At 41.7% G+C, this 288,358-nt stretch overlaps 8 protein-coding genes and 1 long non-coding RNA gene across 12 annotated transcripts; 5 read left to right on the forward strand and 4 right to left on the reverse strand.

Moving 5' to 3' along the window:
* Nucleotides 1–23,394: 23,394 nt before the first annotated feature.
* On the reverse strand, nt 23,395–73,140 carry rai14 (retinoic acid induced 14). 2 transcript variants are annotated; one of them, XM_015940906.3, is made up of 21 exons: nt 72,909–73,140; nt 71,739–71,816; nt 47,022–47,152; nt 45,535–45,623; nt 39,121–39,185; nt 38,207–38,264; nt 37,953–38,023; nt 31,454–31,560; nt 31,167–31,351; nt 30,749–30,774; nt 30,043–30,129; nt 29,699–29,788; nt 29,419–29,553; nt 28,786–28,881; nt 27,825–28,493; nt 27,300–27,751; nt 27,040–27,208; nt 26,797–26,964; nt 26,534–26,692; nt 26,366–26,431; nt 23,395–24,163 (listed from the first exon to the last, which is right to left on the reverse strand). In XM_015940906.3, the coding sequence occupies exons 2-21, from the start codon at nt 71,772–71,774 to the stop codon at nt 24,077–24,079; spliced, it is 2,946 nt and encodes a 981-aa protein (XP_015796392.3). In that variant the 5' UTR covers nt 71,775–71,816; nt 72,909–73,140; the 3' UTR covers nt 23,395–24,076. The 2 variants fall into 2 exon arrangements, with proteins under 2 accessions (XP_015796392.3, XP_070408400.1); XM_070552299.1 differs by lacking the exon at nt 30,043–30,129.
* A 12,527-nt stretch (nt 73,141–85,667) lies between these two features.
* On the forward strand, nt 85,668–100,696 carry scarb2c (scavenger receptor class B, member 2c). Its single transcript, XM_015940918.3, has 11 exons — nt 85,668–85,906; nt 86,790–86,947; nt 89,833–89,977; nt 90,699–90,982; nt 91,171–91,290; nt 92,362–92,540; nt 92,668–92,786; nt 96,946–97,019; nt 99,352–99,403; nt 99,998–100,150; nt 100,507–100,696. The coding sequence occupies exons 1-11, from the start codon at nt 85,784–85,786 to the stop codon at nt 100,543–100,545; spliced, it is 1,446 nt and encodes a 481-aa protein (XP_015796404.1). The 5' UTR covers nt 85,668–85,783; the 3' UTR covers nt 100,546–100,696.
* Nucleotides 100,697–104,570: 3,874 nt separating this feature from the next.
* On the forward strand, nt 104,571–105,256 carry LOC107372719 (liver-expressed antimicrobial peptide 2). The gene is made up of 3 exons (XM_015940924.3): nt 104,571–104,719; nt 104,804–104,943; nt 105,093–105,256. The coding sequence occupies exons 1-3, from the start codon at nt 104,657–104,659 to the stop codon at nt 105,112–105,114; spliced, it is 225 nt and encodes a 74-aa protein (XP_015796410.1). The 5' UTR covers nt 104,571–104,656; the 3' UTR covers nt 105,115–105,256.
* A 3,401-nt stretch (nt 105,257–108,657) lies between these two features.
* Nucleotides 108,658–125,675, forward strand: LOC107372729 (AP-4 complex accessory subunit RUSC2). Of its 2 annotated transcripts, none has more exons than XM_015940932.3 (10): nt 108,658–108,873; nt 115,873–117,183; nt 117,557–117,752; nt 117,860–118,720; nt 123,171–123,247; nt 123,393–123,567; nt 123,874–123,979; nt 124,054–124,100; nt 124,596–125,202; nt 125,291–125,675. In XM_015940932.3, the coding sequence occupies exons 2-10, from the start codon at nt 115,915–115,917 to the stop codon at nt 125,400–125,402; spliced, it is 3,450 nt and encodes a 1,149-aa protein (XP_015796418.3). In that variant the 5' UTR covers nt 108,658–108,873; nt 115,873–115,914; the 3' UTR covers nt 125,403–125,675. The 2 variants fall into 2 exon arrangements, with proteins under 2 accessions (XP_015796418.3, XP_070408862.1); XM_070552761.1 differs by lacking the exon at nt 108,658–108,873 and adding an exon at nt 113,952–115,468.
* Nucleotides 125,676–133,829: 8,154 nt separating this feature from the next.
* si:dkey-106l3.7 (uncharacterized) lies at nt 133,830–140,395 on the forward strand. The gene is made up of 6 exons (XM_015940942.3): nt 133,830–134,537; nt 136,916–137,068; nt 137,168–137,336; nt 137,438–137,520; nt 137,597–137,694; nt 137,938–140,395. Exons 1-6 carry the CDS (start codon nt 133,956–133,958, stop codon nt 138,011–138,013), a joined length of 1,161 nt encoding a protein of 386 aa, XP_015796428.3. The 5' UTR covers nt 133,830–133,955; the 3' UTR covers nt 138,014–140,395.
* Nucleotides 140,396–142,902: 2,507 nt separating this feature from the next.
* Nucleotides 142,903–154,956, reverse strand: rnf208 (ring finger protein 208). 2 transcript variants are annotated; one of them, XM_054744272.2, is made up of 3 exons: nt 154,330–154,956; nt 152,675–152,761; nt 142,903–145,004 (listed from the first exon to the last, which is right to left on the reverse strand). In XM_054744272.2, the coding sequence occupies exon 3, from the start codon at nt 144,006–144,008 to the stop codon at nt 143,235–143,237; it is 774 nt and encodes a 257-aa protein (XP_054600247.1). In that variant the 5' UTR covers nt 144,009–145,004; nt 152,675–152,761; nt 154,330–154,956; the 3' UTR covers nt 142,903–143,234. The 2 variants fall into 2 exon arrangements, with proteins under 2 accessions (XP_054600247.1, XP_015796437.1); XM_015940951.3 differs by lacking the exon at nt 152,675–152,761.
* Nucleotides 154,957–163,791: 8,835 nt separating this feature from the next.
* Nucleotides 163,792–199,140, forward strand: LOC129164394 (uncharacterized). Its single transcript, XR_008563979.2, has 5 exons — nt 163,792–164,044; nt 165,364–165,549; nt 177,482–177,557; nt 193,768–193,839; nt 197,184–199,140. It is a non-coding gene; the product is annotated as an uncharacterized lncRNA (long non-coding RNA).
* slc5a1 (solute carrier family 5 member 1) lies at nt 170,313–182,152 on the reverse strand. The gene is made up of 15 exons (XM_015940960.3): nt 181,786–182,152; nt 181,353–181,424; nt 179,342–179,446; nt 179,154–179,213; nt 178,940–179,044; nt 178,753–178,858; nt 178,231–178,311; nt 177,919–178,127; nt 175,174–175,309; nt 174,387–174,494; nt 174,153–174,303; nt 173,906–174,074; nt 172,721–172,936; nt 172,113–172,215; nt 170,313–172,010 (listed from the first exon to the last, which is right to left on the reverse strand). The coding sequence occupies exons 1-15, from the start codon at nt 181,921–181,923 to the stop codon at nt 171,796–171,798; spliced, it is 1,974 nt and encodes a 657-aa protein (XP_015796446.1). The 5' UTR covers nt 181,924–182,152; the 3' UTR covers nt 170,313–171,795.
* Nucleotides 199,141–211,929: 12,789 nt separating the features above from the next.
* Nucleotides 211,930–263,601, reverse strand: gnaz (guanine nucleotide binding protein (G protein), alpha z polypeptide). The gene is made up of 3 exons (XM_015940970.3): nt 263,233–263,601; nt 238,878–240,178; nt 211,930–214,741 (listed from the first exon to the last, which is right to left on the reverse strand). The coding sequence occupies exons 2-3, from the start codon at nt 239,598–239,600 to the stop codon at nt 214,397–214,399; spliced, it is 1,068 nt and encodes a 355-aa protein (XP_015796456.1). The 5' UTR covers nt 239,601–240,178; nt 263,233–263,601; the 3' UTR covers nt 211,930–214,396.
* Between the last annotated feature and the right edge of the window lie 24,757 nt (nt 263,602–288,358).

The following is a 288,358-nucleotide window of genomic DNA, read 5'->3' on the forward strand; positions in this document are numbered from 1 at the left end:
AGCTAGTCCCGCTGACAACATACTTTGTTAAAAACGCATCCCGAGTCATGACTCACATTACTTTATTCTAAAAATAAATTAAAGTATTGTAATGAGGAGCTGCATTGCCTAAATTGGCTATTGTCTATTCATGCGAATTAAAACATGCTTAGTGAGTTTGAGTATTAGGGAGAGAACTTAGAGACTCGGGCAGGCTGAACTGCCTCACTTCTTGCTGATTGCTTGCTCACATAAAACAGATAAAAAAAATAGCTAAATCATACGAATGCACTTGAGGTTTTAAGGTAGAAAAGAAGCAAATTAAGATACTTGAAAAGTGTGATTTATTCATTGTGTATTCAGGAATGTGCTTAGTTTTTACTTGTCTGAGCAGAACCTCCCTGAACCGTCTACAGGTGGTTCAGAATGCCTGTGCTCAGCTTCTGACCAAGTCCTCCAAACACACCCACATCACCCCGCTTCTCCTCCAGCTTCACTGGCTGCCAGTCAACTCCAGGGTTCATTTCAAGATCCTGGTTCTGGTCTATAGGGCCTTACATGGAGAAGCCCCATCTTACATTGGTGGTCTTCTCAGTCCCTACACCCCCAGCAGGTCCCTGAGGTCCTGTGACCAAAGCCTACTGGTTGTGCAGCACCAGGCTAAAGACCAAAAGTGACTGATCATTTGCTGCTGTGGCCCCCAGACTCTGGAACTCTCTCCCCCTGAGCCTGAGATCAGTGGACTCAGTGGTCTCCTTTAAAAAGCAGCTGAAGACTCACTTGTTCAAGCTGGTTTTGGTGTGAACTTCATCACCACCCTCTCCTTATTCTGCTCTTTCTACTTATTCCGCCTTTCCCACGATCCACTGATTTCCCTTTTTCCCTATTCATTTTCTCTCTCTTTTCCTTACATCTTTATTCACAATTTTATTTTTTTTATTTTAAACTTTTTTTTATCATAAAAGAATTGTTTTAATTTTTTTGTTTTTGTGAAGTGCCTCGAGATTTTAATCTTGAGAGGCCCTATATGAAATACCATTTTATTTCTTTCTTCTTCCTAGTTTAATCCCAGCGTGGAAAACATTAGATGCACAGCTTGAATTGCCAGGTTTATTCAGTATGTCTAAATAACCTAGCCTAGAAATCTAGACAAACCGTAGCAGTAGAGTTTGCTCTGCAAGTTGGCCACGCTCCATTTTAGCCTCAGAAGGTTTGCAATTGGCCCAAACAGTTTTGTCTTGCCAATCACAGCTTTCAATGTTTGTTGGGCGGGCTTAGAGCAGCGATGGAGAAAAACCACAAAAATGGCGTCAGCTCAGGAAAGGTGCTTGTTTGAAATTGCTTTGGCTTCAACTTTGGATGATTTTGACTTGGGCTTTTCTTTGAATCATGAGCAGATAGATGTACTTAAAGAGCAAGTCACCCCAAATCAATTTTCTTTTGCTGATAAACTTAATAAATGTGTGTCTAATTGTGCGGTAGACACGTGTGGTCAATAATTTGGCACTTTTGTCAGTGTTGTGCCATCTTCAGGTAAAAAGTCTGCACTGCATTCGAATTTAAATCTGCCATTGCAAGGCAAGGCAAGCCAGCTTTATTTATAGCACATTTCAAACACAGAGGCAATTCAATGTGCTTTACAATTATCAGGACATGATATGAAAACAACATAAAAACACAAATTAAAATATACATAGATAGACTTACAGTTTAGAGCTAAAGGAGAAGACTCAGTTACAGTGCAGATTGCAGTGAAGATAACACATGATAAGAAACAATTCATTTAAAGGCTGATGAGTTCACTAGGGTTTTTACTTTTGTTTTAAACAACACTAGGGCTGGGGCAGATCTGAGGTCATGGGCAAGCTGACGCCAATTGTGAGCAGCATAGTAACTAAATGCATCTCCACCATTTTGGAGGTTCTACCAGCTGATTGTTTCCAAGGGATCTCAGAGCCTTATTGAGTGTGTATGCAGGAATGAGATCAGACATATATTTTGGTCCCATGCCATTGAGTGATTTATAAATGATAAATGACCCGCACTTGTATAGTGCCTCTCAGTGTAAGGACTCCAAAGCAAACACACAGCAAAATTTACAGTGTACACACAAATATTTACAATAACAGACAACTTTATATCATTTGATCTGATCTGTTGGGACTTAGAAAAAAATGGAGCTGACATACCTGGAGCTTCTGCTGTGTTTCTGAGCAGACCGGTGTCCATTACAAACCTCACAATGATGAATCATCTGATCTTTAGAGCCACTGTGGTTGTTGTGTGAACCAGGATTTAAAGGTAAATTTTACTAACATTTTTAATACATTTGTGGTGGTCTCTTATTAGAAATTAATGCCTTTAAGTTGTTCTCTGATGCGTCTATTTGAGGATGGAGAAATTAGCAGGAGGAAAGCGTATCCTCAGACTAGAGGATTTGGAGTCTTGTGTCCTGATGTTTGGACATCTTGCCTCTGATTGGCTAACAGCAATATAACTCTACCACTGACTTTGCTTGCTATGTTGATATTTAATCTCCACAATAAACACAAGGCTGGCAGAGTTCTGTGTGGTGGAGTTGCTAAAGCTAACGGTTAGCTTCTACTAGCCAAGAAGTTCTCTGTTGTTTCCTGGACGCTAAACCAACAACAGCCTTTCCCGTCGTGAGTCAAGGTGGTTGAGTCCATGAATGCTAAGTGACAATGTGACGTTGATCTGTCAAGATTTTAAATTCCTAGAATTTCACCAACTATTTCCTATGAGAAGCTGATGCAGGAGATAGATGTCGGAGACTATTTTCATGTTCATCCTGCTTGTTAAAGCAGTCTCTCCGACTGCTTTGAGCATGTACATGACACAAGAATTTCCCTCGGGATAAATAAAGTTGTTCTTATCTTATCTTATCTTAAACGCAGAGTGGTTTCTCATTTTTGAAAACGAGTAAAAGATGTTTTTTCTGTGAACCTGCTCTTTAAATGAAGGAAATACAAGTTGGCCTGTATAGGTCTTTGTTGATCAAGCCTGTAATCAGAGTTTGTAATTGGACATTAACAGGAGAGACACGAGGCTAAGCCCTCTGTGTATTGACTCAGATCCATATGCAAACACAGACATACTGTTTGCTTATAATAAACTTCCTCAGAAGCAATGGCAGCTCAGCACTGAGCTATTTAAGACCAGCAAGCCTTTGAGGAGAAAGGGGTTTTCCTTCCTGAAATCTCTCCTTCCCTTCATCCATTTTCTTTCGGTCATTAATATTATGATATTGTCCCATATTTCGGGGCGGCCTGCACAAAGCATGTGTTTCCAGTTAGGCTCATCAGAACCTGATGTGGGGAGGCCAGAGTGAAAAAGAGTGACTGCAGGCAGCCTGGTGTAGGAAGGTAAAAGGAACTAATTCACAAGCTGTCTCAAGACACACATATGCATTCATGTGATTTATTTCTTACTTCACATATATTAGAAAGTTTAACATTAAAACAATAAATTTATGGCTCCTCTACAGAATTGTCTTGTGTTAGTTTCACAACAAACTATAGCTGCTTTGGGGTGAAAGTTGCTTTAAATGGGAAACATATAACTTAATCAGGTACCTTGTTCTGCCAACTGTTGTTATCCACCTCCAGACTGAATTCCTGCAATCATTCTGTGCTAAATACGATGCAGAAATAAACATCTCCAGGCTCTGGATTTATAGTCAAAACACATCAAGGATGCCATTCCCTCATTTATTACAGAAGAAAACATGCTTGATCTGAGTTGCAGGACAGCAAATCTGGTTTAAAACTATCAATAGTTGCCTTGTTGACTGATATTTTCTGTAATCTAATTATTGTATAGCCTGTGTGCACTAGTTGAAGTTTGATTTGGACAGTTTTCATGGTCAATCACAGTAACATTGCAGGTTTTCCATGCTTTTTAACCTTTTCATGGCAATCTGTGTTGCAGTTTTCCAAAGTTGTTGCTTGAAACAAAGAAAACGTTAGAAGCACGTCCATGAAGTGGTAAGAGATTATCAATTAATTTACCTTTGTCATCTGCTGTCATTGCACCATCAAATCTACATTTCAAGAAACAGAGTAGAACGAAACAAGAGTAAAATCTGATAAATGTGATTTAATTTTCCTGCAAAGCCTGAAGCAACAATCAGAACAAGGAAGAGCTCCATCGCGTTTTTTAAATTATTTTCATCGCATAAGATTTGAGTCATTAAATGCTTGTTTTCCCACAGGAAGTGTTCCACATCCTATCCAAGTGGTTCTTTGTAGATGGTTGTTCTGGTTGCAAATGACTAATAATTCATTGCAATTGTGCTTTTACTCTGAAGATTTCATAGTTGTTTGGATGCAGACCACCAGTGGTGGAAGATGAATTAGCAAACCATTGAAGATTCAACTTTTAATGTATGCAGCAACCCTCAAGGACCATCAAGTAGCATAACACGAAAAAACTGGAAAAAGAAATTGGAAATCAAGTGACAAGAGTTCATGTCTAAATGAGTGTTGCAACTGCAACTCAGAACCAGAAGTGACAAAGACGTGAAAAACCTAGAAACAAACTAGAAACAATTAGATTATGGCACTAAAACATGTTACTGTGTTCCAACAGTAAATTCAACCCGGATTTGTTTTATTGGGAATTAACACATCAGCATTTGATTCCAGTTCTGAGATTAAAGCAGGATTGAAACATTTGTTGGGACAATAGTGACCTCTGATTTTTGGAAACCAAAGATAGAATGCCCAAAGCCTGGATCACACATGGCATTAACACCGATTTTTGACCAGCTCCTCCCATTCCCCTGCTGACAATCTTAATGTTGCACATGATTATTGTAACAGTTTTTAAGATATCTTATCAGATAATCTTACCTTGTGTGGTAGGTTATGAGCGCTCTGGTCTGCTTGGAAGGAAATCGGGACCGCTCCAGTCTTCAGTCCAGGCTTTCAAACATGTTGTCTTGGTCAGATTTTCAGGGATAAATGGACGTGCTGTCTGTTGAATGTGACATCTAGCCAAGCAGAAAACAAGGTGATGGAGGATTGCTGAACACGCCACTTCTGTCACTTTTTTTTTACTTTGAAGTCAGTTTTTAGCTCACGAGATTTTCCAGCTGAGCAGAGAAAGTCCATGAGTGGAATTGGGTTGTATATAGTGTGTAGTATTTGCTGAGTTGCTGTACACTACACACTGTATGACTAAAACTGGTTTATCAGTGATTTTGCATCTCCACATGTGGTCTCATGCATTGAACATTGGTGAACAATTTAAAAATCCTGCCATGTGAACCAGGTTTATGGTAAATGGCCTGTATTTGTTATAGTGTCTTCGAGAGTCCTGGAGACCAGAGAATGCTGCTTTTGTGTCCTTGTGCAAGACACTTAATCTTGCTTGCTGGTGGTGGTCAGAGGGACTGGTGGCGCCAGTGTTCGGCAGGCCTCACCTCTGTCAGTGCACCCCAGGGCAGCTGTGGCTACATTGTAGCACATCCCCACCAGTGTGTGAATGGGTGAATGACTGAAGCACCTTGGGGGGTTGTAGAACCCTAAGCAGGGGCTATACAATCACAGACCTTTTTTTTTTTTTTACAGGCGCCGCAGGTCTCTTCAACCACCACCAGCAGACAAGGAAGTTCAAGTGTCCTGCCTAAGAACACAATGATTGACACAAATGGAGCCTGGGTTTGAACCTGCAACTCACCAGTTACAAGGTGAACCACTGACCTCTGAGCCACAATTCAGGTTAGGATTAAAGAGGAAATCATTTAAGTAAGGAGTGATATGAAGTACCTTGGGATCATCCTAGACAAACACTTAAAATTTGACAGTCAGGTTAAGCACGTCTGTAATACGGTTAATACAAATTTAAACTGCTTCCGTTTTATCAGAAGGAACCTGTCACACCAAACTGCTAAACTGTACATGCATGCACTGATTTTTCCCCACTTATCAAATTGCATTACATCATGGTCACAGGTTTCATCCACCACTCTAAAACCTATAGTATTAATATACAAGCAAGCAATAAAAATTATGGACCAGAAACCATTGAAATGGCATCATTGTCTCATTTTAAGGAAACATAATCTTCTCACTTTTGAAAATGTTATTAATTTTAGCACTCTAAGATTCTTTTTCAATTGTCTAAATGATAACTTGTCTAAACTGTTCTCTACTGTGGCCATCAGACGTCAGAGCTCTCATAGAGCGATCACTCGAGCCTCCACCTGCGGTGATTGTCTCGTCCCGCGGTGCAAGACTTCTATTGGAGTCCCACAGGCCAAAAAGACCTGATAGGACTCTTTTTTCAGCTTGACAGCATTCCTAACCGCCGGTGTCCACCAGCGGGTTCGGGGGTTGCCACCACGACAGGCACCGACGATCCTGCGACCACAGCTCCGGTCGGCCGCCTCAACAATGGAGGCACAGAACAAGGTCCATTCAGACTCAATGTCCCCCGCCTCCCCCGGAACATTTTGGAAGTTCTGTCGGAGGTGGGAATTGAAGCTCCTTCTGACAGGAGACTCTGCCAGACGTTCCCAGCAGACCCTTGCAATACGTTTGGGCTTGCCTGGTCTGACCGGCATCCTCCCCCACCATCTGAGCCAACTCACCACCAAGTAGTGGTCAGTTGACAGCTCCCCCCCTCTCTTCACCCGAGTGTCCAAGACATGTGGCCGCAGGTCAGATGAAACAACATCAAAGTCGATCATCGAGCTGCGGCCTAAGGTATCCTGGTGCCAAGAGCATATATGGACACCTTTATGTCTGAACATGGTGTTCATTATGGACAATCCATGACTGGCACAGATGTCCAATAACAAAACACCACTCGAATTCAGATCAGGGGGTCGTTCCTCCAAACCACACCTCTCCAGGTCTCTCTGTTGTTGCCCACGTGAGCGTTAAAGCGTTAAAGTCCCCCAGCAGAACGAGGGAGTCACTGGAAGGAGCGCTGTCCAGCACCCCCTCCAAGGTCTCCAAAAAGGGTGAGTAGTCTGAACTGTAGTTTGGTGCATAAGCACAGACCACAGTCAGAACCCGTCCCCCATATGTAGGCGGAGGGAGGCTACCCTCTCATTCACTGGGGTAAACCCCAACGTACAGGCACCAAGATGGGGGCAACTAGTATGCCCCCCCCTGCTCGACGCCTCTCAGTGGTAGAAAGTTAAACCCCTCTCAAGGAAACTGGTTCCAGAGCCAGAGCCATGCGTTGAGGTGAGTCCGACTATATATTTTATTTTGTTTTGTTTTGTTTTATTTTACCAGAAGAATTGACTGAGAACTCATTCTCATTTACAACTGCAATCTGGCCAAGAGGCAGCAGCAACAGACACATAGTTAGTTTTACACCAAAGAAAAACAGGCAAGATAAAAACATACAAGATAAAAATAAGAAATAACTGTTAGACATAAAGTCAAAGGACTGTTCTCATATGTACAAACAATCAAAACAGTCTTTAAGTAATCAGAAGTACATTGATCAGAAAATATTGATTGCAATGAATAATTGAAGGTAGATAATGGAATGTAGATAGTGAGCTCATTCCAGTCGTTGGGAGCATCAAACTGGAATGAGGAGCGGCCAAAGGAAGTGTGAACTTTGGGAATAACCATAGAGATTAAGTTACTGGAATGTAATTTGTGTTGATTGTTAGATGAGTAACAACAGAAGGTATGTTGGTGTTATACCGATGATTGTTTTGTACATGAACTGATACCAATGTAACAACCTGTAGGAGTGGAGTGATGGCCAGTTAACGAGTGAGTACAGATCACAATGATGAGTAGTGAAAGAGTCACCAGTGACAAAATGGATTGCTGAGTGATAAATGGCATCTAGTTTATGAAGAAGTTTTTAGAAGCAGTTCTATAAAGAATGTCACTGTAATCTAAGATGGGAAGGATTGTCATTTTGACCAAAGATTGCTTTGCAGAATGAATAAAGGATGACCTTTTGTGGTACAGAAGCCTAATTCTTGACTTGACTTTAGAAAGTAATGAATTAACGTGAATGTCAAATGAAAGTGTGCTGCCAAGCTAGTTACCCAAATATTTATAATTATTATTTTGAGATATACTTTGAGACCTTCAACCATAATTGTACAGATAAATGATAAATGACCCGCACTTGTATAGCGCCTCTCAGAGTAAGGACTCCAAAGTGCTTTACACTACAGTGTATCATTCATCCATTCACACACACATTCACACACTGATACACACAGGAAACCCCCAAAACAGACTATGGCACACAGAGTTTTGAGCAAATATTAAGCCTTTTCCTGAAACTTTCTTCTTTAAACTTTAAATTACTGACATTGTTACTCTGATTTGACCTAACTTTCATCCATACCCTCTTGATTGGAACATGATTAAGGAAAGTGATGCTCAAATAATATGTTGTTATTATTATAGCCTTTCAATTACTTTCTTTTGGTATCAATCCATTGGTTTCAGAAAATGACTATTAAATATTTTCCATCAAAGAACAGCATTGCGGTGGAGCTAAAAACTTGTTTTTCACCAGCAAGCAAACAGAATTGTGTCTGAAAATAGCTCAGCTGTGCAGTAATTAAGTAACATGCTTTGAAAAGTTTGTGTTTTCTTTTTTGCGTATATTGTGTATGCACATGTTTGTGTGTTTTTGCATCCCTCCTTTGTGCATGTTCTCACACACGCGGATGTTTGTGTGTTACAGCAGGCCGCAGGCGAGGTTACATCTTGCAGCAATTAAACTGCATGCGTCTCCTACGCCCCCTCCCTTCGTCTACTGCAAGCTCTTATTTCAAGGCCCGCCTGCATTAGACAAACTGCAAACATTTGATGGCTTGGTGGCTGAACACAGCAACAACATCTTGCGCTCATCTGTTAATTACTCAGCAATAAAATGTGGTTGCATCGGGATGCAATGTGAACATGTTTACCGTGTTGACAAGCCAGAAAGATTCGCAGCCAAAGAAGAAAACTGAAGGAAAGTTTGAAGATGTGCTACAGTGATAGGTATCGTAAGGTTAATTTCTTAATGCATCAGTCATGTTTTATGTCAGACCTCCCAATGACATACATTTGTAAACACCCCAGTGGGCTCAGTTGTCTGCCAAAGAAAGATCAGTGGGAATCTTCCCTGATGAGAACATGACTGAAACATGTAAGTGGTTATCAGGGATGAGATTAACTAACACGGCAAAACCATCAAGTTTTGAAAGGAGCCTAAATGGCAAAAGTCAATTATCCTTAACATAGCTGAGAGGCACTTCACATAACTAAATGTCACAAATGTTTTTCAGTAAAATCACCAGATAATCAACAAGGAATCTGTTGCAGATTAGAGCACTGTTTACAGAAACTGCTCACCTACCACCAAGAACTGAGCAAGCTTGATGTTGTTAATGTTTTGCTGTAGAAAGTAATGTGTTCCACTCTGATATTAGACAATAGCTGCTTTTGGTTCTGTAAATAAACCTGTAGGTTCATTGTCTCAGTGTTTCCTGAGGTTAAAGGCGTGAATCGCTGAAAAAATGAACACTTTTTAATGATTAGTCCTGATTGTAATCAGTTACTGTGAGTTTTTCACACAGACTGTACATGAAAATAGTCTCCTACACCTATCTGCTGTATTAGCTTCTGATAGAAAATAAATGGTGAAAATCTAGGATTCGAAAAACCTGACAGATTTACGTCACACTTAACATTAATGGACTCACCCATCTTGACTCACAACGAGGAAGGCTGTTGCTGGTTTAGCCTCCAAGAATCAGCAGACGTCCAAACTAGTAGAAGCTAACCATTAGCATTGTTACATCTCCAGAAATGAGAGAAACCATGCACCCATCTGACAAACAAATTTTACTGTGCCAGTGCAACCAGCTTATTGGCTGCTTCGAATGTCCATGCCCACGCCCCTCTGTCACCATTGCTCTGGCTTTGTGTAGCCTGTCAAGATCATGAGTGGTTGCACCTGTGGGTGCAGCACAAAAATGCTGTTTGGTGCAACTCCAAAGAGTTGAGACTGATCAGAGAGATCTACTTGATAGCCTCTGCCTGTGTGGCAGTTGGTGAGGCCATTGGGAGGCAGCAGTGCAGGGGTTCTGCTGTCCTCCAGGCCTCATTTTGATTTCAACCCCTTCGATTAGATGAGTTTTAACTTTTATAGTTTTAACTCTGAGTGATCCAGAGGGATCGTTTTAAAGGTTAACTTGGCCATACGATTTTATTGACTTTGGTTTTAAACACCTTCTGTTGGGTAATACTTTTAACTGAAGTTTTAACCAGATGTTTGGTAATTGGTCTTTTAATGTTAGCCTTTTTGAGAGTTTTTTTTTTTTGTTTGGCATTATTTTAACAATGCTTGCCATCTGTTTGCACGCTTGTTTTGAAACCTTTTTGACAATTAAACCCATTTTTAAACCCACTATCATGTTTCTTACCACCTCCTTCACATTTTAACACCTCCTGTCAGGGATGTAACAAGCATTAGCAACACCACCACACAGAAAAACACCCCCAGGCTTGAGTTATTTGTAGAGATCCACGTCAGTGGTAGAATCAGGTTGCTGTTATCCAATCTGAGGAAAGATGTCCAAAATATACAAATATCAGGAAATAAGATTTCAAAACCCGCCGAGTTCTGTCACTCTCTGCAGCAGCAGCCTTGTTGGTGCTGGTCCAAGCATTTCTGGGCCTTTGTGTCCCCAGTATGGCGTGCAAGGCATTCATTCCTACAGAGACCTGAAAATGTATTGATTAAACAAGTGAACCACACCTTTAAGTCCTTACTTGAGCCAGATAATTTTATGGAAAAAAGTAAACTTTAACTATTTGCTTTTTATCTAAAATGTCTGGGTATTACAAAAGAAAACAGAGAGTTTGTTGACTTATTTGTTTCTGGATTCTGTTGAGGACATGTGTAAAAGGAGGATGTTGGTGAAGCTGACCTCCATCTTGGAAAACCCCTCCCCCCACTGTATTCCACTGTGGACAGCCCTTTTAGCGGCAGATTGAGACATCCAAAAATGTAAAACAGATTCTTACCGCAGGTCACTCATTCCCACTGCAGTAAACCGTAGAACTCCACAGTTTAACTGGTACTGGCATTATCCTTTTACACAACAACATCAGTGCTATATTCAGTATGTGTTCAATACCTGGATGCATATTTATGTCCGTGTCCTTAATGCACTGGAAACACATTTTTCTATTTTTATTCATTATCTTAAAAGAACACTTGGCAGTTTTGGCTTGCTTTTAGCACCCCCTAATGTCTGTTTAGTAGAACCAAAAGTGAAACTTACCTCCCCGCTGTGCGTTCGATTTTTAACACCTTAATCTAATGGCTGAAATGTCTTCATTAGTGTCTACAGGATCAGTTCATCACTAAATGAAACAAATCAGCTGTGTTCATGATCTAAAACATGCAGGAAACGTGCTGGAAGCAGACTGCAGTGCCTGGCATGACAGCTCAACTTTTTCTAAGTGTAACAGGTGACGGCCCACAAGTCTGAAGTTGCAAGTGCGATATTCTGGCCATAGAGGACGTGGGGGTCTGAGTGGCATTTTATTAACTCTGTAAAGGGTAATTTTACCACATATTCACTCAAGAAAATTATTTTAAAATATTAAAAAATGCATTGTATCCCTTTAATAGCCTACTGCCTTTGTGTATTTACCTGTATTATTTTTTCCTCTTCTCTTAGTTTATGTGCTGCCTTAGCGAGTGAATTCCCCCGCTGTGGGATCAATACATCTATTCTATTTTATCACAGGCTTGGGGCAGGTTTTGCAAAGAAGTCGATTAATTCATGAGACCACATCTCAGTCTTGAGTGACACTGTCTAGCTCATGGGGGATCTCAAGGCATTCCCAAGCCACAGAGAATATTTGTTTCCTTCAGCGAGTTCTTGGGTGGAAGCTCATTGCAGCCTCTTGTAGCTATGATCTTGTTCTTTCAGACACAATCTAAACATCATGAACATAAATGAGAGTAAGTCAACAGCTTTGCCTTTCAGCTCCTGCTTCATCTCAACAGACCGGAGCCATGCCCTGATTTCTGCAGACAAAACTATCTATTGGTCCATCCAAGACTCAAAGATACTCCTCTACTTGTCTCAGAAACTCACTCCCAACCTGGAGGGATCATTCCACCTTGTTACAGCGGAGATTCATCAAGTCTGAGCAGCTGACTCATCCCACTTGCTCCACACGGTCAAGGGATCGGGTTGGGGTTAGGGCGAAGGACCGATCTTGTCTCATTGCTTTTCCAGTAAATATTTTTCTAACACAAACACCAGCTGATAAAGCGGCCATTCATTTGTACACAAACTGTTACTGCCTACAACTCACACATATCTGATTAAAAACAGCAGAGACATGCTTAGAGTCTTAGACATCTAGCAATGTGACAAACATTCTTGGACCATGTTGGTGAAGATGGTGGCAGACATTCAAATGCAATAGACAAATAATGCAGGGATAGGATTACATCAATTCAAAGACAGCAGGAGTCCTAAGTGGTTCCCAAAAGAGTTCAAGATCAGATTTCCTGAAAGGCAGCCAAAAATATTCTGAAACACTTCATCAGCTCAACAGCTGTGACTTCTACACACGTAGTAGGTACAAGTTGTGGTTCTTGAGCAGCACATAAAAAACAACACAAGGCCTATGACGCACATTAGCAAGAGGCAAGTCAACCATGTTTACAAAGCACACAAACCCTGATTAGATGAGTTACACGGCTTAAACAAATAGCAAAAATACAAAGTAAATATAGAAATATTGTGTATTTTAAATGAAAAGAGAGCTTTGTCCCTGCTCTTCTCACACACTCCTGGCAGCAGATCCAAGTTTACATGCGTTGCTTCTGAAGAGTGTGTCACTGACTGATTAGTCATTCGCCCAGGGGTCTTCAACATTGACACTTGTTCTTCTCTGCTGACCTGCTGCTGCAGCTTCTCTTCGGGTTTTTTCCCCTCATACAGTGATGGGTGGAGCAACACTGATGCATAGGTACATGAATCTAGCTCAGGGGTGTAAAAAATGCGGCCCTCGGGCCGGATCCGGCCCGCAAGCAGGTTAAATCCGGCCCGCGAGATGGCTGTGTAAACTTTATTTTCATACTTTACAATGTAGAGTGAAAATAAACTTATCTTTGTGAGCAAGTTTTCTCTGTAATGAGTATAAATAAAACAAAGCTGTGCTCAAGGCTCACACAAGAACTTGAATTACATCCTGAAGTTGGCTTCCACTCAGGATGTGACTTCTGATATTGATGTGCTGGTGAAAGCTAAAAGATGTAAAGTAAAATTAGTCAAATATACTTTAAGTGCTGCATGAAACTGATCTAGACATGTGATCTGTAAGCTCTTTGAATCACTAAGGAATGTGTTTTTTATTTATTGATTATTTTATTTTTTCCAAATTTTCAAGTACACTTCAGGTGTTGTACTATTTTGGATACACTGTCCTCAGGCTCCAGCCTTGTTTTATATTGATTGTATTAAAACAAAGAAAACAATCTGAAGTTGTTTTTAATTTACCGGTCCAGCCCACTTGGGACTAGATTTCCCTCAATGTGGCTCCTGAGCTAAAATGAGTTTGACACCTCTGATCTAGCGGATAGAGCAAGACCCCGTGTCGGTGGGTGTATCGTTTAAGAAGTAGTCACGTGACCGATTTGGCTGCTGTTTTGCCTGTAACTGAAGCGCCAAACTGTGTTTGAATGGAGGAGCATCTCCATGTAAATGGTAAATGGCCTGTATTTGATATAGCGCCTTTTAGAGTCCTGAAACCCCTCAAGGTGCTTTACAACACAATCAGTCATTCACCCATTCACACACACATTCACACCCTGGTTGGGATGAGCTACATTGCACTGACAGAGGCGAGGCTGCTGAGCACTGGCGCCACCGGTCCCTCCGACCACCACCAGCAGGCAACATGGGTTAAGTGTCTTTTCCAAGGACACAGCGACAGACTGAGCGGGGCTCGAACCTGCAACCTTCCGATTACAGGGCGAGCACTTAACTCCTGTGTCACCGTCGCCCCATCTGTCAATGGTGTGTGTTTCCATCCATCCATCCATCCATTCATTTTCTTCCCCTTATCTGGAGTCGGGTCGTGGGGGCAACATCCAGACTTCCTTGTCTCCAGCCAATTGGGCCAGCTCTTCCAGGGGAGTCCCAATGAGTTCCCTGGCCAGGTGAAAGACATAGTCCCTCCAGCATGTTCTGGGTCTCTCTTTAGTTCTCCTCCCGGTTGGGCGCGCCTGGAAAACCTCTACAGGAAGGTGTCCAGGAGGCATCCAAATCAGGTGCCCGAGCCACCTCAACTGGCTCCTGTTGATGTGGAGGAGCAGCGGATCTACTTTGAACCCCTCCCGGATGAGCTTCTCACCCTATCTCCAAGGGAGAGTCCAGACACCCTGCGGAGAAAACCCAGTTTCACTACGTGTATCCACGATATCATTCTTTCGGTCATTACCCAAACTCGTGACCATAGGTGAGGGTAGGAATGTGGATCGACTGGTAAATCGAGAGCTTCATCTTCTGGCTCAGCTCTCTTTTCCACCTTTTTCTGACTCAAGTCTCGGATTTAGAGGAGCTGATTCTCATCTCAGCTGCTTCACAGTCAGCTATGAACCTCTCCAGCGAGAGCCGGAGACCACATTCTAATGAAGCCAACAGGACCACTGCAAAAAGCATCTGCAAAAAGCAGAGACCTGATCCTCAGGCCACCAAAATGGATCTGCTCAATACTTTGGCTGTGTCTAGAAATACTGTCCATAAAAGTCATGAACAGAATTGGTGACAAAGGGCAGCCTTGGCAGAGTCCAACTTTCACTGGATATGAGCTCAACTTACTGCCGGCAATGCGGAGCAAGCTTGGACCCAGTCATACAGGAGCCTAACAGCTCGTATCAAAGGGTCTGGTACCCCATACCCCTGGAGTACCTCCCACAGGGCTCCCCGAGGGATGCGGTCGAACGCCTTTTCCAAATCCACAAAACACATGTAGACTGGTTGGGTGAACTCCCATGCACCCTCTAGGACCCCCCTAAGCGTATAGAGCTGGTCCGGTGTTCCACGGCCAGGATGAAAACCACATTTCTCCTCTTGAATCTGAGGTTCGACAATCCGATGGACCCTAATGCAATATTGTGGATATTTTGTTTTAAAATACATAACGGCACAGATATTGTGGAAAAAAAGTGGTCTTTCTCAGCAAAGCTTCTAAAACCGCTCTTTTTTCTACATCTTAACCTCTGGCGTAACCAAAGGCAGTTATAAGCTAGGCGCTGTCTCAGCTCAGTGTGGAGAGTGGGTCGTTTTAGGGTAGAGAGGTCATGTTATCGAGTCAGTGTGTGTTTACTAGTTTTGGATTGTGTTCACTTTAATAAACTATTGTTTGTGAAGGCTGTACCAACTCCAGCCTGTCTGGACATTGAGTCCACGAGTTTCCAGATAAGAGAAACAACGCCTCTATCTCCATGGCTGAAGGCGTTTTGCGTAGCTGAAACGACGAACTTCTGTAACCCACATCGGTCGGTACTGGGATAGGGAGGTCTGCGCTTGGCTCCAGAGACCCGTGGTGAGGTTTTAAAAAATAAATACAGATTTCTGGAACTCAGATCACCATCAGAACCAGGTCAGAACCAACCACCAGAAGAGACGCAAGGTTCAGTGGACCAGCAGAGCTGGTTTCTGGGTGGAACTGGATAAGAACCGCCACCTGGACCACCAGGAGAGGATGTGCAGTTTTTAAAAGTACAAGTGAGGCAGTCTAGCTGGTGTCTAGGTCGGATCCAGCTCACAGAAGCCCGCATGAGCTCATTAACCAGATGACAGGCGTCTCTCTCCCTCTCTCTAAGCGCTAAACTACGTTACGTGAACGGATATTAATGAGTATGAGACAGCTGACAGACGCTCATTAGTTTATTATTGTCAAGTATTAATACTATATTAACTGACTGATACTATTTTAATTGTCTGGTACATGATAGTAATCTGTACAATATTGTGATGTTAGCACACGAGTTTAAGCTAACATCGTTAACCCACAAGACACCTGCTGCTTCTCCTCACATCGCAGCACAATCTCTCTGCTTTGGCCGATCGTTTCTCCCTCTGGTTTGTCTCTGCTCTCTGGGGCATGCAGCAAACTCATAACAATGGTTTTGGTCCATCACAAGTAGAGTAATAAACATTTAAAGTTTCCTCTGTGTCAGATCCAGCATTAGAATCCATATTTTTCACTAGATTAAGCTAACAGGACTCCCTCAGCTGAAGTCACTTGGTTTGGCCAAAAAAATAAATAAATAAAAGCTTTTTTTCTCACTAAAATGACTCTAAAAGCCTAAATAATTTATGTTTGTATAAAGAATGTTTGAAACAAGTGTCTATTATGTTTCTTTAAACATGGGTTCATGGGATATTCTAATGCAATTTGCTCTTTAAGGAACTTGGGGCGGATCTCATCCACCCAAGGAGCCTTGCCAGCATCCTCTGCTGTCCGTGGACAAAAGGAAGCGATGCCACCAACACCGGCCACAGTCAGGTTACGAATGCCTGCACTGCAGCCTTAATTTACAGTAGATGTAGCAACCTAGAAAGAGATAACAGGGACATTCTAGAAATCTAGAGAGAGTAGCTGAAGCTAAATGGTTTTGCATTGCATATTCACATATGTAGGATGGTTTGCCAGGCTATAATTATCTATCAGTTGAGCCTCGCACTTACAATACAAGGCTGCCACGCATCTGACCCTCGTCAGACGCTCTCACGCCACACCTTAAGTATTTCATGCTGATTAATTAAACCCCCTCTGCTCAGTGAACAGGGTGCAACGGTCAGTGAACTTAATGTTTTTATTTTATTCTTTGTTTTATGATATAAATCTTTGAATGTGTTCTTGTTTTAAATTCCTCTTTGGTGGGCTTTTTTGTGTAGAATGCTTTATAAATTGGTATGGTATGGTATGGTATGGTATGGTATGGTATGGTATAGTATGGTATGGTATGGTATGAGACATTTGGAAGGAAGACCATTTTGACACTTTCAATCCTCAAACTTAGAGATTTCATTGCTGTCTAGGATCCTCAACAAATGTGGGCCTTTCCTAGATTAGGACACCCCACCCCCACCCACAGGCCTAAGGGCAGGTCGTGTGGGAAAGCAAGATTGACAGGAAGCTGTCGGGTAAGGGCAAAGTGTGTTTCCTGCATGCATGTGTGTGTGTGTGTGTGTGTGTGTGTGTGTGTGTGTGTGTGTGTGTGCGTGCGTGCGTGCGTGCGTGCGTGCGTGCGTGCGTGTGTGTGTGTGTGTGTGTGTGTGTGTGTGTGTGTGTGTGTGTGCGAAGCAGGCAAACAGCAAGGCAAGGCCAGGAAATGGGGTGGTTGTGCCAGTAGTTAGAGGAAACAGAGCAGCAGATAAATTACTCCAAATCAAGCGGACAGGGCTATGAGAGGCTAAGCGGAGTGGACAATGCTGGAGTGTTGACATGGGTTACGTGGTGCCCAACCAAACAGGAAAACAAACGACACATGTGATCAATTTTATAACTACAAAAGCATTTGAAATTCAGATTGTGAGTGGCTTCGGAAGGTGATTAAAAAAATGCAGTTACTGGGCAAATGTGAAGAAAAAAACATAGTATTGGATGCCAAAATAAAGAAATAAAACTATATCTTCCTATTGTAATGGTTTTGTTGTGTTGATTATGATGCAAAAATCTGTAAAAATACATATTGGCAGGATTAATTTAAAAATATGACAAACTGGATCCTACACTTTATTGTCTTGGGTATAAAACACAGATTGCCTGATTGTAGATGCCACTCCTCTGCTGGTTAATGCTACCACCTTGTGGTCATGTAGTACCCGTGCAGTTTGTTGGCAGTAAAACACAAACCTAAAAGGATGTGCTCATTTTTGGTTTTTGGTTGTTGTTTTTGACCAATCAATGTCTCTTGAAGGTCACTCAAAAACGTTGGATCGAAACAGTTTGTATCACTTAAGAAATATCTCCAAACTGCAAAGGTTAATGTTAAAACATGAACTTGAAATGGTTATCCAAGCCTTTATCTCCTCCCGTCTAGATTACTGTAACACACTTTTCACATGTTTTAAGAAAAAAAGCCCTTGACCGCCTTCAGTTGGTTCAGAACTCTGCAGCGAGGCTCCTAACTGGAGCAAACAGAAGGGCACACATCACTCCTATTCTAATGTCTCTGCACTGGTTACCCATTAACTTTAGAGTTCATTTTAGAATCCTGACTATAACTTTCAATGCTCTACATGATCAAGCTCCTCCTTATATTACTGAAATGTTAAAGCCTTATGCTCCAACTCGAGCCCTCAGGTCCACCCACCAGATCTTTCTAGTAGTTCCAGAGACTAAATATAAAAGTCGAGGTGATCGCTCCTACCAGATTGTTGCACCCCGACTTTGGAATTATCTTTCTTTATCCCTATGTATTATTAACAGTATGGACACTTTTAAAAAACAGCTTAAAACCCTTGTATTTAAAGCTGCTTTAAACTAAATCTCTTATTTTATTTTTTATTTCTAATTTGTAATCATCTTTCGTGTTATATGGTATTTTATAATTTGATGACTGTTGTTCTGATTTTAATTTATTTCTGTTTTAAGCTCATTATGACTTTATTCAATTGAATTCAATTCAAAAATTATTAATCCCAGAGGGAAATTAGAGTATCAGTACACACAATTCAGAGATCAAACATACATACATAGACACATGACAAGAATTGGTGACTGTGGTCATTCGCAACCCGAGTTGCGCTACCGTAATAGATCAAAAGGGTTTATATGAGGATAGAGTCAGGGGGAGGGAAAAAAGGCACTTCAGAGTTACCCTCAATAGAGAGGGTAGCTTTGCTATGCAAAAAACACCTCAGACAGATATGCACACAGACTTCAGACATTACACAACACAAGTGTCCACTAGGTGGGGAGGTAGGGTTGGGACTCTCCTCACTTCAGTGTGTGCAGCCGCATGGAGTAGCGCTCATCAACTCCGTTTGGACAGGGGAGGGAGATAATGGGTTAGAGGGCACATTGACTCCTAGATACGGTTCCACGGCCTTCACCGGTCACAGTCCCGCCCAGGCTGGGATAGGGAGAAAGAGTTTCCATAGCGACGGCAGCATTCCACATTTCTTCTGAGGGGAATTTACACTTCAGCCTCACAGGCTCCAAGGGCACCAGATTCAGATAAGAATTGTTTGGGGACAGACAGGGATAATTTCCTCTCTGCCTTAGTGTTCTGTTGGTCTTCAACCCCTCTAGATCCAATAATGGTGTAATTAATCTATCCCAATCCGTGCTGATCCGTCAACTCGCTCCTTGATGGAATCCACCTTTCGTGCCAGAGCCTGAATCTCAGCCAAAGTTCCAAGCTTACGACTCATTTCTACAATTATATGAGTTTGTGTGTTCACAGCACGATGCATCCCATCCCTGAGCTCCGGGATTGAGCCAATATTCCTCGAAAGCTCGTTAATTTTCCAGTAAGCCATGTAACCGCTCAGGCCAAACAGCAGGAATCCCGACACCAAAACGGCAAATATCCAAACATCTTCAGAATCCTCTACAAACAGTTGAGAGAGGCAGATCAGGTTCCACTGTTTCCAGGAGTCCATGATATATCCAGCTGGCTCTGTCCCAGAGGGGCATCCAGGAGCCCCTTCTCCCGTTCTCTTTGTTGAAAAAATTGTATCAATCCATTGAGAGACCAACTAACCAGATCCATTTTTAATAATTTCCAGTTTCTAGAAAAAATGCAGAAAGCGCCGTGCACACAAAGACATGACTAAGAGCCTTGGGATGAGGAGGGAGGGAGAGGGGGGAAAAAAAGCATCTGTACTCTCCAAGAGCCGGAAGAATCCGGATGCTTTGTTTTGTTTTGATCTATGTGAAGCACATCGTGATTCTATGTCTGTGATGAGTGCTATATAAATATAATTTACTCACTTACTTATCATAATTGTCATTTTATGATTGTTCTGGTAGAGTTATGAAATTCCAGCCAGAGATAAACAGGTTAAAAATTTCCTAAACCATTTTCCGCTGCAAGTAAATTAGTAATGGCCCGTTCCGATATTGATATCACATATCAGCCCAAAAACACTGTTTTTTGTTTGTTTGTTTATTAAGATCTCCATTAGCCACTGTTAAAACAGTTGCTATTCCAAAAACCCTGTATCAGGCTATATCCGACTGCATCAAAAATCTCTGATATTAGTAGTGCATTCCGCTTTAAATTCCATTCCAGCAATTTTTTATCCATAATATAATTTTATCTATCAGCGCCCAGATCCAGCATGCAAAGTCCACGTGATCAGAACAGTGTGTGCTAACTAATTAGCAAGAAACAATGTCAGCCATGTGGCTGTATTTTTCGTTAAAGTCCGAAAAAGACGGTTTGAATCAGTGCAGCACTTGTCATGCACAAGTTTCCGTGGTGGAACAGAACCGGGGAAGATAACTACGTCCAACCTCATCGTGCATTTGAAGCAGGATCACAACATAGCACGAGGATTTTCAGTGTGTGAAATTGAAACTTTAGACACTCAACTTGTAGCAGTTGGTCAGTGAACAATATTGTGGGTTTTTTTCTCCTTATGTCCCTAAACTCAGCTGTTCACATTCATGCAACCAATGGTTAATAAAAAATTAGTCGGTTTTTAATACTTATTGTTGTTTACTTTTGTTTTCTATTTGAGTAATATGACTTGATCAAGCCTTTTAAACATTCCACACTATGAAATAGGTAAAAGAATGTTTGATTTGTGCTGATATATCGGATTGATATCGGTCAATACTGAAGGCTGCAATATCGGTATCATATCAGAAGTGAAAAAAGTTGTATTGAGATATCCCTAAAGTAATTACATACTTCTAAATGAAGTAAAATTTTACTGAGTAAATTTTTGTAAAAATAGCATTTGCTTGAACCGCTGTGGCATTTTACAGATTAGAGTTGTTTCAATACAGCAGACTTTGTAATTGACCCTATTGTTACTAGTTATTAGCTCATGTTTCCTACTCCAGCAAACCAGACTTAAAGAACCACATCGCCTCTTTACCTGGTTGAGTTCTGCAGAAGTCTGTTAATCACGCTTGATGAATATAACATCTATGAGTTTCCAGTCAGGTTTCAGTAGAGCTCATTCCACTGAAACAGCTCTTCCTAGGGTCTTTAATGACCTTCTGATACAAAGTAATGCAGCGGACTGTTCTGTTCTGGTCCTGACTGCAGCCTTTGACACTGTTGACCATCACCTGCTACTGGAGAGATAGGCTGAGAGACTGGGTAGGCCTATCAGGATCAGCTCTGGAGTGGTTCTCCACTTATCTGTCTGAGCATTCCTTGTCTGTGGCCATCTCCAAGTTTCAGTCCTCCACCATCTTCCTCACTGGAAACAGCAGTAGCTCAGGAGGTAGAGCGGGTTGTCCAGTAATCGGAAGGCTACAGGTTCGATCTTGGCTCCGACCAGAGAATGCTGCTGTCGTGTCCTTGGGCAAGATACTTAACCCATGTTGCCTGCTGGTGGTGGTCGGAGGAACCAGTGGTGTCAGTACTCGGCAGCCTCACCTCCGTCAGTGCGCCCCAGGGCAACTGTAGCTATATCGTAGCTCATCCCCACCTGTGTGTGAATGACTGATTGTGTTGTGAAGCATCTTGGAGGGTTGTAGAACCCTAAGAAGGCATTATACAAATACAGGTCATTTATCATTAACCCGCGGTGCCACACAGGGTTCTGTGCTGGGGCCCCTACTCTTCCTCCTCTATCTGCTCTCTCTTCAACACAGCCTGAGCTGCTCTAAAGGAATCTTACCATCTTTATGCAGATGACATCCAACTGTACATCTCCTTAAGCCCCTTGAGATGTCTAAGCTGCAGCTACACTCCTGTTTAGACTATTAAAACCTGGATGGCTGGGAACTTTCTACAGCTAAATGAAGATAAGACTGAGATCCTCATCTGTGTCCCAGACAAGCTGGTTCCCAAAATCAGAGACTCTCTTGGCCAACTTTCTTTTCACACCAAACCCCACCTTTTGTTGTTAACATATTATATGAACGGTTCGTTAATGCTGCTAACTACAAGCACACTGATAAACATTGGTTTGCCATTATTACCTCCTTGAATGACCTGTTTATCCATCTGCTTTTTGAGCTTTACATCACATTAAAGATCGAGTAATCAAAAACATTTCTTTAGTGTACACTCGTTTATATATTTATATAATAAATGTTTAATCTTACTGATATGTTCCATTTATTATCTCCTTGTTAATAATCAGGATGGGTCAAACATTCAAAAATACATTGGACTTTGATTCTGGTTGGTAATTTATGGTAGACTGTCCCTGTTATGTTTTAAATAATACACTGTCCTTAGTGTCAGTTGGTTTAATTTCACCATAATTTTATGGTGTGATTACCAAGAAGGAAATACGAAACACACAGATGATGGTACAGTATTTTGAAATTTTTATAAATTGGGCAAAATACAGTTGGCAACATTTGCTTGTCTCTACAAAACTGTCAGTAAAGAAACAACAAAGAGAAAAGCTGTTTCTCAGGTTTCCCTTTCACGGTACAAAACACTTCAGTCGAGGCTTGGAAAGGACGTTTATGATGTTACCTGAGTGAATCCCTCAGACACAAATACATTTATTCAGCCTCATATCCAACCGTTTTAGTGTGTGTGTGTGTGTGTTACGGATCCAAGTATGGCGCTAAGGCAAAAGGAGTGCAGAGTGGAAGCTTCCAGAAGACACTTACAAAAGGACTAAGTTTAAAACGGATTCTAAAATATGTACGGGTGTTTGAACAACATACAGTGTAAATGTGTTCCTACAGAGGAGCACTGCTTGAAACGTTAGTGTTACAGAAACACAAACCAGATAAAAAAGAAAAGGTTTGTAGTAAATAAGTTACTGAGATGGTACGAAGTCTGATATTAAATCAGTTTACAGGCATGTGGCAGGAGAACTCACATCAGACAACGATCCCCATGCTGTTCAAGTACAAAGATGCAAACAAAAGACAAAACTGTTGGTGAAAACCTAACAAAATAAAGACACAAATAATCAGCACATACTGTTAGGCATTCGTCTCAACAGAAATGTTTTCCTTTTTTAAACCTAACTACAGTAAATTATTAAATTCAGTCTCTAATTTTGGGAGTAACAAGAAAAATTATAGAGCTTTGTCACACAAAAGGCTCCTCGGCTAATGAACATCGTCATTAGGTTACAGTAACCTAGAAAACATTTCATTTTTACTTAACAAAAGGAAGTGCTACGACAAAGTATTTAGGTTGTATTCAATCAAAGGGACACAAACCGGCCATGACAAGTTCACATTCAAATTAACACTGATGTTTTTAACATGGCTAATAACAGCACGAATCCAGCATGTTTGTATGGCATCACACACACAGATGTTACTAAAATAGATGTTTCTGTGCATAGTGTAAATTTGGCTGTGAACGCACAGAGTAAGCTGGTTTCTGCATTTATTTGGCTGCACACTGAGATGTAGTTTCACTAAAACATCTTTAACCATAACATCAGTAATATTTCTGCCCCGTTTACAACTGGTGTGGACATTAGATCTGTATCTGAACATCTGATTTGTTCCTTTTTACACTTAAACTTGCAGCTGAAATGTCCTTTTAGTGTTTGGATGGAGCTAGAGATTGATTCAAACTCAGGGTGGCTCGTTTTTCTACTAACATGTCATCTTTGTTGAGGGCAGAAATGTGAATTATTGTTTTTCTGAGCTGATATTACATTCAGTGAAATGTGAAAAGGAAGATGTTGAGTTAGATGAACATGTAGTTCGTATGAGAGCTGTTGAACTAATTTCCCAGACAAGTTAGTGTTAGGGGTACAGAATTCATTATGACACCAGGTGTGTTTGGGGTAGAAGAGTTTAAAGGTTCAAAAGGACCTCAGCAAAGGCAATAAAATAAGCCAATTCCTTACAAAGAAATACTCTGGGTTTAAACCACAGGCACAGTGTGTCTCCAGTGAGTGTGGGGTTTGTGGGGTTGCTCCGGTTGTGTCTCAGCAGGCCTCCCTGGCTTGGCTTGGCACCTTGCACATTTTCAGAATCTGCTTCAGGGCTTTCTGGACATCCTCGTCCATCTGACCCTGAATATGCACACCAAGAGTTTCAGTTATTTAACAAATCTAAGGTAAAATATTGGATAGACTTGTGCAAAAGTGACAACATTAAGGGGAACATATTATGCTAATTTAATTTTTGCAAATTTTTGTGCTGCCACATAGGTCTCTATTACCTCTATAAACACTCAAAATGTTTAAACAAATAATCCATCTGTTTTCTCACATGCAGTTTCCTTTATTGGAAGGAGGGCCAGTATTAGAGGCAGGCCTCAATTTCTATTTGCGCAAAATGAACTAATGGTTCGCTGGAGTTTTGACAATTAAAATTGCGCCCACATTTTCAAAGTTAAACACATTTCTTTTAACAACGGTAGTTTCTGCTTCAGCCCTCTCCCCCCTCCCCCTGCGCAGCGGCCGCAAACTCACTGATGCGCCTGCAGCCTCTCGGAGTTGCTGCTGCTCTAAACATTAAAATAATTATTTCATTTTCTGTTCCTCACTTCTGATTACCTTCAATGGTGTCTGTTTGTTGCAACCACCAGGTACAAAAACTAACTTGTTTTTATTTGACTATTTTTCTGTCCTGTCTCTGTTTATTATCTTCCTGCATCTCCTCTCAATCCTAAAGAAAAACTGCTACCTGGGTTCATATATATTCACCTTATGAGTTACCTTTGAACTGCAGTTCTAAAAGATCTACCGACCGCAAAACCAGCGGAGTGCTCGCTGGCCGCATCAGTGATAGGTGCGTCAGAGGACAAGGTGATGCGCCCCGCTCCACAGCAGCGAAACGCATCAGGCGCAAATAAAGGACAGAAAACATTAAAGGAAATGAGAGGACATGAACGATTGCGTGTTAAATTAGTTTTTGAGGTGGCGTCACCTGATTTGATAATGTTACTGTGGCCGTGCTCAGGATGCAGATGTCTGGAGCGCGTCAACAATCAGAGCTTTGCATGCGCAAGCTGGTTAAGATTAGGATGGGGGTGAGGGGAATGTTAAATTGCAAGAGGGCTAACGTCACAATTTGGTTAAATGTCCGTTTTACGGCGGGTGTCAGTACCGACGCTCTGGCACAGCGCGTTGCCTCCCGACGCGCAGGAGCTCGTCACCTGCTGACAGCAGGCTGCTGTCTTTTCCGAGGACTGCATCTTGCCGGTCATTATCACGTGACAGCGACTAGTCGATGACAGGCATAAAAAGTCACTATAGAGCAGTGAAGTCGACTAGTGACTAGTTCATACAACCCCGCTACTGCTCCCCAGAGTGTTCTGCAGCATAATCAGCACGTTCTCTTTGAACTTGACATCAAATTTTCGCCTCCTCTTCGTCTCCGCACGGTTAAAGTTACCCTCGCGGTCTATCACTGGCAAATCAAAAGTGAGACGGATGACACAACCGCCCCCCGTACTTGCTTGTTACCACATTCCACCCGGCCACAATAAGAGACCGACCATTATTCACCTCCGCCGACTCCGACACCGGCCAAAATATGACACCCGGCAGTTAATTAAATACAGGCTAATATTAGAGGATTTACGGTAACTCAGAAGAATAAACAAAACACAGATGGATAAAGACACAAAAGACTGGACTGAAGTAGAACTCTCAGCAACAATCTAAATCTTTTGGTGTGAACCACCTCGAGGCAGACCATTTCTGCTGCGGGACTCGAGATCCACAGGCATTACATGGTAGAATTAGCCAGCAAACTTCTTCTGATGGAGCTGTCAACGAGTCAGCAGCATGAAGCTATGCTAACACTACTAACAACTATACGGTTGCCTTCATTCCTACAAAATTTACATCAGAGATATTTTTTTTTCTGTTGCCTGCTGCCTGTCCAGGATGTCCGGATATTTGGACATCCTGCCTCTGACTGGATAACAACCACTGACTCTGGTTGCTTTGCAAAATTGATGTTTTATCTCCACTAATTCTGCTGTGTTGTAGAGATGCTAATGCTAAAGGTTAGCCTCTGCTAGTTGAATCATTCTCTCCTGGATGTTAAACCAAAAACAGCCTTCCCAGTCTCGAGCCAAGATGGGTCAGTCCATGACTGTTAAATGTCTAAGCGATGTGCATTTGATTGGTTTATCCCATCCAAGCATCTATCAGAAGCTAATGCAGGAGACGGGGGTAGAAGATTATTTTCACATTCCCAAAAATAACAAGTAAAAAATTGTTTCTCAGTGAAGTTGGTCTTTAATTATATTTTGGATTTACCTGAACAGCATAGAGGAGGTGCATCCTGTAGACAGACACTGTTTCATCATGCTGCTTCTTTGATTCCTACAAACACAAAACTCACAGTTTAGGTCTCAGTAAAACCAAACCGAAAGCAACAACATTATAAATTACAGTATAATCTTTAATCTCAACATTAAATCTTACAGCTAGCTGGTACTGTAACTGTTTGACTTGCTGCTGCAGCGTCTCCAGCTGCTGGCTCTGCTGTTGTCTCTTAGAGGGGGAGCAGGAGCTGCAGGAGAGCTGCGACAGGCTGTTCAGGGCATCCTTTAGCTTTCCTACTTCCCGAGACAAGTCATCTATCTGAACGCAGAAAAGAAAGAATTACAGAAGTCCATAAAAACTACCAGCATCATGTGTTTTCTATGTGAAAGCAGCACCAGAGTGATGATGGTGGTTCTACTGACCCTCTTGTTCTTCTCTCTCTCAGAGTTAACGTGATTCTCCACCAGCTGTTTGAGCTGGCACACAGCATCCTGGGACTCAGCCAGTTTGGAGTTCAGCGTCTGGTTCTCCTTCTCCTTCGTCATCAGCAGCTCCTGCAGGGCTTCCCGCTCTGCACGATTATCCCTTGCCTAACACATGAGGATAAGTGAGCCATGACAGGAAAACCTTTTAAAGTGTGGATATCTTGTTTCTGTTTTTCCAACCTTCTGCCACGCATCAGCCGCCTCCAGAGCCATCTCGTCCTGCTTCCTCAGAGCGCCCTGAAGGAGCTGCGTGAGGTGGTTCACTTCTCCCTCCAGCTGCTCCCGCATGTTCTCATGCTCCAGATGGGAGACAGAGTCCTCTGAAGTTACGTCTTTCTCAGAAGTCAGGCTTTTATTGCAAATATGAGAGAAAAAAAAAAGAAATATCTCCTAAAATCAATCTTCCTTGTGATGTTTCTGCTGCCAGTTTGCCTCCTCACCTCTTTTGAAGAGCTTCCACCTGCATGGTTTTTTGGTGCAGCTGCTGTCTCACGGCTTCTAACTCACTCTCCAGCTCCTGGATGGCATTCCCCAGAGACGACACCACCTGTGTGTGATCAGTCAGGGTCACAGAGCTCTGAGTCTGAGCTTCGACCTCCTCCTTCAGGTGTTTAACGTCCTCTTGTGCAGCCGCGTACTTCTTCTCCATCTCATCTAGCAGCATCTGCAGCTCCTCCGCTCTGCTGTTCAGGTCCTGCTTCTCTGAAGAGGTAGACGAAGCCTCAGCCAGCAGCTTCTGGGTGGCATTCAGCTGACTCTTGGTCTCACTGTAGGTGTGTGACAGTTCCAGTAAACGCTGCTGCTGCCCAGCAATGACCTCGTTAAGCTCCGTCTTCATCTCCTCAAAGTCTCTGGCAGCAGATTCAACAGGCACCGTGCCCTTCAGAGCCTCCTAAACATCAGAATGTTACACATTACAGGATGACCAAACTACATGACAGTCACACGGACACTAACTTTGTTACCTGCAACATCCTGATCTCCTCTTGTGCCTCCTTGTACAGCTCATCTATCTGTGCTGCCCTCAGTTCCTTCTCCTCCTCCATCCGTCTGCTCTCCTCCATTCTCCTCAGCGCCTCCTCCAGCTGTCTGACTTGTTGAGCTGCTTCATTTTTCTCTGACTCCAGCTGGATGAGCTGAGTTTTCAGCTGTTTTACCTCAAGGTCCAGTGCAGAAGGTGACTGCTTCTCCGTCAGCTCAGCTTCTCCTCCTCCCATCTGCACCTTCAGATCATCCACCTCCTCCAAAGCCTGATGGTATCTCTCCTGAGTGTCTGTCAGCTTGGCCTGCAGCTCAGCTAAACTCTCCATCAACTCTCTCTCTTTGACATTTCCATCCTCGGGTTTCACCTGAGCCTGGAGCAACTGGTTTTCCTTCCTGGTTTCAAGCAGTTTTATCTGGAGGCTTTCTAGAGCTTGTTTCAACAGCCGGATCTCCTCGTTGCTCCTTCCTCCACTCTCCTCTTCCTGGGGTTTAACAGAAACGTCCCCTGGATGGTCTCCCCCTTCCAGTTGGATTGTAGAGGAGGACTGAGGATCAAAATCATCCTGGGTGGAGTGGAAGGAGTTGTTGGAGGCCATGCTGTTTGGACGACTGACCTCCTTTAGCTCATTTCTTTGTTGAGACGAATGTTTCTGTAAGATCAGAGTGAATCTAGAGTTTATGGATGAGCTTTGAAAACTACAATTCAGCTTATATTAAAGTAAATATCATCAGGACATTTCTATTCTTATATTAATCTGTCTCTGGGTATTTTGGATGTAATAGTACCTCATACATTAACTGAAATTGTAGTTTTATTCCAAATAAAACAACATTCTTGTGTGGCTTTAAACGAGACATTTTTGATTTTAATTAGTCTCTACCGTGCATAGGACCGAGTTGCTCGTGGTTTCCCCTGAACACGACACCACAGCGCAAACCTACCTTGAGTTTGTTTGTGAGTTCTTGTTTCTCCAAAGTAAGAGCCGCAATTTTGGCTTGCAGGGCCGAAACCAGAGCTGCAGACGTTGTTTGCTCGACCTGCCAACAGACGTGCACACACACACACACACACACACACACACACACACACACATACATTCACATGCCACAGGGAGACATAAAGGCAGCATTAAGGACCACTAGCTACACGACAAGTCACGACACGTTGCAAGCTCAGGTTAGACTTCCTTTGAGAATGTTGTGAGACTTCAGGATTAATCTCTGAGGAAAAAGCTGATTCATAAATACGCGCACAAATAAACCAAGACTGGTCCTTTAAATGTTTCATTTTGTTGTAAATAATATTTTTGCCATTATTATAAACGGTGTCTTGAAATGTTGGACCGTTATAAAAATGCTTTCTGATAACTAAAACAAACTAAAGATGAAGTCTCCTGAAGACTAGCAATGACCTGTTTAGATGTCTGAACAAATCTAACATACATGAAATAATGAACCCACTCTGTTTATTAATCCTCCCACTGTCACCTAAGCTCTTATCTAGTCAACACACCTGGTTTAAAACCTGCTCACGCGTGAAACAAACAAGTCACCTTCCTGTTGATTTGGTGTTACCTTGATATCCAGCTCAGGACTAGTCACCGTCTCCACCGTCTGCTTCAGGTCTTCGATTGTGTCCAGCAGCATGTTCCTCTCCTCGTGGAGCTTCTCCACCTCTTCTTTCAGGGCTGATCCAGTGAAGTCATCCTCCTTAGATATGAGGGGAGGAGACAAAAGAGAAGGGTGGCGGGAATAAGGAATAACAAGCAGACGGGATAGATTATAGAGGCTGAAGGCAGGAATTTACCTAATCTAATGAAAACACACACAAGGGTGATGGCTAGTGAGGTTTTACCGTATAGTTGAATCTCTTGGGAGTATCTCCTTTGCTGGATGCAGGAGTGCTGGTAGATGTAACAACAGAGGGGGAAGATGGTCCAGAACTCTTAAAGGAGTAGAAAAGAACATATTTTAGCAGCACTTAACTTAGGTTATCATTTATTCACAGTAAATAAGCTGTGCAGAAATGTCATTTATGAAAATTATATGCATTCTAAAACTGCACACAAGTTATGGTTAAAAACAGAGAAACACTGTCAGTCTGTCACAAAGTTTTGAATACTTTTGTACATAAATACTGCAAACATGCATTTATATTAATACTGAGTGGTGAATTGATACAAGCACACACACGTTTACCTGCAGTGGGCTAATAGGAGGTGGAGGTGCTTTTCGTTTTTTGGGAGTTGTGATCCGCTCATCACTTAGCTTAGCTACTTGATCATGCTAAAGAGTCAGCAACAGAAAAAAGAAAGGGAAGGTAACAAAAAGAGAAAAGAGAAGTGGGATCAGTGCCGTTAGTAAAAGAAGAGTCGATCAGTGAGTGATACAGTAAGATTTTTTTATAGCAACTAGGAGGCTTATATCAAGAATGGAGACATTCGTTTTTCATTCATAAGAAAACGTAGAATAACAAACTGTTTGCAAACAGCTGACTGACTACATTTGTTAGGGTTAGCTGCTTTTGACTCATAAGATGATTATGATTTAATGAACCAGAAAAGAAATAAAAGTGATATTTATTATTTCAAATCATGAGAATTTGTAAAATATTACGGTTTTATAATAATTATACTTGTACCATTGTCATAATTCTATTATGAGTTCTGACCATATTTGTGTCATTCTCAAAGTTTGGGCCAGAACTGTGTTTATAGCTTTTAACTGTTCAACCTTTTTCACAGAAAAAGATCTTATTGTTAGCCTCTTGTTCTCATTACAAACTAAAATAGAAAATAAACTTTAATCCATGGTTTGTCCATTGGTTTGTCTGTGTGCCTGTAGAGATTTTAGTAGCTTTAGTACTTTACTGTGTAGGGCTAGAGAAAACAACAGGGAGTCTTACCGGAGGACTTTTAGGAGATTTAGTATCTGTAAAGGAGACAGTAATACGTTAGACAATAGAAAACATGAAAAAAGAGCAGCCATTAAAATAAAAGAAAAAAGTACATGTAGTAACCAAAATGCAACAACAGAGGGCAGTGTTGGTGCATACTGAAACCAAACTTGTGTGACTCTCTGGTTTTTGCTGGAAAAACTTTAAGTGGAATTTAGCCGGACTTAAAAGCATAATTTATCCAGTTGTAAATATGTTTAGTTTTAGATAAGGGCAGCATCAAGACTGCATACTCTTTTAGTGACCCGACAAGTATATCTTCTGTTGTGTAAACTTTCATAAATGTCCCCAAAATACACATGAGCTAACAAAGAGTGGGTTGACATGTCTTTATATCGTCTTCTGTATGATATTTTACAACTTTTACCTAAATGCAGATGCCTGTCCAGAGCAGCCAACAGGGCAGGTTTTGCTTCAGAGTTTGCTGATAGTTGGACAAAGTGAAACACATCGTTTCCTTCTGAATCTACAGCAAACACGTCTGCTCCTCGCTGAACCAGAACTTCCACCACCGACACGGAGCTGGACTCGGTGGCAAGCATCAAGGCTGTCCTACAAAACACAAAGACTCGTGTGTTTATGCATTTCATTAATCGCTGCGAGACCTCTGGAGACGTGCTGCATGAGGAATTTAACATGTTGGTATGTTTTTACCTGCCAGTGTTGCCAGAAGTGTTGATTTCAGCTCCACAGTCGAGCAAATTGCTGCAGACTTCATTGTGACCATGTCTGGCTGACAACATCAAGGGAGTAATGCCATCCTGTTGGACAAAGACAATAAATACGTTGACTAACATATATTTTACAGAATTACACAAATGCACACAAACATCTACGTCTACATTTTATCAAATAAACACCAGGATGTGGGTTTCCATGTAGTATTTCACCTATCTGTGTGGTGAGAAAAATCACAGGTTTGTGTAAAGAGATCATAAAAAGCTGGTTTTGTTCTGATTTGAGATTACTCGATGTTTTTAAGTCCAGTCAGACACACTGAAGCAGATTTCTCTTGAAAATTAATAAATTATACTTTAATCACAAGTAACCGAACTCACTAAATGAACATTTTCAACATATATAAGCAAATGCAATTGGAAACTGTGCATTAAAAAGTAGTCATATGATCAAAATATGCAGACTTCTTTGTTGTGCTTGTTTTAATCACATAAATTAATGCCTCATGAGGTCATTTAGGTGGCTTTCAGAAAATAAATCCTGAGATTAGGAATATGTTAAAAAGATCTACTGTATGAAATTAATACAACACTGCACTTACTCCTTTGCAAATGAGGTTCATAATTTGCCACTGCATCAAATCCAGTAAAATAATGAAACAAATCAAAATTAAATTTCTAAAACTCTTTTACAAACAAAGCAATTGGTTAAATAATTTTTGTGTGATAAAAACTATAAGAAAAACAGTCTAAACTGACGTGTTCTTTATAACCACGCTGAGCTCCAAATGTCAGAAAACAGGAACATAAGGAAGTTGTAATTCGTTTTATAAAATGACATACAAGTAAAAGAAACTCCCCAAATGGAGTAACTGCAGCTTTCGGATGTAGGCTCGGTGGAATTTATTGCAGTTATCAGAGTTGGCAACCTTCTGCAGTATTTCATGAAATGTAGCACATTTTTCCCCGGGACCGACTGATTCTAACCTCTGCCATGACACTTAATATAAACATGGCTGTGACTCAAGTCCAGCTGAAATATCTGATTGGCTCAAGCTTCTGGAAGACAACATCTGCTGATATTAAAAAGAAGTTAAGAACTAAGCATAATTTAGATTAATGACTGAGCTATGGTGTAAAAACCAGAATTAAGTCAGAAATTTTAATTCCACGGAACATTTACTTAAAGAAGACATATCAATCAATCAACCAATCAATCAATCAATCAATCAATCAAATTTATTTATGAAGCGCTTTTCATACAGATGCAGCTCAAAACGCTTTACAATATTAAAAACAAGATTATCCACCTGTAAGTTAAAATCACCGGCTAAAATTATTTGGTCATAAGAGTTGTGTAAATTTGATTAAAAACTCTGAAAATTCTTCTATAAAAGATGTGCTATTTTTGGGAGGTCTATATACTGTGACACATAGAACTTGAGGAGTCCCAAAAACAGCTGCATTGGATTCAAAAGCGCTAAAATTATAAAATGAAACAGGTTTGGCGGTAAGTGTTGCTGAGAATATAAAGGCAGTACCGCCTCCCTTTTTGCTGCTCCTTGTAGAATACGTAAAATGAAAATTTGGTGGGGAAACCTCTGTGAGAACAACAGGGGCATCTGCACTCAGCCAGGTCTCTGTTAAAAACAAACCGTCCAGGTTGTGATCTAAAATCAAATCATTAATAATAAAAGTTTTATTCAGCAGAGAGCGGACATTCAAAAGTGCCATATTAATGGTAACTGGAGAGGGAGTGACAGTATGATTGTGTGAAAAGTGGAACTATTGGTAAGTGTTTAAGATTACTATAGTTGCATTTGTTTGGTTAATGGTGATTAGGCTGCTCTCTGCTGATAATGACAGGAATTAGTGAGCTGGTGTGAGGTCCAAGTCCAATATGTGAATTACTGTTAAAATCATAGCTGGGGTCATAGGAGCAGGGACCAGCTGGACATCCCAATTGAGTGGGAGGACGGGGTGGAGAGGGCGGGGGCAGCAGGGCATGGCGTGGTGGATAGTGGGGGTTGTGGACATGCTAAACTCATTGCCAGGGTACGGGTACCCTGTCTATTTAGATGGAGCCCATCTGCCCCATACAGATGCCTCCTGCCCCAAAAAATGTTAAAATTATCTATAAAACCAAAGTTGTGCATCACAGTGGCAGAGGAGAGCCAAGTGTTCAAAGATAAAAGTGTACTAAAACGACCTATTCCTCTGCCAAAGGTGGGAGTGGGGCCAGAGATATAAACAGACACATGTGAGTTTTTTAAAAAGTTAAAAAGGTGGATAAAATCACGCTTCAGAAGCTCAGATTGTTGCTTGTGGATGTCATTGGTGCCAGCGTGGATAAAAACCTTACTCACATGTGGATGGAGAGCAATGAGACTGGGGATTTTGCAGCAACATCCATTACTGTTGCTCCAGGGAAGGACAGAGTGAGCGCTCCTCTCATCCGCACATTCCTGATGATTGAATCCCCGATGATGAGCGTGGCGGGTGTGTCAGCGTGCTGATCGCTGTTGCCGGAAGTTCGGGCACGGTGAGGTCCAGGTAGAGGAGCATCTTCAGAGCTGCTGCGACATGTTGTCAGCACAGCAGACGCGTTCCTTGGGTCCGGGGTGAAATGAAGAACTCCTCGACAGGTTCGGGCTGTGATCTGGGGTTTGGCTGGAAGGCTGGAGGAGCTTGACTGCTGCTTCATCAAGGGTTGAGAGGGCTCGAAAGGTGATCCTGCAAAGCGGTGGGGTCCGGGAGCTGTCAGAGGGGGGAAGTCTGGATCCACGGCTCTAAACCTGTTGGTCAGTGGCAGGCGGGAGGGAGGAGAGCGGTGGCAAGCGTGCCATGCTCCCCTACCGCGGCTGGGCGCAACTGTGGACCAGGCACCCCGCATGACTGGAGTGGAGCTGGACGGGGCTTTAGGCTTCTCCCCCTGCTGAAACCAGCGACCGTCCTCTGCAGCAGGGGAGGCATGGGCATTCTGATCCCCAAGTCCAGTCAGCGACCCTATGGTGGATGGTCCGAAAACAGGCTCGAGCTGACCGCACCCACACATTCCCCGTTAAGACGATTGACATATATACTGGACAATTCATGTCCATAGGCTCGAATTATAAGTTTTTGTGCCCTAATGGAGGTTCCCACCACTGCCATTTTGACCGTGTCACAGGTCCCATCATGCCCAGACAATCCAAAAATGGGAAAAGAGGTGGAGCTAAGGGTGGGGGCTGTTACGTTTGGAACAAATGAACCAGTACGTTTGGAACAAATGAGTAGCTACTAGCTAACTTGGCTAACTCAAGAAGCTAAGAAGGGCTCCTTGGACCGGGGTATCCCACCCGCGCGGCAGACTGGCTCCCGTGCAAGGCTGTAGTCATGCTGATCGCCTGTGGAGATCTAATATGGGCTGGGACTGTTAAATTACAAGCGGCGCCTCAGACCGCTGCGATCGTAACCGGGCGCCGTGGCCTTTTACATCAGCTCTTGCTCCACCGTCAGATAAGCGAGACACTAGCTACAAGCTAACCCAAGGCTAACTGAGTTTTTCCTGGCTTTTTCAGCAAGAGAAACACAGTATAGCTTCTCCAAAGTAAAGGCACCACCGTCCTGCTTACTAACGAAATCATAACTAGCTACATACCGTAACTAATGGAATATTTCTGGGTGTTTTTAACGAGAAAAATGCAGTTGAGCATTTCAAAAGTGAAGCAGCATCAACTAAAAGAGCTGTGGTGTTTCTGTGGTCTCCCTCAGAGATCCAGCATGACTACAGCCTCGCTTCAGAGTTGGCCCGGATGCCCCAGGAAACGGGAACAGGTAGCCGCCATGCTATTCTGAGGCAGGAGACAGTAGAAGCTGAGCACCCGCTCAAGTTTCTTACGCAGCCCCACTAACATGTTTGACCAAGCAGTTAAATGACACAGCATTTCCTCCCATTCAATCAGCAAATTATAGTATAGAAATATAATTTTACTTAGTGATTAAAAAAATATATAAAAATACTGCTTGGATGGTCTGTTAGTAACCACAGCTTGGCCTGTTGTCCAAATAATTCCATGATTAACATCCAAACACAAACACATAGACAAAACTAAGACTGCTATTAGCAGAGAAGCTCCAATAAATGGGAGGGGCTTGGAGTAGAGTCGCAGGTGTGCCGTTTTGCAGATGAGAGGTGGTTCTATTCTAATGTCCCTGTTTGTGACATCACAAACAGGGACATTTTAACTGCTTGTCACAGGCACATAAATCTCAAAACCAAACACTGACAAAAAGAATGGATGGAATTTTTTTCATGTTTGGAGTGTTTATAGAGGCAGTAGAGACCCACATGCAAAAGGGGAGTTTTGCATAACATATCCTCTTAAAATTTCAAAACAATATGTTATAAAATATTTAGAGAGCCCCATCCAAAGTGTGCTAGCATAGCTGGGTGTTTTGTATTACAAGGTTGATGTTGTTCCCACAGAGTGAACAGAACTGTGTTCTGGGTTCCTCTGAGCTATGCTAAAGACGTTAACAGCCCATATTTTTGCTCAGTTTGTGTTTCTGCTGCTCTGGAAACTGAAAGGCAAAAATCATTTTTGTCCTTTTCTGGGCAATAGATTAAGTGTGAGTTTGTGTGATTACACAGGTGTATTGCTTGGCTTGCATGTGTAACCAAAGTTGTGTCCAGAACTTGTACTCACCCTGTCGACAAACTGTCCACATTTGGACATTGGCGGGAAAACATGGGTAATGTGAAGCGAAGAAAACGAGAAGCAACTGTTAAAGTACTGTTTCAGTCTCAGAGGCCTGTCAGTCAAAATACCACCGCAATGCTTCAGTTTAACATTTAAACTTTTTATGCAATATTATGCATAGAATTAAAGTAAGAGACATAATCCTAGAAGAAAGTGGCTTTAAATCTTCTGCCTGCAGTTGAAAAAAAGTATATTTTCAATGATCTTCTGCTAGTGGAATGAAGGTGTAGTTGACTTAATTCACATATTATTAAACATGAAATAATAAAGAGCAAGCCACCCTCTACCAGTTTAACACTTGGCAAAAGTAGCAGAGTTTAGTGCTCACCCCATACTCGGGAGGTTGCAAGTTTGAGCCCCATCTGTTGTGTCCTTATGCAATACACTTAACCCACCTTGCCTACTGGTGGTGGTCGGAGCCAGTACTCAGCAGCCTGGCCTCGCCTCTGTCAGCGCGCCCCAGAGCAGCTGTGGCTGCACTGTAGTTTTGCACCACCAGCATGTAAATGTATATGTGTGTCAGAGATTTTTTATAAATACAATATGTCTAACCTGACAGATGTTCCTCTGTTTCTTTTGAGTTTTTACTGTGTGTTTATTTAGGTCAGATATGGATCTGCTGTGGGTAGATGATGCAGCCATGATGTGCGCCCAAGGCTAACAAGCTGGCATGTTCAGGTCAGTATTAAACCTTCATGTTCCAGACGAATGGCTCAAATTCTGCATCCAATAACAAAACACAGAGCAGCTAAAACCTCACACACACACATTTGCACTTGATTACAACTGGGAAAGTGAATGATTCAGTAAAGAGTAAGTGAGTAAGTAAGTGAAAGAGACATGGTGATTCCTCTTGCTTTTTTGCAGAAAACAGCTGTAAACTTGTCTTTTTGACATCAGGTAACCAACAGTCAAATATCTGAAGTTAAGTTTTAAAAGTCGCTACTTATAGTTTATCCAATTTAGAACCAAATAACCTAATATTAACTAAATGTAGATAAAGATCTGGAGAAGTCAGCAATGAGAATTCACTCTGAAAATCCTAAAAGTCAGTTGCACAAAGTTGCAGCATTTACTGTGCATATTTCAAAAACAAAAATAAACAGCTTGTTCCTTGCTCTAAATCAGGCTAAAAAGACTTTTTACTGCCAGTAAATGAACATATTTCCAGGAAATTATTGTTGCGTGAGAGTATTATTTTTGTCTGACTGCAGCAGGCAAGAACCAACATAATCCTAAATTACAAATAAACTGTAACCCTCTTAATTTCTTTCCTCTTTCTCAAATTTTCAAACACAAACACAGACATTTTCATGCTTACAACACATCCCGGCTGGGTAAAAACCACAGGCATGGTCTGTCACTGCAATGGAGACCACATGTCTGGAGCTTGAGTTCCCACAGATCTCTGACCTTTTACCTTACACATGCACAGAAATCAATCTTCAAACGGATGACAAAAGAGAGGAAATGTCGTGTCATCAAACTCTTTTAGACTGCAGAAATGTGCAGCAGATAATTTAAAATTATAAAGGCTATGTTTTCATGTCATTACAACTTTTAAAAAAGGAGCACAAGAAAGATGCTCACAATGAGAATCACAAGAGAATCTGCAGATTTCTCTGTCTCCACTGGAAATACTGCTGCTGCTGAGGAAATGTAATTTGGTGGAGCATATTTGTGGTCTTCACCCCTCCACCAAACCAGAAGGAGGATAAGAGTAAAAGTACATACTGTATCTTTTAGGTTGATGGGACTTTTGACTTCACACAGCAGTTGGACAATCTGGACGTTCCCAACAGCAGCTGAGAATAAAGAAATGATAATTATAATCCTTTAATTCCAGATATAAAAGACGATTTTATTGGAATAAAACTGGAGCTTAAACTTAATCTTGCTAGAACATTTTCCCACGTCCTTCTGAAAGCAGGCTGGCTCTATATAAAATCCTTCTGTGTAATTAACTCTGGGGCTGCAGAGACACTCACCAGCATGATGCAGAGCAGTTCTCCCCAAGCTGTCCATGGTGTCAACGGGACACTTGTTCTGCAAATTGAAGAAAAAAATGACTTTACTAGATAAAATCCATGTTCTCTGAGTTTATGTTCAACAAAAAGTAACTTGTGTAGTTCTTTTAACTAATTTCTTCAATGGAAGTGTCCACATTTTAGGTTTATATATTCCAATTAGCAGTTTTTTTCTTTGTTCAACTTTTATTATGTTTCATAAGTTTGTCTTGATTACAGAAGATACTTTGTAACAAACATTTTCCATCACATGTTTTCATGATAATTCTAATAACATGATAAGGACCTCCAAATTGTGATTTTTTTCTGATTATAATCAGTCATTCAGAGTTTTTCATGCGGGCTGAACATGAAAACAGTCTCCTACACCTATCTTCAGGAGCATCCTAACTTTTGATTTACACTAGTGAACACTGCAAATGTTATGAATAAACGAGTAAACCACACCTTTTAAAGTGCAATACTCTTTATGTGCAGCAGTGAGATTAGTGAGGTTTGCATTGCTGAATAACTGCAAATTATCATGCGGTGGGTTAGGTGAGCAGAACCGAGGAGGAAGAGTGGAGCACTTGTGTGTTTGTGTGTGCGCATGTGCGTCTTTCTTCCTGCTAAATTCTGCTGATCAGCCCAGTGAAACTGTCTGGTTTAAGACAAGAGAAAACAATCTGTTCACACTGCAGGATTCATATGATGTGTGTAGAACTTTCACACACTGTGTGTTTGAGTTCAGCCAAAAAAACAGTATCCAACCAAAACGCTGCTGCTAGATGAATTTGTACCAAAACATGTTCTTGCATGATTGGACACATATGAGTTCATCTGTAGCCACAATGTGATGCAAACGACAATTATTGTTTAACTCTCCTTCAGCTTACCTGAATGAGCTTCCTGCAGCATTCCACATGGTTGTTTTTGGCAGCCAGGTGTAAAGGAGAAAAACCTTAACAAAGATGAAAGAAATTGCTCTAAAGTGTCCAAAGGAAAGCATCAAAGCACCTTTTAAGTTGTCTTCCTGAAAATTTGATCCAAATTGTTGCAACAAGTACAACACCGTTTGTTGCTCCCAACCCGACCAGAGTCATTTTATTATGAGCATCTGCCAATTAGGGTTGTCACGGTGTGAAAATTTAGCCTCATGGTTATTATGACCAAAATTATCACCGTTATCGGTATTATCGCGGTATTTTTTTTAAACGTGTTACATTTTCAGACAACTAAATAAACCCTGTATATCAGGAAAATATTGTCCTCAGTTTGTGTAAAAATTTTGCCTAAAATTTGTTATTTTGTAATTATGTTATTTGTTTACATTTTTCCCCGTTAGTCTTTAATATACCAATATTTGCCCATAACTTCTTATTTTTTGTCTGTTTGATGTCATCATTTTTAAAATATTAGATCAGATTAGGGCTGCACGATTATGGCAAAAATTAAATGATGATGATGATGGTGGTGGTGGTGGTGGTAGTGATAATGATGATTGTGATGATGATGATTATGGTGGTGGTGATGATGATGATGAGGATAATGATGATGATGATAGTGATAATGTTGATTGTGATGATGATGTTGGTGATAGTGATGATGATGGTGGTGATTGTGATGGTGGTGATAATGATGATGGTGATGATGATGTTGGTGACTGTGATGATGATGTTGGTGATTGTGATGACGATTCAATTCAAAAATACTTTATTAATCCCAGAGGGAAATTGATTGCTGTAGTAGCTCAGAATAATAATAATAATCAAGTCATCAAAGAGTTATTGTATATTACAATGGCTGTTGGCAGGAAGGATCTCCAGTAGTGGTCAGTGTTGCAGCAAAACTGAAGAAGCCTCTGACTGAAGACACTCTTCCGTTGTCAGACAGTCTTGTGAAGAGAATGCTCAGGGTTGTCCATAATTTTCTTGATTCTCTGGAGAATCCTTCTTTGCATTATCTCCTCCAGTGGTTCCACAGTCATCCCCAAAACAAAACCAGCCTTTTTTATTAGGCTGTTGAGCCTTTTCAGGTCCCTGCTTCTGATGCTACAAGCCCAACAGACATTGGCTGAAGAGATTACACTCTCAACAATAGACTTGTAGAAGATCTGCAGCATCTTGCTACAGACATTGAAGGACCTAAGCGTCCTCAAGAAGTGCAGTCTGCTGTGTCCCTTCTTGTAAACGGCTTCGCTGTTCTTTCTCCAGTCCAGTCTGTTGTCCAGGTGAACTCCAAGGTATTTGTATTCCTCAACCACTTCCACTTCTCCCATAATGGAAACAGTGTTTGACTCTACCCTGTTTCTTCTGAAGTCTAAAATCATCTCCTTTGTTTTGTTCATGTACAAAGTCAGATGATTGTTTCCACACCATGCTACAAAGCGCTCCACCAGCTCTCTGTACTCAGCTTCCTGTCCATCTCTGATACACCTGACAACTGCAGAGTCATCTGAGTATTTCTGTAGATGACAGGTCTCTGATTTGTACTGGAAGTCTGAGGTGTACAGGGTGAAAAGGAATGGTGAGAGTACAGTTCCCTGTGGTGCTCCAATGTTACTGATCACCTGGTTTGATGTGCAGTTCTTCAGCCTCACAAACTGTGGTCTGTTTGTCAGGTAGTCTTTAATCCAGGCGATAGTTGAGGCCCCCACCTGTGTCTTCTGGAGTTTCTGGCAAAGTACATCAGGCTGGATTGTGTTAAATGCACTGGAGAAATCAAAGAACATGACCCTCACAGTGCTGCCTGCTTTGTCCAGATGACAGTGGATTGGTTGAAGCAGCTGGACGATGGCATCTTCAACTCCAACTCCATGGCGATAAGCAAACTGCAGCGGGTCCTGATATGTCCTAGTTTGCTTATTCAGGTGGACCAACAGGAGTCTCTCCAGGACCTCCATGATGTGGGATGTCAGGGCAACCGGTTTGTAGTCGTCACTGACTGATGGGCGAGTTTTCTTTGGAACTGGAACAAGGCAGGATGTCTTCCACAGGACTGGAACCTTCTCCTGGGCCAGGCTGAGGTTGAAGAGGTGCTGCAGAATCCCTCAGAGCTTCTCTGCACAGGCCTTCAGTACTATGGGGCTGACACCATCTGGATCTGCAGCCTTGTTCCTGTTCAGTCTCTTCAGCTGCCTCTTCACCTGACTTCTAGAGACAGATAGGTGGGAGGAGGAGGTAAATGGGGCAGCAGCATCTCCTGACTTGGTTGAAGACAGATTTATAGAACCAGATGAGTCCATGACTGTGTTAGAGGACAAAAGAGCTGGCGTGTGACAGGAAAATGTTGGATCAGAGGAGGATGGGATGTCTGATTGGCTGGGGACAGGTGAGGAGGATGCTGGGTTTGTTCCTGAACTGAACCTATTGAAGAACTTGTTCAGTTCATTGGCTGTGTCCAGGCTGCCATCTGTGCAATCCTTCCTCTTCTTGAAGCCTGTGATCTTCTTCATCCCTGACCAGACATCTCTGATATTGTTCCTCTGTAGTTTGTTCTCCAGCTTCTTCCTGTATGCCTCCTTGCTGTCTCTGATCTTGATCTTCAGTTGCTTCTGTATACTCCTCAATAATTCCCTGTCTCCCTCCTTGAAGGCTCTTTTTTTCTCATTTAGCAGATTCTTCAGTTCACTGGTGATCCAGGGTTTGTATGCTCACTGTTCTGGTGGGTATGATGTTGTCCACACAGAAGTTTATATAGTCAGTGACACATCCAGTCATGGCATTGATGTCCTCTTCATATCCTTGGCAGTAGGGCAGCACAATATATTGAAAAATTATCGTCATCAGGATAACAAGACGTGCGATAGGCCCATTGCAAAGCACGTCAAAAACGGTGATAAATGCTTGGTTCAAACATTTCTATCCGTGTCATAAATCAACTTTTTGTAAACCAGCTCTGTTTTTTACGCGGATGTATTATTTGACCAATCATATGTAGCCCTTTTGATATGCGGCCAATCAGATGGGTCCGTTCATGTAATACGCCCGCCCCCTACATAGACCCTTAGGATGGAAAGCAACACCCGAACTGAGTTAGCGGTGCCGTTCCCTTGTTCGTCATGCTGGCTCAGAGCAACAAATGCACTTTGTGCTGAGGTTTCTGGAATCAGCCCTGCTTTCAAACGTGAACGTAAGTCCGCTCTGTGTTGTTAATCATTTTTACCGAGCTGACTAAGACACGCGCCGGTGAACCAACCCACCTTCATGTCGCTAGTGTTCCACCGGGTGGTGATGTTAGCCCCAGGCTCCGGTTAGCTTCCAGCTAAAAAGCTACAGCACTCTCTTCCCAGTCCCACCCTGCTAAAGAGGGCCTGGAAAAGTTCCCCCACACATCAAAGTGATTTTTCATTTATGAGCGTTTATAACCTTGTTAATCAGGATAGTTGATTTGCTGCTGCACATAAACTGTCAGTCAGAAGCTCTGCTAGCCGGTTATCTTAGAGGAGCTAGTTCAATTTGTTAGCTTGTTATCAGAATCATAGTTGCAGTTTCATCATCTGAGCTGCTTTTTAAGATCTAGGTAAACTTGTTCAATTTGGGGTTAAAACCAAACGTTTTCACATATTTTCCATGTAGTTTTTTGCCAGTTCCTCTTCTGAAAGGTGGACAATTGTTTTTCTCTTTCCCTCAGAAAATCTTAATATTCTCCTAGTTTGGCCCAGCACAGTTCACTTCCCATTTACAGACATAGCCTTATATCATAACCACATAAGTGGAGAAAATGCTCAGTAGCAATGAGAGAATTTGCTGTTGCATTTAAGTGATGTTAACTATTATTTAACATTTAAACTTATTTTCTGATTATTTATTTATTTATTCAAAAACCCTGGTAAGGGATGTTTTTCTGTATTTGGAGCATCAGAAAAAGTTTTATGGTGGTGGTGATGTTTTAAAGTCACTGAGAAACTGCATGCATGCAGTTTCTTGTTTTGCTGCTAATACAGTAGCAGGTGCAGCTGCATATTTTTTCAATAAAAATGTTATGTTGTAATGGAATTCATGCATTAGTTTTTGTTTGCTTTGAACCCAGAGCAGCCATCACACGCCAGACGACATCAATACTGCATACTTTAGTATTTGTTCATTTATCGCAAGTAATATCGATATCGCAATATTAAGCACTGTTATAGAATATCACAGGTTTTCCTAATATCGTGCAGCCCTACTTGGCAGAGAGTCATCCAATCTGTGGTCTCAAAACAACCCTGCAGGGCTTCTTTGGCATCCTGTGACCATTTTCTCACAGTTCTTCTTGTCACAGGTTGCCTCTGAACAAGTGGTTTGTATTCTGAGCAGAGAAAAACAAGATTGTATCTGATTCTCCCAGAGGAGGTCGTGTTTTGGGCATGTATGCATTCTTTAAATTTGCATAACACAAATCCAATGTCTTGTTTTCTCTTGTGGAGCAGCTGACAAACTGTTGAAATGTTTGAAGTGTAGCAGAGAGCGAGGCATGATGTCAAGAATGATGTCAGCTGGCTACCTGAATATACTGAATGACCAGGTTATTCCATCTTCCCTGATGGCACGGGCATATTCCAAGATGACAATGCCAGGATTCATCAGGCTCAGATAGTGAAAGAGTGGTTCAGAGAGCATGAGACATCACTTTCACACATGGATTGGCCACCACAGAGTCCAAACCTTAACCCCATTGAGAATCTTTGGAATGTGCTGGAGAAGGCTTTGTGCAGCGGTCAAACTCCACCATCATCAATGCAAGATCTTGGTGAAACATTAATGCAACACTGGATGGAAATAAACCTTGTGGTGTTGCAGAAACTTTTTGAAACAATGCCACAGCGAATGTGTTTTCTCGCGATAGGGCAGGCATGCCACAGCTGGCAGGTTTCGCTCTTCACTGTAGAGCTACCTATACTGTATGTCTACCTCAGATCAACTGAAAATCATGTGATCAGGCCTTATTTCCAATCATTTGATCGGATTGGAGCATCATTACAATTTTTAATAATTTTGCAGAATAGGGTTGTCACGGTAACCGGTGTAGCGTAAACCCCGGTAAAAAAGTTGACAATAATAACTGTCTTGTTTTTTAAAAATATATATTATCTTGGTGGGTTACCGTGGCTGCGGTGTAGGCGTGATGACCCTTACCAGCCACCGTATCATCTGCTGAAGTTGTCTGCGGCACATGCGCACTTTGTTGTTTACGACCAAAACTTTCTTGCAGCTAAAGCTGAGATAATGGCCAAAGGAGGAGACGGCTGCGCGCAGGACATTTATTATCCTTCAAAGAAGACAAAGTGGGAAGTATGGGTATTTTTTGGATATTTGAAGAATGCCGAGGGACAGTTGATAGAAGACGGCTATCCTGTTTGCAGCACGTGCAGAAAAAGTGTCTGTGAAAGGCAGCAACGCTTCAAATCTCATGACACATCTGTGTGACCATCACCCACAACTCTACAGTCAACGCAAGGCAAGCTAACGTTAGCGTTTTAGCTAAAATGCGTGATCCGAGGATTTGGGTTGAGGGAGAATGTAACGAGTCGCTATATAAAGCAGCCGCAGCACCTGCTACCTGCATATAAACCATGTTGCGGACACCCCCATGTTGAAATGACGCTATGCATTACGGGGCTCCCAGGGGCAGATAAGAGTTGGTCTCTCTCTGAGAATAATTATGAATTTAACAATGATTATTGCCTGATGACATTTTCCCAAACCTGCAAAGCTCACTGGAAGGACACAAACCGAGGACAATATTTTCCTGATATAGGGATTATTACACAAGTAAGGGTAAAAAAAGTATCTGATTAGAAGGCTACTTGAGTACTGAGTATCATCTGATCTAATATTTTTAAAATGATTACATCAAACAAACAAAAAATAAGAAGTTATGAGCAAATATTGGTATTTTAAAGACTAAAGGGGAAAAATGTAAACGAATAAACAACATAATTACAAAATAACACATTTTAGGCAAAAGTTAGACACAAAATGAGGACAATATGTTCCTGATATAGGCCCTACAGGGTTTATTTTGAAAATGTAACACTTTTAAAAAAATACCGTGATAATACCGAAAACCGAGATAATTTTGGTCACAATAACTGTGAGGTTAAATTTTCACACCGTGACAATCCCATTGCAGAATAGAACAGATCAAACTTTTGTGATACACTCAAGGACCAGCGTACATTAAAGATCAGTATAAACAATATTAAAAAATCTGTCTAAATTACAAATAAAAAAGTACCATAAAAAATGATTACACAGATTTCTGCACACACACAAAAATCACCATAAATCTCTTTTATTCTATCACAGCAGAATCACTGAAGGACATACCAGCAGCATCGGTGACTGACAGGTCAGCTCCATGGGACAAAATCACAGCCAGACACTCCGTTTGGCCACGAGCAGCTGCAACATGAAGACTGGACACAAAATTAAAAGACGTCAGAGATGTTAATGTCAGCAGATACAGTACCCTAACAAATATCTGTACTCATTTATACCTAGAAGCACTTTCAAATCAGCTGTGTGGCGAATACATTTAACTTCTGTGTCACCAACATCTACTTGGCAGCTTCAACCATAGTGTCCACATGAAGTATAGGTGTTAGGGAAGTGGTTATTAGTGAAAATACTGAACTAAAACTGTTCTTGGTCATCAGGTGGAACTTCTGTCAGTTTTACGGCAGTTTGACTCTAAAGGAAAAATGTCAAAGTCATTAAAATACAGGATTACAATATTGTTATTCTGTTTTCTTGTCAACTTTCATTTTCCACATTAATCCTACACACATCAGGCATTAATAATCTGTCTAATCTGAACTGTGCTCATCTATCTGTGCCTGTATGCAGAGGGAAATCAACACAACCCAAGTCCACCTCTGAGACCTGAATGAAAAGAATAAAGCTGTACATACGCTCTTCCTCCTCTTAAGAGTGTGCATGTATGTGTCAACACACAACTACACACAGGATGAAAAACTACATCAAGATGCCTTTGAGTCACGTATTATCACCATGGAGATTTAGTTGACTCCTCTATTGAGCATTCTGAAAAGATGTGGTTTTTGATTCCAGATCCCGACACTCATCAGGAACTACAGACTTATAAACATGCACCTGCCTGTGTGTGTCTGTGCTCCATTTGCACAGACAGAAAAGGTCAAATGATTAGTACATAGTGGTGAAATAAAAAAAGGCTATTTGTTACAGCTTTTGAGAATCTGCATGCTTGCTTCTTACTCTATCTGATCCTGTGTTTGGATTCGAGCTGCTCTGCTTGAACTGCTGAGCACTCGGAGGTCAATAAGGGGTGTTGTGAGCATGATAAAGAGAGGGGTGAAACATTAACGCTGAGGCTCGGTGTTATTGACAGTCTCAGCAGGAGAGTGAACAAGCTCAACTGCCTGTGCAAGAATGAGATCTCAAAACACTGAACGTCATCAAGGCTGCACAAGCCGTTACAAAATGTGACCCTCAGAGATTTGACTAAAAACAGACTTATTTTTAGAACAGTCATTCATTTTTAACGTTGTGGAGACTGAAAGCACTTTCTAAAGACCTGAGGCCATAGGCCTGCTAAAGCATGGAAGACCTTAAAAGAGGTCAAATCAAAACAAAGATGGTTTATTTCACCAAAATCCATTTGTTACATAAGTTACTTACAAAATGTGAATGTCTTTCTTTCCTTGATTTAATCATCAGTCTTAAAGAATACTATTACTATAACGTTTGTGCTATTATTCTGATTCAGAATACCACAAAGAACACAAAGATACAACATCAACAAAACGTCTGATGATGACAAAAGCAATGCTTACGCTGATTTGCCCTCGCTGTCCAGCTTCACAGCATTGGCACCTTTCTTACTGAGAAGGGACACCACTTTGTCCAACTCGCCGTGCTCCACTGATGCCAGCAGGCGCTCGTCATTCTTGTTCCACTCATTGACCTAAAGAAAAAACGAAGACAATTAAACATAAGGAGAACCAAATAAGAAAACACTACTGCTTATTAGAAAATGTTCTCATTTTCATGGAAACACTTTAAATGAGTCCAGACTGGAAATACAGCAATGAAAAAGAAGATGTAGATGCTATCAAAGTTAGAAATGAGGACACTGATGATTTTTTTTTTCATTAAATAATTCACAGCAGTCGCAGCCTGCCAGACACTGAGGTTTCACCCTCGATCCTCCTCTCCAGAGGCTGTGCCGACCGCTCCATCAGTCAGAAATCTTTCTGCTTGTTATTTAAAGATACTTTTCACTAATTTTTTTAAATAAATCTGCTGTGGTCTCTAGTATAAATTAATTGCTTGTGAGTCGTTTCTGTAGAAAAAAAACTCTGGAGCTCCTGTTTCAGGGAGTAGAAGGGGGTGGGTGTGTGAGTGTGTGTGTGGATGTGTGGGTGGGGGGTGGGGGTGGGGGGTTAGGATTATGAATCTTACTCATTAAAATCCATTAAAGGTAAATGTCTTGCCTCTGATTGGCTAACAGCAATGTGACTCTTGCTGCTTTTGCTCACTATTGTTTTTTGGGTAAAAAATGCTAAGTTGAGGTTTTACCTCTACAAATGACACAAGCGTGAAGGAGTTCAGCCATGTTGTGTAGTTGGTAATGTGCTTAGCTTCCACTAGCCGAGGTGCACCCTGCTCTTTCGGCCACATAATGAACACGGGCTTTTGTGATTGCAATAAGACTGCAAATGCTATTTTCTCAGCGATGTAGGAGAGCCTAGTTTTTCTGACCTGATCATTTTCTTGTTTATTTTCTCTTTACGACTAATGTGGGAAATATGGTTTGAAGAAAATATTCATGTTCAGAATGCATGTGAAACTCAGAGTGAATTATCGTACCTTAAAAGGAAGAAGGAGAAGAAGAACACGATTTTTTATAGCGCCTCTCAAGATAAAAATCACAAGGCACTTCACAAAAACAAAAATTAAGGCATAAAAAGATTTCAAAAAGGAGAAAAGAAAAAATATGTAAGGAAAGGGAGAGAGAAAATGAACAGGAAAGAGGGGGATCAGAGGATCCCGGGAAAGGTGGAACAAGAGCAGAACAAGGAGAGGGTGATGATGGTCACACCAGAATCAGCTAGAACAGGTGAGTCTTCAACTGCTTTTTAAAGGAGACCACTGAGTCCTCTGATCTCAGGCTCAGGAGGAGAGAGTTCCAGAGTCTGGGGTCACAGCAGCAAAAGATCTGTCACCTTTGGTCTTTAGCCTGGTGCTGCACAACCAGTAGGCTTTGATCACTGGACCTCAGGGCCCTGCTGGGGGTGTAGGGACTGAGAAGATCACCAATGTAATATGGTGCTCATCCATGTAAGGCCCTAAACTCCACAACCAGGGTCTTGAAATGAGTGTTTGGAGGACTTGGTCAGAAGCCGAACTCCACAACCAGGGTCTTGAAATGAGTGTTTGGAGGACTTGGTCAGAAGCCGAGCACAGGCATTCTGAACCACCTGTAGACGGTTCAGGGAGGTTCTGCTCAGACACGTGAAAAGAGAGTTGCAGTAGTCTAAGCGTGAGGAGATGAAGGTGTGGATAACTGTCTCAAGTTCAGAGCGGGACAGAATGGGACTCAGCTTTGCAATGTTCCTGAGATGGAAGAAGGAAGAGCGAACAAGAGAACTGACATGAGAATCCAGGGTGAGAGCTGGGTCAAAGGTCACACCAAGATTCCTGACAGAGGGTTTGGTGTGAGAAGCAAGCTGACCAAGAGAGTCTCTGACTTTGGGAACCAGCTTATCTGGGGCACAGATGAGGACCTCAGTCTTAACAAGTATTACGTGTTTTCTCAGTTAACAAGACCTTTAACTATAATATACAAGATGTCTGCATTCCAGCTTCATGGTTCCTTCCAATCTGGTCTAATCTCATATTTTACCATCTCCAGACCATCATGCTATGCATGACAATTACAACAATGTTTTCTAATAATTTATCAACTTTAAGAAATTATTACCTTAGATTAGCAGCCATTTGTGCAAAGGACAGAAAATCACTGACGATAGGTTGCTAATTGATTTCAGTTGTTGGTGAATTGATAAAATTGTTTGTGAACTAAATTGTTTGTGAACTACATTAAAGTGCATTTATCTAATGAAAACAAAAAAATAAGTGCTAGTGATTCCAAGTTTTGAGCTGTATTTACTCGAAGATGAATTTCAGACTTACTGATCTTTTTGGAAAATATCCAAAAGTTTGAGTTTTATTAAAGTATGTTGTAGCTTATAATAACTGTTAATAATTATTATTGATTATATTATGATTTGTTATAACTAATGTGCATTATTATTATTGTTATTAGCAGGTCTGACTTTGCAGTCAAAATGCCCAAGATGCCCCAAACATGAGTAATGATTCTCAAAGGGGAGCAAATATGTTTCGCTCTGCTACAGCTTGCACAAAGCATTTGTTATCATGATTAAGTGCACAGGCAGGCACACACAAACACCAACTAAATGAGCACCCGTTTGCATCAGTGATAGAGAGATCAGCTATTGGAAAGCCTCGGACATGATCTCATTCAGGTTATATTCTGATTCACAACAGCTACGAGATACAACAGAGCAAGAATTAAGAACAGAAACCACTATAAACTAGGACCTGGCATGGAAAAATGAATTTCCTCCAGCAGAACATGGCTTATTAAAGACAAAGTACAAAGAGGAGGACTGAACTCTTAGCCCCCATGGACTTGGCAAAAACAGCTCATCAGTCAGCTCTCCCTGCAATCAGCTATGAGTATCGGTTTGCAGTGCAGAGTGAGGTTTGACCTGATAGCCTACTGACAGACAGTACACGTTAGGAGAAGCATTGATTCCTCTAATAGATGGGATGAAAACTTGGAAGCTATTTTAGAAAGAGCAATATGCCAGCGCAGCACTGCAAGGTGTAAATAGCTTCTAAGGCAAACACCCAAATGCAACCACTGCAATACATTTTGTATAGCTGGTGGAAAAATGCAGGGCTATAAAAAAAAAACCTTAATGACTTAAACAGTCATGATGACCCCCGAACTCTGCAGCATAACACACAAGGTCATCGACTAGTGAGTGAGTTAAAAATAATAAAAACAATGTTTAAGCTCCATTTTCAAAAAACACTTCCCATAAGATGTCCCAATTTTTTCTTGTTGACAAAAATAAGTTTTTTCATTTTTTTCTTATTAATAAAAATATCTTGATTTCTTTTGCAGAAAGTCATGAGTTGTTGAGCCACTGTAAAGGGCTCTGAGCTAATTGATCTCTAAAAGTAGCAACGCTCAAGATTTCTTTAGAGAAAACAAATAAAACAACAAATAAACATCAAAGGTTCTTTGTTTACATTTTTAACAAGTTTAATTGAAAAATTGGAAGCGTTTGTTTAACGGAAACCAGCACCCCGCTTATCTTGCTTTGTGAATATCAGGAAGGGCAGAACCAGCTGGCTTAATTGAGTGGCTTTATGATACGGAAATAACAGCTAAATAAACTTGTTCCTATAAACGACAGACTCGGTACCCAGAGTGGGTCAGGTGGTGATGTGGCACCAGGTGTTTAAATTCTACCTAATATTAAAACAGACCTTATTGGTCTTTATACAGAAATAATAACTCATTTGATGTTGCACCAGATTTTGCAAACAGGTTTGATTAAGTTTATTTTTCTTTTATTTTTTATAATCCATTCCTTAAAAAGTAATCATGTGGCTGTCTTCAAACATTTTAGTTCAATGTATCTAATTCCTTCTTGGACTTCAGCTTTCCAAATGTCTTTAATTGAGAAAAAACACATTTTACATTTGTGTTTCTCTATGCGTTTGCCTCAAAAAAATTGAGAAAGAAAGTGAGAAGAGTTTATCTACCTTGTTTTGTATTCATAAAAAACATGATTAAATACAAAGACGCTCAATAAGTAAAGTAAGTTTAAAGTGTAAGAAGTTTATATTTAAAGCAATACACTCTATAAAGCAGATGTGTTGGAAAAATGTGTGTTTTATGAGGACATAAAAACTACTTTTAAATAAGTGCTAAACTGAATTTACTGCCAGAGAATAACCTCAAATGAACTTAAAGGTTCAAATCTACTGGTAACAAAACAACTTTAACAGGCAACAATGCACTGAACTCCAAACACTGCAGAGAATGAATGGATGAAACCAGAGCAGTCAGAATATTTATGAATGAAAGCTGTACTAATAACATGTGTGGCCTAAAGGTTTTATATTTGCCTCATTCTTAAAGCTGTGTTGTATAAATCTGCTTCTGCAGAAATATGTTCATGCAGTTGTTTGCTGTCAGATTGCTTCTAGGCCCGTATTACAATCCTCTAAACCTTTAGTGCAGTGAGGCAGCAATTATATATATATAAATATATATATATATATATATATATTTTTACTTTTAATGAAGTGATTTGTAATGCCGAGTTTGAAGTTCACGTTTACATTATAAAAAATAGTCGTAAGCAAGAGCTGCAAACGGAAAATAATTAATGACCCAAAACCAAAATAAAAGCCCCGTGCTGGCATTGACAAAATATCAGTTCAAACAATAATGCACACCCTAGTATGACCATGTGACAGGCCTGTGATTTTAATAAGCTAAAGAAATACTGAAGGGCAGTCAGGACAGAGCAACATGACATCAATACTAGACTACATTGTAGGAGACAAGTTTAAGTGGAGCGGAATGCACTGCTCCAGTTACGGCCCCATAAGTTGTGTCATCACAGGAAGACTGTGTTACGATCCAGGCTGTCTAGTGGGCCTGGGGTAACAAGGAGGACACATGCTCGGGTTTTTTAAAGTTTAACAAATTTATTTACACCAAGGAAAAAATAAACACAACTGGACTAAACGGCAGCAACTAAAAAAGTAAAATAAAATGAACTCTACTTAGCCAATACACCTACAAATCAGGGAACCCCATGCACACACAAGAACATTAATGTTCATATCAGGGAAACCCCTGCACATAAAAGACACAAACTGGCTAGAAGAGATTAAAACAAAAGCACGGCGAGGAGCCAACAGGACAGAGACCACATGTCCAGCCTGTTGCTCCCTGATGATGAGGGCTGGGTGCCTTTTGTGCAGTGAGTCCTCATTCAACTGCTGATTGTCATTGCCACCAGCTGGAACTTCAGGGTGGGGCCGGACAGGTGTGGGAAAAGCCAGGTGCTGCAAAACAGCTCCTCTCACACGAGGGATAAAACAGCGGAGTCAGAAATGAAATAAAAGCATAAATGGCACCAGCCATAACAACTGATGGAGCAATCCTGTGCTAGTACAAAAGGTGAAAAAAGAGATTAAATAAAGACTCAATAAATGTTTGGAACGGTATAATGAGTGGAGAGAGATGATTTCTTTTGGAAATGGGGTCCCAATAATAGAGGTCGAACCGGGACTGCATATGTACCAAAAATAATTCTTCATTGGTATAATAGTATCACAAATAATCATTACAAAATAATCCATATAGAGATGCACCAGTTATGGTTTTGAGGGTCAATAGTAATTTCTCATTCTTGCTCCAAACGGTTGACTGAATCCAATTTAACACTAAGAACTAATATAGGAAAACGTCACTCAAAGGTTTGAAGCTAACATTTGGATGCTAACAGGAATTATAAGCGATGCATCTGAAAGGAAATTTGGAAGGTTTTCCGCCGCCTATTTTGTTGTGAACACAAGACTTGTTATGGATCAACTATTTTATTGAAATACTTTTTCTGTATGTGGGTAGGTACTAAGACCATCCTTGTTGGAGATCTGTTCTATTCTGTCAATGATATGAGGCTTCGAATGGTGAGTTAGACTTTTAGAATTTCTGAGAGGTTTGTCAAATGCAATTACTGCGTCTAAAGCTATAGTTGCATCCTTGATTACGTACAATATGTCATTGAAATCACAAGAATCCTACTTTTAATGATATGTAGTAGGTCTTTGCACATAGAGTACAGTATTTTCCGGACTTTAAGTCGCACTTTTTTTCATATTATGGCTGGTCCTGCGACTTACACTCCGGAGCGACTTATATACCAAATTATGTATACCGCGCTGCTGTGGAATGGCTCGGGACCAGGAATAAGCTCCTCTGCCCCGCCATCACCTGCTGGAGACCGTGGCGCGCTGCCAGCGCTCCTCTGCCCCGCCATCACCTGCTGGAGCCTGTGGTGAGCTGCTGCGGGCCGGGCGGCTCCGACTCAAGAATGAGCTCCCCAGTCCCGCTGGGAGGGTTTGAAACACCGCCATCCTCTGCTGGAGACCGTGGTGCGCTGCTGCGCCCTGGTTGTTTATTCTGTTATTGTTACCGGTACTTGTCTTGCAATGTGAAATACTTGGTCTCAGATTTTGTAAGAAAAATAATAAAATTTCCCCCCAAAATGCGACTTATAGTCCAGAGCGACTTATATATGTTTTTTTCTTCTTCATTATACATTTTATGGCTGGTGCGACTTATACTCCAGAGCGACTTATACTCCGGAAAATACGGTATGTGTTGAAAAAATATGCTGATCTAACGTGGAAGTTTACAATGTCCATTCTGCAAGACTAATCCATAGGCATTAAAAAAATATTGCTCGTAAAAAAAAAGATCAACAGAGGGCTTGGCAAATCACTGACGATCGAATAATTTGTCCAATCAGCCAATCCTTAGTTGGTTCTACCTTTATAAATGCTCCAAAAGTGAAATAAAAATGTCCATCCTACTTCTTTCAGTGTTTGGTTTTAGGTATTATGTCCCTAAAACAAGGCATTTCAAAAGGTGCCCATTTGTGATGTCACAAACAGAGAACTTGGAGTAGAACCATCTCTCATGTGCAAGAGAGAGTTGCTACTGGAGGAGCAAGGAGCTCTGTTCCAAAGCCCTCCTGGATATTGGAATTCCTCAGCTTACAGCAGTCTGAGCGGGATGGGTGGGTGTGGCCAGCTCTAGCTGGCTTTCTTAAAGCGACAGAGCACTGGAACTGTTAATTCTAGAATGTACTGAAACAGTCAGAGCGTGTGTGAAAGGGATTCTGTGCAAAGAACTTCATTAACATTTTGTATCGACCATCAAAGTATTATAACTTGACAAAATTCTTAATATGTCTCCTTTAAATTTATGAATGGAAAAAATATATAGTACATCAGTGGCTAATAGTGAGCAGTAAACTGCACAAAAGTGAACATATGTATATTTTTTATTATGAATTCCAGTAAAAATAAAAAGCTGGTGGAGTTTGACTTTAAGAATATTGAAAACACCTACCAAAGTGGAGTTCAGGCGATCCATTATTTCATTTTTACATCATAGTAAAATAAGTAAACAGAGACCTTGGACCTGTGATGCAGAGATAATAACTGAGCTCTGCTGTGAGTGGACAGCCAGGAAGTGAATTTCCCTTCCTCTCTTGTCAGTTCTGTTTCCTCTTGCTTCATCTGCCTCTCTGTTTTTCTTCCAGTGTGTCGCTCTCCTACTCTGTCGTGAGTGTGTTTACATTAAAATCGGGGTGTGTGTTCCCTCTCCTTCTATAGCCTGACACTCATTAGTTCACAGAAAGAGTGAGCTGATAACACAAAGTGTTTCCTGTTTGTCCAGGCCTGAGGCTAACTGCAAGGACAAGCGAGTCAGGAGCTGCAAGAACTTACAAAAAATGTATGGGATTAGATTTGTGCCAAAAGGATCAAGAAAAAACACTTTAGAGATCAAACAAATTTTAAGACATTGAGAGAAAAAAAAATATCGTTTCAAAAGAAAAACTTACGATCTGAATCAGCTTCTTAAAATCATCAAGAAAAACACTTTGACGATCAAACAAAAATTAAGAAATTGACAGAACAAAAATATTGACTAAAGGGAAAAAATTGTTTGCCTCTATGTGTTTTTGTTATCAATTTCCTTTGTTTCATTCTTGCTGCTCAGAGTTTTGCTCACACTACCAGATTTGCACTTACACTACCTGGCTTTCTTCTTTACAAACCATGAGTTTTTGGTTGCAATTCTGACACAACCCTCTTGGGTGGGTGGGACTTCTGACAAGTTCTCTCCCATAGGACAGTGGTTTCTCTTGAGTGAAATTTCAGTGACCCGGAAGTGATGTAGCCTCCAAGACTTTTTTATTTTTCCCACCTCAGTTAACAACTTGCATTTTGAGCCCCAAACACGTTATTTCTGCTGTCTGTAGTGTCTACTGTGGATCTAAAGTGAGTATTGATAATATATTTGATCTTTTCTTAAGCACTCTTAGTTAATCTGTAAGTTAAGCCACTTTTTAAGGTGGTTTTAACCAGATGTTAGCTCACTAGCTAGCTGCTAAGCTAGCATCCAGGACAATGGTCTATAGAGCTCCGGACATCATGTGACTCTTAGAGAGTAGACACCATGTTGGCAGGCAACAAAGGTACACAAAATGAACGGGATTGGCTTGGATTTTACTCTGTCGGAGTTTACTTCACACTTTAAAACCAAATAAATCGTTTTATATAGTCAAATTAAATAGACTAAACATCTCCGACCCTTACCATGCCCCTAGGATACTTTTTAAAAATGCCAGAAGTTGTCAGAGCGGACCTGGCCAGGGAACGCCTTGGGATGTCGCCGGAGGAGCTAGCCCAAGTGGCTGGGGCGAGGGAAGTCTGGGCCTCTCGACATAGGCTACTGCCCCCACGACCCGACTCCGGATAAGCGGATGAAAATGGATGGACAAATAACAGATTTACATGTAAGATGTTTAAATAGAGTGCTGTGCTGTTTGAATGTATAAACCGAACGCCAAGAGAAATCACTAGTCTGATATTTTTCTGTGAATAAATAAATATGTCAGGCAGGAGCGTCTCAGGATCTGTCTGAGATCTGTCTCGGTGAGACAGATAATAGCAATCCAAAGTGCTTTTTATGTGTGATCTGACAATTGACCAACCACTGCTTAAAAATTAAATACAGCTTAGCCAGTTAATTGCTGTGATCATAAGACACGTAAATGGCAGCACGCAGAAATCACGAGGCAACGTTTTACATGATGTTTACTTGTTGCTATGAGTAATAAGACAGAAAAAACCACGCCAAAATAAGCTTAGGGAGCCCACTAAGAATCATAAAAAAAGCATTTAAAATAAATAACATATACAGTTGAGAAAACATACCTGATATGAAGTGGTCATAAGCGAAAACCTTTACTCTCGGGATCCCAGAGTTTCATTTTAGCCCGGTCACTAGTGTGTTTTATTACAATGATCCAACGTTTGCGGCGTTCCGGATCTTGGGGAATCCTGTAGATGGCTCATCCCTTATGTCGTCCGTGTCTGTTCTGGCATCCTGGGGCACAACAGGAATCTACCATATTTCCCGTTTGATTGAGTTTTCTGACAATAACAAACAGCCCAGCTGCGGGCTTCTGCCTGCCAAGATGGCGCCGTTTCGATTTGAACTGTTGCATGCCGGGAGAAGTGACGTCAACTCCCGGAGCTCTATTGCTGCAGAGAGGCGTGGTAAAGTCTCATCTTAACACATTCATTACTGGTTTCATGGAATTACATATAACTGCAGTTTATGTTAATAAGTTTGCTAATTTTTCAGGAATCTGTGGAACATCAGAGACTTAGCAGCTACTGGAGCTAACCTGTGTACAGCTAACTTGCTACAGAGTAAGCAGCAGAAAGCTGAGCTAACAGGCTGTCAATGGGTGCTGTTTGCAGTGGAACTGCAGGATTTTTATGGTATAACTCAGACAGAATCTACAAGAGCTATTGTGGGACGGCATTTAAACTACTTTTACATACAGATACATGTATTTTTTATTCAATGTTACTTGAATGGGCTAAACAAGTTAATACTTCTGCCAACTCCTTTTTCAGTCAAATGAATGGTTTATATAATGTAACTCAGACTGAATAATTATATAAGTGATAGCTCATCTATAAAGAAACAGCAGGGGTTAAATACTCAGGAAAAGGCTGACTGAGTTAATAAGGTATTATTTATCAAGCTAATCTAGTCTTTGGCCTACTAAAAGACCATGTGATGGCAATCTAATATCAGGTAGACAAGAGCACAATATCCTAAAATGAACATGAACACACAACAGTTCACTCCAGCCCAAATCACACACTAACCTACATTTGGCTTCTGTGTGAATGAAAATCTTCAGTCTCTGGGATTTATCTAGAATGTGAAGTAGGTTAGGCAGGAGGCAAACAACAAGATTTACCTCCAAGGGGGAATAATATCTATCCTGCTTACAACTCAAAGAGTGGTACAGATGGGCAAAATAGCACAGATGAATGTATACTGAATGCCAAAAGAGAAGAGAAGAGAAGAGAAGAGAAGAGAAGAGAAGAGAAGAGAAGAGAAGAGAAGAGAAGAGAAGAGAAGAGAAGAGAAGAGAAGAGAAGAGAAGAGAAGAGAGTGATTGACGGATGTACAGCATCCCCATGTTTTGGTCAGTACTGGCTGTTAACTTCAAACACCTTTTCTGCAGCGATGCCAATGATCAAATGTCCTTAAACAATACATCCTTTCTCTCAGGCCACAGCTGAAACTGCTTACTGCTTTTTAGGGTGCGCGCGCGCACACACACACACACACACACCACAACAACAGTTTAGTCTCTGAAACTCTGAAAGCAGGAATAAAAGACTAAGTCTGCTGAAAAGCTAAACAAAGACCAGATGGTTCCTCTTATGATGACAAACACTGCCATCTATTTCACAATACTGGACAATGGGAGCCTCACAATTAGATAATGACATTTACATTGTGGGAATGCTTTCCCATTTTGCATCCATGATTAATAATGACTGTATTCTTACCTGCATTAATCCCAACAGTTAAGTTGCCTTGAATGATGAGTAAAATCTTACCAAGGTGTAAGTAAAAATTTTAGATTTAACAGATTTTTTTTCTAACACTGTAATATATATGGTGGAATATAAAAATGTCTAAAATGAATGCAGCCAAACTAAATATATTGTTTTGTTCATTCCACAGATTTTTCCTCCTGGTCAGACAACAGACCTCCCCGTGCAACTCAGCCACTAATAATCAAATGTACCAAACTAACGACTGTTACTTTAGCCACAAACCACTAGAATCAAGCTGATACAAAAGGAAAATAATCTTTCCACTATGTTTCAATGCTCTAAGATTTTTTTCAACTCAGACACCAGCTCTGATCAATTTTAACTCAACGTTCTACTTTTTTTACGTTGTGTGCAGCTCCTTGGTTACTTCCTATTAACACCAACGGAGAATGCTTTTAACTGTACCAAAGGATTATTTTTTAAATAAATAATATAACACAATTCCCAAAAACATACATGTTGGATACTAACTTGTCTTTATCAGTTTGAGTGAGTGTGTGCATAGTTGTTTGTCTCATTTGACTTTGTGTGGCCTTGTGATGAAGCAGCGACCTCTACAATCAACATTTAGGATGCATCAAATAACACTACTCTAGTATCAGTGCTGCTGCCTTCTTTTATTTCATAAAGTAAGACTAATCATATTTGATGGTAATTTGTTTTCAAACATTGGGAATAAATACAGGTAAAACCATGAAGAGAAAAACAAAGATGGCGTCATCTATCATCTGTCTCTTGAAAACCATTTGTATTGACTTTTTTATAAACTTAACCGGCCCAAGTCCATTAATAGGTTGCCACTTCCTTAATACATAAAAATGGCTTGTAAATACTTTTTCCAGCTTGAACTGTTCTGTTAACTTTGATGTACTTGCATTTCAAAAAAGCTAAAGGACATCCCAGTCCCAGTATGAGACCACTGAGGCTGCAAGAAGACCTCCAGTAAAAAAAAGCTCTGATGCAAACTTCCTCTAGATACAAATAGTCTTTCCTGCTCCATAAATACACACCAGTGGGGGTGGAAAGAAAGCCACTTCATTAAGCTTGGAAGCTGCTCGTAAAGTCCTTAAAGAGCAGAGGAAATGTAGCATCACTTAAGAGAAGATAAGGCAGGCTCTTTAAGCACTCGTACAGTTAGACAAAGAAGTACCGAGTTCAAATAAAAACTAAACATTACAGTCAAATTAGTCATTATCTGGAGTCTAAGCAAAACATTTGGAGGAAAAAGTATTTGGATGGTTAAACAATTCCCAAGTTCTTTCCAGAATCCCGTGTGTCTCCATTATGAGATGGATCGTTGTGTTGATTTGAGTTCTCAATAAACTAGGATTCAATCTGTGTAATGAAAAGTTTTTTTTAATTAAAAGTGATGTCGGGAGATCCGGTCTTGGGGAGGGAGCTGGGTCTGTGACGGTGGCTGCAGCGTAATTATCTGTCTCTTTTATTTAGCGACACGGAGAAGTTAAAAGGAGAGAGAAATAGAAGTTTTTGTTCCACTTTATTCTTTTGTTTCATGATGATAAACTAATGTTAAATTCAAATTAAAGAGAAAAAGGGAGGAAGCTTTGGTTTATTTGAAGTTACAGGAGGAATTGTTTCCTATCTGCATATCCAGAGTAGGGCTGGGGGTAAACGATTATTTTTAAAACGATTATTCTGACGATTATTTTATTGAATAGTCGACTATTCTAATGACTATTTAGAAAATTAATCTAATGATTATTTTTCTATTGCACAGTTAACAAAAACCAGAAAATCTCAAATAAATTCCTCAAAAAAATTGATAAATTCTTACTGTAAGAGAATAAACACTACAGGCCTTCCATTTTGTATAACACTGCGTTTATTGTGTTGGTTGGTTATGTTCTGGTGACGTGTAGAACTTGGGAGTGCAGGCTGCTGCCTGAGAGGTGGTAGAAGATGGAGTGTCTCCATGCTGCTTTGTTTTGGTCACTTATGTGCGTGAGGCGAGTGGTCTTACGGGTTAAACCAAACTCAGGTGATATTTTACACTAAACCGAAAACCCACAACACTCTAAATGTAATAAAAGGGAGATCTACACCACAAAAAAGATCAACTCTAAACCAAAACGTAACAGCTTATCCCAACGCAAGAAGCTGTTAGCGAAGATGCTAACAGTAGCTTTACCAACGTTAAGTTGAAGTTACCAAGTTTAAATAAACCAAAAACACCCAGCAGCAAACAGACCAGCACGGAGGAGAGACTGCTACCACCAAAACAGCTCTCCTCATGTCTGAAAGAAGCTCCTTAATGAAGGGAGAAGCGCTCCCGGTGATTTTCTACATCTGCGATAGACACGAAGCAGCGCATCTGACCCCGGAAGTTGTTGTCCGTTGCCGGGAGACGAAGGGGCAAAACAGGAAAATAATCTAGTAGAGGACGGACGTTGTTCCGGGTCTTCGGTATTTGGCGGAGATGTTAGTGAAGGCGGAGAAGAGGGCGAACTAGAGGAAAAACGGGCAGATTCCTCCTCTATTTACAAACTCCTGGGGATGCAACAAGTGGGCGCGGTGCGTCGACTTCCGGATCTGACGTCGACAAATTTTTAGAATCGAGCCGTCGACTTCGTCGAGGCTTCGCTACAGCCCTAATCCAGAGACAGCATGGACATGAGGCTTACATGGTGAGGGTCCCACAGGACAGGTTATTGCAGTCACACATCCGAGCTAGAGGGGGACAGGTGTTGACCTTTATATTGCAAGCTATGTGCATTACAGCCAGTGATCTAAGCAGCAGGGGACCCCCCCCCCCCCCCCCCCCGCAAATTTAAATGATGATTTTTACATCAGTAATGACTGTGTGTACAGTCTCTCATACGGATCTGGAAACAGCCTGAACCTACTGCATGAAGCAAGGGTGATAATTGTGCTTTGGGCTGCTGTACTAACTCCTGTCGACGATTGATGACACAGACAAACACCCCTCCTCCACCTCCTCTTCCAGATTAATGCAGAGCTGACCCAGAGGTTTTACTGTCTCTGTACTTGTTCACCGTTCCCAGCCAGAATAAACCCTGCATGCCTAACCAAGTCTGGCTCATCCAAATCAAATACAGCCAAGAGGGGATGCTTCAGGCTATAGTTCAATTAAAAGAAACACATCTATAACTCGAGTCCTCCTGCAGCATTAGGAGGTATTTTTGCCATTCTTCCATGTTTCATCTTTTGTGGAAAAAGCTGTGTAACATTTTTCTCTGATAATGAGCAAGCCTAAGGATGCTGAGAAACTTTACATTTTAGTATTTTTAACCAGAGTACAAGGCTGTTTTTTACAGAAATGTTTTCAGATGATCAGCATGTGATGTTCTCTGCTGTTCTGCTCTAGTTAGCACAGCAGACACATTTCAGAACTCCTGATAAGGAGGACTCCATTCTTCACGATGTTACAGCTAAACTAACACCCTATACATTTTAAAAGGTGTCAGAAATTCATCAGACTGTGAAAACAGAGTTTAGACTTTAATGTCTAGTAGCTCTGATTAATTCCAGCTCTAAAACAGTTGTGTGGCATGAGCCGAGACAGCATAATCCACACATTGATTAGACGCAGAGGGTGATAAGTGGGTGGGTGTGTGGGTGTGCTGTCTAGCTACATGGATGTGTGTGTGTTTGTAAGCCTCGAGTAATCCTGCTAAGTGTAGACGCTGAGGAAGCAGGTTAAAGCAATGTGAGAGCTGGTTGAGTGTTTATTTCTAGGACAGCGACCAAACAAACAAATGCTGATTCTGTCCATTTTGATTCTACATTTAAAATAGCCCACCCAATAAAGAATTTATGAATAGCCTGACAATAAAAAGCATGTGAAGTCAACGATGGGTGCTATGCTGCTGAAACGGGGGACCTGATATAATTTATATAGCTGTCCAAAGATTTTGAAAATGACTCAATGATAAATTGACAGTTTTTATGATAACAGTTTGTATAAACTCAAGAAGAGTAATCAGGTTCATTCAAATTAATTACAAAGTTCCCCTTTGACATGAAATGATCTCAACTCCTCCTCACATATTACATTTCCACTAAATTTGTGAGAAAGTTTTCAGGGCCCCAAAGAAAGTCCAACAAGCACCAGGATGGTCTCCTTAAGGAATGGCAGCAGGCATGTATGAGTGCTTCTACATGCATAGTGAGGAAAAGACCTTTGGAGGACTGGCTGGTTTCAAGAAGGGCGACAAAGAATCCTCTTCTCTCCAAGAGAAACATCAGGGACACAATTGCAAAAAAATGTATAAGAATCAAAATGCTAAAGATTGGGGTAAAGGTATTTCCCACCAATGTGGTGCAGTTGGGAAAAGAAGAAGAGGAAAAAGTAAAGGGCCTGTATTTCTATAGCACCTTCTTGGGGTTCTACAACCCCCCAAGGTGCTTCACTACACAATCAGCCATTCACCCATTCACACACACATTCACACACTGGTGGTGATGAGCTACAATGTAAACACAGCTGCCCTGGGGTGCACTGACAAAGGCAAGGCCTGCTGAGCACTGGCACCACCGGTCCCTACGACCACCAGCAGCAGGCAAGGTGAGTTAAGTGTCTTGCCCAAGGACACAACAGCAGCATTCTCTGGTGGGAACTGGGATTGAACCTGCAACCTTCACCCGCTTTACTCAAGAGTGTTCCCATTAGTCCTGTGCCAAGCCAAAAGCAAAGCATCCTGAAACCATTCATCAAGGCAAGGAAGTAGACTCACTGACAGTTTAGCTTTGGAACATAGCTTTAAATAATGGTGTCACAGTTAGTAGCATTGTTGCCTCACAGCAAGAAGGTGTAGCGTCCAGAAAGGGTCAGCCATGTATGTAGTGTTAGTCTATGTATGCATTTATTTTGGGTGCTTTTTAAGCTCAACAAAAGTCATACAAATCCTGGCTTTTGCTTTTCTGTGTGGAGTTAGCATGTTCACCCTATGCATGGTTGGGTTTTCTCCAGGTTCTCCGGTTTTCTCACAGACAAAAACATTAATCTTAGGTTAAAACTGTAAGTCACTTGAATAAAATGCATCAGCTAAATGAATAAACATAAATATCCTTCAGAAGCAACTTCTCCAAACTGTCCAACAACAGTGATAGGTGGTATAGAGTCAGACAATGTCTATTTTATCTTTATTGCGTGGACAGAATCGTTACCCAAGGGTGCTCAATCCTGGTCCTTGAGGACTGGTATCCTCCATGTTTTAGTTGTTTCCCTTCTTTAATACACCCGGTTTCAATCAGCAGGTTATTAACAAACTTCTGCATAGCTTAATGAGCTGCTGAACCAGTGCAGTGTTTCAACCACTGCATCAAGTGTGCTGGAGCAGAGAAACATCACCGGAACATTGTTACCATGAGGCAACGGTGATAAACAGGTTTCTTGGGAAATAAAACATGAAAATGTAGTCAATCCCTATCAGGCAGGTGGTCAAACAAACAAACAATTATTCACATATTCAAACTAACTTTAAATATTTTCATACAAGAATGGTCTGCCATCAATCAGGAAACGAGGCAGAAGATGATTGACAGAATGCCAGGGTCAATTATAATAATTTTGAAAACAAAAGACCATCAATAAAAAATAGTGACCCTCTGCATAAAACTTCAAGTAATTTATAATAAAAACCCAATAGAAATTCTGCAATGTTTGATTTAACCAACTCAGAAAACTTCTGCAAATCTTATCTTACACCTTTACTTCACTAAAAAAAAAAAGCAGCAACGGTTGACTTAAATGTAAATACAAGATTATTACACAATATGGAGAATAGTTTAACATCGTCCAGAACATGGCAAGAATGTGTGTGAGATGCTTTATGGCAATTTGCCAAACTCATTACCATAAACCTGATTACACTCCTAAACACCGCTCCGTCTCTAGCACACTCGGATAGGGACACAGACACACACTCTGTTACAGACACAAAATCTAGCAGATACACACACAAGCTACACACCACAAAGAATTCCTCTAATTTGCTTTGTCCTTGCATAACTACACACCTGCTCACAGCTTCTGATAAAATCAGCCTCCCTGGAATGTGCAGAATTTCAGTGGGCTAACTTAATCTGGAAGAAGTCAACCCGCAGCACATTTGATGTGTGTTGCGTAAATGCTACACTCGTCACGGTTGTTAAATAGATGTAATTAATCACCTATTAGCTGCCATCTCACCTAACCTCTTGTGCCAGATCACTATTTAATGTTAAACTTGGCAAAGCATGAGCACCTAAGCTGAAGCACAAACTGCATAGCCTTACCGAGGATTCACTGTCCAGGATTTCAGAAAGCTAATTTACCTAGCCTGGTGACAAGAACTATGCAGAGCACATGGAGTTCACATTGAAGTTAGCTTTTTTTAAGGTGCACATTTAAAGTATTTTCCTTAAAATCCTGTCTAATGAGAGTCAGATCTCTTGAATCATTGTATACTAATTACTTCATGTTCAGTAATGATTTTATATGCATTGTCGGTGTTCAGCACTTTGGGCGGTCTTGATTGGTGGCAGTAAAGGACTTTACAAATAAATAAATGGCTTGTATTTGATATAGCGCCTTCTAGAGTCATGGGACATCATGTATCAACCGTACTTACGCACAGATCTGTGCATAAGTACTAATTTACGCATTGTGTAGTATTCATCATTTTGTACACATGCGTAGAAATGTTCCTAAAACATAAGAAAACATCAGACCATGCGTAGGAAAAGCATCTTGAGGTAGAATGGGGAAACCGCTACACCGAAGGTCTCAGTCATCCACAAATGTTCCTCATCCACAAATTATTTTACCCATTAAATAAATATTTCGGTGGAAAAACGGCCTTGTCACATAACTGGTGCTAAAACACCCAACGGGAATCAGACATTCTAGAATGGATTTCGTGTTTTTTGTAATCACAATTTGTATTCTTCCTATATTTATGTTTTAATTGTTTTTAATTAATTAATTAATATTATTTAAATGTTTATTATATGACATTTTTGTTCTTGTGAAATGCCTCGTGATTTTGCTTGAAATACACATGATAAAAGAATGTTTCTATATTATTATCAAGGATTTGTCAGAGCATGCTCTCTGAAGTAAACGTGTTTCCATGAGCGCACTAACAGGGGATCCGTCTGGAGTTATGCTAGGATTTGAGACCGATTGTGGAGTGACAAACCGCACAAATCTGATTCCAGTCCATTTTTAATTTTAAATTACAACTACGAGAACCCCCCAACATCTCCTCTGCTCCCCGATCATACACGCGTCGTCAAGGTAACCAGACTGAATGACGGTTCAGAAGAGGCTGCACTCTCAGACATTTCCAAATAAAACTAACTTCAAACAGAACGACTCCTTAAATGTAAAATGAAAATAAGAGCACGATTTATCAGATTAAAGTTTTTATTTATTCCTGACGGGAATCTCTTCTTTAACAATAATAATAATAATAATAATAATAATAATTTTAAAAATCGAACTTATAGCGCTTTTTAGGACACTCAAAGACTCATGCACTCTCACATTCACACACTGCTAGTGATGGTAAGCTACTTTGTAGCCACAGCCGCCCTGGGGCGGTCTGACAGAGGCGAGGCTGTCATTTGGCGCTATCGGCCCCTCTGACCACCACCAACACAGGGAAGTTGGGTGAGGCGTCTTGCTCAAGGACACATCAGCAGAATACCTCTGGCAGGAGCTGGAATCGAACCCATGACCCTCCGATCATGAGGCAACCCCGCTCTACCTACTCTTCTCTGTCGCGACCACATAACCTAACTTGTTTGGTTCTTTTGTTCTTCGGCAGCCTGATCTCACAACAAAATAAACTTTTTTTTTCCTGTGTAGAAGGCAGAGAATCCCCTCATCTGCTGAGGACATAGCGTGACCAAATATAGTAAATTGAGGGTGTTTCTGTATGTAAATGACTGAGAACAGACACGAGCACCTGGGTACACACAGGTGGGATTTATCAACAGACGAGTGCGGAGGAGCATGCGTACGAGAGGCCACCACATTTCATAAATCAGGGTTTTGACCGTTCATACGAACATTCAAAATTTCGTTCATAGGAACAAATTTAGGAATTATACTACGAACGTTGGATGAAGGAGGCCCCTGGAACCCCCCAAGGCACTTTACAAAACAATCAGTCATTCACACACACATTCACATAGTGATGGTGATGAGCTACACTGACAGACAAGTCTGCCATACACAGGTGTGTTGGAGCAGGAAAACAGCCAAAACATTTTTTTTGTCAGGTTTTGGCCCTCCAGGACCAGAAATGAATGGCTCTTATCTAGGATATCTGTGTAAGAGCTATCAAATACTTTTTTTTTTATTTCCAATGTATTTTGGTTTAAAGGATTAAATATGTAAGAAGCATCACATATATTTTTAGAAATATATTTATTACAAGGGAGACCCAGCACACGTTGGTAGGTCTATGTCTCTTGGCTGGCCAGGGAACACCTTGGGAGTCCCCCGAAAGAGCTGGCCCAAGTAGCTGAGGAGAGGGAAGTTTGGGCGTCCTGGCTTAGGCTGCGGCCCTCACAACCCGACTCGGATAAGCGGCTGAAAATGGATGAATGGATGGATGGCATTTATTACATGTGGTATAGTTTTAGAAAACATTTCAATCTTCCAGCAGTAGTTAATGAAATTGGCTGTGAAAATATCAGCTTGGAAGCCAGAAAATCATGGTTAACCGTTTGTTAACCATGATTTTTTTTTCTATTACAATCATACTTCAATCTAGACATGAAATATTTTTTAAAAACAACCACTTAAACAGAAGACAGCCAGCTAAAAACTGATGGCTTATTTTTGAGAATTTTTTATCATGAGCTGAAGTATCTTATTGTAAGTCTACTGTTGATTTGGGCTCGGCAATATGGAACAAAAGCTTATAAAAAATACTACTACTAATAATAATAATAATGATCTATATAAATTATTATTGAAAAAAATAAAAAAGGTAGAAAATATATTTCATGTGCAGCCCTGAACATTTTATACCAATACTTAATGACAAAACAAGTTGTGTTACCAGACCTGGTTTTTATCGGATTTCTGCAAACTTTGAAAACCACCATTGTTTGTTTCGTTTGTTTGTTTTTGTCAGACTTGTAAGAATGAAAACATTGCCACACTGGTGAAGTACTGTAACATTTCTTTGGGAAAATGTCTTCCACCTCTCCTAGCTGCAACATCTTATTTAATTCACATTGCTGTCGTTTAGGTTTGGCGGGGGGAGGGGGCTTGGTGACCGAGCGTGCTTCGGTCTGTGTTTCTGATTGGTTTGGTGTAAGTAATTACTCTAGTATGAAGCTTCCAGATAGGCTTTAATGGAAAAAGGAAACTTAACTGGAGTTTTTATTGATCCATTGTTTTTCTGTCGCACCACATGTCTATTGATCGATAAATATCATTACTGAATTATTGTCCTGCCCTACCACTGATATTTAAATTCCATTGTGGTCTCCATATTTTACATAAAATTACATCATGATACTTTAATAAAAGACAGTGTTATCAAAGAGCTCTTAGCCATCCATTTCACTTAAAAAAAAACAACACATCATGTTCTCTACCACAGGCTCATGTCTCTCTTGGACCTTCTGCTGTAGAGGTGTTCAAGTGAAACTTTGGCTGACTGATGCACTCAGTTCAATAAAGTGGAGGAGGATAAGTAAAGTGGAACACTTCATTAGAAACTCAACCCAGCCACAGATTCCAGTGCCAGTTATCTGACTGGAAATGTTTTTACTTCACCAAAAAGGTATTTACAATGGCACAGGGTTACTGTTATTTTGTTAGGGAAAAAAATGAAGGGCTGCTTTTTGGGGGGAGAACATTCCTCAGTAATCTGTCACTGACACACACAACCTAAAATAGAACCCAGGAGATGTTTTCTTTCTATTTAGGTTGTTCTGGAGCTCTATAAAAAGCCATGGAATGACTATTAGCTATAACATGCTACTCTTTTTATTTTTACTTTATGCATTAATTTGAATCGCTCAGAACTGTACTAAATTGACTACTCATCACTTGTGCTGGTCAATAGTACACACACATGATTGAATATAAGATTATAACAAGGAAGAAACGTGTAATCTAAATCTATTGCCCACCTCAAAAAAGTAATATGGTGGGCTATAATGTTTTGGCCTGTATCTGTGTGAGTTGGTTTGTAGTGTTAGCAAAATACCACAGGAAACACTGGATGGACTTAATTAAACTCTCAGGAAAGGAATTATTTGATGTGATAAAGGTTTGGAGTCAACCACATCTAATGGACCTTAAACATGCAAATGGCTATAACTCAGTCAGTTTCACTGTAAATGGCTGCTGTCCAGTCGATTATGCTCTTTTATTTGACACAAGAGATGGCATTGGCATCCCACTTCGGCTTGGATGGTGACAGTGAGAGTGTCGTGTACATTTCTGTGAGATTTATACTGATCGAAATGGTGTTGTTTTTTTGTGGATAAATTATTAAATAACTTATTGGAATATTGTGAAGTGTAACTAAAGCAGCTGTTCTTGCATGTTTTTACTATTAGTCTATGAACCCAATGTGCAAAAGCCCGTTTTTACCTCGTGAAGTGGCCATGTTAATGACTTGTCTGCACCCTGTGGCAAGCGGAGCAAGGTATGCATAAGTCACAATATACTGCGATACATTCAAGTCAGATGTAATTATCGATTTCTTTTTTACTGAATTTATTGCAGAAATATTCAATAAACAGTCTAAACTTATAATTAACATGTTTAACATGAGGTATCTGAACCAGAATAGAGGGATTTACATTTCAATGGTGGAAACAAAACTAATTGCACACTGCTGCTAACTAGCGGTCGGCGTTTGAATTGCACCAACAGAAAAGAAAATACATGAATGTTAGCATGTGAATTCTTTCAAAAATTAGATACATGCCTTTTGAATATTGATGTAATATCACAGGAAAAAATATCACAATATATTGCCATATCGATATTTTTGATACACAGCTTTGGAATATCGATATAATATCGCTGACATAATTTTTGCGATATATTCCTATATTGATCTTTTCTTACATCCCTATTCACAGCTATTGAAAATGATCTCATAATTTGGCTAAAACGGCTCTAGCTCTATCGTTTCTCAACATATGATGACTTAAACTGACATGGACAGCAGCAGCCACTGAATGCTAGGCTTTACAGCTCCCCCTTCAAAGTGTGACAGTATGAGTGGGAGTTCTGCAAAGACATGTATGATGTGGCATCAGTAGTGTTCCTAAGCAACATCCACATGCACAGCTCTTCCCTTTCTTCTCTAACGCCGCCTACGACGGGTTATTTTGGTGAGGACAGGGAATTTGCTGCTACTCAAACCATGTCTCACTGCTCCTGTACAACACGTTTTGACAAGACATCTTATCATAAAGGTGAGATATCAATCGGTTTTATTCACAAATAAAGAAGTATTTCACCTGGCAGCTCTGGACAAAATATTTACTTGAACAATGGATGCCATTGTACTCCCCCACAAAGCTGACTGGATTTGCAACACTTTACTAATTTTAGGCAGATGTGGAGTGAGTCCTCCTATAAGTTCTACACATGGATCTGCTCAGATTTGTAATCCACCAGTAGATATCTAGTCCTAACAAAAACCTAGGCCTTGGTTATAATTTGCAATGCGTCGTGGGTGTAATGGAATGAAAGCAGGGGCGTACTCCACCTTATTCCTCCTCTGTGAGCCCGTCTCACCCACTCTCAGCAGAACATGCTATTTAACCAGAGCTAACCACACACTCCTAATCTCCTGGAAAGTGTCAACATAAACCAAATGTCTCATTTACTTGGCATTCTTCACTCCTTTTGCTGACTCCTCTTTGCTTCTGCCACACACACACACACACACACACACACACACACACACACACACACACACACACACACACCACCACCTAAAAAACTTGTCTCATTTATCACGCTGTCTGTCAGACTTTTCCTGTCTGCCGTTTGGCTCTGTGTCATTAGGGGTCACCGTGACAACGGATGAGTCAGACGCAGTGGAGACGCCTCACTTCCTGTGAGTGTAGAACATCTCCGACTGAAGCCAAATGAATGACTGTAGGGCTGGGGGTAAACGATTATTTTTAAAACGATTATTCTGACGATTATTTTATCGAATAGTCGACTATTCTAATGACTATTTAGAAAATTAATCTAATGATTATTTTTCTATTGCACAATTAACAAAAACCAGAAAATCTCAAATAAATTCCTCAAAAAAATTGATAAATTCTTACTGTAAGAGAATAAACACTACAGGCCTTCCATTTTGTATAACACTGCGTTTATTGTGTTGGTTTTCTGGTGAAGTGTAGAACTTGGGAGTGCAGGCTGCTGCCTGAGAAGTGGTAGAAGATGGAGTGTCTCCATGCTGCTTTGTTTTGGTCACTTATGTGCGTGAGGCGAGTGGTCTTACATTTTAAACTAAACCGAAAACCCACAACACTCTAAATGTAATAAAAGGGAGATCTACACCACAAAAAAGATGAACTCTAAACCAAAACGTAACAGCTTATCCCAACGCAAGAAGCTGTTAGCGAAGATGCTAACAGTAGCTTTACCAACGTTAAGTTCAAGTTACCAAGTTTAAATAAACCAAAAACACCCAGCAGCAAACAGACCAGCACGGAGGAGAGACTGCTACCACCAAAACAGCTCTCCTCATGTCTGAAAGAAGCTCCTTAATGAAGGGAGAAGCGCTCCCGGTGATTTTCTACATCTGCGATAGAGACGGAGCAGCGCACATCTGACCCCGGAAGTTGTTGTCCGTTGCCGGGAGACGAAGGGGCAAAACAGGAAAATAATCTAGTAGTGGACGGACGTTGTTCCGGGTCTTCGGTATTTGGCGGAGATGTTAGTGAAGGCAGAGAAGAGGGCGAACTAGAGGAAAAACAGGCAGATTCCTCCTCTATTTACAAACTCCTGGGGATGCAACAAGTGGGCGCGGTGCGTCGACTTCCGGATCTGACGTCGACAAATTTTTAGAATCGAGCCGTCGACTTCGTCGAGGCTTCGCTACAGCCCTAACCATCATGGAGAAATTCCTCCCTAAAGACTGACTCACAATCCACAGGATCAGGAGAGGTGCACCGCCAAAGTATCAGGGAATATTTGTCGGTTTAATGAAAATCATTTTAAAAAAATATGGCTGTAACACCATAAATCCTTTTAAGAAGTCACTCGAGTTTCCATGATTTCTCTTTTGTATATAGGTCTGTTTCGTATCACTTACAGCATGAATCATTGCTTTGTGATGCCAAAGCAGCATTTTTAGGTCCTAACATTCTGGTGATGTGCTCTGAAGGAGCTGCGATGCAAAATCAACATTTTTATATGTTTAGAAAAGCTCTAAATGGAGCCCTAAAGAGATAGCACAGACAAAATCAATAAACACTTTATTCCATTTTGCAACCTATTTGGTTTTACTTAAACATACACCAACAACTCAACGGCCATTACTGACAATAAAGGTGAGAGAAGCTGCTAAAAGTCATTCACAACTTCTCAGGGCACACAGACACACACACACACACACACACACACACACACACACACACACACACACACACACACACACACACACACACACACACACACAGAGCGAGAGAGAGCTTACATAGTCATGAACATGTGTTTGAGTGCTTACATCAGTTTTCCTAAACTTGGCTTTAAGGCTCTTCATGTTCAGTCTGATCCATGCAGTCAGTCGATTGCTCTGCTGAGGCTGTAAAGAACAAAACGCAGATGTTTAAACAAAGCCTCAATAATGTTTGCACCCATTTCAGATGTGATTCTGAAGATTTCTGACATGCTGAGTGTTTTGGGATTTTTGACGCACACTGGTTATTGCGATACGAGTTATAAATCTGGGTTTTGTCAGCCGTGAGTTAAGCTGTCAGGAGTTTTACAGCCAAAGTAAATCAAAGTTGTTTTAAAAAAAACTAGAAATGTATTAAATGTTTCATTGAGGATATGTTCGGTAGGTAGAAACGAGTGTGACACATCTGTTTGAAGCTCTTTACCGTTTAACGTTTGATCTGAGTTAATAAGTAATGGTAAATATAGATCTCACTAATTAAATCTATGCAACACCCATGTCTGCTAATGGTGCATGGTTTTGTTTCCCCTACAAGGATGTTGTAAATCACAAGAGATCTGTTGGGAATGTCTGGTTACTACATTTTGGCAACACCTCAAGGCAACCTTTTGGAGTTTGGATTGGCAATCTTACTTTAATCTAATTTGCAGAATACTGTGCATAATGTTTCTACTGAAAGCCAAGTGTAGGACATTTGACTCGTAAATACTTTTGCAGACAGAAAGCATGAGTTGGAGGGAGTTAGGTGGGTTAAGTGTAGCCTACCAAAGGTGTGTGGATACTAGAAACGTGTTTTGATTAATCTGGACACTATTTGGACTGATATCCATTTGCCTACCGAGCTCACTGATTGACACCAGAATCTGAAGCATCACTGTTTACGAAAACATGAAGGTAGCAGAGGTGCTGCTGCAGACACCAGCTGCTCTTCTGCAACATAAATAAAACACAGATTTGTAAAACTGTTATCAAGTCAGACCCAAGCTAATCCGTTATCACATCTGTGTTATTTAGGAGGAAACACGCGGCTTTTTGAGTAAAGCTTTCAGGAAACCCGCTTTAGAATGAAAACCGAATATGAATGAACCTTCGTACTGCATCTGATGGAAAAGCGTAGCTTCTCCTGAACGGAGCCGAGCTTGTGCCTCTGGGACTCATTTACTGTTTAAAGTGATTTTTTAAAAGAAGATAACGGTTCATATAATCAAAACTACTTACCCTGCTGTGTTTTGTGGACTCACAGGACTGCTGGACACATGAAAGACACAACGGCTTTCTTCTTCTTCTTTGAGACAAAAACAGAAATTAGCCGCCGAGAACAACGAGCCGCAGCGAGGCTAGTAGCCCGAAGAGGGAGAAAACAACCCGACGATTCTCACTGGCTCCACTCGGCCCACATACATTAAAAGTTGAGCCGTTCATGGACTCCTGCTGCTCTCGCGCTCGGGACTCAACTCCGCGAGCCTGCTGCTGCCCGGTTTAGGAAAGTGACGTCACGCTCCCTGTGCTCTCGTGACCGCGGAGAGCGAGCCCGCTTCTGAGCTCCATTAGCTCTGTGAAGCTGACCCCCGTCAGCTTCAAAAGTGCAGGCAAATAGCCTGCTCGGTTAGCGCTTCGTTTGTGTTGATTTGTGCAGGTGAAACTGACGTTTGTGCTGCTATGGTTTCTGAGATATTAAACTTTATTTTATAGGTCATTCAGAGCCCCCCCCCCCACACACACACACACACACACACACACACTCCAAACTGCTCCAAAATGGACCACAATAGTCCACTTTTTTAGTGCTTTGTTTGTGCTGATTTGTGCAGGTGAAACTGACGTTTGTGCTGCTATGGTTTCTGAGATATTACACATTTTAATTTAGTATGATGACATCAAATTCCCAAAGTGCTCCAAAATGGACCATATTAGTCTATTTTTTTAGTGCTTCGTTTGTGCTGATTTTTGCAGGTGAAATTGACGTTTGTGCTGCTATGGTTTCTGAGATATTACACATTTTAATTTAGTATGATGACATCAAATTCCCAAAGTGCTCCAAAATGGACCATATTAGTCTATTTTTTTAGTGCTTCGTTTGTGCTGATTTTTGCAGGTGAAATTGACGTTTGTGCTGCTATGGTTTCTGAGACATATGCTTGACAAAGTTTTTTCAAATACCATGTGTGCCTTTTATTTGTAAAAGAGTTCAATAAAGTTTTGCAAGAAAACCTGTCTCATTTATGTTTTTTAAATAAAGATGGGAGACAAGATAGGGTGTGGCAGTACCCCCCACCCCCACCCCCCTCAAAGGGCGGATTCCAGATGCCCACAGGAACATGGAGCAGGGCGGGAGGAGGGGGACCCGGAGGGAGGGCCGAGAGGGGCCGAGGGCCCGATGAAGAGGAGGCAGGGACCAGTAGAGTCCGGGGGCCTGCGCCTGGGGCAGAGGAGGCGACGACGACGGGCTCTTGGGGGCCTGCGTCTGGGACAGAGGAGGAGACGAGGATGGACTCTTGGGGACCCCCGCCTGATGAGGGCAGGACTGGTGGTGACCGGAGGCAGAGACGCCCTTGACTTCTGGACTGGAGGCAGCGTCGTCGGCCTCTGGGCTGGAGATGGCGGAGACGTTGGACTGGAGGGAGCGTCGACCTCTGGAGTGGACGAGGCGTCGACCTCTGGAGTGGATGAGGCGTCGACCACAGGACTGGAAGAGGCGTCGACCTCCATCGACTTCTGGTCCGTCGACTGCTGGACCGTCGACTTCTGGTCCGGGGGCGTCGACTTCTGGTCCGGGGGCGTCAACTTCTGGTCCGGGGGCGTCAACTTCTGGTCCGGGGGCGTCAACTTCTGGTCCGGGGGCGTCAACTTCTGGTCCGGGGGCGTCAACTTCTGGTCTGGACCGTCGGCTTCTGGTCCGGGGACGTCGACTTCTGAATCGTCGACTTCTGGTCCGGGGGCGTCGGCTTCTGGTCTGTCGACTTCTGGTCCGGGGGAGTCGGCTTCAGGTCCAGGGGCGTCGACTTCTGGACCGTCGACTTCTAGTCTGGGGGCGTCGGCTTCTGGTCTGTCGACTTCTGGTCTGGGGGTGTCGGCTTCTGGTCCAGGGGCGTCGACTTCTGGACCGTCGACTTCTGGTCTGGGGGTGTCGGCTTCTGGTCCAGGGGCGTCGACTTCTGGACCGTCGGCTTCTGGTCCGAGGGCGTCGACTTCTGGTCTGTCGGCTTCTGGTCAGGGGGCGTCGACTTTTGGTCCAGGGGCGTCGACTTCTGGACCGTCGGCTTCTGGTCCGGGGGCGTCGACTTCTGGTCTGTCGGCTTCTGGTCCGGGGGCGTCTGCTTCTGGTCCAGGGGCGTCGGCTTCTGGTCCGGGGACGTCGGCTTCTGGTCCGGGGACGTCGGCTTCTGGACCGTTGACTTCTGGACCGTTGACTTCTGGTCCGGGGGCGTCGGCCTCTGGTCCGTCGACTTCTGGACCGTCGACTTCTGGACCGTCGACTTCTGGACCGTCGACTTCTGGACCGTCGACTTCTGGACCGTCGACTTCTGGACCATCGACTTCTGGACCGTCGACTTCTGGACCGTCGACTTCTGGACCGTCGACTTCTTGAGTGGAGGAGGAGTTGCTGCAGACGGGACCGCTTGGACAGGCTGGACCGGATGCCGTGCGACCCCCTCGACCACCGCTGGAACAGGATGTGACTGGACTGGTGGTGCTGGAAACTGGGAGAGGAGGGAGGATAGAGTGTCCAGTTGGAGCTCCTGGAGACTGAGGCTCTGATGGAGTTGGGCCAGCTCAGCTCGGAGACCGGCGAGCTCTGCTGGGTGGACTGCAGGCTTGCTCCTCTGGCTCTGAAACGAGGGAGTTGCTGGCTGGACTGAAACCCTCTCCTGGTATTCGGGGAAGACAGGTTGTCCAGGTGGGACTCCTTGAGGCTGACGAGCTGACGGATCCGACCAAGCTCCGCCAGCAGATCTGCGAGCTCTGTCAGCTGGGCTGTGGGCGTGGTTCCTCTGCCTGCAGATGACGGAGGCGCGGATTGGTCTGACTGGGGGCGGGTCCAAGCAGGTGCGCAGAGCTGGGGCAGCGGCAAGCTCGTGGCTCCGTCCTGGGACACAGGATTGCGGTGGAGCCCGGCTTCCTTCCCCACGCCGTGGGCCAGCTCCGGGGGAGCACACAGCCAATCTGGTTCCCATGAAGCTGGAGCGATCCGGAATCGTCTCCCGGTCCAACCTCTCATCTGGCTCCAGAAGGGTGGAGAGGAACGCTGCGGTTGAAGCCCGGTGACGGCGTCTGCGGCGAGGCAAAGGCGAAGCCGGAGGAGGAGAAGAAGCCGGCCGGTGGTCCAAAGCGAGGAACTGGAGCAGGCACCCCAGGGGAGAATCTCCCCGCTGGATCCTTTACTGGGTCGGTTCATTCTGTCACCGCGTGCCGGTGAGTGGAGCGGAGGTGAGGATCCACACGCTGGGGAGGAATCAGGCAGGCAGACAAACCAGGACGAGGTAAAGTCTTTAATAAAGCACACGCTGGTCAATGAAACAATGAACCGACAATAGACACAGAACTGAAGGGGTTTAAATACAAGAGGGCTGGGAGTTTGGGTGATTGGAAAACGAGAGGCAGGTGAGAGCAATTAACAGAGACACATGACTAAACAGAACGGGGAGACAAGACAGGGTGTGACAAAAGGTAGGTCAATTATGGACAATTTGAAAGGGCTTTTATTTTTGAAAGCAAAATCAGAATAACTTGATATTGATACAGTATCACTGTGGGGTTGTATACTGTTGATCTAAAGTGGAATTACCCTGTGGAAACAACAATTTGCTATTTTAGAGCATTTTGAAATCGTTAAAGGTCGATCAATTATGGACAATTTGAAAGGCCTTTATTTTGGAAGGCAACATCAGAATGACTTGATATTGATACGGTATCACTGTGGGGTTGTATACTGTTGATCTAAAGTGGAATTACCCTGTGGAAACAGCAATTTTCCATTTTAGAGCATTTTGAAATTGTTTAAAGATAGGTCAAATATGGACAATTTGAAAGGCCTTTATTTATGAAGGCAACATCAGAATGACTTGATATTGATATGGTATCACTGTGGGGTTGTATACTGTTGATCTAAAGTACAGCATTTTTCCATTTTAGAGCATTTTGAAATCACTGAAAATTAGATCAATTGTGGACAATTTAAAAAGGCCTTTATTTTGGAAGGCAACATCAGAATAACTTGATATTGTTACAGTATCACTGTGGGGTTGTATACTGTTGATCTAAAGTGGAATTACCCTGTGGAAACAGCAATTTTCCATTTAAGAGCATTTTGAAATTGTTTAAAGGTAGGTCAAATATGGACAATTTGAAAGGCCTTTATTTTGGAAGGCAACATCAGAATGACTTGATATTGATATGGTATCACTGTGGGGTTGTATACTGTTGATCTAAAGTACAGCAATTTTCCATTTTAGAGCATTTTGAAATCACTGAAAATTGGATCAATTGTGGACAATTTAAAAAGGCCTTTATTTTGGAATGCAACATCAGAATAACTTGATATTGATACAGTATCACTGTAGGGTTGTATACTGTTGATCTAAAGTGGAATTACCCTGTGGAAACAGCAATTGTCCATTTTAGAGCATTTTGAAATCACTGAAAGTTTGGTCGTACATGGGCAAATTAAAAAGGCCTTTAGTTTGGAAGGCAACATCGGAATGACTTGATATTGATATGGTATCACTGTGGGGTTGTATACTGTTGATCTAAAGTGGAATTACCCTGTGGAAACAGCAATTGTCCATTTTAGAGCATTTTTAAATCACTGAAAGTTTGGTCGTACATGGGCAAATTAAAAAGGCCTTTAGTTTGGAAGGCAACATCGGAATGACTTGATATTGATATGGTATCACTGTGGGGTTGTATTCTGTTGATCTAAAGTGCAATTACCCTGTGGAAACAGTAATTTCCCATTTTAGATCATTTTGAAAATTTTTAAAGATAGGTCAAATATGGACAATTTGAAAGGCCTTTATTTTGGCAGGCAACATCAGAATGACTTGATATTGATATGGTATCACTGTGGGGTTGTATACTGTTGATCTTAAGTACAGCAATTTTCCATTTTAGAGCATTTTGAAATCACTGAAAATTAGGTCAATTGTGGACAATTTAAAAAGGCCTTTATTTTGGAAGGCAACATCAGAATGACTTGATATTGATATGGTATCACTGTGGGGTTGTATACTGTTGATCTAAAGTGGAGTTACCCTGTGGAATTAGCAATTTTCCATTTTAGAGCATTTTGAAATCGTTAAAAGAGATGGTCAAATATGGGCAATTTCAAATTGCTGTGGTTGGATAGTGTTGATACAAAATGCAACTACTCTTTGGAAACATGACTTGTGCTTTTAAGAGCATTCTGAAGTCATTGAAAGAGTAGTTCAAAAATGAAAATTCACAGGGCTTTTACTTTGAAATCCAAAACTAGACAGCCATAGGCCGCTAATAGTGAACAAGCCTAAATTATATGTTATGTTCTTAAAATATCTGTTAATTCACTCGAAGTTTACTTTCATTTTGAAATCCGGTTTCCACATCTCTTCCCGTAATACTTTGAATAGACGGGGAACCGACAATAAACTGGAAGCTGGCTTGACACAAGTTCCGCACGGCAGCGGCAAAATAACGTTTAGCGCTCATAACAAGCGGATTATCAGCGCTTTGTTTATAAAACAAGACCTGCAGGCCTCTGTGAGTTAAAACATCCTGATATTGTTCAATTGTAAACATTGGGCTCCATCCCTGTGTTTGAACTCAAAAGTTGCTCATTGATGCCACAGATATGTGATGATTTAGCTTGTTTCTTTATTTTACTCCAGAATAAGAGATTAAATTATTACTAAAGCAGTTCAGTGTAGTTAAATTAGTCATTCAAAAGATTCTAACATGCTGCAGTGTGTGTGTGTGTGTGTGTGTGTGTGTGTGTGTGTGTGTGTGTGTGTGTGTGTGTGTGTGTGTGTGTGTGTGTGTGTGTGTGTGTGTGTGTGTGTGTTACACATATAGAACTGCATGAGACAGCATGGTTTCATCAAATCCATGCATCTTATTTCTTGGCTGAAGTAATGGCTCAGGAAAATAACTTATACTTTATAAATAATGATGTCTCTGCAGTGTTTATGTTAATGTTTTATCTTACATTGGACCTATCTTTGGTCTGGGAGGTGTAACATATCATGATACAAGCCTTTAAAAACATGTTAAAGTGTCACAAGAGGAGATAAATGCATGAATTTAAAGTTCATGTTTGGAGACCAACCTTCACAGTTTGGAGGCTCACGCTGGTGAGGAGACACCATTAGTTCTAGTAACACCTGGGCTCCCAAGGCCTATTCTGACAGGATGGACATTACAGGACCCTAAAGGATTCCAGTTGGATGATTGGACGATTATTTAGGAGGATTGGAATGAAGAAACTGATTTCAGTGGTGAAGGGTTAAAGGTATTGGCTCGGCATTAAAATTGTAGAAATGCTAAATAACTACACTTTACCATCTATATAAACATGTACTGGGTTCAGTTTTTTATTTTGTTAAGGACTTTTGTCATAAACCATTACAGAAAATCCAAATCCTCTCCTCCAGACAGTGAAGAACTGTGTTTCGCACACGTCACTCCAGCACGTAAAACAAGGTAGCTGCTGATGCTAGTATTGTGAATCACTGTTATTTGTTTACTTTCATGCTCCTAATTATTACGGAAAATTGCGTTTACAGCTGCAGCAAAAGGTCTGAGCCATGTGTCTGTGTCCTACACGCATTTTTAAATAACAGGTCTGATCTAAAATAATAACCTACATCTTTAAATCTATCTAGAACCACACCGGTACTTCTGGACTCTAGACAAGTCCCATTAGCATGACCGCAGCAACACTGCTAACCGTGTTCGCTCCAGTAAGGAAAGAACAAATCCTTTGGGAAAGCTACGACACCCACCCACCCACACACACACACACACACACACACACACACACACGCACATACACACACACACACACACACACACACACACACACACACACACACACACACAGATATAATCTAAAAGATGATCTCTGTATTTCAACATTAGAACCTCCATGACATCCGGGATTAGTGTAAACAACGAATTGAGCTAAGGAGTTACTCCAGCATCAGGAAGATTTATTCTGGTAAATTGTCGGTTAAATATTTTCCAGAGTTATATCAATAAATACGCACAGCAGTAAAACTGTGGATTACTGAACTATATTGGGACACATGATGGAGCTAAGACCAGCTGAAAACTTGTCAGCTTAGAGCTCCCAGTGGAGCACAGAAATGAAATGTTTAAGAAAAGTAAACAAACTGTACCGATTTTGGTTCTGACGATGAACAGAATCCTCCTCTATGTCCAAATCGGGTCGCAGGTCTTCTGAGTCAAACGGTCTAAAACATGTCTGCACCTCTGGTAGCTATATCCAGCTGGCGGGGTCGGAGTTCGGTTGAACTTCTCCGGTAATCCAGTATACGTTCTCGTCGCCGTTTCCCAGAGATAAACAAATCTGACCGACTAGTAGAGGCTTCAGAAGCTACATCTGATTGATGACACATTGTTCTCTGCTGTAACGCTAATGCAGAAACAGCGGAGTCAGGCGTTGTTTACTGCAGCTGTTTCAGCAGAGCTCCATGTGAAACGTCACCAGCTGCCCTGGGCTTAGACCGGAGTTAGTTTCTGTTTTTCCTACGCCAGTCACAAACATCAGATTTTCTTACAATTCCAGCCATCAAAATCCAAAAACCTTTTTTATTTAAGGTTTTAATACACATTTACACATGCTGTTCAAACGAATTTTGCCCCAGGCCGATATCTTTAAATGAGTGAGTGAACCCACTACCAAGGATGAACTCTGCTAACTTTAAAAATCAGCTGCTCTAAATAAGCATGAAGGTCAGAGAGAAGCTCTAGGATGGACATGGATAAAGGAACTGTAATGTAGAAGTAGGGCAGGGCCAACGTCAGCAGCTGTCATACGGTCCATTTGAAATGTTTGACTTTCATTAAGCTTGTTATGTGACAGGTTAGAGCACAGTCTCAAGTTAGAGTTTTGTCATGAGAACATTGAGATACCTCACATGCTGATGGCATCTAAAAAACTTTTTTTTTCAAAGAATAATTTTAATCACAATTGGAACATACAATCCTAGAAAAACTCATCCAATCAATGTACACGTCCTGTTCTCACTGATTGGATAGAAATCCTTCCATCAAACTGTGTGTCCGTGTGTGTGTGTGTGCACACACGAGCATGTTGTGAACTGGTGTTGTAGTTTTGCACTGATGTAACCATCTTTACGCTGACAAAAATGTAACTAAGTAACTTTTACTTTGAGTACATTTTATTTACGATACTTTTTTACTTGTACTTGAGTAAAAATTTAGGCAAGTACTTTTACTTGAGTAAAAAATGATCAAAGTACTGGTACTCGTACTTAAGTAGGAAATTTTAGTACTCTTTCCACCTCTGGAACTCTGGTCCTCAAGGGCCGGAATCCTGCATGTCTTTCCTCCACCACTTCTGATTCAGTGGTTGATTTACCTGTTCATGAGCTCATCAGGCTCTGCAGAAGCCTGGTAATCACCTGCTGATTGAAATCAGGTGTGCTGAAGCAGGGTTGAAACTAAAATATACTGGACCATATATATATATATATATATACAGTGGGGCAAAAAAGTATTTAGTCAGCCACCGATTGTGCAAGTTCTCCCACTTAAAATGATGACAGAGGTCAGAATGTGAAAAAAAAATCCATGAATTCACGTGGCAGGATTTTTAAAGAATTTATTTGTAAATTAGGGTGGAAAACAAGTATTTGGTCAATAACAAAAATTCAACTCAATACTTTGTAACATAACCTTTGTTGGCAATAACAGAGGTCAAACGATTACTATAGGTCTTTACCAGGTTTGCACACACAGTGGCTGGTATTTTGGCCCATTCCTCCATGCAGATCTTCTTGAGAGCAGTGATGTTTTGGGGCTGTCGCCGAGCAACACGGACTTTCAACTCCCTCCACAGATTTTCTATGGGGTTGAGGTCTGGAGACTGGCTAGGCCACTCCAGGACTTTCAAATGCTTTTTACGTAGCCACTCCTTTGTTGCCCGGGCGGTGTGTTTGGGATCATTGTCGTGTTGGAAGACCCAGCCACGTTTCATCTTCAAAGCTCTCACTGATGGAAGGAGGTTTTGGCTCAGAATCTCACGATACATGGCCCCATTCAATCTGTCCTTAACATGGATCAGTCGTCCTGTCCCCTTAGCAGAAAAACAGCCCCAAATCATGATGTTCCCACCCCCATGCTTCACAGTAGGTATGGTGTTCTTGGGATGCAACTCAGTATTCTTCTTCCTCCAAACACGACGAGTTGAGTTTATACCAAAAAGTTCTACTTTGGTTTCATCTGACCACATGACATTCTCCCAATCCTCTGCTGTATCATCCATGTGCTCTCTGGCAAACTTCAGACGGGCATGGACATGCACTGGCTTCAGCAGCGGAACACGACTGGCACTGCAGGATTTGATTCCCTGCCGTTGTAGTGCATTACTGATGGTGACCTTTGTTACTGTGGTCCCAGCTCTCTGCAGGTCATTCACCAGGTCCCCCGTGTGGTTCTGGGATTCTTGCTCACCGTTCTCATGATCATTTTGACCCCACGGGATGAGATCTTGTGTGGAGCCCCAGATCGAGGGAGATTATCAGTGGTCTTGTATGTCTTCCATTTTCTGATAATTGCTCCCACAGTTGATTTTTTCAACACCAAGCTGCTTGCCTATTGTAGATTCACTCTTACCAGTCTGGTGTAGGTCTACAATTCTTTTCCTGGTGTCCTTCGAAAGCTCTTTGGTCTTGGCCATAGTGGAGTTTGGAGTCTGACTGTTTGAGGCTGTGGACAGGTGTCTTTTATACAGATAATGAGTTCAAACAGGTGCCATTAATACAGGTAACGAGTGGAGGACAGAAAAACTTCATAAAGAAGACGTTACAGGTCTGTGAGAGCCAGAGATTTTCCTTGTTTGATGTCACCAAATACTTATTTTCCACCCTGATTTACAAATAAATTCTTTAAAAATCCTGCCATGTGAATTCATGGATTTTTTTCACATTCTGTCTCTCACAGTTGAAGTATACCTATGATGTAAATTACTGACCTCTGTCATCATTTTAAGTGGGAGAACTTGCACAATCGGTGGCTGACTAAATACTTTTTTGCCCCACTGTATATGTGTGTGTGTGTGTGTATAAGACAAGTAGACACAAACACACACAATTGGATTTCTAGAATTGTGTCTCTTCAGCAGGCTGTTGAAGTGGGTAATTTCTTAACATTTATATGTTCAGATTTTTACAAATTTACAAATGATGTCAGGAAAAGGTTTCGTCATACAACTGATGAGGAACCAAATGAGTTACAGGTCACAGCTTTGTACTTTGTACACAGCTTGTGTCAAAATTTGTTTTAGAACTTATTTTAGTAACCGTATTAATATTAATAGAATCATCCAGATAGTTTGAAAAAATATTCATTTTGATGCTGTTCCAGGTCACAAACTCTAGCTTTTGTAAATAATAATAATAAAAAAGCTTGTATGTATACCCATACCAAAAAGCTTGAATGTTTGCCTAAAGAGGTTTACCCCTTAAGTCCTAGGCCTGTGACGTTAGTTCATTAACAGGCCCAAAACAACCCTCATACTACAGAAGAAATAGTATTACTTCCCATCAAATTAATCAGCAAACCTAGCACTACAAGGCTATCTAAACTATTTTTACCATTAATTACCATTTTTACCATTTTTCGAGGAATAGGCATCAAAATAGGCTTAACCAAATTAAATGTTAAGAATAAATTATATTTTTCTTTAAATGAAATTAACTGGAAAAAAAACCAAGGCAACTTAGAGATGTCATACTATCCCTTAAATAATCTGCTCTAATATGGACCAAATTTCTGAGAAAAATGACAAATAATTTTGAATAACAGCAAAGATTCAGACATACATCAGTGCTGGTGGTCAAACTAAAGGTTTGGCCTGAATATAAGTCTTTAAACACAGCCTGCTGAACCTTTTCCTAAGTTAAAAATAGCTCCAATCCATGCACTCAATAAAATCTAAATATTTATTCTAACTGAGCCTTCACCAGCAGTAATTTGATATTAAAAACGTACAAGTGATCCAACCTTGGGCTAGTTTTATTTACATATCTAATTCATTCTTTAGAACTTGAAAAAGCTTGCCCAAATCAAAAGCAGACTGTTATTTGGTTTTCATGCGTAATACAAAGTGCCTCAACAAGTCACGTTGAGAAACTCTGCTCAGCAAACATGCCATGGAGATTTTATGATCCTGTGTTGCAACAACAACGCAATGAAACTGATAATGCAGGTAGAAACATGTTGATGCTGTAAACCTTTCATCGGAAAAGATGAGATGATGTATCAACGTTTCTGGATGTCCATGTGTGACATCAAAAGCAGTCATATAGAACAAACGTGAAAGTATGTGGCTTTACTGTATGTGTTGCTTGTGTGTGTTGCATGGAGTGGAGGTCCCCCTATTTACAATTCAATTCATTTCAATTCAAAAATACTTTATTAATCCCAGAGGGAAATTGATTAAGGGGACCACAGGGTGTCTTCCAACTCCAGGGGGATGGCAAGGTCTATTCATGGGTTCTGGAGAGGAGGGCCTGCCAGATAGTCAAACCTCAGATTCAGGCGGAGCGATGTGGTTTACTTCCTGGCTGTGGAACACTAGACCCGCTCTATACCCCGAGGGGTGTCCTGCTGGATGCATGGGAGTTTGCCCAACCAATCTACATGTGTTTTGTGGATTTATGGAAGGTGTTCAAGGGGGGCTTGTGGGGGTTACCAGGCCTTTCGATATGAGCTGTTAGAGCTTGGTTCACATTGCCAGGCAGTTTATCTGGCTTGTTCCCGATCAGAGTTGGACTCTACCAAGGCTTCTCTTTGTCCAACCTGACCCAGAATAAATGGATGAAAAGTGATGGATGGATGGATGGATGGATGGATGGATGGATGGATAGGTGGAATGATGGATGGATGTGTTGCTTTTGTATTTGCTCTGATAAGGACTGTAAATCAGATTAAAACACTTCTAATGTTCACACTTTAGGTTTAATTTTGATTAATTTGTTGATTAGTTTTATAGATCCTATGGGGTTCCAACATTGCCTCCACCCTAACACACACACACACACACAGAGAGAGAGAGAGAGAGAGAGAGAGAGAGAGAGAGAGAGAGAGAGAGAGAGAGAGAGAGAGAGAGAGAGAGAGAGAGAGAGAGAGAGAGAGAGAGAGAGAGAGAGAGAGAGAGAGAGAGAGAGAGAGAGAGAGAGAGGATCATGGTCTGATTGACTAGTCCAACAAACATGTGGACCCAAAAACAGAGTTGACTGGCTACAAAAAAGGAAAATATAATTGTTTCAAAAAATGACAAAGCCCTGCCATCTAGTGGAGAAGATGGCAAGGCAGTGCAAAAGCAAATGGGAAAGAGAATCAAAAATAAATAAATAAATAAAACTAAAAAGGCTGACATATATTTACCCACTTTATGGTAACTTTGTATGTTTAAATCTATAATTTCAAGTATGACATTGTTTTAGTTTGAGAAGATGTGTTCGCTAAATGAACAGAAGAGAAATAAAGAGATTCCAAACAAAGAACTCGAGATGGTAACCAGCAGTTTTCTCGTTTGTCTTTAAAACTAGCATTTTTTAGAAAATGTGTTTTATATATGTTATTGTTTTTTACCACCTGTTACAATTACCTCTTCATATCGAAAAAAAAAAATACAATTCTAAATCTGAATGAGGTCTGGTTGAGTGCTCCAGAAAACTCTTTACGCCTCAAGCAACACCGGAAGTGGTAAGCATGACGATTCTATCCGGATGTGTGTCATTGCTTGATCGAGCAAGTTCCTGAAGTGAGAGCTCTGACCTAAACAAAAACACCTTGCTCAGTGGCTCTTGTTCGAGCCAGCTTCCTGAAATCTGTTCTGTTGTCTCACCATGGTACTGAAATCATGCTGTATTTACGCCATCGGAGTCTTTTCTATCCTGCTGCTTCTTTTGGGCATTTCTTTAGTTTTGTCTGACGTGTTTCCAAATGTTTTGAAGAAGACGGTTAAAAAGGTAAGCATGCTAATCCCTAGCTTTGCAGCTATGTTTGCTAACATTATCTTAGGAATTGAATTTCATTTTTTATTGTCATTATGCATACACTTAACAAAATTTGGTTGGTAAATGGCACTAAGACCACAAATAGAATGATAAAAACATGAAGAGTAAAAAAAATAATAAAAGAACAACACATAGCCTTCCCTTTAGGGAGCCATACACACACTAGTAAAATGAGTAAAAAAGCAGAATAATTAAAAAGATAAACATTGCGCTGACTGACATTCGAATCGTACTGATCGACATGTTGATTGATATTATTGCACTACTTGTTATTGCACATAGAAGATTCAAGTGTGAACAGGACAATAGCAGCATGAAAAAACAGGATCATTGTAAATGACAGCCAACCCATCATTAAAAGTCTAATAGTCTCATGGGTCATTGTTTTGGGAGTGTAGGTATCTGCAGGGCTCGGGTTAGGTAGTTAGAATAGCAGTTCAGCAAACCATTGCTACTGGTTAACATTTGTTTTCTTATGAAATTTGTAGCCACATTTTTTAATGCTAATTAATATTCTGAAACTGCAGCTTGTGTTGCTTGAATTAAATAGTTGTAAGTTGCTACATTCACGTTATTTCAATCATCAAATTCTCTGACCTTGGAACATGTATGTTAAGTGAATCTGAAGCATTTATTTAAGCGTGTCAGTAATTAGATGACCGAAGTAACCCTTTTAAACTGTTGTATGTACTTTAGGTTTTTTCCTGTCTTTACTCAAAAATGTTGTTTGTGGCTTGGATGTCCTAATCAGGGCATGAGCTCACCCTCACATGTCTTGTGAAACTACTCATCAGCAGATCTGGTTAACCAACTTCGCTTTGTCTTATTTCTGTAGGAAGTAGTTTTGAGAAATGGGACGGAGGCTTTTGAAGCTTGGGAGGATCCTCCTGCACCCATCTACATGCAGTTTTACTTCTTTAATGTGACAAACCCAGAAGAGGTGCTGGATGGGGAAAGGCCAGCTGTGGTGGAAATTGGACCGTACACATATCGGTGAGAGAATATCAAGAATGCAAAAGCCTTCTACCAGTGCATGGGTGTTTCATAGCCAGATCCATTACAGCTGCTTGTTGTTATAAATAATAGAAGCAGTCATTCGTGAAGATCGAATGACTGGCGAGAGCTAATTTTTAGTTTCTAAAGCAATCAGGAAATCAAAAGGTGTTTCTGTAAGAGCCACATGCACTTGAAAGAAATATAATGTCTGAAAAATTGTCAAATAAATTGTCATCTTAAAAAAACATCGGGAACAGGGTAAACTGGTTTAAACCAATTAACCAAATGGTGTCAGTAAAGCCTCATGCATTTCCCTTCCAGAAAAAAAGAAAGTCACACAGACATGCTAAGTATCAAAATGAATTGTTTTGGTAATGGGAGAATCAGACATTAAGTTTCTTCAGCATGTTCCACAGATTTCAAGTATGGGTTAAGATCCATGCTCTCTATTAACCATTCAACATGTGAAAATGATGTCTCATGCTCCCCGATTCAGTTTTGGGCAATTACCATTATGGAAACTTGACCTGCATGCCTACATCTACTGCTCTTCTTGCTTCCATCAGTCCTAAACCGGTTGCATCTTGGCCCAACTTGACCTTTCTCTGTTGCTCCAGAACCACACTTTTATGCTTTCTTTAAAATTGGAGTCTTTTTTTTTAAATGAACATCACACACAAGTTTTCTTAAAAATTACACAGCTTTATTTTCTAACGTAGTGGTGTATTATTTCACCAGGCAATATTATTCCTCCACGTTTACCTAAACAGGCGTGTCCAAACCTTTTGAGACAAGGACTAAAATAATCTAGTTTAAAGTATTTTCCCACCACAAAAATGTTATTTTCTTAATTTTAAAAATCCATACATTATTTTATGGTTATTTTATTCATCTGTACTCTTCAAAGTATGTCCAAAAGAGACATTTAAGTACAAATGTGAAAAATAACCTGCTGGAGACACAAAATTTATCGTTGTAGAAATTCAAGTTGGGGCTGCATAAAAGTCACTGAGGGCCTCAAATGGCCCCTGGACCACACTTTGAACATTCCTAAATCCTTCATTGTTTTTAAATTTAGAGCTATAATAATAATAATAATAATAATAGTAATCATAATAATAATAATAATGCACTGAACTTATATAGCGCTTTTTAGGGCACTCAAAAACGCTTTTACACACTCACACTGCCAGTGACGGTAAGCTACTTTGTAGTAGGGGTTGTATGAACTAGTCGAATAGTCAACTAGTCGACCTCACTGCTCTGTAGTGACTTTTTATGCTTGTCATCAACTAGTCGCTGTCACGTGATAATGACTGACAATATGCAGTCCTCGGAAAAGACAGCAGGTGACGAGCTCCTGCGCGTCTGGAGGCAACTCGCTGTGCCAGAGCGTCGGTACTGACACCCGCCGTAAAACGGTCATTTAACCAAATTGTGACGTTTACCCTCTTGCAATTTTACCTTCCCTTCACCCCCATCCTAACCTTAACCAGCTTGCGCATGCAAAGCTCTGATTGTTGACGCGCTCCAGACATCTGCGTCCTGAGCACGGCCACAGTAACGTTATCAAATCAGGTGTCGCCACCTCAAAAACTAATTTAACACACAATCGTTCATGTCGGCTCATTTCCTTTTATGTTTTCTGTCTTTTATTCTTTTATTTGTGCCTGATGCTTTTCACTGCTGTGGAGCGGAGCGCATCACCTTGTCCTCCGGTGACACACCTCACCGGTGCGGCCGGCGAGCGCTCCGCTATTTTTGCGGTCGGTAGATCTTTTAGAACTGCAGTTCAAAGGTAACTCATGAGGTGAATATATATGAACCCAGGTAGCAGTTTTTCTTTAGGATTGAGAGGAGATGCAGGAAGATAATAAGCAGGCAGGACAGAAAAATAGTCAAATAAAAACAAGTTAGTTTTTGTACCTGGTGGTTGCAACAAACAGACACCATTGAAGGTAATCAGAAGTGAGGAACAGAAAATGAAATAATTATTTTAATGTTTAGAGCAGCAGGAACTCTGAGAGGCTGCAGGCGCATCAGTGAGTTTGCGGCCGCTGCGCAGGGGGAGGGGCAAGAGAGCTGAAGCAGAAACTACCGTTGTTAAAAGAAATGTGTTTAACTTTGAAAATGTGGGCGCAATTTTAATTGTCAAAAACTCCAGCGAACCAACCGGCCCCCGCGCTGCTTCTGGTGTATGACGTCATCAACGACTAGTCAAAGTCGACTCGATTTTCATTACTTGACAGTCGACTTTAAAAAAAATTAAGTCATGCAGCCCCTACTTTGTAGCCACAGCCGCCCTGGGGAGGTCTGACAGAGGCGAGGCTGCTATTTGGCGCCGTCGGCCCCTCTGACCTCCACTAACACAGGCAAGTTGAGTGAAGTGTCTTGCCCAAGGACACAACAGCAGAATACCCCTGGCAGGAATCGAACCCATGACCTGCTCTACCACCTGAGCTACTGCTGCCCCTGGATAGAGCTATACTCTATCCAGGTGATGAGTATTCCATGTTTCAAGAAGACAGCTACCACATTATATTAGTAGAAGTTCAGACCACCGTCCAGGAGGATCGGGCCAGAAAAGGTTAATTGCTGATGCACCTTGAGTGTTGTCTGTTCTGATGGAGATCCTGTGTGTCCATATCAGAGCAGACCCAGCTCTGGGATCTTTTTTAAATCTTGAAACTAAAACAGTCCTGTGTTTTCCTAAAAGCTTTTATGTCATGACTCATGCAGCCTTATTTTACCTGGAAAATCCCTGTCATCTGTTTAACTAGCATAGAGCAACTCACAGCTATCTGTTTTCTTTGTTGTTTAAGTTTGAAATAACTGCATTAGAGTTCTTGACATTGTTATCATGTTTGTATTTGTCTACACAGAGAGTACCGGCCCATGGAGAATGTGGTCTTCAAGGAAAATGGAACCAGAGTGTCAGCAGTCAATCCTAAAACCTACATCTTTCAGCTCAACATGTCCCGAGGTCCAGAAAGTGACCTCATACGGACGATTAACATCCCCGCTGTAGTGAGTAAAATGTTTTAACTGGTTACCAACATGGTGATTTTTGTCATGAATGAATGAAAAACTAAATATTTGTATCATTGAGGCACGCATTTATGGATTACCGGGTAGTTAGTGACACTCACAGTGACAACATAACGTAATTCTGTAGGAGAGATGCATATTTTGGTTATTCTTCAAATATAGAGCAATGGAAATCCTCCTGTGCCATTTCTGTTTGGTCAAATGTGTATTTTAGATCATTTACTCAAGTAAACATGTGAATACCAAACAGTAAAAGCATTCAAGTACAAGTAAAGTGTTGCATTAGCAAAAATGTACTTGAGTAAAAATTTGGATTCTCCTGGCTTTTTTCATAATGAATGAATAGATTAATTGTTTGTAAATATGTAAATTCTAATTACGTGTAACATTTATGAAGTGATGACAAATTAAATTGACTGAAGGAAAACTGGTTTTACTGAACTTTTTAAATGAAGGCTGGCTGTTTAACGCTCACTTCATACACATTAAGATGATCGTGTGTTTACTGGTAATTCTGACATAAAGGTTCAGAATTGTGAAGTTATTTTTTGTCATAGATGCACATTAGATAATATGAAGTGGCTTGTGTTTTTTTATTTATTTCCAAAGGAAAACGTAATGATTCAGTGTGACTCACTCACTAGAGGCTTTTATTTGATACCGGGATGTCCAATGCTGTCCGTGCCCTCCTTCTCCACAGACGGTGATGGAGAAAGTCAAGAACATACCTGTAGTTCCCCGTCTGATTTATGACTACATGAGGTCCCGAGGTATCGGCCTGTTCACCACCCGCTCTGTGGGAGAGCTGCTATGGGGATACGAGGATCCTTTGCTCAAAATGGCCAAAGTATTTGTCCCTTCCCTGGATGATGTTTTTGGACTTTTCTATAAGACCAACGGCTCAAGTGATGGAGAATACGTCTTGTTCACTGGCCAGCAGAACTACAAGGACTTTGGTAGAGTAGACACATGGAACAGTCAAAGGTAATCTTTTCATCTTTGGCAGAACTTTATAGAACTGTGTGTCCCTAATCATAAACCTACTAAACAGGCCGAGTGATGATTCGTGCAGTCCTACTAAACACGAGCCACGGGTTATAAACGTCAACTCACCTGGTTCTCAAGATGCTGACAAAAGCTGAAATTTGTACCATGTTTGTGTACAACTGCAGGTCTTTGGACTGGTGGACAACTGATGAGTGTAACATGATTAATGGAACCAATGGAGCTTTTTTCCATCCTATCATCAGCAAGGAGGAGATCCTCTACATGTTCTCCTCTGACATTTGCAGGTGAGCTGCAGTCGAAGTAAGTTGAGAGATGTCCTGACTGGGGGTGCAGCGATTGCAATTTTTGGCCAGTCACCGATCTTGAGAAAAACCTGACTTGCTGATACCCATTTAGTCTTAACCAAAAGCAGATTACATCAATGTTTCAGTTTCCTCTAATTGAGAAAACCAATATGAATACTCATGAAACAGTACTGGTTTTAACTGGACATGAGGTAATGTTCTCAAATATAAACAAACATGATTAGCATTGCTGTTTGAACTACTAAATCATATTTGTTCCTTTAGACTGTCATTTTTCTAATTTGGAAAACAAAACGTTTGTACCTGTTTTGACACACACGTCCCCAAAAATTCTTCTACAGCAATGATTTGCTTTAACATTAGCTAGGAGTGCACTGACTGCAGTTTTTGGCCGATTATCGATCTTGACAAAACCCGAGATCGGGGCCGATAGATTGGTGCGTCCCTAGTCCTGACATTATTGTTTTAGTTTGGTGGTTTTATGCTCACTTTTCATTTAATCTAAAACATTGAAGCACCACATTACTCCAGCTAGAGGACATTTAGACACAATTATTTAATTTAACTGATCATCGACTTGTCATGTTTGAAAAATCTGCATGAAAATAAGTTTTTGCTGAAAAAGCAGCCGTGATTTTCACCTAAGCGTAAGGCATGTAATGAAATGCCACTCTCAGTAGTCCTCCTAATCCTTATGATCCAGGTCTGGAGATTAGATTAGGAACACCAGTTTAGGCCGACTGGTGGAATTTCTGATCAGTGTTTCTTTGTTATGTGAAGCCACCGTTAACGTGCAGCTTGTAACACTTTAAACAAGAAATACCAGATTGGACTGTAAATACATGGAAGTGTAGCCTCTGATGGCTAACTTCCTTATAGAAAAATAAACATCTGGCAAGAACCTTTGAACACTTACCGTAAAGCTCACTGCTCCGGTTTTCAGTTAATCAGCTTAACGCTCATGTTACTAACTGAATACCAGTTGTCCGTTTTCACACACTTTTAGTAATAATCTGTAGGGATTATCCATCTTGTGAATCTGTTTTCCAGGTCTGTGTATGCTCTGTATACAAAGGACGTGAAAGTAAAAGGGATCCCTGGGTATCGCTTCGTCCCCCCCGATGAGGTGTTTGCCAATCTGACCGTGAACCCAGCCAACACGGGCTTCTGCGTTCCCGCTGGCAACTGCCTTGGCTCTGGCCTGCTCAACGTCAGTGTGTGTAAACAAGGTGGGGGGGGGTGCTTTAGCAGCAAGCCTGCGTGAAGAATGAGACGATACATTAGTATGTCACAGAGGTGTTATATGTTCTGGATCCTGTACAGTGGCTTCTGTGAAGTGGTCTTTTTTCTGTTTAGGTGCCCCCATCATTATGTCCTCGCCCCACTTTTACCAGGCAGATGAAAAATGTATACGAGATGTTTTTGGGATGAGGCCCAATAAGGAGCAACACCAGACTACCATCGATATCCATCCGGTACGACTTTCATTCTATGCCTGCAGTACAAAACCCTACCACTAGATGGTGAACTGTTTCACATTAGCAGTGGTTAATCAGGGGAAACGTGGTTAACTATTAAAGTAGAGGTGAGTGGTACGGAGCTGTCTCCAAAGATAAGTTCAGGCCACTCTTATCGGGTCTAATAACTGTAACCATTCCTGATAAGTGGACAGAAAAACAAACACCTGTTATGCTGTAAGCACCCATGATGAAGGGATGGGTTCTGCAGATATAAAGTTGCTCTCATATTGATTTAAATGTGTTGAACCCTGAAAAACTAATTTTAAAAATGTATCTCCTTCACCTATCTCCTGCATTAGCTTCTGATAGAAAACAGACGGTGAAACAGTGGGATTAGAAAAGTCTGACAGTTCTATGTCACGCTGTCACTTAGGAAATTAAGTCAGTAGTAGAGTCGTGTTGCTATTAGCCAATCTGTGGCGAGATGTCCAAACATCAAGAAATAAGACTCCAAAACCTGCCGCCTGAAGCTCAGCTGTGATGTGGCTCACTTCTACTTCCTGGAAATGGTGCACTGGTGTTTTTTAAAATCTTGTTCTTATTTATTCATTTTTTTATTCTACAAAAGTTGCAATTTTTGAGAGTTAAACCGGAACGTGTCCTCGGACGCATTGATGTTTTACGCTCTGATATGCAAATGGGGATAAAAAACTGTCATAAAAATGGAAACCCTTATTTTAAGTGGGAAATAAACTTTTATTGTTAGCTCTAACACATCTTTGAACCCAGTAAACAAGCTACTGTTTGCCCTCAATTTGGCATGAGTTTATCTAGACTGATCAAAGTCTTTTCAACAAATGTGCCAACGTCACTTTACAGTAAACAAGTTCCACCATCTCACAAGCAGCTTTAGAGCAGTGAAGCTGCTTTTACCTGTAAATTTAATGTATTTAAAGGAGCCGGATCATATTTAAAATGAGAGCAAAGGTAGGCACAGTATATAAATGATAAATGACCCGCACTTGTATAGAGCCTCTCAGAGTAAGGACTCCAGAGCGCTTTATGGGCTCGATACACGGGAGGCGACAAACTACCACGATCATCAAAATTCGTCACTGTCACTTTTATTACCTGACACACGGGAGGCGACCGGCGGCTAGCGGCAAAGCCGCCGACGCGTTCTGTTCCATGACGAAATCAAATCTTCCGTTTTTTTGATTGGCTGTGCCAGGTTGGAGGGAATTAAGGTTATTTAAGCGGTTCAGAGTTAAAAAAGGTGCACGAGCGCAAAATTTCACACGCACGTTTTTCACGTTTCACTTAGTAGGAGGGAGACCTGCAATTATCGCTTTGTCGCGCATGACTCATTGAAAATGAATGGAGGAGAGGTGAAGTCGCCTCCCGTGTATCGAGCCCATAACACTACAGTGCATCATTCATCCATTCACACACACATTCACACACTGATGATGATGAGTTACGAAGTGGCCACAGTTTCACTGGGGCGCACTGACAGGCGAGGCTGCCAAGCACAGGTGCCACCGGTCCCTCCGACCACCACCAGCAGGCAACAGCAGAATTGTCTGTCCAGAACCGGGATCGAACCTGCAACCTTCCGATTACTGGACAACCTGCTCAACCTGTTGAGCATACACATATATATATATATATATATATATATATATATATATATATATATGTATTTATATGTATGTATATATATATATATATATATATATATATATATATATATATATGTATATATATATATATATATGTATTTATATGTATGTATATATATATATATATATATATATATATATATATATATATATATGTATATATATGTATTTATATGTATGTATATATATATATATATATATATATATATATATATATATATATATATATATAGTGTATATGTATACATATATATATATATATACATACATATAAATACATATATATATATATATGTACATATATATATATATATATATATATATGTACATATATATATGTATACATATATATATATATACATATATATGTATATATATATATGGGCTGCATGGTGGCGCAGTGATTAGCACTGTTGCCTCGTAACACGAATGTCGCAGGTTCGAAACTCGGCTGCGGCCTTTCTGCGTGGAGTTGCGTGTTCTCCCCATGCATGTGTGGGTTTCCTCCTGGTACTCCGGTTTCCCCCACAGATCACAACATGTCCTATAGGTTAAAAATAAATAAATAAATTGTAAGTCGCTTTGGATAAAAGCGTCTGCTAAGCACATAAACATAAGTATACATATATATATATACATATATATATATATATATATATATATATATATATATATATATACATATATATATTTTCCACTACTATATATATATATATATATATATATATATATATATATGATAAAATCTTACCGTTAGCGCTACTGAGATGTCAGATTTTTGAATTTTGTCATTTCCAAGCAGCATTTTAGTTGATTTACTATGCTCACCTCACATGGACTCACACTGGCTAAATAAACAAAAACAAAACATTTAAGAAAAATAAGATCAGTCCTTAGATTTGAAACAACTTACCAATAATGGGTTGAAAACATCACACTTTCAAGTGTAGCTAAAAAAAAGAAGAAAAAAGTTGGTGCTGAGACCAGTATGCAAACCTGCACATAACTGTGTGCGCCCTAACCTCTGGACTACCAAGTCTGTTGTAAACAATAGTAGGGATGTCCCGTTCCGATATCAATATCAGAAGTAATTAGATATTGGCCCCAAAACACTGTACCAAATTTTATCGGACTGCATCAAAAATCTCCGATATAAGCAGTCAGTTAAGGTTCACATTTTTGCAACCAATGGTTAAAAACAATGGTCATTTTTTTTCATACTTCCTGTTATTGGCTCTTGTTTGCCAACTGAGAAATATCACTTGATCAAGGCTTCCATACATTCCACGCTATGAAATAGGTAAAAATATGTATGATTTTTGCTGATATCATATCGAATTGATATTGATTTGATTGAATTGCTCGAATTGATTGGTATCGGTCAATACTGAAGGCTGCAATATCAGTATCATATCGGAAGTGAAAAAGTTGTCTCGGGACATCCCTAGACAGTAGTGCCCTAACACACATATCCTGTGCTGGCCATTACAAACATCTTTGTAGACAGGACACATGGTTTGTACTGCCGTGTTTTGTCCCCAGTGCAGAAGATCAGACCAGGTTCACGGTACTTTCTCCCGGATGCAGGAAAAATCTTTACATTGACTAACTTGCAGCTGAGACAGGAAAATCCATGAATGCAGCCAAAAAAGGGTCAAGGGCTTTTTCTCATGAGGAAATGTCAATAAAACATAGTAAAAAGGGGATTTTTCTGTGATATGGCCCTTTTAAAGCTGCCAGAGTAAAAGACTGAGCTCTGCGTAGCCCTAAATGTGCTCTTCACTTACTCTGTTAGGTGGTTCCGGTTTCTGCTTTACTGAAGCTTTTTAGCCTGGCCTGTCAGACTCGTCCTCTTTGTAATTCTCCACAGAGAGAGAGTCTGGTAACTCGCAGGCAGAGTCACATGAGGGGCGGGACTAGCCAGCTCAAAAACAACCAATCAGAAAAAAGACGGAAATGCCGACTGTACTGTGCAACGCTGTAGTTTTTTAGCTGTAGTCCAAAATGGTGTCTGGCGACAGCACAACCCTCTTTCTTTAGAAGAAAGGCTTTTAGCGCTTCTACTTGTTTTTTTAACGACGTGTCCAAGTCAGTTAGAACAAAGGAAAGACCTGCAGCGAACTCCGGTTCAGTCGCCATGTTTATGACAAACTCGGCGTTGTGGTGTGTGACGCACGCTGTTCAGCGCTGATTGGCTCGGTTAGAATTCTATTTGAATAGGAGCGTTCCCAGACCCTTTCTCTGTGCAGAATTAAACATAGGAGGAGTCTGGCAGGCCAGGCTAGAAGCTTTTAGCTGTGAATCATTCTTTTATGGCTCAGATCTGATGTCATTGATGAGAAGTTACAAAACTACTACTTATATGTGTGGGTTAATGAGTCATTTTTCAAATACTTATAATAATATAACTAGAAGGATTCTGAACATGTTTGGGGTGTTGTGTACACATTAAACATACTTTATCCTTATAAAAGTTTGTTTCTGATGTGCAGCTCACAGGAATTGTCCTGCAAGCAGCCAAACGTCTCCAGATTAACGTCTATATAGAGAAAATGTCCTCCTTCAGGTAATCTGCTCATTTCTTTCTTCTTCAAGTTTCTGTTGTCTCAGAAATCTCGCCTAGTTCTTCACAAATCTACCATTCACCACCGAACAAAGCTGCTCCATCGGTATGATCTGACATATCTGCAAGATAAAAGCTGATTAGCCACCATCATCATTATTACTGGACTTTTGAACAGTTCTGGCTCACTTGTTTGTGTGACCACACGACATCTGAATAATTCTGAATCAGTGTTAGTTTTGACAAGAAGATTTAATTTAGTTTTAGTCTTTTGACTAAAATAATTTTTATTTTAGTCGCAATTTATTTGTCCAATTTGATTTAATTTTAGTCTACTTTATATATATATATATATATATATATATATATATATATATATATACATACACACACACACACACACTGTTTTTCTTCTCGTCGAGTCCTGTCTGTTCCTGTTGCTGATTTTTTCCATTTTCCCATCTTTTTTGTTTTCATATGTTGTCATATTTTATATGTCGACAAATATGAGTAATTGTCATAATTTAGTCTTTAATAGAAGTATAAATGTAAGTTTTGGGTTTGTTTTCATTCGCAATAATTAATTCATCATGAAAAAAGAGTAATATAAAAGAGTAATATATATTCCATCAACGAAATTACCAGTATTCTGAGTCCAAACGTTTTCTGTTGCCCCGCTCTATCTTTTATTCAGCACCTTGGTCTTCCCTGTTCTGTTCCATCTAATCAAGTGAAAACTGCTTCTTTCATTTTATATGAAATGCTCCAATTTGTTTAAATGAATGAGAAAATCTTATTTATCTATAATAAGTAAACTTGTGCATGTACATGCTTTGCTCCATTCAGTTGTTCAAGTCAGAAATCTGTAAGTGCAAATGACTCAAGTTCTCTTGTCCTTTATAATTTGTGGAAAAAATATATTGTGTTGAAAATATTTGATAGTTTGATATTTTGATAAATCCCTTATGTTAAAGCCATACTATGCAGCTTTTTCATATTTGTAAATCATTTTCTTGAGCCAGTATGTGCTAAAATGACCCTTTACAGCCGGGGTGTCAAACTCCATTCATTGAGGGCCGATATCCTGCATATTTGTGTTGTATCTTTGTTCCCGTACCGTTAATGCACCTGTGCAGCAGCTCGTCAAGCTCTCCAGAAGCCAGAAAAAAAAAAAGACAGCAGCTGTATCGTAGATAGTGTGAAAGACCTCTAAACCAGAGACGGGCGCCATGTGTGTCTTGCTCGTTTTGTCAACTTCACCTACTGGTTGCTCGTATATTGCAGAGTTCGGACGCGTCACGTTAATTTTGGGGGACGCGCACAAACAACATGTGGCAGCCATTTTAAACACGTTTGTGCTGTTAAACATCTAGTATGTCACAGCCCCTAGATTAAGGTCTTAAAAGGACGAACACGCAGCAAGGAGATAAGTTTCATTTTCTGTTTGACCACAGATAAATAATAACGGACACTAGTGGGTGCTAAAAGCAAGCAAAACTGCTTAGTATCCCTTTATTTATTTTCACTGAGAACCTCAGTAGTTCCCACCTTAGTGTGGCGCTATTCTTCCTGGGGTCTCCTCCATTTTCTTTGCAATCGTTTTGCCTCAATATCCCCTCTTTTTTAGTCTTTAAGACTGAAAAATAAAAATGTTAGAGGCTGTGGTTTTTTGGCATTAACTGTTTTAGTAATTTTTAAAATGCTGAATCTAAAAATTTTACTGAAATCTGTCAAGCTAATTGAAACCGTAGCAGGTGCCTACGCTGACGCAGCAAATTAACAAATTTGACGACATACGTTTTTGTGCACAAAAAACATCTACTTAATAAATGCTTTTAGACATTGTTGTCAGCTGACATTTTGTTTGTTTTTATTTGTTGAATATTTAAATAGCCAGTTTATTGATTTTAGTGATGCATCGATATGAAATTTTTGGGCCGATACCAGTATCCGATATTAAGATCACTGTTATGGCCGATAACTGATATTTGCCGATACCACTGATTATAATGCTTCTAAAATCAGCAGATTTTGCATAGAGTAAAAATTATTAAAGCTGAATTGACATTTTCATGTGTACACACCACACACATTTACTCTCCTGAGATGATTACAATCACTGTCACTTGACTAAACAAATACACATCACCCTCTGAAACAAGATGGGAAAAATATCGGCCTTGTTTTATTTATCGATCCAATACCAATATGTTAAAAAATGACTGTCATCGGCCGATACCTGCCGATGCATCATGCATTCCTAATTGATTTATTTGATTAACTTTGGTTTAATGTTGGATCTTAATACTGTTCAACCCTGTTTTTCTGCTTTCAGTCAAACGAGAAACGTGAGGACCGTGATCTTCCCTGTGGTTTATCTCAATGAGGTAAAAACCCACATCTGTTACGTTTATGCAGCCCTATTCTTGGTGCTGGTTTACATTAATGCTACATGAGCAATAAAAATCCAATCCAAACTGATGGAACGAAACTTATTTAGTCTTTTTTACGTACATGCATTCACCTCTATCAGAATAGTTGCTCCACATGAACGTTTTTATCAGAGTGAATTTCAGCATTTTTCACTTATTCATCAGTCAAATGAGCTTTTGTTATTATTATCATTTTTATTCTATAATAGAAAAATAAGCAGTAAAGCAGCTGTTGGTTTGATATTCACAAATCATTTTTTTATTGAAATCAGTAAAGACAAAACTAAATTTTTAAGGTATAAACTTATAAATACAGATTAAATATTCTTGTATATTATTTTTATGAATTGATCTTTTAGTTGTGCATTTAGTTCAAATTTTTAGCATCAGGGGGCTTTTAAGATGTTTTGCTTTATTTCATTTGTAAAAATTGTGTATAAATATGTGTTAAACTGACTGTAAGCAAAAACCTGGGATTTGTTCTTTGATTTTATTATTGTTGTGTGAGAATCTAAAGTTTTATATTGCTGTGCTTTGATTTACCTTCAGAGTGTTGTTATTGATGACACGTCAGCCCAGAAGCTGCAGATGGTTGTTGTGAAGAAGAACGTTGTGGAGAACATCCCGTTCATGCTGATCGGTCTCGGCATCATCCTGGGAGGAATGTTCGTGATCCTGATGTGTAGAAAGAAAGCCCCAGAGGTGAGCGAGCAGCACCGACCCCATCAGAGAGGTTTGAGTTCGATGCACTAACACACAGGTGTCAAACTCCGGCCCGAGGGCTGCCTTCCCACATGTTTTAGTGTTTTCCCTGTTCCAACACACCTGATTTCAATCAGCAGGTGATTAACAGGCTTCTGGAGAGCTTGATGAGCTGCTGCACAGGTGAATCAACTGGCCCTCGAGGACTGGAGTTTGGCACCACTGTATTAACAGGAAATCAGTGTTTTACTTTGAGTCACCATCCGTAATGGATAAATGTCGACATATAACAAGTTCTGAGTGTGTGATTCTGTTGGAGAAATGATGAAAAATGTCCTGCCATTTTTGTTTTTCAGAGCTCTGCTGCAGAACGTCAACCTCTGCTCTCATCATAGCACTAAGCACCCTGACATAGTCGCGTTTGTACCACAAATCCAACATTTCTGCCATCGGTCTCTAAGCAACAACTAATACTTAGAATATGTTCTAAACCTGTTTTTAACCTCGCGGGTTCAGGCAAATATATGTTCCTGAATTTACTGTTTTTAATGCAAACTGTACTGTTACTGAAATTCATCATTTTAACTAAACACACTATTATAATCATTTCATTTTTACCATAATAAGCAGAACAGAATTATCTACATTTTTTAGGTTCGATAAAGAGATGTTACTGTTGCCATACGTGTGTGTGTGTGTGTGTGTGTGTGTGTGTGTGTGTGTGTGTGTGTGTGTGTGTGTGTGTGTGTGTGTGTGTGTGTGTGTGTGTGTGTGTGTGTGTGTGTTAGCTGAAGAATTTTTGAGTTTGCCTACGTTTTGTTTCTGAAGTCAACCGTTATTTGATACTGTTAGTTTGAATCTGTACAACTGTTGCACGCAAAGTTAAGAAGATGTTCTTATAGTCTAGTAAAAGTTTTGTTCTGCTTTAGCAAACCCTGTTCTAATAGGACGAGAACAAGATGAGCAGAATTGATTTAGGAGGATAAAGGGAGTTTTTTTTACGTGTCTTGGGGGTGGGAAGGGCACGGACACATTTTCTTGCACTTGAGTTTAAATATCTAGGGACCACCTTTGAGCTCCCCCTTGAAATTCGCTTCCCACACTGAGGACATCCTCAGAAAGTGCCAGCAACGACTACCTCCTGAGGAAGTTGAATTCATTCGGAGTCAGGAAGGACATTTTACTGACTTTCTATTATTCTTTTATAGAGAGTATTATCACATTTTCCATCCCCTGTTGGTTTTATTCTGTCAGCCTCCAGTATAGAAACCGTCTACAAAGCACCGTCAAGGTGTGCTCTCGGATCATTGGACTACCACTGCGAAACTTTACTTCTCAGTGACCAGCATACAGGAAGTTTAGCACAGAAAATCATTAAAGACCCATCACACCCTCTTCATACTGTTTTCGAGTGGCTGCCCTCCAAACGCCGACTTCGATGCCCATGCTGTAAAAAACAGAGGAGGAGAAGTTCCTTTGTTCCCAGAGCTGTGCTTCTTCTTAATTCTCAGTGCAGATAGGGGGAGTGTGCATTACTTGTATGTGTGTGTATGTGTGTGTGAGCCAAAGGTTTATTCATTGTTGGTCATTCACATGTGAGGTTATGACATGAATGCACACATAGGTTTTATGGGTTTTACAAATGTGTAAATTGGTTGTGTTTTTAGAATTTAGAGATTTTAGTGCCGGCTGCTTCACAATGCTGTCTCGAATTGCCCCTCGGGGACTAATAAAGTTGTCTTGAGTCTTGAGATGAAAAACTCCATCTTGAATTTGGAACTTTGATTTTCAAAAGCTGTTCTAAAACCAGTCTCATAAGTAATGTTTTATTTTGCTCCTCTAATTAATTGTTTCAGCGTTAAGCTTTTCCTCCTATTTGAAGGAAAGGTTTTTATCTTTTGCTGCTCTGTGATTGTTTAAAAAATACAAAGTCTAACTGTTCTAAAGGATTTTGTATTTTTGTTTAAAGATATGTATTACAGGGTATCTGCGGGTCCTTAAAACGTCTTAAATTTGCTTTTCCAAATTTAAGGCCTTCAAAATCCTTAAAAATGACAAATAATCCTTAAATACAGTTTCCAAAGGTCTTAAATGTCCAAAGACCCAAAGAACAAGATTCTTTTATTTCTATAAAACTTTCATAAATTTCTAGTTGGTGTTCAGCATTTTTTGTGTATGATATTGGCATAAGCGGAACCGTACACATTCAGCTGGTTGTTAAAGGGGGATATTTTTAGATGAGCACATTAGCTGGTTAAGCTAGTGGGAGCTTGCGCCATGGGGAAGTGCAAGTTTAATGGTAACTGGATGGCTAATGCCATGTTCGCGACGTGGTTGGCACCGGTTCCAGGCAATAGCTGGAAATCATAGCTTAAATTTAATTTTAAAAAATTGCTTAAATTTGGTCAAAGTGGCCTTAAAAAGGGTCTTAAAAAGTCATAAATTTGGCTCCCTTAAACCTGCAGATACCCTGGTTTTAGGATCTATTAACTGACAAATATCTTGTTTTTTTTTCTTGTGCACTTCAACACCAATGCTTCATGTAAAAATCTGTATTTACATGATATAAAATCACTGTTCATATACTAAAAACACCATCAAATAAACAGGTGACCACTTAGTCTTGTTTTTTTTCCTTTGGACCAACCAGTTTTTTGTGTAAAACAGCTTTCAGGTTTTTTAATAACTTTTCTTAAATTTTCAATTAACGATAAGTGGTCTGTATTTGATACAGCTCCTTTTAGTGTTCTACAACCCCCCAAGACATTTTACAACACAGTCATTCAAACATTCACACACTGATGGTGATAAGCTACTTTGTAGCCACAGCTGCCCTGGGGCTCACTGACAAAAGCTAGGCTGCTGTACACTGACACCACTGGTCCCTCCGACCACCATAAGAAGGCAAGGCGGGTTAAGTGCCCAAGGACACAATTCCAACAGATGGGGGCTCGAACCTGCAACCCGCTGGTTACGAGGTAGGCTCCTAAGCTCTTGGTTCTGGTTTATAGGGCCTTACATGGACAAGCACAATGGTAATCTTCTTAGTCCCTACACCCCCAGCAGGTCCCTGAGGTCAAGTGACCAAAGCCTACTGGTTGTGCAGCACCAGGCTAAAGACCAAAGGTGACAGATCATTTGCTGCTGTGGCCCCCAGACTCTTGACCTCTCTCCCCCCAAGCCTGAAACTCGACGCAAACAGATCCACCATACTTCCCTCACTGCCATCCCCTCACACAGAGCTCCCCAGCCTCTGAGGGAAGCATCTCTGGTCACTACCATACGCTTGGACACCCACCCAGTTGTAGAACCCTACAGTGAAACAACACTGGTTCTCTCCATGAGAGAAGAGCCACTATGCAGGCCCTGGTGATGATTAACGTCATGAACTGATGTAAGGTACAAAGATGGTGAGAGTGGACCAAACGCTGGGAATGCTGCATCCTTAATAGGCAGAGGACTACAGCTAGAGGAAGCCATCATGCCTAACAGCTGTATGACTGTGTGGCGGAGTGACAGTTTGGCTCCCAGCCGGAAACGGACCATGATGCAGTCGTGGAGCGAGACTTATCTGGTTGTCCAAGAGGCACGCCCTGCTTGACCAAGGGCAAATTTTTAGTCCGAGGAAACTTAGCAGGTTCCAACATGGTGCTCATGGGGAGACAGTGGAGCGGTATAGAAAGGAAAGAAAAAGGCAGAAAGCCAAAAGAGCCATGAAAAGATTGGTGGGCACCAGCGTGATTAGATGCGTCTCCAGCCAGGCCTCACAGAGGCGTGATGTCCCGTGGTACCTTTGTTGTACTTTGAGTGAATCGACTGAAAGGGAACACAGCTTTTACATTTTTTTGGTAAAAAGGATCTTGTTAAGTCAGAAAAACAGAGCCTTTCCCTTTTTTCAGGTGAATGCAATTTGCTTTAAAAAATGATTAATATAAGTGACCATAAGCTTAAGCAGTTTTCTTTTTTCCCTGAATAATTAAGTTTTTATGCATGTTTATGTTGTTAAATCAAAGACATCTGGAGTCAGGTGGGATGGTAATTGTTGTGTTTTGGGCTCTGAAGCTGAAAAGGGTGGGAAACGCTGCTTTAGATGAAACATTCTGTAATCCTACGGATTCCATTCATTGCTCATTTATTACATGTTTGCATCGCTAAGTTGAGCTTAACACCTCGTATAACCCCACTCAAAAGAGACCTAACTATCCCTTTAATGTCTCCAACACCTACAACGTGGAATATAGTCCTAAATGAGCTGATTAAAGAGGACTTTGGACACCCGGAGATAAACTTTGACTCATGATTACCGAGCTGATAAATCTCACCGCTGGGAGAGATTTCTATCTGTGACTTTGTGCCAGACTTTAAGCAACAAGCACAGAGAGTGAAACAGTCACAGGTTAGCTCCTCCCTAACCCAATTAAAGCCTTTAATACAGGTGAGAGGAGACGTGGCACCAACCATCTATCAGACAAGCATCTCTCTCTAACTTAACCTCCTGCAGTGAACATGAGGACGCTTCAGGAAAAGATCATCATCCTCTCTGTTCTGTCCCTAATGTGCATCTCTCAGGTGGGCTCATCTGTATGATGTTTACATTTTTTCTCCATTGCAGACAATTTTTTTAAATAAATGTTCTTGAATTTGCCTCCACAGGTGAATGCACTACCTGTTCCCGATGACTGGAACAACTTGATCCACCGAACCAAGCGATCCCTGCTGTGGCGCTGGAACAGTCTGAAGCCGGTAGGATCCAGCTGCAGAGATCACTTGGAGTGTGGAACAAAGAACTGCAGGTAAAGCTGAGTTTTACACAAGAAAGCATCATGCCCAGTTCCAACTTTGATAGAACTGTTTGAAAGTTGTGTTTATGTGCATTTTGCATGTCGCTGGCAAATTCAGAAAAACAAAGCTGCTATTGAGTTACTTCTTATATTTTTTTCAGGAAATACATCTGTTGCTTCTGATGTTCTAAACTGAAAAAAGACACACAGACCTATTTCTGTCAGGGGAACAACACAACAAAAATCTTCATGGACCAACTTACTGTTCTTTGACCAGCTGTCTCGGTGGGAGTTTTTTCGACCCTGCTTGTACGTTTAACTGGAGCAAAACAAAATAACAAAGCTGTAAAAGCTGACAACGCGTGGGTCAAATGTCATCTTTAATAGTTGTTTTCTGCAACATCAGGCAGGCTGTGTTATCTGAGTGTGTGTTTTGATAAGAAAATACAAGCATCCAGTCTAAGTTTGTGAGCTGTGAATTTATTGGATTATTTTGTTTTTATTGTGTATTTATTTGTATATTTTGTAAATGATGTAAATATTCAAATATACTAACACTCTTTCAAGAAATTGGATTCCTTGATCTCCTCTTTTCCCCCTAAACTGTACAGAAAATAAAAAAATGTCCTCAATCTCTTCAACTCTTTAAAATGAGCAGTATGTAAGAATGACATACTGTGGTTAAATGTGGCTACTGTCCATTTTCTAAGCAACAAGACCCTCTCTCCCTCCTGTTCACGAGTCTCCTGGCCATTGCCAGTTACGAATCAGCACCAGAAGATTCTAGATGACAAGCAAAAACAAGTCATAAGCTGATGAGTAGATAAGTGCATTGCCATATACTTGATAAATAAACAGAATGGAGGTTGAAAGGCTGGCGTCCTGCTGCAGCCACAACAACTTGGTGTCAAATGCACAGAAGACAGCAGAGGTTGTTGTGGACTTCATGTCGCCCCCCATAACCATGACACTTCCATCACGGTGGTGGACTCATGTCGCTTCCTGGGCACCACCATCACCCGGGACGTCAAGTGGGAGCCCACCATCACCTCCGTCATAAAAAAGGCCCAGCAGAAGATGTACTTCCTAAGGCAGCTGAAAAAATTCAACCTACCAGTACAGTCGATGCAGCAGTTCTACTCTGCAGTCATCAAGTACGTTCTCACCTCTTCAATCACCGTGTGGTATGCTGGAGAACTGAAATAGGGGAACCACCACCCCGGTCTGCCAATCCAGTGGAACTGCCACCAATGCCCACGCAATACTGCAGAGCCGCGTCAACCAACACAGCTCTACACCATCCAGAGCCTTAAGGAACTCTGCGTGTGTCTCACCCACCCCCGGGACCTTGCCACCAAGGAGCTTTTGACCACCTCAGTGACCTCGGCCCCAGAGATTAGAGAGTCCAACCCAAAGTCCCCAGACTCTGCTTCTTCACTGGAAGACGTGCCGATGGGATTAAGGAGGTCTTCCAAATACTCCGCCCACTGATCAACAATGTTCCGAGTAGAGGTCAGCAGCACTCCGCCCTCACTGTAAACAGTGTTGGTAGCACTGCTTTCCCCTCCTGAGACGCTAGATAGTGGACCAGAATCTCCTTGATGCCATATGGAAGTCTTGCTGCATCGTCTCACCAAACTCCTCCCACGCCCGGGTTTTTGCCTCCACGACCACCCGAGCTGCATTCTGCTTGGACTGCCACTCATCAGCTGCCTCTGGACTCCCACAGGCCAAAAGACTAGATAGGACTTTTCAGCTTGACAGCATTCCTATTCGCCGATGTCCACCAGCGGGTTCAGGGGTTGCCACCACGACAGGCACTGACGGCCCTGCAGGCGCAGTTCCGGTCAGCCACCTCAACAAAGGAAGCATGGAACATGACCCACTTGGTCTCAATGTCCCCTGCTTCCCTGGGGACATGTTCGAAACCCTGTCGGAGATGGGAATTGCAGCTCTTTCTCACAGGAGACTCCACCAGACGTTCCCAGCATACCCTCACAATACGTTAAAGATGTTTAAGTATTTGAATTTTGCAGCAAATTAAATGTTTATTGAAATATGTCAAGCCTTTGCTGGAAATGGAAGATTTCAACAGAATGCACAGGAGCCATGCCCCTCCTCCACACCCCTCTACCCCCACCTGCACCCCTTTGCTGGAAAGTGAACACACATCTTTCATCTGAATATTTGTAAAGCTATTTGTTCCTTAAGTTCATGCATGCTAGCACCAACTTGCTCACACAGACACATGTCAAACTGCCATTTTCAGAATGAGCTGGTCTTTTTTCAGTAAAGACTGATTTTTTGGAGGAACACTGTAGAAACACAATAACCAAAAACTCTGAACTCACACATACAAATTATTGTATGGCATCTCTAAATAACACACAAAGCATTTTTGTGTGAAATTTGTATTTTAATATCCAGTCAGAGGTAAAATAAATATAATCAAATTCTTTTATTTGAATGCAGTGTCAGTCCTTGCGCTCCTATATATGAGGTGAATGTGCAATCTAGTGGGAAACATTAAATAATAAAAATAAACATTGAATGTGTGACTGGTCTGGGAACCCAGACAGAATAATAAAAAAAGGGAAAGATGGATCGCAAGATGGATAGGCGGATTGGTGCTGCGTCTGCAGTGAGGCGGGCGTTGTACCGGTCTGTAATGGTGAAGAGAGAGCTGAGCCTGGAGACAAAGCTCTTGATTTACCGGTCATTCTACGTTCCTGCCTAAGGTCACGAGCTTTGGGTAGTGACTGAAAGAGCGAGATCTCAGATACAAGCGGCTGAAATGAGTTTTCTCCACAGGGCGTCTAGTCTCACCCTTACAGATAGGGTGAGAAGCCTGGTCATCTGGGAGGGGCTCGGAGAACATCCGTTGCTCCTCCACATCGAGAGGAGCCAATTGAGGTCGCTTGGGCATCTGGTCAGGATGCCTCCTGAACACCTTCCATGAGGTTTTGTGATTCAATTCATTTCAAGTTTATTTATATAGCGCCAAATCACTACAAGAGTTATCTCAAGGCACTTCACATAGTAAACATTCTTAACCGCTGGGCACATCCAACCAAGAGGAGACCTAAAGGAAGACACAAGACACGTTGGAGGGACTATGTTCTCACAGCTGGCCAGGGAACGCTTTAGGGTTCTACCAGAAGAGCTGGCTGGGGAGAGGGAAGTCTGGGTCTCTCGATAGGCTGTTGACCCCGCAACCCACTTCCAAATAAGCAGAAAAGAATGGGTGGATGTATGCTAATATGTAGGCTTATTAGAATTTATATATATACATACATGGGAGCCAATGGCACACAAAAATATATGCTAAATCAAAAATATATTCTGCATTAAATTACATGGTGTAAGTAAATTAAAAATGTATATATTTTGGCAATTTCTCAAAAAATACACATCCTGCAAACAATAGATAAATTGCAAAGCAAAGAGTATTCACAACAACACACCTGTCTGCGCAAAATAAAGCACCAAGAGTGCAAAAGGGTTAAACCTTGAAACTTGTAGTGAAAGTCCAACAACTGAAGCATGTAAAGAAATCATGAAAATTTAGAACTACAGTTAAAACATTTTAGCTGTTTTATTGTTTTCTTTTCTTTTTTCATTTTTGCGCGTTTCTACCTTGTGTCTTGGATACGTTTAGGTGCTGAATCCTCCGTCTCTTCTGATTGGCTGAAGCCGCCGTGACGCAGCATCTCGTCCAGCCTGAAGGGTGCTAAGGCTGCGTTGTGGTGGGGACCCGGTTCGGTATCGGACCGGTCTGTCTCACCATAAGATCCGTTTATACGGAATAGAGAACACACCAAGTTTCTGACTAGAGGGTATCTTAGCTGAGGCTCAAACGTTTTCCCCCAAAAGCTTTTTACATAATTTAGGATCAAATGAGCAAGAAGAGGATGGATCCCCTCTACTGATGGCTGATTTAAAGTAGGTTTGTTTGTTTATAAACGTTTCCGCAAAGATATGACCAGTTATTTATTTATTTGTGTTTTTTCCCCCCATCCCCTTTTATCGTTGTGTGCTACTAGATTTTTGCATTTAAGTGCATGCGCTTTCCATCTTGTTGGCAAGCCTGTTTCCTTCTTACAGTAATTGTAAAAACACTTGAGACCTAATGTTTTTTACCGTTGCAGAGAAAATATAGATCTAGATGTGACCAGATCAACTTAACCAAATGATTCGATTAAGCAAATAAAAAAAGTATTTAGTTCAAGCTGTGTGAGAAAATTTAGATTTTGCTGCTTCCATGGACATTTAAAGAGCAGATAGCCAGCTGATGATGATATGTTTCACACGATTAGTGATAGTATCTGTAAAACAAGATGTTTCATAGTCTGGTGCGTCCAGGTCGGTGTTGATGGAAAGGTGAAAAGACAATTAATATTCTTAGAGAAGCAGTTTTTTCACTTCCAAACAAACTGGCGTCCATCATTCTCCAGTAAAAGAATAAAGATTCACAAGGAGGAAAAAATTCAAGATAGCTGCTGGGCTTCCCTACAAAAGGATGTTTCCACACATTTACCCAAATGTAAGATGCTTGGAGAGATGGTAAAATACTCAAGAGTGACAATTCACACTCTGCAGACCTCATTTATCATGATGAAATGTTTATGTTGTAAAATTATTTATCCTTGAGTCAAAATGTCCCATTGCAATTTTCTCGTTGTTGAGTGAAGTCAGATAACAGCCAGCCCCAGACTCTGCTTTTATATAACCATGTGCCCTTCCATCACATTAAACAACAGCCTTGAAGTTACAAACATCCAGAGAAACTGTTCACTTTATCATCTAAACTTCTGCATGCTCCAGTGAGAGGCTGTTCAGCAGACCGCCGATCTCTACGCTGGCCTACTTTCTGAGGGATTTAAACAACTGGAGATGAGTAGGAGGAGAATTCAAGATTCTAAAAGTCTCGTCCCACCTTATCACCACTGTAATCCTGATTAGGAAAAGGAGAAATAAAAAGGCGATTTGATTTAAAGATGTAATATAATACAGACATTTCAGGTCGAAATGTCTGTATTATATTACATCCTCTGAAGCACACACACACGCACGCACGCACGCACGCGCGCGTGCACACACACACACACACACACACACACACACACACACACACACACACACACACACACACACACACACACACACACACACACACACACACACTGTGCCTTAGGAAGACCCCGACCCTCTAAAGCCCAACCTGTTCTATTTATATGGAGGCTTCAGCTCAAAAATTGTTCTTCAGCTCCTGCAACTCCCTTAAACTGTTAATGCTGCAGAAACCTTCCACGTCTGCATTTAGCCAAGGCAGTGAAAGACAAGAAAACAGCCCAATCGTAAAATCTAATTTTGAAATCAACGTGACAACCTAAAACAGTAGATGTTAAAATATGTTTTAAATGCACAAATAAAAGTTTGATCAAATAAAAGTTTGATAAAAAAAAAAATTAAAAAACAAAGTTAAAAGGTGCAGCCATGAACGAAACTGTCAGCAAGCAAGGTAGAAAGAAACCTTTTCTGTGTTTTCAAAAAGAACCAAAAATGGATTTCAAACGTGCAGCATTAGAAACCATCACTCAAAGGCAGATGAATCTATTTTCTATTTAAATTTGAATTTTAAGTGATAATGTGTATTTTCTCTGGCAATAGGGGGCAATACAAATCAAATCAGATTTTATTTATGAAGCGCTTTTCAAGCAAAATGCAACTCAAAATGCTTTACAGAATTAAAATGACCCCAAATTCCCATAACTGTTTCAAAACATTAACACACACACACACACACACACACACACACACACACACACACACACACACACACACACACACACACACACACACACACACACACACACACACTAGTAAAAATGTATATTCGGCTGAGTCCAGATGAGCCAAGTAAGGTAAGGCTAGGAAACGCCATCAGAGGAGCCGTCTGCCCCGGCAGCATCAGGTCTTCCACAGCAACTAAGTCAGGGCGCTCAGAGGAGGGGGAGCATAGACCCCCACCTCCACTTAAACACTACCTGTAGAGCACCCAGGAAGCAACAGTCGACCACCGCCCCTGGGGCAGAGGGCCCCTACAGAGAAAACACTGGATTAAAATGAGTAAAAATATGAAAATAAAAGAGCTAATATAAATGACAAATGTAAGAAAATAAATTATAAATAAAATCATATGGACAGTCAAATAATATTATTATTAAATAATGAAACTGTGCTAAAATATGATCATATAAAACATGCTAAGCAAGCAATAACATATAATCATGTAAAATGAGAAATAAAACTATAATAAATAATTAGATGAAAGCTAACCTAAATAGATGGGTCTTGAGCCTGGACTTAAAAACATGAACGTTCTCAGTGGCCCTGAGGTCCTCCGGCAGATCGTTCCAGAGGCGAAGGCTGTAATACTGGAAGGACGCCTCGCCGTGAGTGTGTGTCCTGACTTTAGGGATGACCAGGAGACGCCTGCCAGAGGAGCGCAGAGGCCGTGAGGGTTCACATGGTAAAAGCAGTTCTGAGAGATAAGAAGGCCTAAGACCAGTAGGACACTTAAAAACCATTAGAAGAACCTTAAAATTGATCCAGAAACATACAGAGAGCCAATGCAATGATTCTAAAACCAGTGTAATGTGCTCCCGCCTCCTGGTCTTCATCAGGGCACGTTCCACTGAATTTTGTAGATACCTAAATCGTTGCAAGCAAGCGGTATTTCAGTGGCCCAATCCCAATACTCGCACTTCCACACTTGCATCCTTCAATTCTGCAATCCCGACCAGGGGTGCGAGTGTGTGGGGTGTCCCAATTCTCAAGTACAGAAGTTGATCACGCCCTTTTGCGCCCTTGATTTCTTCACCCAATGATGACTCACCCAAGTCTGCATCGATGAAGACTTGGGTAAAGGGTTTTACCCATAATCCATTGCAGTGGGAGACAAGGCCCAAGTGCCTTTTCTGAAAATATTTATTTTCTAATTAAAGTTGTTCATTTTAGGACGATTAATTGATGTTCTGAATGTTTTAGACAAAGCAGCAATAAATGTAGATTTATTTCAAATAATTGTTTGCTTGTTTGATCGTCTCATTTACAACGGCGATCTGGCCAAGAGGCAGCAGCAACAGACACATAGTAACCTTTACATCAAAGACAAACAGGTAAGATAAAAACCAACAAGATTAGAATAAGATAACACAATTAAACATAAAGACAAAGGACTGTTCTCATTTATATGTACAAGCAATCAAAACAGACTTAAAACAGTCTCGTCTCGTCTTCCTCCGCTTATCCGGGTCCGGGTCGCGGGGGCAGCATCCCAACTAGGGAGCTCCAGGCCGTCCTCTCCCCGGCCTTGTCCACCAGCTCCTCCGGCAGGACCCCAAGGCGTTCCCGGACCAGATTGGAGATGTAACTTCTCCAACGTGTCCTGGGTCGACCCGGGGGCCTTCTGCCGGCAGGACATGCCCGAAACACCTCCCCAGGGAGGCGTCCAGGAGGCATCCTGACCAGATGCCCAAACCACCTCAACTGGCTCCTTTCGATCCGGAGGAGCAGCGGTTCTACTCCGAGTCCCTCCCGAATGTCCGAGCTCCTCACCCTATCTCTAAGGCTGAGCCCGGCCACCCTACGGAGGAAACTCATTTCGGCCGCTTGTATCCGCGATCTCGTTCTTTCGGTCATTACCCAAAGCTCATGACCATAGGTGAGGATTGGGACGTAGATCGACCGGTAAATCGAGAGCCTGGCTTTCTGGCTCAGCTCCCTCTTCCCCACGACAGATCGGCTCAGCGTCCGCATCACTGCAGAGGAAGGCAGCAACTCGCTCACACTGTTTACAGTGGGGATGGGGAGCTGCTGACGTCAACTGAGGCTATAGTCGGACGGTGGAAGGAATACTTTGAGGAGCTCCTCAATCCCACCAATGCGCATTCCGAGGAGGAACCAGAGCTGGGAGGCCTGGGGATGGACTGTCCGATCTCGGGGGCAGAAGTTGCTGAGGTAGTCAAACAACTACACAGCGGCGGAGCCCCGGGGGCGGATGAGGTTCGTCCTGGGTATCTCAAGGCTATGGATGTTGTAGGGCTGTCATGGTTGACACGTCTCTACAACATTGCGTGGTCATCGGGGGCAGTTCCTAGGGAGTGGCAGACCGGGGTGGTGGTCCCCATCTTTAAGAAGGGTGACCTGAGGGTGTGTTCCAACTATAGGGGGATCACACTCCTCAGCCTCCCTGGAAAGGTCTACTCCAAGGTACTGGAGAGGAGGGTCCGATCGATAGTTGAATCTCAGATAGAGGAGGAGCAATGTGGTTTTCGTCCTGGCCGTGGAACTGTGGACCAGCTCTATACCCTTGCAAGGGTGATGGAGGGGGCATGGGAGTTTGCCCAACCAATCCACATGTGCTTTGTGGATTTGGAGAAGGCTTATGACCGTGTCCCCAGGGGCACCCTGTGGGGGACGCTCCAGGAGTATGGGGTGGGTGGCTTTCTGTTAAGGGCCATTCAGTCCCTTTACCAGAGGAGCGTGAGTTTGGTCCGCATAGCCGGTAGTAAGTCGGACCTGTTCCCAGTGAGGGTTGGACTCCGCCAGGGCTGCCCTTTGTCACCGGTTCTGTTCATCACATTTATGGACAGAATTTCTAGACGCAGCCGTGGTGTGGAGTGTGTCGAGTTTGGTGGCAGGAGAATCTCGTCTCTGCTTTTTGCGGATGATGTGGTCCTCCTAGCTTCATCCAGCTCTGACCTTCAGCTCTTGCTGGGTAGGTTCGCGGCCGAATGTGAAGCGGCTGGGATGAGGATCAGCACCTCCAGATCTGAGACCATGGTTCTCGACCGGAAAAGGGTGGCTTGCCACCTCCGGGTCGGGGGAGAGGTCCTACCTCAAGTGGAGGAGTTTAAGTATCTCGGGGTCTTGTTCACGACTTAAAACAGTCTTTAAGTAATCAGAAGCACATTGATCAGAAACTATTCATTGCAATGAATTATTGAAGTTAGATAATGGAATGTAGGTAGTGAGCTTTTGTGATTTTTGCAGCTCATTCCAGTCGTTGGAAGCATCAAACTGGAATGAGGAGCGGCCAAAGGAGGTGCAAGCTTTGGGAATGACCATAGACATTAAGTTACTGGAACATAAATTGTGTTGGTTGTTGGAAGTGATGAGCAATGAGAGAAGATATGTTGGTGTTATACCGATGATTGTTTTGTATATGAACTGATACCAATGTAACACCCTGCAGGAATGGACATCGAGCTTATGAAAAAGTTTTTTGGAAGCATTCCTATAAATGATGCCACTGTACTCTAAGATGGGAAGGATTGTCATTTTTACAATCCCGGCATGCGCTGCAGTCGATGACGCAATGCTCCCTGCCCCAATTCTGCAATTATTTGCACACTTGTGTACCATGCACTCGAAGCCTTACTGCACACTTTCTCCAAGTGCTCTTCACAGAAGACCGTAGAGTGCAGTGTGAGTGTTTAGGGTTGGGCTCGTGTCCATGTAAGACCTTACCAACGGATGGCCATTAGGGTCAAAAATCCCTGGGAGAGTAACCTCCAGCAAAATGACGAGCACATCAGACTCCCTTTCATCACTGGCATCAAGCGAAGAGGTAAATGTGTAAAACAACATCTATGAATGGAGAAAGTTTTGTAACCGCTTGTTAAAAATCAGTAAATGTGTTTAGTCCTCACAGGCTCACATAGAAGAAAACATGGCGTTGCCTAGAGACTTAGACCCGCTCCCATGTAATGTAGACCCTATTTTTATGGTTAAATGTTACAAAGCCGCCAATAATTTCCAACAACTGGGCATCATTTCCTTTATTTCGAACAACATTTGAATGGATATTTCCAGAGATTAAAGGTAAAAACTACACATTGTCTCTTTAAATGTTACCAGAGTTTGGGGCACATTTCAGGTCAGGAAACCGGTTCCGTCTGTGTGCAGCATGGAAGATAAAAACAGCCAGAAACATGTTTCTGTTTCTTAGATTTTAATGTGAAGTGTGGCCACAGGGAAGAATTTAATTGGTTAAGTTGTGTTTGTTCGAAAACGGCACCATTTTGGAATGAGAACATTATTGTAAAGGGTTTTTCTGACTCTGGAAATGCTGCTTACCGACCCCAGAGCAGGGATGCTGTCTTCGGGACACAAACTGAAGAATGTAGGAAGTCTGGTGACAAACAGAAGTGCAGAAGTTGCTTTTCTCCTCTATGTAAGGCTGTTTCAAACCATGTCTGTTGCTGTGTTTTATCTGTTTGCTTTTTTCATGCTGAATGTTCTGAATGCAGTACTTGATTGACCTGAGGTAATGTGTGAGAGTATTTACATCTTAGCGGTGCCAGTGGAGCGTCTCTGCAGTGCAGCTGCCCCAGTTACAGAGCAGCTGACAAACTATGGGAGACGGTGGTTGGCCCGAGCAGGCAGAGGAGGGCTTTATTATTAATTGACTGAATTATGGAGTGTGTGCCGTGGGGCCAGAGGCGAACAACACATGAGGACTCCAAGCACGGTGGGTGCAGACCGTGACAGCGGCTCGCTTTACTTTTTTCTTTAGTTGTGATGGTTTAGTTGGAATGTTTGGTATTCAAATTTTCACATTTTCTTTTGAAGCACCAGGAACTCTAATTAGGTCTCTGGGGCGATGGTTCTGTTGCGTCCAAAACTGGAAAATAACAATGCTAGCAACACGTGCTGTGTTTACCCCTGAATCTGTTTGAGTAATGAGGCTTGAATCACAAAGACTCGTGAGGCTAGAAAATGACAAAAAATGATTGAAACCTAATTTTACAACATTTTCTGTTCAAGAGTTCTGTTTCAAAGGAAAGCTCTTGTTAAATGCAACATCTCAGTCCATCTTTTGAAATTGTACCTTTCTGCTGCTACTAACTAACTTACTCTTTCATGTGGTTGTAGGAAGATGGGAACATAGTCCATGATCCAGCGTACTCCAGCAGCATGATTGGAGCTTCATCCAGTCTCTCTGGTGACACCCTGATAGCGTGCCACTTCCCTGTGGTGCAGCTTCCCACCTGGCAGCTTCCTGTCCGGACCCCGTGCAGCTCAGCCAAGAGACCTGGCCGGCTGTGCTCCGCAGGCCTGACCCGGGCTGCCTCCCTCCCAGAGCAAGCCACGCTCAGCCGAGAGTATCCCTTCGCAGGTGGAGGAAGACGTTTTTCCAGCAGCTACGGTATTCTCAATGAAGATTGGGCAGAAGAGGAAGGAACTAGCGACAGCAGCGGGCGGGACGACTCCACGTCATCACCAGAGGAGACTAGTTCCCACCTGAGGAAGGAAAACACACAGCTGCGCTCACACAACTCATTCCTTCCTAACACAGAGCTAGAGGAGGATGAGGATAGTGATGGAGACAATCTCCACAGATATCACGAGGATTCATCTTTTGTGTTACATGGTATGTCCAACTGGTCACTTAGTAATGGTGATGTAAACTACACACTGCCTGATGGGGACATGGACAGCGAATGGGGCAATGAAGGGATGATGCTGGGGATGGAGAGGGAGCCGGACGTCCAGATGGACTCGCTGCTGCGTGAGTGCCAGTTCCATGTGAGCAGATCCGGCACCAGTCTGACCTCTTGTTTGGAGCAGGGCTCCGTCAGACTGCAAGAAAACATGTCCCGCTGCATCTACAGCCAGCACAGATGTTCCCCAGAGCTGCCGCCCAACAGCGACTCCTCCTGCAACAGCTCTGACGGTGTTTTGGTGAACTTCTGCACCATCTACAACAAGAGCAATAACCCTGCCACCCCCCATGATCTCAGCAACCCTGCACTTCACCCCTCCCACTCATCTGAGGGATCTGTGTTCCTCAGCCTTCAGCCTGTTCCTCAAAGCGCAGCACACGCCGACATGGCTGTGTCCTCCCACCCACAACAGGACGTTGACATAATTCTCTCTGGGTCCTGTTGTTCTTCTCAAGGCCTGGACTCCAACTGCAACCTCTACTCTCTGGAGCCTCCTCCTCCAGGTCTCTCCTCTCTAGAAGTTTCTGATCTGGCTGCTTGTCTGCAAGGACAGGCCTCCCTGGCCATGGAGGCCAACCAGAAATACTACAAGCTAGTGACTTGTGACCTTTCCTCCCAGTCACCCAGCCCTGCCTGGTCCAGCCTCACCAGCTGCCTGCCCGAGGGGCCAGGCAGAATCAGCCCCTTCCTTCCTCCTGTCGACTCTAAGAAAGAAGTACAAGATGGTGAAGTCAAGAAGGTAGGCTGGAAAGAAGTCATCTCTAAGCACTTTTTATTTATTAGTACCAAAATATATGCATATTAGCTCAGATATACAGAAATTAGCTACAAATAAACAGAACCTCGCTTAAATATTCAGAAATTAACTAAAACAGACAGAAGTTTGCCTACATATACAGAAAGTATATAAAACATACAAAATGCTGTACTGTGCATGCTTTCTGGGTGCTCTAATGTTGGTCAAAGTATGCAGTTACAGATGCAAATCAGTTCGATTCTGAGAAACGAGGATCACATCTGCACTGGAAGCAGATCAGTAAATCAGAAAACAGAAAATGAGCTATCATCACATTTCACTGCTGATGTTGACAGCTCTCTGTTTTCTTTTACAGGCATGTGATCACCCCGTTGCTACTACCTCCACTGACAAAACCCTCAGTTGGAGGCAGCATACAGACAGCGTGCAGATCCTCACCCACTCTCCCGTTCTGTGTAGCTCACAGAGCAGGAGACGCCGAGAGGCAGGAGCCAGATCCACTCAGCCATCTGGGTCTAAAAAGTATCACCACCATGATGCAGATGACAGAGGTAGGAGAGAAACAGGATTTTTGTTGCAAGAGAATATTAAAAGCACATTCCTACTTAATTAGTAATTAAATCTAACGCATATAATTGTTTGTTTTTCTCTTTGTCAGGATTGTCCTCCTTACACAGTAAGCCTCAGAGGCCCACCTCGCTGCCCATCCAGCCGTTTGTTCTGGTCCCCACCGGAAAACCACAGCACCTGGGGGGGCTGCTGGAGCAGTACATCAGTCATAAAAGCAGCAAGCCTGGCAGCTCCCAGAATGGCCTCAAATTCAAGGGGAAAAGTAGCCTGTGTTTGTCTGACCTTAATTCGTCACAAACAGGAAGCAACGGCCTCGTATTCCTCGAGGCTTCGTCCAGCTCGGACACCTGCTCCACCTGCACTCCGAGTCCACAGCGTCCAATCCGCAGACACACATGGAGCCAGTTCAAAAAAAATCACGGCTCCCCAAACACATCAGGACCCAGCCTGGACCCACAGAACGTTAAAGCCACGACTCTGACGCTAAATAAAGCAAGTTCACATGGTGGCAAAACTAACAATCAGTCCAAACTTGTGAAGATTCCCACATGCCAGGACCTAATTTACTTCTCCTCTGAGTCTGAACGTCCAAACGAGTCCACCATCAACCCTGCATACCACTTGACTAGCCCACCAGGACCCCGGTCACCTCTTAAAACCACACCGCAACTGAAGCTCCATCGTGCTGCTCCTGTAGCTGACCCTGGGTTGTTCCACAGCAGTGTTAAAGCTGCCCTCTCTGCAGTGGCTCCTCTCTCCTCCTTAAGCTCCTTCCTCTCCTCAGCCACTTCAGGCCTGCATCCCCAGATAGTCCAGGGCACCGCTGGGCTCGGTTCTAAACAACATCAGAGCCAGTCTTTCATTCTGAGTGACAAGCCTCCTGCAGAGTTCTGCCTTTCCCCCGACACATCGTATGAGTCCATGTCTATCAGTCATCTTCAGAGAAAAGGTGAGCATCAACTCTCTACTGATGCACCTCATTATCTCCTACAAAGGATGGGTTATGGCTGAAACTGTAAACCAGTAGTATAGAAACCAGACCCCTGCTTGTTTGAGTCATCTTGCTAGTGATGAGCTGTTGAGAGAAGCAATAGACTCTCACTGTGCTGCAGCTCTGCCTTCAATACCCTGAAGGGGCTTCCTCTCAAACATGACCTATTTTTAACTCTCCCTGCACAGGATTGGTTCAGCTCTGTAGCCTGTGTGTGTGTGTGTGTGTGTGTGTGTGTGTGTGTGTGTGTGTGTGTGTGTGTGTGTGTGTGTGTGTGTGTGTGTGTGTGTGTGTGTGTGTGTGTGTGTGTGACTAAAATCTCCAAGGAAGTGATGCAGTGGTGCTAATATTTTATATCACACCCAATCATTTTGTTTGAATGTGCCCATGTGGGCTACTTAATGTAAAGCTAATCAGATAAATGTGAATATTTTAGAGCGTTTACTTCAGGATGGTTGCATCTGCAGCCGTGGTCTGGTGGTGTGGCGCTGCAGGCGGCGCCAACACGCATGAAGAATTTACCGTGACATTTGCATGGACGAGTCTGTGTGAGATGAAGAGGGAGAGGCAGAGCAAAGCAAAGGCAACCCTACTGGAATTGGAAAACTGACTCTTTTCATGTTTCTGTTCCTGCACAACGATAATGAACTGCGAAAGCAGTCAGATTTATTTCTGTGCACAGAAGCTATAAAAGAGGGGAAAGGCACATTTCTTTTAGATAAAAACAAGAAAAGAAGAAATCTGCAAAGATTGTAACCAGAATAAACTATTATTGTTAAAGGTGTCCTATATTTTAAAGCCTAATTTACCTTCTTGTTGTTGAATATAGGCAGCTAGGCATGTCTTATGTAGCATTCCAAGTAGCCTGTGCTGTCTCCGACCTGCTTTCCTTTGTAATTTAGTAATGTTGTAAAGGCCATGGAGAAATGGTTCATTCTGAAAAAAGCTGATTAAACATCATGCGTTTAGACAAGCAACCTTAAATTAGCATGAAGAAGAAGTAAAGATCTTTTCTGTAGCGCCTCTCAAGATAAAAATCACGAGGCGGCTTCACAAAAACAAAAAATGTGAAAATATAAAAAAGAATTTAGAAAATGATTAAAAATATTTCATATGAGCAAAAAATAGACAATTGTGATTAAAAATGTAAAGAAAAAGAGAGAGTGAATAGGAAAGAGTGAAATCAGAGGATCTTGAGAAAGGCAGAATTGGTAGAAATAGCAGAACAAGGAGAGGGTGATTGAGGTCACACCAAAACCAGCTTGAACAAGTGAGCTTTCAGCTGCTTTTTAAAGGAGTCCACTGATCTCAGGCTCGGGGAGAGAGCTCCAGAGTCTGGGGGCCACAGCAGCAAATGATCAGTCACCTTTAGCCTGGTGCGCTGCACAACCAGTAGGCTTTGATCACTGGACCTCAGGGACCTGCTGGGGGTGTAGGGACTAAGAAGATCACCAATGTAAGATGGTGCTTGTCCATGTAAGGCCCTAAAGACCAGAACCAGGATCTTGAAATGAACCCTGAAGTTGACTGGCAGCCAGTGAAGCTGGAGGAGAAGCGGGGTGATGTGGGTGTGTTTGGAGGACTTGGTCAGAAGCCGAGCACAGCCATTCTGAACCACCTGTAGACGGTTCAGGGAGGTTCTGCTCAGACACGTGAAAAGAGACTTACAGTGTGAGGAGATGAAGGTGTGGATAACTGTCTCAAGTTCAGAGCGGGACAGAATGGGACTCAGCAACGTTCCTGAGATGGAAGAAGGAAGAGCGAATAAGAGAATTGACATGAGAAAACGAGCATATCTCAGTTAGCATGTCTGCTAATCACAGAACAACTCTAGGCTGAGCTACAACTAGCGCTCGCCAGAGCTACTGGCAATCGGGTGACCTGTCTGTTTGCCACACCCCCAGTGCCGTTTTGGGTGTGTGACTCACGTTGCTAAGGTAAGCTGCAGTTAAAGTTGAAGCAGTGCAAAAGTCGAAAGAGTTTAAAAAAACAGAAACAAACCAACTCTTACAGGAATAAACGTGTGAAAGAGTAAGAGGATTTGTATTTTGAAAAACTGTTTACAATCAACAATGTGGATTCCTACAACCTCAGAGGAAACAAACTGAGCTCTTGACGTTTCATTACTGCCCAAAACATATCACTGAGTAAACGTAGAACTACTTTTACATATTTATAATCAAGTAAAGTAAAAAGTAGCCATCCAAAAACATTACTCCACTAACACAGTCGTTGCTTTTATTTCTGCAAGCCTTAATAAACAAGTTACAAGCAGACGGAAACAATACCTACATGCAGAGGGCTTGTTTGTTTTCATTTTGACAACAGGGTTTTAAAAAATGGTCATCATCATTCCCTCCCATCATTTTCATTTATCAAATAATAATAAATAAAAATTCACTTTTTTTTCTTTTTTTTTTTTCATTTATATTTCGTCTAAACAAACTGACCAGCATGTCCAGCAACATATTAATGTCAAAAATAAACAATTTAGCTTAAAGTAAGAACATTTTACCTGCTGTGTTCTGATTCCGCTGCTGGGCTGTGACCCACCGACACGCTCTGAGATGTTCTCACAGCTCCTCGGCACGCTGAGAGCGAGCTGCACTGATCATGGTGTCCAGGCCAGAGATAATGCTCAGATGTTCTGATGGGAATCTTTTCATGACTGATTTTTTTTACCTCTACGATGTTCCCAGTGCGTGACTTTTAAAATGTCTGCACACCTGCATGCATTGGCGTAATTCCAGTCTGTCAGAATGACCAACAGCTATGAGATTTTTTGGCAAAAAAATTTAATGGTTAAATACAAAAAATATCCAGTTAACGCGACCTCGGCCTACATTTAACTTTTTTTGCCTTCTTGTAAAGATAGCAAGGCAGCCCTTCACAGTTTAACAAGCTCACAACACGTAAAGCCGACCGATACTTTCATTTGTTATACACCCAGCTATCCCATCATGCAGCGAGCTACAGCACCCGATGCGTCATCTGACAAGGGCCAGTGCTAGCTTGAGCTACGGACTTCTTGTTGATAAACTGCAGATAAATGATGTTGTGTTCAGTGACCATAAGTCAGTTTCTTTTCATATCAACCTAAATTCTGAATCTCTTTTACCAGACTCTGCCAAGCAACGACGTATTATCAACAGTTCTACCATTTTAAATTTCTCCTCCCTCTTTGACTTTGTACCTTCTTCCTCTGATGACGTAGAGCTCCTTACCAACTCATTTAATGATCACTGCCTCAAAATTCTAGATCAGGTCGCCCCTTACAAAACCAGCCGCAGTTCCAGTGCCTCCAGTTCTCCCTGGCTGATCAACCAGATTCTTGATCTTTGACACTCCTATAGAAAAGCGGAACGACGGTGGAAGAGGACAGGTTTGGTTGTCCATCGCGAATATTTTAAAGAACTTCTTGAGTCATGCAATGAAGCTGTAGAAAATGCCAGGTCTTCTTTCTTCAGCAACCTCATATGCCAAAATAAGAATAATCCTAAGGTTTTGTTCGATACCATCTCCAGCATCGTGTCTTCTTCTCCGCAGCAGGCTCAGCTTTCTTCAGCTGATGATTGTAACAGATTTCTCCACTTTTTTGCAAACAAGGTGCTGAATCTGAGATCCAGCATTCCACCCCCCCCCCCACCCCACCCCACCCCCACCCTCAGGAGGGGAGCCCCCTCAGTGCTCCGAGTCTTTCACCTCCTTCTCTCCAATTACACTAAATGACTTAACCTCAATAATCAGTCAGATGAAACTCTCATCTCCTATTTTCTATTTTATCACTGCTGTTGTTTTTCAGATGTTTTTATTGGTTAGAGGTATTTGCCCTGATCTTTATCATGTTGTACAGCGCTTTGTGATTTATATCTGTGAAAGGCGCTATATAAATAAACTTTTACTTACTTACTTACTTACTACTGCTAGTGTCCTTGTTGGACATTCTAGCAAGAACTGGCATTATCTACACTAAGACCCACATCTTAAGGTCCGGTCTGACAGAGTAAGGCCAAACACTTCCTCATTCGCAACACACACACACACACGCACACACACACACACGCACGCACGCACACACATAGAGTTACTAGCTTCCGACAGTCATAGAGTCATGGGAGTAAATGGACCAATCAGCACACAGTCTATTTTGTATTCATGACCTGGCTAAGTGGGCTGGACTATGGGGTTGTGTTTGGCCCTTTATCAGGGCTCCTGGGTCATTCTGAGCCCCAACAATATGCTTTATAGAGGCTCAAACAACTGTTTCGACTTGTTAAAAAATGTTGTTCTAGGTCATCTTTAAGTTTTTGCCTTCATAAATAAGCAGAAATAACATTAGATGAACATTATGCTAAAGTGAGATGGACTTTGTAAAACTTGAATCCATCTGCATTTCCAATGTGCGCAGGTCTGCTGAGGTCAGTCAGCAATGCTGTGGATTTGCTCATGGCTCATTTCGGACGCAGCAGAGACCCAGATGAAAAGGTATGACTCAGCAGAACTCAGCACCAGGAACAATGTGTCCAAACAAAAAACATGACACTGAGAGAACAACAAAAGATTCAAACATCCTGTGTCAGCAGGACTTAGAGGGCAGAACAATCTTTAGCTTTCTTCTTCTGTGGCACAGATGCGTCTGGGCAACAGCTCCTACAGTCCCACCGTTTCTGGCCTGGTTCTGGAACACCTGTGTCCCGCCATCCAGAACATTTTAGAAGACGGACTCAGGGATCACCAACTGGATTTCATCATCGGGCAAAGACGTAATCACTCCTGGAATGTGGTGGATATCTCCACTAGAGCGGGTGTGTGTAGGCGTATTTTATTAAGGCGATGGTGGCAGAGAGGTTTACTGCCTACCACGTAACCGGAGGGTTGCAGGTTTGAGTCCCATCTGTTGCAGTCATTGTGTCCTTGGGCAAGACACTTAACCTTGCCAGCCTTGCCTGGTGGAGGTTGGAAAGACCGGTGACACCAGTTTGGTTGTAGAACCCTAGAAGATGCTATATCAAATACAGGCCAGTTACCTTACCACAGCTGATAATTCCTGTCAGCGTGACGTCATGAGAGACCTGTAGCTTTAGGCTGATGTTTTCCCCTCTGTCCTGCAGGTCCATCCGTCAGGGTCCTTCAGAGCCTGGTGTCCAAAATCAAGCACTGTCCTGAGCTCACCAGCCACTGTATGAGACTGAGAGCCTTCCTCATGGGTCTCCTAAAGTAAGAATCAAAGCTGCTAATATAGTCAAAGGAAGTAAAACATCTACTTATGTTGGTTTTATTGTCTCCTACAGCTTGAGGTCTTTGGAGTTCTGGCTCAGTCACCTCCAGAGTCAGACAGGTGAGGACGCAGCCAGACCCTGTTACACTGATCTGTAACTCAGCTTAGCAACAAGGGTTAGCGTCTGTTTAAAAGTCCTCGTGATGCCACTCAGGATCTCTCTGATTGTGCTCAATAATTATTTGGTATACAGACCATTGTTAGCTGACCTGTGAAGTGAACTAGAAAAACAACACAAACAAAAGTAGAGTGGTTTCAGCTAACGTTAAGGCCCCGGGGTAAGGTAACATTTTAGTCCATCCTCCTTTTGTCGTTCAACAAGAGTTGAGTTTTGGAAACTTTGTTTTTTGCTACTTTCTAATATTTTTAGTTGACACTGATAATAAATAATAGATGAATGAGATGCAGAAGTTGAAGCCCAACGGTAGAAGTTTAAGTCCCGCCCCTGACGTGTAAACAAACGGGACAGTTTTCCAGGGTCTCCGTGAGTACGTGAAAGCCTAAACCTTTATTGACACCCAGATTGTTTCCATGTGTGTGGATGCTTCTCCCCAGATGTGGTGACAGCATACTACCACTCCTGGGGGTTCCTGTATGTGTCTCTGGGCCGGGGCCAGCCTCTGTTCCAGGAGCTGCTGCTGCTGCTGCAGCCGCTCTCTGTGTTGCCCTTTGACCTCAACTTGCTCCTGGAGCCACGCCTGCTGGGTCACAGACAGCTGGAGCAGGAAGCTTTCCCAACTCGGCCGTGCTCAGCGCTGCTCGTGACCAGCTGGCCTAAGCTACGAGCTGACAGGAAGTCAGACAGCAGTGATGAAAGTCACCTTAAAGCTTCGCACAATCAGGAACTTTTAAGTTCTCACAGTTCAAGTTGCTGCAAGCAGCAACATGGAAGCAGCAGTCCGTCGGTGGCTTCAATTCCAGAGTTTTCACAAAACAAACCCGATCCTGTGGAAAGAGGAGATCGAGAGGTGGAATTTTGCCAAAATCATGCCGATGTTTGGTTTCAAATCAGCATGGATGGGAAGAAAGATGAGACGAGAGAGGAGAAAGATGGGGAGACCCAAAATACTCCAGTTCAGTTAGAGGAGAGCAGACTGCGCTGGGCCAAACTTTTTAGAGCCAAAAAGAGTTCCCCGCATCCCCCTGGAACACAAGCAACAACGTAAGAACCAGTAAATCATTTTAAAAGTACTGATTTCCCCTTTTCATTTGTGTGATTTATATTTTTATGATTCCCATCTCACTCCCAGGAACAAGCTACCATCCCGTTGGTTCCATTTGGACCGATTGCAGCTCGGCATGCTGGCCCGATCCATCCGCTCTTTGAAGCTAGGTGGAGCTCCGATTCTCAATAACTGCTGAGAGGGAAACCTTGTTCTGAGGAACACAAGACTGGACTGGTCTTTAGTGCATGAAGACACACTCACTGAGCTCAGATTCAGTTCTGAACTGGTAAAAATAAAAGCACAAAGATGCTAAACAAAAGCCACTGACATATTTATCAAGTTTCAAGTTACAGTTACATCAATTTTCTAATACATACACAATGGTTAATATTTAGAAAAATGCTCATAGTAGGTCTGTGATCAGAAGGCTTTTTATAAAATGTGAGCATAACTAAGATGGCAAGTTGAGTTCCAGCTCTAAAATCCTAAACATCACAACGTTTGTGATGTTACATGCAATAAAATACCACTTCAGAACAAACCAGATTCAGAGCATCTTCCCACCAATACATTGATAAATAAAAATCAATAGCAATAATCTGCATCTGTACTCTGAATTATCCAGTTCAGGTGCTCGTGTTCAACTCCCTTGCTTTTAATCTAGACACGTTTGTCAAAAATGTTCAGATTTTTCTCCTGTGCTGAGAACTGATTCCATTGCCAGATGTTACACTCACACACCAGCCCCTTAGGAAGGGGTAACATTATTGTGATTGGTGTTCATTATCAGTATTTTCCCAGCATGGATTCACAGTAGGTGCATGACTTGATGCTTTTCCCTATTGTCTCCTGGCTGTACACATGTTTGCCCTCTGGTGGTTAATTCAGATATAACATGCACATTCATCAAATCATTAATTTTTTTTATGTTAAAAATTGTTTCAGCTTTTTTCATCTGGTTGTTTGAAACCTGTTGAGAATCAGTTTCCATCAATAAAAACCTAATGCATTTAACTGTCTATTTGTTATCCTCCCATGGGTCATGCAGTACTTGTGTCCAAATAAGTGATGCTCTTCCTGATAGATCTCCTAAGGTTCCACGTTATTCCGACCAACGATTCCTCCCCTGTATAGACTTGTATCCTGTGGGATAATGTGCAGTTAGATATGTCTGAGCTTTGGATATAGGAAGTTTTATTACATTTTAAACAAGGCACTTTTTCGGTGGAAAATTATATATTAAAAATCTATACTATAAAGTTGTGGAACACTGAAAAAAACTTTTTTGATGATTATTTCTGATTATAATCAGTCACGCTGAGTTTTTCGTGCAGGCTGAACATGAAAATAGTCTCCACCTATCTCCTGCTGTAGCTTCTGGTAGAAAATAGATTGTGATGTATATTCAGGCTCCAAATGTTTTAGACTAAAATTGCATTTGGATAGCAATTAATGTAAATGTTATCAAATAACAGTTTGTTTATTTGTTTGAAAGTTGTTCATAAAGATTTTTTTTAAGTTGCACAGACAGAACCATTATGCAACACAGCTGCTGACTCAGCAGAATAGGCATGGCAAATGTTAATTATATAGCACATTTCATGCAGAAAGGCAATTCAATGTGCTTTCCAAATAGCAAGAATAGCAAGAATATTAAAAATCAATGTGACAGAAAGTACACACAAGTTAAATTTTGATTTAAAAATTAAAGAAAATGGACAAAGTTAAAGGATGGGTAGTTATTGTGCAGAGCAATCTTTCAACGGCTGATCAATACAATATACAGTAGAATAGAAAATAATAGAGTGGACTTTATTGATCCCACAGTTGGAAATTCACTTGCTACAACAGCACCAACACTTAGAGAAAATAAAAAAATAACAAGATTACAGATAAATACAAAGAAGCAATAAGCTGTTATTGTAACCTTAAACCACTGTAAACAAGGCATAAAAAGGAAACTTGGGTTTCAGCACTATGCAGTATTCTGTAAAGGACACAGACATGGTATGCAAATCTGGTATTGCACAAGTATCGAACACATACTGAGTATTGCACTGATGTTATTGTGTACCAGGATAATGCCAGTACCAGTTAAACTGAGGAGGTATACACTCTTTCTGCAGAGGGGATGAATGACCTATGGTAGCGTTCTGTTTTACATCTGGGATGTCTTAGTCTGCCTCTGAAGGAGCTGTCCATGGTCTCCAGAGTGGAGTGCAGTGGGTGGGAGGAGTTTTCCAAGATGGAGGTCATCTTCCCTAGATAGAACTGAGCTAGCTTTGTGAACTAGCTTGTCAAGTCTCTTCCTGTCTCAGTCAGAGCTGCCTGCACCCCAACACATCAGGTTGAATGACAGAGTCAACAACAGAGTGATGGAAGGATTTTAGCAGATGGGAATTAACTCCGAAGGACCTCAGCCTCCTCAGAAGGTGGAGGTGGCTTTGGCCCTTCTTATACAGAGCATCTGTGTTGTTGGACCAGTTCAGTTTACTGTTGAAGTAAACACCTAGATACTTAAATGTATCCACCACCTCAATGTCTGCATGTTTACTGGTGAATAAGGAGGAGGTTTTTTCTTGAAGTCAATCACTCTTTCCTTTGTATTAACTGGTGTTCAAGCAAAGGTGGTTATGCTTACAGAGTCCACATGCTCCAAGATGACTGACCTGCACTCCTGGTCATTCCCTCAGACACACAGCCGACAATGGCTGAGTCACTGAAGAACTTCTGGAGGTGACAGCTGCTGGTGCTGTAGGTGAAGTCCAAGGTGTAGAAGGTGAAGAGAAAGGGTGAGAACACCATACCCTGTGGAGCTCCCAAACTGTACACAACTACCTCAGATGTACAGTTGTGCAGCCTCACGTACTGTGCTCCCTACAATGCTCCTTGTCTCATTTCGGCACATTTGTGTACTACGCACTCAAAGCCTTACTGCACTTCCTCCAAATGCACTTCACAAAAGACTGTAGGGTGCAGTGCAAGTACTGGGATTGAGCCTTCAAGTTCCGGAAAGTAGAGCACCAGTGTTTGTTTTCTCATGGTACGACAAGGCATTCGTTCATTCCTACCAGAATCCACTTGATTAAACAAGTGTACCACACCTTTAATTAAAAACAGAACGTAGTTTGTAGAGCTCTGTTGAGCTGTGTTGAGATTGTAAAAGTGCTACCATAGAAACTGGAACGTTATGGAGGAATTATAAGATAGTTTTAGAAATCATTCAATACAGAAAACGTTTCCAGATGCTTCTTATTGCCCAGCTCAATATTTTGTTCTTTTTACCCTCAATCCTTTTGAAAAATCAATGTGAATCGTAGTGGTTGTAACTAAGCCTACACCCAAAAACGCTTCACTTGGTTTAAGCTACTGAATAAAAACCTCTAGCATTATAGTGACAGACAGGCATACTGACATAATCTACAAAGTAGGTAAAATCATCCCCAGGTGTGTGTCAGGGATGAGTAAATCTAACCAGTTTGAGAATATCTGTCCAATTTAGAATGCTGTGATACCCAAAATATAAATAAACAAACCAGAGCATCACCACTGACTTCCTAAATGATACATCGGTCCTGGTGGAAGGGTTTTGACTCTTCAAAGGCTCCGAGGTGCTGTACCGGTTTGAGGGCGCTGGTCAAACAGGTAAATTTACAAGTTAATTGTTATTATTAATAAGACTTAGAGTCTCTTTGCCCCACATAAGCTCTACTATTGTTACAGGTCTCCACCTTTTTTTGAAGACATTCTGTTCTAAAATGCAATTCAAACATTTCTGGGAGCTTACCAAAAATCTAAAGGACAAAAAAATAAAAATAAAGCTAAATGTTTTGAACTCCTAAAGGCATCAAATTTCCCTCTAATTAAGCATGGTGAGGTTGGCATTATAATGTGTAAATGTTTCACTGTAACAGAAGAAATCTGACCAAGAAATTGCACCAATAGCTTAATTAGCTTAAGCTGCGGACAGCTTGTATACAGGCGGCTTCAGCTGAACTCTGAGCCAAGAAGAGTGAGTAACTTCCAAAGGAAAGGTGTGGTGGGTGTGCTGGATCACTACCAAGAAGACTTGTTCGTCAAGATGAAGGTGAATCCTGTTCAATGACCTCTCTGACCTTTTTTGGCCCTGTTGTCCTTAGATCAGCTGATTGGCTGCTGTGGTTCTCTGGAACAAGTTGTCTTTCAGTATCAAACACTTCCTGTTTGTAAATTTGTTTTAAAAAGCAGTTATTCCTAACAGAATGTGAGTTTATTCAATATAGATTTTTTACTTTGATTTCAATTATCTTCACCTCTGTGACGTTTGTCTTTGTGGATTTATTAGTGTATAGCACTTTGGATCAACGTGTGCTTCACACACTAATTTAATGGAGATTTAATAAATGTACAAAAATTCTCAAGGTCATTATAATATCATAATTTGCTACTTTTATCTTTGTTACTTTTCTTGTCCAACGCCTTGGGCCCCCTTTGAAGGTGGTGGCACTATATAAATAAAACTTGATTGATTGATAATAATAATAAAGATAGTTTTAAATAGCAGTTAATGATAATTTTCTGTTTTGTTTTTTAGTAAATGAACGGCACAATTTGAGATCAATACAAGAAGTTTTCTTTTTTTTTATTATCCCAACACTGGCCCCTGGCGGTCTTGTTTGGAAAAGCAGCTAAAAAATCTAGATTTAAAAACGGCAACAAATGATCAGATAAAATAAAGCCAAAGACCAGAATACAGCTCATGTGATTCAACAAACATTTAGATAAAAATATTCTATATACATATTCTTAAATAAGAATGTGGATTTTGTTTTTAATTTTAAACAGTATTGCTTTCCCCTTCTCGCCCTAATAACAGCACTTATTATTAGGAAAACATACACACAGTCCATGTCCTTCTCAATAAATTATCACTAATAATAAAAACATTCAGAGACAGACAAACCTGCTGAGAGGTGACCTGGAGTGCCTGTTAGACCTGTTCTGTGCACCGATCAGAAGGTAAGAAGTTTAATCTTCATCTTCTTTGGGTCACTTGTCGACTCTTCCTTATGCAAATTACTGAATCTTTCCACTGCTGGAATAAAAGTTTTGCATGAGAAGGTGTGAAAGATGCTCATTGTGTAAGGTCAGAGGTCATGTGCAGGTTATTTTGCTGTTTTACTGCAGCTTCGCCTCCATTAATGAAGAAAGGAGAGCTAATCTCCCCTGCTCGTGTCCACCACCATCTCCTTTGTTTTAGCCACACTGATGGGGCTTGGCTTGCTTTAACACCCCCTAGTGTTTGTTTTAAATGATTGTCGTAAAAACCAACTAACTCCGCTGCTGTGTGTCCATGTTTTCAAAACAGCGGACAACACGTTAAAGTTATACTCAAAAGTGCAAAAGTGCAAACGCAACATTTGTCTCCGAGTTCTCGCTATTCAGAAAATGCTTTCCTGATCTTGACTCTTGTTTGACCCATCTTTCGGTCGGACGTTCTTTTTTACTTTTGTTTCATTAAAAGATTTCTTTAATGCTGAGGTTTCGCCATGATGAACACAATTCAATAAATGGCAATCATCTCTACTTCCTCTATTCTAATGTGTAAGCATGCATTGCCATAAAGCATCAATGCTTTTTGTGAGATATGTGACTTTGCAAGACCACTCACCAGTCTGGAGAAGCTCAAGTTGCAGATGAGGTACTTTGCCCACAAAGAGCGAAGGGGGCTGAGAGAAAATTCATTCACTCTGTAAAAGATCATTTTAGCACTAACTGGCTCAAGAAAAGGGTTTAAAGGGATATTTTGCAACTTTTTCATATTTTAAATAATTTTCTCGAGCCAGTGTGTGCTAAAATGACCCTTTACAGGGTTAAGCCTGAGTCATGCTTCTCTGTCAGCTCCAAAAGGGAGAGACACGCACGCACGGACGGAGATGTTTTGCCCTCATACTTCTCCGTCTCCTGGGGAGTGTTGCAAAGCAATTCCCCGCCAGGACAACAGAGGGCGTAGCGCTGTTCTGTGGTATCCTGTCATGTATCCGGTCCAAGATAGTGTGTTTATATTGTGTTTTTGTATATAAGAGACTTTTTAACACGGACAAATTTGTCTCTCATTCTCCTCCACCTCTTCATGCACTCGCCACCTCTAAACCCACGTTTTCCGTCATTTCTGTCCACAAATTAAACACTTGCTGTGCACCTCTTTCACTCCTCCAGTCACGGGGGAATTAAACATTCATACTTTTAGAGTTTTTTCGCAAGGTATTCTTCAAGGATCTCGTGTCTGCCGCTAGTTATCCTTGGCTCTCTTTATGTTTTTGAGGGCGCAATGGCGGCGGTGTAGACGACAGCGGTGCCCTGACCAATTACAAGCTTGCATTGTCCGTCTCGACGGACAAATGTTTAGAAAAGAGACCTCGACTCCATCCGTCCTTGCGGGGGCTCTCCAGCAGGCCCGCGAGGATGGATAATGGCGTTGCATGTCTACGCACTGACGCAGAAGCATGACTCAGGCTTTAGTGAAAGGCCACCCAACCCCTGTCGCCCCCTGTGGCCAAATATTCCACTTGCAACTTCAACCTGGCTGGCCGCTCTGGTGGGACGTATAAAATTCTGCTTGAATACCTGGTGCTGCAGTCTGGCTCCAGCAAGTGTCCTCCATGTTTTAGATCATGAACACAGCTGATTTGTTTAACTTAGTGATTAATCATTCCTGTAGACGCTAATGAAGGCTGGGAGACATTTCATTTGTTAGATTAAGCTGTTAAAAAGACGAATGCACAGCGAGGAGAGGTTTTGAATTTGGTTATACTAAATGGACACTAGGAGGTACCAAAAGCAAGCCAAAACTGCTAAGTTCTCGTTTAAACATGTGGAACACAGAAAAACACTGAAAACAAAATTGTTTTTCCTATATGTGATTAAAACGGTCACTCTGACATTAGCGTGAATGTAACAGCAGAGGCCGTCTCAACTAGCAGAAGTTAGCATTAGCAATTCCACCACACAGCAGAGCTCCACCAGGCTTGTGTTATTTGTGGAGATAAAACATGTTTGTGTTTATGTTTATGTGTTTAGCAGACGCTTTTGTCCAAAGCTACTTACAAGTGATAATCGGCCTATTGCCCTTGAGGCTAACAACGACAATAACAACAACAACTTGACATCAGTCATGGAAAGTAGGGAACAAGGAGTGGACAGTAGAGAGGGGGACGGGTGCAGGGAGGGTGCTAGTATAGAAGATGCTCTCTGAAGAGCAGGGTCTTCAGGAGTTTCTTGAAAATTGAAAAGGAAGCGGCTGCTCTGGTAGTGCTTGGTAGGTCATTCCACATTTGTGGAACGATGCATGAGAAGAGTCTGGATTGTCCTGAGCGTGGTGTAGGCACTGCTAGCCGACGATCCTGTGATGACCGGAGCGGCCGGGCCGAGACGTAAGCCTTTGCAAGAGGATTCAGGTAGATGAGAGCCGTACCATCTGCTAGTGTTAGCAATTTGAATTTGATGCGTGCTGCTAGCGGTAGCCAGTGGAGCTCAATGAACAGAGGGGTGACGTGTGCTCTTTTTGGCTGACATGATTGTTGCAAAGCAAACAGGGTCAGTGGTAGAGTCGCGTTGCTGTTAGCCAATCAGAGGCGAGATGTCCAAATATCCAGAAATAAGACCCCAAATCCTGTCGCCTGAAGCTCAGCTGTGATGTGGCTCACTTCTAGCTCTAGAAATGGTGCCCAGGGCTTTCCCCCTTGAGCCTGACTTACAAGGCACTCATTCCTACCAGAGGTATTGATTAAATTAGTGTTCCATACCCTCTGGAGACAGGCGTTGCAGTTTTGCAACAGTTAAAACCTACCTACCTGGTTACTCCACATATGTATTTCATGAGCATTTTTTCACTCAGAAGTATCACTGAAGGACTTAGTTGTTCTTCCTTTTCTCAAAACTTATTTTGAGCCTGAGACGGGTTAAAAATATGAAAAAGTTACTCAGTCATCCTATAAATCATTCTGATCATGCCTTCTCAATATTGAACATGAAGCTCTTTGCACATGCAAAAATCACAGTCAATCATTAACTGTCATAAAAATGCAGCCTGTTTGCCCTTCCAGACTTTAACAGTCTTACTTTTGTGTGTGTTTCCTGGGTTGTGAACCAGTTCAGAGGTCAGGTCAGATCAGATCTGATCCTACCTGGGCCACGTTTTCACCTGGAGAATGCAGACAGGAGTGTCTGTTCAACACATTCCTACTGTTTTAGATCAATCCGGGTTTGTTTGGTTTGCCAATGTGTCGACACAACTCACACTGTTGCAACTGGCTTCTCACAGCTTACCACAATAATGTACACCAGCGGGAGAGTTTCGACACCCTACATTTCTGTAACATTAAGGCATGTAGGCCGTGGAGCTCAGCTCTGTTTCTAGCTCATCTTCAGGACATAATGGGTAGCTTCTAAGTTCTAATAATTTTTCCTTTTGGCTGGTAAACAAATGACAACATCCCGTCTGTGTGATCGTGTCAAGTCTTGTTTCATTTCCTTACAGGTGGAGAGACGAATCTCAAAGGGCCATTGAAGCACAAGTTCCCTTTTTCCCGGTATTTGGTGACAGATAGAAACAGGTATGAACATGCAGTTGTGATGTAAAGAGGTGTGGCGAAGCAGTAGAGGTGGATCAGAGGGAATTCTCACCTTCTTATCTGAGCAGGTCGTCTCAGCTGCCGTCTTATTCTTTTTCTCCTTTGTAGGTCAGCAGCGAAGCTGGAGCTTTCTGGAGATGTATTTATACCAGAGCTTTGGGAATCTCATGGAGGCATGGGTGAACGAGGAGAGCGTTTCTCCACAGCAGCGGCTGCTTCAGACTGTGGATGTTCTAGCACCCACAGCTGATGTTGGACTAAGCCCGCGATCAGAATCTGTGGACTCTGGAGTAGAATCCACCAGCTGTGGAACACCAAGTCCTGTCACCCTGTCTTCTGATTTAACAGACAACACAGAAATGGATTCACTACTGTTACAAAGCGAAGGGCTCGCTTTAGCATCAACACCCCAGTCTCCTGAACTCTCTTCTCCCTTGCTGTCATCCTCCTCCTCTTCGTCCCCACAGCTGTGTCCCAGCAGAGCCGAGAAGGGGCCATCTGCCTTGAACCTCAAAGTAGAAGAAGCCTTACGCAGGACTGCCTCAAACAGTCGAAGACGCGTGGATGAGGTGTTCATCCGCTTGCCTGGATCATCTTTGCTTCCCAAACGGCACGCATCAGAGCTGGCACGGTGTCCGAGGTCACAGAGCTTTGACATGAGGAGGAGGTTTAACCCATCTATCCCTTTAAGACAAATGACAGAAATGCAGAAATCGGAGGTAAAAATCCTTTTTAAATGAACTGTTTGAACGTAAACAAGTCTGGTCTCTGCACGGCAGAGAATATGTAGTGTGCTGCATTTGTTTAGCTTGGACCGGTTTCAGGATTTCATTCTTGCCGGTGACTCAGGCTCAAGTAGAGTCTTGCACAGCACACGCTCATAAATGCACAGACGCAGCTGCTCTTCCATTTTCTAAAGCACACGTTATTACCAGTGATATTTCATGCTCACAAATCTACCTTCAGTTGGACGGATCTAAAACCAGTCTGGCCAGCTGACTGACATGTGAGGAATGGAGAGGGAAGTTGAAAAGTCTGCAGGGATCTCAAATGGAAAGAACTAGACAGCAGAGTGAGAGAGACAGCCCTGAGTTTAAATCTGAGTGGGTTTATGACCATCTCTCTCCTCACACCAGTCTTAAAATCAGCTGATGTTTTGTCACAAACCTGCCACAATAACAGGATTAAGTGTATTCTTTTTAAATATCAGCTCTTGTGTGTGTGTGTGTGTGTGTGTGTGTGTGTGTGTGTGTGTGTGTGTGTTTGTGCGTGTGTGTGTGTGTGTGTGTGTAGGAGATTTTCTTGTATTGTTGCACTTGGGGTTAAATAACTGTGAGTAATTCAACACAGAAATGATGATGGGTCATTGTTTTCACAACGCTCGTGCAGAGCCAGAAGCAGTGAGTCAAACTAATAACTAGATTCTGACCTAACAGGTTCTTGTTGTTGTTTAGAAAGTTCTGCGCAAGGTTTTTGAAATGTGATAACCCATAAAGCTTAGCGAGTTTATAGATGTCGCCGAAAGAAGGGTTTTCACAGCTGCCAAAGATTTCTGAAACCATCTACTTTTGTTTATAATCAAAAAATAAAAGCTGAAAAACAACGACGCTGAACTGATGGAAGGTTTGCTTCTCGGTAATAGAAATTTGGAGATTCAGTAAAGAAATGACAAATTACATTTGAAATTTAGATTAAGATTCACAGATGTTATGGATTTATGGACATTAACCCTTTAACCAGCAGGTCAGCTGCTCTGTAGGACAATTTTTTTTATCTCTATATCTTATTGAAACATGCACTAAACTCCACTAAGAAAAGTTTGACATTTTTATCTTGTCTTGTTATGATCAATGACAAATCTGCAAAATAAGCTAGCTTAAAACATTCCCTTCATGCCTCTTAACAACCTTCTAACATTGTATAGCTATAAATATACTAAAATAAAAACAAAATTAATTAATGAAGCGGTTCTCTCGCAATTGTCTAAAAACTTCTGCCAATAAACTATCCGGTTGTCTTTCTCACCAAACTGCAGCACTTCCTTGGGTCCTCCATTTATTACGCACTTGTGTATTTTGCGAGAAAACACCAAAAAGAAAAACACCATCTGAAGTCATTGACAACAAGAAACGTTTGGACCTAGGAAACAGCGGCTGGTGTTTTGCGCCATCTCATTTCCTGTGGCAATGCCTGTTCCAGTTTCCGGCGAACATGGTCTAGGGTTGATCGCCGACGGGAAGGGTAACAGTTCTCTGACCATGTTTGTGTTTAAAAGCTAGCCGGTTTCACAGATTTGCTATAGCAGCTTTATTTTTTTATGATTCATTTTATGTTATTATTCATTTAGATTATATAATATCTTTTAAAAGTTTCATTAATTTAAACATTGCAAAAACCCTTATTTTTCCACGCTTTTTTCTTAGTGTGAAAGACAAAGACATAGAGAAGGGTTTGGATTTGATTTTTATTTTATAACATTTATATATTATAAAAACGATAAAACCTAAGATAGATCCAGATTCTCCTAAACCTCTGTGCTCTACAAGTCAGTTCTGTTTATTATACTAAAATTAACCACAAATTAAAAAGATTCCCACTGTTGGACTAAAATATTATTAGTTACAAATCTAGTAGCAAGAAGGCCAGGTCACCATCAGTCCGTGATTTTGTAGCCTTCTTTAACTCCCTCAAACTAGTGTAGGCCACACTGATGTTCACTCTGGTTTTAGTTTGCTTCACCTCCAAAGACATTACTGTCTTACTTTTACTTCTAGGTTCCACCATGATGCAAACTAGAAAAGCAAACTTTTTTTTCCTTTTTATTCTTTTTATTGATGATCGATGAAATGAAAATGCTAACCGTTAGCATTATAGCTAACAGCCATACAGCAGGTAAAGAGTGCTCTATCTTCTTGGATACCTACCCACTCCACAAAACCATCATGTGCAATTTTTAGTTAGCAGAGGGCTGCAGATTGGTGTCAAAAATGAAACTGGTCAAGTTTTTAACTCAGCAATCATGTATTTCAATGTTAAAGCTCTAACTCAATGTTTTAAAACTATCTATTGTTACTTTATTGTGCAATTGTCTGTGCAGGGCTTTAGAGTGAAGGAGGGAAAAGAACTGAGTCCTGGGCTCTTCTACCTAGAGCAGGTGTGTCAGATGCTGGAAGAAGCTGCCAAACAGCAGATGAGTAAAAATGTGTTACAGAAAGACACGGAAGCGCTCTGGGAACACGTGGAACCTCAGGTGAGCCAAACGATGACAGTTAATACACATGACTTATGCCAGTAAAATATTCTGAGTCCCTCAAAAACAATACCAACCATCACTTGTTTTTCCTCAAAGGAAACTTGTCAGACTGACTTGTCGGCTATTAACGAGGACCAGTTTCCAACTCATACACTTGAAAATGCTGAAAATGTAGAGCTAAATTCCAGCAAACCTCAGCCGCCAAAGTCCAGACATTTTCGCCAAAGATCAGCATCAGACACGACATTTGCATTGCTGCATTCCAGTGAGTCACCTTCCACAAATTTTTCTCCTGAATTCCTCATTGTTTTGCTGTTTTTGTTCGGAGGTTTCTTCTTTGACAAAATGTGTGTGCACTCGGTGCAGAAAAGCTGAATGCAAACCCCAGAGTGCAGCTGATGAGCACAAGTAACCTGCTAGAAACCGTAGAGGAAGACCATGTAAAACAGGTAGCATACATGTGCAGAACAGCACAACACACAGTAGATGCTATAATGTGCAACTGAAATGTGGGTGTGTTTTCAGGAGATAACAAAGGAGGGGTCGAGTAGATCATTTAAGAGCTGGAGGTCAAAGCTTGCAAATCTAAGACGTTCGGAGTCCGATGCATCGGAGATAAAAGGGTGAGGCATGATATTTATAACTGTCACCTCTAAGGGGACAGTTTTATTAATAAAATGCTTGGAGGAAGTATGTGTGTTGGTCTATTATCAGCCATATTGGATACAGTGACCTAGAACTGATGCACAGTTGAGGCTTAGCTTAAAGCTGTCGCGTCTCGCTTTGAGTGAAAATGTTGCCCACACACTGACTCTAGTTTTTACAACATGGATTTTCTGTCTGATGCTTTTTTTTCTTCTTTCAAGCCAAAATATGCAGTCACCTGAGAAAAATGCAACCCGCAGACGGCTGAGCCAACTGTTCAGGAGGAAGAAAACCTAGCTTCGATGAATTGGAAGCCTTTTTCAGTGTTTCAACATTTTTGGTTTAACAGAGGAAAAACTCTTCAAACTGACTCTGCTTTTGAAAGACGTCCCATTGTCTCATGATGCAGCAGTCAGCAGATTGGATGATAACTCATGATTAGACTCTTTTTTTGTCCATCCATCCATCCATCCATCCATCCATCCATCCATCCATCCATCCATTTTCTGTGCCCACTTATCCAGGCAGGGTCGTGGTCTCCAGCAGTCTCTGGGCATGCAGGTGAGGTACGTCCTCATAGGGCAACACAGAGACACACAGGACAATCATGCACACACACTTACACCTTAGGAGAATTCGGAGAGACTAATTAAACTGACAGTCATGCTTTTTTAACTACGGGAGGAAGCCGGAGTACCCGTAGAGAACCCACGCACAGGAAGACCCCAGGCCAGGATGCAAACCCGGGACCTCCTTGCTGCAAGGCAACAGTGCTAGCCACTGCACCACTGTGAAGCCTCTTTTTTGTGAAAATCTGAAATTAACTGGAACACCTTAACTTGTTTTACTGTCACACAAAATGCTAAATGGTAAGAATGTTGAAGTTCTTGTAGTTTTATATAGAATTACATCCAAACATACTGCTTTTTAGATTATTGTTACGGTAGCCGTAACAGTTATCCTGGTCTACACTATTAATGGTAATTGTAGGAAAAAAATCACAATTTTTTTACCTTTTTTGTCTCACAAAAGAGCAATAAGTAAGAATGTTTCTGTGAAATAATAACAAAACATTCTAATGTTTCAGTCATTTTGGAAGGACGATTACATTCAGATTTCCTTCTGAGCCAGCTGGGGGCTTGTCAGTGTTTCTCCTTTAAAAAAGGCTGAAGAAGGACGTAGTCAATTTTTACTATCTGCCCCACCTCCATACTTCCTGGTTCCAGAGCCAATCGTGTGTGTCCGCAAGGCTGCCAAGTCTGCGCCAACATTTGTAATTCGACACCGACCGCCAAAGCAGCAGCGTTGGGAACAGAATCTTAGTCAGTAAAAGGAGCAGGTCCAGAAGCAAAAGAAGGAAGGAAACGATTTAAGCAAAATAAGTATTACAAATTTTGTTTTACTCTATTATCTGTTTAAGAATGCTAAAGGCTAACATTGAGCTAACAATTTGTTGTGTTTGTTTACTTATGAAATTATTGTGCATGTCATCATCTAGAATGTTCTGGTGCTGAGCCGTAGCTGGCAACAGTTGTTCTGAGTGGATTGTTGGTTTTGATACTGCAGTACCCAAATCTGACCACAGGATGTCAGTCTTACTTCATGCACCTTTAAAGGTTTCAGATCACAAAAATATTTCAATGTCAGACAAGCTTGAATAAATATAAAATGCAGTTTTCAAATACTTGTTTTAATGTATCCAGACTAAGCTGTCCTAGATGTGAAAAGCAAGTGACTTCATTACTGTCATAAAAACTCTCAGTTGACAAAAACTACAGTGAAGCATTTGTGACGGGTGTAACTTGTGAAACTAATCCCAGTTTTGTAAATGTTGTGGTTAATCCCAGGTAATCAATGAGAGAAGTGACTGTTTCTCATCAGTGCAGTTTGGTTTTCATTGCTTTTATCTATGAATGATCATTTGAAATCGGCATTTTGTATTTATTCAGTTTATCAGTAAATGCGAGATTTTCTGTTGATTTAAAAACATTTTTGTGTGACAAAAAGGAATAACTGTTTTTGTGGGCAATTAACCCTTTCATGCATTAATTATGAAATCTTCAACCATGTTTTTTTAACAATTTTTTTCATTCATCTTTAGGTGTGAATGAAACAAATTTCAACAAATTTCAGCAAATATTTTTTGTAACATTTAATAATTTATAAATAATTTATTACATGTCCACCTCAGTGGACAGCGTGCATTCTGCACATGAAATATGTTGGCTTGACTTACTGAAGTGCAAATGGAGGGACTCAAATGCAATAAAGTCTTCAACAGCTGTGCTCAGTAGAAAAAAAATACTATTCTGAGTACCTGTCCACTGTAGTGACCATTATGCATCAGAGGGTACATTTTTTTGCAGCATTGCATCTTTAAATTATTTTAAAGGGTGAGGCACGCCATGGAGTCTTCCTTCACCCACACATCCTGTGAGGCAGTGATTGACAGTTTAATAATGCACTAAGTAGCATTAAGAAGAGGAACCTTGTTGTAAAGTTTTACCAGAAAATGTTTTTTTTATCATGAAAGATAAAAAATGGCATCCCAGTTAGGGATGAAGCAATATATTATGTTATTTCTTTTCATTATATGAAATGTAGGCCTACAGACAGGCATTTACAAGAATTTACAGGTTTTTGTGTTTTTGTTGTTAAAAATAAATAAATAACAGTCTTCTGAGAGAGTCTGTTGTATCGTCATCAGAGAAAAAGTAAAAACAAATGTCAAGGCTTTGTAATGGCAGTCACTGTTAGCATATGTTCATCTTTGTTCTGACATGAATGGGTAAGTAAGCAAAGTTTATTTATACTGTATATAAAATCACAAAGTCCTTCATAAAGACATCAACATTCAAACAAGACTAGTTTCATTAATATCCTGTTTATTTTTAACTACCCTTGCTATCTTATGTAGTTCTAATAAATTAGCCACATACACTTAAGTTAGTATTTTTCTGCTATGTGAAATCTGATCTAGCATGCTGTGCTACTGATGCACCAAAAACATCCTAAAGATGATTTATCAGACCCATTAAACGCCATTGTTGGTCAGATTTTCTTGGTGGCTAGCACACACACAGGTGTGTGTATCATGTGTGTTTGGTCCCACAGACTACTCTGTTTTTGTGATCTGGGTGCACCAGGGTAGAACTTTTAGGGAAACATAAGCAAAATTATTTTAGGGGAACGTCATGAAAAATAGCCTAAAGAAAAATATGCATTCCTGCTAAATTTGAATTCTAATAGCACACATTTGTTAGCAGCTGAAATAACAAAAGTTGCACTGCTGTAACAAATCGTTCATTTTAGACTTAAGCAGTGAAAAAAGGGTAATACTTGAATATGATCTGATTATTGGTTAAAGTTACATTAACAGCATTAATTTGTTAGATTATTATTCTACATCAACATTTTAGTCTATTGAGTGATTTGTATTTTTACTTTACAAATCTATTTGAATCTCTTTCAGCACACACACACACACACACACACACACACACACACACACACACACACACACACACACACACACACACACACACACACACACACACACACACACACACACACACACACACACACACCTCATAATTATAATCTGTCCTACATTTGGCTGGTTGAAATCTGGTCTCCCTGGTTGCAAAGGCACACGCAGTTGATGAAAAATTGATGTGTGGCAGAAAAAAAGCTGCATTACTGCCATTATATATGAATAAAGGTGAAAGAGCTGAAAGAAAAAGGCAGCAACAGTTTAACACGTCTTGATGACTAAAATATTCATCTGAGGTTTTTTTTTTTATCGTTTGAGAAAACGTTTCACAGGTTTTTGGTAGAAAGTGCTGTTGTAGATGATCTCGGATAAATTAATTTAATAACCGAGATCTGCAAAGCAATATCTCTGAAGCACAACATGCTGAATCTTAAAGCTGATAGACTCCAGCAGCAGCAGACCACTCCAGGCGTCTCTCCTGTCAACTAGGAGCAGGAAACTGCAGACACAATTCACAGACCTGGACCAGAAGAGACTGGAAAACAGTTCCTGGTTTGATAAGTTTTCATTTCAGCTGCAGCATTCAATCAACCAATCAATCAGTCAAATTTTGTTTACATAGTGCCTTCCACTGCCTTTGCAGGAGTCCAAGGTGCTAAACATTGCATACCATAAAAACACAAAAGAACAATCAAGTAACTTTGATTGATAACAAAAAGGACAAAACAGATTAAACGTCAAACGATAAAAGTGAGTTTTCTCCAACTTTTAAAAACCTGCAACCCTGTAAGGACCGATAAACATGCTACAAGATCTTAAACTTAGCCCAATAACACACAGGTAATGTAAAGAAGCCAGCATGGGGGTAATGTGTTCTCTTCTTTTCCCAGTCAGCATCTAGCTGCAGCCGCTTCAGTGCTGCCTGACTCAAACCAGCAAACAGTGCGTTACGATAGTCTAGTCTTGACAAAACTAATGCATGTGGTACTGACTCAAGATGAGGGCTATACAACATAGCTAGACGTCATAGACGAAAGAAACAAGACCTCACCCCTAGTGTTCAGAAGGTCAGGTCAGAATTGGGGTGTCAACATTAAAGCGTGGATCCATCTAGCCTTAAATCAATGCTTCAGGCTGCTGCTGGTGGTGGTGTCATGGTGTGGGGGAGATGATCTTCTCCAACTTTGGACCATAAGAACCACCTAAGCCTGGTTCACAGCCTACCTGGGTATTGTTGCTGACCATGTCCGTCCCTTCATGACCACACAGATCCATCTTCTGATGGTTACTTCCAGCAGGGTAAGGCACCATGTCATGTCTCAGATAATCTCTGACTAGTTTCTAGAACATAACCTTGAGTTTACTGGACTCCAACGACCTCCACAGTCACCAGATCTCAGTCCAGAATCTTTGGGAAGTGGTGGAACATGAAATTCTCATCATGGATAGAACTGTGTGATGCAGTCATGATGGCCACATGGACCAGAACCTCTGAGGAATGTTTCCAGCACCCTGTTGAATCCATGACACGAAGAACCTGGGCAGCTCTGACAGCAAAGGCGTACCTAATGAAGTGGCTCATCAGTGTACAAATTCTGACGCATTCAGCAAAAGATAAAGGACAGAAACAAAACGTACAATCATCTGCAGCCATCTTCACGTAGAACACTGAAACAAAGACCACACAGAGGTATGTGTTTATTTAATCTTTATTCACCTAGTTTGGGGGGGAGACACCTCCCCTGGCATTCCCATGTAAAGAGATGTCATGACAAACACATCCAACCAAACAAGAGATGGTGAATAGGTTTCCAGTCCATACATAAAATACATTTATTTACTTTATACTGAACCATCAGGATTCATCAGTCCCACACAGCATCCATCTGTGCTATTAAATATAGAGAGATAACATCTATGGGGGGTTATTTACTGTGAGGGGAGGGGCTTGGCAATGTGGGTTTAGCTTATGGATGAGAAGAGTTGTGGTGGTGTGAAGCAGCGCCCTCACCTCCTCCCTCTTGTCTACATGATGCCGCAGGAGGACAACGGGTTGGCAATCTGGCAGGTGCAGGCTGACTGGCAGTATTGACGCACAGTCTGGTAGCAGCTGCGGTCGGCGTCCCCGCCCCACTGCACAGGCCCGTTGGGGTCAGAGGGCAAGCGGCTCAGAATGCTGGTGTTGATGGCCAGAGCAGCTAGGCCATAGTCAGTGAACAGCACCGTCTCACGCCGGCACGTGGGGCAGGAGATGAACTTGTACTTGGGACAGGACTCGTAGAGGATCTGCAGGCACTCCTCACACACCGAGTGCAGGCAGGAGAGAATGCGTGGACGTTTCCCGGCGAAATTATAAGTGTGACCACAGGTGGGGCATTCGAGGGGCTCGCAAGGCATGACTGGCCCCGAGGACGAGGAGGAAGTGGAGGAGGAGGTGGAGGAGGAGCGCAGCACATACTGGTTGACTATGACATCTTCCATCTTGTAGTGGAATTGGTGGTAGCAGATTTCGTTGGCACTCGGTTTGCGTTGCGCCAGGAAACTCTGCTCCCTGTGCATCAGGGGGGCAGGAGGGGACATCATGGGTCTGGGGGACGGTGCAATGTCCAGTGTCAGGTCACTGCAGGCCTGGTTGACAATGATTTCTCCTTCACCACCACCGTCCCACGCCACTCTGGGAGCCGGAGCATAGCGAGGTTGGGTGACGGGCACAGGGCACTCTCTAGGAAACTTCTCCGACTGGATGATCTTGACGGTGTCCATGGGGATGGCCATCGGCTGACGCCTGAGACAGGACATTCGCTCGGTTTAGGAGTTGTACGAGAGGAGGGCTGTGGCTCTGATCAGCAGTGGATTCCTGTGTTTGATTACGACCACGGAAAAGAAGATTAAGCCTTTCTTTTGAAGTCAGCCATTAGAGGGGACATGGGGACGAATGGTGTCCTCCATGTTTCCTTAGAAGATCTTCCCTGGCAGGTGATGTCGTCACTTTTTACGAGAAAGATAAAAGTTTATCCACACCAACCGAGTACTTAGCTCTTAATCGGTAACAGCTAACTTATCCAGATGACTTAACAGTCTGTTCACAGTGTCAGATCAGTGTTGACTAAAGAGATTGTTGTTGTTGTTTTGCTGTTTGTGTGAAAATGTTCCTGCTCAGTCTTTGATTGATGTCTGCAGATGACACAGGAATTTGTAATATTTTAGCACTAAGATATGTTCACACTCAGTTTAACCACCCTTACGTGCACCTAGATGTCCACATATACACAGACAGTACAGGTAGTGGGATAGTTTCCTTTACAGAGTGTGTCAGGACTGAGTCCAGGCAGTTCAGAAATGTTCAGAAGGTGTTACCTAAGATGCTGTTCCGTTTCCTGCAGAAGGAAACTAAATATGTATCATTAAAACCACCACTACACTTCCTTGTTGCAGCTGTGGTCGTTTTTTATCATGACTTGAGCATGTGAAAAAGAAAAATTTGGCCTTCGGTCTGCCTTCCTGCTCTGGTACTGTGTGGTCAGGAGACTCTGTTTGACCCCTTGGCTTTTGATGAGTAGGAGAGAAGGTCTTTCAGGGAGTAGTCCTATAAAACTCCAGAGAAATGTTGCAATGACTCCATTAAAGTCCAAGCTTCTTGAATTCCTCAGATGAGGGAGTGCAGAGGTTTATTGTTTAAAGGTAGATCTTCAGTCTTCAAAGCTAAGCAAAGAGAGCAGTAACAGTTTGACGTCCTTCTCTGTGCTGCGTCATCAGACTCATACCAGAGGTTCAAGATTCCTTTGGTCCATTCGTCTGTGGAAAGAGAAAAGACAGAAACAAAATGTTGGTTTTAGTATTACTGGTATGACTGGTCACAACTAGATCAGCGTTTATCATCTTCATCAAATGCCAAGACTCAAGAGGTCTCATGTCCAGACAAGATCTGGAGAAAGTCATTCAAGCCTTCATTTCCAGTAGGCTGGACTACTTCAATGATCTTTTGAATGGTCGTCCCAAAAAAGCTGTGAAGCAACTGCAGCTCATTCAGAACGCTGCTGCTAGAGTCTTAATAAGAACCAAGACAACCGAGCACATCACTCCTGTTCTTAAATCTCTACACTGACTACCAGTAAACTACAGAATCAATTTCAACTAGTTTATAAATCACTCAGCATACATGTTGGATCTCCTTCCAGTATATATGCCCAGGAGGGCTCTCAGATTCTTAGGAAACAGTCAGCTGGTAGAACCTCGGGTCAGAACTAAACAGGGTGACGCTGCTTTTAGCTTCTATGCTGCACACAGATGGAACCAGCCTCCTCATGACCTCAAATGTGCCCCAACTCTAGAAACTTTTAAATCAAAATTGAATGTATTAATCAGCTTTTGAATGAATGTTCCTTATGCCCCAACTTCTGCACTGTAACTACAATAATTCATTCAGCTCTATTTTTAGTGGTATATTTGTATTTTATCTAAATTCAGAGTTTGCCAGGACGGTTTCCACAGAAAATGTTTTCTTCTGTTTCCTTTTAAATCTTGGCTCCGTCTCAGCTGCTGAGATCACGTACATGTTGCAACTTCCTGTCACATGAATGTGCCAAAGGAAATAAATACCACACGCCCAGCAGTCACCTTACTTCAGGAGGAAGTTTTGATATTTATAAGTTAATTGATTTTAGTTAACTAGTTATTGCAATTGATGGTTCAGTCAGCAAAATGACGGCACATGATGCGAGTCAAAATTACACTGGTAGATGTTGAGTAGAAGCAGGTCCAAATTTCATATGATCACCTCGTGACTTTTAATAGCTTCAGTAGAAACTTTAAAGTTAAACTGAAACATTGCAGATAAAGTCACAGAAAATCTACTAACTAATCGAGGAAAACCATGAATTATATGTACGGGGAGAAGTGTTTTCTGAGTGACAACAGGTGCTCTGATTAATGATGGCTCAATGGCGGTATGGAAGGAATGAGAAACAAAAAGCACCGGTAGCATCTATTGGTAATGTTGGTACAAAAAGCAACTAAATGGCCAAATAACCCACATAAATCCATACACACGTCTAATAATCCAAAGAAAACCTCGACAAGTACTTCCCAACAGAATTTAAAATACTACAAATATAAGCTGCCATTTAAAGCCTAAATCAGTTATTAAATTTGTATTTAATCATACTTTTGATTACTGGAATTAATATAATTAAATTGCAAATATGGTTTTATTACTGGATTTACTGTTGAAGACAGATTTTAAATATACTTTGTTTTCCTGATGGGTAGATTAGGATTGTTGGTGAATCTGATTTCCTTCTTTCATCTACTCAACCAAGAAGGAAAAGAAAACTTCTGCATTTATTTATTTTGTATTCCAGTAAATCTACAATGAAGGTTTTGTGCAGACAAGATCCAACGTTCCCAGTGCATGGATGAAGTGTATCCCGATCCCGATGTGCTTGGAGAGTACTGAACTGGAGCGAAATAAAGATGGGAAATAAATCTTTTTACAAAAACACAAAATGATTTTTGTCTGAAAATGTTCAAAGATACATTAGGTTCAACATGAAAATGCTTACATTGATATAAAAGTAGTTTTTGTATTTCTTTGAAATTGTTTGTAACCAATAACCAGTCAGGATTCTAAATCCCATTCATCCATTTTCAGCCGCCTATCCAGGGCCGGTTACCCTAACCCTAACCCGAAGCCCAGACTTCCCTCTCCCCAGCCACTTGGGCCAGCTCCTCTGGGGGAATACCAACACGTTCCCTGGCCAGCCGAGAAACATGCTCTCCAGCATGTCCAGGGTGTTCCTTTAGGTCTCCTCCCAGTTGGACGTGCCTGGAAAACCTCAACAGGGAAGCCTCTAGGAGACATTCTAACCAGACGCCCGAGCCACCTCAACTGGCTTTTCTCGATGTGGAGGAGCAGCGGATCTACTTTGAGCCCCTCCCGGATGACCAAGCCTCTCACCCTATCTCTAAGGGCACCCAGACACCCTTCTGGCTCAGCTCTTTCTTCAACACAACAGACCGGTACAATGCCCAGATCACTGCAGGCGCAGCAGCAATTTGCCTATCGATCTCACGCTCCATCTTTTCCTCACTCGTCAACGAGAGACAGGACCTTGTTCATGACCCGGAGAAGGCTTTCTACCCTTCTCAGATTCAAGACCATGCTGAAGATCTGATTCTCACACCAGCTGCTTCACACTCGACTGTGAACCAATCCAGTGACAGCTGGAGATCACGGATTTAAAATAGAAGAGCTCACTTTAAAAATATATGAAAGCGATTTTGATCTAAATCACCAAACTTCATTTTAATTGATATCATATATGGAGTCAATAAAAGTAAAAAATCTGATGATTTTGATTTCAAACAAACCTAGTTTCTTTAAACCAGTAGCTATGGAAGCAAAAACGTGTTGTAACGCTGATAGATGTAAGCAATAGTTTCCTCACTATGTGAACAGAGCAGATTGTGACACAGTTGTAGGTCTCTGCTGTTCTTCCGGCCTCTTGTCAAGACACACCACCTTTTACGGTTTTACGTTGGTTTTGTTTGCTCTGACATTCAAAGGAGGAGGTTACAATCTGTGTGGTCAATTAGTGTCATACTGCGTGGGGGTTTGTGGGAAGAAAAAAATAAATAAACGAGCAGATGAACATGTTTGACTTGACCAAAACAATAGCAAAAGCTGGAGGATGACACATATTTCACTCTGTGCTCGGCTGTCGACAGCTATGATTCATGGTAGGAGAAAAGAAAAACTGAGCAGAGGAGGTAGCCTACACGGTGATGAAAAGAGACAAAGAACAGAAAGAAAACTGACGAGAGCACAACACAAGTCCTGGTTTCTATTTATGATGTGTTGTGACCTTCTTTGTGGCTCCCTGCCCCTGAACAGACACCCTGCATGAGAACGATGCACCCATCTACGGAAGTGCTTCGTAATCCGGTGAGAAATGACAACCACAAACTTCTTCATTAATCTGATGACTGTCCCTAACCGGCTCTGCAGCAATGCAACAATTCACCCGAAATAGTCTCATCCTGTGAGCACACAGTCTCTGAACACACACGGCAGGCTAACACACACATTTCACAAAGTTGGACTGCACAGATAGCATACCGTAAGCGTGTGGCGTGACTTTTCAGAGATTACACGGTGTCACATAAAATAACAAATGTACAAAATACTATTTCCTTCACAATTCTGAACAGTTTAATAGGTAATAAAAACATTATTTAGTCAAGTTCAAAAATCATCATTTCATCTTCATTTTTGTTATTTGTAGAACATCTTTTCACCACCAGGTGAGTTGGCCTAATGTGCTGTACACTAAAACCAGAGAAAATAATTAAAACAGATAAAAACATTCAGTCAAATAATTCAAACAAAAGCACAAGATTTTTTAGACTTGTCCAAAGCCAATAAAAGCAAGAAAAGTGACAAATCACAGAAAAAAATGGTCTGAATGAACCTGATGACAGAGATAGGATCAACTTAGTTTTTAAACCCTGCACTGACCACCTAATGCTGACTGGTATGGTTCCAAGAGAATACATCACTGCCTTGGGAAATTTAACTTGTTCTTGCTTTTTCAATGTTTTCATATAAAGATGTTGTTACTCGAGGACAGTTCAGCTTACACTGTTCATTTGTTTATTCAGATTTGTCACTGATTTAAATAAGGTCTACTTTTATGCTAATTTAAATTGCATTCAAGTGTTAGAACAGAGTTGATAATACAAACCATTGGAACGATAAATACCAAATGCCAACTGACACCCATTATTTAAAACAAAACAGTAAAAACTAAGGACGGAAAAGATGAACGATGCTGGTCTTCTGATTAGTCAGTGATGGGGAGATGGAAAACTTCAAGCACTCAGGCTCTGAAGTGGGTGTTTGTGGAACTCCCACATAAAAGTTGTTGAATAACACATTCCATCATGTCACAAAAACTGTCTCTCATTGAGTTTTCAAACATGACTCAGAGCCAAAAGAGTGAACTCTTCAGAGCTCTGATCAAATTGAGCAATCACAAGATGCTCAGGAGCAAAGAATAGAATCCCTTAATTAAACTGAATACTAAATCATGATTTTGGAAAACAGTGGACTCTTGATTATTTAACACAGTTTTGCATTTGGCAGAACACGCCTTGAGTTCACATTCTAAGACAGCAAATGCAAATTTACTTCAGCAGGTTGATTTTGCATAGCCTGGCCTGCCAGACTCGACCTCTGTTTAATTCTGCACAGAGAAAGAGTCTGGTAACTCACAGGCAGAGAGGCACTTGAGGGGCGGGACTAGGCAGCTCAAAAATGACCAATCAGAAAAAAGATGGAAATCCCGACAATACCGCACAACGCTGTAGTTCTATAGTAAAAAAATTGTGTCTGGCAACGGCGCAAACATCTTTTATTTTTTTTTAGAAGAGATGATTTTAGCGCTTCTACTTGTGGTTTTAAAGACATTTGAGTCATTTAGAACAGAGGAAAGAGCCGCAGCAAACTCCGCCGCTGTCTTTGTTGTTTATGAGAAACTGAGCATCACTGTGTGTGACGTCCGCGACACTGTCGTTTTTTAGCTGTAGTCAAAAATGGAGTTGGGCAACAGCGCAAACATCTTTCTTTAGAAGAAAGGCTTTTAGTGCTTCTACTTGTTGTGTCCAAGTTATTTAGACCAGAGGAAAGAGCTGCAGCGAACTCAGTCGCCATGTTCGACAAACTCGGTGTTGTGGTGTGTGACGTACGCTACTCAGCGCTGATTGGCTCGGTTAGAATTCTCACAGGGTGGAGTTATTTGAACAGGAGAGCTGCCAGCCTCTTTCTCTGTGCAGAATTAAACAGAGGACGAGTCTGGCAGGCCAGGCCAGATTTTGCAGACACTTTAATCCATATAGACATATTAATCTAATGTGCATTTTCTAGGCCAGCAGTAGAGTTTTCTGTTTGATGGTGATTAAAACGTATCAAAACTAAATCCTGAAACAGATGATTTCATCATAATAATATATAAGATAAAGACACCTAAGCCTGTTTACATTAAAAACACTAAGATATTAGGTTTGAAGGCATTTAGACACTAACTAGCTAAACTTAAAGCTGTTATGGCAAATCTGAAAACAAGCAACGTTTTGAACGTGGACCAAGAGTTGGCAGCCCTTTGAATGCAAACATCACCCCTCCCCTCAGGTATGTCTCCTGAGCCGCTCCTGCCAGAAACCCGCAGTATCAGAGGAAACAGGAGAGCGCTAAACACCAATCACTGTTTTCTAGATCCAAACGCCTTTTGTTGTCTGTGACTTTAAACGGTGTTTTTCTTTTTGGGACTTTGGTGGCTTGGGTCAGGGTTGAAGTGGTAGCAGCCGGCTGTTTCTCCTTCTCTGATGTTATTGAGCACAGAACCTCTCACACCAGCAGTGTTCTGTTGCCAAATACGTGAGTGTGTAATGAGTGGAGGACCCAGGGAAGTGCGGCGGGTCGGCAAGCCCAAAAACCGGATGGTCCAATATTTGCCTTTGATTTGAAACGTGTCATTGGTGGAGGGTTTTAGATAAATGTGAGAAAACAAATTTACAATTTTCTTCTTTCAAAAATAAATCTCCACTATATATTTATAGCTATACTATGGTAGAATATTGCTAAAAGGCATGAAAAAAATTTAAGGTATAAGTTTTTTTTTCCAGTTTTGTCATTGTAGCTTTAATTGGCCAATTGATCAAAGGTCCAAGTACACAGTTTGTAGGTTCATGTTTGGCCATTGTGTTTTGCCTTTGTTCTGCCATCTTTATTCCTGCTGACCACCGCAAGATGCATGTGAATGTAGCCATAAAAAAGGGGGAACATGCGTGGTATTTAGAAGTGTAGCGTTAACAGCTGCCCCTTTACACAGTAACAACGTGCATGAATCGCCAAGGTCGGATGCTGGTTTCAGTATGTTTACATTCCAGGAGAAGAGACAGAAGAAGAGAAGAAGAACGCTTTCCATTAATTAATCAAAGTACTTTATTCGTGATAAAGCTAATCAAAGCATATGTTGATCAATAATAATCAGGTGAATGATCTGTGAAATAAAGATGTCATGAGTTATGTGTTTAATGAATAAACAGGACTGCACCAGACAGACTGATCTACATTAACATGGAAACGCATGACACATTGTTCTCAACCAATCAGAACTTTCGTCTGTCGTAGGGCAGAATCTGGGTTGTTTAATGAAGTTGTCCAATCCAGTTTACTAAGATTTGTAAACAACTAGGGGATATAAAACAAGGCTACGCCATTTTAAACTCAGTTCCATTTTAACCTCAGTTCTGTTCAGTTGGAGGTCCTAAGGAGTTCCATCGACATCATTAAGAAACTTGCAGGCTGGCCAGCTGCACTGCACTACTTTAAACTGAGAACTGTCAAGCTGCAGATTTCCGTCGTTTGAACAACAAGACGACGTTCCTTCAAAATAAGAGCTAACTCGCTGACACCTGCCGCTGATACCGGGAGTCGATCCGCAGACGGGCTTTGTCGTGCTGCGACCGCTGTTCCACCAGCTCCAGCACATCTGAAGGTCCGAGGACCTGGCATTTCCTGATCTAACACGGGAGGCTCCAGACGGTACATGGTTACGGCAAAATGGCTGCTCGTCATCAGCTTCTGAAGCCTCGTGATTCCTAGTCATAACAACCAGATCCGCTACGTCAGCCTAGAGATTCTGAACAACACACACACCCACACACCAACACTATAACATTCAAATCCATCTGCATCCATCATTGAGATAGTCCTGGTAGATTGTAAGAATTTATAATTATAGAAATTAAAGATTCTTAAACGATCCCAACTCTCTCTTTTCTTGTCTCTCACTCAATACAGTGTTTAAGTAAACTCCCTGATGATAAAAACAACCACTTCTGATTATAATATTTAGATCTAATTACAGTGTATAAATATATGATCTATATTTCACTACAGACAGTATGGCAACTAAACATTGTGCTTACATTTAATTGAATTATTCTTGTAATTGTTCAGAGCTTCAATTGAAACAAATTTGATTAACTGAACAGCTGTAACCTAGACAACATAAGGGGTCATTAAGATAAAGAGGTAAAAATGACCCACTGGTTTGCTGCTACTAACATGAAAACAAATGAGCTGAACAACTTTGGCTCGCCCTTCTCCTAACCGACAAAACCCACTCCAGTTACGTAAGGAGCTCATCCTCTAACCAAACCCCTGTACAGAGGCAAGGGAAACTGTGGCAGTTCTCCACAGTTTTAACTTAGTGTTTGTGTGCATTCACAGCCATGGATGATCTTCCAGCACAGGAACTATTACACTAATGAAATCATGGCAGGCATTTGACCTCATCAAGAGAGAGAGAGAGAGAGAGGCAAGCTGGCCACAGGGATGTCAGAGGAGTCAACCTCAGCAGCAAATTCCTCATGCAATTAAACACACACAAAGTTACATTCACCTTTTAGTGGCATGAACACACACATCGCAGAACATTCCTACCCTCTGATAATTCTCCATCATGTGCATGGCACCACCCTTTGCATTCCTGCGGAAACAAACAATCTTACAGCGGGCCGAATGTTTGTGTTTCTAAACATATTCATGAAAAACCATGCAGCTCTGCAAAACACTCCTACAGTTTCTCCCTGTTTTCATTCACTCACTCACTCACACACACACTCACACACACACACACACACACACACACACACACACACACACACACACACACACACACACACACACACACACACACACACACACACACACACACACACACACACACACACAGACAGCTCAGCATGGACAGAATCTACGTGTGCAGATCAGATGAAGGGCAACGTGTTCTGAATGAGTCACGGTGCGCATGAATATTTCTGTCTTGTTTTCATGCTAAAATTATCAGAAAAGAGGATGCAGGTGCCTCTGCCCCACAGCTGTAGGAGAATGTCAGGTATGCCGACTATGTCAGGATTTTTATTGAGTCCATGTAAAGGTACACAAAAAATATGGGTTCTTCTTGAACATGTGTGTAAATGTGTGTTATGATTACGTAATGTGTCATGGTCCTAGCAGGTTGGGAGGACAAATCCCATGATTTACTGGATGTATACAGCTGGTATTATTTCAAAGATAATAATAATAATAATAATAATAATAATAATAATAAATATGATAATACTGATTATTTTCTGGTATTGAGGTATACACAGAGAGATGTGTTACTCCTGTCTCATGTTTATACCTCAAGCAGAAATGACTAGGGGGTGCTGTGAGGTGTTGGTTGGTTTAAACAACACAGCCTGCTTTCATTCATGGCAGACATCGGCCATTTTGCCTTGCAATTCATTACAGCCAATTGCTCTTTGTTCTTTTCTGTGTGGCTTCTGAACCAGCGTGACAGAGCTGCAGGCTGAGAACTAAAAGCACCGACACTGGCCTCATAGAAGATTTATGAGGGAGAAGCTCGGCAGTAGCAGCAAAGGGCTGACTGACCAAAGCTAATGATTGAGGCTGTCTCAGCACAGGTCAGCTGATGCTGTCCGCTCCAGAAATGTACAACAAAAAGACAGGTGGCCAAAATATTTGGGTTTTTGTGAGATGAAGCAGCTTCAGCGCACGACTTTGCAGAAATGGGAGGGGTTCAGGATGCAGAGGTTATGCAATCGCAGCATGGTGTTCCGAGTGCCCTCACTGCAGCGCCGATGCATGGCCAATCCGAAGATGCCTCAGTGGTGCTGACAACTACAGAACAGGCCATTCCTGCCCCATGTCTATTACACCCCTCCTCAGCCCATGCTGTCTGCGTGTGCAGAGGTCTGTCAAATGTCATGGAAACAGGAAACCCTTAACCTACACATGAGAAGGATCTAATCATCTGCTTATGGTCTCTTTGTCCTTTAGTGTTTCCATTCATTCATCTGCAGGTGTCTGTGTGCCTACGACATGATGCAACAACTCTTATCTTTGGTGCAACAAAGCAACAATCCACATTTGTTATTGTCTGTCTTGAACAAAAACGATAGAAAACAGATGATATGAAAGCAGTGAAGATGGATTTCAGAGATTATTCTGACACATGATGTTAGAGTCACAACAAAAGATCTTTCTTACCTGTCTGACTACGTGTTTGTCATATTTCCAGCTTTCCTCACGTCCTGCTTGCTCATAGTCTTGCCATCAGCTTGATGATTTCGTCTTTGTCTGGAGGACGTCTCATCAGCGGGGGGATGCTCTCTCCTGCCCGTTTTGATGTTCTTGAGGTTTCAACAACATGGAGGAGACGTAAGATGGAGGAGGCTGTTGTAAGGTGGAAACATCAGGCTGCATCCGTCTACCTCTGTGTCCTCTGCTCCTCTTCGCCTCTCCTCTTTTGCGCCTGTCTACTTCAGCCTTTCTATTTGTGGCTGATCATCTGTCTCCTGCATCTTTTTCTCCATCACCCTTCTGTTACCTCCGTTTACACAAACAGTTCAGCAGATTCTGCGCAGTGGCCAGACCTTCTGTTGTCTCTCAGCTGTCTGTCCTTATTTCTCTCTCTTCCTTCTTCCTTCTCTTCTTCAGGTGAACCTCAAGCTTCTCCGTCTGTCCGTCTCCTCTGCTATCATCCCTCCACTGCCATTCATCACAACCCCTTACCCTCTGCCGTCAGCTCCGCTCAGTGCATCCCACAGCCACACATGCGCGGTCTCTTCACACACACACACACTCACACACACGGTCTCTGCTCAGACTTTAATGCGTGTGGTTGATTTTGCTTGCCCCGCCCCTCCTCCTCCTCCCTCTCTATCTCTCACACAGACCAAATCTCTTTTTCCTCCCCATCGCTGCAGCATTCACTGCAGTGCCTCTGCAGGCGGGATCATGTTTGCTCGTCGCCAGAGAAAATATTTCAGCCAATCAGGACGGACCTCACCCCCACCCCCATTTGCACACACAAACACAAGCCTTCTGAGATGCAAAAGCACCGCCAAAAAAGCTATGAATCATACTTTACATGCAGGCATATGGTTCAGCAGCACAGGCCACGCAGGAAGCACAGGAAGCTTGTGAAAACACATCTCATCTAAAGACAGCCGCGCACTGGAGCTGGGAAACACAGGCTCAGTCATAAATTACCTTTGCATCAGGAAACGGATCCATCAGCTTCATCACAGACCACATGCCTGCTTTCCTCAGACGGCCAGCAGCTAAACAGAAAAGGAAAATGGAGAACTCTGATTTATTTGTTATTATAAAATCACCCAAAAGTCAAGGCAGCATCCTAGGCTCCTACACAGGCGGGAAGGTTGCATAACAAGGATTTAAATCCATTTCTGACCAATAAAAAATACTCAGACCAAAGAACATGTCAGAAAATAAACACTTGAGCATCAAACACACACACACACACACACACACACACACACACACACACACACACACAAAGCAATCCATAACACAAAACATTAAAAAGAGCCTTCTGTTTAGAGGAGCTTTACCAAGAAGCGTGATGAAGTATCTTTAGGGGAAAAGACAGAACTAACTCATCTTTGCTGTGACACAGTGAAGGGGCCTCAAACTAAACTAAATTCAATTCAATTCAATTCAATTTTATTTATATAGCGCCAAATCACGACAAGAGTTGTCTCAAGGCACTTCACATAATAAACATTCCAATTCAGGTCAGTTCATTAAGCCAATCAGAAATAATATAATTTTTCCTATATAAGGAACCCAGCAAATTGCATGAAGTCACTGACTAGTGTCAGTGACTATACAGCAATCCTCATACTAAGCAAGCATAAAGCGACAGTGGAGAGGAAAACTCCCTTTTAACAGGAAGAAACCTCCAGAGAATCCCGGCTCAGTATAAGCAGCCATCCTCCACGACTCACTGGGGATTGAGAAGACTGAGCAGACACACACACACACACACACACGCACACACACACACACACACACACACACACACACACACACACACACACACACACACACACACACGCACGCACGCACGCACGCACGCACGCACGCACACACACACGCACACACACACGCACACTCACAAAGACTAGTAATGTGTCTACAGTTATATTGTGATGTCTTAGTAAATATTCTATTTGGTGAAAGATAAACTTTATTGAATTTGTCCTAGTGGATCTATTATTAAATGGATAAACTGAAACACTCTGGAACAAACTATTCATTTGTGCAGCATCATTGGGTAAATACTGTATGTTTAATTTATGATCAGAAACAGTAATTACAATGTATCTTCACTGTGGTTAGCATTAATGATGTGGGATGCTAATGATCCAACCCTGGCCCCATCCTCTTGTTGATGGAACTTTTATTTTTTGGCCTTATTGTAAAACTGTGAGAGTTATCATACTAAACCATCATCGTATAGCTAGCCAGGTTTGTTTACTTTGTGACTGATGAGTCTGCATTTTAAAGCATCCCTAAAGTCACTCTTCCATGACGGATTCAAACTAGTTTCTGTCAGTTATTTACTTTTCTAAATGTTACTCAAACGTTTTCTAAAAACAGCTGCCTTTTTCATTCATGTCTGCCAGGTTCTTGCACAAGACCATGATGGCACGGTGTTCAGCATTTCTAAAAAAGGGAAGAAACTCAACTAGGGCTGAAACGATTCCTCGAGTAACTCGAATAATTCGAGTACAAAAAATCCTCGAGTCAAATTCTCTGCCTCGAGGATTCGTTTAATTCATATTTAATTAATTCATGGCTTTGCAATCGCACGGGGTCATGTTTCACCCGGACCGAAATAAGTGACGCACATGCCCACTGGACTGAATGCACACGGGAGTAGCGAATGTAACTTAACTTTCTCTTAAGCCATGGCGGACAACTTGAACCCCGGTGGAGTGCGAAAAAGACAGAAAATGTAAAAGTTGTGGAACCATTTTTCACGTCGTAAGGTGGAAAACGTAGTCCAGTATAAATACTGTAAAATGGATTTAGCCTACCACAACACCACATTCTCCGTGCTGCAGCACCTGTAAATGTCCCTTCTGCAAGCGGACTCAGAGCCTCTACAAGATAATGCTTTTTAGCCTGTTTTTCTATATATTCTGCAGACACTGTGCGACTTTTTCGTTTGTAGCACTCAGTTTCAGCTCACCGTACATCTGCAGGTAGCAACACGTCGGACTTAAAATGTGCTAAAAAATAGCAGTTTTTACACAATATGTCGGACTTTTTATTGTGTTGTTATTGATATTTGTTGTCCCTCGGGATTGCTGCAGGAGGACACGGGTATTTATGAGTGACGGAGGAAAACGAAAGAAAGTAAATACATGTTTTGTGATCAGTATAATTTGACAAAACCACGGCAAACATGCTTTCGACAATCCTTGTTGTGTGAGAAAAAAAGTGTAGAAATTAAAACGGACGTGTGTTAATAAGGAAACAGGGGCGAGCTGTTTGCGCCGTGAGCGGTTCTGGTTCTGTTTGGGCCGCAGCCGCTCGCAGCGTTATCCTCCTAGTTTTTGTCTGGCTTGCAGGCTAGCAGATTCTCGCACGAGGGGAAAATCGGCTCAGGTTGTATGCTTATTTTTTGCACACGCATTTGTTTACTGTGAAGTAAAGTTGAAGTGCTGAAGTTTTGCAAACTTAATTTTGAATAAAACTTGAAGAATAACTGGCAATTGCTTGCTCATTTTGAGAGGTCTTTCATAATTATAACATGCTATTTGATATAATGGTTTACAAACACAAAAGGGTAATTTATTAGAGTACTCGATTAATCGAAAAAAAGATTCGATAGAGTACTCGATTACAAAAATATTCGATAGCTGCAGCCCTAAACTCAACCACGGTGCAAAACCTCAAAGACTTACAGCTGGTGATATTTATGCTTTTAAGGGTCCTAAATCATGCATAATCAACATGTGTTATTGTTATTTCCTCATGAAAAACACCTCCAAAGTGGTTTTGGGCTTCACGCATGCATTTCCCTGTCTCAGTTGCGATTAGCAACAACCCATCCAGGCTGCATCCAGCTGGATGGGGTTGATGCTGCGTCAGCACGGCCCTCTCCTCCTCATCCAGGTAGTCTATCATCCAGGGGTGGATTTAGGATTGAAAAATATCCAGGGCTTAGCCCAGATGAGTGATGTTCTACTTTTTAATGAAACCTTTCAACTTTGACTATCTTAAAGCAGACAAAAAGCACTAGATTACACTCATAAACGTATAAACTCTCAGGAACTTTACATTAGGATTTGAAGAAGAAGAAAAAAGAAGAAAATATTATTTCTATAGCGCCTCTCAAGATAAAAATCACGAGGCGCTTCACAAAAACAAAAATAAAAAATATAAAAATTGTAAAAATATAAAAAAGCATTTCGAAAATGTTTAAAAATATATTTAAAATGAGCAAGAATAAGCAATTGCGATTTAAAAGAAAAAATGTTAAGAAAGAGAGAGAGTGAATAGGAAAGAGGGAAATCAGTGGATCCTGAGGAAGGTGGAATAGGTGGAGAGAGCAGAATAAAGAGAGAGTGGTGAAGAAGGTCACACAAAAGCCAGCTTGAACAAGTGAGTCTTCAGCTGCTTCTTAAAGGAGACCACTGAGTCCACTGATCTCAGGCTCAGGGGGAGAGAGTCCCCGAGTCTGGGGGCCACAGCAGCTAATGATCTGCCACCTTTGGTCTTTAGCCTGGTGCTGCACAACCAGTAGGCTTTGATCACTGGACCTCAGGGACCTGCTGGGTGTGTAGGGACTCAGATCACCAGTGTAAGATGGTGCTTTTCCATGTAAGGCCCTATAGACCAGAACCAGGATCTTGAAATGAACCCTGAAGTTGACTGGCAGCCAGTGGAACTGGAGGAGAAGCGGGGTGATGTGGGTGTGTTTGGAGGACTTGGTCAGAAGCCGAGCACAGGCATTCTGAACCACCTGTAGACGGTTCAGGGAGGTTCTGCTCAGACACGTGAAAAGAGAGTTACAGTAGTCTAAGCGTGAGGAGATGAAGGTGTGGAGAACTGTCTCAAGTTCAGAGCGGGACAGAATGGGACTCAGCTTAGCAATGTTCCTGAGATGGAAGAAGAAAGAGCGAACAAGAGAACTGACATGAGAATCCAGGGTTAGAGCTGGGTCAAAGGTCACGCCAAGATTCCTGACGGAAGGTTTGGTGTGGGAAGCAAGCTGACCAAGAGAGTCTCTGACTTTGGGAACCAGCTTGTCTGGGGCACAGATGAGGATCTCAGTCTTATCTTCATTCAGCTGTAGAAAGTTCCCAGCCATCCAGGTTTTGATAGAGTCTAAGCAGGTGTGTAACAGCTGCAGCTTAGACATCTCATGGGGCTTAAAGGAGATGTACAGCTGGATGTCATCTGCATAAAGATGGTAGGAGATTCCTTTGAAGGAGCTCAGGATGTGCTGAAGAGGAAGCAGATAGAGGAGGAAGAGTAGAGGCCCCAGCGCAGAACCTTGTGGGACACCATGGGTAAGAGAGGTGGTGGAGGACCTAAACTTGGAGACGACCACAGAAAAGGAGCGCTCAAAAAGATAAAAGGAGAACCACTCCAGAGCAGATCCTGATAGGCCTACCCAGTCTCTCAGCCTCTCCAGTAGCAGGTGATGGTCAACAGTGTCAAAGGCTGCAGTCAGGTCCAGCAGGACCAGAACAGAACAGTCCCCTGCATCACAGTGAGTCAGAAGGTCATTAGAGACCCTAAGAAGAGCTGTTTCAGTAGAATGAGCTCTACGAAAACCTGACTGGAGGCTATTATAGATGTTATGTTCATCAAGAGCAGCTGTGAGTTGTTTAGCCACAACCTTTTCCAAGATCTTGGAGATGAACGGAAGTTTAGAGATGGGTCTGAAGCTGCTATGGAGAGAGGCGCCAAGACTCGGTTTTTTAAGAAGCGGGTGGATTACAGCATTCTTAAAGTAAGCAGGGACCTGACCAGAAACCAGAGAAGCATTAATTATAGAGAGCACGCTGGGACCGATGGACTGAAAAGCACTTTTAAACAAAGATGAGGGTAAGATGTCGAGGGGGCATGCAGAGGTCTTCATAGAGTTGACTAGTTTGGTTAACTCAGGCAAAGAAACAGGAGCAAAGCTATCTAGGATGATGGGCCTGGTTGGAGTCGGGAGAGGCGGCAATAAGGCTGAAGGAGAGATGCTAGATCTAACCTTATTGACTTTGTCCACAAAGAAAGACAGAAAGTTCTCATAGTCTGTAACAGAGTGGATGGAGGCTGTAGGAGAGGCAGGAGACACGATGCTGCTGATGGTGTTAAACAGCACCTTGGGGTTCCCTTTGCTCTGGGACACCAGGTTGGAGAAACAGGAAACCCTAGCGTCTCTGACTGCAGAGTTAAAGGATGTCAGAAGATCCTTTAGGTGCAGCAGATGGACGTGGAGATGGGTTTTCTTCCACAAGCGCTCAATTTTTCTGCATTGGCGCTTCAGGCTGCAAAGGCTGTCATTAAACCAGGGAGTAGGGTTCACTGCAGGAACTGATCTGGTTCTGACAGGACAGATGTTGTCCAGAATGGAGAGGCAGTGCTCGCTAAACTGAGAAGTTAAGGAATCTGGGTCGTTATCAGAAGAACAGGGTGGATCAAAAGCAGCAGAAAAATTGCTAGCTGTGCTCTCATTAAGAAAACGAGAACTAACCATACAGTGAGCAGGAGATGGGGACGCAGAAACTGACAAGTTAAAGAAAATGCAATGGTGATCTGAAAAAACACAAACACTGTCAGCATTTAGACTGTCAGCATTTAGACTCAGGGTAAAAACAAGGTCTAGAGTGTGCCCCCTGGTGTGTGTGGGGCCAGAAACATGCTGGGTAAAGCCAAAGGAGTCCATAAGGCTGGAGAAATTCATGGCAAAGTGGTCAGAGGGATCATCAACATGGATGTTAAAGTCACCAACAATCACCAGTCTGGACAGCTTCACAGTGGAGGATAGAAAGTCACTAAACTCCTGAAGGAAAGAGCTGTTTGGACCAGGTGGACGATAGACCACAGCGCAGTAGAACGGGTCCTTACACCCGACTTTAATCAGCTGCAGTTCAAAGGAAGCAAAGTGATCAGAGGTTGTAGAGCTACATGGAAGATGGTCTCTGAAAACAACAGCTAGGCCTCCACCACGACCAGAACCCCGGGGCTGGCTAAGAAAAGAATAACCACTCGGGCAAAGTTCAATCAGAGCAGAATAATCAGATGTTTGCTGCCAAACTTCAGTCAGAAACAGAAAATCCAGATTTTTAGACAGAAGTAGATCATTGAGCAGTAAGGTCTTATTGTTAACAGAGCGGGAATTTAATAGAGACATGCTGAGTGAGGAGGAATCAGAAACTACAGAAACAGCTGGAGTTAGTGGACGTAAATTAGCAGGGTTAGATCCACGATGTTTATAAAAACCACTTATGGAGGGAACAGGAGGAGAAACCACTGAGGATTGAGGATAAACCAACCTTAAAAAACTTGAACGGATGAACCACGTCCCAACGCGGCCTGGCGGGAATGCGGAAGTGGCGCTCAGGTCACCAAACAAAGGACAAGAAGCTAGAAGATCGCGCCGATGTTTACCAGATAAACCACGCTTTAAGAGAAGTCTTATTCTCACCTGGATTCCTGCTCGTTTACCTCTTTTCCTACGACGTTTTCCCGGGAACGGACAAACATCGCTAGAGGTGCGCAGCTCTGGATCGTCGATTGCTTCCGGGCCAGTGCGCCGCTCGGGTAAACAAACAGGATGGTAAATCCTCGGTGCATCTTGGGTGATTGTGAACGAACGGAAGGACAAAAGAGTCTGCCGATCATAGGAAATGGTAGTGGGGACACTACTGAAGAAGATCGCAGACAGGAGCAAGGTGGAAAAGAGGAGGTTAGTGGAGAAAAGTTTGAAAAAGTGGCCGGTGACCGCGGCTAAGCCAAGCACAGGCGCCATCTTGCCGACCGGAAGCCAAAAGAGCCAGTAATCCTAACATGTATTCATATCCTTCCATTAAAGACGAGACAAAATTCACAAAAGTCACTGAAAAAATACAAACTCAAAGTATAACAAATGAAAAATAACTAAATTAGAATCAGCTTTACTATCATTGTTCAACAACAGGAAGTGCAGCCAGCACAATGAAATTGCTAAAGTCCTGATCCCAGTATTTACATGAGTAAAGAAAAAGGACAAATCACAGGTTAAATAAAAACACCATCAACACTGCTGGCATCTGGAAGTGAAATAATTACAACTAGGTTATTGTAAAGATTTTGGTGCATGTGTGCATTCAGAGTGGTGATCACTTGGGGAAAGTAACTGTTCTTGAGCCTTGAAATAAAACTTTGCTTTTTAACTGTTGTTGAAACAAATAATTAAACAAAACAGTCTAACTGCTGAGGGTTAAAACACCTGTCAACAGGCACAGAGTCTCAGAAATCATCTGGCTGCAGTGATCTCAAAGTGTTGTTCAGCAGAATTTTTGTTTATGACCATGGTTGTTTTAAATATTTCTGTTCGAAAGTAATGTCCTGATTTTAGATGTACTATTACTTTTGTTAATATAAACATATTTCAGTGACAGCATAGTACTGAGACTGACTGTTTTGTTCAAAATCTTGAATGATGTGTTTTCAGTAACAGTGTGTTAATTTTATTTAAATGCACACGACTGCCAGATTGCAAATGATCAAAAAATGAGCCAGAATGTGACTGTGGTTTCACTAAATAATTGCTAAATTCCTCCAGTACCTGAGTGGGTTTTCAGATGCATTACTTCCATTACTTCCTTCAAACCAGTAGTGAGTACAATCAAAATGCTAACTGATAGCTAAATGGATAAAAAGTTGGTGGGTGAGCACTGGATTGGCCACTCAGCAGTTACATGTCAGGCACCACAAAGTATCCTAAAGCTGTTGTTACTGCTGCTGGTGTTTGGCAAAAACTGCTTTGCTGGCAATTTAGAGTTATGTTATGAAATGGGTAAATCTAAGCATAACTTTCATGTCTGCAAAAATTGACCTCTCAATAGTGACAGTGGTAATATTTAATCATATATTGTACCTATCATTGCTGTAAAACAGCATGATACAGTCCCTTTAAATCTTTTTTTTTTACACTGTACATTTTCTTGCTCTCATATTGTGGTGTCACCCAGAGACTTAGACCCACTTCCATGTATTTTATGATTATATGTTTTGAAGCCACCATATTAACAACTGGGCATCATTTCAATAATATTGAGCAACAATTTTGAAGAAAGTTTCCTGAGATTCTTGGTAAAAACTGCACATTGTCACTTTAATTAAACTGCTTAAGAGTAAAATTCATCTAAGTCTACTGTTTCACCCTGTGGCCACCAGAGGGCATATGATCTGACATGTTTGTAGCCTACTGCTAGCTAGCTGCTAACAGTACCTGCATTAGCTAATTGATTAAACCTTACTGAACATATTTAACTAAAATAGATTTATTGAGTTTTAGTAGTTTGTATAAATTAAGACCTGGCCTTGCTGTTATTTAGGCTATGTTGTTAATGCTAATTTAAAACTTGCTTTATTTTGAAGGAATTTATTGAAAGTTCTGGTGAGTTTTGTCTTGTTTAGCTTCACGAATGCTGCCTGTAGTACCGTCTTTTCTATGCGAGAGGGCGGGGAAATAGATGCTCTCTAATAAACATTTGGGGAAGTTTTCCTTCTTATTTCCCCCTGAAACTGTTGTAAACACACCTGGTATTTAATATGATTTTGTGACTTGCCGGTGCTCATTTACCTGGTTTCATAAACTTGGTGTAGAAGTGAAGGGTGGACCTTTGTGGTGACAACAACATGCAACTGCAGGCAGCTCAAGCTAAAGCTTAGCACTTAAGTAAGTAATATTTTTAAATGGCTAACAGAATTAATATTACATGACTGCATTTGAATTTTGCTAGTTTAAAACAAACATTTCACGTGCATTTGATGGCACATAAATGTCTTATTTGTAAAAGTATATGGTTTTGTGTCAATTATTTTATGTCTCATTTTTTATAACATGCTTTTAGTCCTACTTGGCTTTGATTTAAACTCTTTTGGTAAAGCAAATACAATGTGTAGTGGCATTGAACTTGTAAAACTGCAATTTTATAAGCTTATAAGATGAAATGAGTTTTCTTTTACTTAAACTATGACCAGTGAGAGAATTGGCTGGAAAAAAGTATGGTGTAAAGGGGCTTTATAGCCAGGAGGGTGCAGTGATGTGTTAGCAGATTATGAACGGTTACCTCATGTTTTTATTGTCACTGTTGTAAAAATTAAAGTTTTGTAATACTTTATAGACTTTGTGAATTCATAATCATTATACCCTGTACCATAAAAAATTACTAAAAGCCAGGTGTGGGCAAAAATACTAATACTTTGAATGCTGTAGGCATTCAAACTATTGTTTTCCTGTTTATCTTTCTTCTTCTTCTTCTTCTTCTTCTTCTTCTTCTTCTTCTTCTTCTTCTTCTTCTTCTTCTTGTTTGAATGCTGTTAAGGTCATGAAGATGTCAGGACTAAAATAGCTTTGTGAAAAGGGATTTTATGCAAAGACCTTCATAAACATGTTTTGGATTGACCATAGAACTATTACAACTTTTAAAAAGTCATAAACTGTCCCGGGCTGCACAGTGACGCAGTGGTTAGAGCTGTTGTCTTGTAGCAAGAAGGTCCTGGGTTCGCTATCCGGCCTGGGATCTTTCCGCATGGAGTTTGCATGTTCTCCCTGTGCATGCGTGGGTTCTCTCCGGGTACTCCGGCTTCCTCCCACAGTCTAAAAACATGACTGTTAGGTTGATTGGTCTGTCTAAATTGTCCCTAGGTGTGAGTGTGTGTGCATGATTGTTTGTCCTCTGTGTCTCTGTGTTGCCCTGCGATGGACTGGCACTCTGTCCAGGGTGTTCCCCGCCTGAATGCCCGTTGACCGCTAAAGATAGGCACCACCACCCCCACCCCCCCCACCCCCGCAAACCAATGTGGACGAAGCGGGTTCAGAGAATGGATGGATGGGTAAACTGTCCCTTTTGAGCAGTGTTCAGTGTTACCCCGTCTTACACTTCTGACGGTTTAAACACTCTGAATGAATCAATGTTGATGCAGCTGATTCTAAAGGCTGTGAGGAATCTACTGGAAATGAAAGACGTTTGTTACTTTTGATACATTTTCCAGGTATCTGCAGGTGAGCTGGAGCGCCTGATGGTGCGTCTGCCCGTTTCTCCCCGTCCTTAACCAGACAGTCGAGAAGAACGGGACTAAGTCTATTTGGAGGAGACAAGCGGACCTGAGCCTTATTGTTTTGAGCTTGTGAGTTGCCTGAAACCACCAGAGCCGACCCAACAGAACCAGCTCTGAATGGTAGGTAGCCGTTAGCTATAGCACTAGATTAGCTGCAGGGTCCAGCCCCACGGCCGTAGAGAGCTGTTATCCAGCATGTTTTAGAGATTTATCTGCTTCAACACACCTGGTTTTAATCAGCAGCAAATAGCTGAGCTGCTGAACAGCTAATCTAACCTGTTAAAGCAGGAAAACCACTGAAATGTGTCATAGCAGCTCTCTAGGCCACCTACCCTGGGCTAAAGTTACTGTCTGCTGCAGAGAAAGTTATAAAAATACCCCATGAGAAAATTATTCTGTAATGTCTTCATTTATACACAGTCACAAACATCCCACTAAAACTATCCTGATTTCAATACCAGCTTTCTCTTTGGACCATTTGTAGCTGCAACAATCAGTCTGACAGCAGATTACTTGGGGTCATTTAGCCTGAAAGAAACAAATTAGATATAACATCACAGTGTTGTGGGAGGAAGCTTCCAGAGATGAGAAACGTGTGGAGAACGGAGCGAGGATGGAGCTACAGGTGTTTCTGTTAGAAGATCAGGAGGCCCTGAGGTAAAATGGGACATTAGTGTGAGTCTGGGAAGATACTCCTCTCCAGTGGTGGTGGAGTAGCAGTGGGTCAGCCAGGCTGAGATGTGAGAAAAAAACAGAATACAGAGTGCAATATTATTATTTAGATTGTTTTTACCTGGATCAGTTCATAGAGCTTGCACTGTCATTCAGATGGAAGCTGCTCAGAAGCTCTCCACCACACCTGGGTCTGTTCAGAAGTGTAGAAGCTGCTCTGGGTGGAATTCCCATCATGGTCCCAGTGTCGGACACACTGCTGCTGGGAAGCTGTGTGAAATATAAAGAAACAGCAAATATATTTATAGTTGTTTTTTAAGAGCAGCAACGCACGTGTGTAACAATACGCTAAAAATAATTACATAATGGTAAAACTAGAAGGCAAAGAGAGACAGATGGTTAAAAATAACTCACCTAGCCTGGACCGGTGTAGGCTGGTGAAGGACTACATCAGTCTGACTGACTCTGACAGCAGTTTTATTGGGCAGATTTTGCCTGAAAATGTTTAAAAAAATGACATCACGTTGTTGTGGGACTTTAGTAACTTAGATCATGTACAAAACAAACTGTCTAATTTATGTGCTTTATAGCATTACTGGAGAGTGATCGGACTACTCTCAGAGCTAACTCATTGTCCAAAATCAGACATGTTCTAATGAGAACCGGACTCAGTACCAATTCAGAACTGGGTCAGGTCTGCTGCAGGAGGATCTCTCCTCAGGAAAGAGAAAGCAAAATAATGATGTTACAGAAATTGTATAAGGACAATCCTAAATACAGATTACACAAGAAGCAATTAAGTGTCATTACATATAGAAATAAGCCTGACCTGAGAGCAAGACTCAAGCTTGCCTGTAAAAACACTTATGCAACCAAAAGTAAACACTCTAAACTTCAGTTATTTAAACAGAACGTAGAAAGCTATAGAAATAGGGTTGACCACCGTAACCGCATCAAACAGTCTAATTCTGAACGGTATAGAAATGTAACTGCTTATGCCGATTCTGTTAAGGAGCATGGAAAACATAGACGACAAAATCTCATGACTGGAAAAAAGTTCATAGACAATGTCATTCAGCTTTTTAGAGAAAAGGTTAAATTTGGCCCTCAATTCGTCTGTTGTGTTTGTCATCGGTTACTTTTAAACATCAAGTTCTTGAATGTAAAACACAGCAGTATGAAATTAGAGGTTCATTCATTTAATCTGTGGCAAAAAAATGCATCACTGACACTTATTTACACAAGTGTGGAGACTCTTCAGATTCCAAATGACATCTAGAGGTTAGCCCTGCATGTAAATTGTGGGTCTGTTTTACTTGTCATCCTAAAATACTCAATGGAAAAGTCCCTGAAGAAAGTGTTGCAAACAATATGCACCTAGATTCTATTCCTGTAGAACTTAGTACGTTGAATCCTCTTGAGCAACATCTAGTGGCACAGCACATTCCGTTTATGAAACTTTTAGCCTTACCAAAGGGGGGGACAAAATGGTGTCCATGGACCTGTGACGTGTGTTCCACCTCATACAGAAACTGTGAGTAACATTCTACCCAGATTAGATGATCAGAATCTAATGATTAAAGTCAAACTGAAGCGAAAGCTGACATACAAGGGTCACTCTGACTATCGGTATGTCAATGCTCTGAAAGTACAGACCTTAAATCTCACAATACTTTTTCAAAGATATACAAGTTAACAGTGCATGGACAAATCCCCTAGAAAAAGAGTCTGAAGACTCTACCTCTGAAACTGACAACGTCACTTTGGAAGAAGACAGCAATAGAGCTGAAATAGAGTGTGAACATCCTGGCAAAGGAGATGGCAGTGGCACAGAGGTAGAGTCTGAAGATCTTGCTAGTGATGATCATTTCAATGATAGACAACAGCATGGGATGTTTTTGGACACATGTATGCAACCAGTAGACATTGCCCAAGAAATACTAGACAACCATTTTAACTGTGTTTTATCAGTAGCACCAGCTGAGGGAAATACTCCAGTCAGATTGCTTACTGATACTTCTAATGAGGCTAAATGCTTTCCAGTTCTGTTTCCCAATGGAACAGGTACATTTCACGATGCAAGAGAGCAAAGGATTACACTTAGCAAATATTTAAACACCTGAATTCTCAATGCTGATGGCAGATTTGGCAAGAACTTGGATTACATCTTTTATGCACACTATTTGTCAGAAGTTAATCAAGTTGTGTCAAATGTTTCCATTGCACTGAGAAAGGGCTACCATGGCTTAGACAACACCAACATTACATGATCCATGCTGGGCAACACAGACTTTTTGAAGAATGTTTTCAATGCTGACATGGGCCATAACTTTTTGAAGCCCAATAGTGGTACACCAGTATTTTGGCAGGGAGTTCAAAAATATCTGTTTGCTTATGTTAGACAACTTGGCATTCCTATATGGTTTGCTTCCTTTTCTTCAGCAGATTTAAGATGGCCAGAATTTATGGAAGCTTTTATAGCTATAGAAAACATTCAAGGCAATTTTCATGACGTGGATTGGCCACAGAAATGTGACTTATTAAAAACAATTGAGTGACAGCAGCCAGAATTAGATAGATTTAGATCTTTTTTAAAATATATCATGTCTCCTGCTCAGTCAATTGGTATCGTGTTTTATAAAATCAGGTAGTGGTGCTTAGATAAAGTAAACGGTCATAATCCAAGCCCTTTTTCATGGGACTGCATCATCGGAGAGGGGAGAACAGGCAGCAGAAGGCGACAACGTCCTCTGCTGCCAGAGGATTAACGGAGTGGGACGTGATGCCACCATCAGCATCAGCTCTGAGGATGTTTGCGGCTGCAAACAAAACCTCAGCAAGGTAAAGAAAAAACCTTATGTGTTTAAAAAAAGAACCAAAAATGGAAGATTGTTTTTTAATCAGTTTTCTAGAAGTGTCTTAACTTGCTACCTGTGGTGGTTTAGATCTTTGCCATTGCTGGTGAGGTCTCGATTAATACTACTACTACTACTACTACTACTACTACTACTACTACTAATACTACTACTACTACTACTACTACTACTACTACTACTACTACTACTACTACTATATTACTTAAACATGTAAAAGACATAGCTAAAAATAGATATCAGTAGTTTAATTTGAGTCCTATTTGGGCACAGAAGTATTTGTCATTGTTATTTTGCAGGTCAGATGCTGAAAGGCTTGACAACCTCTGATCTATGCAGACATTTTGAAATGTCACAGGAAGGATGCAATAAATTGCATTAACCATTACACCATCATTGACAGAAACTTTAACATTGATTTAGTGTGTGGAATGGCAATAGCTTCCCCTAGAGAAAATTATTCATTAACAAACCACATTTCCAGCCATATGTGAAAACAAGCATCCATTCTCTTTTGTTAGCTGTTCATGGAGCTGATGCCTTTTTTGGGGGGATTTTACGGCAAGAGGCAGGTACAACTCTTCTAACTGTGGGAGAATGTCAAAGTAACTCTACAATAACAAGGATGTCTCTTAAGCAGAACTCTAAACCTTCTCAACATTATAAAATTGTTAAATATCTGGTGGAGCACTCCAGTCTTTATGGTTTCTGATATTATATGTTTTTATTGCATACAGTCTGATAGTGCACTACTTTCATATTTACAATTTTACCCTGCTTCACATGCCATTTCTTTCTGTCTGTGTCCATCTTTTTTTCATTTTCAGCTCACCTGCCCCTGCAAAAACAGCCTGTCTGTCTTTGTGGTTTTTCTTCACTATTCTGAAAACAGCACTACTTCTTGCAGCAAAGACAGTTTAGAAGTGGTCTGTAACAGTTGAGGCATGGGTCATTTATTGTAAAAGACATAGTAAAGTGAAATACCAGAAGTTATTTTGTTCATCTAGACACAACTTCAGACTGTGACTCATGGCTGGGGCTCTTTATGGCTTATAGGAAGTGGAGGTGGTTGACTAGCTGGTGACTTTTTTTGCCTTGTCACAACTCAGCAGTCTGTTCCAAACTCACCATTTAAATGGCTGTAAAAAAAATAATCGTGGCTTTGTGACAATTAGGTGTGGGAATTAAAGAGATAAAAGGGAACATAGTCAAGGCAGAAACAATACATTTGACAACTGTGCGCATTTCATTAGTGTACATTAACCAAAGAGTTGGTGATGAAACTGAGATAAAACTGCTTGTTACAGAGTCATGCTTTAGACAGTTAAAACACAAGACTTTAGATTCCAGCATTCATTTATTTACTGAATAAATGTATAATTTACCTCAACATGATCACATTTGGGCAGAAAAAGTGCAACATAGTCATTTTTTGTCTGTAAATAATTTATAATCACTGGCTGGAATGGAGTCTGGGTGCTTCTAGTAATTCCAAAACTCTTTTTCCTGCCAGGTTTTTATTCATTAACATCTAAAACAACATAGTAAAAGTGCTTGAATGTAAGAAGTTACAACTCTTGTGGACTTTGAGCACACAGAACAAGAAAACAGCAGAAGATAATGAGGTAGCACACGGACTACCTGAGGGGGTATGTGTCCTTCTCATTCACTCTTTGTAGGTTAGACATCCAGCCCGTCGCACTGGGTGATATCCCCAACAGCGGTGTCTCATCAGTGTCATTTCTATATCCCTTCTGAATATTCATTGGACTAAAGTAGCATTTATCGTTCCTGTGTTCAAAGAGATTAAAGGTGTGGATTACTCATTTAATCAACACATTTCCAGTGGTTTTTAGTAGGAATAAATGCCTTGCAGGCAGTACTCAGGGCACAAAACAGCCCACAAAGCCCAATCCCAGCAGGTACAAGTCTACAACGACACAGGAGAGCTTAGCACAGCAGGTTTGGAGTTTTATTTCCTGATATTTGGACATCTTTTCCTGGATTAGATAATAGCGAAGTGACTCTACCACTGACTTGCAACAAATAACACAAGCCTGGAGCAGCTTCTGCCGTGTGGTAAAGTGAGCTTCTAGCCGAGACATCCTCTGCTGATTCCCAGACATTAAAACAACATCAACCTTCCCCGTTGCGAGTTAAGATGGGCAAATTCATGAATACTAACTCACAATTTGATGAAGAGCTGTGAGGATTTTCAAATCCTAGATTTTCACCATCTATTATTTATCAGAAACTAATGCAGGACATAGATGAAAAAGACTATTTTTGTGTTCAACCTGCATGAAAACTTAGTGACAGATTATAATGAGTAATAATCATTAAAGTATTGTTTTTGAGTAAACGACACCTTTAAAAACATCTTCATGTTTAAAATATATAGAAAAATACATTTCCAGTCAGAATTTGCTCCAAACTGGAGCTCTATCATATGAGATATACGCTGCTGCACATCAGTCGCAAAAATAAAATATAACACATAAAGCAAATTCCTAGATGACTCAGGAATCTTTACAAGTATAAAATTCAGAATAAGTGTTTTTTAACAGGTTTGTATGTGTTAATATATTACCGGATGGTTTACTTTTTGACTCATGTGACCAATACCAGGAAATAAAAGAACCTATCAGAAGGGCACATGTCATGTTGTGGATTAGATAAGTGGTCTCTACACATGACACGGAAACGTTCTTTATCTTTTTTCAGAGGGTTGAGAAATGTCAGATGTTGTCATAAAGGATATCCACCAGAAATCATGTGGCTTAAATATAAATTACAATGTCCAGGAGCGATTCTGGTTTCTCTAGCCAAAGTATCCATGAAAGAACACAGCCACACACAAGAGAATGATGGCGTTGGCGTTGACAATGTTTCTCCAGAGAGGCACTTCTGTTGTATCTGTGAGCTGCTTCTTCAGCTCCTCTTCCTCCTCTGGAGTCAATTTTGGGGCTTTTTTCTGCTCCAGTCCACAGAAACACATGGCTGCTTTTTTGCAGAAGCCTGGTTCTTCCTCAGGTTCTGTAGCACAGACAAGATGTTATATTTCAAATTTGAAGAAGAAAAACAGTAAATCTAAGTGGGATGGAATGAAAACAAGCTCATTTCAGGTCTGCCAATTACCTTCTATTTCCATGTCATCACTGTCATCTTTAACCCAGTCATCTGGTTCGATGTCTATTCTTTCCTCCGTACGGTTTCTCAGACTCCAGCACAGTCGAAACAGCTAAAGAAACAACACCTATCAGTTTGTGCAAATGTTTATTCTGTTAAAGTTAGCATCTCAAAACCGTCTTCTACTGTTTTAGGGCCCACTGTCTTAGATTTGACATTGCATTTTGCCTCATCAGTCAGATTTAACCGCTCATCTAATTTAACCTGTCCGAGTTTGAAAGAAGCAGGATTTTCTTTGTGTTGTGATCAGGTTAGCTTTTAGATTAAACGGCACCAGTTTACTTCTAAAGTATTTTCATGAAAACAGGTGTAAAACCTGATCAAACCACACTGAGCTACCTTTTGGGGGTAAAATTGCAACGTGGCAGGACACAAGCTGTCTGGAATATTAACTGACAGGTTTGTGTCTTTTTCCGCTTCAACAATCAGCAAAAACCTGAAGAACTGAATGTTCACTTTCCACGGAATAAGGTTGCTATGGGAGTGTCTTTCAGTCAGTGATAACTGATTTGGGAAGTTAACAATTAATCTGGCCTTATCCAACAGCTGTCACGTACATGCTTGTCATCGATGGGTTTGGTCATTAGAGAAACTCCGAGTATGATGATGCAGGAGACGACAAACAGGATAATCCCAAAGTAGAGGTAGTGGACTCCACAGATGATGGTGGGACAGTTACTGGGTGTAACACAGCTGCCCGTCCCATAAATAAACTCTGTAATCATCCTGGACAGTCCTATTAACAAGCCAATGGTGAGTCCATAGAAGGCCCCCTGAATAAGAGAAAAAGCAAAGAGAGATAAAGAGGTTTAGAAACTTACCAGCTGCAAGGCGTTAGATAAAACAACATAAAAGGTTTCAAGTAAGTAATGTTGGTAATAAAGATCCACTTGTTTGGTGGATTGTTCATTGGAACAAAGGAAATGCAACTCTTGTGGCAACTCTTAAAACACTCTCAGCTTTAGTTTAAGAGAGTTTAAGAGAGTAAGATATGCCTGCTTCTTTTGCTATGATCAAATAAAAGGTCCTTCATGAAATAGTGCTTCGTCATTATTATACACAAAGCAAATCACCTAGAGTTGTTGGCCCACATTAATCCCTTTGGATAAATATGTGTGCTTTGAATGTATTTAAAGATCTTCAAGCAGAGTAAATCGGAGTCATTAAAATCAAATCAAATCGTCTCGTCTTCTTCCGCCTATCCAGGTCCGGGTCGTGGGGGCAGCATCCCAACTAGGGAGCTCCAGACCGTCCTCTCCCCGGCCACCTCCACCAGCTCCTCCGGCAGGACCCCAAGGCGTTCCCGGTCCAGTTCAGATATGTGCTTTCTCCAACGTGTCCTGGGTCGACCAGGGGGCCTCCTGCCGGCAGGACATGCCTGGAACACCTCCCTGAGGAGGCGTCCAGAAGTCACTGCAGACGCTGCCACAATCCGCCTGTCGATCTCGCGCTCCCTCCTTCCCTCCCTCGTGAACAAGACCCCAAGATTAAATCATCCCATTAAATCAGTCAGTGAAAAAGCCAAAATAAAAACTTTCAAAAACTTGATAAAAGTATAATTCAAGACTACTTTAAAAGATTAAATAGCAAATCTAGCTTTTTGAAAGTAAAATCAATGTAAATCCCTGACATGAGAGGCAGATTATGCCACTTCAAAAGTGACACCTGGGTAAAGTTTTAAACCAGTAACATGTTAAAAAAAACATCTTAAAACAACAATACCAATGTAAATTACAACTCACAGACTCATTGACACGTTTGCAAAAGATGGCAAGCATGAAGACGGCCGCAACAGGTGGCGTGAGATAGCTGGTGATTGACTGGATGTAGTCGAAGAGCTGGCCACTCTGAGCCGTCTGCACCACAGGGATCCACGCTATGCTCACACCAATCAGGGCCAAGATGAACACTCTGTGTAGGTAAAAGAAAGTAGGAATCAAGAATTTAATCACTAATCCTAGTCAATACAAGCCCACACCTGTGTTTTACCTGCCAGCAATCATGAGTTCCTTTTCTCTGGCGTGAGGACGGATCTTAGTGTAGATGTCCATGGTGAAGAGAGTACTAGCACTGTTAAAAATGGAGGTCAAGGAGCTCATGAGAGACGCCAACATCACAGACAGCATCAGACCTCTCAGACCTAAAACAGCGAATGTTAGTTAGACATGGAGAAATGAGAAAGAGACACAAAGACATTTAAGACAATGTTCTCAGTCCACCCACCATTAGGCATTAGGTCCACCACCAGCTTGGGATAAGCAATGTTGGTGCATCCCACACTAGTACCACAGTGCATTTTACACTCCTCTGGGTCCACACAGGCCACCACGTCTGGAATGAGTTGAACAAAAATGTCAGTGTTGGAAGGATGAGGCAGTAAAAGATGTGTTAAACCCAGACCACGCTGTGTGTTTTTCAGCTGTTGCAAAGGACTGCTTATGTCACACAGTGAGGACTCCAGAAAGGTGGCACACTTTACAGTCCAAGATTTCAGTGAGCCAAACTGCACCACGCCTCCCTCTAGCAGATTGTGCTAATGTCGCGAGTGCACTCCACAAAAAGCATATATCACAAAAATCTGACAGCTAACTAAAACAACATGCTGATAAGAGAAAAAGACGCTACTGACACTTATTATTACTATTAGACCCAAAATGAGTTGTCCACAATTGCTCCTGCATGTAGCTTCCACTGTTGCTAATTTGGCTAATTCTACACTCACATTGTACTCTTGTCACTAGCTGTTGGCGTGACTCCCTGGGTGTATTTTCATTGATCGATTGAAGACAGGAGTCATAGGCTGAAGGCTGACTTTGGTCGTGAGAGTGCACAATAAGCTGTTGGAGAGCCCGTCACGCTGGGTGGCCATAGATTTGCAAATGACCTTCACGTTCACCGGTTTTTGACATGATTCTGTTCAGGACAAGAGATTTGACTAGGACGGCCAAAAAACGCACAGTGTGGTCTGGGCTTAATGGTTAAAATGAGAATCTTAAAGCGCAACACACACCAGGATAGAGGATCCTGCTTATCATCCCAGGAAACACCATGAGAAACATGGGAAACAGCTTCAGGTAGCCACATAAGATACAGCCTCCTTTAACATGAGAGAGATTCTTGGCCGAGAGGCAACGCTGGACAATCACCTACAGAAAAACAGCCATGAACCGGTGAAAAATGGTGAATTCTTAACTAAAGTGAGAAACTGACAAAGTTACAACAGTGGTGATAACATGTTGTCTGTTTTTGTATCAGAACAGCTTTAATGTTATTCCTGATTTAAAAATGAGACAATACATTTCTATGATTTCTTTGGTAACAATATCTTGGGTGAGCAATGGAAGACAAACAAAGCTTGGTTAAAACCTTGTCTACTGATTTAAATACCAAACGTAGAGCTTGTGAAACAGGATTAAATCTGCAGTTTTTTCTGAGTATGTTGAGGAAATGTGTTAATTATTTAATTTACAATCTTATTAACTCAATTATTATTAGAAGTTTCATCATTAATATGTAAGATCTAGTGTGAAGCCAAATGGTAGAATTAAACGCTTGTTTAAGAAACAAACGCAAACAGAATATTAGACCCACATGTAATGTTCCAGCATTTAAGTAAGTTAAGTTGCTCGCTAAAGGAGAGGTATTGTACAGCTCCTTAATTGTTTTGTGGTGGAGGGTGTAATGGTGTGTTGAACTTGTTTACAGCTGCCTATGTGTCTATATGTGTGTGTTTAGAACACGATTACGGGGTGTCGTAAAGCAAAAGGAAGTCTGTCTCAGCTAAAAGAAGATTTATAAGCAGCAACTGGTAAGCAGGGTTTTCTGCAACCAAATGGTCCTGTTTTTGAAATGTTCAAGTGTTGCTAAAAGCGTGGTTGTGCTATTCCGTGGGGACGGTCCCCTCGGATGATTGTGTCACTGTGTTTTAGAAATAAAAGGCTGCACTGAGGAGGAGAAGTCAGAGATCTTATGCTGGGATCCACCTCTGTACAACACCTCCCCTCATGAGCCAAACTTCATTCTTGTGTCTGTCTGGATTTGTCACTTTTATCCTTTAAGCTTTCTAACACAGTATCTCACAGGTGTTTGACTTTTGGCAGCTAATCATGTAAATTATTTACTAAAGAGATTTTAAAATATCACTAAATGTTCACAAAGGTAACAGGGGCCTTGCTCTCCTTTGATGTTTTTAACTTGTTTAAAGGTATGGAACGCTTGTTTAATCAATACTTTTGCAGTGGTCTTTGGTAGAAACGAATGCCATGTAAGTCGTACTCGGGAGGGGTGCTCTGCTGCACCATTTTCAGTAATTAGAAATGAGCCACATTAGAGCCGAGCTGCAGACGGCAGGAGTTGAAGTCTTGTTTCCTAATATTTGGACATCTTGCCTCGGATTGGATAACAGCAACTCGACTCTACTGACTGAGTTGTTTTGCAAGGTTGATGTTTTATCTCCACAAATAACACAAGCTTGGAACAAGCTTGCGACAGATTAGTGACAAGCACCCGGTGTGTCACTGTGGGCTCCCGCAGGCCCCTGCCCTTCACACCACCACAGTTTTGGAAAATTTGTATAGTTCCTTCTTAGGGTTCAACAACCCCCCAAGGCGCTTCACAACACAATCAGTCGTCCACCCATTCACACGCACATTCACCTGCTGGCCGTGAAACTCAGAGTGATCGACTATAATAGAAATAATAATCAAAAAATGTTTTTTTTTCAGTGATCCACACCTTTAATGAATTACACATCTGAAAATTAGCTCTAATTGTACCTCCTCACGTTTTGTGTACCACTGACTGATTCACATTGTTCCTATTCTTTTTCTGCTCTTTTAGTTATTAGTTAACATATTTTTTTATGTTTAAACTTTTTATAATCAGTATATTTTATTCTTGTACTATGAAAATGAAAGAGGAACAGTATTTCTTTTGTTCATACATTCTGACAAAAAAAGGCTATTTGATTTAATTTAACATTTCCTCAACAAACTCCCTTTGAAAGTAGTCAAAGTTGACATAAGTGTGTTAAAACATTTTTTAAACTCTCTTTAGTTGTTCCTCCTCTGAAAGTGCAAGAATGTGCTCATGAAGGACTGGTGAAAAAATGGGGAGTAAAACAAGGGAGTGAACAAACTGAAACCTAGTTTAGATTATTTGTGACAAATATGCAAAATAAATCTACTGTTGCAATTATACCAATTGACCCATATGACTCATAATTCATATAAACTTTTTGCAAAAACATTGTACACATTAATTCCATGTGATTTAGCATGAAAATGTTCACATTTTCCCAAAATGTTGTTTCTCCATAGTTGCCAAGAGTCACAGCCCAGTCTCAGCAGTCAGGAACATTTTACCTCACACTGACTGAACGTCTGTCTACTGCAGGTAAGATACTAACTTGTCAGAAGTACTGCATACAGAAATGTGGGACTGTGAAAACTGAACATGCATAATCATCAACACACCTTAACTTGTAACTTAAACCTTACTTTGACTTGACTTTACCCTCTTGTTGATCTACACACAATCATAAAAGAATGTCTTATTATAAAGAATTGGCTGTGTCACACTATCAGCTGACTACATTGGACCACCTCAATGAGCCGAGCCAAAACAGGCCAGATAAAGAAGCATGAATGCACTTGCGGTTACATAAAAATCAATGGGATGACTTTACGACTACAGATTGTTTCTGGTAAACAATAAAAGGAGTTGTTGGAGGTGAATTGTCTTAAGCTTCACTGACCTGATCCGTGCACCAGTACCAGGTGGCCTGAATAGTAAGTCCAAACACCAAGCCAGGCCATGGCAAGTCCCCTGTTATAGCATCCCTGAAAATATGGAAGGAGTCGGCCCGAGGCTCGTAGCACTTTGAGCTGATGTTGCCAACGATGCTCGGGACTGCAGCCATGTAGAGCCTCTGGAAGTTCTCATAGCCCCCCACTTCAGTAAAAGCTGAAGATAGATGTAAGTTACACTGACTTATATATTCACTTCCCAATAATGAGGCATCACTTTATCATTAAATGAAAAAAAAACATTCAACTGTCATTTTTACCAAATCCCATCAGAATGAAGGAGCCGATAACCATGATGATGGTCTGTAAGGTGTCTGTGTAAATCACTGCAGCCAGTCCACCTGAAATACAACACATCTGTGAATATGTCATTCAAAATATTTGTAGTAACTTGTTTACTAGAGAAAATAATATGATTGTGCTTTTATGTAACTGTTCTGTCTCTGCTTGTCTTATAAAGATTCCACTCAGGTGTTTATGCATTATTGCAGGGCAGCAACAGAGGGCCATTTGAAGCTTATCATAGTCCACGGACGATTAACTACAAACCACACATAAATCACAGATAAACAGGGACTGTGTGTGTGTGTGTGTGTGTGTGTGTGTGTGTGTGTGTGTGTGTGTGTGTGTGTGTGTGTGTGTTTGTGTGTGTCTACGGTACAAATGGCCTTGAGAGACTACCCTCTACCGTGCATGGTGCCATTCATGCTGATAAGACTTTTTTTCTGGCTTTAGTTTATGATGAGAATTTAAAAGGAAGTGAATCCACCCCTAGGACAGACCTGTGACTGTGTACAGTGCTGTGATCGCCAGTAGGGCAATAACAGCAACGTAGATATTAAGCCCTAGAGCCTGGTTGATAAAGATGGCACCGGAGAACATGTCTGCCTGGGAGGAGATGGAGAACTTCAATTAGCCACATGGGTCATTTAAACAGGAGGGTTTTCTACAGCTGGCACAGAGACTTACAGAGATCTTGGTAAAAACGTAGAGGAAGAGGGAAAGCACAGAGAGATAGATGCGAATACGCTGTCCTCCAAACCTCTTCTTGAGGTACTCGGGCATAGTGATCACCTAGACACATCCACTCAAAAGATTTAGCTTTCAAGGCTCAAATGGAACAATGGTTGCACACTTGAATGAAGAGATGTGAGTGTAAATGTGACCTGAGTGTGTTGTTTACCCCAGCTTTAATGTAGATTGGCACAAAGAGCCACCCAAGGATAACAACAACAATAAGAGCCTGAAACAGACAAAAATACAAGAATACAGGCTTTTTTTCTCAACTTCACCCAACAAGCATCAATGGTAACCAATAAGCGATGGGCTCAGCTGGCAGGTAACTCAGACATTTGTGGTGCAGTTACTCACATTCCATTCAAATCCACCAGTAGCTATTCCAGCTGCTGCAGCAGTTCCAGCAATCCCAACAAAGTGACCGCTGCCAATGTTGCTGGCAAAGAGGGATGCGCCGATCTGTATGAAGGCGTTACATATTTTTATTGGATGGCCAGAGAGTAAATTACTGGCATGAAGCAATTTCTGAGCTTTTTTCCATTTCAATTCCTACTCATCATAACAGACTAACACGAGTAACCTTGTTCTTTCTAGGTGCTAAACGTACACGGGCACACACACAGATGAACAACAGCACAGTTTTTCACAATCTTATGGAAGAAATTACACTGATTACGGTTATCAAAAGTTTAGATTTCCTCTTTGGTCTCATCTGTTCATCATAGGAGTAGCTTTTGTTCATTCACAGCTGCGCAAATTGAAGTCATGTTGCTCTGGTTTTTAGAGACAGAAAGGCTTTTTCAAAGCTTCCTAAAATAACTCCTAACAAACCAAACTAGAGCAGTCAACATTTCTGTGGTAAAGCTTAGCCTCTAACATGCTAGCTGAAGCCTTTTAGACTACAACAGTGTCCAGTCCTGGTCCTCGAGGGCCACTACCCTGCATGTTTTAGATGTTTCCATGCTCCAACTCTCTTAATTCATTTAAATCATTTGTTCAGCAGATTTTCACACATTCATTCAAAAAAAGTTTGCTGAATCAGAGAAACATCTAAAACATGCAGAATGGTGGCACACACAGACTAGGATTGTAGATCGTGTTTCCGTTGGAACTGCTGGAGTTTTTAGATTCATTCTCAAAACACTTCACAACTTGAGCTTGTTGGTTGTTCACTTTTTGAAGACTGGCAACTAATTTGAATGACTTTCATTTTTAACGTTTTTTACATGGGAAATGAAATCTACTGTTTAGAAATCACCCTACACTCAGAGAAAAGATATACCTTTAGGTGTAAAAACAACGGAGTGGTACTTTCAAAGTTGCTGTTCTAAATGTGGGATCAATAAACTTGTTTTGTTTCACTAACGGGACCTTTAAAAGGCACAGAGATTTAGACCAGAATGTCCTATAATTGCTATAGATTGGTTGTTCCAGTCAGTCTTTTAATTTGTTGTGTTCACAACACCTGACACAATGGAGAAGCCACCTTAGCCAGCAGACATGACAGAGAACTGGACTCTTAATCTTTAGGTCCCAACATCTACCGACCTTTCACCATGTTGAAACATAAACGATAAATGGCCTGTAGTTGATATAGCACCTTCCAGAGTCCTGGAACCTCCCAAGGCACTTTACAACCCAATCAGTCCTTCACCCATTCACACACTCACACCCTGGTAGTGATAAGCTTCATTGTAGCCACAGCTGCCCTGGGGCTCACTGGCAGAGACGAGTCTGCCGTACACAGGCGTCACCATTCCCTCCAACCACCACAAGCAGGCAAGATGGGTTAAAGTGAGACTGGGCAGGGCTCGAACCTGCAACCTTCCGATTACAAGACGAGCCCTTAACTCCGGTGCCACCATCACCTTTGAAGCCATCAAATACAAACTCATAGTTATCTTGATATCCAAAATCCAACTGGAGAGGATACATTGTACCCCAATTCGTACCCTGGAGGACAAAACTTCTATAGCATTAGTCTCTCGAGACTGTTGTCCAGTTGTAAGTGCTTCTATATCATCAGCGATGAGTCGTTTCCTGTTTGCCGTGTGTTAACACACAAACTTTTGTTTGCATTGACATTAATTGATTATTTTTGTGGATTTAACAACTATTACAGTGCGTCTTCATGAATTGGATGCTGTGAGGATGAATTCAGTTTCATAACATCCTGCTTCAGCATTTTGCTTCTTGCTAAATCCATTTCATAATGTGTTGTATTTTTAGATCTGGTTACAAACCAAGTGACTTGTTCTGAAAAAGCATGGGTGTCGTTTACCATAATGGTTTATCTCTGTAGTAATGACAGAGAACAATCTCGGTGAGAGTGAATGATTTCTTATCTTGAGAGTGAGACACTCACCGGCCACCACACCATACTCCTCCCGGCTAGGAAGAACCCTCCCACAGTGGATCGATTGGTTCGGACCATCGCCTACAACATGACAAAATCCATCAATCTGTGCTAAGCACGTTGGACTCAAATTACAGCATCAAATTCACCAATATTTTTACTTTTATTTATGATAAAATGTTTTAGTTTAACTAAATGTGAAATGGCAATATTTGTTATCATGTGGTTGATTAAAATACTATGCAGAATGTTCATAACCTTTTGTCTTTGTTACATAAAAAACTATTGAGAAAAGAAAATGTAACATCTGAAAATAGTCATACTTTATCTTTGCCTGTAAAGAAAATAATTCTGTTAGCTATTCTTGAAGAAAACGACTCATAGAGCCATAACACTGTAAAATGATCAACAAAAATGGTTTATTGTAAGTCAGATAACTCACCCCTACACCCACGGCCAAGACGACCACAAAATAAATCACAATAACAGAGATGTCTGCTGCATTGTTGACCACATTGGTGCTGATGCCATTTTTTGCACTACTTGTGATGTAGGAGAATCCAAAATAATCCCGAGACATTTTGCTGGTTGGAAGAGTGACAGGACAGGAAAGAGTCGGTGTACTTCGACTGGAGCGTTTTCCCAACACTTACCTTTTATACCGTGTGTGTTTGTGTGTTAGAAAGAGGGCGGGTCAAGAGTAGGGATGATGCAAAGAGAAGCCTTGCTTGTAGATACATTTTCTCATGAACATCAGGTAAAATTTGTCAGCTTTCAGTAAATCGTGGTTAATTATCAGCTTACAAGGAAATTCCATAAGTAAAGCTACTGTTGTTTCATTAACTGCTCAGCTTTCTTTTTCCTTTTCCTCTTTAGCTCAGCCAGTGTTCACAGCTCAGGTTATTGCAGAATATTGAGTTTTTAACACAACACAGCATCACATCACATTAAAGCACAATTCTGCCTCAACTCAGTCCAATTTGAACAAAGCACCTTTAGTTTGCCATTAAAAACTGTTGATTTTATAAATTAGCCAGTGACATATGGGTAGATAAAATATTGCCTTCTACTGAAAAGGTTGGAGGAAATGCAGACACCAAATGCAGTGCTACATTTCACTGATTGGACTAGTTTCAGGACCTTAAAAGTTTGGAATCCAGAAATTTGATTGTGTAAGTTTACACAACACAAAGACTTCAGATAGTAAGTTTAATGTCACATTGGATGAGAAACACATTTAAAAACAAAAATCACAACTTTTATACATTCATTTTCTGTACCCGCTGATCCATGCAGGGTCTCGGGGGCGGGCTGGTGCCTATCTCAGCCGTTTTTGGGCAAACAGGTGGGGTTCACCCTGGACAGACTGCCAGTCCATCGCAGGGCAGCATAGAGACACACAGAAAAAATAACAAGCACACACACTCACACCTAAAGAAAATTCAGAGACTAATTAACCGAAATTCATGTTTTTGGAATGTGGGAGGAAGCCGTGGTACCCAGAGAGAACCCATGCATGCACAGACCCCAGGCTGGGATGTGAACCCAGGACCGTCTTGCTGCAAGGCAACAGCACTAACCATCGCACCACTGTGCAGCAAAAAGTCACAACTAAAATGTAATTAATACGTTTATAATCCTAATTAATTTTTATGTAAACACGCCAATCCCAAAAGATGAGGAATTTACTTGGAAGTTTATAAAACAATCAAATGACCCTTGACCGAACCTTTGCCCTAATACAGTGAACGTAACACATTCTTGATAAACGTGTTTTTATCTGTTTGTTAATAATTAGCTTTTGAACTGATGATTGAGATCTGGCAAAGACAAAGAAAAGCGATTCACTTTCAGCATTTAATTCATGTCCTTTGTTGTATAATTACATAACGAGGACACTGAGTATATCTAACACAAAAGTGTTGTCTATTTGCCCAAGGGACTGAGGATAAAAATTAGCCCTGGCTATAATCTTGCATATGTTGCACCCTGGAAACACCCTGGAAATATTTGTAGTTATTCTAGTAATATTGCATTACATTTTATCTTTTGTTTGTACATTTAAATCTTCCGATGAAGTTCAATTATTCAAAACAATTGTAGTTATTTTTGTTCAGGCACAGAAGTGACTAGAAAAGGTGATGCTACGTCATGAAGAGGTCCTGTGTGGCCAGTGTGTAAAGGTGTTAGTTCGTGGTTCGTGCCCACTGCTCCAGAGAGAACAAGCCAAAAATAATAATAATAATCAATGCAGCGTGGGGCAAATAAAGTTGCCAAACAGAAAACGGAGTCCTGTCTGTTTTGGGAGTGCAACATAAATTTGGTGTTCCTGCCCGGTTGGATTGTTTTCTCATCGCGGAGCAAGTGGAGACAAAACATGAGTGACGCCATTGTTAACCCTCTGGTAGCCTGAAATGCTAATACGCCAAGCAAGACAAGTAGATCACAAAAGGAATAACACTTTACAAGATGCCCGGCGATAAGCATATGTCCCCTGCTTGGGAAAGTGTATTTGGGGAGATAGAGGAAAAGTTACTGACGCTGTCCGAACCGGGCCTAAATGACGTCCGTGCGACATTTGATATTCCAGTCAGTGAGAGTGGAAAAGACTTACCTCGAAAATTGAGAAGATTGGTCCTGCAGTTTGTGGAAAGTGAAGAAGTTACCTCGTTAGAAGATGAAGGTATGTCCTTCTTACTAACATTAAGTGACAAAATAGATGAAATAAAAGGAAAAAACGAAAGCAGTGATGAAACTAAGCCACCACTAATGGAACTGCCCCCTACACTGGCAAGTGGTACTGCAGCTAAAGACTTCGGCAGGAAAAATGACAGCCCTCAGGTTTCAACAGTGTCAGAACACGTCACCATGTCTGCAACAAACCCCAGCCTATTTCACCGGCTTTACAGAAGAGAACTTAAAATAATAGGACAGATTGGGGAACCAAACCAAAAAGATTAATTAGGATATGCTAGTTTGGAAAGACAAATACAAAAAGCTCTGAAAAGAGGAAATGATGAAGGTGAAATTGTGGAGGCTGTCATCCAAGCCATAATCGCTGGAATAAAACTAAAAAGTTACCTGGAAAGCAGAGTTGACTTGACATTACAAGCTCTCAGGCAGATCCAGCGGACTCATTTTATCGAGAAAGATGCCACAGAGCTGTATCATTCTCTCACCTGTGCAGTTCAAGAAACAAAAGAAACCCCTGTCCAGTTTTTGGTGCGAGCAATTGACTTGTGACAACAGGTCCTGTTTGCTTCAGAAAGAGTTGCTGATACAAAACCAGTTTCTGCAAACAGTGATGACTGGCCTCCAGGATGATACTATCAAAGCAGACTTCAAAACCCACCTCCAGAGCCCAAATGTTAAAGATGAAGATCTTCTAGAAAAAATGACCGCGGCTTATACTTTGGAAATGGAAAGGAAAAACAAACTGCCAACGGAAAACAAAGGACAATTAAGGTTGCGACTATAAACAATGCTCCCCAACAGCAATCAAGCACAGAAATGGGGAAGCGGGACACGCTTATGGAGAAAATGGATGAGGGTAACAAAGCTATATGTGAAGCCATCCAATTTCTTTCCACACAGATAGCAAGTTTGAACTCAAACTCTCGACAGCAGTCAACCAGGGTGAGCGAGCAACCAACATGGAAATATCCACCACGACAGAGACCGGCTGATAAAAGATGTAAACAATGTTGGAGATCCAACCAAGAGGGAAAATGTAATCACTGTTCCAAATGTGGAAGCACAGAACACTGGGCAGCTGGTTGCAGAACCAAAAATGCATCAGCTACTATAAACAAGATTGAAACTCAGCTACATCCTGGACAAGAGGTAGGACACATGGCCCCTGCTCACCTGAATAGGTGTCTCAATGTAAAACAGGAGAGAACAGCTGAACTTGTTGGCAGAAGGTGCCTAGTTCAAGGATGTTTGGGCAGTGTTGATACCACCGTGTTGTAGGACACAGGGTCACAGGTGTCAATTGGGGGAATGGACTGGAAAAGAAAACACCTCCCAGATGTAGAAGTAAGATCAGTGGAAGAGCTGTTTGAGGAAGGAGCACTGGACCTATCTGCTGCAAATGGAACGGAGATCCCACACGAAGGATGGATAGGAGTCAACTTTGCTTTGTCCCAAAAAGATTAATCTGAAATGGCTGACAAACCAGTCCTGGTCCCGATTCTGGTTACAAGCAGTGCCTTAAAACACCCCATCATTGGGTTTAATGTAATTGAAGAAATGGATCTGAGAAAGGGTGGAAATCAGATCCCCGCCACACTCATGGTGCAAAGTCTGTGTTCTGCACTAGAGGTGGGACGCAAAACTGCAAGAGCAGTCCTTTCAGTCTTAAAAGGCCAAAGGCCAGAAAACTCCCCCTACATAGCCAGACTGGGCAGACGAGCAGCAGTAGTCATCCCACAACGTGGAGTGATGGAAATGGAATGTAGCCACCTAAAGAAAGAAGCTTCACGTGGGGCGCTGCTGGTGTTGGAACCAAACTCAGAGACACCATGGCCTGTAGGACTAACCATCAGAGAACAGCTAATCCAGGTCTCATCTCAGGAAAACGGTAAGATTTCTGTCACTGTTGAAAATTTAACAGACCATGAGATTAACCTGTGTGGTCGGACAATACTTGGCTGGTTGTATAACGTGGATTCAGTTTCTCCACTAGAAACTACGTGTGCAGTGTCAGAAATCATTGCCAGCAGACAGTGACGTCGCTGACCGAAGAGACCAGCTCAACCTTCCTGCACTAACAGAGTCATGGGACCCTCCAGTGGACCTGAGTCACCTGTCAGAAGATCAACAACAGCAGGTAAAACATATGCTCAGAGAGGAGTGTGATGTTTTTGCAAGAGATGACTGGGACACATGAACAATTCAAGATCTGGAGATGGACATTCATCCTAAAGATAATGTGTCAATGCAGAAAACATACAATGCAATCCCGAGACACCTTTATCAGGAGGTGAAAACACACATACAGGATTTACTTAACAAAGGCTGGATCCAGAAGTCCCATTCCTCATACTCTTCACCAGTGGTTTGTGTGAGGAAGAAGGATGGAAGTCTTTGTTTGTGTGTAGACTACAGACTATTGAACCTTAAAACAATACCAGACCATCATCCAATTCCTCGAATATAGGAGATCCTGGAAAACTTGGGAGGCAACTCCTGGTTCACCGTGTTGGACCAGGGAAAGGCTTACCACCAAGGGTTTGTAAGCAAGAAAAGCAGACCATGCACAGCTTTAATAACACCTTGGGGACTCTACGAATGGGTCAGGATCCCGTTTGGGTTGACCAATGCGCCAGCTGCTTTTCAGCGCTACATGGAAGGATGCGTCGGGGAACTCAGAGATGAGGTTTGTGTCCCATACTTGGACGATGTGTTAGTGTTTAGCCCCACCTTTGAACAACACATCCAACATGTAAAGCAGGTACTGCAACGACAGAGTGTGGAATAAAGTTACAGCCAAAGAAATGTGACCTTTTCAAAGAAGAAGTCTGTTATGTGGGTCGCATTGTTTCTGCGGAGGGGTACAAAATGAATCCCAAAGAGGTGGAGGCAGTGAGAACCCTTGTGCATGAGACACCAGCAACGGTGAGGGACGTAAGAAAACTCATGGGCTTTCTCAGTTACTACAGGGGATATATACAGGACCTCAAGGGTTGCAGCGCCACTGTATAATTTGTTAGCGAAACCAAAGTTTGACCAGCATGGGATAACTAAAACAAAAGGGAGGAGCCAAGAACAAAGCCAGTTATTACCATCACCCCCAGTCCAGTGGACTGAGGCCTATCGAGACATTTTGAGAACAATAGTGGATCAGCTGACAAATCCACCTGTCATGGCATATCCGGACTTGGAGAAACCATTTATACTACATGTAGATGCTTCAGCAGAGAGCCTGGGTGCAGTCTTGTACCAGCAAAAAGAAGAAGTTCTCAGAGTTATTGCATATGGCTCCAGAACATTGACAGCGGCAGAGAAAAACTACAAGCTACAGTCTGGCAAACTGGAATTTTTAGCACTGAATTGGGCTATAACTGAGCGCTTTGGGGACTATTTGTTTCATGCACCCCATTTTGTTGTGTATAGTGATAACAACCCGCTCACATACGTCACTAAAACGGCCAAACTCAATGCCGCTGGGCACCACTGGGTGGCGGAGCTGTCAGACTACAGATTCACCATCAAATATAGGCCAGGCCCATCTAATGGAGATGCTGACTTTTTGGCACGCAGACCAAGCCCCATCGAGAAGGTCATCAGAAAATGCACTGCTGAATGCAAACCAGAGGTTCAGGAAACCATCAGCAACATTTAAACATAAAGAGACCATTTTGTTTAAAGACACATCTGTGAAAACAGATGTATGCATGTGAGTAGTATTGTGTAGCAGAGGAAAATGGAAAATATGTTGGATCAGATGCTCAAATGTACTAAAAGACACCACATCCAGTCATTTTTTACACTGTGGAAACTTGAATTAACACATAATGAAGTTCTGATAGCAGCTACTTATACAGGCCAATTTTATCACTTCTGGTGAAACCTTCTTTATCAACCCTTTGCTGTCTTATCATTAGCCAAGCATAAATCTCCAGAACCAGCCCAGTAATTTAACCAATTAACATCTCAGATATGAAGGTATAGTAATCTAGATTATGACAGTACAGAAGTTGATCACAAGGAAATGAGACACATAACCTAGATTCACATGCACACATACACCAATAAAACCCCGTTGTCATGGTCTGCGTCTGTGTCTCCCTCACGTGTCTCCTTGTGTGCTCCATTCCCCTCTAAGAATCCCCTTATGTGTCTCGTTGTGTTCCTCATGTGGTCTTCAGCCCTCCAGATTATCCCTCCCAGGTCCTGTGTTCCTTTGGTCTCCCCTAGTCACCCCTCTGCAGTTTTTATAGGTTCAGCATTTCATTTTATTAGTCTCTTTAATGTGTTTTCCCACAGGTTTTTGTAGTTTTCCTTCCCCTTAGAATATTAGTTATTTTTGCTGGCTTGTCTTTGGGTTTTTCGTCTTAGGTCATGTTAGTTTCCTCCCTGATTAGTGAATTGCTTTCACTTGGTTTCTCTCCCCACACACCTGCAGCCTATCTGTCTCTCAGTGTATATAACCCTGTCTGCATCTCTGTTTGTTGTTGGGTCATTGTCTTGAGTCACCTTTGTCACTTCTGCAGAAGTGATAAAATTGGCCTGTATAAGTAGCTGCTATCAGAACTTCATTATGTGTTAATTCAAGTTTCCATAGTGTAAAAACTGACTGGATGTGGTGTTTTTAGTAAATATGAGCATCTGATCCACCATATTTTCCATTTACCTCTGCTACACAATACACTCACATGAATACATCTGTTTTCACAGATGTGTCTTTAAACAAAATGGTCTCTTTATGTATAAATGTCACAACAACTGAGTGTAAATTTCAGAATTAGATTTAGCAGTTGTCAAACATTAACTTAAAGTGTTGGTGTGTGTGTGTGTGTGTGTGTGTGTGAGTGTGTGTGTGTGTGTGTGTGTGTGTGTGTGCCCGTGCCGACAGTGTCAGTTGAAATGAATCTGAGCTTTTAAAAAGGCAAGCAGGGGTGGTGGGAGTTGTGGGGTATCACGTATGATGGGTGGGAGCTGTGAGGCTAACACAAAAGAGTTATCTTGACTCAAAGCAGTGCAGATCAACAATATACATCTTGACAAAAGGGTCTCACATGTGAAAGGCTAACCCCCAAATTCCACTACCTCCGCTCCGCTCTGGCACGAACTCCGCAGCAAAACTGGTCCCGTTGTAGTCAATCAGAGCTATTCCACTATTTCGGCCGTGCTGCGGCAGTGCGGCGCAGTGCGCCGCCCTCTGTTCCGGTGTCCGGCAAAAATAGAATCGATCATATTTTTGCCAGAGACCCCAGCACCTCCGCAGTAAATGGACAGAAATCACAACCACCCAACAGGAAAGGGAGCAAGCACAACTTCAATTATTTCACAATCAATCGATAAACAAAAGGCATTTTTTGTTTCATATGCACAGGTTTAACAACTTTTAACAACTATCAATGGCGGCTGAACTTTAAATGTACAAAAATAAGCCATAAATACAGTTTCCACTATCAAAGTAGTCACACTTTGTTGATCCAAACACTGCTGATCTCTCAACACAAATGAAGGGCAGATTCATTTCGATGCTTCTCCCACACAACGGGTGTTTGGATCTAACTTCCGCGTTTATTGCTCGGACTGTATCGCAAGATCTCGAAAATCCCGCGCATGTTTGTTTGCACACCTCAGGTCTCTGCACCGGAGCGGAGACGTTGTAGAGCGGGTACCAAGAAAAACTGAGTTCAGAAGCGAGCGGCTGCGGAAGGCGGGGGCGGAGCGGAGCAGAGGTAGTGGAATTTGGGGGTAAGGCTAACACAAAACAGTTATCAAGTGTAACTAAAATGGTTCAGATCAACAATACACATCTTCACAATAGGGGATTTCGTGCGCCATTACACCACATTCATTTCTTAACATTTAGATTTTCACAAAAGGGACTACTGACAATACACCTGCTAATCTGATTTGTGCTGGGGGGGGGGGGGGGTCAATGAACTATACACCTGTCAATTTGATTTATGCTAAGGTGGGGGGCAAGGTCATGAGGTCAAAGAACAATAGACCTGTCAAAAAGTTTGACGAAAGGTGGGTCCTTATATCTCTCTGGCATGTTGCCCTTGAGGCTAAAAACAACAATAACAACAACAACTTGAACTCAATAATTACATAGATATAAAATATATGTGTCAGTTAATAAAATGTAATAATGAACATCCATCCATTTTCATCCGCCTTCCTCAGCTTATCTGTGGTCAGATCGTGGGGGCAGCAGCCTAAGCAGAGAGGCCTAGACTTCCCTCTCCCCAACCGCCTAGGCAAGCTCCTTTGGGGGAATCCTATAGATGCCCAGCCGAGAGACATAGTCCCTCCAGCGTGTCCTGGGTCTCCCTTTAGATCTCCTCTCGGGTAGATAGCCTGTAACACCTCACTGGGGAGGTGTCCAGGAGGAACCCCAACCTGGTGTTCAAGCCTCAACTGGCTCCTTACGATTGCAAAACAATAATAAAAAGATTGAGAGAATATTTTGATCTTCTCTTAGCGTATTCTAATGTATCCATCAGTGTGAAACAAATAAAATCTTTTAAAAACCTGAAGAAAATGATAAACTTATTTTACTTTATTTTATTTTTCATAAGGATTATCCACCTGATCCTATAAATGAAGACAGGCGTAGTTACAGGGGTCAGCCAGTAGGAGTCATTACAGGACAAAGAAATCTGACCACCATCTCCACACTGATCAATAGGAACAAGAGCTTTAAACACAGGAAAACTGAAACCTTTATTAGTTTCATTATTTTTCTTTCTGCACATATTTTTCCTATCTTGTTTTTCTTTTTAATGGGATTGATAATTTTCTGTGTAAGCTCAGCTTGACACTGAAGACTTTTGAATGACTACTACTAGACACATACAAGATTCACCAAATGATGCCATGTTGTCACTTTCCTGTTAGAACATATTTGAGCCTTTTGGAACTGAACACAAAATAAACCAAAGGGTGGTTGTTTCGTTCAAACACAACCAAATGAGAGTAGGTCTTGCATCCTCATGTTCATTAGAAGTGTCTCAAATAAAGAATAATTACAAACATTAGCACTGTAATTAAATGGTCTTGAGCAGTTTAAAAGGATGTTACAATCTAATTTGGGCTCCGTAAATAATGATTTGTAGCTTACTACACTTGTTGCATCTAACGTGTAGATTTGTGAATAAATATATATATATATATATATATATATATATATATATATATATATATATATATACATATGTATGTTTATATATATTTATATAAATAAATGAACACACACACACACACACACACACACACACACACACACATATATATATATATATATATATATATATATATATATATATATATATATATATATATATATATATATATATATATATACATATACATATATATGTTATGGCATGCCGTTCAGGAAATTATTGTATATTTATACCAGAATACTTCCAAATATATGGTTCGAAGTCTGAATATATAGACTGAAAGTCTGAATATTTTGATTGAAGTCTGAATATATGGACTGAAAGTCTGAATATTTTGATTGAAGTCTGAATATATGGACTGAAAGTCTGAATATTTTGATTGAAGTCTGAATATATGGAACAAACCTTTATCGATTAAAACTGAAACTGAAAAATTGAAGCGCCATCTTGTTTTTTCTTTTAGCTGTGCAAGCAGCGAGCTGCCTTCAGATTTTAACAATGAGTGAGTCTGCTAGGAATCTGGTGGCAGCAGTACTGAATGACAAAGACGCAATCAATACTTTGGCCAGTGCATGCACGACGAGCCAGAGTAACACAGGTAGAAGACAACACCGTACTACAGAAGAGGAGATATTTTTGCTTTTCCAATGTGGGAGAAGGGGTGCAGCAGTCGCCACAGGCTCTCAAGAACCTCCTTCAATAAGCACAGGTCCCATGTATAATCTTCGCCCTTTTAGTCGAAAAGGCCCAAGACCTAAGAGGTAAGCAATGCACCGCAAATATCTGTGCTTTGTCCACCTGTTATCATCCTACTGTTAAGGTACAAATGAGAGCGACTAACTCTCTCAAATAATGCTTCACCTGTGTTACTAAAAATTATAGTAACATCACTGTGCGCACGAGTGTACACACACACACGCACACATGCACACACACACACACACACACACACACACACTTGTCTTTATATGTTTGTGTGGACCTCCATTGACTTCCATTAATTTTAGTGACTCTACTATGCCTAACCCATACCTGGGCGTTAACCATTGGGGTTCTGTTCCTAACCCTAACCTAAACTAACTAACGGGCGCAGACACAGAGACTACCACACACTCTCTCTCTATCTCTTTCTTTTTCAACTCACTTTGTCTATTAAGAAGAATAACCCAGTTGTTGGCACTTAGAGGCTAGACAAGACAAGACAAAACAGCTTTATTTATAAAGTACATTTCCTACACAAAGGCAACTCAGTGAGCTTTACAGGCAGCTTTAGACATAAACTACCCTTGTGTCACCTGGTTATATAATTGAAAGAAACTTTGAAGGTATAAAGTGTAAATTGACAGATTTCACTTTTTGGGACCATCACAAATTTAAATAAGTGCAATGGTTGTGAGCAGAACACGCTGTTCATTTTTTTACAAGTTCATGACAAATACTTAAAGGTTTTCACTGGGAGCTGCAGAGCAGACAAGGGTGAAGAGAGTGCTTCAGGGTGATCAGCTGCAGATGCACAGAAAGCCTGCAGCAACCATTAGAGGAAAGAATCCCCTGTATGTCAAAATCACAAAGCCCTGATTCTGTGGTCACACGAGGCTTCATGTGAGCAACTGTGGGAGCTGCTACACAGCAGATGTCATCTACCATCTAATCTTGCTTTCATCCACCAATGTCAGTTATGCCTTTTGCAATCTTAAAATGTAATTCTGATGTACACACATGTCAACAAATAAACTAATAAATAACTAAAAGCACAACTGAAAACCAGTTTTCTTGTCCTCGTTTTGGTAAAACGTAACAAAGTTTCAACCAGGTATTAAATGTTAAGTGTTCTCTTAACTGTTGACCTTTTTTTGAGAATTTTCTGTTTTGCATTATTTTAATAATGTTCACCAACTGTTTCCTCTTGATTTTAGAACCTTTTAATAACAATTAAACCCATTTTTAAATCCGCTGTCATGTTTCTTATGTTACCCCCTCCTTCACATTTTAAAACCTGTTGAGGATGTAACCGTAACAGTATGGATCTTAAAAATAGAAATCTAGTATTTATTAAAAATATTTATGTGGTAACATAACATTTTCTTTTACGCTGATTAAAGAACCATTAGTACCTTACATCATTTTATATATTATATAATGTTATTAAAAAGGTAATTTTTACAAATAAATTACTATAAATAAAATACATAAATATATTGTTTAAACAATTGCCCTTGTGTGCCTGGCTAATTGAGAACAATTACCCTATGAGAGAAAACAACTTTTGGGGCTGCTGCGTCATGTCCTTGCACGTTGCAGCAGCAGCTTACAGTGGTGCTTTGTCGTAATGTAGTCCCAAGTCTAAATCAGCTCCTTTATTTCCTTCGTATTACTTATTTTCATTTGTAGTTGATTTTTGAGGTCACTAAGAAAATTTATTCAGTCTTTAAGTAATTAGCATGACTTTTCATAGCTGTTTTACAAAACATGATGTTGATCCAGGGCGCAAGGCAAAGCGGATCAGAAAATACCTTTTATAGTCCCGTTCACTTACGATATTTTTTTTCATTCAGAACACCTACGAGCCAACGGGGAAGGGAGGAGATGAGGCTCCCTGCTGTCTCCAGACCTGAGAAAAACAGCCGGTAAAGTTTAGTTTTCATATGTCTGAGTAAAAGACCCTGACAGTAAGCATTAATGACAATCAATTGTTTACCATCAAGGTCATCTCTTTGTCAGTTATAGATTTGAGACATTGGTTTTTGGTTTTGGAACATAAAATCGCTTGATAGTTAAAAATGGAGTTGAAAAAGCTATTGTCAGGACTACAAATCTGTCCAATGTTTCCTCTCAGTTCAAGCTGTTTTGTCCTTGTGCAAACTCCAAGTCACTTAGTCAGTAAACATAATTGCAGGTCCTAATTTCCTGCCAGAAGAAATTATGGTATTGTTTTCAGGAGGAGGACAGTTTTTCCCATCTTGTCACGTTACTGTAAATGTAATAAAACGTCCCACTAGATATTTATTCATGAATCCACAACTTCTCATTTTAAATGAGTCACTGGGTGGCCCTCTCTGCCTTGAAACATCGCAGACTTCAGCAGATTTTACTGAACAGGTCCTCGTCTGGAGAAACAGTTCTTGGCTAGTTTGTTCTTTAGCAAATAAAACAATGTCTAGAAAGATATTTGAGGCATTCAACATGCTGGAATAATTTATTCAATAACTTTTTAAAATAAACAACAATTGAAATCATTCTAAAAAAATATATAAAACCAAACACTTAATCTTGATGTGGGTTTTTAATGGGGATGCACCGATGGATCGGCATTTGATCGTAATCGGCCGATAGTGCCCCTATCAGTTTTGATCGGAGTTTTCAAAATAGATCAAAGCAGACCGATCAGGTAGGGTTGTCACGGTAACCAGTGTAGCGGTAAACCCCGGTAAAAAAAAAGTTGACAATAATAATTACCGTCTTGTTTTAAAAAAAAACTATATTATCTCGGTGGATTACCGTGGCTGCGGTGTAGGCACGGTGACCCTTACCAGCCACCGTATCATCTGCTGAAGTTGCAGGACCGGCGGCACATTCACGCTTTGCTGTTTACAACCAAAACTTTCTTGAAGCTAAAGCTGAAATAATGGCCAAAGGAGGAGACGGCAGCGCTCAGGAGGCCATTTTTTTATCCCTCAAAGAAGACAAAGTCGGAATTACGGGCTTATTTTAGATATTTGAAAAATGCCGAGGGAGTTTATAGAAGACGTCTATCCTGTTTGCAGCACGTGCAGAAAAAGAGTCTGCGAAAGGCAGCAACGCTTCAAATCTCATGACACATCTGCGTGACCATCACCCACAACTCTACAGTCAACGCAAGGCAAGCTAACGTTAGCGTTTTAGCTAAAATGTGTGATCCGAGGATTTGGGTTGAGGGAGAATGCAACGAGTCGCTATATAAAGCAGCCGCAGCGCCCGCTACCTGCATATAAACCGTGTCGCGGACACCCCCATGTTGAAATGACGCTATGCATTACGGGGCTCCCAGGGGCAGATAAGAGTTGGTCTCTCTCCGAGAATAATTATGAATTTAACAATGATTACTGCCTGATGACATTTTCCCACATCTGCAAAGCTCACTGGAAGGACACAAACCGAGGACAATATTTTCCTGAAATAGGGTTTATTACTCAAGTAAGGGTAAAAAAGCATCTGATTAGAAGGCTACTTGAGTACTGAGTATCATCTGAACTAATATTTTTAAAATGATGACATCAAACAGACAAAAAATAAGAAGTTATGGGCAAATATTGGTATTTTAAAGACTAAAGGGAAAAATGTAAACAAATCAACAACATAATTACAAAATAACACATTTTAGGCAAAATTTAGACACAAACTGAGGACAATATTTCCTGACATACAGGGTTTATTTAATTGTGTGAAAATGTAGAACTTTTAAAAAAAATACTGCGATAATACCGAAAACCGTGGTAATTTTGGTCACAATAACCGTGAGGTTAAATTTTCACACCGTGACAACCCTAATACAGACCATTTTAGATTAGGTTACATTTCCTTTATTCCCAGATTATGTAGTTTGTTCCACTCATTATAATGTTGTAGAAAATTTCTGGCCAATCCACGTGATCGGTAATGGTGATCGGTATCAGTGATCAGCATTCTTTGATATCGGTATCGGTGATCGGCAACAAAAAACCTGATCGGTGCATCCCTAGTTTTTAATAGCATTTTTGTTCCAATAACAAAAGTATCAAACCGTGAAATTAGACATCAAGTATCCCATTAATTCAGCAGTGACCATTCTTTAAGCCTGGTTTTCACAGATTGTCTGGCAATTTTCAAAACACAAGACCCCACATGTGGCGATAAAAACACTCAATTCTTCTTGAAAATAAGAGCAAGACAATCCAATATGTTTGAAATCCCTGATTTATGATCTAAATGGTCCTGACGTCCTTCTGAGTGGACCAGAGTGTTCTTCACACACCACACATAGCAGAATGATCTGATAGGATTATCTTTTGAGTCATCTTGGTAATTGGACGCATCCCTAAAATTGTTGGAAGCAATGGGGCTTGTCCAAAATTGGCACCATTCTCTCACTGTGAACAGGGCTTTTAAGTCATATAAAAAACTATTTCCATGCACGTTAAGCACAATAGAATAAATCAGCATACAAGATGCTCTATGAGCCAACTACAGCACAACTTACTCACCTGACTTCCTGCAAGGTACCAGGATGTAATCTGTTTACTGACCGGGCCCTTCTAGGATGTGTTACAGTGCATTGGATAGTCCAAAGGAGTTTTATTGGATGGAGTTGCTGAAAAAACTCCCACTCATTTGTTTTGGTATTTTTTTAACCATTGTTTATGCTTTTGTTTGGTCTGTACCACAGTTCAGATGGGCTTTCACGGTAAAATTTCAGTTAAATGGTGTCCAAATAGCTTTTTTGTAAAATTAAATTGAATGTAAAAGCAACATGTCTACCAATTTTTTATTTTTTATTTAATTCTTTTTTTTTGTCATGAGCAAAGCAAAGGTGAAATGTGATTATCTATGCATCAAAAACGGCACAGAGGACATGTAACATGATAATTCCAGACAGTTTTTCATGTTTAAAGGTGTGGCTCTCTTGTTTAATCCGATGTTTCCCAACCTGGTCCTCAGGGCACTCTGACCTGCATGTTTTCCACGTCTCTGCTTCAGCACACCTGATTTGCATTGCTTCCTCAGGAGGACATCAAGTGCTGCAGATACCTGTTAATTACTTGTTCATTTAAGTCAGGTGCGTGGCAGCAGGAAAACACTGGTGTTTAAAAGGGCAACAATTAAAACATACAGGACAGTGTGCCCTGAGGACCGGGGTTGGAAAACACTGGTTTAATCAATACATTTGCATTAGGCTCTAGTAGGTGACTTGTAAGTTGTACTCTGGGTACAAAACGCTCTGGTATGCCTTTTTCAGGATCTAGAAGATTGCCAAATCAGATGAGAGCTTCAGATGGCAGGATTTGGAGTTTGACTTCCTGATACTTGGGCATCTCACCTCTGAATGGCTAACGAAAATGCAACTCTACTGACTCTGTTTACTTTTCAACTTGGATGTTTTATCTTCACAAATAACACCAGCCTGGAGGAGCTTCTGCTGTATTGTGGAGTTGGAAATGCTAACGTTTACTTCTACTAGCTAAGATGTTCTCTGCTGTTTCATGGATGCTAAAACATAAGCAGCCTTTCCTGTCATGAGTCAAGATGGCTGAGTCCATGAAAGTTAAATGACAATGTGACGTAGATCTGTGAGAATTTTCAAATCCTAGAGTTTCACAGTCTATTTTCTATCAGAAGCTAAGGGGATAGGTATATGAGACTTTTTTCATGTTCAACCTGCATGAGAAACTCAGAGTGACTGGTTATAATCAGAAATAATCATTTAAAAGTTGTTTTTCAGTGAACCACACCTTTAACTACCAAAAAACATCTGCTCCTAATAACAAGAAGGAAAACCGTTGGTGAGCTTCCCTTGTCTTTCTGTGCACCATCCCTGTGGTGTAGTCTCCCTCCTTAACTCTCAAGAAATCAGATTGGCAGGGACGGCGTTAGGCCTGGCTACTTGGGCTGAAGCCCCGAATCTTTAATGAAAAGCACCGGATCTCAAACGTGGAAGTAACATGCAGTACCAAAGTCCAACAGAGAGGGAGCAGCTAGCAGTAGTTTGTATACAGCCTGCCTGAGCCTCCACCACTGAAGAAGAAGCCCTTCAGCAGCTGGTTTCTTCTACACTGCCTTGTTTCTTCTACACTCTGCCTGAAACGCATGAGTGAAGATGGACATAAGGACGTTTTTTAGATCAAAAGTACCGCGACAGAACCCCAGCTTTGATGAGACTGGTGTTGACTAAGGTTTGAGTCTTATTTGAAAATATTTGTTGTGCTGCTGGTTTGCCTAAAGTTAGCTTACTATCAGGTAATGGTTGATGGAGAAAGAAAGGGAATATTTACTATCATCTCACATACTAACAGGAACAATATTCTGCCCTGAATATGCTTAATATGTAGCTTCAGATTAAAAATTATGTGGTACAAGACAAATATATATGATGTTGACTAGTGCATGTCACGTGTGTGTGTGTGTGTGTGTGTGCGTGCGCGCGTGTGTGTGTTAAGCCCCGGATCTTCTTTAGTCCTTAATCCGTCCCTGCAGATTGGCAAGCTTGATGTATGTTTTTAAAGCACAGTTAACGACGTTCATGTCCACACTATCTTTTATGTTCTAGCTTTTATCTGAACAGTTTTAAATACCTTGTGTTGTATTTTTATCAAGTAGCAGTCAGGTCTTACTGCTGTTTACTGTTGTCGTTGTTTTAAATACTGGGCTTACCTTTTATCACTATCTGTTCTGCTTTTAATTGTTCAGAGCTGTGACTGAAAGCACTTTGTGAATAAAATAAGTTACAGCAGTAGCTCAGGAGGTAGAGCGGGTTGTCCCGTAATCGGAAGGTTGCATGGATGGTTCAGTCCTGGCTTTGACAAGATAATGCTGCTGTTGTGTCCTTGGGCAAGACACAACCTACCTTGCCTGCTGTTGGTTGGTGGAGGGACCGGTGTCGCCTGTGTACAGCAGGCCTCACTTCTTTCATTGCGCACCAGGGTAGCTGTGGCTACATCATAGCTCATCCCCACCAGTGTGTGAATGAGTAAATGACTGACTGTGTTGTGAAGCACCTTGAGGGATTGTAGAACCCTAAGAAGACCATCCATCCATCCAACCATCCATTTTCTGAACCCGCTTTGTCCACGCAGGGTCGCCGGGGGGCTGGTGCCTATGTCCAGCGGTCAACGGGCAATCAGGCGGGGTACACCCTGGACAGAGAGCCAGTCCATCGCAGGGCAACACAGAGAACCCTAAGAAGACATTATACAAAAGCAGACCATTTACCATTTAAAGATTTTATTATCATTAAAAATAAAGAATGGTGAAAAAGCTGATGTTGCACTCAGCTGGTGTCAGAAAGGAGCCCCAGAGGAAGAGCCTCTCTGGGTTTTCAACAGCATGCAAGCCAACTAGCTCCCGAAGGAGAAACATGTTAACTCAGACATTCACGTGATTTGCTCCACAGCATTATCCCACTCTGCTGCATCACAATTTCAAGGTCTAACTAGGTTTTATGTGCACACTGATGTTTATTTGTCCGTTATGAAACTGATTCACCGGTGAATCACTGCAAATCAAAACATGGATGATTTCACACAAACAAGAGAGTGTGCATAGGGTAATCTGTCTGTCAATAATACAAACCTGGGTAGCTTGTAGAGCAGGAAACAGGAGTTAGAGTGAGCTGGTCTAACTTTCCACACACTGATCCTCAGGTGTCACGCTGCCATTCTCCAAACACCTGAAAATGTGTTCGGGGACACAGCAACTGCCCCAGTCTAAATGTAATTTATGTTAATTTAGCGATTTAACAGACGTACTGCATCATTATAAAAGCTGGATTAGTTTTGCTTTTCTACACGGTGTGTGTAAAATGGACAATGGGCTGTTTGTGTGTTTGCATGAACAGAAAACAAAACGACCAACTAAAACAAGAACAAATTAACAAGATTCACACCTCTAATCTGTTAATCATCCAAGTCCGTAAGTCTTTGACAAAATAATAATTTAGAAGAACATTTCATCCTTGTGTGGCTGGTCTTCATCCTGTTCCCGACCCTGAAGGGCTGAGGCATATCCAGGCTGACACTTGGCAATCCGAGGGTTCACCCTGGAAGGTTTCCCAGCCCATCAAACGGCGAGCACACAGAGACATATAAGCATGCACACTGATACCGACAGCCAGTTTCAAATGTCTCTGTCTCTGTCCATCAGTCTGAGACTTCCTGGCTCAGATGGAACAGAGAGCAGACTTACGTCACAGACAGCAGGGTTCTGCTCCTCAAGGTTGGAGGGTTTCGCATTTGGTAGTCGCCTATGCTGTCAGGTTGTTTCCCAACGTGCGTCTCACACAAGTGCACTGACATGGTGGTACCAAAGATTAATTTTTGTTCATAAAGGCATTTTTGCTGTCAGTGTTAAAGGCTTTTCCACTCTAACTGTACTTATTTGTTAGCATGCAACGCGTATCCAATACAGTGCAGAGGAAAATTGTGTTACTTTGCAGAGATTCCATTTAAATGAATGGATTTGGTCAAAAAAGTACAAACACGTGTGTGACTTAGCTCTAACCCTCCACTGCATTTTCATGATTCACTTTTTATTGCCGGATGCGAGCCATAATTTCCGGACTGTTACTAAGTAAAGCGTCCATTTATACCCCTTGCTTTAACGTATGCAAGTTGGCTCGGGAACCTATCCACGGCCCTGAAGCACTTTGAGTTGGATTTGGTGAGGGATTTAAACACCACCACCACCACTGTGTTGGAGAAGCAGCTTTACATTAAAGGTTTGGTCTCACACAAAATCAACACATTGTAAACTAAAGCATATGTTCATGCATATGAACGCGAGGTCCCTTTTTTCTATATCACACAATGCTTAAATGGATACATTTGAACTGAACTTGAGGACATCATATTTTACCAGCAGGTGGAACCCCCTTGTTGGTTATCCAGCAAAAGGGCAGTTCCACACAGCTATTACCCCATTTTTTCCACCGGACATGAAAATGGTTGTGAAACTTACTACACGTCAGTAAGCCACAGACGACAGTAAAGTGGAAGGTTTTGGACGTGTCCCAGAAGCGACAGGACGTTTCAAGTCTATTTCTTAGGAGCTACACTTCCAAAACCCGTCAAACTCTGTAGTGACGTTCAGGCCAGACAGGAAGTCAAACACAGAAGCAGTATTAAACATCTGGAAACTTTCAAAGTAAATGTCATGTGCAGACTTAGTATGTCATTTCCTGTGAAACCCTATATAACCAATGTAAACAGAACAGAAAATAGAGCGACGGTAGCACAGGAGTTAAGTGCTCACCCCGTAATCGGAAGGTTGCAGGTTCGAGCCCCGCTCAGTCTGTCACTGTCATTGTGTCCTTGGGCAAGACGTTTAACCCCCCTTGCCTGCTGGTGGTGTTTGGAGGCACCGGTGGTGCCTGTGTTCAGCAAGCCTCGCCTCTGTCAGTGTGCCCCAGGGCAGCTGTGGCTACATCCTAGCTCATCACCACCAGGGTGTGAATGTGTATGTGAAGGGGTGAATGACTGATTGGGTTGTAAAGTGCCTTGGGGGGTTCCAGGACTCTAGAAGGCGCTATATCAAATACAGGCCATTTACCATAAACCACTGACATTGTTGGATACATGCTGCCATGTTTCCCCTTGCTTGTTATTGTGTGGACCTCTAAAATCCCGCGTGGTGTTGCAATTCTCCTGTGATTTTGTGATTTTGCGGAACCAGTGGCGTGGAACGTTTTTGCTCCTATTTTGTGTCAATTGCTGAGGGAGCTTGGAGGTAAAATGCCGCTTTTACGTTACACGCCGCTTTCAAGTGGAAAGAAGGGGTTGGATTAGCTGATGTTTCCATCAAACTATAAAGTTTCCTTAACCATAAACACACACAGTTGTTTATGGTTAACAAGCCAGAGTCCAATCCAGCTCTTTTTCCATGTGGTGAGATTCAAATCATGGATGTGCAGCTGCAAATCAGCTTAGTGATGCTTTCATGTAATGAGACCAAGATCTCTTGTATTCATTTGAAGACAATTTTAAAGGAAAATGCGATCCAACCTGGTACTAGCATTGGTCTAAATGTAGTTTAAACATGTGAAAAGGAAGCTCAAGTATACTCCTAATTCATGTAATCACACTTTAATAATCGTTTTTCCCAATTTCCATTAGCAGGATAAACAGAGGGGTGCTACAAACAAATGATGAAGGTGAAAAGCTTATCTGCTCTGTGATCGAGTTTGATCTGCAACACGACAAAATGCCTTAGTCCAGAGAATTCACTTCGAGGCATCATCTAGGTGAATCATTTATGCAAGAATTAAAACTTATCTGTAAATTCAAGACTACTTAGGTACAAATGTGCCCTATTTGATTCAAAAACCCTACATAGTTTAACCTGCCTGTACAGTCCAAGTCCCTCAGAGAAATGTTTGAAATCTTATCTCAGATTCTTGCAAAAGAAGAAGTTTTCATCAGTATTTTCCAAGTTACTTGATCTGTTTCACATGTCGTGTTCAGCTGCATATTAGAACTTTGATTGGTTGATAAAAACATTGTATTTCAGCATTTAATCTAATTACAACTTACTTTTGCAGAACAACTAAGGCGTTGCATTAGAAAAACCCATCCCTGATGTTTTAATGATGTCTATAGATGAGAAGGCTTTCATGAAGAGAGCTGTGGCTCCAACTAAAGACAGATGGTTCACAGCCAGATGTGAAGGGGGTTGGAAAACGGAGCAGATCAGCAGCATCAGTCCTGGACAAGGAGATGGTTCAACAGGGCAGATGTTAAGTCTTTGCTTTTTTTTTCTAAAGACTTAATTTAGGAATAGTTTGGGAGAAGATATTAACCCTCTCAGGCTCAAAATAAGTTTTGATAAAAGGACAAACAACTAAGTCCTTCAGGGGTACTTCTGAGTTTAAAAAAAATTCTCATGAAATACGTTTGTGGAGTAAGCAGGTAGGTAGGTTTTAACTGTTGCAAAACTGCAACTCCTGCCTCCAGAGGGTTAAGCTCATCTTGGATGGGTCAGAGGAGGAGACGGCAGCCAGCGGTCATCATGAAAAGCCTGGATGATGAGTTTCAGCTGTCATCACTCTTACTGTGATGTGAACGCATGAGGGGGGAGTAAAGTCCAGCAGTGCTGAAAAGAGAGGAGAGGATAAATAAGTCTTCTGAAGTAGAACAAGACTGGACCCAGAGTGCTAAATGGCAGATTCTGCCAGCAGATAGAAAGGAGGAGATAACAAAGCTGGGCTATGTGGAATTTCCCCTCAGCTGCCTGAAGGGTTGTCAGTTGGATTCATATGGTAGGTTTCATCCAAGAAGCAGTTGGGGGGCAGAGGGATAAAGAGGGAGAGAGGATCTATGGAAGGGAGTAATGTGGAGGCCAAAGGGAAACCTGAGTGAGAGTTAACCAGAAGGGAGGAGGAGGAGGAGTGATGTTTCTGGAGAGTTTGTTGATCTAAAGTACCAAATAGTACCATAGGAATGATCTAGAGCTTCTTCGTCTTTGTTTGATTTAAAAGTGTCAGAATCATTTAGCATAGATGGTCCTGGAACATGTTAGCGGTTGGCCGTTTTCATTGTGTCTGGTTTTTGGTGAATTACTTACTTATATTCATTTCCTTAGTGTATAATGGATGTTTCAATAACAGATCTGAGTTTAGTCGGGCTTTCAGAGAACAGGAAAGTCCATATTTGGACTGTTTTTTCTATATTTCCTGTCTTCTAAATAAATAAAATCCACACATTTTCTTCTAATGTGATGATGGTTGAATTCATAATGTGCATTGTGAAAACAAATGAGTAAAATTATGCCATTTGTACTCATGGATAATTTTGTTTGTGTCTTTGGGCCGATGGAGCCAAAAATACACATACAGTGTTCAGCATAATTGAGTACACCCGCTACATTTGTCAGAAAACCTTTAGTTTCCTTTTAGAATCAACATTTTCTATGAGATACCAAACTACAAATTACTCCCACAAACGTGGACCATTGATTAAAAACACAAAAAAGTGATTTTCTTAACAAATCCATTCAAGCTCATGTTGCAAAAAATGAGTGCAACCCAATTATAGTCTTGGGAGAAAGCCACACTTAAGACTACAAAATTCAAATGAACAGGTATTCAACCACAGGTGAGTCTAATGATTCATGTAAGAGGTGTCCAGCAGACAGGTGACTATAAAAGGGCGTTACTTAACAAGAAAAGCCCTTCCCAGTTCATGCTATCAGCAATGGCTCCACATGGAAGAGAAATGTCACAAAATCTGAGGAAGGAAATAATTTCTTTACACAAAGAAGGTGAGGGCTACAAGAAGATCAACAAAGCTTCACATATTGTCATGTGCCGGGGTGAGTACTCCTCTCATTTTCCCATCTTTGAGTTGTGTGTTTCAGGAGAGGGAGGCTCCAGCTGCAGCTGATTTGCAATCAGCGGGTCTGGCTACAAAAGAAGGATGGAGAACACTCCTCGACGCCGGATGATTACTACAGCTTGGTAGTTTCCTGCCCTCTTGCGACTCTTGGATTTTGTGCTCTAGTGTTTCTAGGATTCTTGTGAACCTTTGGATCTTTTCCCTGTGCTTACCCGTTACCAGATTTTGGAACGTTTTTGGACTTCTGTGACTTCTCTGGATTACATCTTTGGATTTCTGCGACTCCTCAGGATTACTCACCTATGCCCCATAGGATTTCCGTACGCAGCTCTCACCATTCTCCATTTCTCACGGTCGGCCCGCTCTCTTGCTCTCCTGCTCTGCTCTTGCTCCCTCTCCTCAACACCCCACTTGGATTCACCCCGGCACCCAACCTACCCTCCCTCATTCCTACGCTCCCCTACTCCCAACGCTGCACTCCCGTTCTCGATCTCCACTAGGCTTTTCCTGTGCACCTTTAGTTCCTGTTTTAAAATAAAGGTTATTTTATTTACCATAAGATCTATGAGTGTGTGATTCTGCATGTCTTGGGTTAAACACATTCCCCAAACCATGTCAGAATCATCCGGCCAAACTGCTAACCCCACAGACACACCTCTCACTGATCTGCTCCACAGGTTGTCTCAACAAGAACAAGCCCTGCTGCTGCTAATGGAGCAGTTACACGCAGCAAACAACCAATACCAGCAGTTGGAGGCCTTGGTGTGGTAGATACACGCCAGGCTGTCCCAACCGCAGACTCAGGCCTCCGCTTCGGAACCTCTGCTGGCCGCCTCTGTTACTCCTGTTGTCCCTGGACTGGAAGCAGCAGTTCCTATGGAAGTCACCCACTTCCGTCCAGCCGCATCACCGCCATCTCTGACCTTCAGCAGTGAGTTTGAGGACTGTTACAGCTTCCTTTTACAATGTCGACTCGCATTCGAATGATCACCAGGAGCTTTCACCACAGACTCAATTAAGATCTTGTATATTGTTGGATTACTTCGTGGAAGAGCCCTGAGATGGGCGGAAGCAAAGAGTCACTGTTCCACGTTTCTATCTGGTCCCTTTTGAAGACTTTTTAACTGATTTCAAGCTGACTTTTGGCAGCACTGAGTCCGTTACGGATACCAGAAAATGGCTATAGAATTTATCGCAGGGTCAGAGATCGGTGGCGGATATGTCGGTGAAGTTCTGAACTTTGGCAGCAGGGTCTTCCTAGAATGAAGATGCCCTTCTCGCTGCTTTCACTGAGTCCCTCAACAACCGAGTCCGGAACCAGCTGGCGTTGTGCCCGGAACCACGCACGCTGGAGGAACTCATTCGCCTGGCTATATCCATCGATAAGCGCCATCTTGAGCTGCGACACCAGAGTTCCAGTGCCAGTACCGCCTCCACTCCTGACCGTAATCATGGTTCGGGTCCTCGCTCCTCCGCAGAGCTCACCTCCTCAGATGAACCCATGGAGATGGGAGAGACTCGCCTCACCCAGGAGGAGAGACAACATCGTATAAGGTCAGGTCTGTGTTTATATTGTGGGGAGTCTGGACACATCGCTAGAGCCTGCCCAGTACTGTTTAAAGGTAGAGCCCACCAGTAAAGACGGGACTACTGGTAGGCAGTAAGTCAACCTCTGCGAGCTCCCGTTGCATACTCCAGTGTTCTGTGTTTTTAATTCTGAGCAGTTTACACTCGAGGCACTAGTTGACTCTGGCTTTGAGCAATCTTTGATGGACCCTGACTTGGTGAAGGTGGAAGATCCCTACCATTCAGCTGCCTACTCCTCTCTCTGTGTCATCTTTGGACGACCCGAACCTATCCACCATCACTCACCAGACCATCCCTCTGCAGTTACGGGTGTCAGGTAACCACACGGAGACTTTGGCTTTTTATGTATTTCCCTCTCCTTGGTCTCCGCTGGTCCTGGGTCACTCCTGGCTGTCTCTCCACACCCCCCACGTGAACTGGAAAACGAACCGAGTAGTGGAGTGGAGCCCCGAATGTTCACAGACCTGCCTCCGCTCAGCCTCTCCGATCCTCCGCAGTCCCGCTGCCCCTCTGGTGGAAAATATTGATTTATCTGCAGTGCCACCTGTCTACCACGACCTCAGTCAAGTTTTCAGTAAGGATTGGGCATCTTCACTTCCTCCTCACAGACCCTTCGACTGCAGCATAGATCTGCTGCCCGGAGCTCCTCTTCCCTTCGGCCGCCTTTATCACCTCTCAAAGCCTGAGAGAGAGAGCATGGAGAGCTACATTCAGGAGTCTCTGGCCGCCAAACTCATCAGACCATCCTCCTTGCTTCTGGGAGCTGGTTTCTTCTTTGTTCCTAAGAAGGAGGGAATGCTCAGACCCTGCATTGACTACAGAGGTCTTAATCAGATAACTGTTAAGAATAAGTACCCTCTGTCATTGTTAACTTCTACCTTTGAGCCCATTCAGGATGCCACCATCTTCAGTCACTTGGACCTTAGAAATGCTTACCATTTGATATGAATTCATCAGGGGGATGAGTGGAAGACTGCATTTAAGACACCCATCGGACATTTCGAATATCTGGTGATGCCTTTTGGTTTGACTAATGCCCCAGCTGTTTTTCAGTCCCTAGTGAACTCTGTTTTGGGAGACTATTTGAATAAGTTTGTGACTGTTTACTTAGACGATATTTTAATCTTCTCTAGTTCTGAGGAACAACACGTTAAGTCTGTGTTACAACGCCTCCTAGAGAACCGCCTATATGTGAAGGCTGAGAAATGTGTGTTTCATGTCCCTACGGTAAAATTTCTAGGGTTCTCATTGAGAGCGGGAGGTTGAGGGCAGACCCCAAGAAGGTCCGTGTGGTCACTGAATGGCCCACTCCGACGTCCCGTAAACAGCTGCAGAGGTTCAGGGGATTCACAAATTTTTACAGGAGGTTTATCAGGAACTACAGTCAGACAGCCACCCTTCTGACAAACTTGACCTCTATTAATCGGCCTTTTGTTTGGTCCCCAGAAGCCGAGGCTGCTTTCCAGACACTAAAGAAGAGATTTACAAACGTCCCTGTGCTCCACCAACCTGATCCCCAATGCCAGTTTACACTTGAAGTGGGCGCCTCAGACACCGGTGTAGGTGCAGTGCTTTCTCAGGTATCTCCTTCGGACAATCAACTTCACCCTTGTGCTTTTTTCTCTCGTCGTTTAACCCCCATTGAAAGCAGATACAACATGGGTGACAGTGAGCTTCTGGCTGTTTAGCTTGCAATAGAGGAGTGGAGACACTGGCTAGAGGGAGCTGAAACACCTTTCATCATCTGGACAGATCACAAAAACCTGGTCTACTTAAGAGAGGCACAGAGGCTTAACCCACGGCACCACAGGTGGTCTCTTTTCTTTTCTTGTTTTAATTTCCAGATTTCTTATCGCCCAGGTCCTAAGAATACCAAACCAGACGCCCTCTCTAGACAGTGCGCTCCAGATCAGGAGGTCGAGCCCTCTACAATTCTCTCCCCGGCATGTGTGGTGGGCGGAGTCACATGGGAGATCCGGGATCAGGTGTTGGAGGCACTTAAGACTGACCCGGGTCCAGGTAAGGGTCCTCCTGGCCGGCTCTATGTACCACAGGTTATGAGGGGCAAAGTCATCCACTGGGCACACACTGGCAGGTTTTCTCTACACCCAGGAGCGGGACACACAATTGCCCTTATAAGACGAACTTTCTGGTGGCTGGCAATGTACAAGGATGTAAAGGACGATATCTCAGGATGCCACATTTGTGCCCAACAAAAGGGGGACCATCGGTCTCCGGCAGGATTATTAAATCCTCTTCCGACTCCTTCTCGACCCTGGTCTCACGTAGCTTTGGATTTCGTTTGCGGGTTGCCAGACTCCAATGGTTTCAATACGATACTCACCATTGTGGACCAGTTTTTCTAAAGCCTGCCACCTCACACCGTTAAAATCTCTCCCTTCTTCCACAGTTACATCAAGACTGCTCATTAAGCATGTGTTCCAGCTTTACGGTATCCCTGAGGAGATTCTCTCTGATCAGGGACCCCAGTTCATCTCTAGAGTATGGAAGAAGTTTGCCAAGGCTCTGGGAGCCAGAGTCGTCCTCATGTCTGGTTACCACCCGCAGACTAATGGACTAATGTGAGCGCATGAACCAGGAGCTCGGGGTGATGCTGCGCTGCGTCTGCTCCGCTCACCCATCCTCCTGGAGTTCCCACCTCGCCTGGGTCGAATGTGCCCATAACTGCCACGTCTCAACTTCAACAGGTCAGTCTCCCTTCGAAGCCTCCTTAGGGTATCAACCATCCCTGTTTCCCCAGCAGTCCTCGGCTCCCTCCATTGTTCCGCAGTTCCTCCGGGGGCCAAACATGCTTGGGCCTCCACCCGGGCAGCTCTGGACAGAACAGCCGATAGGAACAAACGGCTGGTGGCCGGCTCCGGATTACGCCCCTGGTCAGGAGGTCTGGCTCTCCTCCAACGACATCCCGCTAAAGGCAACCTCCTGTAAGCTGTCTCCCTGGCTCATAGGTCCGTTCAAGATACTGGACGTCCCTCCTCCCTCCATGGTTCGGTTGGAGCTCCCACACTCCCTTAAGGTTCACCCTGTTTTTCACATGTCCTTAGTTAAGCCTGTGGTTTCGAGCCCCCTCTGCCCTACTCCGGCTCCTCTGCCTCCTGCACGGTTCTACAAGGGGGGTTTGGTTTATACAGTTCGCAGGATTCTGGATTCTCAACCCCGTGGCTGGGGTACCCAGTACCTGGTCGACTGGGAGGGGTACATTCCAGAGGAGCGTTCCTGGGTCCCCCGCTCCTTCATTGAGGATCCAGGGTATAAACGGGGTAACCCCGTTTTAAAATAATGATTCTTTTTTTTACCATAAGATCTGTGAGTGTATGATTCTGCATGTCTTGGGTTAAACACATTCCCCAAACCATGTCACTTATCAGTCAAAATACTCTAGCAAAAGTGATCCAATAATTTAAGAAAGATGGAAATGCAACCATCTTACAGAGCTGTCCAGGCCGTCCATGGAACTTTACATCTCGACAGACGCGTCTTCTGATGAGAAGGGTTGAAGAAAATCACCATGCAAATTCACTGCAGGTGAAAGCCAAACTGGAGTGACTGTTTCCCATGACACCATACAGTGCACACTGCAGAGGAATGGCATGCATGGGTATCGTCCACGAAGGAAACCTCTCCTAAAGCCCGTGCACAAAAAAGCTAGTAGCTAGGGCTCACACTGAAAGAGGTGAAGACTTCTGGGACTCTATACTCTGGAGTGATGAGACAAAGATCACCATTTTTGGAACTAGTGGTTTCTAAACTGTATAGCGTCCTAAAGGTGAGGATTTCAAAGAGAATGGTGCCTACAGTGAAGTATGGTGGTGGTGGTGTCCTTATGTGGAGCTACATGAGTGCTGCTGGTGTTGGGGAGCTGCATTTCATTGATGGTATCATGAACTCAACAATGTACTGCTCTATACTGAAGGAGAAGATGCTGCCATCACTCCGTGCACGTAGTCGTAGTCTTTACCAACACAATGATCCAAACACACATCTAAAGCTACTGTTGCATTTCTGAAGAATAACAGGGTGAAGGTGATTGAATGGCCATGTCTCCTGATCTGAACCCAGTCGAACATCTGTGGGGAATTCTGAAACAGCAAGTTGAGCATCACTCTCCAACCAGCATCCAGGCTCTAAAAGAGGTTATTCTTGAAGAATGGAAACAGATAGATGTTGCAATATGTCCCTGAAAATCACGGTGGTCATACAAAAAAATTGGTGTAGTAGTATTTCTGTGGGGTGTACTCATTTTTGCTAAAACCAATTTTAGTCAAACTAAAGATTTTGTGATCTAAGTTATATTATTAACCTTAATTTCATGTTATGGCATTAAACAAGAGTTCAGGAAAACCCAGCCATATGAAAATTCAGAAATTGTTCTTTTGTTCATTGAGTTACTGATTAAATTCATGCTTTTTAAAGGGGATGTACTCATTTATGCTGAGCACAGTATGTTTTAGCTTTTTTGACCAATAGATGAATAATAAATACACCGTTTTCTTTAACAATAAAACCAAAACCTTACCATGCTTTGTCGATTCCTGAACCCAACGATCCAAGAAAAGCTTGTTTGTATTTGAATATAATTAGCTTAGCTTGTCTGTTTTACATGATTAAGCATTAGAAACTTGTTTTTTGTTTTTCGCTGAGAAAGTTTGTGATACTTGAAACCTTCAGACCTTAAGATTTAGATTAGACTAGTCAAACTGCTCGGTATTGATTTCATTCTTTAGTGGGAACATGAAAATGTGTTGAGTTCTCTCATACTATAGATTTAATCCAATCACCATGGGGCAGCTTTGTTCATGGAAATATTTTCAGTGAAGCTCTGAGCTGCTAATACTTATAGCACTTTACACTAAAGCAAATATAAATGGTTGCATTAACTTTATCTGAAGGTATTCATCAGCTGTTTTAGCATTATCTTGTTACCAAACATTCTTGAGGAAACTCTAAACCATGCTGCTGATTCATTTGTGCAAACAAACTATCTGAAAATTGCCTCTTGATTGTTCAAATGCAAAACATTTCTATATCTCTATTGATTTTTTATAACTTTGTGGCTTTCATAGTAGCCATCGCCTCTGACCACATGACAGTCACAAGGCCCCATTTAAACTAAAACCATTCTCTGATCCAGAGTTGTATTCATGCTCCCTCAAACCACTCTTACTTTAATCTTTCTCTAAACAAATATCCAGAACTTGGAGAGGTTTTCCACCCAGGAACGTACATAAAATCAACACGACTGTGATTTTAAACGTTTGTGTGTTTTATAGGGATAGTAGCTATGTTAGCAACTTTAGCTTGGAGAATTGGCAGGGCTAACTCAGCAGGAACAGCAACAACAAAAAAGTGTTACTGCTGTCTAAAAACAACTAAAATGATACAAATTCATAGTGGCTTGTGGGGACCTTTATAGAACTTTACACTTTTAATCAGTTAAGTTCACAAAACATGAATAGTTAGACAGGTTTTTGATCATTTGCTAATGCTATTAGCAGTTTCTGTTAGTTAGCTTTTCTGGTAACACCTGGGGTACTTTCAGCTGGAATATCATTATAATACCTTCAGAAACACCAGAACAATGCATGACTGTTTAAAAGTTTATAATGCCTTTGCACGAACTGCTGGAGTTCTAATTCAAGAATCCCATAGTTCGTGTAGCTGTTTATTTGTTTATCTTTTTATGTAGATAGCAAATCTCACTTTGAGGTTAGCATTGCTTAGATTAACAGGTTGTTAGTTTTGTCAAATTAACTCAAGTTCACCAAACTGAGGTCATTCAAAGTCTTAATAACCAAAGGTAGCCCAAGTCACACCCATCTTCCTCTGGTCCATGGGTTTGTATTGTGTTTTGTGTGAGAACAAATAGTGGACTACAACTGCTCGTCTCACAAAATTGACATCATCTAACCAAACAAGGAGAAGAAGAAAATGGCTGTGAGTGTAGCGAACTTCGCATCCTTCTTCCAGGATGACAGAGGGAGCATTACAAGTGGAGAAATAAACCTGGTCATGTGGCAGCTACGCTGGGGGAGAAGAGGCTCTGTAGTGACGTCATAGATGTAACTTCTGATTTTAATTACAGATTCTTACAGACTAATAAATCTCAGATTACATCAGACATGGGTAAAACACACATAACTGTTATTCATTTAAACTGCAGTACAACATACGTGTGATTGAGGGCGTAAGGCAAAGCACATTAGAAAACATCTTTTCTAGCCCCATTCACTCATTTATCTTTGTTCAGGCAACCCGTGAGCTGACCGGAAGGGGAGGAGACTTGGGCTCCCTGACGCATAAGGAAATAATAATGATTCATAACTGTTCTACAGAACCAACGTTAAAGCATTAGAAATATTGTTTAATGTTATAAATATGAAAACATCCCCACTGTGCGCAACAAATCGACTTTAAAATTGGATTTCCTTGTCCTACTGAAAGCTTGTTTTTCTTCTGAAAGACCTGACTTGTATGTGCTGTGAGAAAATTCTAATATTAATACATTTGGAAAAGAGATTTGCATGTGACAGACCCACTAACAGACTTTTTGGGTCAGCTAGAGTTTATACACTAATTAGAGTGGAATCCTTTTACCACTGTACCCTGTCATCCCACCACACAGAGGCCAAGTTCATTCAGGAGTAATTTAATTGCATACTTCATGCCCAAATTTTTCTTGCTCCAGTGGCTACATTGTATGCAGAGGACAAACCCTTTTTATACCATGAGTTTGGACACTGAGGACGGAAGCATGGATTTTGGACAGGGCGTCCTTTTTCCAGGTTGCAAATCATTTTGATGCATAATTATAGTAGAAGAAGAAAGATGCGTGGCCGACTTGTAACAGTGTGAACATTTCCATCCCAAACACATTTAAAGCACTGCTGACACAATCAACACCCAAAAACACATTCACTACAACATAAAAATTTGCATAAGTTGTTTTATTCATAGTTGTTGTCCTTTTTATATTTATCTCACTGTCTTTTTTTATTCTTTTTCTTTAGTTAAAGTGGACATCCTGTAAAGTCAGACCTGAAGCCCTTGGTTGCGTTGTTCTGTGACTGAAAAGAAAGAGGAAGAGTGGAGGACGATCTTCCTCCTCTCCCTCTCACCACATCTTTATCTTACCAACTCAACCCGTTATTTTTATGTGTCCGAGCAAAGAGTGTACCTTACAGCATATTTACACATCATACCAACTGACAATTTTCACTTGGATAATAAAGGAAGATTGAGCATTCAAGGTTTGTCTTTTTCAAATTTCTCGTTTTCCTTTGATCCGCTTTTTTCCTTCCGTATAAAACAGTAAAATGAAGTTTTCATTGTCATTACTTTAGTCACCATCATAATAATCTTGGTCAATATAACAATATTATCACAATTTTTATATTGATATATCTCTTTTTCAATAGATTCCTCTCTCTGAGAACTGTACAATCGCACACAGTGTTTGACTTTTATATATATTTATATATTTGGGAATATATTATTTAAAACCAAAGAAAAGAGAAAAAAATTGAAACAAAATATATTAGTATCCCAACGTAACAAAATCATGCATGTTTTAATGTATTTGTCCATAACAACAGAACAAAAATAAAATATTAATGAACGGGATCTGAATTTATTTACAAACTAATCTTGGCACTGTTTTTGTCGTCTCTTGCTGGAAACTCGGAATGATCGCAAATACTTTTAGCTCTACTGGGTGTAACATACTCCTGGTATTAAAAGCTAGGGACCCGCTAGAAAGAGCAGGTTTGAGAGACGTTTTCTATTTTTTCAAGCACAGAAAGACTGAACAAAATGGGGGGGGGGGGGGGGGCAATAGAGGGTCAACCAGAGGGGGGGAAATTTTCTTCAAAACACGCATCCCTCCATTTTAGTCTGTGGCAGTTTACTTTTTTTTTTTTTTTTACATTTTTAGGCAGAAATCCTGTGGAATCATATCTACTGACGCTCCCCCTCAGAAACAGAGGCCCTCTCTACATCTCATCTGTTTCTTATAGTTTGGGTGAAGATCTTGAACACAGCATTGATTTGTCAGAATTCTTTTCATAAAGCAGCATTAATTGACTCAGGCAAATAATATTAAGAAGATAAAAGTAAAGAAACCTGCCAGCACTATTCAGTCTCTGGTTTGACGGGCTTTCAGTGTGACCTCATCAAACGAGAGCGTGACTGTTGATTCAGAGATCTTGTGTGAGAACAAACGATACAGATGCGTGCGTGTGTGTGTGTGTGTGTGTCTGCATACTCATAATCAGTGCAAACACATAGGATAAAAATCCCATTTTGACCACAGTCTATCAGCTCTGTCGTTCCAATCCAAACAGTTGACTCTACAGTATCGTTCATAGCTCGGCCATCTTGCTACCGTCTCAGTTCCCTGTTGCGTCTCCTTCAAAGAGAAAAACAGTCGGGCAGACAGACTAACATGCAGCCTGACGGTGGGCTGCCGAGCTGCCCGCTTCACCCCATCCTAAACCAACCCCCTCCTCCCACCAAGCGTCAGGTCCTAGCATAAACCAATGTACTTGAGATTGTTCTGGATGATCACGTCCGTGACAGCGTCGAACACAAACTGGATGTTGCTGGTATCAGTGGCACAGGTGAAGTGCGAATAGATCTCCTTGGTCTCCTTGTTGCGGTTGAGGTCCTCAAACTGCCGCTGCACATAGACAGCCGCCTCCTCGTAGGTGTTTTGGCCTTTGTAGTCAGGGAAGCACACTGTCAAAGGGATGCGTTTTATCTTCTCGGCAAGCAAGTCCTTCTTGTTGAGAAAGAGAATGAGCGACGTGTTGGTGAACCAGTTGTTGTTGCAGATGGAGTCGAACAGACGTAAGCTCTCGGCCATGCGGCTCTGTGTGGACACGGAGACACAAGACATCAAACCATGAGAAAGCAATTTCACGGTGAAGAACAAAACAGAAGCATCTTAAGCAACAACACAGTTTATCTCTGCTCCAGTGGGATTTGGCACTCAGGTGAGAAAATTAGACACATGAGGTCTCAGCAGGATTTCAGAGGGGAAATAAAGAGAGCAGTCACACATGGTGGAGACTTTCACTTGACTAGCCAAAGGTACAGCTAGGCTGTTGTGTCAACAGACATCTGAGAGTTAGACAAACCAAGACCTGTGGTTGAACCCTTACATTCTCCCCTGAAGCAGCCAATTACATTTTTACTACTGCTCACTCAACAGCCAGAATCTTTCAAAGCAGTGGGGGGTCGCCTTTGATTAGCCATGTTTTGTCAGTTATATGTCATACTCTTTGGTTAGTGAGCAGGCTTGATTGTGGCTTTGCTCGTAGAATAATGTGCATAAATACTCAGTATAGGCAAGAATGTTAAAACAATGGTAAACGTTAATAAAATGTTACAATATACAAGAGAATGCCTTAAAAATGCTACACGAGGCACAAACATGGAGCTAATATTTCAACATTAGCCATGCTAAATAGACTAGAAGACTAACTTTACAACAGCTGAAACTTCTAAAAACAGCTGAGGTAAGTGAATGTTGTTTTGGGCTTTTTATCTGGACTATCTTGTGTTTGTGAGTAGCAACACATTTTGATCCCAGTTAAAAACGCTTCCATGTTATGTTTTTGAAAGCAGAATTTGCACACAACAGGTGAGACTCAAAAAATGTCTACGTGGTGCAAAAGTTCTTTTATGTCAGTAATTCAGCTTCAAACATGAAACTCATATATGAGATAGACTAAATGCATGCTAAGCCGGATGTTTCAAGCCTTTATTTCTTATAATTGTGATGATTTTGGTTTACAGCTTATGAAAACCCCACATTCAAAGTCTCCGACTATTAGAATATTGTATGTTTCTCGATGTCAAGGAACCTCGCCTTGATGCCTTGGTCCCACCCCGGTTGCCTAGGACAGTGTTTCCCAACCCTGGTCCTCAGGGATGACTGTCCTACGTCTTTCATGTCTCTGCTTCTGCACACCTGATTTACATTGGCTCCTCAGGAGGATATCAAGTGTTGCAGATACTATTTAATCACTCATTCGTTTAAGTCAGGTGTGTGGCAGCAGGGAAACCCTGGTGTTTGAAAAGGCTACATGGAAAACATGCAGGACAGATGTCCCTGAAGACCAGGGTTGGGAAACACTGGCCTAGGAGATACGTCATCAAGAACCACCAAGGCGTGTGCCAATGCTCATGTTCTACCAAGACATCTGTCCTCCGGTTGTTTGTCGTTTAGCTAACTGACCACGGATACGTGGGAGGTGTCTTGTTTTCTTCTCTTGGTCAAAAATTTCCCAGAATACAGCACGGTATTTTCAAAAGGATGGCGGATCAGGAGCCAGCAGTTACTTTGGGACAAACTTCCAGTTTAAATGTAAGTCAACTAATTGTAGCTATCGAGCTGATATCTAAAATGTTTCTCAGATCCAAAGCAGTTGTCTCTGGTTGGTTAGTTGCTTGCAGCTTTGGTGGCTAGCAGGTAGTAACTTGCTTACACATTTAATTGAATCAATATATACACAATTAAAAAAGTAAAAGGTTGTTATGCATTTATTTTGAAACTTATACGTATGAAATATAATTCGGTCTGTTCCATTCAACCGTTTTCTTTGACCAAGTAAGGACAGTGTCCTCGTAAGCATGACGCCTGGCCTACCAAAGCAGAAAGTCCCACCTGCGTTCCCCACACACATGAATGGTGGGTACGTTTTTAGGCAAATAACATTAAAGGACAAACTAATATTTGAACATTCAGCAGCAAGGCAAATGATGTAAATCAGCAAAATTCTGCAACAGGAGAAAATTATTAGAAGTGTGCATGTGAGTCTGTGTGTATGTCTCTCTCTCTCTCTTTCCCTCTGTGTGTGTGTGTGTGTGTGTGTGTGTGTGTGTGTGTGTGTGTGTGTGTGTGTGTGTGTGTGTGTGTGTGTGTGTGTGTGTGTGTGTGTGTGTGTGTGTGTGTGTGTGTGTGTGTGTGTGTGTGTGTGTGTGTGTGTGTGTGTGTGTGTGTGTGTGTGTGTGTGTGCCCTTGTGAAGCTCCTTACAGACGATGCTCATGTGATGTTGAATGTATAAGAGCAAAGAAAGAGAAAGTTAATCTGTTTGTGGCAGCTGCTGGCATGTGGCGACTGGCCAGTAGCTTGTGACTGGGAGGCTGTCAGATACAGGGCTGCTGCTTAAAAGGTTACAGAAACAACATGATGCTCTGAGCAAATCACAAGATCTAGTCTGCAGGGTAAAAAAAAAGATTCGGAGGGAAACGGCAAGGGATTAACAGATTTAACAGATTTATAAACAATCTTTTTTTTTAATTATGCAGTATTTTTGGGTAATGATGAAAAGGTTGTAGCTATGAGAAAACAAAGAATGCATCCTTTAAGGTCACTTTTAAAGGAGGAAATGAAGCACGAGAGAACAACGACAGCATAACGTTTGGACCAGCAAACAAAAATTAGACATTTTTGAATTGTGGTTGCGGAGAATAATAAAAAAAAACAAGATGATGACACGGGCGGTATAAAACTGATGGTACTTCTAGAAACCTTTAAAAACAATTTGACCATGGCAAAACTAAAAGGTGTGTTGTAATCAGCATCAGGTGTATCTTTAATCAATCTGTCTGGTGAAAGGTAGTCACAGTGTTGTTCTAGCATTAGGGTGTGTACAGGCTTAACACAGACAGCATAAAACTAAGGACAGAGTTGTTTTAAGAAATTAGGAAGACAATCATTGACCAGCATGTTAAAGGTGAAGGCTAGAAGACCTTCTCCAAAGAGCAAAATGTGTCTTTAGCTACAGCTGCACACGTTATTTGAAAGGTTTAGGTTCACATGACAGATCCAATCTATAAAGTTTTGGAAAGAGAAAATTTCATGATGAATAAAAAAAAACGTTAACTCATTCACTGCCAATGACGACTAAAGTCGTCATTTGCATGTTTTTTTTTTTTACAGTTTGGGCATCGGAACGAGCCCCCGCGCTGAGAGAACAAACATCTCAGCTCTGAAGCCGATCTTCATTTGCATACGTCACATGTCACATGATCAGGAAGCAGTAAAAAATGGCCTTCCTGTAAAAAAAAAGTGAGGCATGAACCGGAATTCGACAAAGAATTATGAAAGAACGTATAACGCTCGAAACCCGCTTATTCTTCCTGATATAAGAGGTGAGTCTCCTCTTTGTTTTGGTTGTTTTGGCATCTACATCAGCCTAGCGCGCAACGTTCTGTCACTCTTAAAAAAACAGTAAAAACAGCGACAAACAATGGCAGTGAAGGCCTTTACTGATCAGGAAATGGCTGGCAGTAAATGAGTTAATACAGATTTAATTATTTTATCAACATGTGAAGTTTTAAAATATTCTTAATAAAGATTACTTTAAAGGAGTTGATTACTCTTTAAATCAATACATTTGCAGTGGTCTCTAGTAGGCATGAATGCCTTGCAGGCAGTACTCAGGGTACAAAAAAGCCCACAAACCCCTGGCTCAGCAGGGCCAAGTCTGTGACATTAAAGGAGAGCTTAACACGGTTTTAGAGCCTTATTATCTGATATTTGAACATCAGACTGGATAACAGTAATGCAGCTCTGCCACTGACTTCTACTGTGGGTGTTTTATCTCATAACTAACACTGGAGAGGTTCTGCCATGAGATTAAGTTTCTAATGCTAATGGTTAGCTTAAACTAGCCGAAATGTCAGCTGCTGATTACCAGACATTAAACCAACAACAGCCTTTGCTGTCGTGAGTCACGATGGGTGAGTCCAGTGTGACGTAGATCTGTCCAATTTTTTTATCCTAGACTTTCACTGTCTATTTTCTATCAGAAGCTGATGCAGGAGGTGCAGGAGACTATATTCATGTTCAGCCTGCATGAAAAACTGATTATAAACAGTAAATCACATCTTTAAAGCATTAAAAATAAATAAATACATTCAACAACAGATGCTATAGACTAGACATGTGATCCAGACTGGATAAATGAGTGTCTGTGAACGCAATGGAGATTTAAAATGCCTCTTAATTTATGCATATGTCTTCCTTCTTGTGTGAGTCTCTTGCTTAAACAGGACGAAACACAACCCCTCGTTTTCCACAATGCTGAGTAATCTCAGGCGATATGTCTGGCCCCTAAACATTGTATACAACACACAGTCCTGTCAGGCTAATTGACCACTCCTCCTCTTTCCCAGATGTCAAAACATTAGTGGATTTGCTCTGAGAGTAGAGCAGAAGACAGCCGGCTGAGCTAAGGGAGTTTCTTTTCCTCCAGGGACCACTTAAAATTTTGTACCGTAGGATGTCTAAATTAATGGGGGTGGGGTGGGAGCAGCTAGCACTAAAGCTTGCCGTTCTTATTTTGATTTCCTTCCGATACACTGATATCCTCACGACACACAAGAGAGGATTTAATTAAGCCCAAGTATTAACGAGGAAGTTCATCACAGTGTCATTGCTGTGTTTCCATACATTCAAATCATTTAAATGTGCAGCCACACCTGCGTTATTCATGAAAGTTCATTTTAAGCACTGCAACCTTACAGGAATGGCTCCTTTCCAATTATCCGCATCCTGTTTCTGCTCTACCTGACAGCTGCATTATTCAGGATTCTCCTATTTTAAATAACTAATGTTTTTTACAGTCAGCAGCTATACTGAAGGGTGTAGAGGGGAAAACTAGCAAAGAAGCAGGCTAAGTACAGATATGCATGATAGTTAATTTCAGGATATTTTTCCCCCCTTTTAGGATATTTTTAATACATGTTTGTCAAACCTATTCTTTTAGCTGAACTTTTCTTTAAGTTGTTTGTCTTTTCGAACACATGATTCAAATTTCACAAGTTTGTTTATTTAAATGTTTTAAAGTTATGATCAATATTGAAGATTATTTTTTGAATGGCCTCAGCTGGAGAAATAGAGATCAGTTCTAGCTGAGCTAACAACTAACCACAACAGAGCTGGTTAGGGTTAAATAATCTCAAACTTCATTTCAGTTATTTCAGATGCTACTTTATGATTATTAAATTGCCAGAAATATTTTAAACTCCATCTATCTGGATTTTCCGCAACCCATTTCTCAGTGTTTCCATGCTGGGGAGGTTGACTCCACTAAAAATAATAGCTTTTACCATAATGATCAATTAAATAGTACTGATACATGGTAAGGCTGAATGCTCATTTGTTTGGCTGCACTATCTCACTTGTGGCTATTGAGGTCAGCTGATCACCTGCTCCTAACTGTTCCCAAGGTGCATTATAAATCCTGTGCATGGGGAGCGAGCATTTTCTTATGCCGCCCCCAAACTGGACTGAGCTTCCTCTGCTCGTGAGGCAGGCCCCATAAAGTCCATTACTTTTATCTTGCTTTTGAACACTGATTTTATCATTGTATCTCACTGTTAGATTTTTTATGCTGTTTTTTGTTGTTGTTTTATGTTGTGTCTGTTCATCTCTTTGGTCAGCTGTCATGCTGTTTTAAAATGCGCTACAGAAAAATACTTGGTATGGTTTTCTGATCAAAAGTGAGATTTCAAACCACACAATCATGTAAATGGCTTTTACTCATATAGCGCCTTCTTAGGGTTCTACAACCCCCCACGACACTTTACAAAACAATCAGTCATTCACCCATTCACACACACGTTTACACGCTGGTGTGGATGAGCTACGATGTAACCACAGCTGCCCTGGAGTGTACAGGCGAGGCCTGCTGAACACTGGCACCACCGGTCCCTCCAACCATCAGCAGGCAAGGCGGGTTAAGTGTCTTGCCCAAGGACAAAACAGCAGCCTTCTCTGGTTGAAGCCAGGATCAAACCTGCAACCTTCTGGAAAACCCGCTCTACCTCCTGCAGTCCCATGTGATTGCCAAACCTGCGTTATTTTTGCAGTGCTCCTGACTGACCTAAGACCAAGGAAGCATGTGAGTGATTCTTGTCAGAGGGGTTGGGGAGCGTCATGGCCGTCTCCAGCTGCGCGGACAGATCTGGGCTGCTGGCGTTCACTGCTGTACATTGTGATTATTGATGTTTCAACATCTGTCAGAAAAAAATTAAAGTCACCATTCAATTGTAATCTAAAAGTGTTCAGTCCTAATTCATGGATACAAATAACACGCCTAATGACAGGGCTGGCTGCATTTGTAATATACTTTATATACTTTTTATTAGCAGTGCTATGTACTTCATACAGTAATAACCAAGGTTACATTTGGCTGCTGCTGTTATTTTCTAGTTTAGAGGCTGAAAGTTTTGTGAACCTTCTCCCTAACTCATTATTGCTGCAAATATCCAAAGAAATCAATGCAAATGCAACATTTAACCCTCCCACTGTCCTAATGGGTGACCCCGTGAGGAAAGTTGAACATTGAGCAGGATTGATGGTTCATCCATTGGGTCCATGTGGCAGGGGTGAGGAGTGAGCACCACCTCACCCCTGCCACATGGACCTCAAGGGATAAACCATCAATCCTGCTCAATGGTCAACTTTCCTCGCGGGGTCACCCATTAGGACAGTGGGAGGGTTAAACTGCAAGTTCACTGAGAAAACGTTTTTCACTTGCTAGTTTTGGAATATGATCGACCACTCTGGCTGAACAAGAGAATAGTCCATCCATCCATCCATCCATCCATCCATCCATCCATCAATCCATTCATTTTCTTCTGGGATATCCCGTCACCATTATAGTCATGTATCCGGTCCTGACCTATCACAAGCTTGTGGTCTCCATCACTTTTGACAGATAGTTAAAACGTTGTCTCTGTCGACCTCTGCAAGCCCGTCGAAGAGCCCATCCACCAACGCAAAACGGCATTGCGTGTCTCCATACCGACGCAGATGGAGCAACTCAACTGTCCAGGCAAAAAGTATCTGTGTCTCCAAACTGAAGCTGGTCAAAGAGCAATCTAAAACATCTTACAAAGATCAGAATGATTCCTTTAAGCTCATGCGTGCTTTATCTTGTATTGCATAACAGCAAGAATTAAATAATAAAAGAATATCAGCAACAGCAGACTAAATGTAAGGTACAGTTTTGTAAGCAAGGTCTGTAATTCTTTACGTGAAACACCAAACCTTCGGACCAAGGGCTTTCTGGACAATTTTCCATAATGTTAAAAAAATATATTTTGATTACAACAAAACTGACTGAGCACTGAGTGTTACTTGATCTTTGTAGCGCCTTGGTGGCATCTTTTTGCCTGTAAGGTGCGATTTATAAATAAAGTTGAGTTGAGTTGTGCATCTTTAACACTAAAATGCCATAGCTGAATAACATGGTGACTCCTTTAATCAGTAAATGTTTTTTTTCATTGATTTACTCTGTAATGTCCTGTTTCTGTTTTTTTCTAATATGCTACAAAACCTTTAGAAACCAATCAGCTATTAATCAATTCATTTCTAAATGAATAAGAAACATTCTGAAACACATAATTATTGCCTGATTAAATAAAAAGACCCATATGATTTTAAAGAATTTTACCATTTAGGTCTGCTCATGTTTAATTTTCACTGCATCTTGAACACAGAAGAGAACATGCCAAACGCGGCTCTATGGATGCAAGAAAGAAAAATAACAACACTGACGAATTGCTGTGGATTTATGTGACAGGTAATTTATTCTTGTTTGACTGATAAGAAAAAAAAACGAAGCAGTAAAGGCAGAGCTGACGTTGCAATCAGTGGTGATGTTTGCCGAGTAGAAGCTCAAACAAATGCAAACATCAGAGCTTTGCTTTTCTCTTTTTTCCCCTCACAGACAAAATGAATTCAGCCTCAACTGTTGCATATAAACTTTTGCTGAATATTTATAAAACCACACCCATAAAGCACACATGAACACACACACTGTGCATGCACATACATGCATGCACATGCAGCATCCCCCAACCACTATTTTTCCCCCCTTTTCTCATCCTCCCCTCTCTAGTCACAACTCACTGTCAACAGCGCAGGATTAGGAGCATTTGACTGGCCTGTTGCTTAGCAACAGTAACCATGGTATCCAATTCATTATGAAGACGGGGTGGGACAGGGAAAATGCATCAGGGAATGGCTTGATGGGTAAATGTGCTGTAATTATTATAGTGTATTTTCTGTCTTTGAGACTTGGTACATTTGAAGTGAACTGTTATCGTTCCACGTACGTCAATGTTTAAAGCTTTGAAGAAGGAGATCATAAAATTGTTGCTAGACACAGCAAGGTGTTGTTATGAAAGGACACATCTTCCTCTAAGATGCTGCTAAGATTTTTTTTTTCTTGCAAAAGCACAAAGACTTCCAGCGCCAAACTATCTGTGATTATTGTGCTAATGCTAGGGTGACCATACGTCCTCTTTCCCCACATGTCCACTTTTCACTCTATGACCGGGGCGTCCGGGGGATGTCCTACATTGATCCAAATGTCCGGTTTTTCATCCTGGAGCAGGGATCGATTTATGGGGGGCTAGATATCTTTCAGGGAAAGATCCAGTTTCTACCTATATTACAATATTTATGGACTCTCAGCGTAGCGGGATTCTCTTGAGCGGAGAGGACGCAGAGCGCTGATCGTTGGTGCGCCCGCTGCGTCCGGTGCACGATACATTCTCAAGGTGGTGCAACAAAACTTCATTATTAACACATGATTGTTCATATCTGTTTAAATCCTCTGGTACTCTGTCTTTAAATCATTCCTGACGTGCTCCGCTCATTGTGTGCTGCGGTGATTTCACCTCACTGACGCAGCGGTCAGGAGATCCCTTTGACCTGCTCAAAAGTAAGTGATGATGTGATAAAGCAAGAATTCAGGCAGTAGTTTTTCTAGAGAGTTTAGAGGAGATGCAGGGAGATGAGAGACAGACAGGACAGGAAAATAGTTAAATAAAAACAAGAAAACAAAACAAAGTGTTGAAAAGTAAAATGTAGGTAGATTTATCTCCATTACACGTTTTAGAAAACAATAAGTTACACACATGTAATATTTATACATTTGATACAATTCAGATTATCTGAATCAGATAACCTTCAAAACTCAGTCACACACCCAGGGCCGCTTCAAGGCATTTTGGGGGCCAAGGCAAAACGGAACACCCCACCCCCCAATCACTGGGTTCCCCCCAGAAACCTCTATGTAATGCCTACCCTGTCCAGGAGTGTTAATTATACAGTTTTTATAAAAAAAAAACTCAGGCATCACTGACATGTTCTAATATTGTCAGATGAAAAACAAAACTGTTGGACACGCTGTCTCATCTGCTTCTTTTCCAAACGCACAAAAAACTGTCAGTAACAAAACCATTTGAAAGCCACTATTTGTGGATTCTCTGAAAGTTTCCATGGAGTCCATGACAAACTTTTATTTTTCATCACTGACCCTATCGTTTTACCTCTCAGCTGAAACAAGCATCCTTAATAATCTGTGGACAGGAAGCTTACTGATGCTGTAGTAAAACAAAAGGTATAATAATTTTGTATTACAGTTTTTATCAATTGTTTACACACATTTTCTGGTACTTGAGACACTATGACCACAACATGTAACCAATTCACCAACCCCCTTAACCAATTCTGCTAAACTACAAGCACAATTCCTGCTTTGAACTCAAATTGCAAATCTAAAACACACTTTTCTCAAAACACTACACACAATTCTCTGCTGTTGGCACAATGTTCATTCAGAAAATATCTTGTTCTCACAAGGAACACGCTGCTATACAAATATGCACACTGACTCATCACAAGGGCTAACACCCGTCACACAGTTTTACAATCAGCAATCAGGGCTTTAGCATAAAAGGGCAACAGGTGAGCTCTCCTGTGTTGGAGCAATGGATGCCAACATTGGAAACAGAGGCAGAGCCAGAGGAGTGAGAGTAAGGGAACATCACAATGTGTGCAGCGCTTGGCTACCATGGCATCATCCATCACCATGCTACCCTTGGTCCCTACAACTCCGCACATCTGATCACATTCCTGGACACCCTACACAACCCACTCATTCCACCAGACCAGGTAGATGGTCCAGAACAGCCCAGGTACGTTGTCATTTGGGACAACGTAAGTTTCCACAAGGCTGCTGTGGTCGTAACTGGTTCACTGGCCACCCACGCTTTTTAGTTGTTTATCTCCCTCCATATTCTCCATTCCTCAATCCCATTGAGGGATTTTTTCCTGCATGGAGATGGAAGGTGTATGACCAACAGCCACAAAGTGTTCCAGTCCTGCACCTTTAATGCATACATAGTTTGCATCCCTCCATCACATGCTGCTACTACCCTATTGCACAATTGATCATTTTCGAAAATCGCCTGCACTGATAGCTTAATTACTGATTCACCAGGATACAGTCATATTTTATTTGTTGAGTTATCTGAGTATTTCTCTTGCACTATCCTATTGTATACTAGTGTACACTATTTTTACTGTATATATCGTATATCTTATATCTGTTTCACCTGTTCCTTTGTCTCTCCTACTGCTTTGAGCATGTACATGACACAACAATTTCCCTCGGGATAAATAAAGTTGTTCTTATCTTAATTAGGTCATGTCCTCGAGAATGTGGTTCCAGCCATTAGTTTAGTTGTGAAAACTCGATACATTTTTATTCCTTAGCACATTTTTCAAGATTTTAATTTAAAGGGAGACTAGGCAGTTTTGGCGTGCTTTTATCATGCCTAGTGTCTGTTTAGTAGAACCGAAAGCAAATCTCTTCACAGTGCATTTGTCTTTTAAACACCTAAATCTCACAGCTGAACTGTCTCCCCAGCCTTTCCTCCTGTCTACAGGAGTGGTTCATCACTAAATTCAACAAATCAGCTGAGTTCATGATCGAAAACATGCAGGAAAGCAGACTGCAGAACCAGGTATGTTAGCTCATTTTATTGCTAAGTATAACCAGAGGTGGAAAGTAACGAATTACATTTACTCACGTTACTGTAATTGAGTAGCTTTTTTGTAAATTTATACTTTTTAAGTCGTTTTTAAAATCTGTACTTTTACTTTTACTTGAGTAAGTTTTTAAAAAAGAATTGTAATTCGCTACATTTTAAATCATATCCGTTACTGAGTAAAAATAAATTGTAGGCTTAATAAATTAAAAATATTACGTGAAGCAGCGTCGGAACGGAAAGAGACACCTGCATGAGTGCCACGTCTAAACCGGGGGGGGGTACACGCTTTATGAGGACAAACAGCCATTTTTACTGCAGTTTTGCTCAAAAACTTCAGTCCCTGTGATCCACTCGCTGTTTACCTCCTCTCTCCTCTCCTCTCCTGTGGGTTGGAACCCGCACCTTCGCGCACCGTTGTGACGTCATCAGAATTCTGCTCGGTTCGGTAGCCAGACTCGGTTCCGTGTTTGAAATGTGTTTCTCTACCGCACACGGAAGCGACATCATGAGTCCACCATCGTGATGGGAGTGTCAGACAGGTTTAAGGGGGCGATGGGGTGTGTGTGTTTCCTAAAGTCCACAACAACCTCCGCTGCAGTGTGTGTGTGTGTGTGTGTGTGTGTGTGTGTGTGTGTGTGTGTGTGTGTGTGTGTGTGTGTGTGTGTGTAGGACTGCATAAGACAGCATGGATTCATCAAATCCATGCATCCTATATCTTGGCTGAAGTAATGGCTCAGGAAAATAACTTATATTTAATGAACAATGATGTCTCTGCAGTGTTTATGATAATGTTTTATCTTATATTGGACCTATTTTTGGTCTGGGAGGTGTAACATATCATGATACAAGCCTTTTAAAACACGTTAAAGTGTTACAAGAGGAGATAAATGCATGAATTTAAAGTTCATGTTTGGAGACCAACCTTCACAGTTTGGAGGCTCACGCTGGTGAGGAGACACCATTAGTTCTAGTAACACCTGGGCTCCCAAGGCCTATTCTGACAGGATGGACGTTACGGGACCCTTAAGGATTCCAGTTGGATGATTGGAGGATTATTTAGGAGGATTGGAATGAACAAACTGATTTCAGTGGTGAAGGGTTAAAGGTATTGGCTCGGCATTAAAATTGTAGAAATGCAAAATAACTACACTTTATTATCTATATAAGCATGTACTGGGTCCAGTTTTTTATTTTATTAAGGACTTTTGTCATAAATCATTACAGAAAATTCAAATCCTCTCCTCCAGACAGTGAAGAACTGTGTTTCGCATACGTCACTCCAGCACGTAAAACAAGCTAGCTGCTGATGCTAGTATTGTGAATCACTGTTATTTGTTTACTTTCATGCTCCTAATTATTACGTAAAATTGCGTTTACAGCTGCAGCAAAAGGTCTGAGCCATGTGTCTGTGTCCTACACGCATTTTTAAATAACAGGTCTGATCTAAAATAATAACCTACATCTATAAATCCATCTAGAACTGCACCGCTACTTCTGGACTCTAGACAAGTGCAGTTAGCAGGACTGCAGCAACACTGCTAACCGTGTTAGCTCCGGTAAGGAAAGAACAAGTCCTTTGGGAAAGCTACGACACACACACACGCACGCACTCACTCACTCACTCACTCACTCACTCACTCACTCACTCACACACACACACACACACACACACACACACACACTCACACACACACACACACACACACACACACACACACACACACACACACACACACACACACACACACACACACACACACACACACACACAGCTCATCAGTTCAGAAGGGAAAATTCATGGACTTGTGACTATAACCTAATTTATGTTACTAGTTTGCAGTATAACTGCCTTTGTACTTCAATATGCATATTTGTTCATTTAATTTTTAAAAATGGCCACTTTGACATTTATACCCCCATTGTCTTTTTTTAACTATTCAGAAGAGCCCGTCCTTGCACAGTCAAAAAAGTAACTAAGTAACTTTTACTCTGACTACATTTGAAATAAGCTACTTTTTACTTTTACTTGAGTACATTTTGAGGCATGTAATTTTACTTGTAATTGAGTAAAATTTCATGAAAGTAATTATACTTTTACTTAAGTACAACATTTTAGTACTCTTTCCACCTCTGAGTATAACAGACCGCAGTCATCTGAGGGGCTCAGAGTCGATCCGCTGCTCCTCGTTGAGGTGGCTCGGGCATCAAGTTAGGATGCCTCCTAGATGCCTCCCTGGTGAGGTTTTCTGGCCACGTCCAACCAGGAGAAGACCTAAAGGAAGACCCAGGAAACATTGGAGGGACTGTGTCTCTTGGCTGGCCAGGGAGCGCCTTATGATTCCCCGGAGGAGCTGGCCCAAGTGGCTGGGGAGAGGGAAGTCTGGGCCTCCCTGCTTAGGCTGCTGCCCCCATGCTCCGACCCTGGATAAGCGGATGACAGTGGATGGATTGATGGTATAACAGACCGGACAGAAAAGTCTGAAGTTGCAATTGGAATTTTCTGGCCACAGGGGCGATAGGGGCTGGGTGGCCTTACATTAACCTTGTAAAGGGTCATTTAGCACGTACTGACTCAAGAAAACGATTTAATGATTTGCTTGCGTCTTGTTCCTCATCTAGAAATCTGTTGTCTTCATTTCTATTTCTCTCATTAAATCAATAAGCATGAGCTGGTGGAAAATGTGTACCAATGACTCAGAAACGTGTGCATGACTTCTGAGTAAAGTCAGTTTGACATTCTGCTTTTGAGCTCCAGATGAATATCATCAGTTTAAATGATTCGTAAAAGAAATGCTGCACACAAACCTTTAGCACTATGAATAGATGACCATCAGCAAATGATCAGTATTTATTGTGGTAATTTATTTTCTATTTCTATTTTATTCTTTTTTATGAATTCATCACAAGTAAATGGTTTGTGGCAAATTAAATGTGATCATTTTGGACTCAGAGTTGATTGCTAACAAATTTCTGCCTATTTTTCGTTGGAAATGTGTGTAATATTGTCTCACACTGTGATGAATGACACAGTTTGGATATTAGGAGGTAGATTTCATTACTTACAGACATGTGATACTGGTTATGGGTAGTGTTTGTTTTCCACCTCTGACCAATGTTTGGCATCAGCACGTTATAAAAGCACATTTCTCACATCACGGATGAGTTCAGAAAAAAAATACACTACTGGGTTAAAGGGGATCTGACATGATTAATATCAGTGTCATTAGTGTCACTTCCTGATTGCATTTGGTAACAAACTACTTCTCTTTAAAATAAAATAAAAGTGCAAACAATGTTTTGTCCCTAAACGACTTCGTCAAGGTCGCAGGGATGGGTTGTGGGGGTGTCGTCTATCACAGGACCAACACAGAAATGCACAAACACATCACTCACACATGCTTTCGCTCCTAAAATCAATTTAGAAACAACAGCTAACCTAAAATGGTTGTTGAGAGAAAATAAATAAACAATATGTAGAGAAAACCCACCTGAGGGCATGCTATTGCAATTTGCAATAATTGGTTGTTAGGGAATGTCTCTGGATTCAATCCGCAGCCACAGCTTCCACACAAGGATGGGCTAAAATCATTGTACATTATGGGATTTATAGAATTATTGATCATACAGAGGGTTAAATTCTCCTACAAATACAATAAATATCATACGTCTGGCAACACTGACAGGGAATGATGTACTCGTTAAGTCTAATTTATACTTTTCTGTCAGCTCAACTGTGGAGTCCTGCATTGACGGAGAGAGATGTTTTCCATTCGGACTTCTCTGTTGCCTGGGAAGAGTTGCAAAGCCATTCTCCACCATGACAAAAGAGATTGTAGCGCATTTCTGTGGATATCCTGCCACCCCTGCAGTAATGTCAGTATTTACTATTACATTTATGTATTTCAGAGACTTTTTAACACTGACACACATGTCCCTCGTTCTCCTCAGCCTCCTCATGCAGTCGTCACTTTTAAACCCACATTTCCCGTAGTTTCCATCTGTGAATAAAAAGTTTGCTGTGCATCTTTGTACTTTTTCGTTCACGGTGTATTAGCAATCACACCGTCTGACTTTTTTGTCTCATTTTATTGTTCTTCAGTCTGCTGCTAAATATCTTCAACACTCTTTTTGTTCTCTTGAGAGGGGAATGGTGGTGCTCTTGACAAATTTTAAGGAAGTAGTGTGGAGCAATCATGGATGTTTTCATCTAATTCCACTCATTGGATCACATCAGGATTAGACCAGTTTACCATCATCACTGCTGTTGACCTGTCATCGGGTTTTATGTATTGTAATATCACCAGCTGTGTAAATCCCTTCTGCTGTGGCGTTTAACAAATACCGGAGGGTTTGGAGATCAATAAAGAGAATTCCCAAATAACGAAACTCTTCTACGTTGGTGCGATGATGTTTAGACACACGTTTGCAGGAGAAATAAACAAACCTTGTGATCAATGTTGAGAAATCTTCTCCCTGCTCTGTGATCCTCTACAGAAACACACTTTATTGCTGTAAATAAAGCTTGTGATTTGCCATGTTGAGGACAAATTGCTGGTACAGACATGAGACCATTAGAGCATAACTTTTAATGCTCATATACGTGATAACATGTTTATGAATGTTTGTTATTCCTATGTGCCTCTGAGGATTCACAACATTTCTGAACACTGGTACAATATTTCCTTTGTTTGTGCTTCCATGCTCCCTTCAATGAACATAACTAATGAGTTAATTCTTTATTGTATTCACGGAACATCACCCTCCGGGAAAAACAACCATATCTGTCCTATAACTTATTTGACCTGGGTGACTATGTGAACAAATGAACCATCATTTTCACTGATTAAAGCCTCCAATCTTTTACATGCATTTGAACCTAAAGGTAACAGTTGAACATGAAGCAAGACAATGTGTGGATGGGTGTCACTTGAATCCCATTAGACCCCACGTGTCAGGTTGGTGAAAGCAAATGGATGGAATTAGCATTAAAAGCAGAGCAGTGTGTCCTACGATCCTCTAATCCTGACCGAGACTTTTCTGCTGCCTTGATCAAAGGAAAATCTACTCCTCACGGGTGCCTGATTATGACATTAAATGGGGAGCTAAATCAGAAAGATACAAATCTAATCAATCGCAGCTATGCCACAGTAATTGAGTTTTTATATTATTACAGTAGATGCATTAGAGCTGGTGGTTCAGCTCAGTCTGACACACAGATGGGCCTTTTCTCACGGCACTACTCGGCGTGACTCGGAAGGGTGCGGTTCGGTCGATTGCTTTTTCCAACAGCACGATTCCGCATTTCCCCCGTACTTTTCAGTCCCTGCTCCGTTGTGGTTCCAAGGGCTGGCGCGGGCCAGAATTATTACTGTCAGCCGCTGGTTGGCTAGGGGGCGGAGTCAGTGTTTGGCTGGAAGCTTTCTGGCTGCTGCTTCGCTGCCTGCAGCCATTTCCTGGTTCAGTGTGAATAAAAGCCATAAAACTGAGCAGAAATCTCAATGTCACCAACATTATTTTTTATTTGGCCGAGTTGTTTCTGTGTAGCACAAAGATCACCTCACTGTTTATTGATCACCTCATGTTGTTTTTGTCTCAAACCACTTTCTGTCACAAAGCTGGCAGGGAAAGCCAACTACACTGAGGTGAGCTGAGTTAACCCACGCTGTACTGAACTGTTTTAGGCTGAGTTGAGCTGCTGGAAAAGGCCTAAAAGTGTTAACGATTGGAAGTGTTCCAGTCCTGCACCTTTAATCACTTTAATTATATTTTCTTGCCAATCTCAGATAAATCCGGAGCTTGTGGGGAAAAAAGGGAGATACTCACCTTTGTTTATCTATAAACTACATACCGTAACTGTACAAGCGTTTCCTAATGAAGCTGACAGTGGCGGCTGGCCAGTAGAGGGCGATAGGGCGCCGCCCTTCCAGTTTCCCCACTGTTTTTAATTTTTATTTAAAAAAATAAATAAATAAAATTAACAATAATCACATATTCTAAGTTAATTGTGTGTTTTGTAACAAAAATAAATCATATATATATCTATATTGGTCTCTGCCGGTCTCTGCCGATCTCTGCCGGTCTCTGCCGAGCGATGGAGGCTGTGTGCTCTTTTTCAATCGCCCAAACAGGACGAGACCAGCTGTCCAATTGCTGACAAGAAAATCAAAGAGTAGGAATGGGAATGTATCCAATCAGCGTTGACGTTGTTTCAGAACGTTTCAGAAGCATGATGGGTGATAGAGCTACCGCCAAGGTAAACCACCACCAAATAGTTCCCGAGCGCGGCTTGTCTGCAGCTCACCGCTCCCCCAGGGGATGGGTCAAATGCGGAGAATAAATTTCACCACACACCTGTGTGTGTGTGTGACGACTAAATGGGACTTTAAGGCTTTCGTTGGTGTTCGGTAGAACTCGGAGAGTCTCGACTCCAGCACGTTGTTGGTCGTGACTCGTGACGCACATGGAGCAGACGCAGACATGGACGCCAGTGAGCCTACAACCAGGATACCGGATCTCAGCAGCCACTGAATTCAGTTCGGTCTCTTCTCCAGTATCCGTTCGAGAGGAGAACTATGGTGGAAAAACTTGATGTCAAAGAGCTTGGACCAGATCAGCCCGACGTAAAGATAAGCCAGCAGGACAAGGAGAGAGGTAAACTGTACACACGACGCTTCTCCCAAAATCGGTACACCAGGAAGCAGTGGCTAGCTGGATGCAATCACGCTAATGCGTTATTTTGCTTTCTGTGTTTGTTATTCAAAACGGCTGGGATCCACAGAAGGTGGATGTGGAACTTGTGTCTCATTGGGGACTCCATTCCTTCTCTGACTGAGGAATGCAGCGCATCAGTGCAGCAGCCAACAAAGAAACGGAGGACGTTTGGACAGGGAGAACAGCAGCTGGGTGCAGAGGTAAGCTGTACATTACATTTCTGTAAACAAGACAATCAGAATCAGAAATCCTTGGTTGTCCCACAAACCGGGACATTTGTTAAATAACATGTTTAATGTGCAATAACTGTAAAAACTAATTTCAACACACATACCTATTATACATATTTAATCACATAAATGTGTATTTCAAGTAAATTTGGACATACATCAATCTGATTCCATTTTACTTGTTACACTTCTGCTGCAGCAAACAAATTTCCCAGCTTTTGGGACAATAAAACATTTCTGATTTGTCCCAAAAAGTGGGAAATATGACATTTGTAAGAGGATACTGATGACATTATTTCCTATTAAATTGTTTCCACTTTCCATAAGTCCTAACAGTGTAAATTTCTGGCATTTTGTCTAAGTAGTGTTTACTACCATTACTGTAACAGTGACCTGCTCATAATTTTTCGTGTTCACTCAAATGTTGAAATTAAACAAAATGTTTTTGTTACTTGCCTCTTGCATTGCCTATTTACCATTTATGGTCATGTTATTTTATGTGCAATTTACAGTAATGCAGTATTTTTCAACCTTGGTCTGCAAGGCAGCGTGCCAATAGTCAGACACACCTGGATGAATCAGTTTGTCCAATGATGTAAGACAGGAAATAAAAGAGCTGTGCTTAATTCAGGAAATAGTGAAGTTGTGCACAAAGCTCAGAAAGCACAAGTTTGTTTAAAAAAAAATAGCACAGCCCCACCAAAAATATTTTTCACCAGCCGCCACTGGAAGCTGAACTACAAGGAAGCAATTGATAAAGTGAAGGCAGAAATGATGAATCCCAAAAGATAACCGATTTTAAAACCTACATTAAATAATAGCTTAGGTAATAAGTATTTTTATGTATTTTGTTGTTTTACCTACTCTGGAATGCCTTTCAGATACATTTAGCCCTTTTCCCTCATCAATCCATAAAAGTTGTTTTTTCTTGTACTACTTAACTTCCGTGGCTACACGGCACCTCTACAATCTGCTAATTCTCACAGGTACAACCTCACACTTTATTCTGTGAACTCAATTAACACCATAGTACATTTTCTCCTCAGTCTTTATTTTTAACCTATACAATTAATTGATTTTATGTTCCAGCCTGGCGCAGCCTACGCCCTGCTTTATCCAGGTAACCCATGGATTTGTCAGCATAGTTTTGTTTTTAGTGAGCACAAACTTTCAGCTATTTCTGGAGTAGCAGGGAAACATCCAGATAAACCCGGAGTAAATTAGGTGCAACTGCACAGGTGTTCCTAAACGCAGATAAGAGAATGGGTATGCTATGGATAGGAAATCCTTGGAATTCCACAACTGATCGAAAATCGCTTTCATAGTTGAGATTATAAACTAAAATAAAAGCATTTCACCACTTTTATTTATTCAACATTTGTGTGTATTCAGTCTGGACCCACTCCCATCCATAAACAACTCTGGATAAGCACCATGATTGGAGTTAAGTCTTTCAAGCTGTGTATATAAAGCTGAGTGGATTCTGGTTACTCCCCAGAGCAGGACTGAGAACATGTTCATTTGAATTTAAATTTCTATATAGCTGTGGTTGAAAACATCTCATTGTAGATTCTCCAATCCCTTCTGAGTGTTCTGTAGCTTCTCATGGGCAGAACTTAATCTGAGACAGTGGCGTGTGTGTTTTACCAGTCATACACACTTGAATGAAAGCAGCAGCAGCTGTGCACCTGCGACACAAACACGCAGTACTAACAATGTGTGTTTTATCAACATAAAAAGGTTTCTCCCATTTGCATCCTTGATTCAAAATTAGCATTATTTGTCCTTTTCTGATATATTTACTCCCAGGAAATTTGCTTTAAAGGATTGTTTTTGTGCTGAAGCACAATATATTTTGTTGTTTTAGTCACAGGATGGCAAAATAAACAAAGCTCATATGTGATGTTTTATTTCATAGTTCAAACACACACCGAGTTTCTTGTGTTCAGTGGTTTTAAATTCACTCATAATAATATTACAGATAATTTTGATCACCAGCAAAAGCATCTCTTCTGGACACCGAGTTCTCCACTGAACCTGAGTCACATTACTGGAGGGTGTGGTTCAGGTGGAAAGTATATTTGATGAGAGAGCTTAGTAGTGCTGTCAGCTTCAGTGGGATGCTAAGTAACTTTTTCATATATTTAAATCATTGCATTGGTTAAAGAAATGTCAGTCGGATCCCGCTGCCCTCTGTGGCTAGAATGTCACAGTTGCAACTCCAGAGTTGCTGGTCCTCTACCTGCTGGTGGAGGGAGCTGTGGAGTGGAGAGGAGCTGACATGGTGGAGCAGGAGTTTGCTTCCAGCACGTGTCTTGTATGGTATAGATCATGAGCACAGCTGATTTGTTTGGTTTAGTGATTAATTGCTCCTCAAGTAACTAGTGAAGGCTGAAGAGATATTTCAGCTGTTAGATTAAGGTGTTAAAAAGACAAACTCACAGTTAGGAGATACTTTTAACTTTTGGTTAACACAGAGAATTATAGCGGACAATAGGGGGTGCTAAAAGCAAGCAAAACTGCAGAGTGTGCCTTTAATTTCACTAAAGTTTGCTCAAAGAAAGAAGACAGTCCTCTATCCCAGCTATTGAGAACAAAAAGAAGCAGCAAGTATGCTGTGTGTAACATGCTGTATACGCATGTATGGTGTGTGTACATGGGATCATCTGATCAATGGTTCGGTGTGCTGAGGAGGATTCTGGATGGTGATCGAGCTGCGTTCCCAAATGGTTAAACCACTTCCAGCTTGGTGGGAAGCAGGTGGGTGTCTATTTGCTGCATACGTTTCTATTCCAATGTGTCAAGGTAAAGTTTCAATTTGACTGAATCTTGTGGCAAGATTTTCACTGCACTGAGCTCACCTGACAGGACCTCTACTCTGATATGGTGATTCTGTGTGAGGACTGAGCTGAGTGGTTAGGGTTAGGGTTTGGTGTGGAGGCAGGGTTCTTGACAGAACCTAAACTGTAAAAAAAGACAGCCTCAAAAAGTTGTTTTAATTTATTTTTCCTATTTCACTCCCTGTTAAGTTTTGATTGGTAAACTTAATTTTGTGTGTTTTGATATTGAAATCTTAAAATTGCTTGTTATTTCAACAACTTGTTATATTATCTTCATTTTTGTGCGTTCAGTCACCTTAAACTGCAATTTATAGATTAAAAAATGTCCCCGCCCACTGTGAAAGCTGCAGTGGGCGAGGCACATTGCAAGTAGTCATATTCTTAGTTATTTTGTTATAATTTAATGTGTTTACGCATGTTTATGGTAAGGGTTTTGTTGTTCTTAGTTATTGCTTTGTTCCATGTTCCAAATGTGGAGTTATTTGTTGTTGTCATGTTGGCATCATAAGTGAGGAAGGAGGTTGTAGGAATAAGAACGTTGTGCCATTCCACTTCACTGCATTAAATAAAGGGGTGGTTCACACAAAATGCTCAAGAGTCTTCTCCTTGTGTTCCACTCCCACTGCAGTCATGTGGTGTATGAGGCACGAGTTAGCCAGCACTTTTCACTGGGTGATTCTCAAAGCCAAGGAACCTCGCCTTGATGTCTTGGCCCCACCCCGGTTACCTAGGAGATACGTCATCAGGAGCTGCGAAGACGTGTTCCAATGTTCATGTTCTATCGAGGCATGTGTTCTTCAATTGTTAGCCGTTTAGCTAGCTGAGCAAGGATACTCAGGAGGTGTCTTGTAGCCTAGCCTGGGTCAAAATTTTCCCAAATTACACTGCACTATTTTCAAAAGGATGGCAGATCAGAAGCCAGCAGCTTCGGAGGCAAATTTCAAGTTTAAAAGTAAGTCAACTAATTTAAAAGGTTTTTTTTAGATCCAAAGAAGTTATCTATGGTTGGTTAGTTGCTTACTAGTTGCAGCTTTGGTGGCTAGCGGGTAGTAACTCACATATATATTTAATTTCACAAATATATAAACAATTTAAAGAGTAATTGGCTTGACATATTTATATTGAAGCTTATACGATTAAAATATAATGTCATCTCCCATATCACGTAATGTTATGTGCCTGCCCTGGAAGCCACAGTCACATGATGAACGCCTGTTCCATTTAACCGTTTTCTTTGACCAAGGAAGTACAGTGTCCTTGTAAGCAAGGTGCCTGGTGGCCAGGCACCTTGACATTGAGAAACACAGTGTTGCTGTTAGCTTCCTGCATCACCCTTTGCCTGTATGGCCAGCCTAAGTCATGCCCATCAACTTCCGGACCATGGGTCCCCTGAAAAATGAAAAAATGAATGCAAGTCAATGGGGCTAAAAACATTATTTCTGATTCCGCTTGTTATGTTCTATGGATTTCACATATGTTGTCCGTGAATTTAAAAAATGCATTTTGATACCAATAAAGTGCTTATTTTTGCACTGGAGGAAAAGCTATTTTAGGTTTTGTATGAAAATAAGTCCGGGACTACAATTACGCTTCCTGGAAGTGACGTCATTGAACCAGACATGGAGAAAAACAGAGGGAAAATGGCTGTAAGTTCAGTGAACTTCAAATCCTTCCTTCAGGAGGAAAGAACCACCATAAATCTGGACATTTGGTAAGTAGCAGTTACGCTAGAGGAGAAGATATTGTGTGGTGACGTCACATATGCGAAGTGACGATGTTTGGTTTGTAGTCATGCTAATTATGAACTTTTACAAACTGATAAATCTCAAAGTACGTGACAGGTGTGATGGAAACACCCATCATTAGTTTTCATTTAAATTGCAGTACAACATATGTGCAATCCAGGGTCTAAAGCAAAGCAGATTAGAAAATGGCGTTTTTAGCCCCGTTGACTTGCATTGATTTTTTTCATTCTTCCGGGGTCCCATGAGCCGACCGGAAAGGGAGGAGACTTTAGGTCCCTGCTGGCATGACAGCTGGTAACACGAGTTCAAACAATTATTCTATTTGTCCAGTTAACATTAACTTGTAATTTGAATGGACAACCATCAATGTCTAACTTAAATTTATAAGTTAAGATAAAGTAGAACTGTGGGTATGTTTAACAAGACAAAATGTTTTTCCACTTGGTTATCTAACAAGATTTGTTGTTTCAACTCACAATATAATATTATAACAATGCATAGTTATTATTTATCATATTTGTACAACTTGACGTTTAGAGTTGAAAGAAAGCATTAATTTAAGTTGACATGATTCTCCAATAATAAGACAGTAGCTAGATTTCTCCCTAGTGGCTTTCTAAATATAGTAAAAAGTCACTAAGTTGGCCACTTTTTTACTTTTTAAAAAGAACAACGTTCCATTTGTTTACATTGAGGGAATAAGACTTAAAACTGGGCAGATGTTTTTTGTTCCAGCTTCAATTTAACATTTAGCTGTCTAGTAAAAAACAATGAATTAGTTGATGGGGCTAACTAGTAATGAAATACTCCATTACCACAGATCTACTGTGGCTGCATGTTTGCTGTAATAACTAGAGGCATCATGGTTCAAAGGCAAGGAAACTCAACACACAACATCTTTTGGAAACAAAGAACTTGTTCCAATGTAAAGCAAATGAGCCAGTTTTCATATTTTTGTTGTTTTATAAAGATTACATAGATTTTTTCCCCAATTTCTTTAACTTAATATCACGTATAATACATATTAAATATGTATTACATATAAAACAACACATTTCTTTTTGTACTTACAGTCATTAGATAAAAAATCATCTTGTAAAATAAAAAAGGATTCAAAAAGTAAGATAAACTAACTTCGAACATAAATCTGCCATTATGTAAACTCAGATAGTCTGAGTTAGACCTGCTTGTGTTCCGGGGTATTTTGTTTTTTAGTGTAGTAGGGGATCTACAGGGAGGAAATGACACAGCAGAACAAACTTTTGTTGTTTCTCGGAAGACATAAATCTTTTGTTCCAAACAGTACTTGTTTATTTCTGAAAATTTCCATCTCGGCTGTGTCTGCCAAAAAGCCGGCGAATGGTTTTGTAACTAAAAACAAAATTATCTTCATCTGGTTGACTGAGAATCATGACCACTATATTTATGATTTCATCAATAATTAACTTACATAAGATGAAACACAAAGCCAATTAACAAGTAAGTGTGTGTGTGTGTGTGTGTGTGTGTGTGTGTGTGTGTGTGTGTGTGTGTGTGTGTGTGTGTGTGTGCGCGCGTGTGTGTGTGTGTGTGTGTGTGTGTGTAGAACCGGGTCCTTTAAAGAGATTAGTCTTACCGTCTGGTTGTCCTCGTAGAGCTTGAGGTCATAGCCACTTAGCTCAACACAGAAAATGATTGCAGTCACGCCCTCAAAACAGTGAATCCACTTCTTCCTCTCCGAACGCTGTCCACCCACATCCACCATCTTGAAGGTGAGCTCCTTAAAGGTGAACTTGTTTTCCACAATGCCTGTGGTCATGTCGCGGGAGCGCAGGATGTCCTCTACAGTGGGGATGTACTCGAGCGCAGATATGCGGTCCAGGTCGTTCAGGTAGTAGGCCGTGTTGTCCTCTAAGTGGTATTCATTGGACCTCTGAAAGCACTCCTGGACCCCAGCGTCCGCCCACAGACGCTTCATCACCCCCAGCAGCTCTGGGGTGATCTCTCCTTTGCTCTCTGCTGGACCTGTGAGGGCAAAGAGCTGCACGGCATCGTAGGCGCGGTCAGGGTTGTGAAAGTCTATCTTAAGGGTGGTGAGGGCACGGATGATGCGGGTCAGTGAGTCAATGGCATTGTACAAAATCAGAGGCTTGTACTCCTTGCAGGCCTCTAGGTTGAAGCCACCACTGTGGATGATCTTCATCTGCTTGACAATGGTGCTCTTGCCCGAGTTGCTGGTACCCAGCAACAGTAACTTGATTTCGCGCCGCTGCCGCTGACTTTCCGAGCGCAAGTGGCGGTCGATTCGCCTCGAGCGCCGCGCTGCTTCCTTCTCCTCCGAGCTCTGGCGGCACCCCATGGTCCTCCACCACGTGGAAAATGTAAAGGAACTCGTGCTGCTGCAGGATGGGACAGCTAACTATGAGGAAGCGGTTAATCAAAGAGCAGTTGGTGGAGGAGCTGAAGCTTGAAGATTAGAATTTTGCAACTGACCAGTTCAACTCTTAGCAGTTAAGCCACAGTTAGAGAGAAGTGACTCAGGACTTTTTCATTCCTTTTCTTTCTGGGGCAGTCTGTATGTTCTGTGTGGGCAGAACCCAGACCTGTGGTATGCCCACACAGTGCCTGGCACTGAGCTTGAACCGCCTGCTGAAGCCAATGGAGCTGGGGTTCATAGCAGGGACTCCCCCTGAGGAAAAGCTGTGGCAGCAGGCTGAGAAAAGTTCACTATGTCAGTAGAGAAAGTGTTTGGACTTGATGCATTCATATAAGGAATCCCAGTCATTCTCTTCCCACATGGCTCTTGTGGTGCGTTGCCCTTATTTGGCTTCTTCAACCATCCACCTTTGCTCAATATTTGGCCTGTTTTTCTTGATCTTCCAGATACAATCTTTTTTGCTTGCTCTCTTGAGAGATTTCTCCTCAACAACAGAAGTCCTGCCAACACATCAGAGAGAGAAAAACATTTAAGAACAGGTTTAATAACATGGTGCTCCCTAATGTCTTCAAAAAACAGTTTATTTAACTTTTCCCAGCCTTTCTTGTATTTATGATACGTTCAAAACCCGGCTTCCTTTGGGCAGTGACTGTGTGTATGTCATCATTAGTTATAAAACTATTACATCTGTGTGACAATAGAAAAGGTGGGCACCAGTGGGGAGCCAACCTGTTAATCCCACTTTAATTTAAAACCCCAATGCTTGATGGATGGGCATATAACAAATTGTTGGGTTTGCACCTGCACACACTAAACTGAGAATATTGGATGTGTTGGCTAAGCTCCTTTCACACATCAGATTCATAATCTTAATGGCTTCCTTAATTTAGAAATGGGTCACATTTATATTAATGGTCTTCACGGTCTTATTAGGTGGCAAATTCAACAGTGAGCTGGAACACCAACAAACCAACAAATGTTTAGAAATGTAAACAAGCCCATTAGAATCCAGAGCATGCTGGTATAATAAAGCAGCAGCAGAAAATATTACTTTTCTACATTACTGAACTACCTGAGTTTTTTTTGTGCAACGACTCAACTCTGATATTCCAGATTATGTTTAGTTTTGAATTTCTTCAGCTCATTTTTAACACTATCATATTTCATCAAGCCCGTTCTGCATTCAGCTTTCAAACAGTAGATTGTCTGTATTGTGATCTTAACTTATGCAATGAACAAAATGCAAGGTCGTTATCATTGCACAGAAGTAGATGTCGAGAAATGTTCCCCTTGAGAAGGATGTGTGGCTGCAGTTTCAACAAAAAGGCTGCACTGTGATATCTGAAACTTTGTGGTTAAATTTGTGCTCACTTACAACACTAACCTCACTACTGTAGGAACAGAGGCTGCATAATGTCTGAAACAAACTGAAACATGAAAACCCTAAATGCATTTTTAGGGCATGCTGAACCACAGAAATACGAGGGTCATCTTGAGGGGTTCTATCTTTTTCTCTCTTATTTGTTGACAACAAGAACCAGGGGCAAAACAGAGGGGACAGCCTTTGCTATAGAAAACAGCCACAGCAGGCCTGCAGCACATTTGAGACTCCCCCGAACTCTTTGGGGTGGGGTTTTGTGGTGGGTTGGGTGGGGGAGCTTAACATTTCTGACTGATTGAGTATTCCCAATATTTTCTTTCCACCTTTCTGTCTGAGTCATCTCAGCTTATTCTCCACTGTACATTTGTACAGCAAGAATAATTGGTGTTTGCTAACACAACATTCAGACTCAGTTGTTCACACACAGCACTGTTCCAGCTGCAGCTGCGGAGCCAAATCCTGTTAAGGACAAAGGAAAACAGCTAGGAGATCACTACCTCTGCAAAAAAATATATATTATATATATATACATATATATATATATATATATATATATATATATATATATATATATATATATATATATATATATATATATATATATATACATATAAATGCTCATTTATAGAAGCATTTATATTTTTAAGCTAAAATAAATCCATATTAACCTAAGAATCTTTTTTATTGACAGTTGTGGTTGTAGTTGAAACCAGCCGTGTACGTTATCACCATTCCAGATTCATAGGGATGGTGAGTCTATATATTGAAAATCCATTGTAGCTACACCTTGCTGATGGGTAGGAAGTGGTTGTATTTGTGCCTTAGATTGTAACCGTTGTGAAACAATCACAGGGCAACGCTTTGCTGCTTTGAGCCACCGCTGTTTGACCAAATAAAGCTCCTTCTTCACAGATGCAGTTGAACGAGTCTGAGTCGGCCTGAGCGCTGCATGAGGATGGAGTTAGAAAGCTGTTTTTGCTAACATTATTGAATCTTGCTGTAAAACTGGAACTTGATGGGTTCAAAAGCAGTAGTGGACCTTTAGTGACTGTAGTGCACTTTCTACCTTTATTGCTTTTAGGGAGTTGTCTGAGCAGCTGCAAAAGCTTAGCAGCAATGAGGGGGAAAGACACGCGCCAGCAAACTTTATTTACCTAATCTGACTAGTATCTGCAATTTCGGTGGAAGTGCCAAAGAAATTATGTTACAATTTACATGTTCTGAATGATAAATGTCAATTTAAATTTGTAGTTCATACCTTTTGTGATTTCTGTGGACATGTTGAGATTATGAATTATGAATATTTTAGTTATTGTATTGCAGTGGTCCTCAATAGCAGGCCATGTCCGGCCCGCGGGCCCCCTCTTTGTGGCCCACCAAACCCTGCGTGCACACTTTATTTTCAAAGAGACATTCATGAGGATTTTATTTACAGGTGTTTTTGTGTTTACACATGTTTACAAGTTCTTACATCTTGTCAAATTTGAAAAATTTTACCATCTACAAACAATATTACGCTATAATAAATAGGCACTGGTTGAGCACTAGGACCAAGCAGATAACAACCCCTTGTGTTGAAGACGGTTTCCCATTACATATTTTGCTGATCGTGCCCCCCCCCCCCCCACACACACACACACACACACACACACACGCACACACACACTTCTAACGTGAAAACGACTTCCATGGGTGTGATGGATTCTCATTTTTCAATTTTACTCAAGGAAAATAAATAAACACACTTCAAATAAATCTGAAGAAATCTAAAAGGAAGTATTCCAAGCAGAAAGGTGAAAGGACAGACATGAATATGCAGTCACTCACCTACTGACCTGCACACTTTCCATTAATCCATATTCTGTGTACAGCCTGTTCTGATGTTCTCCGTTTAACGGTCTCACACACTCCTGCTCTCTTTAGCTGCAGTCCTGTGTTACCATAGACTCAGTACTGGCTGTTAGCTAACTACACCTGTCCTTTAAACACCACCAACACACACACACACACACACACAGCCTCATTATAAACTGGACCCTGATGAAATATTTATGTACCAAGGAAAATGGATAAAAGCTGGAAGGTTTTTCATGTTTCATCTTTCTGCACAAAAGTTTTCTTATCCTTTCATTACAGCTATTATCTGAAAATGAATGAAAATATTTCTGGGAATGTTTGTGAGTTTTACTTTGATAAACCAAATACTTGAACATGTTTATATTTTAGAAATAAGGAACAGTTGTAAAAGCAGCCATATGCTGTTGAAAATTAATTTATGTTGTGGCCTGTTTTAGTTTGACTCTTTTTCCAGGTGTGAAGAGTAGTAAAAACAATGCAGAACAAAGCCAAAACACATCATATCAATACAAACAGAACGGAAGCAGTGAGTCGTTGCTCTGGGAACTGGACTCCTACTCAAACCAGTTGATGCACACCACACATTCTGATGATCTGTTAGGCACATTTTAGCATTCCAAGATGCTTTTCCAACATTTATAGTACTTTTTAAGTCTAATCAGTGCCTAAAAGTTGTTTTATGTTTTTATTTGTTACCTGTTTTACATCCTAGATTTCTATAAGTGATTTAATTGTAACTCTGAGTGATCATAAGCTTTTCTAGCATCATGAATGTCCTGTTTTTGACCTAAAGGTCTGCTGCGTCTGCTCGAGCAGAGACATAAAGTCTCTGACACAGACTAATCTACATGAGATATTGACCAAGGTCTTTCATGCACTCTGCTCATCTGAACTGCTTCACCTCTGTTACAGCTCAAGACGAAGACAAACTCTCTTGATAAACACATAATGAAACAACGTTTGTTATTACCAATAATAATGTGAGCCCAATGTTCAATCAGTCTGTGAAATGACAATGCTATTACTTGATATTATAATCCTGTGATCAATAGTATTTTACAAGTAATTATAATCCTGGACATTTGCACTAGACACTAAAGACACGTAATGCTAAAGTCACACGACACATTTCCTTTTGTCTGATCCAATCAGAACCTTCATTTCTGGCGCTAGGCGTGGTTTTCTTTGGTGTTTGTATAAACCCTCTTTTCCATGTCAAATTCTGATTCGCCAGTAAACCAAAATATGACAATTATAAAAACTATTCCCACGCCACCTTTTCTTTAGTTCAAAGCGTTCTAGAGTAGTCTCGGACAGGCCATCAGGACTTTCTCTTCAGCGAAAAGAACCTCGACAAGCTGGATAAAATCTGTTGCAAGTTACACCTGACCGCAACGGTTCCTTCAGAATAAAAGCTGAACCTCACGACCCCTTCAGGGTCTCGGAGACGCCAGTGATAACCTGTCGTGACCTGGAAGCATTCCAAGACTAGTTTGGTCGGCACCACTGCTTTTCTACCGGCTTCGGTTCCAAGGAGGGTCCAAGAGAACCTCGACATTCTGGATCTAGACAGAGGCTTCCCCTGGGTACGTAGACCGACAGATGGCGTCTCATGTGTGTTATAAATCTCCTACTATAGTTTAGAGCAAAACATTCACTCCCACTCAGAACTAAATGCTTCTCCGTATCCGCTGGTTCTGATAACAACGTTCCACACACCCACCATCATCATTCATCACGTCTCACTCCACATTAGTTCCATCAGTACACAGAGTGTTTAAGTTAGTCTTGTTTAAATTGTGTGGAAATAAATTTCTTAACTGTTATAAACCTGACTCTCTCTCTTTCCTCGGAGTTAATACGAAGTGTCACTTAATCTCTGCAATAAAAAGTTCTGATCTTGTGGTTAAAATATTCAAAGATCCATCAGATTGATATTTCCTATTTCTATGGAATCTCACATTTTATGGTTCATAAGTAAGATGTAAACTACCATTCATTACACTTTTTTTAACATTTTTAACAGAAAAGTCATTTAGAAAAGCACTAAAAGATGTTAAAGATGACCAACAGGTGTAATTAACATGAAAATTATGAGAGATGGAGATAAGAGTGACGTGTTGCTAAATCAGATCTTTCAGTGTTGAGCTCTAGATTTCACAGTTATTGTTCAGCGGTATGCAGCTAGTATTGGCTGGAGCCGTTACAATCACATTAGTAATGATGGGTGGACATTTGCTTTGTTCTAATAATCAAGTTTGGTTAGATGTGCAGGATGAAAAATTAAAACCACTCATCATAATTAAATGTTAAATGGTTTCAGATTTCTAACTAGCTTAGTGGTCTGCAGCATGTGGGTCTGAATAGAGAGTAAACATATTTGTTTTCAAAACCACAACATCAAGGCTAGCTTAAGCTGTTATTAACTGTCCAATTTAATGTTAATGTATGATTTAAATCTCTGTGGCAGAACAAAAAAAGCAGAGAAAATTGATCAGTTGGCTTTGATAGTTAGTTTTTCTGTTTACTAATCCAAATTACAGGCAGACATCATTATTTATCTCAGAAATTTTGACATAAAATTCTACATTTTCAACTATATTTAATAATTAAACATGTTTACTGAGGGGAATAAAGAGCAGGTTTGCACACGAGGATAATATTGGTGGCATATAGTGTAAAGCAGGGGTCCTCAGCTAAGTTAGTTCAAGGGCCAGAGTCGTCCCAGCAGACACCATGAGGGCCAGATCCTCTTCTAAAATAACATAATATTGAAATAATTTATTAATGTTTAAAATGACTTTGTTTTCCATCTAAACTGTTACAATTGTAGTTTTAATTGTGTTTGGAGAACGTAAACAATCATTAATATTTGGGCCTTAACGTTCCCCGGTTGGGAGACGTTAAGGCCCAAAGGGTAAGGGGGCTGGGTGGAAAGACCTGCGGGCCGCCAGTTGAGGTTAACTGATGTAAAAGAATATTAAAATTTGAAATTAAACCTTCAAAATATTAGAATTCGAACTTTGATTTTAAAAGAGTTAAAACAAGGTCAAGGACAAAAAATTAAAGGATGGTTTCGGTCTTGGTTGGTATTCAGTAAGTCAGCATAAAAACAAACGGGTCTACTTTTTACATTCACGTTTTCACTTTGTGTTATCTATAATAAATAAGGATACTTAACAATTTTCCACAAACACAGAAAGAGCTCACATAAATGTTTATTTTGATTGGATAGATGGAAGCCATATTCCAAGAAAACTGATTCAAGTGTGGTAAGTTATGGCATGCCTCCTAAAGCCTGGGGCACACTGGAGGCGGACGCGCTGCGAGATTTTGAGAAGTCCAGTGACGCCGCCGCTGAACGCTTCTTGGAAAGTTGCATGATTTTCACAACATCACACGCAACTATTGAACGAGAAGCAGGAAGTGACCCTGTTGTTTATACGTGATCTGACTTGCCATGATGTTTTGTGAGACTCGAATTCATTAAAAGTGGTAAGTACGCTGTTTATTTGAATGTTTGTGCCGGCGGTTGGGTTTGTGTCGTAAAGCTGTTCGGCGTCGTAATGTCTGTTGTAATGTACTCCACAACGTTGTAAACACTTGTTGTAACGCTTGAGATAGAGCTGGCGCTTATTTTCAGCTCCTCGGCGCGGCGCTCCCCGTGTGCCCGCTCTCATTAACTGTACTGGCAGTAGCGGTTTTAGGCACGGGCAGACAGGGCAGTTGCCCGGGGCGGCATTTTTTCATGACACAAAAGGGGCGCACAAGCGCGGAGTAAAAAAAAAAAAAAAGGAAATCTGCGCCTGCCAGAGGTTTTCTATTATCTGTCATATGACAGTGTCTGGATTGGAAACAGCAAGTTGGCGCCCCCTGCAGCTGCAGGCGCTCCTGCTGACTGAGAACGTTCACGTGCACCGTGTGTCTATGAAGAACAGGAAGGGGAGGGGTGCGGCGGGGGAATTCACCTCTGCGTCTTTCCCAAATGAAATGAGCGTGCAGGGGCTGAATCAACTGTATTAACATGGCTAAAGTCAATCACATCTTAACGTTCTTCCATATTTCATTCATAATATCATAAACACAGGCCTATCATTCTTTCAGGTTTCTCTGAATTGTGTGAAATGGCCGAATAAAAAAAGGAAAAACAAAACGATTTTGTGGTCACCCCCCCCCCCCCCCCCCCCCCCCCCCCATCAAGGTCAAATTGTTTAGTCCTGACTAAAGGAAACTTACTGAGTCAGGAGCCAAACAGAAGAGATGAACATAAAAAGGCTAAAACCACCAGGTGCCCGATTCAGGGGGAAAAAAAGAAAAAAGAGGAGAAAGATAAAGGTATGTAGCTCTCAAGATGCATGTTTTCAATTTTTTGAACCAGTTAACTGGGATTTTAACGGTTAAATGTGGTCAACTAATTGCTAACAGAGCTAATAGGGCTGAAATATTGAAACGAATATTCAAATGGTTCGAAAAAAGTCCTTGAATCGTTTTTTTACTGATTCAAACTAGGATTTGTTAAATGCTCGCTGCAGCCTGTGGCCTGCCTGAACAACAACACACACATGTTGATCATGTTCACATAATAATAAATAAAACAACTCTACAAGCAGAAGAAAACTGCCCAGTCACCACTAACTATCCTGTTTATTTATTGCAGATGGCTGCACTGATTATTTTTTACATGATTTGTTCTGTAAAAGTTGGCATTTTTGTTAGTCTACAGTTTTTTTTACGTCAGTTTAAATTACAATTTCAGAGGCAATTCTAAAATATTATGGATCACGAGATCTATTGGAGATCTACCCCAACTTTTGGACTGCTCTGCCAGTCACTGTGGCTCAAGCTGAGAGGAGCTTTTCAAAACTTGATCAAGTCATACCTGAGGTCACCTATGTTTCAGGGGCGGCTCACTAACCTGGCTCTGATTAGTATCAATCACTCAGTAGGGGAGCAGATTTCATGTGATGACATTATTGATGACGTTGCATCAAGGTTAGGTTTTAATTTTAGTTTGTGTTTTCTATTCTAAGTGCAATGCTGTAGTGATTATCTTTAGTTTGTTATGTGTGAAATATTTTTGCTATTTAGAATATTTATTATCTATTATGTTCATATATTCTTAATATTTAGTTATTGTTTGTTTTTGTATATTTGATTCTATATATTTTGATACAGTATATAATGTATACTGCTTTACATTCTGACAACTTTATAGTAATTAATGTAAATATGTGCAACTTAGAAAAATGAATGTTCAATAGTCGTTCTAATAAAACATGCCTGTTTGTAGAAAACATGTGTGTGTTCATGCAGGTGAGGTGGTGTGGTGGTGGTGGTGGTGGGGGGGGCAGTTGGGGGGGGGGGGCGCTCAAAAGGGGCCTCGCCCGGGGAGTAATTCGATGTAGAACCGCCACTGTGTACTGGCTTCTATTTAAAATGACGGTGGTGTGCCCCAGGCTTAAAATCCAAATGTTTCAAAGCCAAGGGAGGTGATTGGATTTCAGATATCCAAAAATGTTTGACGAACAGAAAATGTGTCATTGTTTCCAACTTTTGAGCAGCATCACGTTGGACTCACTCTGCAGCAACGCAGCACTACCATTAATGCACACTAAAATGCATCCAAAAGATGTCATCTTTACCATTCTGGGAACAATCACTCAAAAATAATGTTCATAAATGGCTTTCATTGCATGTGGCAGTGGCAACATGTTTCTCTGGACCTGATAAAAAGTTCTAATAACCAGGATTGTCCAGATCAAATCTCAATGACTGAGGTCTCTGTATCAGCACTGGATGACAATGCTCTGCTCCTGATCTCTACTGCTGACCTACTTTCTATGGTTTCGTGTTCATCATGCCGTAATGCGACACTAACACTTTTCTGACCAACTTTTGTCAGGAGCTGGATGCAGATTCAAGGCAACCAGAAACCAATGAAAATGCCGCGCTCGACATGTTTCACTCTTACTCTGCCTAATTTAAGACATCTTCAACTTCGACCAAAAATAGACTTCAAATTATCAGTGGAATAACACAAGCTCATTCCCTTCATCTTCCTTCCATTACGTGTGTTTTCATTGACATCTTTCACACAGTTAAAGCAGGTCAGAGCACTGCAAAGAGACATCGTCATGATTTTCTTCTGATTTTAATAAAACTGTTTGGATCACTGTTGATATCAACTGTGGGATGGTGTGCACCAGCTGGTGTTTATGATGGTAATGTTTGTGATAACTGAAGTCCAAAAGGTCCAAGGTGACAGTGGCTTAGGGGTTAGGCGTTTGTCCTGTAATCAGTGGGTTGGAGGTCTGAACCCAAGCTCCAGCAGTTCTGTCAGTTGGTGTGTCCTTGGGCAAGACAAGACTGGCGGGAGTCTGTCAGTGGTGGTCAGAAGGACTGGTGGCACCTGTGTTCTCTTCCATCAGAAGCTGTGATACGCTGCCCTGGGGCACACCGATGGAAGAGAGACTGCCGAACGCTGGCACCACCGGTCTCTCCGACCACCACCAGCAGGCAAGGTGGGTTAAGTGTCTTGCCCACACAACAGCATTCTCTGGTGGGAGCCAGGATTGAACCTGCAACCTTCCGATTACTGGACAACCTCCTGAGCTACTGCTGCCAGATAAACGCTGTGTAGATGAACCTTTTCCCAACATCGTAATCCTCTGCAGAAACTCCCATGCATTGGCTTTAATAACTTTACCATACTTAAGGGAGGTTGCCTTTAGCTTAAAAAGATATAATCGTGAGCTATATAATGTAAGGATTATCCGTAGATGCTATCAAGGATGGAGAATCTTGGTGAGGACATTTGTGCCAATGTCATTACATTAGTAAAGCCTTTTAGCTGCCCTTTCAGTGACTAAAACCGCTGCACATTGCTGTCCATTAAACCATCCTCCAAAGTGAGTGGTGGAGTGATGAGGGCAATGCAAGCAGCATCTCAATGCTTTACGAGGGCAGAGGAAATGTGATAGGCAACATGAGACGAAGCCCGGTCACTCTCACACATTTCCTTCACAGCTCCTGTCACACGCAATCCATCAGCTCCCCTTCAATCACTCTCTCAGGTGTTTACCAACTGCTATTAATTCACCTTGCTTTAAATCATTACAATCACACCCTCTCTTAGAGCTTAGATGTGCAGCCATTGTGTGTTTCTGTTGTGCAGCCTCTTTTACGTTCATGCTGCTGGTGGTCAGGTCACAGAACATTTATTCCTATTAGGGGAATTCACATAAGATTGAAAGATGCTTTTGAAGCATTTAAGATTAATTAATTATTGCATATATTCCAAATTAAAACGTCATGCAAGTTTAGACATATTTCATGCTGATTTTTATTTTCTACTAAAGCTTTGTTGTAAACCTTGTCTGGGTTCAACAAAGTGCTTTATGATGTGTTTCCTCGTTCAATTATTCACAGCTTCTTGTTTTTCTCTTTGATATATATTTATTTTGAAAAAAAAGTTTTTATGTACTAAGTCATAAAATGGAAGGCAAAATAACTGATAAATCTCATATAATTCGACAGATAGAAAGAGAAGATGAGAAATACAAAGCCCATCCATCCATTTATCTATTTTCGGCCACTTATCCGGGGTCGGGTCACGGGGTCAGCAGCCTAAGCAGGGAGGCTCAGACTTTCCTCTCCCCAGCCGCTTGGGCCAGCTCCTCCAGGGAAACCAGCCAAGAGACATAGTCCCTCCAGTGTGTCCTGGGTCTTCTTTAGGTCTTCTCTCGGTTGGACGTGCCTGGAAAACCTCACCAAGGAGGAGTCCAGGAGGCATCCTAACTAGATGCCCGAGCCACCTCAACTGGCTCCTCTAGATGTGGAGGAGCAGTGGATCTACTCCGACCTCCGAGATGACTGATCCACTCAGTCTATCTTAGAGAGCCCAGGCACCCTGCGGAGAACACTTTTTTCGGCCGCTTGTCTCCGTGATCTCGTTCTTTCGGTCACTGCCCAAAGCTTGTGACCATAGGTGAGGGTTGGAATGTAGATTGATTGCCTTCTGGTTCAGCTCTCTCTTCACCTTTGCAAATCAGTACAACACCCACATCATTGCAGATGCAACACCAATCTGCCATTCAGTCTCATGCTCCAGCTTTCCCTCACTCGTGAACAAGACCCAGATATACTTAAACTCCTCCACTTGAGGCGAACCGCTCGTGAGAGCTGAAGATCATGTTCTGATGAAGCCAACAGGACCACATCATCTGCAACAAACAGAGACTCAATCCTCAGGTCACCAAAACAGATCCCCTCAACACCTTGGCTGTGTCTAGAAATCATGTACATAAAAGTTATGAAAAGAATCAGTGGCAAAGGGCAGCCTTGGCGGAGTCCAACTCTCACCAGAAACGAGCCCAACCGTCTGCCGGCAATGCAGACCAAGCTCTGACACCGGTCATACAGGGACCTAAAAGCCTGTATCAGAGGGCCTGGTACCCCATACTCCCGGAGTACCCCCCACAGGGCCCTCTGAGGGACGCAATCAAACGCCTTCTCCAAATCCATAAAACACAAGTAGATTGGTTGGGCGAACTCCCACGCACCCTCCAGGACCCTCCTAAGGGTATAGAGCTGGTCCATATAAAATATAAAAACTAATAAAAAGCAAAAGTTGTTACTATTAGAAGAAAGATGAAAGGCATATGTTGGTCTGCCTGTAATGGTTTATAGATGAGGCGTGCAAGTGTGTGTGAGTACGTGTTTCTGTGTCAGCGTTCTGGTCAACAGTCTTGCCTTTCAGAGGTGATCAAATGAGGAGCTTTGGTGCAAAAACAGGAGAGAAAATGTCCTTCACAGCACTCAACCATCCTCCTAGTGTTCAGCAGCTGCTAATCACATTTTCCAATTAACCCTCTGGAGGCAGGCGTTGCAGATTTGCAACGTTAAAACCTACCTACCTGGTTACTCCACATACGTATTTCATGAGCATTTTTTAACGCAGAAGTACCCCTGAAGGACTTAGTTGTTCGTCCTTTTATCAAAACTTATTTTGAGCCTGAGAGGGTTAAGAACCACTTAATCAGTATCCATTTACACTGATCAGACAGAACGTTATGACATGTTAAGTAAAATTTAAAAACACCAGGAAGCTTTTTTTTTCATGGCTGAGAAAACCACAAAAACACTCAGATGCTCTTTTTCCGACTAAACTCACATCCTGCATGGCAACAGCTCCACAAAGACAGGGGGGCATAACGTTGTGAATGACTGACTGTGCGCCAAACCAAACCATGGCAGAAAAATAGCCAATTCATCACGGCTAAGTGGGCCAAGGTCGATGGAGGAGCAGTGTGGGGGTTGACACCTGTGTTAGGGAAGAGACTAAGAAAGTCAACCTCCGTTGCGTTCATCGTCCCCATAAAGACTACCGTTAAAAAGGTGTGTGTAAGGACATTTCCATCTCCTCACAGCAGCTTCAAGGAAATGGACTTTTTTATGACAGTAGAGAAGTGAAGCCCACTCGGTCAGCAGGTTGACTGAGCAGCATCACTTGGTTTCACACAGACCTTGGACTGTGTCAAAAACCAATAACATGATGGAAAACATCGTTTTATGTCGGTCTTGTTGATTGATGTTGGTATTATGTTAAGAGGCATTTAGATTGATAGAGTCTCCTCACCCAATTAATGGACAATACGCACACAGGAAGTGTATGGATTGATCTGCTGGCTGATTAATTAGGCACAAATTTGCCTTTTTTTAAATCGTTGATATCTGCCAGCGTAAATACAGACTTTTTCACTTTGACGTTTTCTACGTTTTCTACTTCCTTTTTTGTAAGTTCATATCTGACTATGTTTGGCCCTTTTTTTGACTGTGTTGTTTTATTCAGAACATAAAGAGACTTCGGGAGAAGTAAAAGCAAACTCCAATAAGGAGAACATTGTTTTGTATGCTTTCCTTGGACGCTTGTAAGACCTTAATTCTGACCTTCCAGACTGTTACATATTCATTTGTTTATACAGGAAGTGTTTCTTCTACAGAGATGAGCTTTCAATAAACTGTGGCACAGGTGTGAATGTTTACTGATCAACATCAGGCCCCAGTGTAGATCACACTGGATGTTTAGCTTGTTTAAATTGAACATTGGTTTGTTGTACCCCTTGGTGTGGTTTGTTTGGGCAGATGTGAACACAGTAATCACACAAAGGTGCGCATCTAACCAACCAAAACCTTTTTCAAGAGCTGATCTTGGTTTTGTTTCAAACAAGTGCCAGAGTAGTTTGTGTACACTGTAAGCGTGATCTGATCTTAATCCAACACAATTAACAGTTTATGCACCACAAAAATGGGCCGTGCACGTTCTTGTAATCAGATGTGAGTAGCATACTGGGATGCTGTAGAGTATGCAATTCACAGTTGCTTCTAGTTAGCTGAAAACAAATGGAGAGCTTACACTGAAGAAACATGTATACAACTTTATTGATGACTACATTTGTCAGCTCCAACTGATGACTCATAAAACCAATAAATAGTCTAAAAAGGTGGCGTTGGTGGAGGTGATTTGATCATGTTGTTGACTAGCTGGGGGGCATCCAGGAGGTAACCAGACCACATGTCCATTACCTCAGCTGGCTCCTCTCAGTGTGGAGAAGCGGCAACTCTACTCGGACTCTTTCCTCGATGTCTGCTCCATTCACTCTACATCTAAAGTTGAGCCCCTGCAAAGGAAGCTTTCTTGAGCAAAGATGAGTTTCTCCCATCACCAAACTCAATACCACCAACCCTAACCCTAACCTCTTTATGGTCTCCCCAACAAACTCCATCATAAACTGCAACTGGTCCAGAATTCAGCAGCCCGTATTATCACCAGAACCCCTTCCTTTCACCACATCACCCCGGTTCTCCAACAGCTTCACTGGCTCCCAGTTAAATTCAGGTCCATCTTCAAAATTCTCCTCCATACCTTCAAAGCAATCCACAACCTCTCTCCTCCATATATCTCAGAACTTATAAATATTCACACCCCATCCCGTTCTCTCAGATCTTCTTCTTCCATCCATCTTGCGGTTCCTTCTGCCCGTCTCGCTACCATGGGGAGCAGAGCTTTCAGCCGCTCTGCTCCTCGTCTCTGGAACTCACTTCCCCCAGACATCAGGAACATCGACAGTTTTACCCTTTTCAAAACAAAACTCAAAACACATATGTTTAAATCTGCTTACAACCTCTGATTTTATTGAAATGTTTCTCTCTTTGTTTTTTTTTTCTTGTTTGGGTTTTATTATTGTTTTATTGTATTTTATTACGTGTTTTCTGTCAAGTGACCTTGGGTGTTCTGAAAGGCGCTTTTAAATAAAATGTATTATTATTATTATTATTATTATTATTATTATTATTATTATTGTAACGCTATGGCTGCACATAAGGGGCAGCAGTAGCTCAGGATGTAGAGCAGATTGTCCAGTAATTAGAGGGTTGAAGAATCGATCCCTGCTCCCACCAGAAAATGCTGCTGTTGTGTCCTTGGGCAAGACACTTTAACCGCCTAGCCTGCTTGTGGTGGTCAGAGGGACCGGTGGTGTGCTCAGCAGCCTTTCCTCTCTCAGAGCTCCCTAGGGCAGCTGTGTCTTCAGTGTAGCTTATTACCATCAGTAAGTGAATGGATGAATGCTACACTGTAAAGTAAAGTGCTTTGGAGTCCTCTGACTCTGAAAGTGTGGATCATTTATCACATATTTTCGTCCTTAAAAGTTACAAACATGGTCTTGGCAAAGAACAACAGTTTAATGTAAAATAGATCCTCGAATGTAAAGCCTCGTTTAGGTTGTGTCTAACCCTTTGATGCATAATGGTCACTACAGTGGACAGGTACTCAAAATTGTTATTTCTTTATTTTTGCTATTAAGCACAGCTGTTGAAGACTTTATTGCATGTGAGCCCCTCCATTTGGACTTCAGTAAGTCAAGCCACCATATTTCATGTTCAGAATGCACGTTGTACACTGAGATGGACATGTAATAAATTATTTGTAAATTAACAAAATGGTACAAAAAATATTTGTTGAAATTTGTTTCATTCACATCTAAAGATGAATGAAAAAAATTGTTTAAAAAATCATGGTTGAAGATCTCATAATTCATGCATCAGAGGGCTAATGGAGCACACCAAAAGGTTTGAGCATTCTCCGATCATCTTTCCTAGGTAAATTAGTGATGCTGTAATGGCATGGAGAAATGGTGTGTTCTGAGTAAAGCTGGGTTAACACATTAGACACACAACCTTAAATTTGCATGTCCCAGCCCACATAAATGTGGGTGGCAGTATGCTAACAGCAGAACAATGCTAGCCCAAGCTACTACTTCCATGTTGGACAAGAGGAAAACGACAAAGAATAAAGGAGAACACGTGTAACATTCCAGGATGGAAATATCCAGACTTTGAATGAAATCCAGATAGATTCATAGCTTGCCTACTGACTTACGTGGATATCGTACCCAGCCGTAAACAGAGTTGGCTTCAAGCAGCATCATAGAACCATTGGGGTGAACCGGACAATCAGCACGCACCTTATTTTGATTTTCATTCATGACGTTCCTTTAAGACCTTCTTTAATAAACCAATCAGCTGCTCTGATTCTTTAACATTAGCCTTACAAAAACCCAAACCTTTCAACCTACAAAAAGAAAATTCTCCTTTGCTTTATAATCTGTTTTCTGTCAATAAAAAACATCCTTCACTAAATCAGAGTCGTCCAAGAGCAGATTTCAGAGAAGCGTGTCCTTTTCCAGAATATTTAGCAGAGTGATTTCTAGCCGAGGGATTTTACAGAAGGATCCGCCCTGCTGTCATACTGAAACAGGATTTTTGTTCCCCGTGTCTGAGAGAACAACTTGTTATTTTACAACTATGCATTCTCAGTTATTAGAGTTGTATAATAACGCAGAAGGGTTTAGAAATCATCTCAAGGGAACAAGACAGCCTTTTGAGGAACAGTGCTGTGTCTTGTCCAGACAAACAGCGGCAGACAACAGGGTCTACTGAAAAAAGGTGTTTTTTGCAGCCATAAAGACAGTAAATAAGTCATCCATTAGTAAGGTGCAAAATAGTGGCCAACATGGTGACATCTTTATATGATAGATGCTAATAATCATAAAAAATAATCATAAAGCCGGTTAGAACAAAATGGTTTTGTGTTTAAAAGGAAATATTTGTTAAGTAAATGATGACACATGTAACCTGAAATCTGTCAAACGGATGATGATTTTCCTCTTACAGATAAACAGGATCGTTGACAGCTTTTTTACGCAGCACATGGATTTGAAATGTACCGCAGGAAAAGAAATCTGAGCGGTAAAATGGAAACCTACAACTCCCGAAGTGCAATGTGAGGAAATGAACAAACATTGTTCAGAACTGCACTCAGATGGATCTGTGCAACATTAGCAAGGCTTCTGAGTTTGTAGGTGGAGGTCAGAAGGTTCATGACAATCGTTTGGAGTGGCGTCGGTCTAAAGCACAGCATTAACTCTCCACCAGAGTCAAAGAAATTTACATCATTTATTTGACTCGTATCAAGTTGAATTTAAGCTTTCAGTTGAGGTGCTGACAGAATAAAAAACAATAATTTATTATTATATTTGTAGTTATTCATTCTTCAGGACTATGTTATCTATTTCTCAGCTGTTGTCAAAAAGTTGACAACAGTGCATATAAACAAGATATTTCATGTCTATGATTACATTCTGAAGACACCGAACACTTATGACTTTGAATCTATTCTCATCAGGTCTGTTTTTGCAGCACAAATTTCAATGTTTTGGACCAGAATGGTGAATCAAATCTCGGAAGCTCAAACTGCCGTTTTGATTCTCAGCTTCCAATGTCATTAAGTCTACAACATGGAAAATTACAATCCACGTCAACAAAACAAATGGGTAATGGTATGAAGGCTATGTCTGTTGTCTTATTGGACTTGTAGCTGTAGTTTGGAGACAAATGTCTACAATCATCATGATAAGTAGGTAAGACTACTAGGAAATGAGAATACTCAAAATTATACAACCTGCTGTGTATTACACTGTTACCCTTGTCAACTCTGACTAGTGTTCTATTCTGTTTATTGTTCTCTTTAAGGATAACTACCTTGTTACATTGTCTTTTATAAGTAAACATATCTGCCAAATGTATAAAATGAACATAATCACAGCATACCTGGTGTAACATTTTATAACGGGCGCCCAATCCTGGTCCTGGAGTACCAGTATCCTGCACGTTTTTGTCGTTTCCCTGCTTCAACATGCCTGATTTTAATCTGCCAGTGATTAACAGGCTTCTGCAGAGCTTAACGTGCTGCTGAACAGGTTACTCAGCTGCTGAATCAATTGTGTCGGGGCAGGGAAACAACTAAAACATGCTGGATACCGGCCACTCAGGACAAGGATTGGGCACCCCAGGCTTGAATGGATTCATTATAAAAAGAATATTTGAGCCACTTTTAAATGGAGTCAATCCACTTTGATCTTGGCATCACTCAGATAAAATCCAATGGGATTGTCCAAATAGAAGCACCTCTGGAGGCTATTAATGATGGGTAAGATTGAATATCTTTTGCACAAAATGTTTGTTTTGTCACAGCCTCCCATCTGGGATGTGTTTAGGTCTAGAGTCTGAGAGGGGTCTTAAATCCAAGTTACAAGAGCTACTGGAAAGACTTCTGGAGATGTGGAAGGTATCTATTTTCCAGATGGATCTGGCTACGTTTATGTTATTCTTAGTCTTCAAGTATCCAACATGTTTGCAACAGATAATCTATTTTACCAGATTTAATCTGACTACTAGCTGCTGTCCATTTCAATTAAAAGCCAAAAGACAAACACAAGGCTAATAGCTGATAGCTGACCCATCAGTGTGATAAGCAGTCATGTGAAGCAGTATACCAGCACGGGTTGTGTTCAAAGAGACTTCAGCAAAATAAGAAAAGAAAATTATTAGTGGGTGATCTGCTGGGCGCTATGCTGTTTGTAGACGGCTGGAACATTGTGGAATGTGGGGCAGAAAGCAGACCTAGTCAATCTCATGCTGCAAGCTGCAGACCGATAGATCAATCTCACCTCGGCACCAATTAACACAGGTTTCACAGTGTTCAATCATGGGACGCTTCCTGCAAATGATACTATCGTTGCTAGGAGTCACCAAAGCGGTTTGCTGTGCAGATCTCATCAACATGAAGCTAAGAATCCTGCTCAGAAGGCTCGTTTCTGAATGATGAGTCAGAGCTTTGTGGTCACTCCGCTATGTATCAGAATCGTGTGAGATATAGGTCACAGGAAGAGCGATAATCAGCTCCATTCAGCTGTTTGTGCCACTTCACATTTGGTCCTATAACCTTTGGATTATTTTACCACATTTGTCAGCCTGGAACTTCATTCACTTCTCAGCAACTGTGTGGATACCAATGAGCTCCAGACTAAAACACACATGAGTTAGGAAAAAATAAGATGAGCCAAAAAACAAATATACCTTCTTCATGAAAAGTTTATTTTTTCAACAGTTCAAGTTTTTGTTTAAAAGTGGTCTTGTTAGAAACATGCTAGTACATATGTGATGATGCCTGATTCATTAAATCAAACAATGACAGGCTGTGTTCTTTGCTCTGGACTCCCCCAAAAACAGTGGGGAGGGTGGGGACGGGTTGGTGGGGGAGAGGTCTCTGTATGCTGGATGCTTTCTTGTGATAATGCTCTGTTTAACGCTCCTGATCTCAGCGGCTGTGTTCTCTCTTCTCCAATCCAGCGGGTCACACTGAGTCACAAGGCCAACCGGCGATGACAATGGCATGCTTGTGCAGAGGCTGGGTCTACTAGCAGGCCGTCTGATGCAAAGGGGTGAGATGTTTTAAGGTGGACATGAGAGTGTGTGCGTCTCTTCTTTGTGGTGAGCACATATCCTTTACACTGAGACTATTTCAAATAAAAAAATAACACTGTAATCTACATTTAAATGCTCACTTCAGCAAGATATTTGTGCTTTGACAGATAAGATAAATGCTTTCTGCAACTGCAGGAAACTGTGGCTAAGAGACATTTTCAGGTTTCTACAACTCACAGATTTTAACTGCAGACAAAGATTTGATATATGAAACAGGAAAGCAGAGAAGAAACTGCAGCACATGCAGCACTTCGACAGCTACTAACGCCTTACATATGAGATTCAACATCATGAGAACAAAACGATGCTCAAAGATGCAAAAGGGATATTCCACCCCCAAACAAAATTTTGAATTAGATCAGTAGGAGAAAGCATTTGTTTCCAGGCCGGTCATTCGCTTAATCTGGTAATATTCTGTTTGCTTTAGCTTAGCATAAGCAATGTAAGTGAATGGTAACAGCTAGCATTTTGTATGAAAAGTGATGGTATTCATTTTTCTTGGTGACCTCAATAAGTATCTCAATTGCAAATGAAAATAATAAGTAACATGAAGGAATTGCAGAAGCAGATTTAGATTAGGGACTACATTGCGACAAAGCGCTGCTGTAAAGTGCAAAGACACGATGCAGTAAATGCAAATGTGTGGCTACTAAGCATTTACCTGGTGCAGTTATTTTGAAGGAACACCATAGTAAGTTGCATTACAAATGTCTAAGTACATGACGGACAAAAATGATGGCTTAGGAAGGTATCTTTTGGGGTAGCTGAATCACGTTTCTGTGCCTTGCAGCGGCGGCTTACAGAGGTGCATTGTCGTAATTTCCCGAGTCTAAATCAACTCCTTTGTGTTATTTATTATTTTCATTCGCAGTCGATATGATTATTGAGGTCACCAAGAAAAATTAGGATCAGTATTTGTCATTTCATGACTTTTTCCACACAACATGCTAGCTGGTACCATTCACTTACATTGTTTATGCTAAGCTAAAGCTAACATAATACTGTCACATTAGGAGAATGACTGGGCTCACCCCCACTTCTGTAACTATTGGGAATATGTCAACAGACTAAAGTGGAACGTCCCTTTAATCCTAAAGGAGAAACTTTTTCAAAAAACACAACGACACAGTTCAACTGTAGATTTTGAGGGTTTTAATTAGAGATGTGAATAGAAGATGTGGAAGAAACATCCCATGACCAAAACCGAACTGCTCTACCACCACATTCCACCAAACTGAATCAAGTTCTGGGGTTAGAAATGTTTGTGTTAAATGCTAAAATAAAATAAAGCACTGCTGATTGTTAAGGTCACTGACATGCTCCATCAGCTTCGAGCCATTTTCAGGTATTGTCTTGGAAAAGCAAACCTGCACGCCCTCATCAAAACAAGTTGCTTGTTTTGTAGTAAACATCATTTTTTTTAATTGTTTTATGATGTCATACTGCAATCCGGACTGAATGGTCAACTATGTGCATCCATGCATGTTCTCTGTCCAGATTCCTAATACTTTCTGAGTCCTACCAGTGTAGTAGGCCACGGCTCTCCCTCATCCTCCCCCGTCCCTCTCCACCACCTCCTTGTTGTCATATGACTGCTGTTATGTGTGTGCATCAGAACACAAAGTTTCTCTGTTAGTCCCCTCTGCTCTGCCCTCTCATCACTCAGATTGGAGTGGTGGAAGCAAAGGCCTCTCTCACTCGCCGCCCTCACGAAAACAGACCGGCCCTTGTGTGCAAAAATTAGAAAAGAGGGCAAAGAGAAAGAGAGGGATCAACTCAGCCCGTGTTGTTTTACGTAATGCTGAAAGATAACCTAATCCTCACTCGTTCACACAAATCGCTCTAAGATTTGGTTCGATTCGACCCCGATGTCAAGTAATTCATTAGTCTGGTCTGCTGCCGCGCCTGCCTGGAAGGAAGGGCTGCCAAAGCATGTCTGTTTGGAGATGACACTTCATCCCGGTACCTGGCTGGGATCAAGGACCCAAAACAAACACAAATGCTGAGCCAGCTGAATCAGAACAAAGAGTGACTGACATTCTTAGATTAAAGACGAGCTCAGTTTACATGAGTAGAACGTGATTTCAGTGATAACTCTTCTACTCCCTGGCTAGGAAATAAATGACATCTTAAATTAATCATTTTATTAAGCAGACAGCTGAGGGAACTTCTCCTGGCCCCCTTGGCACTTTACTGTAATAGAGCTGAGTTTAATTGTCCGAGCTGCCAGTGTGCTCACCTACGAAGTAAAAAAAAAACATCTTAAAGAGCATCGGACTGTGACATCGGCCTCCCCTGTGCACGAACGGCTACCTCAACAGCCACTGTCACTTTAAAGTTGAGTGTGTCCCTGCTGTCTTCTGCCATTATGTCACGCAATGGAATGGAGGTACAAAAGGGGTGGAAGGAGGTCAACTCAGCAGGGTTTTCCACAACATCGCTCCCATTTTGACGTGAAGAAAAGATTGTTGAGTTGCAGCATACTACATCTCTTAATTTAAACAAAAAGCCCAATTTAGTTGTAGAAATGCTTGATTCATGCAACGGGCTGTAGGTGGTTTAGGTGTTTGGATTACTGGGTTTCTCCAGTACTAGAACAAGGGTGGAAGCCTTCTGATGTCCCATCATGTGAGCATATTCTGGACCTTTTTGCGTCCATCATTTAAAATCCAATGTCTGCAGTGACCTCTGAAATGTCACTTTACAACACCACAGTGGGAAAAAGACAATTGTAAAAGATAAATTAGATGCCAGAACAACTTTCAGAACAATTTAGGGCCTATATGCGCCAGCCGACGTGACCTTGTTTTGTCTTCAGAGGGTTACCCGCCTGTCACTGAGACAGCAGCTGAATGTAGAGGAAAGGAGGAGAGTGAGATCACCAGCAAATAAAAGCACACAAGGACACAATGAGACCTACAAAATATTGTTTGTATGCTAAACAATCAATGTTGCACTGCCAGTTCTGATTCTGGCTGCTGTGTTAAAGCCCACAGAATTTAGATTTTGTCCAGAAACTGGTGCAGCAACATGATGACATGATGGCTTGGTGAACTAACTGTATATTTAGGCCGCAGAGTGACTTCTCAAACCTTTAAATAATATTTCATAGTGCGCCTTTTTAAATAATAGTTTGTAAAAAGCTGTAAGTTGAGTTTGTAGCCGGCTAGGAGGTTCAGATTCCTCTCAAGTTTTCCTTTTTCTCACAAATTCAGTCAGGCAGCATTACAGCAGGGTTCAGCGTGTGTATTTGTCTAATATTTAGTGAAACTTAAGACAGAAACTTGTGGTGTGATTTCCTCCATCGTTGTCTTGACTCCAGGGAGGTCTCAGGGCTTGGTGAAGCTCTCTCACAGACTCATTCAGTATTCTTTCTGTGTCACATGCTCAGAAACACCATCTTTCTACCACTGTGAGATTACCACCGTCCCACCACCATCTCCCCTCCTGCTCATTTATCTGATCTGTGCCAAGTCTTCTCTTTCCTTCTTTCCCCGTCTCGTTCTGTGCTGCATCGACCTCCGCCCCTCTGCCCCATCTGCCTTCCCACCGTTAAACCCCCAGCCCATCTACCGCCTAATTTTTATCCAACCCCCGTTCCAGAAATAAAAAAATAGATGTATACATAAAGGACATGACTCAAACACACATTGTGTATAGTAGACACGATGTTCCCCTGATGCATCTGTGAAAATAAAATGTCACAGTTGTCCTGTTTCGCCTGCGTCTTCCTTGGTTCGTTTTAATTTTTTTACACTAAGGAAGTAAATAAATCCCAGTTGAAGATAGAGATAATTAACTGATACAATTTAACTTCACAGAATGTAGCAGACAGCAAGCTAAACTAGCAAATCCCACAATGTCCCTGGCCATATTTTGCTGTCTTATCACAGCCCCTGCTGAGCCAAACTCTTCGGGATTTGTGTACCTCCCACTGCACATTCACATTCAGCATCTCGTAAAGCCAGTTGTAAGTGCTGAGCACCTTATCATGTGATGGCGGGTTTATTTTTTTATTTTTTTACTCTCCTTGTTTTCCACAGCTTATGGACTGGACAAAGCTCAGACGCACACGCACGCGCACACAAATCTTTGATGCATCCTCCACTTGTCCTACATACAATAGTTATGTAAAGGAAGCATTGTGTTTGTTTAAAAGCTTTCAATAAGAATCAAGGATGCTCCAGGGAGATGATGAGTCAAATTGCAAAGCGTAAGATAGCGGCGTCCATTGGCACTGAGCTAAGAGGGTGGAGGAGGGGATTGGACAGGCTGCCTGCCTTCCTGGCTGCCTTGGTGCCATCCCTGAACATCACTTTCCCTAATTTATCAGTCGGTGTTCACAATACGAGCACAATGAAACCTAATCCTGCAGGGTCATAGATTAAAACTGAAAACAAAAAATCAACAGATAAGAATATTCAAGCTTACCGTGCTCACAATCCAGCATCCATTTATACAGGAGACTGCAGACAAGCCCTTTGCTGGGAGAGAACGCCTCTGTGCAATGCACCTCTAGTGCCTCCGCTTAATCTTCATACCATCCTCATCTTCACTGGCTCTCACACACGAGCACATCTTTGTGTGTGTGTGTATGTGTGTGTGTCTGTAAATATGTGTGCATGTTTGCATATGTGTGTGTGTGTGTGTATGTGTGTGTGGATGTGTTTCAGTGGGCCTCTTCCTCTGTCTTCTGAACGTCTGTGTTCTATATCCTCTCTTGCTTGCTCCAAGGCAGTTGAGACACTGCAGCGATGGGGGTGGAGGGTGTGTATATATGTGTGTATTTGAGTGTGTCAAAGACAGAGGCAGAGAGAGGGAGTGCATGACAGAAATGGAGGGAGGAGTCAGCAGTGAGAGCGAGACAGAGAGAGAGAGAGAGAGAGAGAGAGAGAGAGAGAGAGAGAGAGAGAGAGAGAGAGAGAGAGAGAGAGAGAGAGAGGAGCGAATGGGGGGAGAAATGGTCAGGATTAAATCATGAGAGTTGCAGAGAGAAAACACACTTTGATGGCTGCAGCATCTTTGTTTCTCAGTGTTTAAAAATGCATTGGTAGTTAAGGAATCTGAGCTCCTGACTGACAGAAGGAAGGTGCAACGGGGAGCAGAGCTGCTCCTTCTGGGTGTAACGTGCTTTATGACAGACCAGCAGCAGGGTTGGTTGTGATTTCATTGATGACTGAAAAAAAAGCACACAAGGCAGGAGGAGAGGAGAGCAGAGGAGAGGAAGGGAGGGGAATAAATGACGACAAAGGGAAAGGGGGCAGGGTGGGGGAGACTGGATGATGGTATAATGTGCTGTTTCCGTGCCAACTGTTTCTGTGACAGTGGGACCACTTCCTTTATTACTATTGGCTATAACCAGGAACTGATAGAGGCTTGAGCAAATAAGGCAGCATAAAACTGGGCGTGGATGGGTGGTTCCTCTCCTCTGGGTCTTCGTCTTTAACCAAAAAATGCACAAAGACAAAATCAGCCTGTGAAATCTTATTCAATCAGGCTCACGCTACCAAAGACATAAAAAAAAAAAGACGGAACAAAAAGTTCACACTTCTGCTGCTTTGCTGCCCTTTCACTACACACGTCGCCGGTGTGTGTAAAGAGACTCCTCCCTTATTTATATCAAACACATGTCCAAACACACTCTGTCCATCAGGAACAAATCCCCTAGATCAGGTTGCTCAGGGTGTGTGGCGTAATGCAATTGCCTGGACACCAACCCTGGTGTCATAAACTATGAGATAATTAATCGGCTAAAGCCAGAGCAAGTACACATCTGGTGGTGGTGGTGGTGGGGGTGGAGGGCTACCTGCCTCTCTCTGACCATTTATCAGGGTATTTTCATTTGGCGATCAGGTTTTACACCTGTTGGTGTGTATCGTAACCACCTAAAACATGAGCATCCACTCACTTCTTTAAATTGGGGACCGTTTCTCAGTTTCACTGTTATTGGAGAAGGAACTAGTGGAAAAAGGTGGAAGAAACATCACAAGGTTTCATGTTTCTATATAAATCATGATTAACCACCACACAAAATACAACACAAGAGCCATTCTGACAGGATAACCTTTAAATGGATCATTAAGCTTTTTTTGGTTATGAGTTTCTTTAAAATGTCAAACCTCAAAGCAGCAGAAAAAAACCACCAGGTGTGACAGAAACATATTATTCCTCATATTTAAAAGCTTCTGCCTCCAATTAAAACAAAGATCCAGCTGGTTAATAAAGAACACAAGTTCCTGGTGAACATGTAATGGCATTATGCCAGGTGTTTGTTTAAAAACTGGTTTTCTACTTGAAACATGTATGTTTTATCTCCACAAATAACACAATCCTGGAAGAGTTCTGCTGTGAAGTGAAGTTGCTAATGCTAATGGTTAGCTTAAACTTGCCGAGACATTCCCTACTGATTCCTGGACGTTAAACCAAAAACAGCCTTCTCGTGAGTCAAGATAGGTGAGTCCGTGAATGCTAAAGCATAGTGTGACGTTGATCTGTGAGGATATTAAAATATTTCACCATCTATTTTCTATCAGACTGTAACGCAGGAGATAGCTGTAGGAGACTATTTTCATGGTCAGCCTGCATGAAAACTCAGAGTGGCCAATTATAATCAGAATAAACATGTTTTAAATGGTTTTTCAGTCAACCACACCTTTTTGTGGGACCTTTCCATCTTCAAATAATCTAAATGTAACTATTTCTTCTTGGTGTAATTCTGAGTAATTTCTCTAAAATTGAATGATACTGTATGAGAGACTAAGTAAAGGACAAAATTATCCTCATTAAGTAATTAAACTCTAGCTACCTGTGAGATTTTGAATTCATTTGAAGATGTTGTATTAAAAGCACAGCAGGGCTTGTCCTTAAAGGGACTTTTCGGACTTTTGCATTTTTATGCTCGCGATTGCCCCCTCAGGCCAAAAGCGTAATGGCAGCTTCAATAGTAGGCTCGTGCACGAGGTGCGCATGCTGTACGTGCACACTCCGTAACGAAAATAACAGCTGAGACAGTCCTGTGTGTGTGTGTGTGTGTGTGTGTGTGTGTGTGTGTGTGTGTGTGTGTGTGTGTGTGTGTGTGTGTGTGTGTGTGTGTGTGTGTGTGTGTGTGTGTGTGTGTGTGTGTGTGTGTGTGTGGCCCGAAGGATAAAGGACAAGAGAATGCACAGCTAATTAATTAAATAATTTGGTTCTGTACCTTTCTCTTCAGCACAGCTGACAAAGGTTTATGATGGGTCAGTCCTCCTGCATGCTCAGATCATTCCCTTCCCTTGCTTGAAAAATTGTACCAAAATGAAAGTTGAACCCACATCTTTCTTATCCATGAATTCAATGCCTTTCGGCGAGTCTCAAATAAAAATGTGGGCGTCTTATTACTGTAAAAAAATTATCATTAATGTAAAAAAGAAACTCCAAATAACAAACTTTATTCACCCCTGGACTCGAAACCATGTCTCCTACATGAGAGTCAGACATCTTACTAAATGAGTTAAAGCACCAGTGACGTTCATTGTATCTGTAACTTTTATATCCTTGTTGACAGCTGAAACAACGTCAATCCAAAGAACGGTTCAGAGTGAAAATGACTATTTTGTTGCTAATTTGCAGGAAATATCTAGAAGAAAGTTCTACAGAAAGTAGCTAAGGGTCCTCAGAAATGTAGCTAGGTTCATCACTAGGAGTTAGGAACAGTCGCTGAGTTGGCACTACCTCCCTCTCTGCTGCTAAAGTAAGTAAGTAAGTAAGTAAAAGTTTATTTATATAGCGACTTTCACAGATATAAATCACAAAGCGCTGTACAACATGATAAAGATCAGGGCAAATACCTCTAACCAATAAAAACATCAGAAAAACAATAGCAGTGATAAACGTAGAAAATAAAATCATGAGTATAAACAAAGTGAAGGTGTGAACCCAAACAAAGCCATCATTCTGAAACATTTAGGGAGGGAACGCCTGGATGAAAAGGTGAGTTTTTAGATGATTTTTAAAGACCTCTACAGTGTTAGAAAGATGGAGATTTGAAGGTAGACTGTTCCAAAGTCTGGGTGCAATAGTCTGAAAGGCCCTGTCCTCTTTGGTTTTCAGTCTGGTTCGAGGAACAGCCAGGAGGTTTTCAGATGTGGATCTAAGGTTCCGAGAGGTGGTGTGTGGGGATAAAAGCTCAGATAGGTAGCTTGGAGCCTGGTTGTTAAGAGCTCTATAGGTCAGGACTAAAACTTTAAACTGAATTCTATATTCTACCGGGAGCCAGTGGAGGGACTGTAAAACTGGAGTGATGTGAGCTCGTCTGCTGGATTTGGTTAGGAGTCTGGCTGCTGCATTTTGGATGGCTTGAAGGCGTGAGAGGGAGGTTTTGCTGAGACCAGTAAAAAGAGCGTTACAGTAGTCTAAGCGTGATGACACAAAGGCATGGATGACTTTTTCCAGATCTGCAGTAGAAACCAGTTTACGGACTTTTGAAATGTTTCTCAGTTGAAAGAAACAAGAGCGGGAGATGGTTTTGACGTGTGAGTCTAAACTTAAAGCTGGATCAAAAGTAACTCCTAGGTTTCTAATGTTGGCTTTGGCTGATGGGCAAAAAGAGGCAATTTCTTGCTCGATTTTTGGCTGAAGTTCCGGGGGTGCAGCGATCAGGGTCTCTGTCTTGTTAGCATTTAAGACAAGAAAGTTGCTAGACAGCCAGTTACTGATCTGGGTCAGGCAGAGTACAAGTGTGGCCAGCCTGTCCAACTGGTGTGGCATAAAGGACATATAGAGCTGAATATCATCAGTGTAGATGTGGTAGGAGATGTCTGGGAAAGACTGAATGATGCCAGCCAGGGGAAGAATATAAAATGCAAATAGTAGAGGCCCTAGAACTGAACCTTGTGGGACCCCGCATGTTAGAGAGGCAGTATCTGAAGAGAAGGTTTCGGACTTCACTGTGAATGTTCTGTTAGTGAGATAGGAAGAGAGCCAGTCTAGAGCAGAACCTGAAATCCCAGCCAGGGCCGTTAACCTGTTTAGTAGTATGTTGTGGTCTACAGTGTCAAAAGCTGCACTGAGGTCGAGCAGGACCATGACAGATCATTTCCCTGCATCAGCAGCCATCAGGAGGTCATTATGCACCCTTACTAGAGCAGTCTCAGTTGAGTGCTGCTTCAGAAAGCCAGATTGGAAGGGTTCAGAGATCTTTGACTTAGAAAACCAGGATCTGAGTTGGGTTTCAACAACCTTCTCAAGTACTTTACTGATGAAAGGTAGCTTAGAAATGGGCCTAAAGTTACTGTTGGAGCTAGCGTCAAGGTTGGGTTTCTTTAAGAGACGAGTCACCACTGCATTTTTAAAGTAAGATGGAACACAGCCTTGGCTCAGTGAGCTGTTGATTATAGTTAACAGAGATGGACTGATAGAGGCAAGGGACCCGACTAAAACAGAGGGAGTTAAGATATCTGATGAGCATGATGAGAGTTTCATCTGACTGATTATTGAGGTTAAGTCATTTAGTGTAATTGGGGAGAAGGAGGTGAAAGACTCGGAGCACTGAGGGGCCTCCCCTCCTGAGGGGGTGAGGGCTGGTGGAATGCTGGATCTCAGATTCAGCACCTTGTTTGCAAAATAGTGGAGAAATCTGTTACAATCATCAGCTGAAGAAAGCTGAGCCTGCTGCGGAGAAGAAGACACGATGCTGGAGATGGTATCGAACAAAACCTTAGGATTATTCTTATTTTGGCATATGAGGTTGCTGAAGAAAGAAGACCTGGCATTTCCTACAGCTTCATTGTATGACTCGAGAAGTTCTTTAAAATATTCGCGATGAACAACCAGACCTGTCCTCTTCCACCGTCGTTCCGCTTTTCTAAAGGAGCGTCTAAGTTCAAGAATTTGGTTTTTCAGCCAAGGTGAACTAGAGGCACTGGAACTGCGGCTGGTTTTGTAAGGGGCGACCTGATCTAGAATTTTGAGGCAGTGATCATTAAATGAGTTGGTAAGGAGCTCTACGTCATCAGAGGAAGGGGGTACAAAGTCAAAGAGGGAGGAGAAATTTTAAATGGTAGAACTGTTGATAATACGTCGTTGCTTGGCAGAGACTGGTAAAAGAGATTCAGAATTTAAGTTGAAATGAAAAGAAACTGACTTATGGTCACTGAACACAACATCATTTATCTGCAGCTTATCAACAAGAAGTCCGTAGGAAAAGACCAGATCCAGGGTGTGGCCTGCTCTGTGAGTGGGACCAGATACGTGTTGAGAGAAGTTAAAAGAGTTCATAATGTTTAGGAACTCTCTAGTAGAGCTATTAGATAGATCCTCAGCATGGATGCTGAAATCTCCAACAATGATTATCCTGTCTAGTTTAATAGTTGAAGATAGGAGATCCTGAAAGTCAGACAGGAAGGATGAAGTAGATCCAGGTGGGCGATAGACCAGAATTCCATAAACTGGTTGAACTCGACCAATTTTAATCATGATCATCTCAAATGAGCTGTAGGAGTTTGAGGATATAACTTGGCACGAAAAATGTTTCTTAAAGATAACAGCAGTTCCTCCACCGCGGCCTGTGGTCCGTGGAGCAGAGAAGAAAGAGCAGTCTTGTGGACAGAGCTCACGGAGATGAGTGACGTCACCCTCGCGCTGCCACGGCTCGGAAATCCACAAAAAGTTTAATTTTTTGGTCCGGAACAGATCGTTGAGGATGTGAGACTTGTTGGCGATGGAGCGCGCGTTAATCAACATCATTTTCGCAGAGGAATCTGGCGGTATATGTGCCGCGGGCTCGATAATGGCGGGCGGCTGGCGGGCTAAGCTACGTAGCGACTCCACGCTACGCCCGCGGAGGTTCTTTGTCTCCCACGCCTTCAGGTAGCGTCCTGCATCAGGGGCACCATTTAACAGCGAGATCAGCCCATCTCCGTTAAGTTTCTGTTGGATCCGCCACAACACAGCCGCGGAGCAGCGATCGGGAAGAGCTTCGCCTCTCAGGATCTTTCAAAGCTGAACGAAGAAGCCGGCTCTCTTCCCCCATTTCCTCTTCCATGGCCTCCTGGGCAGCGGCAGGCCGACAGGTAACGGAGGGCTGAGATCTGGGTTAACGCCAGGTTCCAGAGGCGGTGGGAAAGCGGGTCCGGTATTGGAGTTCTGGAGGATGATCATCGCGGACCTGATCGACAACAGTAAGTCTCGATCATATGTTAGCTGGGACTCCGCACCAGATAGAGAAAAAACAATAAAAAACAACAAATAACCAAAACAGATCAGGAGCCTAGCAGATGCACAGCCACTCATGGGCGCCATCTTGCTAGAGCATGTGAAAAGCTACGGATAGCAAATGCTACGGGCTGTGCCTGAGCGTGAACGCGCATGAAGCAGCCTGCTCGACCCGAGCGTCTCTCTTTTTCTGTGATTTTACAGAAAAACAGGCAATCACAGTAAAAATGCCAGGGCTCATTCTCCAGGACCAGGACATTGCAGGAGAATGCATGAAGAAGAAATGTATTATTTCTATACATGTTTTGACTGTCAAACTTCCATATAGTCCCTTTAAACTACACACTATGGCACTACAGCACATTTGTGTCTGCTGGGAGAACCTCAGATTTAACTAAGGTTTCCAATTTTCCCTTAAAATAAAGATTTGAAACTGAAAGGATGTGTTCTTGTGAAAACCAATAAGCATGACCCTTGTTTTCTGTTATTTAATGAGTCACTGCTAATTTAGATTGAATTTAAAATGTTCTCTTTTATTCTTTATTGAGCTGTTTCACTTCTATCTAGGCAACAGAATCCATCCTCTGTTAGTCACAGCACAAGGTCTATGATCTACAACAAGGGGATTCCCGTCGCTTATGGGATAAATCAAACACTGCTCAAGGAAAAATAAGGATTTACAATAGTTTATTAGTAAAATTTAGTGGTTTTATTATCTCATTAGCATAATTTGCTAGCAAATGGCTGAGGCTGTGTTCAAAAATTTCCCTCAGTCACTATATAACTAAACAAGTTTAAATAAAGGATTCACCTGAATTAAACACAACTGGGTTTTAGATGATGGATAGCATAATTTAGCTGGTTTTGATAGTGGAAGAAAATATTAACACCAGATGGCTCCATAACACTGGCTTTATATAAATTACACATATGTGTGCTAAATCGTAACACTTTTTGTACGCACCATGGATGGACTGGCAGCTGTGGCTAAATCACAGCCATAAATGTTCTTGAATTATAACTTAACATGCAAAATAGCTGCTTGTAGAAGTTGTAATTTGTGTGCAAATGACTTTCTACTTTGTGGTCTTTAACACCTTTATTCTGAACAGCATTCCTTTTAAACATGTTTCTCTTTCTTCTCAAGTCCTCAGTTTTAGACAGGAGACGAAACACGTTACAGATGAGACATCTAGAAAATAATTAATAACAAAATCATTGAATGTGTGAAACTGGAAAAGTTAGAATATGGTGCAAAAGTCCATTTATGTCAGTAATCCAGATAAGTCTGAGCGACCATTTAAAGTAACACAGACCAGTTTAGTGGTCTTCCGCTCTACTGGTTGAAAGTGGAATTATAACTCTGCAGCAGCCTGCTGTAGTTAGTGCTAACAACGAGCTAACGCTAACATGAGCAATGTAATAGTGAAATAAACCACAAAGGCAAGGCAAGGCAGCTTTATTTATGTAGCACATTTCAAACCAGGCCCCCTCAATGCGGCTCAGAAATTAAAGCAATCCCGGAAGTACCAAAAATTGCAGTTCAACCCTCATGCGCGGAGGGCTGGTGTCAGAAGCGAGTAAATCCTCGTTGACTCCCATGTTAAAAATACCAATTTCACAGCAGAAATAAACATGTTTCCAAAACATGTTTTTTGTTTAAATGATCTATTTTACACTCATGACAACTTTGAGGGGGGTGAATTTTTTTTTCTCACTCTTCTGTTTAAGTGAATTAAAAGCCTAAAATTCTGTAAAATTAATGAGCATCCGACCCACGTGACCACAGAGCTAGCTCCGTGGAAAGGCCTCGGTCTGGCCTGGAAACTGTTCCGGGATTTTGAGTCTCTGTGTTTGTGTATTCTTTTTTGGATATTATTTGTGCAATTGTTGGACAAAATGACTTGCTGTGGCATTAATTGCACTAATAGAGCGTCCAAGGAGTCTCCACTTCATTTTTTTCTGTAAGTAAAATTATATTTATGTATTTTAGGTCACTGCCGAGCTGAGCTTAGATTTAACTTGTAGTGTTTAAAAATGAAATTTAAATGTAATAGGGTAAAACCCAGTGCGTTTAACATAATGCAGCACTTTAGAAAATGGGTTGAAATATAACATGTTGGTGGAGCTGGGTTCCGACTATCGGCTTGTGGAGCTCTCGGGAGACTGATGTTTTCCACCTGTTTCTCCCCTCCCCGCAGCTCGGCGCATCTCTGTCTGATCGCGGCTTCTGTCTGCTGCGTGGGCTGCCGGCTTGTGGAGCTCTGGGATGGAAACCTTTCCACACGGTTCTCCCCAGCGGCAGCCCTGCGCATCTCAGATCGCAGCGGCGCTTGTCTGCTGTGCGGCTGCTGGCTTGTGGAGTTCTCGGAGACCTCTGTGTTCCACCCGGTTTTACCAAGTGGTCAGCCCGGCGTATCTCTGACTCAGAAGCTCTGGTGTTGTGCACAGTTAACTCCGGTTGTAGCTAGGTTGCTACCTCCGTTAGCTTAGCTCCCACCTCCACGTTAGCTTTGGGTTAGCTTCAGAATAGCTTCAGGTTAGCTTGTAGCTAGTTCGACCGGGTGTCATCAGTTGATTCCAGCCTTACAGCCTCACCCTCAGCTCCACCTCTCTTCCCTTTTGTGGAATTGTCCAGGCTTGACAGAACCTGTGACACGGTCAAAATGGCGGTGGTGGCCACCTCCCATTTATCTTCAAAAATGTCTTATTGGAGTCTGTGGAAACCCATTGTCCAATATTTATATGTCGATGTTTCAAACACAGGGGCAATTCAATGTGCTTTACAATTAGCATTAAATGGTACAACAACAAACACGTGAACACAAATTAAAAATATACACAGATAAAATTATAATTTAAAGCTTAAAGGAAAAGATAGAATTTAAGTTAAGCAATTACGTCACAGATTACAGTGGAGATGATGCAGCATAAGAAACAATTCATTCAAAGGCTGATGAGTACATTAGGGTTTTAAGTTTTAATTTAAACAACACTAGAGTTGGGGTACATCTGAAGTCCTGGAGTAGCTGATTTCATATGTGAGCAGCACAGTAGCTAATAGCATCTTCACCTTGTTTTGTTCTGACCCGAGGTTCTACCAGCTAATTGTTTCCTAAGTATCTCAGAGCTCTATTGGTTGTACATACTGGAATGAGATCTGACATGTATTTTGGTCCCATGCTATTGAGTGATTTATAAACTCGTAGGAACACTTTGAAATCTATTCTGTGGTTTACTGGTAACCAGTGTAGGGATCTAAGAACAGGTGTTATGTGCTTCGTTCTCTTAGTTCTTGTTAAGACACTAGCTGTTCTGTTTTGTTAGCTCTGCCCCTGAATCAAATCACAGACACCGATTGAACGTCTCGGCTCACCGCCATCTTCATTGTGTTTTTTCCACCCCTTCCCGCCTGGGGTCTCCACCAATCACATACCTCCTAACGTGATACGTAATATCCCACTGCCCTTGAACATAACATCCCCCTTTTCTAGATATTAACTTGTACCTTCAGTACAGGCTAAAACAATTCTATTTTATTTTATTTTTATTTTTTTGAACAAAATTGTCCTGTTAAACTTTACAGAACTACCCCAGAACTCTGTTCATAATCCATGCATTAGATCACTTTGTCACAAAGTCTTTGAATCTTTGCGGCAGTCTGATTCTTCTGTGTGGTCTCTCATAACCTTCTGAGGATGGAGATGTCTCACAGAGGAGGTCTGGTCCTGCTTCTGGATGGGGTTCTCTCATTCGGCTGTTGTTGTCGTGGTAGGTGTTTCGTTGTCCTCTGATTGTGGTGTCTTTTCTCTGTATCTCTTTACGAATGACATGTTTCTGGAGTATGTTGCCCCTGTAGGTGATCGAACAACCACATTGTTTCCTTCCTTGTGTATCACTTCGTGTGGTGTCTTGTTGAATGTTGTTGAGAGCTTGTCAGCCTTCTCTTGTTTCACAAGAACTTGATCTCCAACATTCACCTGTGTGTGTTTTGCCTTTCTCTTGGTGTCAGTGTAGACCTTTGATTTCCCCTTTTGTTCAGCGTCTGTGTCCCTTATTTCCCAGTCCCTTTGTGGGGTCATGATGTCCGGTAGCTTCCCTCTCATTTTTCTTTTAAAGAGTAGCTCTGCTGGACTCTGCCCTGTAGTCGGGTGGTCAATCGCCCCGTAGATGGTGACATATTTTCTTAGTTCTTTCTTCCAATCCAGGCCCTCGGCATGTGCAATATGTATTCTCTTGATCAGCGAGGCGTTTTGTCTCTCCACCTCCCCATTGGCCTGTGCCCATTTTGGTGTTGTTTTCACATGTTGTATGCCGTTTTCCTCGCAGAAAGCATGAAACTGTGCTGACATAAACTGAGGTCCACAGTCTGACCTGATGGTGATATGTAGTCCATGTCGACTAAAAACACTGTCTAATACATCTATAACTCTGTCAGAAGTGGTGGATATGAGAATCTCGTATTCATAATATCTACTGTAATAGTCTATGACTACCAGGACAGAATGTCCCATTGGATGTGGTCCTAATAAATCTGTGGCAACATCCTGCCAAGGACCATCTGGCAATGGTGTTGGTCGTAGCGGTTCCGGTGCGTCTGGCCATGACACTAACTGGCAACCATGACACATTTTGACATATACATCTGCATCTTTACTCATACCTGGCCCCCACACCTTGCTCCGGGGATGTTGTTTTGTGGCTACAATGCCGAACCCCAAAATTCAACTATCTCCACTCCGGCACGAACTCCGCAGCAAAAACGGTCCCGTTGTAGTCAATCAGAGCTGTTCCACTACTGCGGCCGTGCGGCGAAGTGCGCCGCCCGCCGTTCCGCCATCTGGCAAAAATAGGATCGATTCCATTTTTGCTGGACGCCGGAGCACCTCCGCAGTCAGTGGACAGAAATCACAACTGCTCAACAGGAAAAGGAGCAAGCACAACCTCCGTTATTTCACAATAAATCGATAAACAAAACGCGTTTTTTTGTTTCATATGCACAGGTTTAACAACTTTTAACAACTATCAATGGCGGTTGAACTTTAAATGCAAAAAAATAAGCCATAAATACAGTTTCTACTATCAAAGTAGTCAGCCTTTGTTGATCCAAACACTGCTGATCTCTCAACACAAAGGATGGGCAGATTAAACAGTTCATTTTGATGGTTCCCCCACACAACGGGTGTTTGGATCTAACTTCCGCGTTTATTGCTCGGACTGTATCGCAAGATCTCGAAAATCCCGCGCATGCCTGTTTCCGCACTTCAAGTCTCCGCACTGGAGCGGAGCCGTTGTAGAGTGGGTATAGTATAATTTGAGTTCGGAAGCGAGCGGCAGCGGAGAGCGGGGGCGGAGCGGAGATAGTGGAATTTTGGGGTAAGTGTCCTTCGTGAGCTAACTCCAAGGCCCTCTCTCATAAGGACTGTGGCAAAATGATTCTAGTCCCTCTCAGAATCAGATGTCCCAAAACTCTTAGCTCTGAGGAGATTGGTGCAAAAGTTGGACACTTCTCATAGCGGCCAGTCTGTACTGATGTCTAAGCTCAGTGAGTTTTCCATCTCCTGCCGAAGCTTCTTCTACTTCCCTTGTGGTGAGTGCATTCGGAGTAGCCATCTTAGCCACAAATCTGACATATTCTTCTGCTTTATGTTTGTGAGAAACTATATTATCACTGCTCCTCAGTAATCTGGACAATGGGTCTGCAATGTTGTCTTTTCCTGGTATGTGGACCACTTTAAAGTCGTACGGCTGTAGCCCCAACACCCATCATTCCACCCTAGCGCATGGTTTTGATGATGGGCTGTAAATAGCTTCCAAAGCCTTGTGATCTGTCACCAACTCGAATCTTTCCCCATAAATGTATGGATGTAATCATTCACAAGCCCATACAAGTGCAAGAGCCTCTCTTTCTTTCTGTGAGTATCTCCTTTCAGTCTGTCAAGCTTCTACTCACATAACATATTGGGACCATCTCCCCTGCTGTTCCTGAACTAGAACAGCACCTACCCCTACTGGTCCAGCATCAGCAATGACTTTGGTGGGGGCGCTCTTATCAAAATAAACTAACGCCCCAGCTTCAGCAAATTTAGATTCTAGCACCTTGATTGCTCGTTTCTGTTCTGGCCCAAAATGGAATGGTGTTTCGTATTTTGAATCTCCGCAGAGGTTCTGAGATACTTGCAAACTGAGGTATAAATCGGCTGCTGTAGCCTGCTAAGCCTAGAAAACTCCTGACCTCTGTTGTGTTTTCAGGCTCTCTCGCTTCTACCATTGCTCTCACCCATTCAGAGGTTGGACCTATGCCCTTCTGTGACAGCAGCATGCCCATAAATATCAGTTTATCCATGTTGAACTGGCATTTCTCAGCATTTAAGGTCAAGCCACATTTTTCCAGCCTTTGTAGAACCTCCTGAAGCCTTTTGTCGTGACTCTTCTGGTCTGGTGCATGGACAATGATGTCATCTGAGATGTTTTCCACGCCCTCAATACCTGCCAGAGGACTTGCAACCTCGTGCTGGTACAGCTCACTGGCTGATGACACCCTAAACACAAGTCTCTTGTATCTGTACGTTCCAGAATGTACAAAAAAAGTTGTGATTTCTCTGGATTCTGGAGTCAGCTCCAGCTGATGGTATCCCCACCTTAGATCTAGTTTACTGAAAAGCACTGATCCATTCATTCCCTGCAGTAACTCATTTACTGTGGGTATAGAGTATCTCCCCCTAATGATTGCCGAGTTTGCTTTTCTCATATCTAGGCACATCCTTAAATCATCCTCTGCCGCTTTTGGGGCAACTACCACTGGATTAACCTATGGTGTGGGCCCTTCAATCTTTTCTATAATGTCCATGTCTAAGAGTTGCTTTTTTTTTCTACAGCATCTCTCAGGTGAAAAGGTACACGCCTTAGGGGCTGTGCCACCGGTGTCAAAGTGTCATCAATGTGTAAGCTTATTTGTTTTGTATTAAGCTTTCCCACACCTTTAAACAGCCCTGGGTGCTGTCTCTTTATTTCTGATTTGATGTCAGTCACTGCTGAAATGTCTACGCCCACTTTCAGTAATCTTAACTCCATAGCTGTTTGTTTCCCTAGCAACAGCTCCCCGTCACCTTCAATTACTGTGAATTCAGCTTCAGTGCTCTGTTTTCCCACACTTTTCTGGCACATGAACACACCTGTTGTCTTTAGGGGTTCTTTGGAGGTGTATGTGTGCAGTGACTTAGTTACAGTCTTTGTAGAGACGCACTTGATCTTCTCCCTTTTAAGCATTTCCCATGTGGTTCCATCCACGATATTAGTTGAAGCCCCAGAGTCAATCAGCATCTGTAAGTTTACTTCTCCCACATTAAAGTTAACTTTTCCATTATCTGCTGTTTCCTTCACTACGAATGCATATTCATCATTCTGGGTCTCCGATTCCACACATTTTACATTTTGTCTGAGTTTACCTTTAGTTTTGCAGACTTTGGAGAAGTGGTTCCTTCCATTACATTTTCTGCATTGCTGTCCTCTTGCTGGACATGTCGGATCTTTAACAAAGTGACCGGAATTTCTGCACCTGAAACGTTTTCCTCTCTCGTTGCTTTTCTTTTCTTGTTCTTTTTTCCCGCTTCTGTGGGCTCCCCCCTCCTTCCTGCAGATGCGATTCACGTCCTCTCTCCTCTCTGCTCCGGCGCCGTCAGCTCATTTCATCACCGCCAGCTGCTCCTCCACTCGCTCACACTGCGCGGCTACCTCCAGGGTGCGCTGCAGACTGAGGCCCGGTTCTTCCAGCAGCTTGCGCCTCACGTAGTCCGACGTACATCTGCACAACACCGCATCTCTGATCTGATTTTCAGCATCAGGACCAAAAGCACAGTCTCTCGCCGCCTGTCGCAGCCTGGTCACAAAGTGCTGAACAGTCTCTCCTGTAGCCTGTGCAATCCGGTAGAAAACTTGCCTGGCACATGCTGTGTTGACCTGTGGTACAAAGTAGCCATTCAGGGCCGCAGCTGCTGCGTCGTAATCCGTTGCACCTCCGGTGTTGGATAAAGTTGAAAAAACATCCTGCACATCTGGCCCAGCATGTTGCAGCAACAGAACTCGGTGTCTTTGTTTGACCGATGCTTCCACGTTGTCAGACAGGATCAAACCTTTGCCGTCCGCATAAAGTTCAAAAGCTGTTAGTCATCTTGTTTCCCTCGGTCCTAGCGTGGCTGGCTCGCTGTAGCAGTCAAACTTTGGGAGCGAACTGTCCATCTCATTTCCCCGAGTCTAGTCCAGGTTTACCTTGACAAAAATGCTTATCCTCGTCGCCATTGTTCTGTTTTGTGAGCTCTGTCCCTGAATCAAATCACAGACACAGATTGAACGTCTCGGCTCACCGCCATGTTTATTGTATTTTTTCCATCCCTTCCCGCCTGGAGTCTCCACCAATCACATACCTCCTAGCATGATTCGTAATATCCCACTGCCCTTGAACATAACACTAGCAGCAGCATTCTGAACAAGCTCCAGTTGCTTCACAGCTTTTTTGGCAAGACCAGTTAGGAGACCATTGCAGTAGTCCAGCCAACTAGAAATAAAAGCATGAATAAGTTTCTCTAAGTCTGGTCTGGACATGAGACCTCTGACTCTTGATATTTGATGAAGGTGATAAAACACTGATTTAGTTATAGCCTTAATATGTCCAGGAAAGCTCAGGTCAGAGTCAATAATAACACCAAGATTTCTAACCTGGGTTTTTGTCTTTATTCCCCTGGAGTCAAGCTGAGCAATTAAAGCCGATCTTCATCCACGTGCGTCACGTGTCACGTGACCGGGAAGCAGATAATCCATGTGTTAGCAGATCATTTTAGGCCGTTGCTGTAAAAAAAAGTGAGACGCGAACCGGAAAAGCTTCTGCCAATCATAATTTGACAATGGATTATGAAAGAACGGATAACGCTCGAAACGAGCGGATTCTCCCTGATGTAAGAGGTGAGTCTCCTCTTTGTTTTGGTAGTTTTGGTGTCAACATCAGCCTAACGCGCAATGTTCTGTGACTCTTAAAAAAACTGTAAAAACTGTGAGAAATGCTGGCAGCGAACGGCTTTACTGATCAGGAAACGGCTGACAGTGAATGAGTTAATAACATAGCCTATCATAGCTATGCTGATGACACCCAGATCTACCTAGTCCTATCACCTAGTGACTGTTGTCCACTGGACTCACTCTGTCAGTGCCTAGAACAAGTAAATGGCTGGATGCAGTCAAACTTCCTTCAACTAAAGACAAGACTGAAGTTATTGTCTTTGGCAACAAGAAGATTAGAATGGATGTTATTGCTAGAGCTGAGATGTTTGTTCTCATGGTACAGGGGCTCGTTCCAATGCCCACACAGTAAAAAATGTGCAGTGAATGGTTGGATTTAAAATGACGACTTTAGTCATCAATGGCAGTGAATGAGTTGAGTATGACCTGACCCAGGGGGAGCATGTAGAGATTGAAGAGTAGTGGTCCTAGAATTGGGGGACCCCACATGTCATGGTGATCAGCTTTGATTTGTGATCCCCAATAGAAATAACATAGCCCCTGTCTTTCGTATATGATTGGAACCAGGCAAGGACTGTACCGGATAGTCCCACACAGTTTGTGAGCCTGTCAAGGAGTATGTTGTGGTTCACTGTATCAAAAGCTGCACTGAAGTCAAGCATCATCAGGACAGAAGCTTTACCCGAATCAGTGTTTAGACGAATATCATTTAATACCTTGATAAGTGCAGTCTCAGTACTGTGGGGCTGTCTAAACCCTGACTGAAAACCATCCATAATGTTATTTGATTCCAGAAAATTGTTTATTTGGATCATTGCTGCTTTTTTTGATAGTTTTCCCGATCAGAGGGAGATTAGAGATCGGTCGGCAGTTGCTCAACACTGAGGGGTCTAGTTTCCTCTTCTTTAGAAGGGGTTTAACAGCGGCAGTTTTCAGTGATTTAGGAAAAATTCCTGACATTAAAGAACAATTAACACTTTCCAGTACATCAACTTTCAGACAGCTAAAAAACATTTTTAAAGAAACTTGTAGGCAGGCTGTCCAGACAGCAGGTAGAAGAATCCAAGGTCTTTACTATATTCTTTAGATGAGAAAAAAGATCCACACTGCTGGGCAAAAAAATATTACAAGTCCAGTAGCAGCAAAGCCATGCAAGTCACCCAGTCTGTGATTTTGTAGCCTCTTTTAGCTCTCTCAGTTTCAGTGATTTGTGTCACCTGCAAAGGCATTGCTCTCTTTCTTTTACTTCCAGGCTCCGCCATGATTCCAACAAGAAAAGCAAACATCTTCTCTTTTTCTTCCAACCGCTAGCATCACAGCTAGCATCTGTAAAGCAGGTTAAGAATGCCTCCTAGGACACCTAACCGCTTCACAAAATTATCATTTGTGGTTTTTGGTCAACAGAGGGCTGCAAAGTGGTGTCAATTATGAAACTGGTCAAGTTTCTAACTCAGCAATCACTGAGATCTGTCATGAGCAGAACTAGGAAGGCCCAGGAAGACACCAAACACAGTAAAAATATATATATAAAAAAGTCTTTATTTGAAGCAGAAATACCAGAGTTGTTCGAGGCTGGAGACAGTCGGAGAGGAGGCGAGGGTCAAAACCAGATGAGACATGCAGATACGGGGAACAGGCAAGAGGTGAGGTTGAGGACAGGCGAAGGTCGTGGAGGCAGGCAGAGTTCAGGCAGGGGTCAGGAGAAAAACGAGGTCTGGAGGCAGAGATCAGGCAGGGTCAATTGCTGGAGAATTTACTGGCATGGAGTCTTCAATAATCTGGCACTGAATGACTGGATGGCTGGTTCTTTTGTAGCAGGGGAAACAGGTGTGAGTGATGAGCTGAGGAGTCAGAAGCAGGTGAAGTGGATGAAGCTGATTGCGGTAGTCAGGGAAACAGGGCTTGGCTGGGGCTTGATGATGAGACCAGGTGTGCTGCATGAAGGCAGAGGAGGGTGAAGGATTGGGAGTCATGACAGAACCCCCCCCCCCACCCCCCCACCCCCCACCCCCACCCCTCAAGGGCGGATACCAGACGCCCACAGGAAACCAGAGCAGGGCGGGAGGAGGGGGACCAGGAAGGAGGGCCAGAAGAGTCTGGGGGGCCGGCGACGGGTAACCAGGAGCCAGGACTGCAGGAGTCTGGGGATAGAGGACACTGGAGGACGAGGACTAAGAGGGGACTCTGGGGAGGTGAACTCTGGGACTGGTGGGGACGTAGACTCTTGTGGGGACTCTTGAGACTTGAGACGGAGATGTCGACTTCAGAGCTGGAGACGGAGACGTCGATTTCTGTCGACTTCGAGACTGGAGGCGTCGACCCTTGGACTGGAGGCACCGGAATGGGCTGAGCCTCTTGGAAGAGCTGGACCGGAGCCTCTTGGAAGAGCTGGACCGGAGCCTCTTGGACGAGCTGGTCCGGATGGGATGCGTCCTCCGGGACCACCGCCGAATCAGGATGCGATGCGTCCTCCGGGACCACCGCCGAAGCAGGATGCGATGCGTCCTCCAGGACCACCGCCGAAGCAGGATGCGATGCGTCCTCCGGGACCACCGCCGAATCAGGATGCGATGCGTCCTCCGGGACCACCGCCGAATCAGGATGCGATGCGTCCTCCGGGACCACCGCCGAAGCAGGATGCGATGCGTCCTCCGGGACCACTACTGGAGCAGGACAGACGGAGCCTCTCGGACAGACGGAGGTGGGACCCCTGCTGGACATGGAAGTGGTGCGGACCCTGGGACCACCGCTGGACATGGATGCGATGCGACCCCGGGAACTACCAGGTGTGCTGCATGAAGGCTGAGGAGGGTGAAGGATTGGGAGTCATGGCAAGATCAACGTTAAAGATCAGCCTAAAGTTTGAAAAGCCATCTAGTGTTACTCTAAAGGCTCAGTAACCCTCGGCAGGTGTTTTGGATTCATTAGCTGATTAGATTGTGACACTTTGAGTCTAGAATATTGAACATTTTCACAATATTCTAATTGTCTGATTTTGATTTGGGGTTTTTATAAGATATAAGCCATTATCTGTCAGGATCTGCTGTCTTGTGTCTTGCCTCCCCTTGTTAAGTGTTAATTGATCTCACCTGCCCCTCGTTACCTGTTCCACTGATTATACCTGAGTATTCAAATCCTCCGTATGTGCTAGTCTGTGTCAGATCCTCAACTTGTCTTCCTGTTGTGTCTTCCTTCCTTCCTGTCGTTATTTATATAAACAGTTTATTTTAAACCTGCATTCTGTGCTTGCTCTCCTGTGTTTTGGTCCACTTCCATCTCCACAACTTGACATTATCATCACAATTATGACAAGTTAAACCTTGAAATATCTGGCTTTGCATGTAATGAGTCTACCTCAAATATTAGTTTCACCTTTTAAGCTGAATTACTCACATAAATCCATCCATTACTGACATTCATTGCTGGTATAAATGAATATTCAAATTTTTCAGTGTTTCTCTGCCAACATCAATTCACAATGCATTATTGTCTATCACTACTGATGTAGTGGATAACATATGTACACTGCTTTTATTGTACCTTGTGACAAAATTATATGGCCCATTTATTAAATTACAGCTACAATTTTAAAAATTAAACTTCCAAAGAGAACAGTCTTATTCTTAGTATTTAGTGCACTATAGTGAATGAGTGCGCATTGTGAGCATAGCCATTGTTACAAGCTCATTTCATTCCCAATGAGTTATGATCTTAAGTTAGAGTTAAAGTCCCATTAGTCGTCATCACACACTCTGCATTTGACCCATCCCCGTAGGCAGCGGTGAGCTGCAGCTGTGGCCGGACTTGGGAACTATTTGGTGATTTTACCCCCCAATCCAACACCTTAAAGCTGAGTGCCAGGCGAGGAGACATTAGGTCCCATTTTTAAAGTCTTTGGTATGACCCAACTGGGATTTGGATGCCAATATCCCAGTCCCAGGGTGGATACTACCACTAGGTCAGTGAGAAGGTATTTTATCTGTATTGTTTGCTTCAATATAGAATCCCATTTCCATTTGACCAGCTTCTTTGATGATGTTTCAGTTAGCAGAAGGTGGTTAATCCCCTAAGTATGTTTTAGACATGAGTGACCTCATACCGTGTGCCTGGCCAGCAATCCTTAATTGAATTTCCTAAAGTTTGCACTTCTAATAAAGCAGCTCAATCTGCATGACTGATTTAAAAATCTGGCACCTTACAGAAAGAATGACCCTGTTTATAGTTTAACGTACGGAGGAAGAAAGTATTACTTTTGCATTTGTTCCCTCTAAATATCCTCTGTGTGTCCCCTCTGACCCTTTTACTCTCCATAACCCCCACTACCCCTTTTTGTCTAATCAGGATTGTATCTGTGTCCCTCCCAGCTTCCCAGCTCCCTAATCCTTAATCCTGTAGAAATCAGTCAGGCAGAATGAGCCTGCTTTGATCACACTCTCATATCACGCGTGCTAAAAAAGTCAGCACACCCGGATCCCACAGAACCCAAGAACCCAGGGGGAGATCTTGGCTGCATGGTGGCGCAGTTGTTACTCGGCTGCGGCCTTTCTGCGTGGAGTTGTGTGTTCTCCCCCATGCATGCGTGGGTTTCCTCCGGGTACTCCAGTTTCCCCCACAGATCACAGCATGTCCTATAGGTAATAAATTGTAAGTCGCTTTGGATAAAAGCGTCTGCCAAATGAATAAACATAAACATCTTCAAACAGGCCTTCACCCCCTCAGAGGAAAGAGAGCGGCTGCAGAGGTCTTGTCTCGACTGGAGGCTACAGACTCTTACATAAGTCTGTACTTTTTTGCTTTTTTTTTAGCAAATATTTTCATTATAACTTGACACTGTTTGGCTGTGATGACACCTGCGCTTTTCCTTGAGAGCTACGCTCGATGTAAGAAGCAAGCAGCAACCATTTGCGGCTGAGAAAGGAGATGTGAAAGTCACTGCTGTTTATGTTAGGTGTGTGGCTAAGAGCTGTTTTTTTCCCCCAAGTTCTGTAAAGCATAGTTGTAGATAACATATGACCGAGTGGGAGACCATCACAAAAATACTTTATGTATAAACAAGGGAGGACTCTGAACAAAAGATCGTTTCGCTGTCAGGGATGTCTGTAGCTTATAAATACTGGATTATTTTGGTCATATAAGAAGTTTAAAAACATTCTTTCATTCACAAAGCAAACAGAAATGAGACATTTCTCTTCAGAACCACATGACCTGGAGGACAGATTTCTCTTTAGATCTTAAACAATACTGACAGTGTTTGTTATCTTTTATGTTTCATCAGTTTGGAATTAGAATCAGATGTTTTAAATCAACTCAAGACATAAATCAGGAAACTGGGTCAGTCAGTGTACAGGTGCATAACATCTACGAAGTAACAAGGGCCACCTGGCTGTTACAATGATCCTTTAGTGTGATTGTTGTCTCATTCATGTTCAATCACAGCACCTGATTCTGGGATAGTAATATTTTAGACGGAAACATTAAGACGAGGAGGGTTTTTTTTGTTACAAATGGAAAGATGAATAAAAAGATGTAATGAAAGCTGTGTGACGCGTTTGTTTATAAAGTGACTGCTGACCCCTAGTGGCTAAAATGGTTCACTGCACTGTGATTTTGTGTTTTTTTTTTTTTTACTTCTTCGAAACTGAAGGGGGGGGGGGATTTTTTTTAATAATGTAGATTTTTGTGTGGCTCCTTTCGATTGGAAGGAGCCACACAAAAAGGTTGAGGTGGTTTGGGCATCTGGTCAGGATGCCTCCTGGACGCCTCCCCGGGGAGGTGTTTCGGGCATGTCCTGCCGGCAGAAGGCCCCCGGGTCGACCCAGGACACGTTGGAGAGGTTACATCTCCAATCTGGTCCGGGAACGCCTTGGGGTCCTGCCGGAGGAGCTGGTGGACAAGGCCGGGGAGAGGACGGCCTGGAGCTCCCTAGTTGGGATGCTGCCCCCGCGACCCGGACCCGGATAAGCTGAGGAAGACGAGACGAGACGAGACGAGATTTTTGTGTGTGCGCTTCAACCCCAGCCTCTGAACTTAGAAACTACAACACTGTCATTAGAGTTGCCTTTTTACCAAATCATCAAACAAATGTAACCAAAAGAGGGGCCAGATGAACAGTTTCCTGCAGCATGTTATTAAATGTTAATTAAGCCATTGCATCCATGCGTCTTGATCGTTCCAAGAATTAGAGCACTTTGCGGGATTGTTTGCGTGTCAAGCATCTGTCATCGTGCTATGAAAATAAACTATGTCTTAGAAAAACTGAAACCTCTATCGAGACCAGACAAAGCCCTCACCTGTGGGAGAACCAGACTGGCATCCTGATCAGATGTCTCATATTTTTACTCTGAGTATTTCCAAGATTTCCTGGTGTGCAAAGTGAAGCGTTCCTAGAAGCCTTCTCACTCTACCCCTAAGAGTAGAACCAGATACCTTTGAGCAAAATCCCGTTGCTGCCACTGATATTAGTAATCTCCTTCTAGTATCTGCTGGCACAGCTCATTGCTGTAAGGGTTAGTACATAATCTGACTAGAAAATCTACTTGTAAGTTATATTGCAACCCCAACAGTCAAGTGAAACATTAACTACAGAAAGTTTGATGATTTTTTTCTACTTTCAAAGATACATAATATGCTCCACTTGGAATGGCCTACTATCAAACCTGTGGGTAGTTCACCCTTTCACAGCTGACAACCATGACCTCAGACGAGGAAGTGCTGATTATCCGTTCATCTAAGATTTCTCTAATTCCTGATGGAAGCTTCTGCCTGATGAAACTACACATCACTTATAAAGGCAAAGATACAATCCAGAAACAAATATGTGTAGTGAATATGAATATATGACTGGTAGACTTAATCTTTCTTTACATGTGATGCATCTTTACTCTCAAACTTTGTGTTTGCAAAAAATAAATTAAGATTCAATTCAATTCAAGTTTATTTATATAGCGCCAAATTACGACAAGAGTCGTCTCAAGACACTTCACATAATAAACATTCCAATTCACAGTTCATTAAGCCAATCAGAAATAATGTTTCCTATATAAGGAACCCAGCAAATTGCATCAGCAATCCTCATACTAAGCAAGCATGCAGCGACAGTGGAGAGGAAAACTCCCTTTTAACAGGAAGAAACCTCCAGAGAATCCTGGCTCAGTATAAGCAGCCATCCTCCATGACTCACTGGGGATCGAGAAGACAGAGCAGGCAGACACACACACACACACACACACACACACACACAAAGACAAGTAATGTGTCTATAGTTATATTGTGATGTCTTAGTAAATATTGTATTTGGTGAAAGATAAACTTCATTGTATTTATCCTAGTGGATCTATAATTAAACGGATAAACTAGTATTAGCACATGAAAAGTCAAGGAAACCAAAAAGTTATTATCAGGAGAGAGAGAATGTTTAAGTGGTTAGCAGCAGTGTGCTAGTCGATGGCCCCCTCCATGAGGCCACCACAGCTCAGCAGAACGTCATTGTAGCTTCTTCTGGGGAGAAAAACACTTACAGAGAAAATAAAGTTAACAGCTGAAATTGCACAAAATAGTACAGTTAAAGAGCAGACTGTAGAATAAAGCAGTAGAGTGTGAAAAGTGGTCAGTGTGTCCTCCAGCAGTCTAAGCCTATAGCAGCATAACTACAGATCAAGATCAAGATCAAGTGGGTTTGTTTCTTTGTTCTTGTCTGATGTGTTATTTCTGCTGCTTGATGTTTCTTTGTGTGTGTGTGTGTGTGTGTGTGTGTGTGTGTGTGTGTGTGTGTGTGTGTGTGTGTGTGTGTGTGTGTGTGTGTGTGTGTGTGTGTGTGTGTGTGTGTGTGTGTGTGGTTTTCCTTATAAACTTGTTTTCCTTACAAACCCAGGTTTGGAGAGGCTTTATATTAACATCTTTAATGTGTTCTTGCTGCGTTGAGTTTCAAATTCCATCTTTCAGTTCTTTTTGAAACACAGAAAAGGTTTATTTACCTGCAACGTTTCGTTTGCGGCTGCAAACATCATCAGGCTGACGCAGATGGAGGCGTCACTTCCTTCGTTTATCCGCGGGCAGCAGAGGACTTTGTCGCCCTCTGCTGCCCGCTCTCCCCTCTCCGATGATGCATTGGTTGTTGTCTTTCTGGGTTTCTGGTTCTTTGCTTTGGTTGTTTTTTTTCTTTCTGTTGTTGGCATAAACATAAAGTTCACATATGAGTCAGAAACAGATGACAGTATAGCATTTATGGGCACGACGGGACCCTAAACATAAACACATACAGGAAACCAACACAAACAGACCAATATCTATAATGGACATCAGAACACCCCACCAAACACAAAATGCCAGTAATCAGAACATTATATCACAGAGCAAACATGTAACAGAAGAAAGAGACCGTAAACGAGGACAAACACATACAATACGCTTTAAAGACCTGCGGATACCCGACATGGGCAATAAGCAAAGGAAAACAACAAACAACAACAGAAAGAAAAAAACAACTAAAGCAAAGAACCAGAAACCCAAAATACAAGATACCAGCTAGACTTAAATGTGGACTCGTTTACGAAATCCCATGCAAACTTTGCACTTAAACATGCATAGGAGAAACCGGATGCCAACTTAACACACGAACAATACAACATAGAAAGGAGTGTGAGAAAGAGGCAAGTCAAAAACACTCGAGAGCAGCAAAACAAGAAGCAGAAAGTACAATAAAGAAGTCAGTCGTAACAGATCACTGCACAAGAGTAAACCATATAATGGACTGGGACAACACAAGGATCATAAACACCGAACAACAGAAATACAAAAGATGGTTAAAAGAAGCTATCGAGATATGGGGACGTGGATGTCAGACCATGAACAGAGACGATGGAGTTTACTCGTTGGATCGTGCATGGGACTGCATCATCGGAGAGGGGAGAGCGGGCAGCAGAGGGCGACAACGTCCTCTGCTGCCCGAGGATAAACGAAGGAAGTGACGCCACCATCAGCGTCAGCCTGATGACGTTTGCAGCCGCAAATGAAACGTTGCAGGTAAATAAACCTTTTCTGTGTTTTAAAAAGAACTGAAAGATGGAATTTATATTGACTTGTGGGGACAAATGAGGCATTTCCCGGAAAAACCAAAATGGTATCATATTGCTTGAATTTTTTTGCATTAATTTTTCCATCAAGATATGGGGGTTACTGTGTGCAAAGTGCAAAACACATACAACCATATTTCTAATTATGTTCCATTATTAAAGCAGAGGGTCTTTTCCTCTCTTAAAGCCTAAAAAGTATATTTTAGGAATTAGATTGTTCAGATGACATGGTTCAGTTTTTCTTTTCTTTTCTATGTCATTGACGAGGTGGCACCATCACAATAAAC

The sequence above is a fragment of the Nothobranchius furzeri genome, chromosome 6 (assembly GCF_043380555.1).
Source record: "Nothobranchius furzeri strain GRZ-AD chromosome 6, NfurGRZ-RIMD1, whole genome shotgun sequence".
NCBI lineage: Eukaryota > Metazoa > Chordata > Actinopteri > Cyprinodontiformes > Nothobranchiidae > Nothobranchius > Nothobranchius furzeri.

Bases quoted from the DNA above. Each gene is read 5' to 3' on its own strand.
- rai14 (XM_015940906.3), bottom strand. From the start codon at position 71,774: ATGAAGAGCCTTAAAGCCAAGTTTAGGAAAACTGAT. The intron at 31,561-37,952 runs GTATGTACTTTT...TTTGTCCAACAG, and splicing joins CCATCAACCTAAAAGATACA to GATGGCATTACTCCCTTGAT. The intron at 27,752-27,824 runs GTAACAAAGTTA...TCTGATGTTTAG, and splicing joins AGGAGATCAGGATGTTGCAG to GAGGCTCTGAAGGGCACGGT.
- scarb2c (XM_015940918.3), top strand. From the start codon at position 85,784: ATGGTACTGAAATCATGCTGTATTTACGCCATCGGAGTCTTTTCTATC. The intron at 92,541-92,667 runs GTGGGGGGGGGT...TTTTCTGTTTAG, and splicing joins CGTCAGTGTGTGTAAACAAG to GTGCCCCCATCATTATGTCC. The intron at 92,787-96,945 runs GTACGACTTTCA...TCTGATGTGCAG, and splicing joins CTACCATCGATATCCATCCG to CTCACAGGAATTGTCCTGCA.
- LOC107372719 (XM_015940924.3), top strand. From the start codon at position 104,657: ATGAGGACGCTTCAGGAAAAGATCATCATCCTCTCTGTTCTGTCCCTA. The intron at 104,720-104,803 runs GTGGGCTCATCT...TTGCCTCCACAG, and splicing joins CCCTAATGTGCATCTCTCAG to GTGAATGCACTACCTGTTCC. The intron at 104,944-105,092 runs GTAAAGCTGAGT...TATTTTTTTCAG, and splicing joins TGTGGAACAAAGAACTGCAG to GAAATACATCTGTTGCTTCT.
- LOC107372729 (XM_070552761.1), top strand. The intron at 123,980-124,053 runs GTAAGAATCAAA...TGTCTCCTACAG, and splicing joins TTCCTCATGGGTCTCCTAAA to CTTGAGGTCTTTGGAGTTCT. The intron at 125,203-125,290 runs GTAAGAACCAGT...TCTCACTCCCAG, and splicing joins CCTGGAACACAAGCAACAAC to GAACAAGCTACCATCCCGTT.
- si:dkey-106l3.7 (XM_015940942.3), top strand. From the start codon at position 133,956: ATGTATTTATACCAGAGCTTTGGGAATCTCATGGAGGCATGGGTGAAC. The intron at 137,337-137,437 runs GTGAGTCACCTT...CACTCGGTGCAG, and splicing joins ATTTGCATTGCTGCATTCCA to AAAAGCTGAATGCAAACCCC. The intron at 137,695-137,937 runs GTGAGGCATGAT...TCTTCTTTCAAG, and splicing joins GATGCATCGGAGATAAAAGG to CCAAAATATGCAGTCACCTG.
- rnf208 (XM_015940951.3), bottom strand. From the start codon at position 144,008: ATGTCCTGTCTCAGGCGTCAGCCGATGGCCATCCCCATGGACACCGTC.
- slc5a1 (XM_015940960.3), bottom strand. From the start codon at position 181,923: ATGTCTCGGGATTATTTTGGATTCTCCTACATCACAAGTAGTGCAAAA. The intron at 181,425-181,785 runs GTGAGTTATCTG...GTCATGTTGTAG, and splicing joins TCTTGGCCGTGGGTGTAGGG to GCGATGGTCCGAACCAATCG. The intron at 179,045-179,153 runs GTAAACAACACA...GGATGTGTCTAG, and splicing joins CAATCTACATTAAAGCTGGG to GTGATCACTATGCCCGAGTA.
- gnaz (XM_015940970.3), bottom strand. From the start codon at position 239,600: ATGGGGTGCCGCCAGAGCTCGGAGGAGAAGGAAGCAGCGCGGCGCTCG. The intron at 214,742-238,877 runs GTAAGACTAATC...GTGTCCACACAG, and splicing joins TCTACGAGGACAACCAGACG to AGCCGCATGGCCGAGAGCTT.